The 278,073-nt window shown below is 50.3% G+C and overlaps 14 protein-coding genes and 2 pseudogenes across 32 annotated transcripts; 11 read left to right on the top strand and 5 right to left on the bottom strand.

Moving 5' to 3' along the window:
* Window positions 1-9,782: 9,782 nt before the first annotated feature.
* Window positions 9,783-22,635, top strand: KCNN4 (potassium calcium-activated channel subfamily N member 4). The gene is made up of 9 exons (XM_061173277.1): window positions 9,783-9,941; window positions 12,850-12,945; window positions 14,204-14,634; window positions 16,736-16,871; window positions 19,510-19,620; window positions 19,960-20,078; window positions 20,424-20,493; window positions 21,702-21,869; window positions 22,181-22,635. Exons 1-8 carry the CDS (start codon window positions 9,783-9,785, stop codon window positions 21,864-21,866), a joined length of 1,287 nt encoding a protein of 428 aa, XP_061029260.1. The 3' UTR covers window positions 21,867-21,869; window positions 22,181-22,635.
* A 19,082-nt stretch (window positions 22,636-41,717) lies between these two features.
* On the top strand, window positions 41,718-60,574 carry SMG9 (SMG9 nonsense mediated mRNA decay factor). Of its 2 annotated transcripts, XM_061173331.1 has the most exons (14): window positions 41,718-42,011; window positions 44,668-44,832; window positions 47,082-47,156; window positions 47,245-47,509; window positions 47,587-47,684; window positions 49,189-49,301; window positions 51,510-51,621; window positions 54,221-54,316; window positions 54,719-54,804; window positions 57,467-57,573; window positions 58,315-58,422; window positions 58,594-58,722; window positions 59,034-59,178; window positions 60,058-60,574. In XM_061173331.1, exons 2-14 carry the CDS (start codon window positions 44,683-44,685, stop codon window positions 60,134-60,136), a joined length of 1,563 nt encoding a protein of 520 aa, XP_061029314.1. In that variant the 5' UTR covers window positions 41,718-42,011; window positions 44,668-44,682; the 3' UTR covers window positions 60,137-60,574. The 2 variants fall into 2 exon arrangements, with proteins under 2 accessions (XP_061029314.1, XP_061029315.1); XM_061173332.1 differs by lacking the exons at window positions 41,718-42,011; window positions 44,668-44,832 and adding an exon at window positions 46,420-46,455.
* Window positions 60,575-62,374: 1,800 nt separating this feature from the next.
* On the bottom strand, window positions 62,375-67,323 carry LOC133077700 (interferon-inducible GTPase 5-like; annotated as a pseudogene).
* Window positions 67,324-67,769: 446 nt separating this feature from the next.
* IRGC (immunity related GTPase cinema) lies at window positions 67,770-69,080 on the bottom strand. The gene is given in 5 exon segments (XM_061173599.1): window positions 67,770-68,042; window positions 68,044-68,179; window positions 68,181-68,307; window positions 68,310-68,876; window positions 68,879-69,080. Coding segments are annotated over 5 exon segments (1,305 nt in total).
* A 39,615-nt stretch (window positions 69,081-108,695) lies between these two features.
* On the top strand, window positions 108,696-122,975 carry PLAUR (plasminogen activator, urokinase receptor). 3 transcript variants are annotated; one of them, XM_061173084.1, is made up of 8 exons: window positions 108,696-108,711; window positions 109,118-109,254; window positions 110,851-110,961; window positions 112,237-112,380; window positions 118,541-118,693; window positions 119,268-119,402; window positions 121,376-121,522; window positions 122,422-122,975. In XM_061173084.1, exons 2-8 carry the CDS (start codon window positions 109,203-109,205, stop codon window positions 122,673-122,675), a joined length of 996 nt encoding a protein of 331 aa, XP_061029067.1. In that variant the 5' UTR covers window positions 108,696-108,711; window positions 109,118-109,202; the 3' UTR covers window positions 122,676-122,975. The 3 variants fall into 3 exon arrangements, with proteins under 3 accessions (XP_061029067.1, XP_061029068.1, XP_061029069.1); XM_061173085.1 differs by lacking the exon at window positions 108,696-108,711 and having other exon boundaries at window positions 109,071-109,254; window positions 112,240-112,380; XM_061173086.1 differs by lacking the exons at window positions 108,696-108,711; window positions 110,851-110,961 and having other exon boundaries at window positions 109,071-109,254.
* An 8,090-nt stretch (window positions 122,976-131,065) lies between these two features.
* Window positions 131,066-144,326, top strand: CADM4 (cell adhesion molecule 4). The gene is made up of 9 exons (XM_061172818.1): window positions 131,066-131,162; window positions 140,093-140,239; window positions 140,547-140,699; window positions 140,969-141,103; window positions 141,520-141,684; window positions 141,811-141,901; window positions 142,300-142,472; window positions 143,283-143,411; window positions 143,918-144,326. The coding sequence occupies exons 1-9, from the start codon at window positions 131,099-131,101 to the stop codon at window positions 144,025-144,027; spliced, it is 1,167 nt and encodes a 388-aa protein (XP_061028801.1). The 5' UTR covers window positions 131,066-131,098; the 3' UTR covers window positions 144,028-144,326.
* A 2,666-nt stretch (window positions 144,327-146,992) lies between these two features.
* ZNF428 (zinc finger protein 428) lies at window positions 146,993-155,310 on the top strand. Of its 2 annotated transcripts, none has more exons than XM_061172819.1 (3): window positions 146,993-147,302; window positions 150,161-150,365; window positions 154,772-155,310. In XM_061172819.1, the coding sequence occupies exons 1-3, from the start codon at window positions 147,297-147,299 to the stop codon at window positions 155,275-155,277; spliced, it is 717 nt and encodes a 238-aa protein (XP_061028802.1). In that variant the 5' UTR covers window positions 146,993-147,296; the 3' UTR covers window positions 155,278-155,310. The 2 variants fall into 2 exon arrangements, with proteins under 2 accessions (XP_061028802.1, XP_061028803.1); XM_061172820.1 differs by having other exon boundaries at window positions 147,184-147,283.
* A 1,640-nt stretch (window positions 155,311-156,950) lies between these two features.
* On the top strand, window positions 156,951-167,830 carry IRGQ (immunity related GTPase Q). Of its 4 annotated transcripts, none has more exons than XM_061173318.1 (3): window positions 156,951-157,033; window positions 164,575-165,106; window positions 166,363-167,830. In XM_061173318.1, exons 2-3 carry the CDS (start codon window positions 164,577-164,579, stop codon window positions 167,684-167,686), a joined length of 1,854 nt encoding a protein of 617 aa, XP_061029301.1. In that variant the 5' UTR covers window positions 156,951-157,033; window positions 164,575-164,576; the 3' UTR covers window positions 167,687-167,830. The 4 variants fall into 4 exon arrangements, with proteins under 4 accessions (XP_061029301.1, XP_061029298.1, XP_061029299.1 ...); XM_061173315.1 differs by lacking the exon at window positions 156,951-157,033 and adding an exon at window positions 163,986-164,118; XM_061173316.1 differs by lacking the exon at window positions 156,951-157,033 and adding an exon at window positions 163,986-164,266.
* On the bottom strand, window positions 160,624-163,953 carry ZNF576 (zinc finger protein 576). Of its 6 annotated transcripts, none has more exons than XM_061173324.1 (3): window positions 163,932-163,953; window positions 163,010-163,110; window positions 160,624-161,357 (listed from the first exon to the last, which is right to left on the bottom strand). In XM_061173324.1, the coding sequence occupies exons 2-3, from the start codon at window positions 163,092-163,094 to the stop codon at window positions 160,930-160,932; spliced, it is 513 nt and encodes a 170-aa protein (XP_061029307.1). In that variant the 5' UTR covers window positions 163,095-163,110; window positions 163,932-163,953; the 3' UTR covers window positions 160,624-160,929. The 6 variants fall into 6 exon arrangements, with proteins under 6 accessions (XP_061029307.1, XP_061029303.1, XP_061029304.1 ...); XM_061173320.1 differs by lacking the exon at window positions 163,932-163,953 and adding an exon at window positions 163,272-163,896; XM_061173321.1 differs by lacking the exon at window positions 163,932-163,953 and adding an exon at window positions 163,463-163,896.
* A 6,499-nt stretch (window positions 167,831-174,329) lies between the features above and the next one.
* On the bottom strand, window positions 174,330-178,231 carry PINLYP (phospholipase A2 inhibitor and LY6/PLAUR domain containing). The gene is made up of 5 exons (XM_061173988.1): window positions 178,088-178,231; window positions 176,846-176,962; window positions 175,048-175,200; window positions 174,669-174,812; window positions 174,330-174,475 (listed from the first exon to the last, which is right to left on the bottom strand). Exons 1-5 carry the CDS (start codon window positions 178,155-178,157, stop codon window positions 174,330-174,332), a joined length of 630 nt encoding a protein of 209 aa, XP_061029971.1. The 5' UTR covers window positions 178,158-178,231.
* A 1,438-nt stretch (window positions 178,232-179,669) lies between these two features.
* Window positions 179,670-203,062, top strand: XRCC1 (X-ray repair cross complementing 1). Of its 2 annotated transcripts, XM_061172621.1 has the most exons (17): window positions 179,670-179,805; window positions 180,662-180,754; window positions 189,969-190,079; window positions 196,298-196,456; window positions 197,371-197,445; window positions 197,542-197,647; window positions 197,845-197,954; window positions 198,036-198,141; window positions 198,401-198,659; window positions 198,967-199,083; window positions 199,972-200,065; window positions 200,224-200,356; window positions 200,685-200,739; window positions 200,833-200,969; window positions 202,188-202,278; window positions 202,680-202,755; window positions 202,861-203,062. In XM_061172621.1, exons 1-17 carry the CDS (start codon window positions 179,755-179,757, stop codon window positions 202,972-202,974), a joined length of 1,887 nt encoding a protein of 628 aa, XP_061028604.1. In that variant the 5' UTR covers window positions 179,670-179,754; the 3' UTR covers window positions 202,975-203,062. The 2 variants fall into 2 exon arrangements, with proteins under 2 accessions (XP_061028604.1, XP_061028605.1); XM_061172622.1 differs by lacking the exon at window positions 189,969-190,079.
* Window positions 203,063-208,259: 5,197 nt separating this feature from the next.
* Window positions 208,260-210,535, bottom strand: ZNF575 (zinc finger protein 575). Of its 2 annotated transcripts, none has more exons than XM_061172625.1 (4): window positions 210,379-210,535; window positions 209,992-210,101; window positions 209,440-209,551; window positions 208,260-208,972 (listed from the first exon to the last, which is right to left on the bottom strand). In XM_061172625.1, exons 3-4 carry the CDS (start codon window positions 209,519-209,521, stop codon window positions 208,314-208,316), a joined length of 741 nt encoding a protein of 246 aa, XP_061028608.1. In that variant the 5' UTR covers window positions 209,522-209,551; window positions 209,992-210,101; window positions 210,379-210,535; the 3' UTR covers window positions 208,260-208,313. The 2 variants fall into 2 exon arrangements, with proteins under 2 accessions (XP_061028608.1, XP_061028609.1); XM_061172626.1 differs by lacking the exon at window positions 210,379-210,535 and adding an exon at window positions 210,202-210,233.
* Window positions 210,536-210,685: 150 nt separating this feature from the next.
* ETHE1 (ETHE1 persulfide dioxygenase) lies at window positions 210,686-230,755 on the top strand. Of its 2 annotated transcripts, none has more exons than XM_061172624.1 (7): window positions 210,686-210,910; window positions 217,267-217,411; window positions 217,570-217,718; window positions 227,985-228,114; window positions 229,792-229,881; window positions 230,253-230,369; window positions 230,560-230,755. In XM_061172624.1, the coding sequence occupies exons 2-7, from the start codon at window positions 217,267-217,269 to the stop codon at window positions 230,610-230,612; spliced, it is 684 nt and encodes a 227-aa protein (XP_061028607.1). In that variant the 5' UTR covers window positions 210,686-210,910; the 3' UTR covers window positions 230,613-230,755. The 2 variants fall into 2 exon arrangements, with proteins under 2 accessions (XP_061028607.1, XP_061028606.1); XM_061172623.1 differs by lacking the exon at window positions 210,686-210,910 and adding an exon at window positions 215,690-215,820.
* LOC133077864 (small integral membrane protein 30-like) lies at window positions 216,296-216,462 on the top strand (annotated as a pseudogene).
* A 1,142-nt stretch (window positions 230,756-231,897) lies between the features above and the next one.
* On the top strand, window positions 231,898-251,811 carry PHLDB3 (pleckstrin homology like domain family B member 3). Of its 4 annotated transcripts, none has more exons than XM_061172922.1 (16): window positions 231,898-232,002; window positions 232,572-232,838; window positions 233,520-233,702; window positions 233,927-234,064; window positions 237,011-237,139; window positions 237,388-237,549; window positions 238,540-238,650; window positions 238,812-238,895; window positions 239,214-239,324; window positions 245,066-245,165; window positions 245,302-245,407; window positions 245,492-245,579; window positions 246,226-246,282; window positions 249,454-249,673; window positions 250,282-250,367; window positions 251,383-251,811. In XM_061172922.1, exons 2-16 carry the CDS (start codon window positions 232,605-232,607, stop codon window positions 251,515-251,517), a joined length of 1,944 nt encoding a protein of 647 aa, XP_061028905.1. In that variant the 5' UTR covers window positions 231,898-232,002; window positions 232,572-232,604; the 3' UTR covers window positions 251,518-251,811. The 4 variants fall into 4 exon arrangements, with proteins under 4 accessions (XP_061028905.1, XP_061028906.1, XP_061028904.1 ...); XM_061172923.1 differs by having other exon boundaries at window positions 232,474-232,838; window positions 245,317-245,407; XM_061172921.1 differs by having other exon boundaries at window positions 232,474-232,838.
* A 5,051-nt stretch (window positions 251,812-256,862) lies between these two features.
* Window positions 256,863-260,626, top strand: LYPD3 (LY6/PLAUR domain containing 3). The gene is made up of 5 exons (XM_061173605.1): window positions 256,863-256,950; window positions 257,534-257,665; window positions 258,435-258,605; window positions 258,851-259,012; window positions 259,877-260,626. The coding sequence occupies exons 1-5, from the start codon at window positions 256,863-256,865 to the stop codon at window positions 260,359-260,361; spliced, it is 1,038 nt and encodes a 345-aa protein (XP_061029588.1). The 3' UTR covers window positions 260,362-260,626.
* Window positions 260,627-278,073: the final 17,447 nt, after the last annotated feature.

The following is a 278,073-nucleotide window of genomic DNA, read 5'->3' as shown; positions in this document are numbered from 1 at the left end:
AACCCCAACCTCCCAATCCGTCCCTCCCCCAACCCCCTCCCCCTTGGCAACCACCAGTCTGTTCTCTATGTCCTTGATTCTAGGAAACACTTGTTAAATGGCAGAGGGACAGCAGGACAGAAGCAGGAACAAGTAAGAGACAGAGGGAGCTGCAGGGAGGGACAGTCAGCAAACATTTATAACCTATTCTTCTGAGCCGGTGACACCAGGGACCCAGCAGTGAGTCAGACCCAACCCTGTTCTCCTGGTCTGGAAAGAGTCAGTCACAAACCTGGAGGGTGATGGTTGGTAAATTATAAAGTATGGGGGTCTAGGGGAGTTCCAAAGAGGAAGACCAGAGAAGGCTTCTGATAGGAACGAATCTCTGAGAAGACACCTAAGTGACAAGTAGGAATTGGCAAAGGAGCAGGAGGAAGGGCGGAGTGCATAAAGGCTTGGTCTCTGCACAAAATGTGAGAAAAGAAGATGAGGATGAAGAGGATGGCAGTGCTCCTGAGGGGCTTAAAATGTCAGATGAAGCTGAAGTTTCCTGAACTTATTCTGCAGCCAATGGGGATCCATGGAAGGGCTTTGAGCAGGGGAGAGGTATGGTCGAAGCCAGGGGATGGGAAGCTCTCCCTGTGACCACGCAGGGGACAGACTGGGGGAGTGAGACTGAAGGCAGGGACACCAAGGAGAGGCTGGTGATGGGGTCTCTCATTCATGGTCTCCAAGGTCAGGGGCCACTTAGTGTTGAGGGGCTTGGAGGGAGAAAGAAGGAATGAGAAAACAGTGTGTAAGGGCTGAGGAGTAAAGTTCCTTATGCATGAGGATAGTGGCTTCCTCTGGAGATTGGGAAGAAGGCGGTGGTCACAAAGAAGCACACAGGAAGATTCTGGGGAGTGGCAGTATTCTCTCTGGGTGTGTGGTAATTTCATGGGGATACACAAATGTAATCATTTGTCCAATATAAATCTATATGGTATGCACTTTCTGCATGTATGGTATATTGCACACAAAAAAAAACTACTAATGCCAACAGCAAAGGCAAGGCAAGAGCCTAGGTTTTTGGACTCCCATATTGTGGCTTTCTAATCTTTGGTGACAGAGGTCAGGATGCTGGCTATCTCTGGTGTATCAGTTGGGAGACGGTTCAGGAGAACCTCTTGTGGCAATGGAGATGCTCTGTGACTTGCTTGAGGTGATGATCACACGTGTCTATACACAGGTAGAACTGCATCAATTTGTACACTTAAGATGTGTGGGGGACTTTCCTGGTGGTGCAGTGGTTAAGAATCTGCCTGCCAATGCAGAGGACACGGGTTCGAGCCCTGGTCAGGCAACTAGATCCCACATGCCGTGGAGCAGCTAAGCCCGTGCACCACAACTACTGAGCCTGGGCTCTAGGGCCCACGAGCCACAACTCCTGAGCCCACGTGCTACAACCACTGAAGCCCGCGTGTCTAGAGCCCGTGCTCCGCAACAAGAGAAGCCACGAAATGAGAAGCCCGTGCACTGCAGTGAAGAGTAGCCCCCACTCGCTGCAACTAGAGAAAGCCCGCATGCAGCAACGAAGACGCAGCACAGCCAAAAATAAATAAATTAATTAATTTAAAAAAAAGATTTGTGACCTTTTCAATGTGTAAGCCATACCTCCACAGAAAGAAACAAAATTAAAATATGACATACAATTAAATGATATCATGTCTGGGATTTGCACGAAAATAATATAGGAAGTGAGGAAGCGGGTGGAGGCACAGATGAAATGCAATTAACCATGAGTTGGTATTTGTTAGATGGGTACGTGAGGTTTATTATACTCTTCTGTTCACTTCTGCTTGTTTGAAGTTTTGCATAATAATAATATATATATGTATGTGTATACATGGATAGATAGATAGATAGGCGATAGATAAAACAAATACTTGTTGAACCCAGTGACCCAGGCACTTCCTCCCTTCAGAACTCAGATGCCTGCTCCTCTCAGTGATCCAGGTGGTCCAGTGCTTGGATCATGCTCACATCGCCCCTCTCCTAAGATTCTGTTGCCCTCCCCCGGTTAATGCATGTGGGAGCCTAGGTCAGCACCAAGGACAGATCCACAGCATTGGGTCTCAGAACCACAGACAGCAACTCAACTAATAGGTGAGACAAAGGACAGGGAAATGAGGAAATGATATCCTTCCCATTTCCAGAACAGTGTGGAACAGGGCAGGAGGGTAGAGTCGAAGAAGAGCCAATCAGTACTACTGAATAAGAGCATTCCTTCAACAAATAGCCATTGAGCATCTCCTATGTGCCAGGCACTAAACACTGGGGATGGCAAAATCCCTGTCCTGAACAAGTAGAAAAATAAGAAAACAGGATCATTTAGATAAATGCCATGTGCCATGATAAAGACATAGCAATGAAATATGATACAGAGTTATTTATGGGGTGGGAGAGGAGCATTTCTGAAGAGATGGTCAAGGAAGAGGCTATATTGAAAAGAGAACTGGATGAAGCAAGGAAATGATCCAAGAGGAGACTGGAGGTAAAAGCATTCAGGCAGAAGGAGAAGCAAGCACCGAGATGTTGAGGCAGGAAAGAGCATGGCATGTTTGAGGATCAGCAAGAAGGCCAATGTGATGGAGCAAAGTAAGTGGAAGGGAAAGTGGCAGGAGGGGTTTTGGTAAGATAGGAGTAGACACACAGAGAGAAAGAGATAGAGAAAGAGAGACAGGAAAATATGAAAGACAAGCAGAGACTGAAAGAGTCAAGAAAGACCCAGAGGCAAAAAGAGAGAAGCAAAATAACACTAGCTGTAATTTATAAAGTGCAATTTCCATTGTCTATTCTAATACCTATTTATATATATGTACTCATATATATTAATATATACATACTTTTTATTATGGAAAACTTCCAACATAAAAGTGAACAGAAAAGTGTAATATTTATTATTATTATATAACAAACCACTCCAAAATTTAGTGTCTTAAAACAAAAAGTGTATTATTTCTCATGATCCTGAGGGTTGACGGGGCACTTCTGCTGGTCTCATGCAGCTGCATTCAGATGGGGCTGGACTGGGGCTTTTGGCCAGGGTGCTTTGATTCTCCTCTGCATGGCCTCTCCATGTGACTAGCTTGGGCTTCCTCACAACATGGCAGTCTTAGAGTTCTAAGAGAACAAAAGCAAAAGCTTCTAGTTCTCTTAAGAACCGGACCTGGAACTGGCCCAGCATCATTTCTGCCACATTCTATTAGTCAAAGCAAGTCACAAGCCAGCCAGATTGAAGGAGAAGAGACACAGAGTCTACCTGTTGGTGGGAGAAGCCACATACCAGCACAGAGGAGGAGGAATTACTGGAGCCAGCTTGGGAAACAATGTGCCACGAGGGCTTAATGTATGCCAGGTCCCATGCCGAGGGCCCCAGATATTCCACCTCACCTAATAACTCAAGCAACCCTGTGACACAGGGTATAATCATCCCCCCACTTTACAGGTCTCATAGGACACACAGCTAGGGATAGCAGAGCTAGATATGAACTCAGGTCTGTCTCTAAACCAGGCTGTATGTGTGTTATGTTATTATGTTCCACACAAAAATAAAGTCAGTGACCATGGCCATGTCAAGGCTTAACCCAGGGCTTCCCTGGTGGCTCAGTGGTTAAGAATCCGCCTGCCAATGCAGGGGACACGGGTTCGAGCCCTGGTCCGGGAAGATCCCACATGCTGCGGAGCAACTAAGCCCGTGTGCCACAACTACTGAGCCTGCGCTCTAGAGCCCATGTGCCACAACTACTGAAGCCCGCACTCCTAGAGCCCGTGCTCCACAAGAGAAGCCACCGCAGTGAGAAGCCTGCGCACCGCAATGAAGAGTAGCCCCCGCTCGTCTCAACTAGAGAAAGCCTGCGCAAAGCAACAAAGACCCAACGCAGCCAAAAATAAATAAATTAAATAAATAAATAAATTTTAAATAAAAAAAAAAGGCTTAACCCAATTGACCCGAAGTCTCTAGATACCCAGATTGCGAGATATATATCTATATATATAGATAGATAGATAAATAGCTTAACATAATATAATACATAATTTTTAATTGGTTGGGAACACAGAGACACAAAGGATAAACTAAAAGCAGAGGGCTTCCCTGGTGGCACAGTGGTTGGGAGTCCGCCTGCCAGTGCAGGGGACGCGGGTTCGAGCCCTGGTCCAGGAAGATCCCACATGCCGCGGAGCAACTAAGCCCGTGTGCCACAACTACTGAGCCTGCCCTCTAGAGCCCGTGAGCCACAACTACTGAGCCCGCGTGCCACAACTACTGAAGCCTGCATGCCTAGAGCCCGTGCTCCACAACAAGAGAAGCCACTGCAATGAGAAGCCCACACACCACAACAAAGAGTAGCCCTTGCTCGCTGCAACTAGAGAAAGCCCGTGCACAGCAACGAAGACCCAGTGCAGCCAAAAATAAATAAATAAATTTATTTTAAAAATAAAATAAAATAAAAATAAAAAAAATAAAAGCGGAGAGGCATGCACTTGGGGACAAAGACCAGGAGACAGAAACTCAGAAGCAAGGCCAGTGAGATACAGAGAGAAGCAGACTCACAGAGACAAAGCAAAAGCAAGAGAGAGATTGACAGAACCACAGGGTCTCCCTCCTTTAGCCAGGAAGCTCCATGGGGGTAGGGATTTTGTCTGTTTTGTTATTACTGTATCCCCAACGTGTAGAGCAGTACCTGACTCTCAGTAGGTGCGCAATAGATGGATACTAGGCTGGAAAAGCAGAGAGCCTGCAGTTCCCCCAAACACCACCAGGTGGCAGTATCCCAATGCCCCGAAGCCTCCAAATGCCTAAATCCAAAGGACAGCAGTTGGAGGATTTGCCGCCACAGGCCTCAGACTTTCTGGACGTCTTCCCCTGGGCTGAGCCCCGCCTTTCCCTGCACAAGCCCTGGGTGATGAGTGACCTTTCCATCTGAGACTACCTCTTCACCCGCTCCGCCACCCTGCCGAGTTAAACAACTCTTTCTTTGTCCTTGGCCCCTTTCGGCTGGGCTCCAAGGCATCTGGGTCCTTTCCAGGCCCGGAGATGGGGCTGGGATGAAGGTGGGGCAGCTGGGACGAGGCCAAGGAAAAGTCCTAAGGACTTTGGAATCAGTTCTTCTAGTCTTCCTGGACTAGGAGTATGGGTCCAGCCCCCTCCTCCCTCAGACCCAGGATCCAGACCCCCCCGGCCCCTCCCCCCTCAGACCCAGGAACCAGGCCCCCTGCCCCTCCCCCCTCAGACCCAGGATCCAGACCCCCGGCCCCTCCCCCCTCAGACCCAGGATCCAGACCCCCGGCCCCTCCCCCCTCAGACCCAGGATCCAGACCCCCGGCCCTTCCCCCCTCAGACCCAGGATCCAGACCCCCGGCCCCTCCCCCCTCAGACCCAGGATCCAGGCCCCCGGCCCCTCCTCCCTCAGACCCAGGATCCAGGCCCCCGGCCCCTCCTCGCTCAGACCCAGGATCCAGACCCCCGGCCCTTCCCCCCTCAGACCCAGGATCCAGACCCCCGGCCCTTCCCCCCTCAGACCCAGGATCCAGGCCCCCGGCCCCTCCTCCCTCAGACCCAGGGTCCTGGTCCCCAGCCGTCCTCCCCTCCAAGTCCCTTGCAGCTTCCCTGCTCCCTCCTCTGGGCAGAGAGGTCCTCTGGCGCTCCCCCTCCCTGTCTTTTACAGAGACCCCTCTCTCCCTCCACGCCCCCCTTCCAGGGTTGAGACCAAAGCTGAGTCACAGGAAGCGCTGCGGCCCTGAGTCACCAGCCCCCTCTCTGGGCTGCAGGGAGCTGGCTCTGGAGCAGTGTGCTACCAACTGAGCCCCATAGCCCAGAACTTCCGTTTGGAGGCAGGTGCCCTTCCCACTGTGACCCATCGCCGCCCACCCTGGCATCTCCCACACCCTGCCTACTCTCCGCTTTTCTCTTTTAGTCATGGTCTCTTTGGAGGCAAAATTTCCCTCTGCTCCAACTTCCCTGTCTTGATTCTGACTCCTGCTTTCTCTTCACCACTAGGTCTCTTCCGTCTCCAGCTCTTTGAGTTTGTAAAAACTTCTCCCCCCCACCTCCTCCCTCCCCTCTCTCTCCCTCCTTCTCTGTCTGTCTGTCTCTCTCCCTCCCTCTCCTCTGGCTCCAACATTCAAGGTCTCTCTGGTTGTCTCTCTCCCCTCAGTTTTTCATAGTTGCCTGCACTGGAGCACAGAGGCTGTGGAAGGCCTGGGGCTAGAGGTCTCTGTTCCGTGGCCACTGACCCTCTCAGGCAGCCGCAGCCTCTGTGTCCCTGGCCTTTGGCCCCTGAGCGAGGCTGGAGTGGAACTGGGAGGGGCAAAGCTGTTCCCAGCTGTGCCCCTGAACAGGAGAGAGAAACTGAGGCAGAGATGAGCTTAGAGAGGCCCAGAGACACAGAGCACTAGAGACAGAGAGAGGATGAGACAGAAAAGAGAGCACAGGCAGAGACGGAGACAGAGTCAGAGAGCAACAGACAGAGACACAGAGAGCGACGAACACAGAGAGGGATAGGGGCAGGGAGCGAGAGTGAAAGAGAAAAGCAATGGGGGGCTTCCCTGGTGGCGCAGTGGTTGAGAATCTGCCTGCCAATGCAGGGGACACGGGTTCGAGCCCTAGTCCGGGAAGATCCCACATGCCGCGGAGCAACTAGGCCCGTGAGCCACAACTACTGAGCCTGCGCGTCTGGAGCCTGTGCTCCGCAACAAGAGAGGCCGCGATAGTGAGAGGCCCGCGCACCGCGATGAAGAGTGGCCCCCGCTTGCCACAACTAGAGAAAGCCCTCGCACAGAAACGAAGACCCAACACGGCCATAAATAAATAAATAAATAAATAAAAATTGAAAAGCAGTGGGATCATAGGATCTCACTTATACGTGGAATCTAAAAAAAAGGGTACAAATGAACTTATTTACAAAACAGAAATAGACTCAGAGGCACAGAAAACAAACTTATGGTTATCAAAGGGGAAAGGGTGGGAGGGATAAATTGGGAATTTGGGATTAACGGATACACACTACTGTATATAAAATAAACAACAAGGACCTACTGTATGGCACAGGGGACTACCTTTAATATCTTGTAATAACCATAATGGAAAAGAATCTGAAAGAGAATATATATATTATATATACATATATATAACTGAATTACTTTGCTGTACATCCGAATCATTGTAAATCAACTATACTTCAATAAAAAAATTTTAAAAGCAGTGGGATGCAGGGATAGACACAGAGACAGAGATGCTGAGAGACATAGGGACACAAAGAGAGGCAGAGCCAGAGACAGAAATGGAACCAGAGAAATGGACAGAGGGAGACAGAGCCAGAAGACACTTAGACAGAAAGGAGACAAAGGCATAAAGGAGAGGAAAAGAGAGACAGAGAAAGACAGACGGAGAAAGAGATAAAGACGAACTGAAAGGCTTCCAGAGTGGGAGAGACCGAGACAGCAGTCTGAGGCAAGGCCTGGAGGAGCCAAGAGGGAGGAGAGAGGCGCAGGGCGGTGGGGGCGGGGGGGGGGTGCTCAGGCTGCAGCCTGGCGATCCCCCGGCTGCAGCATCTCCTCCAAGCAGACAGGCGTGTGTCTCCATCACTGCCCACCCCCGCGTCTCATCCCGAGTGGGAATCACATGCGCACCATGGGGCCGGGCCCCAGCCTAGGTTGTTTTTGTCACCGGGTGTGTCTGTGTGTGCGGTTTGGTGTCTCTGGGTGTGTGCGTGTGGGTTGTGTTGGTGTGACGCCAAGCATGTCTGTGTGTGTCTCATTGCCCTGTGGCTGGAGGGACCACGTTCCTACATGGCATACAACTCAGGAGGGGAGAGGGGTTATGTCTGTGTGTCTCCCCCGAGAGTGGTGTCCATAGGGCCACCCACCACACGGTGAGAGGGGTTTTGTGTCACCTCGCCAGTGAGTCCCCGTGTGTTGCTGGTGGAGGGTTTTGATCTGTGTCTAGATGTACGGTGTACAGACCCGTGCGTAACGTCTGCGCTGCTGCATTTGGTCACATGCCGCATGGTTGTCACTCTGGGGGTCACCGTGCATCAGTCTGCATTGCATTTGCTGTTCTGTGCATCAGCGCGTGTTGTGTCTCTCCTTTATGGGTGTTGTGTGTGTAAGGTTGTGTATCACTCAGTGATGTGACCCTGTGTCTCCTTCCAGGTGTGTGTCCATGTTGGGGGCCTCTCTTTTCCCTGCCAAGAACACAGACTGGGGACCCACACTCAGAGTGTTGTGTTTGCATGGCTGTGTATTACATTGTACCAGAGGGCGTTCCCCGGTGCTGTGTGTGGTGTCATTGCAGGCCTAAGTGATGGCTGTGTCAGTGGGTCACATCTGCTGGTTCATGAGACACAGTGTTTGTGCTGGGAAATAGTGTAGCACGTGCTTTGTGTCATTGTGTCTTTGTGTATTCCACTGTATATGTTGTGTTTGTGTGGCCACCTGTGTTGGAGTGTATCATGTGCCAGGCTGTGTGTGGGTGTGGTTTATGGCGTCAGTCCGAGGCGATGGGGCATGTTTTACTCTGCGCACGTTGCTCTTGGGCATCAGGGTCCATGTAGCCAGTGCCCAGCCCCCCTCCCCCAGGGGCACCATTCGTGGTTGTGTCCTGTGTGATGCACCAAAATAGATCAAAATGTCTTACATGGGGCACGTGCCGCCTGGGTTTCTGTGTGTGTCACTGGGCCTATAGGTCCGTTCCTACACGCATCCATTCATATTGTTCTCTGACTGCATATATGAATGGCATTGTGCACCGGGGTATATTGTCTGTCAGGGTGAATCCATGTGTGTTGTGAATCAGTCTATGAGCGTATGTGCTTGAGTCACCACGTGCCGTGACGTACGTCAGTGTGCATTTCTCTACGTGCTGGGTGATTGGAGACTGCCATGGGTGTGTCCCTAAATGCTGTGTGTCTGCACATGTCGTGTTTTGTTCCACAGGTGTGTGATGGCTGAGTGCTTTGTTCACACAGATATGTTGTGTGTGGCATATGGGGATTGCGAGGTCAATACAGATTGTGTGTTTGTGGAATACCCGTATATGTTGTGTTTGTGTAGCTACGAATGGGCATCATCCTGTGTGTGGCGTCTGGGTGTGGCTGTTTGTGTCAGAGGATGTTGTGCCAACTTTGATTGCAGTGTTTGTGCCTGTGTGTGGACAATATTTAGGTGACCGTGTGTGCCACGGGGCGCTGCCTGCCTCACTAAGTGCCAGCGTGTGTCACATCATGTGTGTGGTGTCCGGGTGTGGCTGTGAGTTTCAGAGCTCGTCGGGAGTTGTGAGTCATTCGGTGTAGGTTGTGTTGTATGCCCATGGGTGTTAGGTTCTGTCTCTGGCCATGCCGTGTTTGAGGGTGTTATCACCCTGTGTTGCATGGTGTCCGGGTGTGGCTGAGTGTAGGTGTGCATTACACGCTGCAGACCGGTTGTATATGACAAAGCCCATTGTGTGTTGGTGTGTGTCTTAATCCATGTGGACACACGCCTCTTCCTTGCTCTGCCCCAAGACACACCCAGCCTCTCCTTAGTCTGAGAAGGGGGGTTGGGGAGCCTCCCCTCTGCCCAGGGGCCTCCCCAGCACCTCCCCGCCCTGCCCAGCAGTCACCACCCCACAGAGGGCACAGGATCTGCTGTGCCTCAAAGCAAGAGCCCAGAGCGAGGGAGCAGAGCAGGCCGGGGACCTGCAAGCCATAGTGGCTGCTCTTTGTGTGCTGCGAGGTGGGGGACTCTGGGCAGGAAGCTGGCTGAGCCCCAAGACCCCGGGGGCCATGGGCGGGGAGCTGGTGCCGGGCCTGGGGGCCCTGAGGAGGAGAAAGCATCTGCTGGAGCAGGAGAAGAGTCTGGCAGGCTGGGCACTGGCACTGGCAGGGATTGGCATCGGACTCATGGTCCTGCACGCGGAGATGCTATGGTTCGGGGGGTGCCCGGTGAGTGGAGGCTGGAGGCTGAGACTCCCGAGTCTTGAGGGAGGAGGGGCTGGGGGCTGAAACTGCTGGGTCTGAGGGAGGAGGGGGCTGGGGGCCAGGACTCTCGGGTCCTGAGTGAGTAGAGGCTGGAGACCCCTGGGTCTGAGAGTGGAGGGGGCTGAGGGCTGGACTCCTGGGACCTAGGGAGGTAAATGCAGGGGGCCCTCTCTGCAAAAGGAAGGGAAGAGGGGTCACAGAGTGTCAGTTTGAAGGTATTGCAATTAGACAGTTGGAGGTCCAGGACCCCTGGAGGCCAGGAGGTGGCTGGTCAGATACTTGAGTCTCCCAAGAGCAGATTAGGGGAGAGGTAACCCCAGGTTCGGTGAAGGGAGGGTGGGGAGAAAGGCTGACTTCTTCCAGTAGGCGGCAGCTCCTTGGTCCTTATCTAAACTCTAATGTTCGTGCAGTATCTCAGAGGCAAAGGGCAGAGACCAAAAGAACTGGCTGGGTGGACGGGTGGGAAAAGAAAACAAGCACCGCCCTCCTCCCCCCTCCATCTCCATCATTAAGAAGCTCAGCTTCCCCAGAATCTATGGGTTATTTAATCTGGGAAATAAGGGAGAGGTAGGTTTATGGTAGCCTGGACTCCTGGGTCCCAGGAGAGGAGAGGCTGGGGCCCGGGCTCCTTAGAGGTGACTTAGAGCATTTTTAGGGGAAGAGGGGCTGACTTTGAGGATAGTGTGAGTGGGGAAGGAAAGAACAAGTGGGGCTAGGACAGGTCTGAGCAGGCTCCCAGCACATTCCAGCCCTGGTCCGGGCAGCGATGGGGGCAGATGAAGGACACGGGTCAGAACTGGCGGCTTGAGGACGGGACAGAATTGCTCAACAGGAAAGGAGGGGTTGGAGATCTGTCTAGGGTAAGGGACGTGGAACTGGGCTGGTTGGAGGGCACTGATTTGAGGATTGAGTTGGGGGATTTCTGGGGGACAACACTCAGGCTTGGATTTGGGGGTGGGAGAGGCAGGCAGCTTTGAAGTGACCAGGAGCCACACGGACTGTCAGGGCAGGCTGGCTTCCTCTGCCCGGGTGGCCAGGCGAGGGCAGCGGGCACTGAGGGGGTGGGGCCGCCGAAGCCCATGCCAACAGGAAGCATGGCCGGGCCGACCCGCCGCTCCCACACTTCAGCACCCCGCCCAGCAGGCGAGGTGAGGACAAGGGAGCCCTGGCAGATGGGAAGGGACAGGGGGTCTTTCCTACGCCACCTCATCCCTCCGCCTTCTCACCTCCAATTGCTTCCCTCTACCACCTGCCAGGCTGCTGCCTCCAGCATGGGGACTCTGGAATGCTGCAGCTCTCTGAGCCTCAGCTTCCCCAACTGGAAACCGGGGGTGAGGGTTGAAATACATGACCTGAAGGGTCCTCCTCGGCCCCCTTTCTATGACTGCCTTGACAACACCCGTGTCCCCTCTCCACCTCCATCGTAATCTAATAAACTCATTTTGCAGGGATCCAGACACCTGCTCGCCATGGGAGAGGGGCTGGAGGAGAGGCAGGGGCCAGACCCCACCGATGCAGGGGAACGTGATAGAGATAGTGGGGCGGGAGAGGGAGGATGGTGAGAGGTACTGAGAGGCAGAGATACACAGAGAGACCAAGACAGAGAGAGACCAAGACAAAGATGCAGTAAGAGACGGAGTGGTACAGACAGAGAAGGGGTCGGGGATTCGGGGCAAGAGGAATTGGAAAGGAGAGAGGACCACCAGAGAAGTGGATTGCAGAGTGGGGAGGAGGTTGGGTCTAGTGGGGTGTTCTTTGGGACAAAAGAATGGGACAGGGAACTGGAGAGCCACAGAAGGATGAAGGGGTGGGGGAGGGCTAGGGACAACAGCACCATTGTTCGGGGAAGGGGGGCAGGCCCCATGGGGCAGGAAACTGGCCCTCTTCCCCTGCACAGAGGGGGGCCCTGGCCGGGTCAGGGGAGCTGGCAGTGTTTTAGGAGAAACAGGTGCTGAGCTCAGAGTGGGAGCCCAGGTGACCCCTTCCCCCTGACACCACCTCCCAGGCAGGGATCCCCACACACACCCCCTCCTAGGGAATCCAGCAGTCCCAGTCCCCTCTAAATCCCTTCCTCAAGAATTCTAGATTCCTCCAAGGTATTGCCACACAAAGACAGGGAAAAAAACTTCCCGTGGTTTCTGGAGGCCATGTGCTTTTGGCCAGATCTGCCCTGGGCTTAGAGCCAGGAGAGAGGGCAGGAGGTGGGGAGGGAGGCAGAGGAGACACACAGGGCAGCAGGACTGGAGGGCCTTTCTCAGAGCTGGGGCTGGGGTCTTAGGAACCCAGCCCCCTGGATGAGGGCAGGGGAGGGTGTCATTCATTCCTTGGGGCCTGAGTGATAGTTTCTAGGCTCCTCAGGAACTGCGGGCGGGGTGTGGGGAGGGACCTGAAGTTGCTTTCTAGGGCAGAGACCAGCTGGGTGGGAAGGGAAGGGGAGGGACCACTCTTTAGAGGCTAAATATCTGTTTCTAGACACCCCCCATACACACACACACACACACACACACACACATACACACACACACAACTGAGGAACTATTATTGATGGGAATCAGTACGGGGGAATTAGGAAGGAATGTGAGTTTCAAGGTCTTCCCTCAGGGGTGTGGTTCTAGGAGAAGAGCTGAGGAGGGTGAACACTGGCACCTGGGCCAGGGCTGTCCCGTTGGGAAGGAAGAGGGCACTCTCCCTGGGGACCAGCTGATGGTTTTGAGACTTCCCCAGACCTGAGGCATCAGGAGGAACTGGGCTGGGGGCTGGGGGTTAGGAGGCTAGGAAATTGGGAATGGAGAAGGGATGGCGGTTTGGGAAGAGTGCAGAGGGGACTGAGGGAGACCTAGGATCTCACCCCTTTCTCTCTCCCTCCCAACAGTGGGCGATCCACCTGTTCCTGGTTAAATGCATGATCAGCATCTCCACGTTCTTGCTCCTTTCCCTTATTGTGGCCTTTCACGCCAAAGAGGTCCAGGTAGGCCCCTTCCTAGCTCCCCTCAGCGCCCCCCCCACCCCCCGCACGCCCTGTCGGCTCACACTTCCCACCTCCTGGGCTGAGCAATGAGCTTCCTCCACCCTGAGATACATCCACACCCTCATCCACCCGGAGGGGATGAACCAAGGACAGACAGACAGCCCCCCGGAGCAGCCCTGACCTTCCCCCACCTGCTGCACTCTGTCTCACCTTGCACACCTGTAGATGCTGAGAGTTCCCGCCCCCAGGCCTCTGTCCACTCTGTCCCCAGGTTGCCTCACAAAAGTCACAGCCTCCCAGATCTCACTTCTCAATCCCCGAGTCCCTACCTGTTCCCGTCCCAACAACCCAAGATCCTAGCCATGTGCCTGCAGGTCCTTCCCCACTGCTGAGCTCCCCACCTCTGTGCCAACGACCCCACAGACCCAGGAGCCCTTCCCACCTGTATCCCCCCCTCCCATCTCATGTCTCAACCCACACTGGACTCTCCACCCCTTCCCCTCTCATCCCATCCCCCACATCCCCAGATCCTGTTCCCTTCCCCCCACACCTCTGCAGTATAAAATGAGGGTTATTGGTCGAGTGTGGTGATGCCCCTTGCAGTGCCTGGCACACAAGATGTGCTCAGTAAGAAGTACACATTATCATTAAAGCAGTCATTCGAGTAGTTAAGTGGCCTGAGGGCCCTGGGCCTCAGTTTCTGCATCTATAAAATGGGGGTAAGAATATTTTCAATCTCACTGTCTTGTGAGCATTCACTGAGTCACGACACGTAAAGAGGATAGCGCAATGCCTGGCACCTCCAAAGTGCCCTGTAAATGTTGGCTATTATCATTCCTAATGGGATGATGGCAATTACTACTGCGTCCCCAGAAACTGGAGTAGGACATAGCTCTATGGATGTGGAATGTAAGTTCTTGGGGAGGCAGGGGTCTTGTTTTGTTTGTTTTGTCCACCCATATCCTCAGTATATCTCAATATATAGAACAATGTCGGGCATACAATAGGCACTCAATAAGTGTTCCTGGGCTGGAAGTTCTGGAAGTGAGCTGAAACTAGGAGGGGGAGAAGGTGGAGAGATGTCTTCCTCGGGTCCTGCCCTGCCCCTTCCCACCCTCCCGGGCCCCATGCCCTGCGCTATCTGCCTCCCTCTCCGGCCCCGCGGGCGCGCCCCCCTTATCTCCCCGCGCAGGCTGGGGAGCGGGCGCCTGACCTTCGTGTGACCCCCCTCCTTCTCCATCCGTTCCCCTCCCTGCAGCTGTTCATGACGGACAACGGGCTCCGGGACTGGCGCGTGGCGCTGACCGGGCGGCAGGCGGCGCAGATCGTGCTGGAGCTGGCTGTGTGCGGGCTGCACCCGGCGCCGGTGTGGGGCCCGCCGTGCGCGCAGGGCTCGGGGTCCCCAAAGACGGCGGTCACGCAGTCCTGGCCGAGTTTCCTGGGCCAGGCGGAGGCGCTGCTGTCGCTGGCCATGCTGCTGCGCCTGTACCTGGTGCCCCGCGCCCTGCTCCTGCGCAGCGGCGTCCTGCTCAACGCCTCCTACCGCAGCATCGGCGCGCTCAACCAGGTCCGCTTCCGCCACTGGTTCGTGGCCAAGCTGTACATGAACACGCACCCCGGCCGCCTGCTGCTCTGCCTCACGCTTGGCCTCTGGCTCACCACCGCCTGGGTGCTGTCGGTGGCCGAGAGGTGAGGATGCGGGGGGAGGGGAGGGCGGGAAGTGACGGTACCTGGAGCCTCTGGAGGAGCCGCTTACAACCACCATCGCCCTGTACAGTGCTGCAGGTTGGGACTCCCTGGGACCAAGAAGTGAAGAAAGCCTTTCGCCCCAAAGCCATTCCTCCACCTGCAGTCTCCAGTCTCCCCAGACACACACACACACCATAGGAAGCCCTGCCCTTCCTGCTTCCAAATCTCTCCTGCCTCAGGTTTCCAGGCATCTGTTCAGTCTCCACACGCAGGCACTGGGCCCTGGCCAAAGGTTGCACCTGCTTTGGAGGAAGGGGACATCTTTTCCAAATTAGCACAGATGCACTGTAGGTGCTCCCGGTGACCCCCGGGCTGCGCCAGAAGGGAATTCCGTGCAGAGAATTGGTACGGGAATTCGAGGCCGCCTGCTGGACTTTGACCTGATGCTGGAACTGTACCCCTCAGGGCCTCCACTTACCTTACAGATAAACAAATTGGGGGTAATCTTAGCCAGTGGTTCTCAAAGTGTGGTTCTGGGACCAGCAGCATCTCCTGGGAACTGGTTGCAAATCCAAATTCACAGGCCCCACCAGGATCTATGGAATCCAAAACTCTGGTGGGTTGGGCCCAGCAATCTTTTTTAACAGTTCACGCTGATGCTGGCTCAAATTTGAGAACCTCTGGTTTAGTACATCTGGCAAAGGATTCTTGAGGGGAGATGGAGAATGGGAAGAACTGGCCTTAGATCTCTCCTCTCTGAGCCTCTGTTTCCGCATCTATAAAATGGGTATCAAAATCCACCATCTTTAAAGTCTCCCTGGCAATTCTAATCTTTCATGATTTTAAACTCATTCATCTCACAGTATCTGTTTTCTCAGTTGGGAAATTGGTCAGGATCAGTAAATGATCCTCCCACCAATTTTCTCACCTGAAAAATGGGAGGATCAGTAAATGATCCTCCCACCAATTTTCTCACCTGAAAAATGGGAGGATGGGGAGGGAGCCAAATTTCTAAATCTGTTTGAGGCAGAAGTCCTCAAACTTGAATGCATTTTGGGATGAAGGGGTTGGAGCTTAACAGGGCAGATTCAATCCCCACCTCCAGACACTAATTTAGTGGGTTTGAGGTGTCTGGGGCCCTGGTGAATGATGCTTTCCCTGCTTTGGCCTAACTGTGGGTCAAAGTTAGACAAATCCTGATTATCAATCCTTTCCATCGCTGGACCTAAAGGTCCCCTTCTATAAAGTGAGGGGAAAAGAGGCAGAGTCCGCCAAGCCTTTTAATTTTATTTATTTTTTTAAAGTGCATTTATTTATTTATTTTAAAGATTTATTTATTATTTATTTTATTTTATTTATTTTTGGCTGCGTCGGGTCTTGGTTGTGGCATGCGGGATCTTTTGTTGCGGCACGTGGACTTCTCTCTAGTTGTGGCGTGCAGGTTTTCTCTTCTCTAGTTGTGGCACACAGGCTCCAGGGCGCGTGGGCTCTGTGGTTTGCGGCACGCAGGCTCTGGTTGAGGTGCGCAAGCTCAGTAGTTGTGGTGCGCAGGCTTAGTTGCCCTGCAGCCTGTGGGATCTTAGCTCCCTGACCAGGGATCGAACCCGTGTCCCCTGCATTGTAAGGAGGGTTCTTTACCACTGGACCACCAGGGAAGTGCCCCGCCAAGCCTTTTTAGAGTCCCACCTTTTTAGTCCTGATAGGGCCACCTCTAGGCCATAGAGCATCTTTGTGGAAATTAGAAAAAGGTGCCCTTCCTTTGAGTGGATGCAGTCCCCTGCCGGGTCTGACAAGTGGACTTCAGGCTGGGTCTCTGCCCCCCTCTCAACCCCTCAGCTACACGCTCTGAATGTAGCACCCCTGGCAGCCTAGCTGAAACCAAAAAGGCTTTGGAATTGGTCGGATCCAGGTTCAAATCCCACAGCCCAGAGTGGTTGAGCATCTTGCCCAGGTCACACAGCAAAGAGGAGGCCAGGCAGGCTCTCCAAAGCCCAGAACTTACTGGCTTTTTCTGAGTGCTTCTTGGAACTGTGGGTGTATGTTAAGAAAGAGGGTATCAAACATCACAGGAACCCCAGAATTAACCCACTCTTCCCCACAGACAGACCGTTAATGCCACCGGGCACCTTTCAGACACACTGTGGCTGATCCCCATCACATTCCTCACCATCGGCTACGGGGACGTGGTGCCGGGTACCATATGGGGCAAGATTGTCTGCCTCTGCACTGGGGTCATGGTGAGTACACCCACTCAGGGACCCTGCCTTTATCCCACACTGCTCATCCCCCGGGCCCCAGGAAACCACGGAGCCAACTAAGACACTCAGGGACACCCCCAAGAAACTCGGGTGTCTGGACCCCCACAGCCCCATTCCCTGTCCAGGACACAAACACTAGCCTCATTTCCTTTGAAAATCCAGGAATCCATCCCCTGAGTCCTTGCTCTCTCCAGAACCTAGGACCCAGCCCTCATCCTGCTCAGGAACACGGGCCCCTGACCTCCCAGCCCCATTTCCTCCCAGATTCCAGGAATCCAGCCCCAAGCCCCACCAAGACTCAGGTATCTTTCCCTCTCCCCCCTTTACCCTCTCAATCATCCAGGACTCAGGTACCTGGTTTCCCAGCTCTAGGCTCTTCCAGGACCCAGGAATCCAGTCTCCCAGCCTCCAATAAAGCTATTTATTGCGTCTAGACATCAAGAGCATGCCTGTGGGCTCAGGCTGCCTGGGTTCAAATCCTGCTTCTGCCCACTTCCTAGCTGGGAGTCAGCCACACAATCTTTCTGGGCCTCAGTTTCCTCAGCTATAAAATGGGGATGCTGATACCAGTGTACTCCTCATGGGGTTCCTGAGAAGACGAAATGAATTAAACCATGTAAAGGGTCTCAAACACAGAAAATGCTCAGTAAATGGGTCAGGGGGTGGCGATACGGAACCTGTTATTGTAACTGGTTCCAGGCGTCCGGCTGCCCCTACCCCAGCTCCTGTGCCCTCAAGGATGAGGCAGAGGCTCCCCAAGCCCCAGACTCCAGCCTCCTCCCCAGAGTCGGCCTCCTCCTAAATCTAGACATCTGCCCCCTTCCCCTCATAGACCCAGCACCCAATGCCTTGGCCTTCACCTCCCTGTGAGATCTGGCTCCCTTCACCCGCAGGGATTCAAGCCTCCAGCCCCAGCCCTGATTTGTCCCAGGAAGGACATGGTGAATCCCCCAGTCCTGGGTCCACAGATGATGCATGGGGTGGCAGGGAAATGTGACAGCCCCCTCCCCTCCAGCAGTGGGTCTTTGTGACTAGGAAAGAGGGGCAGAGACTCAGCCAAGGACACACTCCCAAAGGGTCAGGGACCCTCAGGGCTGCCTGGGACCTCCTCCCTCATTTGACAAAAGGAGAAACTGAGAGATAAGGCGATTTGCACTCGAGCTCACAGCCCACTCCTAGCTGAGAGGTTCCAAGGTACAATGAAACTATAATGGCTAACTTTTATCGGGCACATACTCTGTGCCAGTCTCTGCTCTAAAGATGTTAACTTATGGAATCCTTGGAGTAATACTGTGAGGGTGTGCATTTTACAGATAAGAAACTGAGACACTGAGAGATTAGATAACTTGCTCTGAAGCTGGGCTTGAAACCCAAGCAGTCCCAGAGCCAATTTACAGCTAGTAAATTTACAGCTAGTAATTTACAGCTAGTAATTTACAGCTAGTAATTATTCTGAGGGTCAAGAGTTGAAACATATGGGGTGGGGGAAGACTTCAGGAGATTCATTCTAACTCCAGGGAGAGTGAGCAGGTGCTACAGAGCAGTTGGGATTTGCTGGGCCTTGAAGGATCAGAGGCCTCGAGAAGGAAGGGAGAAGAATGAGACCAAGGTGCTCAGGCAGGTGAGGGCTGAGCTGCCTGGGACGGAAGCTGGGCAGAGGAGGAAGAGCGGCCTGGACCTTGGAAGGCCTTGAGAGCTGGGCTAAGAAGTCTGGGGCAGTGGGAGCCTAGAAGGAGATTAGGGTGAGGGCGTCAGGGTCATAACTGGGTGTTAGATCTCCCTGGGGTCAGGGTGGAGTAAGGGAAAGGCTGGAGACTGTCCAGAAGGGAGAGGATGTGGCCAGAGCTGGGCAGAGGCTATAGTGGTGGGGAGGAGGGGGAGGGACACCCTCGGTGACCTGATGGCCCACTGGACCGTGGGGAGGAAAGGGTCCCGCAGGAGCCTGAGGTCTGCTCCTTGCCCAGAACCAGCCCTTCTCCCCAATCTCCAATCACACACTTAACAAAAGAGAACATGGGCTTCCCTGGTGGCGCAGTGGTTAAGAATCCGCCTGCCAATGCAGGGGACACGGGTTCGAGCCCTGGTCCGGGAAGATCCCACATGCCGCGGAGCAACTAAGCCCGTGAGCCACAACTACTGAGCCTGCGCTCTAGAGCCCACGCGCCACAACTACTGAAGCCCGCGCACCTAGAGCCCGTGTTCTGCAACAAGAGAAGCCACCGCGATGAGAAGCCCGTGCACCGCAACGAAGAGTAGTCCCCACTCTCTGCAACTAGAGAAAGTCCGCGTGCAGCGACGAAGACCCAATGCAGCCAAAAATAAATAAAATAAAATAAATAAATTTATTTTTTTTTAAAAAGAGAGAGAACATTGTGATGGTGTAAATACCACAACCAGGAGTTGGACTCGGACACGTGATTTTATGATCTCAGCTCCACCACTGGGAGCTGTGGGACCCTGGTTCTCTCTGGGCCGGTTTGCTTGTCTGTCAACTAGCGGTGGTGGTGCCTGACGTCTGTGGCTGTTGGGAGGGCTCAAGGAGAGACAAAGTTGGTGGCACGCGGCTGGTCCTCAGATCCCCACAGGCCTTGTGTCATAGTGCCTGCTGTGCCCACAGGGGGTCTGCTGCACAGCCCTGCTGGTGGCCGTGGTGGCCCGGAAGCTGGAGTTTAATAAGGCAGAGAAGCACGTGCACAACTTCATGATGGATATACAGTATGCCAAAGAGGTGAGGGGGGCCTCCAGCACCCAGAGCACACCCCTTCCTCAGCCCCAGGATCCAGGCCCCCGGCCCCTCCCCCCTCAGCCCCAGGATCCAGGCCCCCGGCCCCTCCTCCCTCAGACCCAGGCTCCAGGCCCCCGGCCCCTCCCCCCACAGCCCCAGGATCCAGGCCCCCGGCCCCTCCCCCCTCAGCCCCAGGATCCAGGCCCCCGGCCCCTCCCCCCTCAGCCCCAGGATCCAGACCCCCGGCCCCTCCTCCCTCAGCCCCAGGATCCAGGCCCCCGGCCCCTCCTCCCAGAACCCTAGGAGGACTATCTCCCTTGACACTGTGAAACCCACCCCCAGATGAAGGAGTCGGCCGCCCGAGTGCTGCAAGAGTCCTGGATGTTCTACAAACATAAACGCAGGAAGGACTCTGGAGCCGCCCGCAGGCACCAGCGCAGGCTGCTGACCGCCATCAACAGGTGAGGACCTCTGTGCGTGCGCACGCCATGTCCAAGTCTCCTCCTCTCTGCAGGGCGCATGCGCACGCGTGTGTGTGTGTGTGTGTGTGTGTGTGTGTGTGTGTGTGTGTGTCCGAGCATGAACGCGTGCCCAGGTCAAGATGCCCATGTGTTGTCTCACTGAACGGATGCCCACCTGGACCTCACAGTGACTCTGTGTGATGGTTTCGTTTGCATGTCTCAGAGTGTCTGTGGGCCTGGATGCCCGGGTCTCTATGTGGGAGATGGGCTCATGGGTGCAGCCACCCCCTCTCATCCCACCTCTGAGCTAGGGCCACTCTGACCCCCCATTTTTTTTACCCCCAGGTTCCGCCAGGTGCGGCTGAAACACAGAAAGCTCCGGGAAAAAGTGAACTCCATGGTGGACATCTCCAAGGTACTGGGATCCCATGAGAGGGGGTCTGGGAGAAGAGGGAGGGTGGGGGCAGCTGGTGAGGAGATCTGGCCCTGGAATAGGGAACGCTGGCACACACAGGCACTCGATAAAGGTCTGTGGCTGAACGAACGAATGAATGAATAAGTGAATGATGCAATAGCGTTTCTCATGTAAGGTGCAGTTTCCTTTGAAACTTAACTGTACAAAGAACTCCAGTGTTCGATGTGAAATTATCTCCATTGTCAAGTTACTTACATGTGGACGGATATAAAATTCCTTTCAACTATGACTGTTATACAACAATAAAACCAAAGCAAATTGACAAACCAAGTTCAAACACAAAGGGCAAAGCAATAAAATGCGAATTAACAGCACTGACACATGGACAGGTGACAACGTTTCGGGAAAACTCAATCTGTGTTGCTATTGTGAAGAGGGGGCCCAGGAGCGCTGGGCAGGCTTGCCTGGCCAAGGGGTGACTCAGCTTGCCCTCCTTCTGCTGGGTCCCCTTGATTCTGAAGTACTCGGGTAGGTGACATCAGGCCCCCTGGCTTGACTCACAGCACCTCTTGCTTATCCAGTAGCTTTTGCTTTTTTCTCATTAGTCCATGACAATTCAAACAGTGGCCCTTGGCCCCAATACCATGGTAAACACAGCCACAGATGCCGGCCCCTAAACTGCATGGTGGTGGCCTAAATCTGCCGGAATTGGCAGGTTGTGATTTCCAAGATTATCCACCCGGCCCAAAACACGGAAGTCAAGAGTTCTCACAGAAAGCTCACACACTCTCAAGGACAAAGCTGTGAATCCTAGTTTGAGAAGGCAGAGAAAGGGCTCTGTGGATTGTGAAGTCAGGCAGTCATCAATTCTACAAAGATTTAAGTGAGCACCTACTACGTTCTAGGGCCTCCCTGATCCAGGTGCTGCCTTGGGTGTGTCATTTAACTGCTCCAGGCCTGTTTCCTCAGCTCTTAAAAATGGAAACAGGATTCCCACTGCCCACACTTTTAGGAGGATTTTAAACTATAAAGAGCACCGGGCCAAGTTGCTGGGCGGTGGCAGGTGGTTGATAAGGTAACTGTTATCATTGAGGATAATCCTCCAAGGCCTGTAAGTACTTAGTAAATGCTGGTTCTGCTGCCTTACTCCACAGGGCAGGGAGAGAGTCTCCCCCAGCCCCCAATCCCTCTGACCTCTCTCTGCCCAGATGCACATGATCCTCTGTGACCTGAAGCTGGGTCTGAGCACCTCACACCAGGCCCTGGAGAAGCAGATTGATGCGCTGGCAGGGAGGCTAGACACCCTGACCGAGCTGCTTAGCGCTGCCCTGGGTCCACGGCAGTTTCCAGAACCAAGCCAGGAGGCCACGTAGCTGGTAAGGGAGCTGGGACCTGGGCAGGAGAATATCCTGGAGGAAGGGTGCCTGTGGCCAGCACCCCATGTGGCTAAGGGGGTGGGGGATGGGTGGCCTGGAGGTGAGGCCACCCTTTCTCTTCCACTCCGGCTCTGTCTGAAGGGAGGGACTCCAAGCTCGGGGCTGGACCAGCAGCGAAGAAAACAGACATTCCGTCCCCCCTTCACAGACCCTCAGTACCCGCTCCCTCTTTCTTTGCTTGGTCTGTGTCTCTGTCTCTTCCTCTGGTGTCTGGCCTGCCTGTCTATCCATCTCTCTGTTTGTCTCCCCAGGACCCAGCCAGGAAGAACTAGGCTACTTTCCCCAGGATTGAGGTCAAGGACATTCTTTCTGCTACTCCTAACCCAGCCCCATGCATAAAGCCAGTTAAGCATAAGAACCGAGGGGGGCCACACCTTGGGGTGGGTTGACTCCCTGATGGCTGCTGGCGGGGACACTGGCTGAAGGAGGGAGGCCGTGGCCCATCCCCACCGAGGCCCCAAACGGGAAAATGGTCACCCCTGCCCCACATACCCTGTGCCTGCAGGCTGGGACTCCTGAGTCCCAGAGGAGGAGGAGGGGAGCGGGGGCCCAGAGTCCAAGATCCTGGGCCGCATCGGTTACCCGCTGACCAGCACAGATGAAGGAACGAGGCCCGAGGCAGGAGGCAGAGCCCCCTGGTGGGAGATCGAGGAGGACACCAGTTCTCCAGAGCTGCAGAGAATTATCTGGTGGGGAGAAGGTGGGGACTGGGGGGAAGGGTGAAGCTCTCCACTCTCTGCTCTTACACTTTGTAATAAATGTTAAACGAAGTCAGAAGAAGTTGCTGTTTCTTTCGAAACATATGCACACTCCAAACAGGCAGGTCAGCCAGTGGAAGGCCCTTGCCCTGTCTGAACCTGCTTCCCCATCTATGAAACAGAGGCCTCCAAGAAGTGTCCTCCCAGGTCTGTAGGCTGGGGAGTCCTCAACTCCCGCCTGGCCCCAGCCCAGATCTGTGGCGAAGAGCAAGGGCTTTAAATTCAGGCCCAGGAGCCCAGCCCCCCAGCCCCTCCTCCCTCAGACCCAGGAGTCCAGGCCCCAGCCCTCCTCCCTCAGATTTGAATCGGGGTCCAAATCCTGGCTCTGCCATCCACTGGCTATGTGACTTTGGGCACGTGGCTTCACCTCTGAACATTTCACTTCACCTGTAAGATGGGGCCACCTTCCCATGGGACAGCTGTGAAGATTAAAACTGGGAGGGCACAGAGGGTCAGGCATTTAGTAAGAACAAATACATGAGAGAAGTTAATCATTTTTATTAGTGCTACTGATTTTCAGACACAGTGAATACGTGGCTGCCCTTTTTCTTTTTTCTACTGCCCTTTAACCCTCTCTACTCATATCCCACCAGAACCTAGATGAAAACTCACCTATCAGGAGACTAACAGGAATTCCAAACCATCCTACGTACTTGTTTCGTACCTGCTAGGACTAAGACAGAAAAAGGAAAGGGGGCTGGCACTTACAGAGGTCCTCCTGTACGCCCAGCTCTGCGCTCCTGTTTTGTAAGTCACCACCACCACTGCCCGCCCCACTCCACCCCATTGTACAGATACAGAAACTGAGGTTTCAAGAGGAGCAGGGCCTAGAGGGCCTGGATTCACACCCAGCTCATCCCACTGCAGAGCCCTCCCTCTCTGCCCTGCTTGAGGTTAGTCAAAGACAGAGTAGCCTTGGACCCTGAACCTAGGTCTCACTTCCCACAGCCACTTCGTTCCACTTGGAGAGGCTGATTCATCCTCGCTTCCCTTGATTTGAGGGGAAGCCCAGGCTGCGAGTCATCCTTCTCTGCTGAGCTATCTTTGGATTTCCCTGCAAGTCCGCAGCCAGCCTCCCCCTCAGCCCCAAGAGCTAAACTGGGGCTTGCACCACCCACTGCCGCAGACAGCCCTTCCTCTGGACACCAGCCCATCTGGGGGGAAGAGGAAACAGGAACATTTCCAACACCCTACCCCTGCAGTAAGCCCTCCTCAGTGATGCCAGATACCCTGCCGAACTCATTCCTCCAGAACCACCCTTTCCTAGTTGTACTTGGCTTCAGCGGGCAAACTCCTTCCTACGCCTCCTTTGGGCCCCCGCTTAGATGTCCCCTCCTCCAGGAAGCCCTCTCTGAAGCTCCCATAGCCCCACGAACTTGTCTCTATTACAATAATAATATTTATTGGGCAAAGCCCCACGTTAAGTCCTTTATATAAATGATCTCACAAAATCTCTACAAAAGGAGACAAGGTGGTATTACTGGTCCCATTTTACAGATGAGGAAACTGAGGCACAGAGATTAAGAACCCTGCCCATAGCCACAGCAAAGAGATGGGGGAGCTGGGATTTGACCCAGGTGGCCGGGCTCTGAAGCCCCAGCACTTAGCCAACCAGCCCATTCATTCACTCAGAGATTCCTACACCCTATTTTCATTTTTGCTCTGTTGCGTCTTCAATGTCAAGGGCCTGGCATATACCAGGCCTCAGTGAATATCATTGAATGAACACACTTACTACCTGGGGTGGCTGGAAGCTTCTCACCTTCTACCACATGTTAGTTTCTTCTGGGACAAGGGACGAACTGGTTATAAGGGGCTTTTGACTAAGAAACTAAGAGCACACGTGAGAGCGCTCCTGTTCTGAGTTATCCTGCTCTGAGTTATCTCGGATCTGCCCCCGCTGCCCTGCCCCCACTCTCCACTGTGGAGCTCAGGTCCTGACGCTCCCCCTCCAGCAGTCTCTGCTCTCCCCCTCACACAATCAGCACTTCCTGAAGGCCCTGCACCAGGGGCAGGGCTGCAGGCATGAGTCAGAGGGCTCTGCCCCCAGGGGCTCGGTCTCATGGTGATTTTGGCGACTTCCCCCTCCTACTTCTGTTTTGCCTCCACGCCCACGAGAGGACTGGGTGGGGAAAAGTGGGTCCAGAGAGGGCTGGAGGGCTTACCAGGGTTAGAGAGCCAGTCAGAAGCTGGGGCCACCCCACCCCCCACCCCAACCATGCCCCAGACATTACCGGGCCCTTCCTCTGCTCAAAACCCTTCCATGGTTCCCAACTGCCCTTCTCTCAAAGTCTGGCTCCTAGTCCTAGCTCATTTTTTCTCTTCTTGCGGGATCTTAGCTCCCTGACCAGGGATTGAACCCGCACCCCCTGCAATGGAAGCGCAGAGTCTTAACCACTGGACCGCCAGGGAAGTCCCCACTCATTTTTTCTTTCATTGAGATTTATTTTACATGAAGAAAAATTTTAAATGTGGCCTCAATAGATTTTTTACAAAAGCATTCACCTGAGCAACTACCACTCAGCTCAAGCTTGAAGTTTCTGGGCCCCTAAAAACTCTCACGCCCCTCCCATCTTGATTCCTTTTGCCCAATTTTGAACTCTGAAAGGAACCCTGCTGCACACCCTGGTGTGTACCTGCTTCTCGGTACCAGCCAGGTGCACATTCGTTTTTACTACAGAATGGTGTTACTACGCGCACTGGCCTCACCTGGGGGGGCTCTTCAGGCTATGCACCCCCTGCCCCTGCCTCCAGCCTCCCCATCCCCTCCCTGTCATGGCTGCTACTGATTCTGCACCCAATTCCAGTGTGTGAGGGGTTTTTTCCCCCATACCAAGCTATTCTCAGACACCACAGTCGACTCAATCCTGACACTGTCTACCTGGAGACAGCGTCAGATTCCACAGGTTAAGGGTTTGGTCCTACAAGACTGCGCCCTACCCTCACCCCTTCAGATGCCAATTTCAAGTCCATGTTGTCACCCGTGCTTCTGACCAACTGGCTGTAGCCAACAACCCCCTTCCTTGGGTTCGATGAGTGGCGCACAGAACTCAGAGACACGCTTGATTTACTAGATTACTGGTTTCTTATAAAAGGATATAACTCAGGAACAGCCACATGGAAGAGATGCATAGGGCAAGGTATGGGGAAGGGGCAGGGAGCTTCCATGACCTCTCTGGGCACCACTCTCCCCAAATCTCCTTGTGTTCACCAACCTGGAAGCTCTCCAAACCCTGTCCTTTGAGGTTTTCTATGGAAGCTTCATTACACAGTCATGACTGATTAAATCATTGAACTTCCATGACTAATTTAACCTCCAACCCCTCTTCCCTCCCTAGAGACCTGGAAGTTCTGACCCTCTAATCATCCAGTTGGGTCCCTTGGCACCCAGCCCCTATCCTTAGGTTACCTAGGTGCTTTCCAAAGCCATCTCATTCACATAACAAAAGACACCCTTATTACTCCTTTCCAAAGGTTTTAGGAGCTCTGTTCCAGACTCAGGGGACAAAGACCAAATACATATTTATTATAAATCACAGTATCACAGCTGCTCCAGCCACAGGGCTCTTCTTCCCTCCCAAAGATTCTCTGTCGTAATTGCCCACCACTCTCCGGGCCCTTTTGCCCCATCCATGTAGAACAAACATCGCCAGTATTTGTCCAGTTCTTTACGATGGTTGGTAAAGGAAGCTGTATCATCTACATCAACACCAGACTGCAGTCCAAAGACCTGTTTTGAGCTTTTCTGCTGTGTGGGATTACTGCTAACATATAAAAACTAGGAGAGTGCTTTTCACAATTTGGAGGCAATGTCAAAGGGTAACACTTTCCTTTCTTCTACCAGGATGAGCTGGCCCTTCTTCAATTCAAGTCCAAGCCCTGTCTCCACTTGTAACCAGGCTGCACCCTCTCTCGCCTCCTTGAGGGCCTGGGTCCTAAGTCTCCTGTCTCATCCATTTTCCCTGCTATTGAAACAGGAGAGAAGGGGCAGGGCACAACCTTTAAAAGAATGACATAGCCACAGGACATGACAAAAACTGGTTAGAACCAACTAAGTCCAAGATGGCGGAAGATTCAACTTCCAGTGGACCTTGAGCCTCATTATACGCTCACTGTAATACATTAGTTAAATGACACACCCACCAGCGCCACGACAGTTCTGAGGTCAAGCATAAAAGGTCAAAAAGTGGGCTGTAGCGCAATTCCTGGAAATCCATGCCCATTCCCCTGAAACAGATGGAATAATCCTTCCATTAATTAGCCTATGAAATTACTCAGTCCATAAAAACTAACCACCCCATATTTCAGGGCCTCTCACCTTCTGAGATGGCCCACACTCTGTCTGTGGAGTGTGTTTCTCTCTAAATAAATCCACTTCTTACCTATCACTTTGTGTCTCACTGAATTCTTTCTGCAAGGAGACATCAAGAACCTGAGCTTCATTAAGTCTTGAGACCAGGTGTGTGACCTCAATTAAAAGGCCATGGGGAAGATGGTGGAGTAGAAGGACGTGAGCTCACTCCCTGTTGTGAGAGCACCGGAATCACAACTAACTGCTGAACAATCATCAACAGGAAGACACTGGAACTCACCAAAAAAGATACCCCACATCCAAAGACAAAGGAGAAGCCACAATGAGACGGTAGGAGGGGCGCAATCACAATAAAATCAAATCCCATAACCGCTGGGTGGGTGACTCATAAACTGGAAAACACTTATACCACAGAAGTCCACCCACTGGAGTGAAGGTTCTGAGCCCCACGTCAGGCTTCCCAACCTGGGGGTCCGGCAACGGGAGGAGGAATTCCTAGAGAATCAGACTTTGAAGGCTAGTGGGATTTGATTGCAGGACTTCGACAGGACTGGGGGAAACAGAGACTCCACTCTTGGAGGGCACACACAAAGTAGTGTGTGCATCGGGATCCAGGGGAAGGAGCAGTGACCCCATAGGAGACTGAACCAAACCTACTTGCTAGTGTTGGAGGGCCTCCTGCAGAGGCGGGGGGTGGCTGTGGCTCACCATGGGGACAAGGACACTGGCAGCAGAAGTTCTCGGAAGTACTCCTTGGCGTGAGCCCTCCCAGAGTCCGCCATTATCCCCACCAAAGACCTGGATAGGCTCCAGTGCTGGGTCACCTCAGGCCAAACAACCAACAGGGAGGGAACCCAGCCCCACACATCAGCAGACAAGTCAATTAAAGTTTTACTGAGCTCTGCCCACCAGAGCAACACCCAGCTCTACCCACCACCAGTCGCTCCCATCAAGAAGCTTGCACAAGCCTCTTTGATAGCCTCATCTACCAGAGGGCAGACAGCAGAAGCAAGAAGAACTACAATTCTGCAGCCTATGGAAGGAAAACCACATTCACAGAAAGACAGACAAGATGAAAAGGCACAGGACTTTGTACCAGATGAAGGAACAAGATAAAACCCCAGAAAAACAACTAAATGAAGTGGAGATAGGCAACCTTCCAGAAAAAGAATTCAGAATAATGATAGTGAAGATGATCCAGGACCTGGGAAAAAGAATGGAGGCAAAGATCGAGAAGATACAAGAAATGTTTAACAAAGACCTAGAAGAATTAAAGAACAAACATCTAGAAGAATTAAAGAACAAACAAACAGAGATGAACAATACAATAACTGAAATGAAAAAAACACTAGAAGGAATCAATAGCAGAATAACTGAGGCAGAAGAACGGATAAGTGACCTGGAAGACAGAATGGTGGAGTTCACTGTCACAGAACAGAATAAAGAAAAAAGAATGAAAAGAAATGAAGACAGCCTAAGAGACCTCTGGGACAACATTAAACATACCAACATTCGCATTATAGCGGTCCCAGAAGGAGAAGAGAGAGAGGAAGGACCTGAGAAAATATTTGAAGAGATTATAGTCGAAAACTTCCCTAACATGGGAAAGGAAATAGCTACCCAAGTCCAGGAAGCACAGAGAGTCCCAGGCAGAATAAACCCAAGACGAGACACATAGTAATCAAACTGACAAAAATTAAAGACAAAGAAAACTTATTGAAAGCAGCAAAGGAAAAACAACAAATAACATACAAGGGAACTCCCATAAGGTTAACAGCTGATTTCCCAGCAGAAACTCTACTAGCCAGAAGGGAGTGGCACAATATATTTAAAGTGATGAAAGGGAAGAACTTACAACCAAGATTACTCTACCCGGCAAGGATCTCATTCAGATTCGACGGAGAAATCAAAAGCTTTACAGACAAGCAAAAGCTAAGAGAATTCAGCACCACCAAACCAGCTCTACAACAAATGCTAAAGGAACTTTTCTAAATGGGAAACACAAGAGAAGAAAAGGACCTACAAAGACAAACCCATAACAATTAAGAAAACGGTAACAGGAACATACATATCGATAATTACCTTAAACGTGAATGGATTAAATGCTCCAACCAAAAGACACAGGCTCGCTGAATGTATACAAAAACAAGACCCATATATATGCTGTCTACAAGAGACCCACTCTGAAGACCCACCTACGGACACATACAGACTAAAAGTGAGGGGATGGAAAAAGATATTCCATACAAATGGAAATCAAAAGAAAGCTGGAGTAGCAATACTCATATCAGATAAAATAGACTTTAAAATAAAGAATGTTACAAGAGACAAGGAAGGACACTAAATAATGATCAAGGGGTCAATCCAAGAAGAAGATATGACAATTATAAATATATATGCACCCAACATAGGAGCACCTCAATACATAAGGCAACTGCTAACAGCTATAAAAGAGGAAATTGACAGTAACATAATAATAGTGGGGGACTTTAACACCTCACTTACACCAATGGACAGATCATCCAGACAGAAAATTAATAAGGAAACACAAGCTGTAAATGACACAATAGACCAGATAGATTTAATTGACATTTATAGGACATTCCATCCAAAAACAGCAGATTACACTTTCTTCTCAAGTGCATATGAAACATTCTCCAGGATAGATCACATCTTGGGTCACAAATCAAGCCTTGGTAAATTTAAGAAAACTGAAATCATATCAAGCATCTTTTCCGACCACAACGCTATGAGATTAGAAATCAATTACAGGGAAAAAAACATTAAAAACATAAACACATGGAAGCTAAACAATACATTACTAAATAACCAAGAGATCACTGAAGAAATCAAAGAGGAAATCAAAAAATACCTAGAGACAAATTACAATGAAAACATGATGATCCAAAACCTATGGGATGCAGCAAAAGCAGTTCTAAGAGGGAAGTTTATAGCAATACAAGCCTACCTCAAGAAAAAAGAAAAATCTCAAATGAACAATCTAACCTTACACCTAAAGGAACTAGAGAAAGAAGAACAAGCAAAACCCAAAGTTAGTAGAAGGAAAGATATCATAAAGATCAGAGCACAAATAAATGAAATAGAAACAAAGAAAACAATAGCAAAGATCAATAAAACTAAAAGCTGGTTCTTTGAGAAGATAAACAAAATTGATAAACCTTTAGCCAGATGCATCAAGAAAAAGAGGGAGAGGACTCAAATCAATAAAATTAGAAAGGAAAAAGGAGAAGTTACAACGGACTCCGCAGAAATACAAAGCATCATAAGAGACTACTACAAGGAACTCTACGCCAAAAAAATGGACAACCTGGAAGAAATGGACAAATTCTTAGAAAGGTATAACCTTCCAAGACTGAACCAGGAAGAAGCAGAAAATATGAACAGACCAATCACAAGTAATGAAATTGAAACTGTGATTAAAAATCTTCCAACAAACAAAAGTCCAGGACCAGATGGCTTCACAGGTGAATTCTATCAAACATTTAGAGAAGAGCTAACACCTATCCTTCTCAAACTCTTGCAAAAAATTGCAGAGGAAGGAACACTCCCAAACTCATTCTATGAGGCCACCATCACCCTGATACCAAAACCAGACAAAGACACTACAAAAAAAGAAAATTACAGACCAATATCACTGATGAATATAGATGCAAAAATCCTCAACAAAATACTAGCAAACAGAATCCAACAACACATTAAAAGGATCATACACCACGATCAAGTGGGATTTATCCCAGGGATGCAAGGATTCTTCAATATACGCAAATCAATCAATGTGATACACCATATTAACAAACTGAAGAATAAAAACCATATGATCATCTCAATAGATGCAGAAAAAGCTTTACACAAAATTCAACACCCATTTATGATAAAAACTCTCCAGAAAGTGGGCATAGAGGGAACCTACCTCAACATAATAAAGGCCATATATGACAAACCCACAGCAAACATCATTCTCAACGGTGAAAAACTGAAAGCATTTCCTCTAAGATCAGGAACGAGACAAGGATGTCCACTCTCACCACTATTATTCAACATAGTTCTGGAAGTCCTAGCCACGGCAATCAGAGAAGAAAAAGAAATAAAAGGAATACAAATTGGAAAAGAAGAAGGAAAACTGTCACTGTTTGCAGATGACATGATACTATACATAGAGAATCCTAAAACTGCCACCAGAAAACTGCTAGAGCTAATTAATGAATATGGTAAAGTTGCAGGATACAAAATTAATGCACAGAAATCTCTTGCATTCCTATACACTAATGATGAAAAATCTGAAAGAGAAATTATGGAAACACTCCCATTTACCATTGCAACAAAAAGAATAAAATACCTAGGAATAAACCTACCTAGGGAGACAAAAGACCTGTATGCAGAAAACTATAAGACACTGATGAAAGAAATTAAAGATGATACCAACAGATGGAGAGATATACCATGTTCTTGGATTGGAAGAATCAACATTGTGAAAATGACTATACTACCCAAAGCAATCTACAGATTCAATGCAATCCCTATCAAATTACCAATGGCATTTTTTACGGAGCTAGAACAAATCATCTTAAAATTTGTATGGAGACACAAAAGACCCCAAATAGCCAAAGCAGTCTTGAGGGAAAAAAACGGAGCTGGAGGAATCAGACTCCCTGACTTCAGACTATACTACAAAGCTACAGTAATCAAGACAATATGGTACTGGCACAAAAACAGAAACATAGCTCAATGGAACAAGATAGAAAGCCCAGAGATAAACCCACGCACCTATGGTCAACTAATCTAAGACAAAGGAGGCAAAGATATACAATGGAGAAAAGACAGTCTCTTCAATAAGTGGTGCTGGGAAAACTGGACAGCTACATGTAAAAGAATGAAATTAGAATACTCCCTAACACCATACACAAAAATAAACTCAAAATGGATTAGAGACCTAAATGTAAGACTGGACACTATAAAACTCTTAGAGGAAAACATAGGAAGAACACTCTTTTACATAAATCACAGCAAGATCTTTTTTGATCCACCTCCTAGAGTAATGGAAATAAAAACAAAAATAAACAAATGGGACCTAATGAAACTTCAAAGCTTTTGCACAGCAAAGGAAACCATAAACAAGACGAAAAGACAACCCTCAGAATGGGAGAAAATATTTGCAAACGAATCAACAGACAAAGGATTAATCTCCAAAATATATAAACAGCTCATTCAGCTCAATATTAAAGAAACAAACACCCCAATCCAAAAATGGGCAGAAGACCTAAATAGACATTTCTCCAAAGAAGACATACAGACGGCCACGAAGCACATGAAAAGATGCTCAACATCACTAATTATTAGAGAAATGCAAATCAAAACTACAATGAGGTATCACCTCACACCAGTTAGAATGGGCATCATCAGAAAATCTACAAACAACAAATGCTGGAGAGGGTGTGGAGAAAAGGGAACCCTCTTGCACTGTTGGTGGGAATGTAAATTGATACAGCCACTATGGAGAACAATATGGAGGTTCCTTAAAAAACTAAAAATAGAATTACCATATGACCCAGCAATCCCACTACTGGGCATATACCCAGAGAAAACCATAATTCAAAAAGACACATGCACCCGAATGTTCATTGCAGCACTATTTACAATAGCCAGGTCATGGAAGCAACCTAAATGCCCATCAACAGACGAATGGATAAAGAAGATGTGGTACATATATACAATGGAATATTACTCAGCCATAAAAAGGAACGAAATTGAGTCATTTGTTGAGACGTGGATGGATCTAGAGACTGTCATACAGAGTGAAGTAAGTCAGAAAGAGAAAAACAAATATCGTATATTAATGCATGTATGTGGAACCTAGAAAAATGGTACAGATGAGCTGGTTTGCAGGGCAGAAGTTGAGACACAGATGTAGAGAACAGACATATGGACACCAAGGGGGAAAAACAGCAGTGGGGTGGGGATGGTGGTGTGCTGAATTGGGCGATGGGAATTGACATGTATACACTGATGTGTATAAAATTGATGACTAATAAGAACCTGCAGTATAAACAAACAAACAAAACAACTAATACTAAACTTTCATTGGGTTATTTGTATGGAAATATGTTAATATAAATGTTTCAGATATTACATGAAATTTCTAAAAATCTTATATGTTCTGGTATAATGTTATAAGTCATAATCCTAGTTATTACTTTAAAATGTATATCTCAGAAATAACTAATTTTCTTGTCAACTGCATTATTATGAACTTTCATCAAATCTTTAACCGTGGTCATTGTTAAGTCTTTTGTCATTTACAGACAGTTCTGGGTGTACTCTGATGCTTTTGTAAATGTGTTCCTATAAAAGGGTTTCATCTTCAGGAAATTCATGGAAAAGACTCTGACAAGTACAGGTTTCTGGTACCTGACTGTACTGCTGAACTGAATGAATAAGCATTTTCAGAACTCTAATGAAAAACTGATGAACTCATAAAAGTGCTAACAAAAGATCAAGATGAAAAAAAAATTAATTACATGGGACTGAGTGAACTGATGAGGATGAGTATAATTTTTGTGACTTTCTGTTTGAATTTAAAAAAAAAGAAAAAATCCCACAAGGACTCAGAGGCAAAGAATATACAAATCAATTTTCACTGCAAAGTAAAGGAGCTGTTACAGTGGAGGATTACTGGACTGAATGTCAATATTATGACATAGTATGAGTGTGTTTCATGTTTGGTAATTGCAATCATTGTTGCTTTTGTTGTGGTCATCCATGTACAATGCTTGGTGTCAGTCTATTTATCTCTTGTAAAAATAAAATACAGTGTGTGTGAAAAAATAATAATAATAATAATAATCTTCCAACAAACAAAAAGTCCAAGACCAGATGGCTTCACAGGTGAATTCTATCAAACATTTAGAGAAGAGCTAACACCCATCCCTCTCAAACTCTTCCAAAAAATTTCAGAGGAAGGAACACTCCCAAACTCATACTATGAGGCCACCATCACCCTGTTACCAAAACCAGACAAAGATACTACAAAAAAAGAAAATTACAGACCAATATCACTGATGAATATAGATGCAAAAATCCTCAACAAAATACTAGCAAACAGAATCCAACAACACATTAAAAGGATCATACATCATGATCAAGTGGGATTTATCCCAGGGATGCAACGATTCTTAAATATACACAAATCAATCAATGTGATACAACATATTAACAAATTGAAGAAGAAAAACCATATGATCATCTCAATAGATGCAGAAAAAGCTTTACACAAAATTCAACACCCATTTATGATAAAAACTCTCCAGAAAGTGGGCACAGAGGGAACCTACCTCAACATAATAAAGGCCATATACAACAAACCCACAGCAAACATCATTCTCAATGGTGAAAAACTGAAAGCATTTCCTCTACGATCAGGAACAAGACAAGGATGTCCACTCTCGCCACTCTTATTCAACATAGTTTTGGAAGTCCTAGCCACGGCAATCAGAGAAGAAAAAGAAATAAAAGGAATACAAATTGGAAAAGCAGAAGTAAAACTGTCACTGTTTGCAGATGACATGATACTATACATAGAGAATCCTAAATATGCCACCAGAAAACTACTAGAGCTAATCAATGAATTTGTTAAAGTTGCAGGATACAAAATTAATGCACAGAAATCTCTTGCATTCCTATACACTAACAACGAATGATCAAAAAGAGAAATTAAGGAAACAATCCCATTCACCATTGCAACAAAAAGAATAAAATACCTAGGAATAAACCTACCTAGGGAGACAAAAGACCTGTATGCAGAAAACTATAAGACACTGATGAAAGAAATTAAAGATGATACCAACAGATGGAGAGATATACCATGTTCTTGGATTGGAAGAATCAACATTGTGAAAATGACTGTACTACCCAAAGCAATCTACAGATTCAATGCAATCCCTATCAAATTACCAGTGGCATTTTTTACAGAACTAGAATGAAAAATCTTAAAATTTGTATGGAGACACAAAAGACCCCAAATAGCCAAAGCAGTCTTGACGGAAGAAAACGGAGCTGGAGGAATCAGACTCCCCGACTTCAGACTATACTACAAAGCTACAGTAATCAAGATAATATGGTACTGGCAAAAAAACAGAAATATAGATCAATGGTACAGGATAGAAAGCCCAGAGATAAACCCACGCACCTATGGTCAACTAATCTATGACAAAGGAGGCAAGGATATACAATGGAGAAAAGACAGTCTCTTCAATAAGTGGTGCTGGGAAAACTGGACAGCTACATGTAAAAGAATGAAATTAGAATACTCCCTAACACCATACACAAAAATAAACTCAAAATGGATTAGAGACCTAAATGTAAGACTGGACACTATAAAACTCTTAGAGGAAAACATAGGAAGAACACTCTTTTACATAAATCACAGCAAGATCTTTTTTGATCCACTTCCTAGAGTAATGGAAATAAAAACAAAAGTAAACAAATGGGACCTAATGAAACTTAAAAGCTTTTGCAAAGCAAAGGAAACTACAATCGAGATGAAAAGACAACCCTCAGAATGGGAGAAAATATTTGCAAACAAATCAATGGACAAAGGATTAATCTCCAAAATATATAAAGAGCTCATGCAGCTCAATATTAAAAAAACAAACAACCCAATGAAAAAATGGGCAGAAGATCTAAATAGACATTTCTCCAAAGAAGACATACAGATGGCCAAGAAGCACATGAAAAGATGCTCAACATCGCTAATTATTAGAGAAATGCAAATCAAAACTACAATGAGGTGTCACACCAGTTAGAATGGGCATGATCAGAAAATCTACAAACAAATGCTGGAGAGGGTGTGGAGAAAAGGGAACCCTCTTGCACTGTTGGTGGGAATGTAAATTGATACAGCCACTATGGAGAACAGTATGAAGGTTCCTTAAAAAACTAAAAATAGAATTACCATATGACCCAGCAATCCCACTACTGGGCATATACCCAGAGAAAACCATAATTCGAAAAGACACATGCACCCCAATGTTCATTGCAACACTATTTACAATAGCCAGGACATGGAAGCAACCTAAATGCCCAATGACAGACGAATGGATAAAGAAGATGTGGTACATATATACAATGGAATATTACTCAGGCATAAAAAGGAACAAAATTGGGTCATTTGTAGAGATGTGCATGGACCTAGAGACTGTCATACAGAGTGAAGTAAGTCAGAAAGAGAAAAACAAATATCGTATATTAACGCATATATGTGGAACCTAGAAAAATGGTACAGATGAACCAGTTTGCAGGGCAGAAATAAAGACACAGATGTAGAGAACAAACGTATGGACACCAATGGGGTTGGTGGTGGTGGGATGAATTGGGAGATTGGGATTGACAGATATACACTAATATGTATAAAATAGATAGCTAATAAGAACCTGCTGTATAAAAAATAAAGAAAATAAAATTCAAAAAATTAAAAAATAAATAAAAGGCCGTGGGTTCAATTCCCAGTCTGGGTTTGGCCAGGTTCAAGTCCTGGAACGTGGGTTCAAGTTCCAATTTGAGTTGCACGGTTTCCCTATCACTCCCAGCAGCATACAAACATGCTGTCATTCCTCCCATCTCAAAAACAGCCCACAGGAACTTTAAGCACTTTACATCCTCCACTATGTATTCACCAAACTGCAAAACATCCGGAATTCAAATTCAGAGTCTTTATTTTACATATTGTAAAATAACCTGTATGTGGAAATCCTTTAAAAGTAAGTTCTTATAGAACAAACTCCTGATACATTCAACAGCAGCAAAGACTCTCACAGACCAAAGAGCTAAAGAAGGCAGACAACACAGCAGACCTGCTGTAAGATTTCATTTATATCAAGTTCAAGAGCAGACACAACTCACATGTAGTAACCAGAATTAGATCAGTGGCTGCTTCTGGAGTGGGGGAGCTGACGGGGAAAGGGTCCAAGAGAAATTTCTGGGGTGTTGGAAATGTTCTCTACCTTGACCTGGTTAGTGGTTACACGAGTATATATATTTGTAAAAATTCATTGACCAATACTCTTTAAGATCTGTGTCTTTTCTGCACTTCACCATGTTTAAGTTACACCTCAACAAAAAAAAAGATAAAGAAAAGTAAATACCGGTAAACTTTTCCTTATAGATTCTACATTACGATATTGAGAAGTTTCCATGACATAGTGAGACTGAGACAGGAGGGAAGGGGGCAGGACACAACCTTTAAAAGAATGACACAGGACTTCCCTGGTGGTCCAGTGGTTAAGACTCCGTGCTCCCAATGCAGGGGTCCTGGGTTTGATCCCTGGTCAGGGAACTAGATCCCGCATGCATGCCGCAACTAAAAACCCAGCGCAGCCAAATAAATAAATAAATAAATATTAAAAAATAAAGAATGACACAGCCCCTCGAGGACACGACTAAAACTGTTTAGAACCTACTAGGTCCAAGATGGCAGAAGATTGGACTTCCCTAGACCTTGAGCCTCATTATACGTTTGTTGCAATACATCAGCATATGCTAAGTGAAACACCCACAGGCACCATAACAGTTCTGAGGCTGACCATAAAAGGCCAAAGAGTGGGTGGTGGCCCAATTCCTGGAAATCCCCGCCCCTTCCCCAAAATATTTGGAATAATCTTCTCACTTGTTAGCCTATGAAATTATCCAGCCCATAAAAACTAACCACCCCCCGCACCCCAGTGCCACTGTTGCCTTCTGAGATGGTCTGCATTCTGCCTATGGAATGTGTATCTCTCTAAATAAACTTACTTTCACTTTACTATGGCTCGCTCTTGAATTTTCCTGAGTGAAACCAAGGACCCTCACTTGGTGGCCCGTCCCTGGGACTCACCTGGGACATGACCATCCTCTTGCACCCCATTCTCCTGCAACAAGACTGGGGGATAAGACAGCCATGTTTTCTTCATGGTGGACCCCACGTCCACCTCCAGCTACTGCTCTGTATCTCTGCTCCCTAGTCGATCACCATCTTTTTGGAACTCTTTGTTTCCTTGGCCCCGGTTTATCACCTCTCCTGATGTTCCTGCTCCTTCTCTAGGATGCTGGTCCTTTCCCTGATTCCTATACGTGGGAGGCCCAGGGCCCAGTCTCTGCTCAACCTACTCCCTCAGGCTGGATGGTTTCAGCAAATTCCGGGGCTTTAAATGTCATCTATATATTAACAGCTCCAAAATTTAGCACACTTGTATAGTTATTGATAAAATGACAGGACATCTGAGGTTTGCTTAAAAGCTTAAAAAATAATACAGAAACTCCAGGAAAAAGTGCGCTTATATGTGGGAGAAGAAAACAGAAGAAATAAGATAAGTAAAATGTGATGACTCTCCATACTGGGTGGTGGGTATGTGGGAGTTATTTATACCAGAAAACTTTTGTGCGTGTTTTTAAAATTTCATAATGAAAAGTCAGTAAAAATTCTGTATCTACAAACCCTGGCTTCGCCTTAGTGCGACCACTTACTTGGACCACTTAAGATGTCCAATGTGCTCCTCAAAGTTAAGCAGTTCAAAGCTTGTCAATTTCCCGTCAAGTCTACTCCTCCCCATCTTGGTAAAAAGCATCACTCTTCACCCAGTGGGTCAGGCCCAAACCTTCAGGATAACTTTTAAGTCATCCCTGATTCATGCTTCCTCTCACATAACCCTCTTCCTGAGTCATCATCGTCATCTCTTGCCCAGGGAAGAGACAGCAGCTTCCTCATTTCCTGGTTCCACTGCTGCCCAGCTGCAGCCCATTCTCCTCATGGCAGCCAGTACTGCTTTAACTTTTTTGTGCATAGATAAGAGCCACATAGTTCAAAAACATGAAAGTCTTAAGACGTTTTCCTCCACATCCACCTATAACCTTCACCCCCACAGGGAACCACTGTTACTACTTTTTGAGAATAACACTAGAGAAATCTTTATAAAACATACCTCACAACATGCTGGTCCTTGCTCACGGCCCTCCAAAGGCTTCCTGTTACACTTGGAAGTAAATTCAAAAGCTCTTACCATGGCTCACAAGACCCCATGTAACCTGGACCTCTCTACAGCTATATCCCTAAATAATTCTACCCCTTTTCCACTCTGCTCCGGTCACTCTGGTCATCTTGATAATCCTTGAACACCCAGGTCCATTCTCACTTCGGGGTCTTTCCACTTACTGTTTTTCAGCATCTTCCTATGGTTCATTCCCTTACCATCTTTCAGGCTTCTGCTCAAATGTCACCTCAGAGCAGCCTTCCCTGACCAACTGTCACTCTCTGTGACCTCTGTCACTCTCAATTCCCTTATCCTGATTTGTCCAAGCATCTTTTACCTGACATCATCTGCCCCTACTGGAAGATCCGTTCCTGGAGGGCAGGTGCTCTGTCCTGGCAGATGACTAGAGTTCCATAATTCATTCAATAGATACAAACGAATGAATGAAGTGAACAGAGAAGTGACTTGAGAAATGAATAGATCGTTTGGCAAAGGGCTCTTAAAATTCCCAGTGCATGTACCCTTTGACCCAGCAATTCTACTTCAGACAAGATATTCTATTGATAATACTATCATCTACATGCAGTCAGATGTACAGGATATTCACTGTGGCAAACGTTTGTAAGAGCAAAAGTTCAGAAACCACCTAAATGTTTATCAATAGGGTAATGGTTAAGTACGGTACATCCACACAACAGCACGCCATCCCACTTATATAAAAGGCAGCTCTCTGGGTGCTTGATTGCACCACTGACTCACCGCTAGGCAGGCTGCCCACTGCCAGGGAAAAAATGTGTGCTCGCCCTAGAGTGAGACAGGGTTGGGTTTGAATCCAGGCCCTGATGCCTCCTGGCCCTGGGTACTTCAGTAAGGCCCTTCTTCTCTCTCAGACTCATTTTCTGCATCTGTTAAACAAGGAGGGGAGAAGGTTACAGTGATGTATATAAAGCAGAACCCAGTATACAGTGGGCTCATGGTCCAATGCCAAGCCCCTTCTTTTCCCTTAAGTCAAATCTCCACCTCTGAGGGTTGCCCAGAGGTGAAACTGGCATTTGTGAGGCTACTCTGGGGTTGAGAAATTCAGGTAAGAAAAACAGATTCGACCTAACAGATGAAGATGCTAAAAGGGATAATGTCAGACATAACACAAAGATGGCCTGTCATGTGTATCTCTGCCAGACACCCACAATCTTCTGGAGAATCCATAAACAACAGGACTCTCAACTCAGTCTGTGTGATGGTTGTTTTCACCCAGCCTGTGACAGGCTGGAGAAATGGTTCCACCTGCCACCTGTGCTGAGAAAATGACAGCAGGGATGAGGTCTGGACGGGAGGGGGGCAGTTCAGACTCAGTCACTATCACTGTCATCGTAAACCACAAAATAATGACAACACACAGTGCTACTATGCACCAGGCACTATTCTAGGCACTGTCACCCATTTAACTCTGCCAGTATCATCATTCAGTGCCCTCATCTCCATTGTAGAAACAGGACACAGACGCAGAGAGGTTAAGGAACTTGGCCAGGCTCAAGCTCTCAACCCCAATGCTTTGCTGTAACAGTAGCTCCAGAAGGAAACTAACTGAGAAGCGGTGCTCTAGGAATGGAATGTGGGAACCAGAGAGGAGACGGACTTTTCTTGTCTACCCCATGGACTGCTCGACTTTTGTCTGAATGTACATGTATTCCCTGTCCAAATATAATTTTGTTGTTGTTTGGCCGCGCCACGCGGCATGTGGGATCTTAGTTCCCCGACCAGGGACCACCTGTGTCCCCAAGCAATGGAAGCCCGGAGTCTTAATCACTGGACCTCCGGGGAGGTACCCAAATATAATTTTAAATGAAAAATGGTAAATTCCCCACTCACCTACATATCTATGAATATATGTATATGTATATATACCCTTCTCTCTTCTCTTGAAGCATCTATCGTTCCCATTGGTAACCACCCGCTTCAGCTAAGTCGCGGAGCCCTTTGGGCTAACTGCGCATGCGGTCTCCGCGGGCCTCACTCTCCGCCCGGTATTCCTCTTAGGCGCGCACAGGGTTCCTACCGCAGGCGTTTGAATTGTCGACTCTTAGCACTGTATCCCTCCTCCACCGCAGCCCCCGAAGGGTTTATACGTGCTCTTCTTCCCACCAGTCCACGTCTCACATCTCTTCAGGATCTGACCTGCCCATGTCTGCTGCCTCACCTCCCACCCCAGTGGAACTCCATGAGTCCAAGCCAGCTGGACCTTTCTCCCGGGGTTCCCTCGCCTGGAGTGTCCTTGCCTGCCCTTCAAGGTCCAATCGTACCCGCACCCTTTCCTAAGTGATTTGATTCCCTAGCCGTCTCCCTCCACAGACCGGGATCCCTTCCAAGGCCTACGCCAGGTCTGATTCATTCCTGTGTTCTCAGCACTCACTCAGCCCGGGACACTTAAATTCTTTCCTGCCGTCCCACCCCACCGCGTCCTGCCAACACCACAGCTGAAGCGGTACTCGAACCCAAAGCCTCCAGCGTCCCCACCCCGCCCCGCCCCGCTTCCCCCGCTTCTCTGCAAGCCCACGTACGCCCCCCTGCGATGCGCACGCGCACTGAAGCGGAGTAGCCGCGCACTTCCAACTCCCCTCTGCAATCCGCCGGCTTGCTGAAGCCAACCACCTACATCAACGCATGCTCCGCCCGGCGCTCACGCTCGATTCTCGCGCGCCCAGCCTGCGGCGCATGCGCAGGGCCGGCAGCCCGCGAGACCTGATCTCGGTTCGGCCGCGCGAGATCTTCTAGACTTCTTCCTCCCTCGGACCGGCTTTCCTTCGGTGCCGCTTCCGGGATGCCCCCACCGGTTCTGGGTTGACCGGTACCCGTTCTCTCCCGCTACGCTCCCGGGTCCCCAGACTCCATTTACAGGCCGGTGGCTTGCGGTGGAACCTCCTCGTCCCCACCCCACCCCCATCTCGGAGAGCGCGCGCCCCCTTGCCCCCCAGGAACTAATCAGCAGCCGCCTTAGGTAAGGGGCCCGCGTGCCTGCGCGAGGCTAGCGCCTCGGCGGGGGGCGGGGCACGGGGCGTGTTTCGGGGCCCGGCTCCTCCTTGACCGCTAACCGGTCGCTCGGACGCCTGGCGGTTGTGCGTAACTGAGTTTGGAGTCAAAGCAACCCGTTAAAAAGCGCGTTGGCGGGAGTGGGGTGGGCAGGAGACAGATAATGTGTATATAGGAAAAATTTAAGTTCTGGGAGACCATTTATAGTGAGGGCCTGTAAACTGGCGGTAAATTACTGCGAAATCCCTCCAATAACGTGCAGAGCCCTGGGGACACTCGTAGAGGGCCTACAAACGGATTTTTAAACAGTGGGGAGGTCCTCCAAATTCCTCTAAATACAGTGTAAATAGAAACTTAAGTTCTGGGGTTCCCTATGGGAGGCCTGTAAACAGGTGCCTAATTATGCTGAAGTCCCCTGAATAAAACACAGACTCAAGTGCCAGGGGAGACCCCATATAAGAGGCTGTACATATACATGTAATTGCTGGAGAGTCTTGTAGAAAAATAGTGTGAATAGACTCAAGTTCTGGGGTGGGAGTGCTTCATTAGACCATAAATACGGAGTTAGGAATTGGGAGTCTCCCCAAATAACTTGCAAATAGATTCTGGGTGATCCCCCAAAAGGAGCGTGTTAAGAGATGCTTAAGTACTGAGGAAGCCCCCCAAAGAATTTGTAATAGGGGAATTTGTAATTTGTAGTTCTGGGAGGTCACCTTAAGAGTCCTGTAAATAAACACAAATAGACTGGCTTTATACTTTTGGGGGGGGGAATCCCCAGAGGAGCCTGGAAACAATATTGGGAGTCCCCAAAATGCTTGTAGGTGAACTCTTAAATTCTGGGGAGCTTGCCATAGGGGCTGTAGAGTAAACTCAGATACTGTGGAAGTTCCCAGAATAACATGCATGGGAAGAAGGTCCTCATGGGTTATGTAAACAGACACTGTAGTGCTGGAGCAGAATCCCTATTGAGGCAAGAAAACAGACAAGTGCTGGGGAGGCCTCCAGGATAAAGTGTAAACAGAACCTTAATTGCAAGGGGAGGAAGAGTCTCAATTTCTGAGGAGGCTCTCCTTTGGGAGACTGTAAACAGTCATTTAAGTGCTGAATCAGTTTGCATAAGCATCTGGCATAAGTAAACTGGCCTTGTCCTCCTCTGTCTCAGAAGGCAGTCTTCCACCTAGTTTGTGGCTAGGGGAGAGGTCACGTAGAGCAGTGGGAGAGGAGCTAGACAAGCCCCTACCTGGCTAGCAAAATTACTTCTGCATCCTGTAAACAGATACTTCCATTCTGGGGAAAGAGTCTTACACAAGGACCTCTTCATGTCACTGTACTGGGATGGGAGGTGGAGGGATTCATAGAATGATTTGAAGGCACTTCAGAGCTAAGCAAAGGTCAGCAGACGTTTTCTGTAAAGGTCCAGAGAATAATTACTTTAGACTCTGCAGCCCATAGTATCTCTGTCTCAGCTACTCAACTTTGCCATTGTATCAAGAAGGCAGCCATAGACTATTTGTAAATTGATGGATGTGGCTGTATTCCAATAAAACTTTATTTCCAAAAGCAGAAGGCCGACCAGATATGGACCCGTGAGCTACAGCAGTTGACCTCGGAGTCCTACGAACAGACATACTCAAGAGACTTCCCTGGAATAAAGTGTAAACAGCTGGGGAAACTCCCTAGGGGCCTATAAGCAGCTAGTTAAATGATAGAGAGTGAGTTATATAGGTAACCATACATTTTATAATGTCTTAGATGTGAGACATATAATGACATATAATGACCCCAGTGAGGGACATATAATGTCCCTGGTGAGACCTTGGAGTGTGAGGGATGGCAGACCATCAGTAATGGAAGGTGAACACACTGAAAGTAGAGGGACACCTGGTGAAAATAGGTCCTTGAATACGGGTGCCCCACCCCCACATGTGCCAGTATTGGGTAATCAAAAGGGTAGTTGTTGGACTGGGAGTCATGTTAACAGATTTGTATGGAAATGCTTTGCTGCACTTTGGGAAAGAGTATGTCCCATTTTTATGTGACCTTCCCCCATGTGTTAGTATTTATGTTGAGCAAAGTGATTACCAGTTGGGAATAGTTTTGGCTGCAAGAGGTAGAAGGGGATTTGTTTGTCACTGCATCCAGAGATAGGCAATTTAAGGTTAATAGGGAGTCCCCAAACCTTGTGTTTTGTCTCTATGTCTTCCTTCCATTAAGCTGCCTCACAGACCTCGATGGCTGCTTGAGCTCCAGCCTCCACACCCGCATTCCTTTCAGCTAGTAGGAGACAAAAGGCCGGTGCCAGTGTCTGTGAAGAAAAGTTTCTGAACAGTGCCAAAACACACTTCTGGTGTCATACCATTGGTCAGAAAGAGCTTAGTCACATGGCTGCAGCTAACTGCAGACTAGGCTGAGAAGTGTATTCTGGATAGCCATATATCCAGCTCAGAACTGAGGGTTTTATTTCTTTGGAAGAAGTGAAGAATGGCTATTGAGATCCTGCTGGCAGTCACTGCCACAGACACAGAGCTCTCTTGAAAGGAAGTGCCTTCTTATAGTCCAGGGTAAGCCACATGGAGTAGGGAGAGACTTTCTTCATCCTGGAATCAACCTCTTTCTACCCATAGGTGCCATAGGTGACCATGTCTGAGTCTGGGCACAGTCAGCCTGGGCTCTATGGGATAGACAGGCGGCGGCGGTGGAAGGAGCCAGGCCCTGGCGGCCCCCAGAATCTCTCCGGGCCTGGCGGTCGGGAGAGGGACTACATTGCACCTTGGGACAGAGAGAGACGGGTGAGTGTCTGGGCCCAAGGGCAGCATTCATGTGTCCACTCCTTCCACCAATGTTTATTGAGCACCTGCTAGGCACCGGGCCCTCTTCTAGATGCTGGGGATATATCTGTGGACAAAACGGACTGCCCTCAGAGTGATAAAGGGGCTGTCTTAGATGAAGCAGTCAGAGAAGGCTTCTCTGAAGAGCTGACTTTTGAGCAGAGACCTGAAGGAGGCAAGGGGACAAGTCCTGACAGAATCTGAGTGAAGAGCATTCAGAACAGAAAGAACAGCAAATGCGAAGGCCCTGAGGCCTTTATCTGGTGTGTTCAAGGAGTAGCCAGGAGGCCAGCGTGGCTGCAGTGGATGAAGAAGGGAAAGTGATAGAAGATGAGATCAGAGAGGAAACGGGGGCAAGATCATGTGGGACCTGATAGGCCTTGGAAAGAACTTTGGATTTCGCTGACTGGAATTGGCATTGGAGTTTGAGCTGAGAGGTGCCAGAAGCTCCTGTTTTCCAGGGTTGTGTAATAATAGCAGCCTTTTTTGTCTGTTGAGCAGTGTGCAGTGTGCTGGTGCTCTGCAGAGTGCTTTCCATCCTTTGGGTCTTCCTGGACTCCTGCAGCTGTCCCATGAAGTAGAGCCTATGATAGACCCAGTTTTCAGTAAAGAGGAAATGAGTCTTAGAGGGGAAGGGACTTACCCAAAGTTACAAGTCAATAAGCTTTGGGGCCAGGACTTGAACCCGGATCCAGGTGAGCCTGAGGCGCAGCACCACTGTGTCTGCTGTAGAGTGTCCTGGACCGGGAATCGGGAGCTTCGTTGTGGGCCCGGTCCTGCCTTGCTCCTCTCCTGTGTGTAGGTGACGCACTGCCAGAGCCTGCCCCCCGGGTTCTTTCTCCAGGGCCCTGCCCGCCTCTGAGGGCTGTTTATTGGGGGGTGGGGAGGGGAGTGGAAGAAGATAATGGTTGGGACAGTTTCTGAGCCATAAAACTGCAAAAAACATGAAGGAAATTTATTCACAGTGAGCTTGGCTCTTACTTGCTCCTTCCCTTGGGCCACAGCATAAGTGACAACACGCAGTCTCTCCCCCTTCCACACACATCTTTCTGGGGAATGTTACCATCTTCCTGCACCTTCAGCTTCAGTCCCTGAACGAGCAACTCCCAGATCTCTTGTCTTTGACTCTGACTTTGCTACTGAGCCCTGGCAGCCTCCTAACTGGCCAATGGACTCCTCACATCCTCCATGTCTCCTGCTGACCTCAGCGTCTTCCTGCCAATTCTCTTCCTCCCACTACTAGTGACAGCCCATCAGGTCTCATCCTGGTCACCCCCCATGCCAGTTGGGCACCAGTGCTGTACATGGTGCCTCCTGACTGTATCTCCTATCCATCATCTTCTCTCCACCCTCACCTGTTCTTTGCAAAGCACGTTCATATCCTTTGGTGTGTCCTTCATCATAGGCCAGTGAGTGAGCAGGATTTAAATAAGTATCCTCAATATGTGGGTGAAGAAACAGACCTAGTGAAGGGTCAAGACTGTCCCAGGGTTACTCAGGCTACCACAGAAGGAACAGGATTCCAACTCAGGTCTCTCCCCTTTCTTAGGCAGATGGGGGTGAGACAGAAGAGGCATGAAGAGGGTAAGGCATGGGAATCAGTCCGCCGACTTGGCTAGCCCGGGTGGGGCTGGGGAGCGGAGGTTGGGACAGCAGGGCTGTCAGGATAGCAGCTCTAGATATTGCTCACCTGCCACGTGCCCAATGCTGCGTGGACGGTTTGTGAGTCCTGTCTACTTTCAGCCTCTTAACAGTCCTGTGAGGAAGGAATTCCTAGCCCCATTCGCCAGATGAGCAAACAGGCCTAAGTAAGGGTGGTTCCTTATCCGTGTTCACACAACCAACAAAAGCCAAGGCCAAGTTCAAATGCAGATGTCTCTCGCTCCAGAGCCCCAGCGCCTTCTGCCTGGGCTTGTCTAGCAAAGGCAGCTGAGTGGAGCGGCTGGCAGCGTGCTTCTGGAACCCGGCTGTCTGGCTTCAAGGCCTGGCTCCACTGCTTAATTGGCTGTGTGGCCTTGGGCAAGCCAGTTAACCTCTCTGGATCTCAGTTTCTTCATCTGAAAAATGGGGATAAAGGTATCTCTCACAGGGCTGTTGGTAGGATTGGAAGAGTTTATGTCTGAAGGCGTTTAGAATGGTACTTGGCACTTAGAGGGGTGTCCAGGGAGCTAGGGGAGCCACTCCTGAGTAACTGCCCTCCCTCACCACAGGATGGCAGCGAAGAGACAAGCACGGCGGTCATGCAGAAAACCCCCATCATCCTCTCAAAACCTCCAGCAGAGCGGGTGAGCGGGGAAGACGCTTTGGAAGGGGAGGCTGGGAGCAGTTAGGGCAGGGATCTCTCCACTGACCGGAACCTTCTCACGCCCATAGTCAAAGCAGCCACCGACTCCAACGGCCCCTGCCACCCCGCCTGCCCCAGCCCCTCTTGAGAAGCCCATTGTCCTCATGAAGCCACGGGAGGAGGGGAAAGGGCCTGCGGCCACAGCGAGTGCCTCCACCCCCGAGGGCACTGCCCCACCACCCCCTGCAGCCCCTGCGCCACCCAAGGGGGAGAAGGAGGGGCAGAGACCCACACAGCCTGTGTACCAGATCCAGAACCGGGGCATGGGGACTGCCGCGCCAGCAGCCATGGACCGTGAGTTGGGGCCGGGCGGGATCTGGTTGGGAGCCGGAACCCCCTCGCACAGACCCTCAGCACGTCCTTGTCTGCAGCTGTCGTGGGCCAGGCCAAACTGCTGCCCCCAGAGCGCATGAAGCACAGCATCAAGTTGGTGGATGACCAGATGAATTGGTGCGACAGTGCCATTGAGGTACTGGGGGGTCAGGGGTCTCTCCCTGCTCGACCTTCTCCGGGTCCCACACCCTCACCTCCTCCCCGCCCCCCACCTTCTTGGCAGGCGACACCAGACTAGACAGCTTTCGGGCAGTGGCAGCAGTGAGAGAGAATGGATCAGAAAGTTCTCACCTAGCTGGGCCGAATTTCAGTGGCTGACACTAGCTCAGCTGTGCCGGTTGTTAAAATGCTGAAATACTTTGATACTGGTTGGCAAAGAGGGACCCACTACCACCGCAGAGGCCCTGGGATCTCCTGCCCCCTCTCGCACGCAGCAGGGCAGCCTCCTGGGCCTGCTCCAGTCCTCCTCCTGGTTGGTCGAGACCCATGCAGTACCAGTGTGAACTGGTTTGAATGTTAGCCCCGGAGGTTCCGCCTCCATCCCAACAGCCCTCCCTCTAGTCCACACCTCACACTCCTGGACCGGCACATCTACTTCCAGTGTCCCAGTCTTCATTTCCCCCTTCCTGTTTTTTCCTCCCAGGCTTGTCACATTCTTCAGATTCTCCCAGGTATGCTCCCTCTCCTCCTCCAACAGCTTGGATTTACTAACAACATACCAGGCCCATCTGTTACCACTCTCATGTTGATATCAACTGGGGAGCTTTAAAAAAAAAAAAAGCCGCTGTCCAGGCCCTGCTATAGAGCGCTTACCCACAAATCCCCAAATGCGGCTCGTATAACTGAGGAACTGAATTTGTAGTTTTGTTTAATTTTAATTAATTTAAATTTAAGTAGCCACGTGTGGTCAGTGTCTACCATATTGAACTGGGCTAGCCCTCGATATTCTGCTTTAGTGGGTCTAGGGTTCAGCCCAGGATTAGAGGGGTTTTTTTTAGAGCTCTCCAGATGATTCTGAGGTGCAGCAGCCACATTGAGGACATGACTTGTTTTCCTTGAGGAGTGTCTCTTATGCCCCCTGGTGGTGAAAATCAGCAGAGCTGGCAGCCCAGAGGTGAAGGTCTCAGGATTCTGTAGGACTCTTAAATCCCACAGACAGAGCCAGGACGGGCTGGGCTCCCCTTCCTGCTTACTGCTGCCTTTCTCATGCTTTCCCATGTTTTCGCAACCTGCCTGAAGCCCAAAGCCTCCCAGGAGTCTGCTCCAGTGGCCCTCAGTTACCCAGTCCTGGCTTCTTCCACCCATCCTTTTGTTCCTATGCCTCTCCCCTTCTCCTCCCCAAAGTCAAGCGCCCCTTTTCCTCTGTGTTCCAGCCACGCTGACTTCCTAGTACCTTCTTGACCAGCGAGGCTCTTTTCTGCTTTGGAGCTCTCACAAATGCTGTTCTTTGTGCCCAGAACATTCCATATACCCCCCTTTCCCCGTCCTTTGCCCAGTTGAGGGGATTTGGTGCACAAACGTTTTTCTTTATATCTGAGAAGGTAGGTGGGCGAGCCATGGAAGTCTCTAGGGCCCCTTCCTCACTCCCACTCCATCAACCGACAGATTTTTGAGGGTCTCATTCCTGCATCTTCCCACAGTACCTGTTGGATCAGACTGATGTCTTGGTGGTTGGTGTCCTGGGCCTCCAGGGGACAGGCAAGTCCATGGTTATGTCGTTGTTGTCAGCCAACACTCCTGAGGAGGACCAGAGGTGAGGGGGGCATTGGGTCTGGAAGGGAGGTGGCACCCACCTAGGTCAGGGGAGGGTGGGCCTGGATATTGCAAGTGGTGTTTGGGAAGTTGCTTCCCCTCCCTTAACCTCAATGTCTCTGTCAGACGAGGTTGATGACCAGTCTGGACCAAACTTTCGTGTAGCTCCAAAGAAACCAATCCTGTACCTCCCTCCCTCCCTTCCTTCCTTGTGCCAGCAAATGGTACAGGGCCGCCAGGAACTGGCATGGCGTATTCATTAAGTCTTTGGATTTAGGTTCACCTCAGTCTCAGCCCTGTCGCTCACCAGCTGGCTGATCTTGGGCAGGTCCCTTCACCTCCTGGTATTTCACTTTCTCATCTGTAAAGTGGGATTTTGGAGAATGAGACAAGATCGGGAAGGCAAAAGTTAACAAGAACTTGGCACAGAACGAGTGCTTACAGGATGTGGCTGATGTGGCCTGGGAAACACTGGGACAAGGGACCTGGGTGAAGGGCGTGGGTTCTAGACCAGCCTCAGTCCTGCCTTGCTGAGTAAGGATGGGGTATGATTGTGAAGGTAAAGGATGGAGTCCTTTGGGGGAGGAGGGAGCTTGAGAACTAGAGCCCCAAACTGAGGGCAGGGAAGGAAAGAGGGAAAGGCAGGGATTAGGGAGTAAGGTAGGGAACGTAGACAGTCTAATTAGGGAAGAATCAAGATGGGGGGTGAGCAGGGGTTGTGGCCACTTAGGGTTATCTAAAAGCGTAGGAGTTTGGTTTTTATAAAGTCGGTGATGTCACCCTGGATACCATGGATGGACCTCAGGGGTCCATGAACCCCCGAACGGTATATGCAGGATTCTACACACATTTACAGTCAGGCTTCTCTTCTAGGGAAAGTGTCCATAGTTCCCACCAGCTCTCAGAGGGGCCTGAGGGAAACCCGGAACAGGTTAAGAACCCCTGTGGTGAGAAGATACATCACCAGACCCAGAGCTGTGGGTGCCCCGCCTCCCAGGTCGGCTCCGTCCCCACTCTTCTCTGCTCACTCACGACTTCAGCTCAGCTGGGCTCCGCTCTGGCACAGCTGCAGCTCTCTTGGCTGGCATCCTTTCCATCTCAGCTTGCACCCCCAACTAGCAAAACTTTTCCTGTGGCTATCGGCTCGGATTCTTGAGCTAGAATCCTGTCGGCCTAATGTGTCCTTCTGAGGCAGGTCCGCCTGTGACATGGCAGACGTTGGTACCAACTCTCGTCATCAGGTCTCATAAGTTTTACCTCCTAATTATCTTGAGAATTCATCTGCTTCTCTCCTCCACGCCCATCTCCTGGTCCAGGCCACTGCCATCTCCCTGGAGGAGGCCAGGAGCCTCCTAACTGGTCTCCCTGCTTCAGTTCAACAAATATTTATTGGGTGTTTACCATGGGCCAGGCCCTGTCCTGGGTGCTGGGGCTACAACAGTAAACAAAAGTGGCAAAAATCTCTGTCCCCGTGGGGCTTGCATTTTAATGGAGAGCTAGTAAACAAGCACATTAGAAGATGTTAATCAAACGGGAAGGGGTTATAGGGAGGTGGCGTTGGGGCCAGGTTACTGTTTTAAATCAGGTGGTCAGGGGGCCATTTGAGAACAAGCAGACTCTGAGGAGGGGAAGCAGGGAAAGCGTTCCAGTCAGGGTAAGAACTGGGAACCAAGATGCCCCACATCCTCTCACTGTGGGGTGGAGAGTATTCAGTGCTGTGTGTCCCGTGCCTGGCACATGGCAGGTACACTTGATAATTAATAGCTAGCAATTTTATATCACCGTGTATCAGGCACTCTTTTAAGGGCTTTATGTATATTAACCTCACAGTCACTCTGAGAGATTGAGACTATTGTTGTCCCCGTTTTACAGATGAGGAGACCGAGGAGAAAGAGATTAAGGAACTTACTCAAAGCCACACAGCCAGGAAGAGGCAGAGCTGGGGTTTGAATCCCAGCAGTGCAGCAAAGTCCTTGCTCTTAAACACCTCGGTCTACTGATTTTGTTAAGACTTAACAGGTCTACCTGTGGGTAGGGATGAAGTCATGTGATATAAAACATAGCCCCCTAGGCAGCAGGGGCCATGGATGGAAGGCTTTGCGGGCAGGCGGGGAATCACATCTCATGGGCTCACTCACAGGGCCACACTCTGGAGGCGGCAAAGGCCAAGAACCTGACCTCTAATGCCCCCACCTGCTCCTTTCCACAGGGCCTATGTCTTCCGGGCCCAGAGCGCCGAAATGAAGGAACGAGGGGGCAACCAGACCAGTGGCATTGACTTCTTTATTACCCAGGAGCGGATCGTTTTCCTGGACACGCAGGTGCTGACCCCCACTCACCCCACCCTGCTGCGTGCAGCACTCAGCTTCATCCCCAAATGTGTTTAAGCCAGAACCTTGCTTGGATTCCATGGGGCTCCGGCCAAGCCATGGACATGCTAGTGCCTTTGGGCAAGTTGTGTCTCTTTTTGGCCCTTAGTCTCTTCTTGTCAGATTTCGCCCCCCTCCCCTCCCATCCATCGTGTACACAGGAGCCTAAAGAATCTTATAGCATAGCAGTTGGAAGTGTGGGCCCTAGAGTCAGTCTACAGCCAGAGCTGGCCTTTAAGTAAGTTTTAACCGCCCCACCTCCATTTTTTCATCTGTGAATGGCGGTGATAGTTTTCTCAGCTTCATAGGAGGGTTGCAGGGAGTCAGTGGAACAGCCCAGGCAGAGTGCTGGGCACGGGATGGCGCGTGGTGAGCCTTCACGCGCCTCACTGTCACAAGAGCTGGCCTGTCCTGCGTCACCTGGCAGCTTTCCTCAGCTTTTTCAGGATCCCTGTTCCTTAGCTGGGCAGCCGGGGCCCGTGCGGCTCGCCTCCGTCAGACTCCCTGGACTCCCCTCTGATGCAGACACCAGCCCCGCCACACACACCTCCAGGCCTCGCCATGGTCTCGCTCCTGAGCTCTGCGACCTTGGCCAAGTTGTTTAACCTTTCCACTCCTCGGTTTTCTTAAGTGGGAAAAACAACATTACCTCCCTCGTGGGGTTTCTGTGAGGTGTCAGTGAGTTAACACAGGTACAGTCCTGGCATGAAGTGGGTTCTCAGTACTCTTGGCTGTCAGCATCGTCACCATTAGAACATTCTCTCTCCCCTTGCTTTGTTGCCTGACTGTTGCCTTCTCCTCCCTGAAGACTCCGCAGGGGCGTTGCCTCCTCCCGGAAGCCTCCCACTCCTCTGAGCGCCCACCGGTGCCCATGTGCACCTCCCAGCGCAGCACATGACTTACCACAATCCGGTTCTCGCATTCTGTGCCCGCTCCTCTCCGGTCTGCAGCTCCTCAGGGAGAGGCCTGGCCCACAGCTGATGCTCAGTGAATGTTAGTGGAACAAAGGTCTGGCCACCGTACACATTGATGGGTGGAAAACCTTCCACAAATGTGGTGTGAGACCTGTGTGCCAGGCCCTGTGACAGGACCACCGGGACCTCGTGCCGAGCTGAACCAGCTGCGGGCTGGTCCGGGGCCCCTATGGGGCAGAGCAGAAGTTAGAACAAGACAGAATGGAAGGGACTTCCCTGGTGGTGCAGTGGTTAAGAATCCGCCTGCCAATGCAGGGGACACAGGTTCAAGCCCCAGTCCAGGAAGATCCCACATGCCGCGGAGCAACTAAGCCCATGCGCCACAACTACTGAGCCTGAGCTGTATAGCCGGCGAGCCACAACTGCTGAGCCCATGTGCCACAACTACTGAACCTGTGCTCTAGAGCCCGCGAGCCACAACTACTGAAGCCCGTGCACCTAGAGCCCGTGCTTCACAACAAGGAAGCCACCACAACGAGAAGCCCACGCACCGCAAGGAAGAGTAGCCCCTGCTCGCCGCAACTAGAGAAAGCCCGCGAGCAGCAATGAAGACCCAATGCAGCAAGCAAGCAAACAAACAAGCAATAAATAAATGAATGAATGAATGAATGAAAAAAGACAGAATGGAACACTGCAGTGTTTGGGGTTTTAGAAAGTGAGCCCTTGGGAAAGCCTCTTTCTTAAAGTTAATTCCACCCAGGGCAGGAAGAAGTGGATAGATCATCCACTAATTTAGCCTCTTGTATTTTTAGTGGGATGTTCTTTTAAGAAAAGGTGATGAGCTCACCGCTGACTCTTTTACACCCACTGATGCAGTTCTTTGTTTGTTTGTTTTGGCTGTGTTGGGTTTTAGTGCTTCATGCTGGGTTTCTCTAGTTGCAGCGAGCTGGGGCTACTCTTCGTTGTGGTGCGTGGGCTTCTCATTGTGGTGGCTTCTCGTTGTGGAGCACGGGCTCTAGGCGTGCAGGCTTCAGTAATTGCAGCACTCGGGCTCAGTAGTTGTGGCACGCAGGCTCTAGAGCACAGGCTCAGTAGTTGTGGTGCACGGGCTTAGTTGCTCCACGGCATGTGGGATCTTCCTGGACCAGGGCTCAAACCCGTGTCCCCTGCACTGGCAGGCGGATTCTTAACCACTGCGCCACCAGGGAAGCCCTGATGCAGCCTTTTTAATCCTCACTAGTCTTCACATTAATCATTGTTATTTGACCTGAGTGATTATCCTAGTGAAGTTTTGAAAGCATTTGAAACAACAAAATAAGGGTGTTGCAGCGACATGACTCATTCAAGTAAATGTTAGATTTATCAGCACTAGGAGCGTTCTTCTGGGGCACGCAGCACTTGAGAGCAGTGGGGACTTGTAAGACAGCTGGGGAGAGTGTGTCGGCTTTGAAACTTTTTTTCTGTCACCTCCTCTCACTGACTAGTTCTTTTCTAATTAGAAACTGCCCATGTATCTGACATTATTTTGTCCTGAGAGGTGAGGTATCTGCCGTCATCGGGTGGAACTTGGGTGGCCATGTCCCCTGGGATCCTGACCCCCAGCCCTTCCCTGACACCTTGCTGTCTTCCTGCTGCAGCCCATCCTGAGCCCCTCCATCTTGGACCACCTCATCAACAACGACCGCAAGCTGCCTCCAGAGTACAGCCTGCCCCACACCTACGTAGAGATGCAGGTGAGGGGGCCGAGCCGGGCCTGGTGGTCCAGGATGGAGAGCTAGTGGATACGGGTTGGGCTAGTTTCTGCTTCATAAGAGCCCTGGGTACCCCAGAGCTGGAGGGAGAGGACAGCACCAAGAGTCAGACCTGGCTCAGCTCCTGGCTCTGCCTCTCGGCAAAATCATCCCCCCTTCAAGCCTCCGTATCCGTCTGTGTAAAAAGGGGCTGATCATTGCCACCTGGCCCATTTCAGGGATGGCCTGGAAGGGAAGTGCCAGTACAATCTGGGCGCATAGTCGGTGCTTATAGGCTCAGAGGCGCTTTTGCCCTGTGGCCCCCTCAGCTGAGTCCTGAGATCAGGGACCCCAGTCTGGGCGGAGGGGACCTTCAACTCTGTTGTGCGTTCCTGCCCCGCGCAGTCTCTCCAGATCGCGGCCTTCCTCTTCACGGTCTGCCACGTGGTGATTGTCGTCCAGGACTGGTTCACGGACCTCAGTCTGTACAGGTGAGGCGCTGTCGGGAGCGGAGCCAGGCCAGGGACGGGGGCCCCGAGACGCAGCCACTCGCCCAGCTCTCACCACTTCCACACGGCAGCCACAGGGACCCTTTGAAAACGTGAGTTGGAGAGGATCACTGCCACCTAATCCTCTCTCAGCACACATACACACTTACAACCCTCCACGGACTGTGCACATCACTCAGAGTAAAATCCAAAGTCCTCCGCACGCATGGCTAACCAGGTCCTACGTGATGTGGTCCTGGTCACCGCCCTGACCTCTCCCAGCACTTCCCTCACTCCTTCCAGCAAAGGTGTGGTGGCCCCACGGCTGTCCCTCGTGGCGCTTAGGACCTCTGCACGCCTCATCCCTCGGCTGGAAACACTCTCCCCGCGGCTGCCAGGCCCCCTCTCTCATGTCCTTCACGTCCCCCTGAGGCCTCCCCGACCTGCTAACACTGCCTCTCCTGTGACTCTCCCGCTCTCACCCTGCTATGTTCTCCTTCATGGCACGTATCACTCCCTGACAGGATGGTGTGGACCTTTTTGTGGTCTTGTCTCCCTCGTTAGAATGTAAGCCCCAGTGGCTCACACAGTGCCTGGCCCAAGGTGGATATTTAACACAAATTTGTTGAACGAATAGCATACTGAGGAACTGGTCCTTAGAGCCTCATGGCCCATCCCCTCCAGGCGTAGGTGCCGTTCCCGCGGGACCCTGGTGGGCAGGGAAGGGAGGGAGTCAGGATCTGGCAGGAGTCCTGCCTGAAGCAGCTGGAGGTTCCAGAAATGCCCCCAGATAGGACTGGCTCCCATCCTCTTGGCCTCAGGCCCCAGGAGGTAGCTGTGGGGAGGCCAGCAGCCCTGGGCACGGGGCCCAGACAGACAGATGGCAGGAACGGGAGCTCGTGGGGAGGGGAGAGCCGAGCTGAAGGAAGCAGATGTCTCCGGAGTCAGGCAGCCCTGGGTTTGAATCCAGTACTTGTTAGGCGCCTGGTTGCTTTTTCCACACTTCTTCCTAGGCAGACGGTGTCCTGCAGATGAAGTGCGTTAAAGAATGTAAAGCGTTCAGCACAGTACCGGTGCATAGTAAGCAGTAGGTTAAGTGGGAGCTTAAGGTTTGTGTTAGTAGCTCTGGGGATGGGCGGGAGCTAAGGGTCTGGCCCACAGTAAAAAGCAACCTGCTGGGGGAGCCGGCTGTTGTGACCGGATCTAAGTGACTTAATTCTGAAACACCCCCTCCTACCACCATCGTCCGTTGGAATTCATTCGAAGGACAAATATATTGGACATTTACATAGGCTGGTCACTGTCCTGGGCTCTGGGGATGCAGGTGTGAACAAACAGGTAACACAGGCTGCCCTGTGGAGTTCACATTCTGATGGGGTGTGGCCTCAGGCTGGCCCGTGCAGAGCCTCGGTTTTAAGCCAGAGTCTACATGTGGGCTCCCCAGAGCAGATGTATCCCTGGAAATTGTGGATACCATATTTGTGGCCTGATTTAGGGACGGCCTGGAAGGGAGGTGCCAGCGCAATCTGGGCACATAGTAGGTGCTTATAGGCTCAGAGGCCCTTTTGCCCTGAGGTCCCCTCAGCTGAGTCCTGAGATCAGGGACCCCAGTCTGGGCTGAGGGAACCTTCAACTCTGTTGTCCCTTCCTGCCCCCCTCAGTCACTCCAGATTGCTTTGTGTGCATGTCCGTACGAGGAGAAGGGCAATGGTTTATCAGATCCCATTAGCCCTTATCTCAGGTTTATTTTATTTACTTTTATATATACGCTTATATATTTGGAAGAATTACTTTAAAATAGCATAAACTGAAAACTTATATCCATACAAAAACCTGCACAGCTTTATTCATAATTGACAAAACCGGGGGCAGCCAAGATGTCCTTCGGTAGATAAATGGATAAATAAGTTGTGGTACATCCACACGATGGAATATTATTCAGTGTTAAAAAGAGATGCGCTGTCATGCCATGGAAGACAATGGAGGAGCCTCAAATGGATATTATTAAGTGAAAGAAGCCAATTTGAAAAGGCTTCATACTGTATGATTCCAACTCTGACGTTCTGGAAAAGGCAAAACTATGGAGACCAGTAAAAATATCGGTGGCTGCCAGGGTTGGGAGGGGGAGGGAGGGGTGAATAAGGTGGAGCAGAAAGGATTTTTAGGGCCCTGAAACGACTCGGTGTGATACAAATGGTGGATTTATGTGGTTTTTGTCAAAACCCATAGAACATACACCACCAGGAGAGAACCTTAATGTAAACCATGGACTTTGGGTGGTAACGATGTGTCGATGGAGGATCATCAGAATGTTGCGAAGTGGGAAGGCTGTGTGTTTGGGGGGGGGGGTGGTCCATGGGAAATCTCTTTGCTTTCCACTCAGTTTTGCTACGAACTTAAAACTCCTCTAAAAAATAAAGTATTTTTCTTGATGGCATAAACTAGTTAAAAAATACATACGTGTTGACATGGGTCCATGGATCAGTGTCTGAGAGGGTTGTCTCTGGGTTCCCTAAAACTGTGAGAAATATGGTGTGTATGCGGCATTTTTCTGAGTGTCGCTGTAGCTTTAATCAGATCCGTGAAGGGAGCCCCCTCCTTCCCCAGGCTGTGGGATATGGGGGGGCCGGCGGCAGAGCACCAACCTGTCACCCCAAACCCCAAGGTTCCTCCAGACAGCAGAGATGGTGAAGCCCTCCACCCCGTCCCCCAGCCATGAGTCCAGCAGCTCGTCAGGCTCCGATGAAGGCACTGAGTACTACCCTCACCTGGGTGAGAGGCGTTCTGGGGGCTGCAGTGGTGGGCAGGGGAGAGTGGGGGGCGGAAACCGGGCGTACTCTGGGGAGGGGGCGCTGGGAGGAGCACCTGTGAGGGTTGTGAGGAGGAGAGTCAAAAAGGATTAGCTGCCACTTCCTCTGAGGGTCCCCCTGGCCATCAGGGCCATGACCCTCGAGTCCAGCTCTGGCCCCTCGATCGGAATGGGAGCCCCTTGGGGGCAGGACCCTAGTCTGCCTGTTTCTGGGTCCATGGCACGGGGCTCAGGGAGTGAGTGTGGAGTCGGCCCCAGGGGCGCCATGCACCCTGGTCACCCTGCTTGGGCCCCTACACGCACATCCTTGGTCTGCTCTGTCCTTGCCCTGCTCTCTGACGCACTGCTCTTCTGCAAAGATCGGGCTCATTTATGGCACCCCAGGCAGGGTCTTCCCTGCGTCCTCCACCTGGCCCAGCCCCTGGTCTTTCTGCCAGGCTCTTGATCACGTGGCCGTCTTCCTCTTCTGCCTTTTCCATTAGACTGGGGACTTCCTGAGGGCAGAGACCAGATCTGACTCATTTCTCTGCGTCCCCAGCACCGCCCAGCACAGGGCCTGGTACTAAAGGGAGGTTACTTATCATGTAAATACAAGTGATCTGAACTCAGGGGCAGTGCCGTCTTTGGTGTGAGAAGGGGAGTCCGAGTGGCCAGCACGAGCACAGCACGGGCTGCCGCACATTCCTGTCTCCTCCCACCCGCAGTCTTCCTGCAGAACAAAGCTCGCCGGGAGGACTTCTGCCCTCGGAAGCTGCGGCAGATGCACCTGATGATTGACCAGCTCATGGCCCACTCCCACCTGCGGTACAAGGGTGAGGGTCCCCCAGCCACCCCCCAAGCTGTCCAGTGGCCTCCTGGCTCCCAATCCAGTCCCATAGCCCCGGCCCCCAGACCGGTCCTCTGACCCCAGCTTGACCACCCTGCGCGTACCTCCCCCGGCCCTGCAGCACTGTGCCTGCAGCCTCACGGGTTCTCTCCGCCAGGTACGCTGTCCATGTTACAGTGCAACGTCTTCCCTGGGCTCCCACCTGACTTCCTGGACTCCGAGGTCAATCTGTTCCTGATGCCCTTCATGGACAGCGAGGCAGAGAGTGAAACCCCCCCGAGAGCAGGTACGGTTCCGCCTCGAGAGGATCTGGTCCGTAGGGAGACACGGCCCACCTGGTGAGAGGGAGACACAGGCTGTCCTGGTCTGGGGGTGACAGGGACCCGCCCTGGTCTGAGGGGAGACTCAAGCCTGTCCCTTAGGTGCTCAGACCCCTCTGTAGGAGCATGTTTCCGAGTCACGGAAGGACAGGGGGACCTGGGCCGGGGCTGAACTCAGAGGCGCTCCTGGCAGGCCAGGATGCTGTTGACGGGGAGGAACGGCCTCTCTCGGCAGGCTGTCCCCCTTCCCCTCCCCTCCTAACTTCTGACTTTCCAGGACCCAGTTCCAGCCCACTCTTCTCCCTGCTGCCTGGGTACCGAGGCCACCCCAGCTTCCAGTCCTTGGTGAGCAAGCTCCGGAGCCAAGTGATGTCCATGGCCCGGCCGCAGCTGTCACACACGATCCTCACCGAGAAGAACTGGTAAGAGCGCTCGGCAGAGGAGGTCCAGTTTTACTAGTGGGGAGGTTTAGGCTCAGAGAAAGGAAGTGTCACGTAGTAAGGTCATGCACTGTGGTTGGGTGTCACTTGACTGCAAGGAGTAGGGCCAGTGAGCCCAGTCAAGTTTAAAGATTTATTCTAAGGCCCTGAGCGCAGAGAGCATGGCTGCACCGGAGAGGAAAGCAGAAAGCTGTCAGGGACCACAGGGGCCGCGTTCTCCAGGCCCCTCCCTCCCCCCACTAGCCCCCTCCACTGGGAGCCTCTGCCCCTGGCTTTCTCTACCTTCCTTCACAAAGCCCTGCGCTGCCTCCCCAGCCCCGACTCTACGTGGCTCTCTATGCCCAGAACCCACAGCAGTGCTGCCACAGACCCAGGGCTGCCTCATCTCATTTCCCAGAGAAACAGAAACTTGAGAAGTAGCTGCAGCTTGGCTCCCCTGGGTCTGTCTGCAGTCGGCTGTGGGCAGAAGGGGCGGGGAGTGCAGACACAGCAGGAAGCCACTCGCGAGTGCAGGTCAGAGCTCTGTTTCTCTCTTTGGTCTAAACCAGGGCCCAGCGGGGAGGGGAGAATTTGGGAGGTGGGAGGGTTATGCAGCTGCTAGACATTTCTGATCATCACAAGACTCTGGAGGGATGTAGAGATAGACCCGTACCCACAAAGGCCAGCACTGAGTGCAGCGGGAAGCAGTTTGGGCCCAGAGGTGGGTGCTCGAGGGCTTCGGCTTCGCTTCCCCTGGGGGAGGTGAGGGGATCGGGCCACCTAGCATCGGCGTTGGCATCTTCCCTGTATCCCAGGCGTTACCGTTACCGTCATGCGGGGGCCACAGCCAGGGCAGCTCTGACTGTTGACCTCCCCTCACAGGTTCCACTACGCCGCCCGGATCTGGGACGGGGTGAAAAAGTCCTCCGCCCTGGCAGAGTACAGCCGCCTGCTGGCCTGAGGCCAAGGGGAGGAATGTCTCGCAGAGAACCCCCTTCCGGGCCCCCAGTGGATGGCGAGGGGCACCCACCTCCTCTGCCCGCGGGGCGGAGAGTGGCAGCAGGCCTGATGGACAAGGGACCGTGACTTCCTCACCTGGGGACACGAGATGTCCAGGGCCAGGCCCCCATCCTCAAGGGAGTGTTGTTCAGGGGGTGACTTTGAGATCCCGCCCCCAGCCTGGACGAGGTAGCCCGTCATCAGCCCCCACACGGACAGGCGGCGGGAGAAGCCTGAGTGGTCACCAGGAAGCCCAGGCTCCGTGTCGGCCTCCCTCTGTAGGGACAGGAGCAGCAGGTCCCTCTGTCCTGACGCCAGGCCCCTGCCTGGAAGGTGAGGCAGGGTCTGGGAGCTCTTTATTGGGGCAGATCTGGTGGCTGGAATAAAAACAGTCATGCAAGCCTGTTCTGGCGCTCCTCTTCTTCCCCCTCACCAGCGTGCTGTCCTGGGAATCCCCCCAGTTCTGGGTCCCAGCCCTTGGGGGCAGGTTAGTCATGGCCTCCCATTGGACCCTGAATGAACTTCCCATGGGCACATCCACTGTAGGTCAGAGAGTTGTCAGGGGTGGTTAAAGACCAGTCTTTGCTACGGAGGAAGCCTCTAGAAAGGGGTATTCTATTTCCTGGGGTGATATCAAGCCTCCCATCTCTGTGTGTCATGGAGAGGAAGGTACAGGGCCCTTGTTTTCTGCTCACTTGAAGACGGTGCCTTCCCTTTGGTGAAATGCCTAGTTAAATGCAATGCCTAACTCAATTCGTTAAAAAATAGAACACGTCCCTAGTTAAATACAATTAGTCAATATAGTATACTGTCACTCGGTGCCCACAAGGGGTTGGTTCCAGGACCCCCCATAGATACCAAAATCCTTGGATGCTCAAGTCCGGTATATTAAACAGCATAGTATTTGCATGTAACGTATGCACATCCCTCCATCTACTGTAAGTCATCTTCTAGACTAGTTAAAAAACCTAATCCACCAGTCAGTGCTATGTAAATATTTGTAAGTACAATGTAAATGGTATGTAAATAGTTGCCAGCACTTGGAAAAGTCAAGTTTTACTTTTTGGAACTTTCTGGAATTTTTTTTTTCAACTATTTTCAATCCAAGGTTGGTTGAATCCACGGATGTGGAACCCTGGGATACAGAGGGCCAACTGTACTTCCCCTTAGTCAAAACAGGTTCTACCCTTGTTCAGATACTCATATGTTATCCTTGCACGTGATGTTACCTTTACACACGGTGGCTCCCTTCCTCTCTAAACCTCAACTGCTCTTGCTGAGAAATGGTCCCTCCCTTTCATCCAGAACCTACCCTCAATTAAATACACCATACAGTTCACTGTAGTACCTATCCTCACCTGCTCAGTTAAATATGGTACATCATCCTAGTTTAGGGTTTCCCAAAGTATGTCTCCAGATCGGTCTGTTCACCGCACCCTAATCCCAGACTAGTCCTGGCCCTCCAGTCGTGCCACTCCAGCCTGGCTCCAGTCCAACCAGCTGATCGGGTCTGCCCACCACCCCCCAGGCCACTTTGGTCTCCCTGGCTTCCCCCTGCCCTCTGGCATACCCTGTATACAGTCCTGGTGTCCAGGTCATGGGAATCCTGGGGTCTTTTGAGAAAAAAAGCACTGCTGAAGAGGGTAGAGTAGGGGTCAGTGAAGAAAGCAGGCCAGAGAAGGTCTGGCCAGAAGTGGGGAGTCTGCAGACCCCAGGTCTGGGAGGTACGAGGCCCAGGGCAGGCTCTGGCCCTGCCACCACTGGCTGAGACCTTAGGCAGGAACCTCCCTTCGTGACCCCCCAGGCCCTTGAGAGCTGTTCACTGCCCTCTTACGGAAATGCTTCTGCATCCTTTGCCACCGTGGCCCGATCTGCGCGGACACCTTTCTGGCCGCTCTCTCCAGCCTGACAGCTGGCTCTTCTCTGCCTTATCAGAACTTAGCACTCCTGTGTCCCGTTCCCTCCCCCTGCTTCCCAGGGGAGTGCTGGTTGGTGTGTGGGTTCACCAGAGTAGGGAAGGTGGGGGCAACGGCAGCGAGCGCGTGAGACCCAGGGCACAGAAGCACGAGAGCACAGGGGCGCAGTCCAGGAGAGTTGTCGCTGAGTTTCTTCCTTCCCGTCCCCCAGTGCCACCCAGCCTGGGCACAGGTGGAGCCTGCCTGCTCCCAGCCCCTCACTGCCACCTCCAGCTGGCCCAGGCTCAGGGCTGGGATCCTTGACTGGATTTATCTGGGAGCTTGTGTTCGGGGTTGTCGAGGGAGGCCTCAACCAGCACGCTCTAGGTGTCCACGTCCAGGGAGGTGCGGAGCATCTGGTGAACGGAGGCGAAGGAGAGGCTGCAGGCGGCCAGGGAGCCCGGGATGGGCACGTTGAGGGGCTCCTGGCTGAACGCCGAGGCATCCCCGGAGGCCTGGCCCAGCAGTTCCGCCACCAGCGCCTTGGTGATCTTGGTCTTCGGGCCCTGTAGCGCCTCCAGGATCTTGTGCAGGGGCCGGCCCATCTGCTCCGCCAGCCTGACGAGGGAGCCCTCGTCCAAACCGAAGCTGCGGCGGTAGCCCTCCAGGGAGCGGGTGAGCGTGTGTGTACAGGTCGCAGGCCACTTCCGGCACGCCCGGCACGGGACTTGGGTTGGCCCCGCAGGCCACCATGGCCACCAGCCAGATGTGCTGCCGTAGCGAGGCCGCCTTCCGCTCCAGCATGGGCTTGGAGATGTTGGGCAGGGCCACTAGGAACACCTGCCGGTTGTGGCTCTCTAGGCCCCTCACCATCGACTCCTCCAGCAGGCGGAAGGCGTACTTGTCCAACTCAAACATGGACAGCAGGAAGACCTTGGGGTCCTTGAGGCCCTCCGCTGCAGGAGACAAAAGCGCTTTTGGTGGGTTTCCGCGCCGAGCAGACCCAGCTGTCCTGAGAGCTGCCCGGGTGCAAGCTGGGTCTACACAGCATGTGGCTTAAGACCGGCAGCCCTGGAGCTAGGCTGCCTGAGTTCAGATCCCAGCCTCGCTCCCTACGCCCTGTGTGGCATCAGGCTAGTTACCAGACCTCTCTGGGCTTTCCTGTACTTATCTGTAAAACCAAGGGATGATTGTAACCTACCTCCTAGGGATGGCATGGTGGTGAACTGAGCTGTTGAAAGTGGTGCGTGGCCTCTGGTGAGCCCTCAAGAAACGTTAGCTGCCGGCTGCGACGCGTTGCCAGCATCCGCATGGGCATGGGCGGATAGCGTTTGCACTGCTCTAACTTGGCCAATACATAAGCCAGTACCTACCCATTTTTTTCCTTAATGCAAGTGACTGGTCTCCATCACAGGTGACTGAAACGGCAGCCGTAAGCAGCATTTCACCATGGGGGCCGTGTGACCCTGGGCGACCCCTCACCCCACTGTGGGCCTCGGTGGGAAGATGCAGGGGAAGGGGGAGGCAAGCCCTCAAGAATCCAGCCACCCCAAAAATAAATAAAAACTAAAAATTAAAAAAATAATTAAGGAAATAAATAGGAATTTCCTGGCAGTCCTGCAGTTAGGACTCTGCTTTCACTGCCGAGAGCCCGGGTTCAATCCCTGGTTGGGGAATTAAGATCCCGCAAGACGCTGGGCCAAAAAAAAAGAGAATCCAGCCCTCCAGAGCCCGCCCCTCACCCTCCAGCCTCTGCACACAGTCGTCCCGGATCGGGATGAGCACCCTCTCCTCCGAGAAGTGGCTGGGGCGGCGGCTGCACGAGGCGGCGATGTCCACACCCACCTTGGAGTGGATGCAGTAGAAGCGCTTGCCCCGCCGCCCCGGATCTCAAGGGCCAGCTGGGCATGGTCGGCGGCGAAGCTCTCCAACGTAATGATGAAGAAGAAGAAGTACCAGCCCAGCAGCACCCGCTGGAGGTATTTGTCAGCCCGGAAGGCGTGTGCGCCTATGCCCGGCAGGTCCCAGATGACGATGTTGGGGTACTTGGGGTGCGGGTGCGGCGTGGGGTCCACGGTCATTTCCACCATGCCCGTGCAGGCTGAGGTGGGGTCCTCGCCCCCCAGCCCCCAGATGGTGTTGACAAAGGTTGACTTGCCTGAGCCCGTTCCCCCGGTAACACCAATGTCCAGCCCGACGTTCTCCAGAGGATGAAGCGTAGATTGTAACTTGGCGGCTACTGCTGGCAGGTCCCCCGCCTCAAAGGCCTCCTTCAGAGCCCTGGTGTCCTTCGAGAGCTCCAGTATCTTGGACTGGCTGAGGCATGATTGGAAGACTTCGCTTGCCATGGGCTGCCTGACCCCCAGCTCTCCATCTTCAGGACTTGATGACCTTGGACAGGACAGGTAAGGGAGTATTTTCACTGAGTTGCCCTCTCTTCTCTACATCCCTCAGCTTGCCTGAAGTATTTGCGGCATCACCAGTAATAGCACTGAGAGTGTTACAAGATGCCAGGCCTGGTGCTAAGTGCTTTATTTAAGTTCACATTTATTCATCACCACCAGCTTCTCCTCCTGGAGTATCTCATCAAATCCTCAAAACAGCCAGAAAAGGAGATTCCCTCCCTTCCTATCCACATTTGGCATTGAGACGATAGATCACTTGCCCAAGGCCTCCAGCTAATTCCTGGGGATATTGGGAACGGGGCTGAGGTCTTTTGGTCCTGGAATTCAAAGTCTTACATTTGGGGGGGCATTTACCATGCACCAGGCACTGGAATCATCCATAAAGGGCAGTGATTAAGAGCTGGAATCTTCATCATTGCTGGTAATCATAGATCAGGTTTATTTGATGTTTACTCTGGGCCAGCCACTGTTCTAACCATATACATGATTTCATCAAGTGCCCATTCTACAGAGCAGAAAACTGAGGCTCAGGGAGATAAAGGTCACTTGCCAAATGTCTTACAGCCTGCATCAGAACCAGGATATGGGCCAGTTCCCTCTGATCCTTTTGCCATACAAACCCCCCCAAATCTTTGCACAGCTAAGCCCCCACTATGTGCCAAGACCTCTTTGGGTGCTGCATTTCCAGCACTAGCAAAAGAGACAGGTCTAGTGCATTTGTGGAAACATTCCTCATCCTCGCTGCCTGGCTCCCGAGTACGTGCATGTGCTCGGGAACCACAGGGCACACCTAGGCAAGCCCCGTCCTGCCTCTAGGCCTCCGAGGCCTCACCGGTGTGATGAACGGGGCAGCCACATTTACATCCTGGGATTGCGTGACTGCGTCTAATCCCAGCCATGCCAGGGACTTGTGGGGTGACACGGGGCAAGCCATATCCCCTCTGGAGCCTTTATTTTCCCCTCTGTGGGGGGGGGGTGGTGGTGTCAGTTTCCTCACCTGTGGAGTGGAGAGATGACTCCTCAGAGCCCTCCCAGCTCTGCTGTTTTAGGAAGTCTCGGGGTCTTACTGCTGGCGAGGTTCAGGAAGAGGCCAGCTTGGGAAGGGCTTGGAACATCGGGCTGAGCTTGATCTTTATCTGTGGGTAGCCATGGAAGGGTTCTGAGCAGGGAAGGGAGGTGTCCGAGGTGGACATTAGAAAGAGCCCTCCTGGGAATGCCCTGACGGTCCAGTGGTTAGGACTCCGCGCTTTCACTGCCGAGGGCCTGGGTTCGATCCCTGGTTGGGGAACTGAGATCCTGCAAGCCATGTGGCGTGGCCAATAAATAAATAAATAATAAAAATAATTTTAAACCGAGCCCTCCGTGGCCTTACGGTGCATGAGGCTGGGGCCTGGGAGACAAGGTGAGGGGCTAGGGCAGGACCTAGGTGGGAAGGGGGAGGCCTCAGCTGGAACAGGGGTTGACATGGGAGGTGGGAAAGGGAAAGATGGAGGCAGAAGGGACAGGACGAGGCCACCAGTTGGAAGCAGGAGACAAAAGTCACCCGGGCTGTCTCTTAACCTTAGGCCCAGTGTGGTGAGAGCACGCCTGACCTTTCCATCCCAGCCACTTGGGGTTGGTGAGTCCTGTGCTTAGGATGATGTCTGAGGGTCCACAGGTATAGGGATGTGGGCTGTGTTTTTGAGAATGGATTTGGAAGGGACCTTCTTTCTTGTGCATCTAGGGGGCCTGGGATATCCCTACCATGGTCCCTCGCACCTCCTTTGGTGCCGAAAGGTCCACATGAACCCCAAGTAGTCCTTGCAGAGCCAATGGGAGGCCTTCTGGCCTGCATTGCAAAGCACAGAGCTCTTCAGCAAAGAAAACTGGCACCGCCTTTAATCCTCCAGGTAAAAGTGGACCCTCTTAGTCTGTTTCCCAGAGTCAGGGGTAACTTGAGGCCCCCAGATGAGGCTAGAACCATCACCAGGTCCTGGAACACCCTCAGGGAGTATTAGTGAGGCCACCTTCACAGCACCAGAGCTGCCTTCTGAATTCCTGGAAACTTGCCCTTCTCTGCACCTAAATCCCACCTTTCCCTGACCCTCATCCAAGCCCACAGATGCTCTTGGGGCAACCCCTGTCCTGTCCAAGCCCCCCAGTCTGGTGGTTCGTTTTTAAACATGCATGACCCTTGACTCGGCATGTGAGTTTTGGCTTGAGCAGATAAGCGTGTCAGATTCACTTCTGCATCCAGCCAAAGAGCCAAGCACAGAGCCAGAGGATGTGCCAACCAGTTGGGTTCCCAGGGTCTCCTGGGCTAGGCTAATACCGTCACTCAGTGTGTTACACACCCTCTGTCATTCAAAGCCTCGCGCAGAAATCCCAACAGGCGCCCTCACTGTCAGACCCGTGGCCTTTCAGAACCATCCCCAACATCTGCGCCCAGCCACTCAGCCACGCACACACAGACCCGGAACCCCAGTCTCAGCCAACTATTCACGATCTTAGACCACAGCATCCAAATCACAGAGACTTACCAAGATTCCTCCCAATCACAGATACACCAGCAAGCTCACCGCCACACACATCCACACGCGGACCCCCTCACCATCTTTCTGAAACAAGACTCGTTCTAGGTGGCCGGTTGCGCCCCTGCCTCTTCTCTCCTTGCATGCTCACAGAATTGCCCACCTGCCCTCTCACCACCTCTGCTCTCATTCTGTTTCCCCAGGTTCCCCACGGTTCCCCGTGGCCACCTGGCCTCCCCTCTCCCTGCCATCCACCCCCACCATCACTCACAGGCAGCAGGGCTGGCCCAGGATGGCCCGTCTCCCCCTCCTCTGTTTAACCCAGTTGCTAGGCACCATTGTGCCGATCCCAGGCACTCATTGGCCACCCCTCTCCCACCAGAGCAGGCCTTTGGGACTCTGGGGTTCTCAGAAAGGGACATGAGATTGCAGGCCCCAGTGCCCACTCAGCCACCCACCCAAGTTGACAGTGGGCTCCTGTCTTGGATCCAGGCCGGGCTGTCCTGTCACCCCCAAATCCCTCATGGTCACTTGGGGACCAGGGAGAGAGAGACTATTAAAGAGCCCTGACCCCCCGTCCATACCTTGAACCTCTCCCTCCCAAGATCAATTCCTATCCCAGGTTCGGGACTTGGACTTGGGCCCACCTGCTACCCTCAGCCCTCCACACCCCACCCCTCAGCAGCTGCAGCTCTCATTTTCACCACATCAGCCTTTTTTGTTTGGTTGGTCGGTTTTGATAAGGCTTGGTTTGTGGGTGAGGCAGGGGGTTGGGGGCTGCACTTTCATTTGTCTTCCGACAAATCTCACTTCTTCCAGCTGTCGAGAATGTACTTGAGGAGGAGGCCGAGCTTCTGGCAGGTCGAGAGCGGGCCTTCCTCGCCGCTCCCCTCCCCGGATCCCCGCTTTTCCATGCCGTTGTCACCAGCCGCCTGCAGGCTGACCTCAGGCTGGGACCCCTCCTCCTCCAAGGCCTTGATGCGGACCTGCTGGGCATCCTCGGCCATCTCGTTGAGGCAGCCCCGGAGCATGGTGTAGACGGTGCCGAAGCTGATGCCCTCCGGCCACCAGCGTTCCGAACAGGCGGATGCCCTTCTCAGAGGCCCGGGCTACCCGCATGGCACCGTCGGACGACTGGGAGTAGAGCCGCAAGACAGTCTCGGGCGAGACCTCGTTGGCCAGCGGGGAGAGGATGACGCAGGTCGCCTGCCTGTTTGCCCACCTGCTCGGCCAGCTTGGCGAGCGAGTCGTCATCCAGGCCGAAGCCGCGGTGGTAGCCGCGCAGCGAGCGGATGAGTAGTGCATCGTCGTAGGCGGCCGCCAGCCGGGGCCGGGCACAGCCTGGATGACGCCCAACACCAGGGCCGTCTTGAGCACCTGCTCCTGCAGCGTGTCCTTCTTCCGCAGGGCCTCCAGCGAGATGTCGGGCAGCGACAGCAGGCCGGCGTGGCGATGGGGCGCGGGCAGATCGTGCTCCCAGGTGGACACGAGCAGCGGGAAGTCGTAGCGCGCGGGCGAGAGGTTGGACACGAGGAAGACGCGCGGGTCGTTCACGCCGGCCGCACGCAGCCGCTCGGCGCCGTGCTCGCGCATCTCCTGCAGGACCGCCGCCTCGCTGAAGCCCGAGGGTCGCTGGGTGCGCGTGGCCGCCAGGTCCTCGTCCACCTCGGTGCGCACGAAGTAGAACTGTTTGCCCCGGCGCAGGATCTCGGAGGCCAGGCGGGTCTCCACGGCGCTGCAGCGGCGGGGGAAGACCAGCAGGAAGAAATCATAGCGGCCGAAGTCCACCTGCTTCAGGTACTTGTCGGCCGGGCAGCCTGGAGAGCCGGCCCCCGGCAGGTCCCACAGGGTCACGTCTGGAAACTGCGGGTGCGGGTAGGGCGAGGGCTTTGTGACTTGCCGGCCCCGGACTCGCCTGTGACGCCCACCTCCAGCCGGGCGCTCTCGGAAGAGGCCAGCAGCTTCTGGAGGCAGGAGGCGGCCTGGGGGATGTCGCCCGGCTCGAAGGCGGTGCGCAGGGCCTCCAGCTCTTCCCTGGCCATGAGGATGGTGTTCTCCTCCTCCCCGGGCACCGCTGGCAACTTCGCAGTAGCCATGGTGACCGGCGATTCAGAGGGCGCGGGGGCTGGGGGAGAGTCTCGGACGGACGCGTGATCCTCAGCGTCTGCGGGGGAGCGGGGAGAAGGGAGTCGTTCACGGGGAGAAGGGAGCCGTTCACGCCTCCCGGGCCTTGGCGTAGGGCAGGGAGAGAGACACACCAAGGATATAAAGGGAGTCCCTCTGGAGCCCCACAGCCCTCTCCTTCTCAAAAACCCGGGGTACGTTTTGGACACGAGGTAGGGGGCTTTGGAGTTTGGTAGGCCCAGGTTCCCATCCCATCTCTGCCACTAACTTGCTGTGTGACCTGGGGCAAAACGAGGCACCTCTCTGAGCCTGTTTGCTTCTCCACTTAATGGGTGTAATGACTGACCTGCCTACTGAGGCCCTGAAGAGTCTTTGGGATAACCTAGGAACTCGGACCGTTTTATGGGCAGCTTGAGACCCATGCAGTCACACGGGGCCCCACGCTTAAAAGGCCCAGCTCTTTGCTTAATACTCTGCTGACACTGATGAAAATTGTAACTATTTGAAGCAGGGGCCCTGCATTTTCATTTTGCACTGGGCCCCGAAATTTACTTAGCCAGACCTGCAACAGAAGGGGCTTCAGCCCAGCTCCTGCCGACCAGGCAAAGAGAGCAGCTGCTCTCCTGCTGCTTCTACTGTGATTGGAAGCAGCGTGAAGGGATGGCCAAGGGGACCCAGACCCTGGAGCCACACTGCCTGGGGTCAATCCGGGCCCTACCACATACTGGCTGAGAGATTTGGGGCAAGTTCCTTAGCTCTGCCTCACGTTCCTCATCTTACACGTGAGGATCATAATGATCATAATAGCAAACCACCTCCTAGGCCTGTTGAAAATGAAATGAGTTCATACATATAAAGCACTTAAAATAGTGCCCGGGGAATTCCCTAGTGGTCCAGTGGTTAGGACTACGAGTGTCCACTGCAAGGGGCCAGGGTTCGATCTCTGGTCGGGGAACTGAGATTCCAAAAGCCTCGAGGTGTGGCCAAAAATAATAATAAAATAAAATAGTGCCCGACCCAGAGCAGGTGGTCTGCGTTATCAGCATCGTCGTCATTGTTCTGATCATTATTAATATTCTGAGCTGTGTGACGTCCCTGCCCTCTCTGAGCCTCACCTGCAGCATCTGCACCATGGAAGATAACCTTGCCCACCTCACAGGGCTGCTGTGACCATCGTGAGCCCCATCATCTGTCTTTCTCTAGGCCATCTTTGAAGACATTCTTGGGTGCAGCCGGGCATGGGGGGTGGCGCCCCCCACACTGGGCGTCTCGTTAAACACCCAGTCCTGTTTGGCAGGCCTTGCTAGGCCAAGTCCCCTCCCACCTCCCAGAGCCCGTCGTGATGGTCTCTCCTGTGATCCCATCCTCCTCACCTTGGAGCTTCCCTGGCCTCCCTCTTCCCAGTCACACGCTCTTCTTGTCCTCACTTCCTCACTGGCTAAGACTCTTCAGAGAACCCTGGGAGAGACGCTCAGGTCAGGGGTCACCGTCCCCATCGGACGGAGACGGACTGAGGCTCAGACTAGACAAGGGCTGTCCCCGCTCAGAGGCACAGCCGGCACTCAAACCCAGGTCCCTCTGAAGAGCTGCTCTCCCTTCGACCACACGTCTTTGCCTCCCCCTTCTCTCCTCGGCTGCCCTGTCCCCAGCCGCACCCAACCTCCTACAGAAGACCGTCCACTGTTCCCTCCAGGTCTGATCCCCCAGCCCAGGTGGGGGCATTTCCCCCAGGCTATACCCAGTCCATCCTGTGTCCTGTCCCCTTAACCCATCCCAGGGCATGGCCTGGGTAGAGGAGAGGGGGGATCCTGGGACAGGTCCCAATGCAAGGGGCGGACAGGCCAGTGGCCACTGGGGTGGGCTTAGGGTTGAGGGAGCTGGGACTGGGATTGGACGGGGCCCAGCTGGAGAGCCCTGCCCTTGGGGGACTCACCTGCCCTGCAGGCTCTCTCTCCCCTCTCACTCTCCCCGCTGGTGGGGCCTCCCCCCCTGTTAGCACAAGGTCAGGGCCCGTTGCTAGGACCCATTATAATAGCAAACCGCAGCTTATTGGTCAGCCAGCCCTGGTACAATAATGTGAGGGTGATGTCAGAGGGTGGGGTTCCATGGTGGGCCCGGGACCCCACCTCCCCCCCAGCTGCTCATGGGGCCACCACTCCACCACACAAACACAGAGACCAAGAGATGAAAAAATATTCTCGGAAATTCCCAGACAGCAAACACACAGACTAAGATTCCTCCCCAGAATCCACAGCCACGCAACCCTGGCCCGAAAGGGAAAGGAAAGGCACAGACCCTCAAATACAGAGTCATTACAGAAAAGCCAAACGCAGGCAAACGTACAGATATAACAGCCACGCAAGCAACACACATTCAGGCACACACAGACTTGCAGACCAGAAGAGACACAATTACATGCACAGACAATATATACAGATGGCATCTCCTGAAACCCACCACATCCATTCATTCTGCTCCAGCTCCTAATCCGTGTGACCAGCCATGATCTGGGGCCCCAGAAGTACATCAGGCTAGGCTTGGCCCTTGGAGGCTCCAGGTTGGAGGAAAGGGGGATGGTAGCAGCCCAGGGTGACTGTGGGCCAAGACAGCTGCCGGGCACCTGCACGAATGCATCTAATGCAGGCTGGCACGCTGCCAGGGGTGCTTCTCCCAGCTCCTGAGATCGCCAGCCAGAGAGAGGCTGAACCCATGCCTGTCTGCCAAGTCTCCTCTTCTCTCTTCATTCATCAAACATTCAGCCCCTCTCCAGGCCCCGTCCTGGGCTAGGTGCTGGGAACGCAGCAGTGACCAAGACAGCCCCGGGCTCTGTCCCCACAGGACTCATAGTTCAGTGGCAGAGTCAGATCCATCCCCAGACAGTGATGGCCCAGACGGGGCCAGACTGGGATGGGGGACCCCAGAGGACTGTGGGAGTACCAAGGGGCCACCTGACCCAGCTCAGGATTCAAGGAGGGCTTCTTGGAGGAAGAGGCATCTGAGCTGAGAGCTGAAGGATGAGTAGGAGTGAGCCAGATCGCCTGCTAGGGAGTTGCATCCAGGCTAAGGAACCAACCTATGCAAAGACCCTAAGCTGAGAGGGAGCTCTCATTTGCCCAGTAATTCACTCAGTTATTTGGCCATTCCACAAACATTTGTTTAGACCTGACCAGTCCCTGTGCTGGTCCAGAGATGTGACTCACACTCATCCCTGCTCCTACACACCTCCCGGGCTGGTGGGTGCGCTGACTTGCTCACACGCTAAGGCTGAGTGTTCACTTACTGGCATTTATGATGCGCCAGGTGTGTGTGAAACCCGTCAGATGGAGTAACTCATTTAACCTGGTCTAGAATTCTGTTCTCCCACCTGAAAAAAAAAGAATATATATATATATATATATGTATAACTGAGCCACTTTGCTGTACAGCAGAAATTAATGCAACATTGTAAATCAACTATACTTCAATTAAAATTTTTTTAAAAACAAACAAAAATGAACAAAACAACTTTATTGCTAAAAACTGCTAACCATCAAAAAAAAAAAAAAAAAAAAGAAAGAAAGAAAAGGCAGCTCCATGATCACACCCAGGCAGTGCCAGCTACATCACAATGGCTGCCTGGCTGTAAAGCGCCATCAGCTGTGACTCTTCCTGATTTCAGAATTGCTAAAATGCAGGGGGGGATGAAAGGGGTGCATCTTAGAATCGCTGAAGGTGTTTCCTGAGTGTTCATGCTGCTTCTGCCAGTCTGGGAACACAGCAGTAACGCAGACGGTATTCCCCGCGGGGAGGAAGTTTGCACAATATATGTTTACTATGGGCCAAGGCCCATTGGTTGATGTTCGGGACCCAGCAGTGGCCAAGACAGCCCCAGTCCTGTCCCCACCGGACTCAGAGGCCCGTGGGGGACACAGACCCGCCCCCTGACCGTGACAACCCACAGTGGGTGAGGTGGGGATGGAGTGGCCCAGAGGGCTGCGAGAGCCAGGGGATGCCTGACCCAGCAGTGCGTTGAGATGCCAAGTCAGCGAAGGGTTTTTGGAGAAAGTTACTCACTCAGCACACGTTTTCTGAACACCTGCTGTGTGCCAGGCCCCGTGCTGGTCAAGGCTGGAGATACAGCCAGGACTTAGATGGTCCCTGGTCCTTCCTTCCTGAAGCTCCCGGTCCTCTGCCTCCTCTTCCTCCTCCCATTTCTCCTTCCCACTTCTCATCCTCCTTTCCTCTTTGTCCTTTCTCCGTGTGTCTCTGAAAAATCCTAAAACACCGCCTTAGAAATATCTACACGTTATGACCTTCACCTTCCTGCCATTTGCCATCATCCTGGGGAAACCTGAAGCTTGTCCCCAGGGATTCATTCATTCATTCATTCAAATACGTATTGGCCGCCTTCTGGATCTGGACACAGTTCTGGGCACTGACACACTGGTGAACAAGACACAGATGGCCTTTGCCCTCATGAACCTTATATTTTTGGAAAGATATAGGTAATAGACAAAAATACGGTAGTGTCCGATAGTGATAAGAAAAAAGAAGAACAAGATAGCAAGGGTACGGGATGGGGTGGAGGGTTGGTAGATCACCTGTAACTATGGCTGCCAACAATTTCTCCCATCTCCTTAGACACATGCCACTCTTCCCATCAAGAGGGGGAGTCTCTGTCCTTTCCAGGATCTGAGCTGGCCTTATGACTTGCTTTGATCAACAGAATGAAGCAGAAATGACATTCTGGGATTTCTAGGCCCAGGCTTTAAGAGGGAAGCTTCTGCTTTCTCCTTCTCAGAGCCCTGAGCTACCATATAGAGGTCCTGCTACCCTGCTCTAGAGACCCCATGGAGAAACAGAGACCACATGGAGATGAGCCTGAAGCCATCTAGGACATTCCAGCCCCAGCTGAGCTCCAGCTGAATGCACAGGAGTGACCCACAGGAGTGACCCTAGCCGATACCTTGTGGAAGTAAAAGAACCATCCAGCTGAGCCCAGCCAATCCTCAGACTTGTGAGAAATATTAAATCATTGTTTTACGCCACTAAATACCCAAATGATTTGGGAGAGGGAGTGTGCTATTTTTGATAGAGTGGTCTGGGAAGTCCCATCTAAAAAGGTAACATTCTTCTATCTTAATAAAGTAAGGAAACAAGCCATGTGGACATTAGGAGGAAGAGCATTCCAGGCAGAGGGCATGGACGTGCAAAGGTCCTGAGGCAGAAGTGAGCCTGGTGTGTCTGGGGAGAATCATGGTGGCTGGTGTGGCTGGAGCAGAGTGACAAGGGAGGGAGTTCTAGGAGATGAGGTCTGAGAGGTGATCAGGGTCCAGATCTCATGCTAGGTGGTGAGGATTTATATACCTTTTACCTGTGGGGGAATCCAAGGCTTTTGGGAGGATGTCAAGAGGGGGCCAGAAATGAGGTGGGGGATCCTTCTGCACTCAGTGACACAGTTTGGTCAGAACTAGTCAGGACTAGGGTCAATAAGCTGGCATTGGGTGCAAAATTTAAGGGGGTGCCAAAAAACTCAGTTATCAAGATAAATGATATTTTGCTGCAATACTTTTTTTAAAAAATTTATTAATTTTTCATAAATTTATTTATTTATTTTTGGCTGCGTTGGGTCTTCATTGCTGCGTACAGGCTTTCTCTCATCGCAGCAAGCGGGGGCTACTCTTTGTTGCGGTGCATGGGCTTCTCATTGCGGTGGTTTCTCTTGCTGCGGAGCATGGGCTCTAGGCGCATGGGCTTCAGTAGTTGTGGCACGTGGGCTCAGTAGTTGTGGCTTGCGAGCTCTAGAGTGCAGGCTCAGTAGTTGTGGTGCACGGGCTTAGTTGCTCCGCGGCATGTGGGATCTTCCCAGACCAGGGCTCGAACCCATGTCCCCTGCATTGGCAGGCAGATTCTTAACCGCTGTGCCACCAGGGAATCCCTCTTCACAGCTTCTTGACTCCAATTTTGAGTTAGGTTTCCTTAACACATTTTCACATTTCCTCCTTTTGATCAAGATCTTTCTCTGAAAGCACAACTGATCAAAAGTTCGGTCATCTGTTCCTTATTAGAATAATTTTTGTCCTTCGGTACCAGGAAGGACCTTTCCTGGGTGTCATGTCCAACATCAGAGGGAAAGTGCATATTGATCAGAAACCATTTGAGGCCACATTTGAGTAACAAGGAAGGTAGAAGGGGTGACTCTCAGGCATTCTCACTCTAAAAGATCATACCTAAGCTTATAAGCATTAAAATTCACTGCAAAGCATTGAGCCAACATTGTTCTATTTGGTGCATTGTTTCTGCAGAGGTTTGACAGGCAACAGATATAAAGTTTAAAAATAATTATGCAAAGCAGAATTTAAAGTAGTATGACAAATCCAGTTTGTATAATCATCCTGAACCATGAACCCAGACCTGAGGGTAGTCAACTGAACAAGTTAAAGGACCATGGACAGTCAGGTGAAATTTGTTGTAACCAATGCACTTGTTCCCTGATCTTGTGTAATTGAGTTTCTACTTCTCCAGAGACATTTATCCATGTGAAAAAGGTACTTGCTATTGCATAGATGCCTCTTTCTTCAGCAGGTAGGTAATCAAGGGCTATGTGATTGTCCAAAACTATTTTAGTTAACAAGTCAAGTAATGGTTGTTGGGCTGCTATTGCTTTGGCTGTGGAATTGGCCAGTTTTCCTAATGTTAGGGAGAGATTTCTGATCATACGTTTATTGGCACTAAGTCCAACTCAAGGGAGAAAGGCTCTCCCTATGGAGGCAACCCCAGAGGCGTGTATGTCTCCAAGTTGTTCACGCCTGAATCTGTGGCTCAGGACTGGAAAGGTGACAGCCACGGAGGCCAGTAAAATTTTAATGGTCTCTAGACCAAACAGGGAGTTTTATTCTTGTTATTCTTTCCTTATGTCCATTTCTTTACACAGAGCCTGGACAAAAAGTTCCCCATGTTTGGGTTTAACAAGAGAAAGGGAAATGGACCAGGGGGTCTCTAGAATCACGGACAGATCAGAGTTTTTGATGACAAATCCATCACTCTGAAAAGTTATCCCCCTTAACAATGGCCTGAGAGAAATGGATGATGGCATTATCTTTCCAGACCAATGCCAGAGTAAAGGAAAGAGAGGGAAGAAGAATGGAAGTGTTTTATATTTAGCTAAAGTAAGAAGTCTTTATCCGGCATCTTGGGAGGAAGCAGTCTACCTCAATGTCAGCTACATCTCTTCCTAGTCAATTTGATTTGGAGGTCTCTGGCACTTGTACAAGACTGGATGCCAGGCAGAGCCTTTTTCAGCTGTGAGATGTATATCCAAGTTTCAAGTCCCTGAAGTTTGGCTGCCATCCAGGTAATGAGGAAGATATGGTTAGTCTCTTCCAAGGAGACCCAAGGGCAGTCTTTGTTCTTACTGACTGAAACATTAGTTTGGAGATTCATAGCCAGATATTTGAGGATACTAGAAGAATTCAGGATCCAGTCCGGTTTACAGGTATATAACAAAATCTCAGAGACTATTAACAGGATTGAAATATAGACAAATTTCTCTCTCTACAATTGCCCCCATTTTAATCAAAGATACACAGTAAAACTAAATTTATTTGCATTAAATTTGGCCTGATTATAAATGCAGCAAGAACAGTGATTGACCATATAATCTCTTTTTAAGACTGCTTTGTTGGAACTTTTTATAAGGAATCTCAGATTAAATGCTAAAAACCCCTCGAGTCCAGGAAGTCAAGCCAAAGTTAAGGCAGTTCCTTAAAGCTGTTTGGTCATATTTGAGTCTATGCATATCTCTCTTGAATATAATATTCCAGTCAACACCTTGGTAATACAGCCAGTGTTTCTAATTGTCCTGTTACAAGGAGAACAGATTTTTATTGAACTTATGTAAATAAGTAACTATATTGCCACAAAAATAATATGCAAGAATTTCCAAATTTTGGAAGGATCAGGTAGGAAGAGAAAGTAAATGTTTCATTTTTGTTTACAAAGGTGTACTTTGCCAAATTGCTATAAGTCATAGATAACTTAAGACAAAAGGTTTCGGACTTCCCTGGTGGTTCAGTGGCTAAGACTCTGCTCCCAATGCAGGGGGCCCGGGTTCGATCCCCGGTTAGGGAATAAGGTCCCACATGCTGCAAATAAGAGTTCGCATGGCAACTAAAAGATTCCACGTGCCGCAACTAAGACCCGGCGCACTCCCCTGGTGGCGCAGTTGTTAAGAATCAGCCTGCTAATGCAGGGGTTATGGGTTCGATCCCTGGTCCAGGAGGATCCCACATGCCACGGAGCAACTGAGCCTGTGCACCACAACTACTGAGCCTGTGTGCCACAACTATTGAAGCCCACGTGCTTAGAGCCCATGCTCTGCAACAAGAGAAGCCACCGCAATGAGAAGCCTGCGCACCACAACGAAGAGTAGCCCCTGCTCTCCACAACTAGAGAAAAGCCCATGCGCAGCAATGAAGACCCAACACAGCCAAAAAAATACAATTAAAAAAAAAAAAAAAAGACCCAGCGCAGAAAATAAATAAATAAAAATAAATATTTTAAAAAAGACAAAAAGTTTCCTTAAATATGAAAAAACAGGGACTTCCCTGGTGATCCAGTGATTAAGACTGTGCTCCCAGTGCAAGGGCCGGGGTTTTATCCCTGGTCAGGGAACTAGATCCCACGTGCCACAACTAAGACCTGACGCAGCCAAATAAATAAATTAATTAATTAACAAAAGCACACAAAATCTTTCCTTTCTAGGCATATTGCTTAAAAAGTAAGGAAAAACCTTTTACAAGCTCCTCTCAGAAGCAGACCAATAGTAGAAGCAAACTTTGTCATTTTAGCAGATGAAAGAAAGTTAAGTTCCAGTTTTACACATAAGTACACTATTGATATTAAAGCTTATTTTTTAAAAAAAACCTTTATAGCAAAATTTTTCAATCTTATCCAGCTTGATCACACCATAAAATTCCTTTCCCAAGATTCCTTTTCCATGAATCTTCTACAAATATCTATGTTCATTTTAGTTTCTTTCCCTTTCCAAAATAACCAGGTTTACTTTAGGACAAAATCACTTTCATCTTCCTCAACAAAAATGCATCTCCATACCTCACACCCTTTCTAAAACAATAACAACAATTTAAAAAAACCCATATCCTAGTTTTCTTGCATACTGAGTTATTTCTCTTATTATTTCCAGTAGCTTCAATTGCATATATTAATTAGAATTCTTAACCCTTAGAAACCTTAATTTTTAGTGAAAATAAAAGAGTAAACAATTATGAACTGTTCTAATTAGCATTCTGTGGCTTGGCAAATTTACAAATACTTTTTATAATTTCTAGAAATGAACTTTCTCATAGAAAATTTTCTCAGTGTGGCATAAAACATGTTTACTAATAAACCCAAATGTCTAAAGGAAGCTCAAAATGGATAAACCTATGTTCAATATTTAATGTTTCACGGACTTCCCTGGTGGTGCAGTGGTAAGGAATCGCCTTACAATGCAGGGGACACGGGTTCGATCCCTGGTCAGGGAACTAGGATCCCACATGCTGCGGGGCAACTAAGCCCGTGCACCACAACTACTGAGCTCAACGCGCCTCAACTAGAGAGCCTGTGTGCCGCAAACTACAGAGCCCACGCGTTCTAGAGCCTGCGTGCCACAACTAGAGAGAAGCCATTGTGGTGGCTTCTCTTGTTGTGGAGCACGGGCTCTAGGAGCGCGGGCTTCAGTAGTTGTGGCACATGGGCTCAGTAGTTGTAGCTCATGGGCTCTAGAGCGCAGGCTCAAGAGCTGTGGCGCACAGGCTTAGTTGCTCTGCAGCATGTGGGATCTTCCCGGACCAGGGATCGAACCTGTGTCCCCTGCATTGGCAGGTGGATTCTTAACCACTGTGCCACCATGGAAGTCCCTACACATTAATTTTTGTGATACCATCCAAAGGTAGATAATCCCACACATCTACAACACATTTATTGACACACATAAGCACAGAGACAGATGCAAACAGAGACCTTATAGTTTCATTTGAAAATTTCTGCCATGAATCAGGTACAATAATACAAAGCATACTAGTTATAAAAGGACAGTTAGAACAAGTTAAGTTTATCTTCTCAAATGGTTAAAGCTCTCCTCCACCACCCAGGTATATTTTAGCTTAAAGGAAAGGGTCTAAAAGAAAATTCGTATCAGGATCTGAATATTAGCTTCCAGATTGGCCAAATTTCTGATCATAAAGTTACTAAATCCTTTCAAATATCTTGTCAGGTTTCAGCTGGGACAAACAGTAAATATTTCTGGCAGTATTAAATAACTCCATGGACCCAAGAGGTGTCCTCAAAGAAGGTGCAAAGGTTATTACCTTCCCGAGATCCAGAGTCACTCCTAAAGATAGCCAAAAGGAGGAACAAACAGCTGCTTGTCCCAGGCAGGTAGAAAGCCAAGCCAAGGTCTTCGGATGCAAAACAAGACAAGAAAGAAGGCAATAGCTATCTCTGGGAGACAAAGGATCGATAACGAATGGGTCTGGACCTGGAAAGAAGAGACAACGTGACATTTTATTTTCCTATCTCAACCGGCCACTACAGATGGAGATTTGGGAGAGCTGATTTTGGTAAGAATTTTCACCTTTTGTTGGCTTCTGCCAGATTTTTTTAAGGATTGCATCTACAGGTTCTAAGTGGGGTTTAAAGTGGATAGTGTAGCTCCAATATTTACCAGAATTTGGCAAGGTTTTCTTATTAATTTTTAATTTTAGTTTCCCCTTAGCAGTTTAAGGGAATAGTGTAGCAGTTTACCAGGAAATCCCTCGGAGTCTCGTCAACTTTAGGAGAACCTATAGGTCAAGAGAGGAAGTGATAGCTGGAGGTTCAGAGAAAAGGGAAAGTTCAGGGAGAAGATTAGAATGGGGAAGTGGAGGGTACAAAGGAGATGGGGCAGGTACAGTAGCCAAAGAGGAAGTTAGTGCAGTGGGGTGAAGGGGGTGAAGAGGCCTCTGATGCCTTTTTATTTTCTTTCAATTGTTTATTTGCCTCAGTCAATTTAGAATAGTATTTTGTAAAGAGATAGGCATCCCATTCCGTTTGTTTTCTTTTAGAGCCACAGTCTTCAAATTTAGTTTTGAGAAAAACAAGTTTGGGGAGATCAAAAAATGCCCCATAATGGTCATTGAAGTTCTAAATTATCTTTGGTTAGGTTAATCCATATAGTTAAAAATGCGCATGACGAGGGACCATAGTTCTTAAATATAAAGCTGGCCAGGATCCCAGAAGGAGGACCCTCCTGAGATAATTTAGAGGATTGGGATCCCATACTTCAAAATCAGAGGTTCAGAAAACAAATAAATACTCACCAAAAAGACGATGTCTTCGAGAAAAAAGATCCCGAATAAAGTTAGAGAGCTCAATCAAAAGGAGGGAGCGCGAATCCAAGAGAAGACTTACCAAACCAAAAGGAAGAAGATGGTTCACGGAAGCAGAGAGCACAAGGGGCTCAAATGGGTACCACACATGGTTCTGGGGGTCGTTAGCGCCTCAGGAGTTTGTTTCCTTCGGATCCCACTTATGACACTGATACCGAGCAGGGCCCTGTGGGGTTCCTGGGCACAAAGCCTTTCTGTGTCCCCCATTTCTTTGATTACAGGAAATAGCCTTCATTCAGCCTCCATGACCTTCCCTGAGTTCCAAGGGGCAGATTCAAGCAGCTGTTAATTAGGGAAAGGAGGGGATGCGAGACAAGGGAGAAACAGTGAAGAGAAACAATAGTGCAGCCTTGGGGCAAGGTCCTGGTTCCCCATCAACAGATACACACAACATCTTAGAGCTGTTTTGCAGATACTGAAACCCCCTCCAGGTGGGAGAAGTTAACAGTTAATGATGGTATGCTGCCCACAAGCACATAGACACCAGACCAGTTGGAACCTGAAGGTTGATGATGCTGACTCCTACTTACTTACCTCACCACGAACCCATCAGGAGAATGTCCACGAGCTGATCACGCTCTCTTTGAACAATTACTATAAAACTTTTCACTGTCCTCTCCAAGTGGGGACCCATAGTTTTCAAGGCAGGAGCCTGCTGTGTCCCCCTTTGCCTGGCAAAGTAATAAAGCTATTCTTTTCTACTTCTCCCAAAACTCCGTCTCGGAGATTCGATTTGGCGCCGATGTACAGAGAAGCTGAGCTTTCGGCATCAACACCATGAAATGTCAACCTTAATCAGAACAAAGAGCAATTTTATTTAAGCAAAAATTGAGGTTATTCAGGAATAGCAGAGGAAGTGCAATTCAGAACAAGCAAACCATGTAGAACCATATGCAAATCCAGAAAACAAAGGAGGAAAGTATTCTTTTATGGAGGAAAGGAGGAAGTTGGGGAGGGGTTGTTTTGAGCAAAAGTTCATTGAAGGAAAATGAGAGTTTGAAGTGGTGGTGGCTTCTCATTGACTGCAGACAAGGACAGCTTGCTGTTGTCAGGCACCTGCAGCTTGCTGTTGCCAACCAAGAGAGGAAATCTTCTTTCTTCCTGCTGGACTATGCAAGCTGCAACACGTGACGTGCATGAGAGCCCTCCCTTTGTGGCTTCCCAGCTCCAGTTTTGAGTTAGGTTTCCCTAACACATTTTCACAAAGGTATTTTCTCCACTTTTGTCTATGTTGACATTTCCTTAATGTTTAAGGTAGAAAAAACTTTATCTTCTGGAGTCAGACAGATGTGGGTTCAAATCCCATTGCTGACACTCATTAGCAGTCCTTTATCCTGCCTGAGTCTCAGTTTTGTCTTCTTCACAATGCAGATAAATAATAGTACAGTTATCATTGATGATTAGCAACCACAGGAGATGACTACTTCCATCTGTTGAAAGCTTAGACTGTGCCAGTCCTTATGCTTTACATACCTTACAATAATGGGAGGTCAAACTCTAAATATCTCCCAATTACAAATGGGAACACAGAGCCTAGAGAGGTTATGAGACTTGTCCAAAGCCACACAACAGATAATCTGTGAATCTGCACTACAAACCCAGGTCGGGACCCCAGGTCTCCCAGGTCCAGAGATCTTAACCACTACCCTACCCAAGGCAACAATGTGAGATATTTGGTTCTACCCCCCAACTCTGCCTTTAATTACCTTGTGACCTTTGTACTAGTCAGGATAGGCCAGGTGAAGCTACAGTAACAAACAGCCCCACAATGCTTTGGTGGCTTACAACAACAAGAGTTTATTTCTCACTCACATCACATGTCCATGGTGGTCAGCCTGATGGACTCTGCCTTGTGGTCATCCAGGTAGAGAGAGCAGGGATACAGCAAACCACTCTTAAGGCTCTTAAAACTTCTGTCCAGAATTGACTCCTGTTGCTTCTGCCCACGTTTCAGAGGCCCTGCAAGGACATCCCCATTCTTTCAAACTAGGCCTGATGACACTTCAACCCACATGAATCAGTAATCATAGATGAGTCCAGCTACTTGATGGCTGACCTTGAGATGGAGACTCAAGGACTCATCTCTCATTTGCAAAATGAGGGTCTATAATGCCTACCTCATAGGGCATTAAATAAGATTAATTATGTTTAACACCCACACAGTGCTAATCAGAAATATTACCTCCTTCCCTCTTTCCTTTAAGTAATGTTAGGGACTAAATGTTTGTGTCCCCTCAGAATTAATATATTGAAGCTATAACCCTCCAATATGATGATATTTGGAAGCAAGTCCTCTGGGAGATAATTAGGTTTAGTGAGGCCATGAGGGTGGGACTCCCATGATGGGATTAGTGTCCTTATAAGAAGTGGAAGAGAGACCAGAGCTTGCTCTCTCTGCCATGCGAGGACACAATGAGAAAACAGCTGCCTTTAAGCCAGGAAGAGGGTCCTCACCAGAACCCAATCATGTTGGCACTCTGATCTCAGACTCCCAACTTCCAGAACTGTGAGAAAATAAATTTCTGTTGGTTAAGCCAGCCAGTCTATGGTTTTTTGTTTTTGGGGTTTTTTTCTTTTTTCTTTTTTTGGCTGTGATTTGTGGCTTATGGGATCTTAGTTCCCTGACCAGGGATTGAACGCAGGCCCTCAGCAGTGAGAGTGCAGAGTCCTAACCACTGGATCACCAAGGAATTCTCCAGTCTATGGTATTTTGCTATGGCCACCTGAGCCAACTAAGACAAGTAGCCTTCTAACAACTGCCATCTAATGAATGTTTATTAACTACTAAGCACTCTATATTCATTCGCCTTTTCAGGAACAGTTACTACTCCCATTTTACAGATGAAGAAACTGAGCAGGAAGGGACCTGTTTAATGTCATTGTTATTTACCTATGGTCCCTCAGTTCCATATCTACCCTTCTCTGCCCTGTAATGCTGGGGCTGGGGGATTTTGAAAACTACATTTCCCAGGATCCCTTGCCACCTGACTCCTGCAAAGAGGAAGCACTCCAGGTCAGAGGGTAAAAAGAGCCTCCCCCGCCCCTGCTTGTAGCATTATCTATGGAACTGTGCCTGTGTGTGGTGCCTCCTCTGTGGCCCCAGCCCTTGCCACACAGCCCCCCACCCATGGTTCCAGCACAAGTTGCCCTGCAGTACAGCAGCAAGGAACTCTTAGGTGTGCTAACACCACCTCCTCCCTTTGGTTTGCCTGGCGTTAGGGGTGGGACCTGCTACCTGCAGTTGCTAATCAGTGGAATACTCCCTATGGCAGATTGTATTTTTCCAAAAGTATTTCTTTCTTTTTTTTTTTTTTTAAATTAATTAATTAATTTATTTATTTTTGGCTGTGTTGGGTCTTCGTTTCTGTGCAAGGTCTTTCTCCAGTTGCGGCGAGCGGGGGCCACTCTTCATCGCGGTGCACCGGCCTCTCACTGTCGCGGCCTCTCCCGTTGCGGAGCACAGGCTCCAGACACGCAGGCTCAGTAGTTGTGGCTCACGGGCCTAGCCGCTCTGTGGCATGTGGGATCTTCCCAGACCGGGGCACGAACCCGTGTCCCCTGCATTGGCAGGCGGATTCCTAACCACTGCGCCAGCAGGGAAGCCCCCAAAAGTATTTCTGATCCTACATGCTCTTTTAGAGCCTTGTCAATCTTCACTCCCCATCAAGAGTGGAGTCCAGCTCCCCTTTCCTTGAGCCTGGATGAAGAGTATATGGCAGAAGTGATCCTGCCTGTCTTCAGAGGCTAGGTCATAACAGGCAGTATGGTTTCTCTCTCTCTCTCTCTCTCTCTCTCTCTCTCTCTCTCACCCTGCTCACCCCAGGGACTGACTCTTGATTAGGCAGTATCATTCAGAATAATCTATCACCATGCCACGGGTTGGCCAATGGGACGTACGAGATGTCTGCTAGGTGATGGGGTTTCTGACACGACAAAGATGTGAAGCTGCCTCATCCAGCTTTGGATATGGTTGTAAGAGGGCTTGATGCTGGAGCTCTGGCCATCATCGTGCAAACCAACATGCTGAGGACGGCAGGACAGCAAAGTACGTTCTCAATGACTCCTTGGAACGGCTGAATTAATGACCCATGGGTATCTCCATCTCCATTCTTTCTGTTATGCTGTATAATATTAGGTACTCCTTACTGCTCCTACCCCAAAGCCTTTGTGTTTGCCATTCCCTCCACCTGGAATGCCCCCCACTCACTCCTCAGACATCTGCACTGCCCTCTCCCTCAGCCCCTTCAGGTCTTTACTCAGATGTCACTCTTAACCCACCCTGCATAAAAGTGCACCCCTTTGGAAGTATCCCCACTTCTCTTCCCTGCACTGTTTTCTCCAGAGTACTCATTGCTATCTGGAATGTCATATGAGAGGTTTATGATCTCCCCCACGAAAACATAACCTTCCTGAAAGCAGGGGATTTTGTTTCCTCTGTATCCCTGGTGTCTAGAATTATGCTTGATGCATAGTATTGTGATCAATACATGCTTGTTAAATGAATGCTGAGTGAATTGTTTCAGTTCTCCTGCTTGGACTTTCTATTACTTTCAGCTGCAAGCAAATGTTCCTGGCATTCTGCCTCCTGTGAGTTCCTCGATTTTACCTCTCTGCTCAGTCCTTTGGGTCCAGTGCTTGCTCTAAAATGACGCTCACTCCAGACGGAGCATTTGATCTCATGCCCACTCTGGCTCCCAGACATTGTCCTCTGCAGGTCCCCTCAGGTCCCAGAATCCCCAGAGGAGAGAGTAGATCACATCCGGGCCCCACTTGAGGCTGCAATGTCAGAAAAAGGAAACTCAAACGTCTCGGCATTGTGCAAGGCGATTCATTCAGATTTGGTTGCAGCTGGGAGACTGAGCCCAGACGGAAGAGGGCCCATGGCGGGGGTGGAATGGGCTGCTCTAAAAGACTGCTGGGGGGGGGGGGCGGGGGGAGGCGGTATTTGGTCCTCAAGCCCCAGGTTGACGGCCCAGGACTTTGCTAGACCCTGAAGAGGGAGAGAGCAAGAGGAGTTGTTTCCCAATGTTCCCGAGAAGGGATACAGCCCTAGTCTGAGGGAGTAGCCTGGTGATGGGGACCCCCTAGTTTGAGGAAGGATGCTTGGTCTTTGGGGCCCCCAATCTGAAGGAGAATGTATAACCATGGTGGCTTCTCTTATCTGAGGAAGAAAAACAGCCTAGTCTGAGGGAGGAGGTACAGCCTTTGGGGTCCTGGCGTGAAGAAAGAGGACTAGCCTTGGGGAAGCGCTTAGCCTGAGGGGGGAGGCTCACCCCTGGTTTTCGACTTTCTCACCAGAAGCTTCCAGGCCCCTAGAAATGCCCTAGCAGAGGGGAGCCAGGGCGCCATCAAGCGGGACAAGCAGGCGGGCTCCGGGGAGGGGGTCGGGGGTCCGGGTGGGATGGCTCAGGAGCGGGCAGCGATGCCCAGGGCGACCATCAGCACGGGCAGGGCGTGGCGGAGGCCAGGCGCTGCGCCCGAGTGGCACTCGGAGTCCAGGACGGCGCGTTGGGTAGTGCTGCAGACTGGCCAGCGGGCCAGGCACTCGGAGTCCAGGACGGCGCGTTGGGTAGTGCTGCAGACTGGCCAGCGGGCCAGCCGGTGGCCGGGGAGCGTCGGGAGCCCCTCGGTCTGGCACAGGTCGCGGGTGCCGCAGCCGCGCACGCTCAGGTTCCGGCCGCCTGCGGAGACGCGGGTGAGGACGGGGACGTGAGGATGCGCGCTGGCCGGTGTCCCCCTGCACGCGCGCGCCTGGCACACGCGCGCCACCACTGGCACCAGCCCTGCGTCGCTGTCCCCAGATTCCGGGGGTTCCTCCAATCGAGCAGATTGCCCTGAAACTCCCTCCAGCCCCGCGGGGTCGCCTTCCTAAAAGACTTCGACACATGGAAAAGGGAACATGGGAGCCAGCCAACCTCGGAGGGGATGGCCGGCCCTCAAATCCATGTCCTTGGGGAAAACTCTCCAGGAATGTTCTGATCCTTGATCTGGGGCTGGTCACGGCTGTCCCTTTCGTCATTCTTTATACCTTACACGTATGTTACAGGTGTTCTTTTACTTGTGTTCAATATTAATAAAAACTATGACACCTGGAGGCCACTCGGCTTCACACATCCCTCCAACCGGTTTCCCAACTATTTCCTATGCGTCCTCGGAGCCATCCATATACGATATAATATGATAGGATGTGATATATTTATATATAAATGTAAATATACCAATGTAACCAGTTTACTAAGGACTTGATGGGAAATGCTAAAGTGAAATAGTGTTATTTTACCAACAGAAAAACACCTCACCACAACTGTTGGTTATTTTCAGGTCCTTATCTTTTAGCCATATGTGGAAATACTTATGGTCAAGTGATAAGATATCTGTGTGTATTCAAAATAATACGGGGCCAAGGTGGAGATGAAACACGATTGGCCATGAGTGGATAATTCTGGGAATTGGGTGAAGGGTACATGGGGCTTATTAAACTGTTCACTCTTTTATTTATCTTTGAATTTTTCCATAATACAAAAGTTAAAAAGAAATGTAAGCCTCCCAGCACTGTCTGTATTTGTCTCATCTTGACCTGGAGCATGCTGGAGTACGCTTCCTCAAAGAGCCATGTTTGTGAGTCATGGTGCCACACCCACTGTCATGCACACCTACCCACACATGTACACACACACATGCACTCACACACACACCTCAATCACAAACAGCTCCCATGATGCCCCAGAGACCAGAACGCAATCACACCAACATGCCCAGCCTCCCGGCCCACTGTCATATCACCCCTCCCCCAGAAACACACACACACACACACACACACACACCCATTGTGCACACAAACACAAGTTCCCCAGCACATCCGTTCCCTGAAGAGTGATTGATTGAAGGTCTGTCCAGTCCACATAAGCCTTATACACACATAGCAATGATGACCACTAACACTGAAAGTCATCAGTTCCCAGACTCACATTCACATCCCCCAACACACACACACACACACACACACATTTTAACATTCCTGAATAGAGCTGTCTTCCTGTCTTCCCATCGGTAACATCTTAGATTTGCTGAAATGCCATACATAGTCCTAACTATGTTCAAGAATTAAGCTGTTCAGTACAGTAGCCACTAGCTGTATGTGGCTCTTGAGCACTTGCCATGTGGCTGGTTTGAACTGGGATGGGCTGTGAGTGTAAAAGCCACACCAGATTTCAAAGACTTAGTAGGAAAAAATGAATGTAAGATATCTCATTTATAAGGTCTTATATCATTTGCATGTTGAAATGATAACTGTTGGGTATATTGGGTTAAATAAAATATATTATTAAATTAATTTCACCTGTTACCTTTTACATAAGGCTAGTGGAAATTTTTAATTTACACATGTGAACATTGTGTTTCTTTTGGACAGCACTCACCTAGAAGCTTCATGGATTATCTTATTTAATTTTCACAGCAGTCTTGTGGATAAGAGACTATAATTATCCCCTTTCTCAGATTGGGAGATTGAGGTACAGAGAAAGAAAGTCCCCTGCTCAAGGTCACCCAGCTCATAAGAGCTAGGATTTGAACCCAGGCAGCCTGGCCCCAGAGTCCTGCTTTATGCCCTCCACTCCATCACCTCTCTCATGAACTAATTTCATCCTCACAAAACCCTGTGAGGTGTTCTTCCAGCATCCCCATTTATCATAAGGGAAAACTGAGGCTCAAAGAGATGAAGTGGCTTGGGTCACACAGAGTCAACGATGGAGATGGACCCCCAAACCCAGGCATGCCTGTATCCAAAACTAGTGCACCCAGGCTCACTTGTGCACACGTGCACACACACATACACACACCTTACCTTCTTCAGACACCAGGTTCATCTGGACACACTCTGTCTCCCCACTGGGACACTGCAAGTAGAAGAAGTGGTTGCAGGGCCCTGAGTGGCCCCCAGGACATGTAGGACACAGGAACTTGCTCAAGGTGCCTGAGGCCGGCAGGGTGGCTATGTAGGGGAGAGTGACAGTCAGCCGGGAGGACTCTCAGGACCTCCCAGGGCCCTCTGTGCGCTCATAGGCTCTACTACAAGGGAATGACATTAATGGGCTTTCCCACTGAACTGGGGTCAGGGTGCCTTAGGGTAGCCTGGCTGGAGAATGGGTGTTGAGTGCACGCCCTCTTCAACGCAGGACGAACTCTCCTCCAAAGTTACCCCACCACCTCCTTGGCCACCCATCTGACTGCTTTCTGGTGGCAGCGTACCGAGAGGAGTGGGCTCTTGGCAGTTGCCTTGGCAACAGGTGGTGTTGACCCAGAAGCCAAAACCAATGCTGTAGCTCAAGGCAAAGATGGAGTTGTCAAATGTGCAGTCCTTGGAGGCCACACAGGAACCATTTCTCCAGGAAACAGAGTTACTTGCACCTAAGACTGGAAAGATATGGAGGGCAGGCTCACGAGGAGAAGCAATTACCAGCCACCACCCAACTGAGCCCCCCAAATCCCTCTGGGTGCCATTGTTGGCATGCACTCTGTCTGAGATTCCCCCTCATGGACTTGATGTCATTGAGCATCAAGACATATAATCCTCTTGAGGACACGGTGGGGGGGAAGACTGAGATGAAGTGAGAGAGTAGCATTGACATATATACACTTCCAAATGTAATATAGTTAGCTAGTGGGAAGCAGCTGCATAGCACAGGGAGATCAGCTCGGTGCTTCGTGACCAACTAGAGGGGTGGGATAGGGAAGGTGGGAGGGAGGCTCAAGAGGAAGGGGATATGGGGATATATGTATACATATAGCTGATTCACTTTGTTATACAGCAGCAACTAACACAACATTGTAAAGCAATTACACTCCAATAAAGATGTTAAAAAAAGAAAAAAGACGCATAGTCCCCTGCCTTCTCCCCTTAGGGTTTCAATGAACAAGGCGACTCTGTACCTGCGATGTCTCCCCAACCTGTCCCTGAGTCTCACGTGGGCTTAGCCAGAAACTTCTCTAGGACCCCAGAAACGCCCAGCACTTGGTCTGGTACATTATCCTTACTATTCCTAATTATATTGCTGGAATTCCTATTTCAGCTATTCATGTGCATCTTGGAATTCATCCCAGAGAAGAGCTGGTTTCTAATTCCTCTTCCCATTTACAGAAGAGTCCAGTTTTTCCCTTTATGATGCAGATCGACAGGGAACTTTGGGGGCTCCCCGCCCAGAATGTTGCAGTAGATGCCTTGCAACTGTATCTCCCATCCCACATGCTTTTTTGCAACATGACTTTACCACTCCCCCATCAAGAGGTGGAATCAGTTTCTTCACCCCTTAAATCTGAACTGGCCTTGTGACTTGCTCTGATCAATAGACTGTGGCAGAAGTGACAGTGTGCCAGTTCTGGACTTATCTCTTAAGAAGCCAGTGGTTTCCACTTTTCCCTGCTCAGAAGCCAGCCACCATACTGTAAGGAAGCTCAACTAGGCTACAGACTATGAGAGACCACATGGAGAGAAGCCTCGGAAGGTGAGAGGCTGTATTGAACATTGCAGCCTCAGTTGAGTTCCCAGCTGAGTGCAGCCACACCCCTTGGACCTCAGCCTTCACCCCTGGAGCAGAAGAACAGCCCAGCTGAGCCTGGTCAACCCACTGAGTGGTGAGAAATAATAAATCATTGTTTTTGGTTTGGGTTTTGGTTTTTTTGGCCTTGCTGTGTGGCTTGTGGGCTCTTAGTTCCCCAACCAGGGATTGAACCCAGGTCATGGCAGTGAAAGCACCGAGTCCTAACCACTGGACTGCCAGGGAATTCCCAGAATCGTTGTTTTAAGTCACAAAGTTTTTTTTTTTTATCATTGTAGTAAAAAATACATAATATAACATTTACTTTCTCAACCACTTTTAAGTGTACAGCTCAGTACTGTTAACAATATTCACATTGTGGTATGATAGATCTCTAGAAATTTTTCATTTTGCAAAACTGAAACTACCACCATTCTGCTTTCTTTTTCCATGATTTTGGCTACTGTAGCTACCTCCTGTAAATGGAATTATACAGTATTTGTCCTTTGTGCCTGGTTAAGCCTCTACATTTTGAGCTGCTTGGTTACTCAGGACTAACTATGACAAATGTGACATCGTATTTTAAGCTCACATCCTCCACTGCAACCAGCTTCTGTCCTCCATGGCCAGGAAAGGGCTACCATGACTGGAGTCAAGGCAGCAAACACAGGAGGGCAAGGAGAGGTCTTGGGTGTCTCAGGTCCCATTTCTTCCTCTCCTGCCCAATCCTGTCCGCAGGGGCACTCACCTGTGATGCCCGCTATCTGAAGGCAGTGGTTCCTATCTTCCGTGCAGGGGAGAGGGTTGCAATGGTGGAGGTCTGAGCAGGTGAAACAGATGGTGACCTTAGCCTCGGTATGGGTCGCAGGTACATGGGGACCTGGGGAGAGAGGAAGATGAACTGCCTGGAGGACAACGTGTGTGTATGTGTGTGTGTGTGTGTGTGTGTGTGTGTGTGTACATTTCTGGGCACACAGCTATATGCCTGTGACTGTGCTGTGTGGATGCACTACTGCGATGATGCCCTTTTGTGTGTAGGAGCATGCAGGTCTGTTTCTCTGTGTGCACATGTGGTCACGTGGTTGTGCGTGCGTACGTTGCACTCTGTGTGTTCTGGAATTGTCTGAGGAGGGCTGGGGATGTTTGTGTGTCCGCTTCCGTGGGCCCCTGTGTGTATAGGTATCTATGTGCATGTCTGTGTTTACGTGTATATGTAGGAGGCTTGTTTGGGGGGGGTCCGTGTTTCCAGCAAGCTTTGGAGTGCTTGGATATATATGTTGGCGCACAGATATGGATGTTAGTAAAGTGTTTCGGTATGTCTGTGTATATTTTGTACTTTTGTATGTTTGTGTGTTTGTACCTGTCTCTTTCCCTGTCCACGTGTCTGGATCTGACAACCGATGTGTCCCTGCACATATACGTTATATGCCCGCAGGGACTGTATACACAAAAATTCCAAGTCCCATCTTCCAGTGGTTAGTAATCCTATTTTGCCCTTTTTCCCTTTCCACGTTGTAAATTTTAGCTCCCAAGTCTTCCTTTTTTTTTCTTCATTGTGATCATTCATTTAATCCTCTGCTTAGTTTTGAAAAGTAAACCGCCTAGCAGCTGGTAATCTGAGAAAGTGAAGGTGAGAAAGTTCCTGCTTTGCCTGCAGATTCAGCAAACAGATCCCCTTCATCACAGAACTGTCCTTGCTGTGCGGGTTTCTAACAAGAGCATCTTCTACATCCCCAGAGCTGAGGGGATACTGCTCTATCCAGGTTTGAACATTTTCTTTGCTGGTCTGAAATGTCTGTAATTCTGGTCAGTTGTCTCACTTAAAAAGCTGTTGCCCTGGTAAATACTATCTCAATTAACATCTCTCTTTTCTGGAAGACGAAAATTATTGTCAGTGTTCTTTGTTAAGCTGAAAGAAGACTATTGGCAAATCTGGCTTCTTTCACAAGCAAGGAAGTGAAGAAAAGGGAAAGACCGCCAGATTTCTTATCTAAATCGAGTTTAGATGTCTAATCTCGCTTACACAACAGGATGTTCGTGTTTTGAAATACATGCTCTTCTGTAGGTGTGTTTTTTGGGTGCTCGGATGTAAATGTAGATGTCTGTGGAGGTGTGGATATATGCCAATGGGATTTTCTGCTTCCACGTGTCAGGTGGTGCGAGTCTGTATGTGTGTGTGTGGGCACGTGCACGCACATATGGGTAATTGCACTCCCTGGGAGCATGATGGTAGGGGGAGGGGATACCCTGGGAACACATAGGATCGGGAAGGGCATTTGGGATCCAGAGAGGGCAGAAAGGGTAGGGTCTCAGGAAGTCAGGGTTCAAAGCACCTGGGTGGGTGGTAGGAGCCACATAGTTGCATTCAGGCTCGGTGGTGAGATGAAATCCAGACGCTTCAGAGCCCAGGGTGGTGTTCGCTTGCAGGTGGCAGACCTCTGGTGTAGCACAGCCCTTCAGGATTTGGGGGCCCCCTGCAGAAACGGGGAAGCTTGAGGGGGAGACTCAGAGTTTGAGACTTCCCACCTTGATGTCTGTCTTTCTCTGTCTGAAAGTTCCCAGCTCACCTGATTGTTCTGTATGATTCATTTTCAAATCTATCTGGTCATTTCTTACAACCGCTTGTTGCCTGCTCATTTGGAGGGTTCTAAATTTATTCCTTCATATATGTCACATATAGCTGTGCTATGTTCTGTAGCTGCTAATTATAATAGCTGAGTTCCTTGTGGACCTCTATCTGTTGTTTGTTGCTTCTGCTATCACTCATGGTGGCTTGTTTCCTTGTGCATTTCATGGGCTCTGGATTGTGAGCTCACATTTGGTTGATGTCAATCTGTGGGAGTCCTGGGGGCTTTTCCCTGGAGACGATTTACCTTTGCTTATACTGAGAGCCAGGAGGTGCTACCAACTTGGGATCATTTCAGCCTCCTTCCAAGGTCCCTGGCTTATGTGGGGATTAAAGAGTCAGCTCCCCAACCATGCTGTGGACCCAAGACCTGGTCACTTAAAACAGGCTGTTATCAGCATTCGCTCTCAGGGCCACTGCGCCTTTCATTTTCACTCACTGATCTCCTTCTGATTTCTGCTCACATTTTAGTTTTATTTGGGGAGCCTTGGAAATTTCCCTAACTTCCCATAAGCCCCCAAAATCATGGAAGAACTTTTCTGACAGCATCTAGTTCATCTGTAAACGGTACCAAGGGGGATGGGTGGTGGGAGCAATCCATCCTGGAAGCAGGTTATAAGAGGGTGTATTGTCTGCAGAGCAGTTAAAACCAGTAATGAAACGAACTGAAAGTCAATCTGCTTTTTATTATCACCATATACCCGCATTTCTAAACACTGGTGGTGATAAAATACCTCTCTCCACTGGAGTGGACCACTCCCCCCATTCTTGTTCCTCCCACCTCCACCTTTCCAGCATGCCACTGTTTGTAGAAGAAAGACCCTTCAGAGAATCTAGTCTGCCAGGCTAGACTGCCAGGAGCAGAAGCCCAGGCCACTTCTCTCTTTCACTTTGCTGCCTACATAGTTAGTCTATTCTCTGATCAGTTTGGTTCTATTTTAAGCCTTTTGTTCAAAACGCCTCTGCTCCAACCATTTGCAAGCAATAGTGATGATTTAAAAATACATCTGCAAATTCTTTAAGACCAAAAGGTGAGGGTCTATACCTCCTCTCCATGAAATCAGATGGACTTTTGTGACCATTTCAACCAATAAAGCACGGCAGAAGGGACAAGGTGTGATTTCCAAGGCTAGGTCATAAAAGACCATGTAGCTGCCACCTTGTTTGTTGGAATACTTGCTCTTGAATTCTTCAGCTGCCATGTAAAGATGGTGGCAGCCATGATGTGAGGAAGCCCAATTTGACCAACGAGGAGAAATCACACAGAGAAGCTTGGAGATTACATGGAGAGAGAAGGGAGCCAACTAGCCCAAGCTGCTGCCTTGTTTCTGCATTATTCAGTGTATTGGAGTCTCCGCCACCATACAAAAAGCCCCAAGGCAGCCATGCTGTGAGGAACCCCAATCTAACCAATGTGGAGAGAACACATGGAAAAGCCTGGATTCTACATGTACGAGATGCTCATCAAGCCCCTAGTTGCCCTCAGCCCTGCAGTTCTAGCTCCAGCAACCCTCTGACTGTAACTATAGGAGAGACCCAGAACTGTCCAGCTGAACTTTTCCTGAATTCCCAACCTAGAGAAACTGTAAGAGTTAGTAAAATGATTGTTGTTGTTTTAAGCCGCTACGGGTGAGAGTGATTTGTTAAGTAGCAATAGATAACCAGAACACACATGCAAATAAACCTCAACACTGATCTGTGCAGGTGGGAGGGAGGCCAGCCATGCAACTGACCTCCTGAAGGGAACCCTTACCTCCACGCCATGTCCCACTGAGAGTGAAACACACAGTCTGGTTCCCGGTGCAGTTCATGACCGAAAGGGAGTCACATGGGGCCGACTTATTCCCAGGACAGTAGGAACACTTCACCCCGTTGGGCTGAGCTTCGGGTCTTGCTTCTGGTGGGAGCGGTTGTGGTGAGGATAGGATGGGGCTGAGGGAGACCCCCTCTCAGCCCTCCTTTCCCCCTCCAGCCCTCTGTTCTTGCTGTTTCCACTCACAACAACCCAGAGCAGGACTTCCCTGGTGGCGCAGTGGTTCAGAATCTGCCTGCCAATGCAGGGCACATGGGTTTGATCCCTGGTCCAGGAAGATCCCACATGCCGCGGAGCAACTAAGCCCATGCGCCACAACTACTGAGCCTACAAGCCGCAACTGCAGAAGCCTGCGCACCTAGAGCCCGTGCTCCGCAACAAGGGAAGCCACCGCAATGAGAAGCCCGCGCACCGCAACAAAGAGTAGCCCCCGCTCACCACAACTAGAGAAAGCCCGCGCACAGCAATGAAGACCCAACGCAGCCAAAAATTAAAAAAAAACAAAAACAAAAAAACCCAAAGCATTTTCCTCCAAAGTGGCACCAGCCTGGTCTCAGACACCCTTCTGGCCCTTGAAGATTTATTCCGAGGAGCAGCGAACAGAACCAAAGGTGGAGCTGGCCCCACTCTGTTCATTTGTCCTACACAAACCTTCAGGCTGGATCCCAAGGCTTCTTTCATTCATTCCACAAACATGTCTTGAGCACCTACTGTGTGCCAGGCCCTGTTTTCAAGACACAGCACTGACCACACAGACAGAAGCCCTCCCTCAAAGACCCCAAATTCCAAATGTGACGAAAAGGTGATCCTGTTATTTTAGGTTTTAAGATATTGTGGTGTTCTACAAAAGAGCGGTACTCCACCCTCCGATTAGTTTTCAGAGTTTTCTTAGAGATCTGAAACATTTAAGAGGAAGCCATTTAAGCACGTTTTTCCTGAGTCAAAACTAAGCCACGTATCGTTTTAACATGGGTTTATACTGAAACATTGACAGATATAGAAAAGTAGAGAACTGTGCTGATTAATACGTGGCCGCTGTCTACACATGGCTATTAAGTAGTTAAACTGTGGCTGGTTCCCTTTGGGAGGCGTCGTGAGTATAAACACACTCTAGATTTCAGAGGCTTAGTTTGGGAAAAGAAAGTAAAATGTCTCATTAATAATTTTATATTGATTATCTCCATGTTGAAGTAATAGTTTAGATATGGTACCTTAAATAAGGTCGATTCTTAAATTAATTTCACCTGTTTCTTTGTGCTTTTGAACGTGGCTACTAGAAAGGCTTTCATTCCCTAATATGGCTCACATTGTATTTCTACAGACAGCACTGCTATCAGCATCTACCAAGAGGCAATTACTCTAGTACACCTGAAACTAACGCAATATTGTAAATCAACTATAGTCCAATACAAAATAAAGATTTTTAGGGAATTCTCTGGCAGTCCAGTGGTTAGGACTCCACACTCTCACTGCCGAGGGCCTGGGTTCAATCCCTGGTCAGGGAACTAAGATCCCACAAGCCGTGTGGTGTGGCAAAAATAAATAAATAAAATAAAATAAAATAAAAATTTTTTAAAGAACCAAAAAAAAAAAAAGATCAGTAGAAGAATCTGAAAAAGAATGCATATATGTATATGTTTATTTTAAAATAAAAAAAAAATTTTTAATAATAAAAAAAGAGACAATTACTCTAAGTATTCCGAGGTAGTCCCTTCAACCTTTCTTTACACATAGGAGTTTTGTCTGATGCAGTTATACTCATAATTGGCATTTTATATGCTGAATAGCATGCCCACCTCTCAGCTTGGACTTGGCTATTTTATTTGGTTGACGTGCACAGTTTAGGAGGAGGGAAATCCCGGGTGTCTGGAAGGATGGCTAGTAGCCCTGAATGTGGAGCTGTCTCAAGTCTCCCCACTGCTATACCTGCCAAATACAAAATTCCTTCTCTGGAAAAAATAACCAGGCAACCAAAAGTGATCTTTATCACCACTCAGAGACAGGTCTGGAGTGAGCCAGCGAGGAGATGCTCATTGTCAAGGTCGAGCAAGTGCAAAGTCAGCACCTGAAAATAAGCACCTCCCCTTACCCTAGACCAGAGCCCATCACCACCCATGACATTTCTTGTTCTGCTTGACTATCCTTCTGGGCAGCCCCTCTCCTAAGGAGAAATAAGAGTCTGGGGCTTCTCTCCAGCCCCACCGCCAATAACTGGATAAGCACAGCTACAATTTATAGAGTGCCTACTATATGCCAGCCCTGTGCTGGATGCACCCCCTGCCAAAGTTATTTCACACCCATTTTCCAGATGAGAAAACTGAGGTTCTTCCTGTCTCAGGCAGCCAGGCAGAGCCGGAAACCAAGGCCAAGTTCCCATGACACCCCACCCGGTGTGTGACCCCCAGGTCCCGCTGACCCACCTTGTCGGATAAACCTGCTACAGCTGTTTTCACAACAGGCTGTGCTGATCCAGAGACTCAAGTGGGGGCCGTAGGTCAGGGAGTAGACATCTCTTCGGCATTCCCCAGGGGCCATGCAGGACCCATTCTTGACGAGAGTCCCATTTGCTGGCGACAGAAGTTGAGGAGGGGAAGTTAGAGACCACCCCCAAGCCCTCCCAGACCTCTGCCCCTCTGCAGCAATGCCCAGAGGTCAATCTGGGGCCTCAGCTGGTGTTGAGAGCACCCCATCCCCCAACCCCCCGCGGCAGTGAGCTGAGCTACCAGGCAAAGTTTGGAACCTTCAGTCCCAGGGCGGCAGGTCCAGGCCTCTCCCCTCTGACCCCTGCCCACCCACTTTGGGTACTTTGTCCATCCTCCCTGCCCACCCTCTGGCCGATCCCCCACCCAGCTGCAACTGGCTAAACAAGCAGGAGTCCCGGGCTGGAGGACAGATTATCTCTGTGCAGTTTCCTAGCAGAGGGCAGACTGGACACATCTTGGAGGTCCCTGTGGAGAGAGAGGGGTGATCAGAACTTGTGATTTGAGAAGGAGAAAAGGAGAACAAACAAACACACTCTCACGCACAATTCAAGAATAGAACTAAGGGGGAATTCCCCGGCGGTCCAGTGGTTAGGATTCGGCGCATTCACTGCCAAGGGCCTGGGTTCAATCCCTGGCTGGGGAACTAAGATCCCGCAAGCTGCTTGGCGTGGCCAAAAAAGGATAATAATAAAAGTAAAAATAAAGAATAGAACTAAGGGCTGGGGGTGGGAGGACTGTTGGGAGAAGATCAAGGAACATTTTCCTGGTGGTGAGTAAATGGCATTCCAGGTGGGCGAAACAGTGTGGGCAAAGTTTGGGAGCTGGAATCAGCACCTCCAAGCTGGGGCTGAGGATAGCCTCCGTGTAGTCTATGAGTTCTCAACGTGGAACTCAACGTTTCCCCCCTCCAAGTCCAGAACTGAACAGATAAGAGTGTCATTTCCCTTCATCATTTCTCTTTATCAGCTGGGCTGAGGACAATGTCTAGTGAGTCTTCATCTTAACCCCCAAGAGGCCCCTGAGGCTCTTCCAAGAAACCTCAAGGCTCTAAGACACACAGTCTGAAAAGTTCTGACCTTGACTCATACCTTCCTCTTACAGATGAGGAAAGTGAAGCCGGGGTGGGGGGACTTAGAGTCCCACCCACAATCACGCAGTGAGGTCCTGGCTAGGTTCTGACCACTTAATTCCCAGCCAAAGCGGGTAGAATTAGAACCAGGGGGGAGATAGGCAGATGAGGTAAAGGAATAATAATAAGTTATGAATAATAACTCACCTTCAGGCAGGGCCACTTATGACCTGATACTGTTCTAAGCTCGTAAAAAGCTCCTCAAACAAACCAAAAAAAATTTTAAATTGAGGATTATGTTTTATTTCGGGCATGCCTGAGGACTTAAGCCTGGGATACACCCTCTCAGATAGTTCTGAGGGACTGTTCCAAAAAGGTAGGGGAGGAGCCAGCGTATATAGGAGTTTCTGCAAAGACAAACAAAAAACCCCATAGGTAGTCGAACATCAAAAGACTATTGCTAATTAAAGAAAACCCAGGGACTTTCCTGGTGGCGCAGTGCTTAAGAATCCGCCTGCCAATGCAGGAGACACGGGTTCGAGCCCTGGTCCGGGAAGATCCCACATGCCGCAGAGCAACTAAGCCCGTGCACCACAACTACTGAACCGCCCTCTAGAGCCCGCAAGCCACAATTACTGAGCCCGCGTGCCACAACTACTGAAGCCCACGTGCCTAGAGCCCGTGCTCCGCAACGAAGAGTAGCCCCAGCTTGCCGCAACTAGAGAAAGCCCGCGCGCAGCAACGAAGACCCAACGCAGCCAAAAATAAATAAATTTATTTAAAAACCCCCCAAACCCAGACATCTCAAGTTAATGAATTTAACGCTTTTCTATCTCTTCAAACATATTAATTCAGTGAATGCCCCCAAGAGCCCCCTGAGGCAGAGTCATTATCACCCTCATTTCACAGATGGGGAAACTGAGGCACAGAGAGGTTAAGTGGCTTGCTCAAGATCACACAGCTAAGAAGTGGCAGAGCCAGGATTTGAACCCAGGCAGCCTGGCTCCAGAACTATGCTCTCAAACACTCCCTCCAGCTGCTTCCGTTGGACAAAAAGCCAAGATACAAGAAGCTGGCACTCAGACTCCCACCACCCATGTGGCCTTGAGGCCCGCCCTCTCCCTCTCTGAGGGACCACACACAATGCGCCTACCTTCTGAGGCTGCCAGCGCTCCCAGGAGCGCCAGAGGAGAGAGGAGCCAGAGCATGATCCAGGCCGGAGAGGAGGAAGCAGAACCCAGGTGCCCTGCCCTTTTATTCCAGGGCATTGGCTAGGGTGGCAGCCCTGGAAGAGGGAGAGCAAAATAGGCTGGGGATATAGCGGCCCCACCTGCCATCCTGGCCACTGGGAGTGGGGGAAAGGACTTAGGGAATGCGGAGATGGGGAAACTGAGTCCTGAGGGGCATGTAGGACAAGCTGGAGGCTACTCAGCAAAGCCAAAGAAGAACGATGGGCATGTTGTTGTTATTATTATTATTATTATTACTAATAGGTTTGCTGGTCATTCCATAGAGATGTTAACTCACTAGATCCTTACAATAATCCTACAGGCTATCGCCATTGACCCCAGGAGGCATATTCAAAATATTTGACCATCAGTCAGTATAGGCCAGGCTATGCAGCAGTAACAATTCGGCCCCATTACTAGAGCAATGTCCTGGTGCCCTCCACTGACCTGGTGTTTCCCCTTTAGTTAGTGGAACCTGGGGATGTCTGGGAGGACCCAGACATGCCATAGGTTGGGGGGCAACCAGGGTCTTGGGGGAGCGGATTTTTACCAACCAAATCTGGAGGTATCTCAATATTTTTACAACTGGTACAGTTGAAATCAGCCCTGAGTTTCCCCATCTAACAGAGAAGGAAACTAAGGCTCAGAGCAGTCCAGGGCCTTGTCCAAGGCCACAAAGTGAGGACATTGGCACAACCAGGGTTTGAACGCAGGCCCCACTGAATTGACCACTGTGTTTCACCAAGAGGGGAGAGGGAAGACAGCTCCCTTCCTCTGGATGAGGCCTGCATTGCTCTCTTGCCCCGCCTCTGCTGGGCAGCCTTGATTTGCACATCTGTTCGAAGGGAATAAGGTCCATCTCAACCACCCACGAAGGGCCTTCCAGCCCCGATGCTTGGAATGTCTCTTCACGAGCTTTGAGTCCCCACTGGCCTCTCCTTTGCGGAGTAACCCTGGGGCTAGCCCTTCCCTTGTTTGGGGCCTTGTGTTGAACACTGAGATCCTTTTCTTTCAATTCTGGATTTTTTAAAAAAATTTTTGGCTGCGTTGGGTCTTCGTTGCTGCACGCGGGCTTTCTCTAGTTGCGGCGAGTAGGGGCTACTCTTCGTTGTGGTGCGCGGACTTCTCATTGCAGTGGCTTCTCTTGTTGCAGAGCAGGGGCTCTAGGTGCACAGGCTTCAGTAGTTGCAGCACGTGGGCTCAGTAGTTGTGGCGCATGGGCCTAGTTGCTCCACGGCATGTGGGATCTTCCCGGACCAGGGCTTGAACCCGTGTCTCCTGCATTGGCAGGCGGATTCTTAACCACTGCACCACCAGGGAAGTCCCAAGCCCTGTGATTTTAAATCAGAATTGTTAATCCTCAATGGACAGTTCCATTCTTCTGCAAACTCAGGCTCTGACCTCGGAGGTTAGGTCAGGGATCCCTGACCCACCCGCAGGATCCATATTAGATCTTAGGAGACCACAGCTTGGCTGGCACTTCCCAGGAAGGAAACAAGTTAGGTCATCAGGCCTCCACCAGTCCCTAAGCAGATAAGATGAGTGATATGTCACTGCCCTGGTGACATTAAACTGGCATCAAGCCAGGGCCTTCAGTAAGCACTCCATAAATGTTGGCTACTTTACTGTTGAGGTGATTTATACTAATGATACTCAGGCTTCAAGGAAACCACACACCCGTGCAGAGGGGGATGAGCACTGCGGAATCAGAAGGCCTGGATTCAAGTTCCAGTTCTGTTGCTTCAAGCTGGGTGGTCTTGGACATTTCACCCCCCTGAGTCTCAGTTTCCTCATTTGTCAAAGAGGGCAAATAGGAAGACCTACATCACAGGGCTGCTGTGAGGATAAAATGAACTGATGTATCAGAGAAGAGCACTGAGAACAATAGATGCTCTATATCATCATCATCATCTTATCATCATCTCATCATCATCATCTCATCGTCGTCACCTCATCATTATCATCATCACCATCATCATTGTCTGATCATCATCATCATCATCATCATCATCATTTAGCTGCGGGCATGGCAAGGCTGGGGTTGGCCTACTCCCTTGGCTGAGACAAGAGAGCCCAACTGAGAGAAACGACCAATCCAAGTCACTCCGCAGGACTGTCAGACTTCCCAGACTCTGGGGAAGGGCCCTCAATCAGGGCATACAGTCAAGGAGCTCTCTCTGGAAGGTGCCAGTCCTAAGGGAGAAAGACAGGAGCCTGGAGGTGGCTCTTCCTGACAGGGTGCTGTAGCAGGGACAAGTTTGGGGAGGAGGCTCACCTCCTTCCCAGGTGGATCTTGAGCCCCTTGGTTCAGGAGCAGTGAGAAGAAGGGAGAACAGTCCCCAGGGAGCCTGGAGTCCAGGAGGAGGGAGCGGCTCCTGGTGCTTCATGACTAGCAGCCAGTCTCCTCAAAGGTTAGCTGATAACTCAGGCTGGGTAAACAGGCCGTGAGCTGCACACACACGAGACTTTCAGGGTAAAGAGTGTGAAGGGCAGGGAGGCAGGGGTGGACATTTCCCTGTCCTTAATTTGAAACCTGGAGCTGAGGGGACATCAGAGCAGTTCGCTAATGCATGTCCAAGCAAATATGGGCATATGCACAACCCCCTTTTATGTACAAACAACAGGATACGATACACACTGTTCTGCCCCTAGATTTTTCCACCTGACAATCATGTAACCTGAATTACATAGTTTCCTCTTTCTTTTTTCCATTGGTTAAGTGTACCTCTTGTACAGTTTGGTATGTTCCCATCACTCGGTATTACAAACGATGCTGCCGTGAAAGAAGAACATAGTTACTGAGTTCCCAGAAGCAGTTAAGTGGTTTTGCAACATCAAAAAAGGTTTCTACATTTGTAATTTTGAGAGCAATTGCAAAATGACCGTCCATGGGGTTGTACCAATTTACACTCCCACCAGCAGTGGGGGAGTGTCCATTTCCCCACAGACTGGCCAACTCTGGGTATCATCCAACTGTTTTATTTTTGCCAATTCGTAGGTGAAGGGGTGTGGTAGGATGCTGGTGGCCATCAATTCTGTGCGGCTCCTTCCATCAAGAGGCGGTCCTTGCTCCCCTGGCGGTCCAGTGGTTACGACTCCATGCTTCCACTGCAGAGGGCGCGAGTTCGATCCCTGGTTGGGGAACTAAGATCCCGCATACCACGCAGGGCAGTGTGGCCAAAAAAAAACAAAGAGAGAGAGAGAGAGAGATGGAGTCTATTTCCCTCTCCTCAACTCTGAGCCAGTCCTGGATCTTGCTTTGACCATAGAATGTGGCAGAATTAATATTGCATGAGTTCTGAGCCTCTGCCTAAGGGGAACTTGCTGCTTCTGTCATCACCTTGTTGCTGCTGAGAACCCTTTTGCCACTGTGCGCACCAGCTTGCCTCCTGTAGGATGGCAGAGGCTCTGGGCATCCCAGCCATTCCAGTTGACAACCTACAAGTGAAGCCATCCAAGATCAACCAGGCCCGGCTGAGCCAGCCTAGACCAAGATGGGCCCAGCCAAGCCACAGAATCTCAAGGCATAATGTTTGTTGTTTCAAGCCACTCAGATTTGGGGTGGTGTAATCTAGCAAAAGCCGGCTGATGCAAATGGTATTTCAGTGTCATTTTTACAAGGGTCATTGTGTTTCTTCTTCCATCCTTTCCTAATTTTTCTATTGATTCATAGGAGCTGTATCAGTGTCCTGTGGCTGCCACAGCAAAGTACCACAAACTGGGTGGCCTGAAACAACAGAAATGTATTGCTTCGCAATCTGGAGGCTGGAAGTCCAAAATTCAGGTGTTGGCAGGACTGTGCTGTCTCTGAAACCCGTCAGGGGATCCTTTCTTGCCTCTTGGCGCCTTCTTGTGATTTGCTGGCAGTCTTTGGCTGGCAACTCATAACTCCAATCTCTGCTTTTAGCGTCACATGGCCTTCTCCCTGTGTCTCTGTCTTCACATGGCCATCTTCTTATAAAGACACCAATCACATTGGATTAGGGGAACACCCTACTCCACTGTGACCTCACCTTAACTAATTACATCAGCAACAACCCTGTTTCCAAATATGGTCACATTCTGAGTACGGTGAGTTAGGACTTCAACATATCTTTTTCTCTTTCTTTCCTTTTTTTTTTGGAGGTGGGGCACACCCTTCAATCCCTGATAGGAGCTTTTTATCTATTAGCAACATTAGCCCTCGGATTGCAATGGTTATTTCTGCTATTGCAGCTAAGTGGGGAAACTTGAGCTGCTAAGTGCTAGAAGCAGGAAAACCTTTCTTTGCACAAACTCAGCACACTTTTTTCCTCTGGCTCCCCTATTCTCCCCAGGTCACCCCAGCATCATGAAACCAGAGGGAGGCATGGCAAAGAGGACTGACTGGTGGAGGACGGGATGGAAAAAGGCTGGGGGCTTCCAGCTCCCGGTTCTTGTCCCCCGAAGGCAGAGACACTCAGCATGGTAGTTATGAGAGCAGGCGGTAGAGACAGACGGCTTGGGTCCAAACCTGACTCTGTACTTACAAGTCATCACAGGCAAGTGATTTAACCTCTTGTATTCATTTGCTATTGTTGCTGTAATAAATTACCACCGACTTAGTGCCTTAAAGCAACAGAAATATATTCTCTTACAGCACTGAAGGTTGGAAATCTGAAATGAGTCTTTTTTTTAAATATAAATTTATATATTTTTTATTTTTTTTTATTTTTGGCTGCCTTGGGTCCTTGCTGCGCTCAGGCTTTCTCTAGTTGCGGAGAGCGGGAGCTTCTCTTCATTGCGGTGTGCGGGCTTCTCATTGTGGCTGCTTGTCTTGTTGCGAAGCACGGGCTCTAGGCACGCGGGCTTCGGTAGTTGTGGCTCACAGGCTCCAGAGCGCAGGCTCAGTAGTTGTGGCGCACGGGCTTAGTTGCTCCGTGGCATGTGGGATCTTCCTGGACCGGGGCTTGAACCTGTGTCCCCTGCATGGCAGGCGGATTCTTAACCACTGCGCCACCAGGGAAGTCCGAGTCTTTTTTTTTTTTTAAGTCTTTTATTGAATTTGTTACACTATTGCTTCTGTTTTATGTTTTGGGTTTTTGGCCACGAGGCATGTGGAATGTAGAATTGTAGCTCCCTCACCAGGGAGGGAACCTGCACCCTCCACACTGGAAGGCGAAGTCTTAACCACTGGACTGCCAGGGAAGTCCCCGAAATGAGTCTTAAGGGGTCCAAACCAAGGGGTTAGCAGGGCAGCGCTCCCTCCAGAGACCGGAGACCGTGCAGTGATCGCCCTGCCTTTTTTCAGTAGCTCGAGCTGCACATCCTGCATTCCTTGGTTCGTGGCCCCTCCCTCCATCTCCAAAGCCAGCAGCAAAACATCTTCTTTCTCTGACCCTGCTTTCCTCCACTCTGTCTATAGTCACAGGTCCACCTACCTCCCTCTGTAAGGACACTTGTGGTTACAGGTAGAGCTCACTCACATCATCAGGATGATGAATGTCCCCATCTTAAGCTCCTTGACTTAATCACATCTGCAAAGACCCTTTTTTTCACATGAGGTAACATTCACAGGTTGCAGGGCTTAGGTCCTGGATATCTTGGGAGGCCACGGCTCAGCCTACCACACCACTGTGAACCCCAGTTTCCTCAACTGTAAAACAGGCAACTGTGAGGAGTCACCGAGTTATATAGAGAAAGCACTCAGACCAGTGTCTTGCGTAACACTGGCATCCAGTCAAACTGAGACAGGGAGAGCCTCACTTACCGTCTCCCCTTTGGGCCTCAGTTTCTCTGTCTGGAAAATGATGGGTGCGGACCTCAGGGGTCTCCCAGCTCTCTCGCTCCTGAAGGTGAGTCCTCTTCTGTCCCTCGTTTTTGCAGAGGGAAAGCCAAGGCCCCGAGAGGAGATGTCCCCCAGGTAGGAGGCGGCCAGGCCAGGCTGGGAAAGCCCATGGGTGTCACCTGGCAGGCCTCCTGGAGTTGGGGAGGTAACAGCTGAAGCCCCAGCCCCACTCTCAGCCCAGACCAGAGGGGGTCACTTCCTCAGGCAGGTGGCAAGAGGCTGAGGGGGTCTTGGATGTGCGCGCGCGTGCGCACACACACACACACACACACACACACAGTATCTGTCAATCTGTCTCTACTTTCCTCTCATTGAAGGTAATTGGAGGTCGTTCTCACTAACTCCGTCTGTCAGTCTCTCTCTGTCCCTCTGTTTCTTGCTTGGCTCTCAGCTGCTGTTTTCTTTTTTCCTTATTTTTTTTAATGAAAAAAAATTAATTTTGATAAAACGCATGTAACATAAAATTTACTATTTTAATCATTTTACGTGTACAGTTCAGTAGTGTTAAGTACATTCACATTGTTGTGCAACCAATCTTCAAACCTTTTCATCTTTTTTCAAAAATTTTTATTTTATAGTTGATTTACAATGTTGTATTCGTTTCAGGTGTACAGCAAAGTGATTCAGTTATACATATACATATGTCTATTCTTTTTCAAATTCTTTACCCATTTAGGTTATTACAGAATATTGAGCAGAGTTCCCTGTGCTATACAGTAGGTCCTTGTTGGTTATCTGCTTTTTTTTTTGGCCGCACAGCCTGCAGGATCTTAGTTCCCCGACCAGGGATCGAACCTGTGCCCACTGCAGTGGAAGCGCAGAGTCTTAGCCACTGGACCACCAGGGAAGTCCCTGGTTGTCTATTTTAAATAGAGTAGTGTATATATGTCAAGTCTCTGTCTCTCTCCCTCTCTGATTTCCCCTGAGTCTGTCTTTGGCCTCTGGCTCTATCTCTCTCACTCTCTCTCCTTCCCTGTCTGTCTCTTTCTCTGTCTCTGTCTCTCTCGATCTCTCTCCCTCTCTCTCCTTCCCTGTCTCTTTCTCTGTCTCTGTCTCTCTCGATCTCTCTCCCTCTCTGTCTCTGCACGAGATTCTCCTTTCCTCAGCCCCGGGAAGCCCCCGAAACCCATGGGCCTCGCCCAGGACCCAGCAGGCAGGTAGGAGCTGGGTGAGGCCCAGGTGAGTCACGGGGAGGAAGGAGCTGACATTCCTGCCGCTTTTCTGGGATTGTGCACAGCCCTGCCCCCTCCTGTAACACGTCACTGGACCTCACAGTATGTGTCACTTGAGAGAGAGAGAGAGAGAACAAGTCAGAGACAGAGACAGAGAGACAGAAAGAGACAGAGAGAAAGAAACAAAGACAGGCATTGAGAGAGACAAACAACAGAGACAGAGAGACAGAAAAAAAGATACAGAGACACAGAGATAGAGGACAGAGAGTCAGAGAGATAGGATGGAGAGAGACAGAGAGAGGCAAAGAAAAGGAGCAAGACAGAGAGATAGAAAAACACAGAGAAACAGAAAGGGAGAGACAGATGGACAGATTTCGGGAGACCAGAGCAGTCTGAGGTTGGGATGGGAGGGCTCCGAGTTATTTCCCTCATTCTTCAAATAAAAGAGAAAATCGTGGGGCTTCCCTGGTGGCACAGTGGTTAAGAATCCGCTTGGCAATGCAGGAGACACGGGTTCGAGCCCTGGTCCGGGAAGATCCCACATGCCACAGAGCAACTAAGCCCCTGCACCACAGCTGCTGAGCCTGTGCTCTAGAGCCCACGAGCCACAACTACTGAGCCCGTGTGCCAAAACTACTGAAGCCCGCGCGCCTAGAGCCTGTGCTCCACAAGAGAAGCCACCACAATGAGAAGCCTGCGCACCGCAACGAAGAGTAGCCCCCGCTCGCCGCAACTAGAGAAAGCCCATGCGCAGCAACAAAGACCCAATGCAGCCAAAAATAAATAAATAAATAAATTTATTTAAAAAAGAGAAAATCGTGGTCCGGAGCAGTGAGGTCATCTGGCCAGGAAGTGGTAGTGCCGGACCACACAGCTCCATATGTTCCCAAACTTGAATCTACCTTTCACTGAGAGATGCCTCCACCCACCCCAGATCCATTTCACAGCTGGGAAAAGCAAAGATTTCTGGTGTGAAGCCATCTGCCCAGGGTCCCCCAGGAGCAAGTAGGTGAGCTGGGTCTCAAGCCTCCTTGGACCAACACCCCGACTTTCTATCTCCCCACGTCATATGCATTAATATCTCATTCAGTCTTCACGCCAGCCCCAAGGGGGACCCCATTTTCCACATGAGGAAACTGAAACTTGGCAAGGAGGGTATCAGTTGACCCAGGGTGACCTAGCTAGGGAGCTGTCCTGTCCTGCTGTCATCAGCAGGACAACAGCTATCCTAAGACTCATGACAGCTCTACCTGCATCCCTATCCCACAGAGAGGAAATACAGGGCCAGAGTCTAGAGTCGGGCCCAACAGCAATAACAATGGCAGTGATGTTTTTTATTGAGCACTTGCTATGTGCCAGGCACTGTGCAAGTGCCTTGGGTGTACACTTTTCTGTCCCTAGCCCACAAGCCCTGGGAGGGAGGCGCTTAGCTTTACTTTCCAGATAGAGGACTTGAGGCACAGAGAGGTTAAGTAACCTGCCCAAGGCAGCACAGCTATTGAATAGCTGAAATTTGAACCCTCACAGTCTGCTGTCAGCCCCCACACTCTTAACCCTTTAGAAAAGAGAATTTCTTTGGGATTTTTCTTACCTTATCTTAAAATGATTACCTTAAGGTTTTGATGCATGAGTAAGAATAACAATAGTATAATGATTATTGCAGTGGTAGAGGTAGCTACTGCTTACTCATAGCCTACTACTGTTCCAGTCACACTGGCCCCTCTGCTGCTCCTAGATCTCATCAGATCTGCTCCCACCTCAGGGTCTTTGTACTCACAGTTTCCTCTCCCTGGAATTCTTCCTGGACCATCTGCCTGGACTTCTTCCCTCACTGCCTTCAGCCTCTCTTCAAATATCACCTCCTCAGGAAAGCCCTCCTGGATTACCTGGCCTAAAACCAACCTTGCCTCACTTGTACCCTTGCACCTGTTCAACCTGGTTTGTTTTTCTGCACTTTACTTATCACAGCCTGACAGCAATAGATTAGATAACATATATTTACTCCCTATTGTCACAAGGGCAGGGACTTTCCTGCTGTGTCCCCAGCTTCTGGACCAGTGCCTGGCACAAAGTAGTTCCTCAGTAAATGTTGACAGAGATTGTTGAGCCCTCCATGTGGGCCAGTGACTGTTTCAGGCATTTAATTCAACTGCATTAAATTGCTCTGACTGGGAGGGAGAGACTATTTTACCTTTGGCACTTTATTTTCCTTTTAAAAAACTTATTATGAACCTTTACAAACACAGAGGAGACAGAATGGCATATAAGTTACCTTGATATAATTGATACAGCTATTTTGCCTTTCTTTTTTCCTAAAATATTTCAAGGTAAATGCAGACATCGATGACATTCAACCTCTAAATATTTCATTGAGCATCTGTAAAATATAAGAAAAAGTTTTCCACATAACCACAAAACCATGGTCATAACAGCAAAATCTACTTTTTGGCTGAAGTGTTTTAAGGTAAATGGAGACATTGTATTATTTCATCCCCAAATATTTCAGCGTGCAGCTCTAAATGATAAAGACATTTTCCCATATAACCACACTACCGTTATCCTTCCTAACAAAACTAAGGAAAGACCTATATTATCTAATAATCAGCCACAAATTTCCCGTCGTGACAAGTTTTAATCCGAGAGGTGAGGGCCCTTGCCCATGGTCCCATGGCAGGAAGAGAGAGAAGTGGAATTTGCACCCAGGCAGCCTGGGGACAGCTGTGACTACGGCCAGCGTTGAGTCAGAGCAGAGCCAGCCCCCCTACCCCTCGCTGGCCGCGTCCTGGTAAAGGAAGTTTGCGAGGAAGGTGGGTGGGGGTGGATGACCCACGCATCTGGAGCTGACTCGCTCTTTCGCAAACGTCTGGGAGGAGCCCCCAGGGCCACAAAACTGTCTCCTCCCGGGCGCCAGACTGAGAGGTGCAGGGAGACCGCGGAGAGGAGCCGCCGCTGGACATGGGCCGCCCGCTGCTGCTGCTGCTACTGTTGGCTCAGACCTGCATTCCAGGTAGGGGCTGGGTGCCCGAATCTCTGCGCTGGGGACCGGGTCAGACGGGGGAGGGGGTGGAAGGGAGGGGGGAGGGGAGGGGAAGAGAGCTCAGAGTCTGATGACTTGGAGGAGGGCTCAGTCCCCAGCCCCTCCACCCACACTCAGATAATAATTCTCCTGCTGTCTGCAGCCTCACACGGCACGGTACCGGGCACACAGTAGACGCTCAGGAAATATTCGTTGAGCGAAGGCGCTTAACAGCAGCCGCCATGTAGCGAGTACGCTCTTTAGTCCAGGCACTCTTCTAAGCTCCTTCCTTGCAATTTCCAACTGGGCGGGCGGAACTATTTTAACCTCGTTTTACAGAGAAACTGAGGCACAGAGAGGTTAACTAACTGGTCCGAGGTCACACAGCAAGTCCTTATAAGTGGGATTCTGACCCGCGAGGGCTCCTACAGCCCTCTGCACTCTGTCAGATCCCCCCCTCCCCCCCTGCACACACACGCACACACAGACACATTTGCAAGACAGGGAGGACAGCGTCTCATTTAACAAAAGGTCTAAAGAAAGTCAGGCTCAGCGTCGCAGGGCCAGGGGCAGGGGACCCAAGGCTTGTCCTTCGAGGCGCCTTCCCTTTCACTATCCTCTAGCCGACGAGACTTCTCACCTCCTTTCTCTGGAAAATCTAAAAAGGGTTGGAAAATGAAAGGAAGTTGAGAAGGAACTGCTGTCAGGGTGCGGCAGGGCCGGGGTGGGGGGGTAGGGGCTGGGAGGTGGTTCGGTAATGAATAACTGGGAAAGCTTTCCGGACCGCGGGAGGCCTAGAATGAGTAACGACTCGGGAGGACACTCCGAATTTGGAGCGGGGAAGGGATCGCAAGGGAGACGTGATGGGCAGGGATAGGCCTTGGGGCGGAGCTAGTGGGCGGGGCCAGAACTTCGGGGAGGGGCAGTGGGAGGGGCTAACGGTTCGGGAGCAGCTAGTGGGAGGGGGGAGAACTTCTGGGGAGGCCACAGTAGTAGTGGGGTTAGAATCTCTGCACGGCTGATGCGCGGAGTTAGAAGTTCGGTGTGGACTGTTGGGTGGGGAGAGAGAACGCTGGGGAGAGGCTACGGGGAGGAGGAGAACCAGTGGGCATTAGTGGAGGGCACGGGGAACGGGGGTAGAATGTAAAGACTGGCTGGAGTTGGTGAGGCTAGAACACCCCTAGGAGAGCTCGCGAGGCGGAGTAGGCCAAGGCGGGCGGGGTGGAGGAAAGGACCTAATTGGGAGCCAGGCTAGAACGTCCACACCCGCGGAGAGGAGGGGGGTCGGAGTTTCAGGATGGGCCCGGCGCTCAGACAGAATTAAAGGGAAAGCGAGCGAGAGCTGGACTTAGGAAGGACCTGTGGACGGAGAAATAACTTTAGGGTAGAGGGTGGACATAGAACGTTGGCCTAAAGATGGTATAGCGGGCTGGAAACCAGCCTTGGAACCCAGGGGCGGGCAAAAGTGGAGCCCGAACCTGAGTGCACATGGCCTGGAGACTTGGTCCAGGTATTGGGGCTTAAGCGGGCGAGAGCGGGATCCTGGCGCCGAGCGATAACACCTCTCCTCTCCCCCTCTGCCCCCAGCCTCCTGGGGCCTGCGGTGCATGCTGTGTAAGACTACCGGGAATTGCAGGGTGGAAGAGTGTGCCCCCGGCCAGGGCCTCTGCAGGACCACGGTCCTGCGCATATGGGAAGGTGAGCTGGAGCAGGGAACGCGAGTGACAAAGAAACCTTATTTCACGAGCAATCGGGGAAATACGCATGAAAAAGACACGGAGACCGGTTACACGCCCCCAGATGGACAAGCGTTTAAAAATCTGACAGGGACTTCCCTGGAAGTCCGGTAGTTAAGACTCTGTGCGCCCAATGCAGGGGGCACGGGTTCGATCCCTGGTTGGGGAACTAAGATCCGGCATACCACTTGGCGCGGCAAAAAAGAAAAGAAAAAAAAGAAAAATCTGACAATACTGAGGTCGATGAGGATGTGAAGCTGCGGGCTTTGCTGTTAGGGGGGTAAATTGGTGCATCCACGAAACAGAGCGACGTGGCAATAGGCAATATCTGGTTAAAGATGAACATACCCTACAACAAGCAGTTGGACTTCTAGGAATGTAGAGACCCCAGAGAACCGTGGCCACACTTGCCACATGTCAAAGAATGTTCTTAGCCCTAATGTTTGTGATATGGAAAACTGGAAAGACTGAAGTCAGTTGTCAGCAGAGGAAAAACGTTACAGTATAATCACGCATTATACCCCACAGCAGCTTAAATGAAGGAACTAAGGCTGCAGGTATTAACCTGGATACATCTCAAAAATGTAAGGTTGAAAGAAAAAAAAAAAAGCATGTTGCAGAGTTTGACACCTTTTAATAGAAATAGTATCTAACAATCAAAATAAATAAACAATATACAAATAAACAATAATATATATTCTGCATACAGAGGTGTTAGAATTACCTACACCTGTGGTTGCCTCTGGACAGAGCATAAGGGAGATGGGATTTGAGGGAGGGAGGTAACCAGGAGGCTTTAACTATCTTTTAAACTTGGTTTCTTTTTTTAAAAATATCTGAAACAAATATGGCAAAATGCTAATATTTTATAAAGTTCGGTGATGAAGGCACAGTATTTATTATATCATTGTCTTATACTTTTTGGTAAGCTCGAAGCATTTTCCTTTAAAGATTCCTATCAGAGGCATCTCCCTGCTAAGATCACCAAGCTGGGAGGGAAGGGGTAGATGGATCCAGAAGGTCCCAGGGATAGTGTTATCACTAAAAGAAAGTAGGCTTCCAGTGTAGGGGGTTGGGGGGAGAGTGGATAACTCTAGAAAAGAGAGAGTTGGACTCAAGCAAGAGGAGAGGCCTGGCAGGGATCAGCCCTGGGAGCGGGTGACCTTATAACCAGGAGTGTCAGAGGCTGGTTGGGCCCAGGGGAGCCTCTGGGGTGACAATGAGACATTCCTCATAGAAGGTGATGAGCTGGAGGTGGTGGAGAGAGGCTGTACCCACCCAGAGAAGACCAACAGGACCATGAGCTATCGGACTGGCATGCAGATCATCAGCCTGACAGAGGCCGTGTGTGGGTCAGACTTGTGCAACCAGCCCAGTCCTGGTGAGTAGGGCAGCCCTCACCATCCCCAACCCCAAACCATGCCCAGCTCAGCCTCCATCATCATCCTGGTCCTATCCCTAATCCTAGGCCACCCCAACCCCAGCTCCATGCCTTACCCCGGCTCAAACCTTTCCTTATCCTAAGCACATCTCCAGCCTGGCTCCAACCCCAACTAAACCTCACCTCCAGTCCCGTCCCCAACTTCATTTTATCCTCAACACTCTCCAACTCAAACCCATCCTCCTTCCAAACACATCTCTAATCCTATCCCCTAATCAACCCCATCTCATCTCAAACTGTCCCCAATCCCACTCCCAACTACAAACGCATCCCATCGCTAATCCCATCCCATCTCATATGTGTTCGTGGGTGTGTGTGTATGTGTGTGTGTGTGGTTGTTACTTATGAGATGCAACACCTGCCTTTAAGAAGCTGCACACACACACACACCCCCACTTGACAGGTAGGTGAGGTATCTCACTGATGTTTTGCCATGTAATTTTTTTCATGGGACAGGAGATGATTCAAGCAATAGATGCTCAGCAAGGGATACAAAGACCAGAGATACCAAAGACTCAGAGTTCTTAAAGGAAGTCAAAATAGGAGGGAATCAGACAGGCTGCCGGGGGCTTGGAAAGTTCCCCAGAATCGATGATTCGTAAGTTGGGCAACAAATAAGAATGTGAAGAAACTTCCATAAGGCTTTTTGTTGAGTTTCATGCCTTTAGGCTCTGGTCAGCGTAAGAAAAAGACTTAGAAAGGCTCAAATTCCCCAAGTTCTCACAGCAGAGGAAGGGTGGGGAGCGAATGGACCCATGGTGCACGGTCAGGCAGAGATTCCTCTTTCTGGCCCTGGTGAGGAAGGAAATGGGTTAAGGCCAGTCTAGTCACAATGACGTCAGGAAGCAGAGCACCTGCCTCTGCACTGGGTTTTTTTCCTTGTCCTTCATCCATCCTGATTCCACTAGATTTTCATTTATCCTGACCTCGAACTTTCATCTGTTGGTGGGGACTGAATCAGATGTTTATTTTCAAGGAAATGACAAGAGAGGATGCCAGCTTCCTCTCTCTGTTAGATGTGCTGAAGGAAAGCACTTGTAATTGAGTCTAAATAATACTTGTAATCAGAGATAATAGTCAAAATATTTAACAATATTGGTCAGTGCCGCAGAATGATACTGACCAGTCAGAACTGGAGGCCTCTTGCTGGGCCTGGTGTTACCCCTTTAGTGGATCTTGAGGACATGAGAGTTCTAAAGACAGGTTTGCGGGGAGTTCCCTGGTGGCCTAGTGGTTAGGATTCTGGGCTTTTACTGCCGTGGCCCAGGTTCAATCCCTGGTCGGGGAACTGAGATCCCACAAGCTGTGCAGCGTGGCCAGAAAAAGTAAAATACAGAGAGGGTTGGGAGTGGTCAGGGGCCCACTTGGGCAGCAGCTGTCAATTCAGTAACTTAATAACTAATATATCTATATCGGCTTCCCCCCTTTTGTCTTTTTGGCGGTGCCACGCAGCATGTAGGATCTTAGCTCCCTGACCAGGGATCGAACCCGTGCCACCTGCATTGGAAGTGCGCAGTCTTAACCACTGGACCGCCAGGGTCCCTATCAGCCCCATGTCTAACGCCATTTTACCCTGCTTGTGATGACTAGAATAGTTGGTTAAACCACATCCTGTTCTTCTGTGATACTGGGGACACAGGAGTGACCAAGATAGCCTTGGGCCCTGCTCCTATGGGGCTCATAGTCTAGTGTGTATGTGTATGTGGGCGGGGCGGGGGGGGGGCAGACAGACCCATCACGTGACGGTGACTGCCCTGATTAGTCACAGCTGGGATGCGGAAGCACATGCAAAGTCATGGACTTTGATAGGGGAAACAGAGACCAGAGAGGTCAGAGCTGTAATAGGGAAGCACAGTCCAGAACTGTCAGGGCTGAGATAGGGGAAACAGAGGCCAGAGTGATCAGGGCTGGGGTAACTAAGAGTAGGGGCTGTAGGACCCTAGAAGAGACACTTGACTCAGGTCAGGGAAGGTTTCCTATACAGGAAGCAACAGCTAAGCTGGATCTTGAGGGATGAATAGGAGTCAGACTGTTAAAAAGACAATAGAAAGGGTTTTCCAGACAGAGGGAGCAACAGATACAAAGGCCCAGAGGAGGGTGAAAGTAGCATGGCTGGAAGAAGGAGGAGATGGGGCAAGAGGAACTGCTGAAATTGGCAAGGTCACATTATACAGGGCCTTCTAGGCTATGGTGGGGCATATAGACTTCATCTGGGGAACACTGGGAGGTCATGAAAGGGTTTCAAGTACAGAGCGTCACTATCAGATTTGTATTTTTTGACATGTTATTCTGACCTCAGAGTGGAAGAGAGGTTGGAGGGAAGGAAGGATGGAGGGAAGGTAGATGAGGGGAGACCAACTTGGAGGTGCGTGAGGTTGTCCAGATAAAGAAGAGAGTGTAGGGATTTCCCTGGCGGTCCAGTGGTTAGTCTCCATGCTTCCACTGCAGGGGACGCGGGTTCATTCCCTGGTGGGGGAACTAAGATCCCGCATGCCGCATGGTGCAGCCAAAAAAAAAAAAAAAAAAGAAGAAGAAGACAGTGTCTGTCTGCTGTGCAAATGGAGAGAAGTGGATGGATTTAAGAGCTATTTAGCAGGTAGATGAGCAGAATGTAATGATGGATTAGATGTAGGGGTGATTATGCAGTTCTGGTCATGTGGAGTCACCTGTATCAGACCAACCCCCCTGCCAATGACAGTTATAAAAGCTGGACAAATTATAAACAATTATTAAAGTCACTCAAGAGCAAGCAAATGAAGAGAGGAAGTTGAGATGCTCCGATCTTCGAAATAAGGGAAGTGCAGAAGTCGAATTCCACAGACAAGCTGGCTTTTTCCTTGAGTGCACTTGCCAATTCACTGCTCTGGAAGGGAACTAGAACGCAAATAGAAAGAGATCGTCGCTAGACTGACAAGGCAGAGGTTGGAGTCTGGGGTTGCCAGAGTGTCTGGAAAATGAGAAGTAAAATCCTGGAATGCATGGAACCACAGAAAAGGGAGTCCCCAAATCTGCAAATTTCCTTCAAGTCATTGGCAAGCCGTACATGCATAGGGTGAGACTCCAAGGAACTCTACAGAAAATAGTATCTGGGAAGCTACAGAACTGAGCAGGAATTCCAGCAGGCATATAATGCTGGGGGACCGAAGTTGCCACGTTGGAAAGAGAGGTCTCAGGCTTTCCCCTGAGACCACATCCTAGGAGTAAGGGCAAAACTGAAATAGACCAGCCCTAAAAATGCCTACGTCGGATCTTCGACAGAAAGAAAACCTAATCCTCTCTGGCAGAAGATAACATCATTTAGAGCCTTTACAAATAGTCGTGTGTGTCTGGCATCTAGTCAAAACGTACAAGGTATCCTGAAGAAAACAGAAAGGACCAATTGACCGGAAACCAAGAGAAAAATCCCACAGTAGAAACAGACTTGTCATGAATCAGATATTGGAGTTATTAGACAGGGGAACTTTAAAAGAGCTATGATCAGTATATTCAAGAAAATAGTGGAAAGGTTACTTTTTAGCAGAAATCTGGAAACCATTTTTAAAATGATTCCAACGGGAAATAAAGAACAGGAACTAAAAAAAAAAAAAAAGAACAGGAACTAAAATTAAGAACTCAATAGATGTACTGACTGGAGATCAGAAACAGTAGAGCAAAAGGATTACAGAACCAGAAGACAGGGCAGTAGAAGTATCCAGATGGGTGCCTAGATATGGAGGATCAAGAAGTCTGCCAGGATTCTACCCTGGGGGACCAGATGGGGCTATCTCAGAGACGTGGAATTCAGGAGAAGTTTGGAGAAGATGGAGAGTCTTGTTGGGGGCAGGTAGAGATTCAGGTGTCTGATGGATAGCGAGGGGACCTCCAGGAGGCCCTTGGGTATGCAGGTATGGAGCTCAGAGAGAAGTCTTACCTGGAGAGAGATTTCTGAGTTCCCAGCAGATAGGTGGAGATAAAGCTGTGTCAATGGATAAGATCCCATGGGAGAGAGTGTGTACCATGAGAAATGAGAAAAGGGCCTAAGACAGAGCCTGAGGATCACCCACATTTAGAAGAGTGACATAAGTAAGAAGAAGAGCTCACAAAGGAGACCCATGGGTGGTATGAGACAGCTATTTTGGCAGTGATGGCAATTCATGTTTTCATTTTCATGGTGGTTCATATTAGAAGTTGTGGGTTGTCAGTCTTTTAGTTATTTTTCTTTGGGGAGAGGGTGGGGAAGATCTGGCTTTGGAGGTAAGTGATTCACCTAATTACAGCTGCTGGCCTGCCAGTTGAGAGCCTTGGCTGAGACAGCCCTCTCTCTAACTTCTCTAAGACTTGGCCCAAACTCAAACTCGGATATCTGGGGTCACGAAGGGAAGGGCATGCCAGGCTTGGGAATGGTGTGAGCCAAGGCCTGGGCAGAGGGATGACTCTGGTGTTTCCAGGGAAAAGTAACTCATCCACTTGGCCTGGAACAGGAAGGTCCATGTGAGAGGCAAGGTTATCACAGATCAATCAAGTGAGGCTTTGACCTCTGACATGATTGGGTAGTGTATTAATTATCTATTGCTGCATTACAGATTGCCCCAAAGCTTAAAACAAAAGTACGCATGTATTATTTCACAAAGTTTTTGAAGGTCAAGACTCTGGGAGTGGCTTAGCTAGGTGGTTCTGGATCTTTCATTAGGTTGTAGTCAAGATGACAGTGGGCTGCAGTCATCTGAATGTGCCCAAGGTAGCTTTATTCACATGGATGATCAGCTCCCATGGCTTTGGCAAAAGTCTCAGTTCCTCACCATGTAGACCTCACGGTGGGGCTGCTTGAGTGTCCTTACAACATAGCAGCTGGCTTCCCCCAGAGCAAGTGATCCAAGAGAGAGCCAGGAAGAAATCTCAGTGTCTTGTGTGATCTAACACAGAAGTCACACACTCTCATTTCCACAGTATCCTATTGGTTCCACAGGTCAGCTCTATTCCTTATGGGAAGGGGCTACACAGGGACAAATACCAGGAAGCAGGGATCACTGGGGGCCATCTTGGAAGCTGGCTACCACAGGGAACAATAGAAGGGTTTTAAGTAATTGTTCATTCATTCATTCATTTAACAAATATTTATTGAATATCTTCTCTGGCCCCAGCCTTGTGCTGAGTTGTGTTGGGACATAGTAATGACCAAGACAGCCCTGGCCCTACCCTCCTGGGACTGAATCCATAGAAGGAAACAAACAAGCAAACAAACAAAAAGAGTGAAAAAAACAAAACAAAACCAGGGAATTCCCTGGCAGTCCAGTGGTTAAGACTCCGTGCTTCCCTGCAGGGGGCAGGGGTTCCATCCCTGGTGGGGGAACTAAGATCTCAGAAGCCACGTGGCATGGCCAAAAACAAACAAACAAACAAGCAGTGAGGGAAACAGACTTGTCACCAGACGGGGATGACCCAGAGTGGGCAGGGCTGGGATTGGGGAGCCCCGAGAGGCACCTAATCCAGCCTGGGAGGTCAAGGAGGGCTTCTTGGAGGAGGCAAAATTGGAGAAGATGACCTCTGAAGAATGAGTAGGAGATAGGGAAAATAGGGAGCGGGGAAAGGGTTCTAGGCAAAGACCACAGCAGATGCAAAGGCTGGGCAGGAGTCAGCACGTATACTCGGGGACTGAGGAAAACCGGTGTAGAGTCTGAGGGGCTGGTGGAGGGAGATGAGGCAGGAAAGGTGACCAGGACCCAGTCTTTGATGGAACTTGAAAGCCACGCTGAGTTTCTTGGATTTTATTCTGTAGGCACTGGGGACCCATGGAAGAGTGTTGAGCAGAGGAGAGGCAGGGTCAGATTTGAGTATTAGAAACATTCTTCTAGGGCTATGTGGGATGCACTGGGGTGGGAAGGGCAAGAATGGAAACCAGGAGGCCAGGGAGGAAGCTGGTATTGAAGGAGGTCTGACCTGGTCATGGAGCTGGAAACGAGGGGATGGATTCTAGAAAGATTCAGGCGGTGGGATGGGCAGCACTTGATGATTGGCTGAAGGGTGGGATAAGGAAGAATTGATGCTGAAGTGAGTCCTCAAGGAAGCTGGGTCTCTAGGACTCTCCCCATGGAGTCTCACCCTCCTAATCCTCCCCAAACAGGCCAGGTTTCTACCTTTCCCCGAAGCCGTTACCTCGAATGTTCTTCCTGTGCCTCGTCAGATCTGAGCTGTGAGAGGGGCTGGGACAAGACCCTGCAGTGCCGCAACCCTGGAGAACAGTGCCTGGAGGTGGTAACCCACCAGAGCCTGGAAGGTGAGCCCCAACCTGCCAGCAACTCCCCCTCCCTGCTTTGCTTCTCCCCAAGGCTGCACTTAACAACAACCCCCAAATAACAGGGATTTAAGCAAGGTAGAAAGTTAGTACTCACACAGAAAGTCCAGTGATGGGAAGTCAGGGCCACTAGGACAGTTCCACAGTCACCAGGAACCCAAACGTCTTCTCGTTTCTTACATATTGCTTCCATTCCCAAGATCACCTCATAGTCCAAGATGGCTGCCTGAGCTCCAGCTCTCATGTCCAAATTCCAGGAAGAAGGAGGGGGGAAAAGAAGGGGCAAAAGGGGGGCACCCCTCCTTCTGTAAAGGTTCTCCTTTCTAGAAGTCCCATAAAATCTTTCTACTTAGATCACGTTGACCAGAACTTAGCCACATGACTATACCTATGGAGACTGGAAATTGTGTCTTTTGGCTAGATATATGGCTGCTCCCAATAAAATGAGGGTCCTATAATAAAGAATGAAGCAGAGGATGGACAGAGGACTGCTACCATGGGCAAATCCAATCTCAGCCCCTCATCAACAATCTGACCTCCTCCTCTGCCCCCACAGAGAGTCCAGGGGATGAGCGCCACTCCCGAGGCTGTGGCAACCTTCCTGGCTGCCCAGGCCCCACTGGCTTCCACAACAACCACACCTTCCACTTCCTGCGGTGCTGCAACACCACGAAATGCAATGGGGGCCCAGGTAAGGGGCAGGGGACCTGGCGTGAGGCCTGGGATTGGGGTGGGGAGGTGCACTCAGGCTGACTGCTGCTTGCTTGAAGGGAAACCCCTCCTCTCTGTTTCCTCCTCTGAAAAATGGACCTATCAAGCCCTTTCTCAAAGAAGGATTTTGTGGGAATGCAATGAAACTATCAAAGCTTCACCAAGACCTGTGCTTTATGCTTCTATGTCCTCTTGAATCCTTCCACTGCTGACCAGCCTGGTGCAAGCCACCATGGCCTCTCACCTAGATTGTTGCAATGACCTTGCTGGTCCTCCTGCTACCCTACAGCCAATGTTCAACACAGCAGCAAGAGTGATTTTTTTTTTAAATAGATCTTCATTGGAGTATAATTGCTTCACAACACCTTGTTAGTTTCTGTTGCACAACAAGGCGAATCAGCCATATGCATACACGTGTCCCCATATCCCCTCCCTCTTGAGCCTCCCTCCCATCCTCCCTATGACCCCTCTAGGTCATCGCAAAGCACCGAGCCAATCTCCCTCTGCTATGCTGCTGCTTCCCACCAGCCAACTATTTTACATTCGGTAGTGTGTATATGTCGATGCTACTCTCACTTCACCCCAGCTTCGCCCTCCCACCCCATGTCCTCAAGTCCATTCTCTATGTCTACCTCTTTATTCCTGCCCTGCAACTAGGTTCATCAGTACCATTTTTTTTTTAATTCCATATATATGCGTTAGCATACGGTATTTGTTTTTCTCTTTCTGACTTACTTCACTCTGTATGACAGACTCTAGGTCCATCTACCTCACTACGAATAACTCAATTTCGTTTCTTTTTATGGCTGAGTAATATTCCATTGTATATATGTGCCACATCTTCTTTATCCATTCATCTGTCGATGGACATTTAGGTTGGTTCCATGTCCTGGCTATTGTAAATAGTGCTGCAGTGAACACTGGGGTGCATGTCTCTTTTTGAATTATGGTTTTCTCAGGGTATATGCCCAGTAGTGGGATTGCTGGGTCATATGGTAGTTCTATTTTTAGTTTAAGGAACCTGCATACTGTTTTCCATAGTGGCTGTATCAGTTTACATTCCCACCAACAGCTTAATGTAAATCAAATCATGTCACTCTTCCTCAGTCACTTCAGTGCCTTCCCCTTGCTTTTAGAATGAAATCCAAAGACTCTACTATGCCCTCTCTAATCCAGCATGTGTCTGTCTCATGGCCTTTGCACATGCAGTACCCTCCACCAGGAACACCTCTCCCCCAGGAGTTCACCTGGCTGGCTACTTCTGATTCGTTAGGTCAAAGCACTGTCCTCAGGGAAAATTTCCCTAACTCTGCCCTTCAATATAATCTAGATCCTTTGTGTTATTCTGTCTCTGTAAATCACTACTGTCCAACAGGACTTTCCATGGTGATGGAAATGTTCTGTATCTGTACTGTCGGATATGGTAGCCTCTACTATACATGGCTTTTGAGCACTTGATATTTGGAAAATGTCTCCTTTTTATAAAAATTTGTCCACATGTCGTGAGTTTTCAATTGTTCTTTTAAAATGAACAAATACATTTTTAAAAGTCTCTTGGTTTTCATTTCTAATGCAGTAAATATCTATAGATATGACTGACATAAGCAATAATTCTTTATTATTTAATATTAATTTCAATGTCAATGTAAACAACCACATGTGGCTAGTGGCTACCATATGGGACAGTGTAGCTCTAAATCGTAAGTTCTCTGAGGGCAAGGACTGTTTCGTCTTACCCTGTGTCTAGGCAGGTGGGGGCTCGTGGGGAGCTGGGAGTTGGAATTTCTCTCGCAGGCCCTAGAAAACCCCCCAAAAGAGGGTGCTGTTCCAACGCCTGACCACAAGAGGGCTCCACGACATCTAGGGCTGAGAGTTGGGAGTCCTGGGGAAGTAATGCTGTAAACCGCGCATGCTAATTTCTTTGGTTTCTGTGCCACTTGGTCTTCTTCCAAGTCCTGGAGCTTCAAAACCTGCCACTGAACGGCTTCCAGTGTTACAGCTGTGAGGGGAACAGCACCCATGGATGTTCCTCCGAAGAGACTTCCCTCACTGACTGTCGAGGCCCCATGAATCAATGTCTGGAAGCCACTGGCACTAATGGTGAGCCATTAGGAGGCTGGGAGAGGATACTTATGGAGGGGATGGGGGGTTCTGCAAGAGGTAACTTCCCATGAAGCTGGACTTAATTGAGGTGGATCATCCTTTTGGAGAAGGTGGGACTTCCTTCAGGAGGGTGCAAATTGTAGTAAGAAGTTAGGACTTGTTCATTAGGAAATGTATACTTGGGCCACAGAAATGTGGATTTCTTTGGGGGTGGGACTTCCGTGGGTGGTTGGGACTTCCGGTGGACCTCCCAGGATCCTATCCTGTGAAGTTCTGGGCAGGTTCCTTTATTCCAGAGGTTCTCAAACTTTGGGGTCTCAAAATTCCTTCACGCTCTTAAAAATTATTGCTTATGTCAGTCATATCTATAGATATTTACTGCATTAGAAATGAAAACCAAGAGTCTTTAAAAAATGTATTTGTTCATTTTAAAAGAACAATTGAAAACTCACGACATGTGGACATATTTTTATGAAAGAAAAAAAGGAGACATTTTCCAAAATGAAAAAATTGAACGAGAAGACTGGCATTGTTCTACCATTTTGCAATCTTTTTAATATCTGGCTTAATAGAAGACAGCTGGACCCTCATATCTGCTTCTGTGTTCAGTCTGTTGCAAGATCACATGTCCTAGGGTTTCTAGGAAACCCCTTGTGAGAGCAAAAAACATTTGTGAGAGCAAGAAAAGGCAAATGAGGTTTTAGCATTGTTACAAGAATAAGTTTGACTTCACAGATCCCCTGGAAGGGTCTGAGGGAACCCCAGGGGTCCCGGGACCACACTTAGAACTGCTGCTTTCTCCGGGGGTACCCACCACGAGGTAGTATGTCACCCAGTGAGAATTCCAGTCCCAGGCCCGAGAGCTGGGAGTCTCACATGGTCTTCTCTCTCCTCAGGACTGGGGAACCCAAGCTACACCATAAGAGGCTGTGCAACCCCCTCCTGGTGCCAAGGCCTCCATGTGGCTGAAGCTTTCCGCCTCACCCATCTCAACGTCTCTTGCTGTACTGGAAACGGCTGTAACCATCCAGCTCTGGTTACCCAGCCCCCCACGGGGGGTGCCCCCCTGCCTGGCCCTGCCCACCTCAGCCTCTTCGTCACCCTGCTTATGACTGCCAGACTGTGGGGAGGTACTTTACTCTGCATCTGAACCCCACACTCCCACTGCCCTGGCTGGATCCAGGGGATCCCTTTGCCCTTCCCTTAGCTCCCAGCCCTACTGACTTGCTGTGTGACCTCAGACCAGTGTGCTCCCCTCTCTGGGCCTTAGTTTTCCCAGCTGCCAAAACACCTATCTCAGAGAACTGTGAGAATCAGAGGAGAAAAACTAGAGGAAGGCTACAGGCCAGCAGGCGAGAGCTCTTGTGATATTAATATTGTTGCCGCTATTATTATTAATTAATATTTGTTTTATTTAATATTTTGTACTTAAATAAAGATTTTTTTATCAGTGAACAAAACCAGATCTGCCCTTCTCCAGAGAGGATGATTGGGGGACACCTGTCCTCAGGCTCCTGGAATTAGGGGTCATATTGTAGGACGCAAGCACTCGAGGTCCCAGCCTTGGGAGCTGTCCCATGCAGCCTTCCACCCTAAGCCACCTCCACATCTATTTCTGGGCTCCAAATGCAACCTTCCAACTCACTCACCCAAGCACTAACCTTCCAGTCTCTTCTCCCACATCCAAAGGTCCAGACTACTTTGTTGTTCTAAGGAGACATGTCTGCATTTCCTAGGGGGCTCTGAGATAGGAGATGACTAGGAGATGACCCCTGGATGCCCTGCAGTGAGGGGAGTAAAGACTGGACCTCATTCCCCTGCTGCTCTGGGGGCAGGAGATAAAGGCTGGGCTATATTTCCTAGGATACCCTCAGACAAACTGAGAAAAAGACAGAACTACCATTTCAGTGGGACTCTTTGAGTACCATGGCAGAATTCATGTTTTCCATGGTTCGCTGAGGCAAGCCCACAGACACAAAATTACGTTCCCCTGGGGCCCTACGGCTGATGAAGAAAAAGGACATTTTCCGTGGTATTTGGGGGTAGGTGAAGGACAGGGTTTCTTTTCTTTTTTTTTTTTTAATTTTTATTTTATATTGGAGTATAGCTGATTAACAACGTTGTGTTAGTTTCAGGTGTACAGCAAAGGGATTGAGTTATACATATCCATGTATCTATTCTTTTTCAAGTTCTTTTTCCATTTAGGTTACTACAGAATATTGCACAGAGTTCCCTGTGCTATACAGTGGGTCCTTGTTGGTTATCTTTTTTAAATATAGTAGTGTGTGTATGTCAATCCCAAACTCCCAATTTTCCCTCCCCCCCGAGGGACAGGATTTCTTTTTTAGGATCTCCTCAAATCACATATCACCAACTGTCTCTGTGGTCGCCTAAAGGGATGGGGTCAATATCACCACCCCTTGAGCATGACTGGCTCTGTGACCGCTTTGGCCAAGAGAATGTGGTAGAAGTGACGCCATGCCGTGCTCTGGGCCGGGGGTTTCAGAAACCGTCCAACCGTGGGGAAGCTGGTTTCTGGGTCAGAGTCCTCCTGCACTGAGCCTGCCATGCTCTGGGGACACCCACGCTACTCGTGCGTGGATGCCACGTGAAGAGAGAGCCCCAGATGTTCCAGCCATCTCAGCCCACACACCAGCCAAGTGGGTGAAGGAGCTACCCTGGACACGGCAACCCCAGCAGATGGAATGTGCAGGAGACCTGAGAAACCCAGCTGTTTTCATTTCCTAGGGCTGCGGTGATACATTACTACAAAGTTACAAATGCAGTGGCTTCAAACAACAGAAATTTATTATTCTCTCCACTTCTGGATACTAGAAACAAAAAATCAAGGTGTTGGCAGAGCCATGCTTCTTCTAAAGTCTCTGGGGAAGAATCCTTCCGGGCCTCTTCCTAGCTTCTGAGGGTTGCCGACGATGCTCGGCAGTCCTTGGCTTGTGGCTGCATCACTCCAGTGCTTGCCTCTGTTGTCACGTGAACGTCTTTCCTGTGAATATGGCTGTGTGTCTCCAAATCTCTCTGTCCTTATAAGGATACCGGTCATTGGATTTCGGGGCCCACCCTAACGCAGTTTGACCTCATCTTAACTTATCACATCTACAAAGACCCTATTTCCTTATAAGGTCACATTCATGGAACCTGGGGGTTAGGATTTCAGCATATTTTGGGGGGACACAATTCAACCCACACCACCAGCCAACAGCCAGCACCAAGGTTTCAGATATGAATCAGCTCATCCATCTCCAGCTGTTCAAGCCAGCCCATTTTGGCCCCAGTCCATTGTGGAGCAGATACTCACTGATCTCACTAGGCCTTGCTCAAATTCCCAACCCACAGAAACATAAAGAGGTGGTGGTTTTACATAGCTGAGTTTTGGAGTATTTTGTTATGCTGCAATTGTTGGCTGAAACAGTCACTTGTTCGTTTGTCTGTTTTTTTGCTAACTTTCCCCACTAGAATCTCCATAAAAGGCAAGCCCTTCTATTTGCTCACTACTGTATTCTCAGTACCTAGATTAGCGCCCAGGACATGGCAGGTGATGAAGAAAGGAGGGAGGGAAGGAAGGAAAGACTACATCTTCTGTGGTATCTTACAACAAAACCTGGGCTAGAGCTATATCTCCCATGATGCCCTAAGGCAGAGATGAGGCTAAGGTGACATTTTCTGAGATGCTTCATAATTAAAATTGAGGCCAGTTTCACCTTTCCCGTGATGCCCTACAGCAGAAACTGTGTTACTGAATTAGATGGGAGGCCCCCCCATCTTGGGGACCTAACGGAACCAAAGTCCCGCCTCCCACCCAGCCTCAACCCTGTCCTTCAGGAAGTTCTTTCCCGCTCAGGTTCTGCCAATAACGAAATTGAGTTTGGTGCAAGCAAGACAGGTTTTTATTCAATGGCCCAAGAATGGAGAAGGGAAGCTCTGATTACAACCGGGGCAAGCTTTTTATAGAAAAAGGTTATTGGGGATGGGGGTCTTTTGTCATCCTGATTCATGGAAATGGGTGGTGATTTCCCAGAATGCAGTTCGTGCCTTTTTCTGCCCTTGTACGGCCCTTGAGTGTCTGGGTGGGAATTGGGTTGAACCAATATGGCCCGGTGGGCAGAGATCTTATTATTACAATGAGATGGTAATGAGCTGTAGAGCAACCTTTGTCCCAGTTTTGAAGTTCAGTCAGCTTATACCAATGTCTCATGGTTAACGCTCTCTTGTTCCTGTCTTGTAAACACAGCTAGAAAATACAGATACAGTCAGGTTTTTTGCAAGTTTGCCCAGAGTGAGGTTTTTATTAGAAATGGGAGGGGGTGGGGGGTGGCTTCCTTACCTCCTTGCCTAAGATAGGTGTACATGTTCTATAGAGAGAGTTTAAGTGTGGGTTAGGGACCCTCAGATTGCTCCCCTGGGTGACAAGTGGAGGCTACGATTGCATCCATCATGATACCCCACAGCAGAGATTGGAGGCTAAGGAATACATTTCCCGTGATGCCTTACAGCAGAAATTGAAGCTAGGGCTGCATTTCCCAGGAGACCCTATGGCAGAGATTGGAGGCTAGGATTGCATCTCCCATGATGCCCTACTGTGGGGATCAAAGGATGGAAATACATGTCCCATGGTGCAGATATTGAGGCTAGATAAATTTCTCAGAATGTTCTACACCAGACCTTGTGATCAGGACCTCATAGTTAATGGTTCCCAAGTTTTTGTTCAGGGATCTCTGTTGCAAGAAATAAAATCTGTTTAAGCTGACTCAAGCAAAAACGACAGCTTTATTGGAAGTTTAGATCCAAGCAAGAGCTGGGTCTCTGGGCTGCACCAGGGACAAGAAACAGAATTGAAAAGCTGTGTGAAATCAATGTTGTCTCTGTTTTGCAAAATCTCTCTGTCCCTCTGTGTCACTCTCTCTCTCCTACACTGAGTGTGTGGTTTCCCTCATGGGCTGGGCTTTCACTTTATTTTTGTCTCTTCACAGACTACCTTCTGCTTCAAGCATAGTAGCCAAATATGCCCTTGAAATGTCAAGAACTACTTTTGTCTGGTTCTAAAATTTTAATGGACAGACTCTTCTCTGGTGGGGTCCAGTTTGGGTGAGGGCTCTGCCTACGACCTCCTCTGCTATGGCCAGGGAAGTTTACATCAAAGCCACCACATACAGTTGTTCAGGTTGTAAACAGGCATCCACTGGTCAGGCAATTCTCATGGTAAGCAACCCACTTGGCCAGAGCTGAGAAAACAACCTCTGTGAGAGAGATCCTATCACAAGGATGGGGGAGCAATTGAAAAAGAAAACTACAACTTACAGTGTTTTAATCTGCAAGCAGGGCTGCCTCCATGTATTCTATGTGAATCGCAGGCAATATGGTAGCCAGGGCTGTATTTAAGAGGACACCCAACTCAAAATGGTTGAAACAAAGAGGAAATTGATTATCTCACAGAACAAGAGCTCAGGAGTTAGGGCAGTTCCTGGGTTGACTTATTCAATGTTTCCATTATGTCCTGAAGGATCCATTCAAGCTTATCTACCTCGTGGCCTTAAGATGGCCACTGCAGTTCCAGACATCACACCCACATTCAGAAGCAATAACAAAGGGCCGTCTCTTCTTGGGTGTCTTTTTTAAAGCAAAGAAAGCTTATCCCAAAACTTCCAGGCTGACTTGCCCTCCCCACATTTTATTCGCCTGATTTGTTTCATACCCCCATGCCTATAGCATTCACAGAAAGGGGCATGGAACCACAATATTTGGCAAAGTATATTCAGACCCTACTCCTAGGGCTTCCTGCACATCATCTGGCTATTAAAGAAAGGTTGATGCCTGAACAAAATCAGGATTCTCTTAGGAAGGAACAAAGGAGGAGGGAATGTGTATTAGGAAAAAACACCCACCCAGTCTTCCTCCTGTAGAGGGAACAACTCAGTTCTTCCCTACTGTGTCTTTCTCCTGTGTGTCTCCTTTATTCTCACACTACTACCACACTCACAACACTTCTGGTCACCAAATGTGGGGGGGGGGATTCCCCCCAACCAAGCAATCCTCTGTGACACCTTCTGGTCAATTCTGACAATACCTACCTGGAAATAGCGTCAGATCCCACAGATTAAGGGCTCAGTCCCACAGTCCCCACTTCAGATGACAACTGAAAGTCCAGACTATGCTCCTGACCAATCGGCTACAAATCAGAAGTTCCCATGACCCCCTCTTCAGGTTTGATTAACCTGCTAGAGGGGCTCACAGGACTCAGGAAAACAATTACTTACCTTTACCAGTTTATTATAAAAGGATACGATAAAGGATACAGAAGAACATCCAGACGGAAGAGATGAATAGGACAAGGGGGCACACAGCTTCCATGCCCTCTCTGGGCATGTCACTCTCCCAGCACCTGCCTGTGTTCACCAAACTAGAAGCTCCCTGAACCCCAAACTATTGGGATTTTTATGGAGGCTTTATCACGTAGGCATCATGGATCATTAACTCCATTTTCAAGAGAATGGGGATCAGGGCTGAAAATTCCATGCTTGTAATCATAGTTTGGTCTTTTCGGTGACCAGCCCTCATCCAGGAGTCCACCAAATGTCACCTATTAGAAAAAGAGACACTCTTATCACCCAAGAAATTACAAGGATTTCAGGATCCCTGTGTGGGGAACTGGGGTCAAAGACTAAATATTAGAACAAAAGATTCTCCTGGTGTTCTTATCACTTAGGTAACTACAAGGGTTTCAGGAGCTCCGTGCCAGGAACCAGGGGCAGAGACCAATATATATTTCTATTATCTCGCAGAATAATGCTGAGAAAACAACTAACAAACTCTGAACCATCCCTAGACTTCAAAAACTCAAGAATAGTCAACCCACGGCGTGCAGCCCATCCCCCCAGAATAGCAGGCACGGCAGTTGTCTCCCCAGTGTCTATTTCTGTTTGAGAAATCTAATTTCACCTCTGACCTGGTGGTAGGGGGAGCCTGTGGCTCATATCTGATTTAACCAGCTTAATCTCATCCCCTGGCCATTGACATTGGTTCAGTGATAGGCAGGTGGCATCATCTGGACCAATGAGACACAATGGAAGGTTTTTGGGGGGCTTCTAAGGAAAAATATTTCCTCACTCGGCTGAGGGAGCTTCTTCAAGTTTCTCCTCTGCTCAGTCTCCCACAGTCTGACTCTCTCAGTCTGTCTGTCTTTTTCTCTCTCTACCCCTCTCCAAATTTGAGGGAAAAGTGTGGCCCCAGAGGTATTTGCCAGCCATCCTGCAACATGAAGGGACTATTTACCTTAGGACAGACAATTTTGAAGCCAGTCATGCCCAAGACTTTTTTTTAAAAATAAATTTATTTACTTTATTATTTTTATTTTATTCATTTAATTTTTTTGGCTGCGTTCAGTCTTTGTTGCTGTGCGCGGGCTTTTCTCTGGTTGCGGCGAGTGGGGGCTACTCTTCGTTGTGGTGCGCGGGCTTCTCATTGCGGTGGCTTCTCTTGTTGCGGAGCACGGGCTCTAGGCACGTGGGCTTCAGTAGTTGTGGCACGTGGACTCAGTAGTTATGGCTCATGGGCTCTAGAGCGCAGGCTCAGTAGTTGTGGTGCACGGGCTTAGTTGTTCCGTGGCATGTGGGATCTTCCCCGACCAGGGCTCGAACCCGTGTCCCCTGCATTGGCAGGCAGATTCCCAACCACTGAGCCACCAGGGAAGCCCCCCCAAGACTTCTTTATATGTGAAACAATCCTCTTTTCCTTAACCCAGTTGGGTTGGATTTTCTGTCACTGGCATGAAAACCCTAATGGATAAAGTACCCTGGAGTAGGATAAGGACAGGACCACCTCAGGTGGAAGAAAAGGTGGGACCCAAAAAAGACAGATGAGAACCAAACCAACATCCCACAGGGTGCCCTGCAGCTGGAGCAGGAGACATTGGTTAGAGCCACGAGCAGGGGACCTATAGGTTCTTGGGAGGAAAGATAACCCTTAGCTACCCCCTAACCCAGTATCCCAAATCCAGGTTGGACACCTCTTTCCCACTTATCTTAACACAGAGAACGTGAGCCCTGGGAAGATTAGAGATTATCCAGCACGACACCTCTTTCCCCAGTTTACAGAAAGGTAAACTGAGAATTGAAAAGGAAAGGAATCACTTGGAGCTGTGGTCCTGGGGACATAGAGGTTGATGGGAGCTTGGGTCCCAAGGACAGAAAGGATGCTGGGAACCATGGTCCTGGGGATACAGAGGTTGACGGGAGCTTGGGTCCTGAGAACTCGGCACTGAGGACAGAAGAGGTGCCGGGAGCTGAAGTCTATTGGAGGACCTGGATGTAGGATTTTTTGGTAGTGATGGAGATAAAGAGCAAGGATTTTCATAGTTGGCATATCCCAGTTTCCCTGATTGTCAAATGGTGGTGGGAGAGGTTGAGGTCTCCTACCTTCCATGGTTTCTCACTCTTCCTGGGTCCTAAGGGTGATAATCCTGCACCAGGTCTACAAGGTCCCACAGAAGTGGGCTCAGGGAGACTCACCTCCCAGGAGGGAGAAGGGACTCAAGTCTGGAGAGGTGAGTCAGCACCAACAATGGAAGAGAAGCGGGGAGAGCACACAGAGAGACAGGGACACAAAGAGAGACTGGGGGTGGAAGAGCAGGGAAGCAGGGTGGGGAAGCTAGATGCTAGGGCCTGGGAGGGGTCCACCGGAGCCTCTCCCTCCGGGGAATGATGCAGAAACACGGAGTTTCCGGGTGAGGACAGGAGGGAGGGTGAGACCTGACCCCAGCCCAGCCCAGCCCTGCCCTGGGAGATCCTGGACCTGCCCAGACAACAAGCTGCTGCCTTCCTCTCAAAGTGGCTCAGCTCACAGCCTGGCACATGACACTTTCACCCTCACACTCACCTGTCCACAGAATACCTCTCACAGTCACCTCTCCCATAGCCCACTCCCGTTCCCTCCACGCTCACACCTTCACCTACGCTCCGCCTCTGGAATATGTGCACGCCCCCGCCTTCACCTCCACCCATCTGTCCACGGAGCACCTCCACCTGCCCACTGAACACCTCTCACACTCACCTTTTCCACCAAACTCCCCCTCCCTGGACACTCAGCCTCACACACATCCTCACTCAACACTCTCCCCTCCACACACACCTGCACCGTGGCGCACCCTTCCAACAGCACCCTCACCTTTCACGTGACACACTCCCCCTCACACACCCCCTGCACGCGCTCCCCTCTTCTCCATCACCCACCCCCTCTGCCGTCACCCAGCCCCCGCACTCTCCGGCCGCGAGTCGCGCTCGCACACACCGCCTGCACGCCTCCGCCCGCGGACCCCCAGCTCTCGGGCGCCCCCCCTCAGTCCGGCTCCCCCAACCCTCTCGCGGCGTCCTCTCCCCCATTGTCTGGGGCCTCCCCGCGTCTCCCTGCCCCCTCCCCGCGCCGGCCCCGCCCCGGCCTCGGCGCCCCGCCCCCCGGGCGGGCAGGGGGCGGGGCGAGGGGCGCGGGGGGCGGGGCGGGCGGCGCGGGAGGTGCAGGTGCCGGCCGGGAGCGAGCGGCGGCGGCGGCGGCAGCGGCGGCACCATGGGCCGGGCCCGGCGCTTCCAGTGGCCGCTGCTGCTGCTGTGGGCGGCCGCGGCGGGGCCAGGTAGGGTCGGGGGCCGGGGCGGGGGGCGCGCCGCAGTGACAGCCAGGCGGCCGCGGGGCCTCAGAGGCGGAACAATGCGCGCGGGGCCGGGCCGGGCCCCCTCCCCGGGACAAAGCGCAGCGCGGGCCGGGAGCCGCGAGCCGGGAGCCGCGAGCGGGGGAGGGGGCGCGGGCCCCGGCCGCCGTGCCGCAGCCCCCCCCCGACCCCGCACAGGCCCCGATCCCGGCGGGACAAAGGGCCCGAGACCCCCAGTCCAACCCCAAGCCAGCCTTCTCGGGGCCGGCCCCGCTGTCCTTCTGTCCGGTCTCTGGGTCCCTCTGTCCGCCTGTCTCTGAGTCCCTCAGCCTCTCTCCTTGTCCCCCTACCCTTGTCCTCTGTCCCTCAGTCTCCAAGACTGTCCCTCTCTGTCCCCCTTTCTCCTTGCCTCCCTGTCCCCCAGCTCTCTATCCTGTCTTTGTCCCCTACATCTGTCCCTTGGTCTCTGTCCCTTTTTACTGGGTCACTCTGCCGGCCCCCCATCATCTTCTCGACTCCCTTCTCTGCCCCCTGTATTTTTGCCCTCCCTCTCTGCCCCCATTTTCCTTCTCTGTCCCTGTCTCACTGTCACCTCTGGTTCTCTGTCCCCCATCTGTCCCATTCCCTTGTCTCTCTGTCCCCTATCTTTCTGTCATTCCTGTTTCTCTAGCCCCCTCTATCACCTATCTCCCTCATTCTCCGCTCTCTCCCCTCTCTCTGTCCCACTGTCTCCCTGTTCCCTGTCTCTCCGCCTCTCCTTTCTACCCTTACATCCTCCATCCTGGGCTCCCCCATTGCCATCCTTCGTTTCTCCATATCTCTATCCCTCTGTGCCCCTGAAGAGGAATTGAGTCAGGGAGGGCATCCTGAAGGGCCCTGGAGGGAAAATGTGTATGGGGAACCTTGGCATGTGGACACACACGTGGATTCAGCAAATGCCTAGCAAACGCTGCCCCTCTCCACCCGTTCACACACCCAGGCCACGACCTACAGAGAAGGCCCCTCCAGGACCTCCAGGGAGCCCTCCACATACCCTTATCACGCACAGTGAAAAGCTGGAGACCTCCAAGATAGGGTGACCCTGAGATCCGGGACAAGGTCAGGAAATGTCAGCCCCACACTCACACTCTCACACTGTGTGTGCCTGGTACCTGCCACAGGTCACCCCGTCCCCGGTGGGGGAAGCCACTCCTGGGGGGAATGGATGACTGGGAGGTGGCTGAGCAGAAGTGGGAGGGCCGTATGTCCTGTAGAAATTTGGGAGCTGTGACCAGATGGCACAGGGCTGGGGGCCTGCCTGGGTTTAAACCCTGGCTCTTGCCATTTGCCAGGGTAGCCAATGGCAAGCACCCTCCTCTCTCGGGGCCTCAGTTTCCCTTTCTGTAAAGTGGGGATGTTGAACTCGGTGACCTGAAAGGAAAGGAACTGCAGCTTGGACCCCTGAAGGGGTTTCTGGCAAGTTGGGTGCAGTGACACCTTCCCCACTCGAGTCTGAGGCAGAGCCTCCCTCTCCTCTCCTCGGGGCAAGGTGAGGGGCAGAGTGGACCTGTCACCCTCCACCTTGCTTTCTTTTATAGTCTTCTGCCATCGCTTCAAAACTTTCACCATTACCTCCTTTCTTTGTGGCGGACATGCCACAATTTCCCAGATGAGCACTTTGGTACCTTAGCTACATCTCCATCCAATTTTGTCTTTCTTTCTTTCTTTGTTAGTCACTAAAAACCAGGCTCATAGACTCCTAGAACCAACGAATCCAGTAAACAAAGAACCTGAGGGTATTTTAGAACCGTTGACATCTTTAGGCTTCCAGAATCCCAAAGTCTTTAGAATCTTGACACCTTTAAAGTTCTAGATCCTTGCTGGCATTAGCATTCTAGCCTCCTGATATCTTCACAATTCTGAAACCTTGACCTCTTGGAGATCCTGAATCTTGACACCTCTGACATCTAGAATCTTGACGGCTTAGAATCGTGGGAATTTGGATTCTCAGAATCAGAATGTAGCCTAAGATGACCACCTTCCCAGTTCGAGAATCCTTTCTCCAGCACTTCTGGGAGGTAGCTCTACAGGCTTGTCCCTTGTTTGGTTTTAAAGTCACTGCTTCCTGGTACACTAATCCCTTCTATAAACTTTCTCTAAATAAAATGGTGTGGGACTTTACAAGTTGGGAGAGAGCTAGGTGTCATGGGAAGCACTCTGGAACCAGGCCTCTCTGGTGTAATTCTGGGTCAGCCCCTGCCCTTTCCCGCTCTGAGCCTCACTTCCCCTTTTGTAAAGCATGGAGTAGGCAGCTGGAGTACCCTGATCTGAGGACCTTTCATGCTTTCCTTTTCTCTGGATATCTCTGAATGGCTTTGGCCACCAGATTTTAGGAGTTGTCCATGGTCCCCATGTTTCCCTCTTAGTCACTCCCCTTCCCCTCTCACCTTGCCCAGCCAGCAGGAGTGGGGATGGAAGATGGGGTTCATTTACACCCTTTCAAAACTGTATTCTCTTTTTCCTGGCTCCCTCATCTACCAAGAATACCAGCAGAGGCTGATGAGATTTATGCCAAGAGAAAGAAGGGGTCCAGAGTGGGTGGGTGAGAGGAAGTGAGAGAGAGATGGGTTGCCTGCCCAGAGATGCCCACAGGCAGAAACAGAGACCCACAGGCCAGGAATTGGATGGAACAGAAAGGAGCAGAGGAAACAGATCTCCAGATCGAAAGAAAAGATAAAGAAGCTATGAAGAGTTGGGGGGCTTTGTGGAGGGAGAGTTTGTTGATCCCGAATAATGTTTCCCTCCCAAGTGACTCACTCCTCCCTCTCTCCTAAAGTTCTGCCCAGCCACTCTGAAAGCAGGGTTCTGTCACTGGTCCTCACCCACCCATGAGCCGAATGCCTGAGTCCCCAGAGCAGGGGTCAGGTTCCGCGATGGATTCCAAGACCTTAGACGCAGCAGGGCTGGGGCCTGGGGTGGGTTAATGTCGTGTGAGCCTGGCCTGTCCCCGTCTTGGGGAACACAAAGGCAGCTTTCTCTCTCTGGGTGGGGTGAGGGGCGGGGGGGGGGCCAGGAGACCGTTGGACTCGCCAGCACCCATTGGCCTGTGGCACCAGGACACAAGCACCCACTGGTTCCTGCCTGTGCAGACCCCGGGCCCATAGGTCCTCTGGGAACTGGGCACCAAGGCTCCTCAGCCGGCACCCAGTGGGGCAAGAGGGCGGCTGCAGAGCCCGGGCTCTTCTGTAAGGGGGCAAATAGAGGGCGCTGGGGGTGGAGGAGAGGACAGTGGGTGCTCAGTGCAGGCTCACCCCCTTCCTGGAGCAGGAATTCTTCCCCTGACCCCAAACCCAGGGGGAACCTCTGGAGGACTCCCCTACCCCCTGGCTGGGCTTGAGGCCCGGAATCCAGGGAGCTCTAAGTATCCCAGGAACGTGGGGACCACAGGGGGAACTTTGTGTGTGAGCTGCTGACTCACCCCTACGCCCCCACCTGATGCTTGCTTCGCAGACAGGAGGAGGAGAGGGCTGCGGAGCTGGGCTGGCGTTCTGGGGGTTGAGGACTGTGGAGCTGGAGTCAGAAGTTCCCAGGAGGGGGCTGGGGGCCTGGACTCTGGGTCTGAGGGAGGAGGGGCCGGGGGCCTGGATCCTGGGGCTGAGGGGGGAGGGGCCGGGGGACTGGATCCTGGGGCTGAGGGAGGAGGGGCCGGGGGTCTGGATCCTGGGTCTGAGGGGGGAGGGGCCGGGGGCCTCGACTCTGGGTCTGAGGGGGGAGGGGCCGGGGGTCTGGACTCTGGGTCTGAGGGGGGAGGGGCTGGGGGCCTGGATCCTGGGTCTGAGGGGGGAGGGGCCGGGGGTCTGGACTCTGGGTCTGAGGGGGGAGGGGCTGGGGGCCTGGATCCTGGGTCTGAGGGGGAGGGGCCGGGGCCCTGGATCCTCGGTCTGAGAGAGGAGGGGCTGGGGTCTTAGACTCCTGGATCTGGGGGAGGAAGGGAGCTTGAACTCCTGGGTCCAGAGGGAGAAGGGGGCTGGGGTCCCAGACTCCTAGGTCTTGATGGAGGGTGGGGTGGGTACAGACTCTTGAGTCCTGAGAGAGGAAGGGGCTGGGGGTCCCAGTCCAGGTTTCTGAGGGAGGAGGGGCTGGGACCCTGATGCCTAGGTCCTGCGAATACAGGCGCCTTCACAAGGCTGAGTTGGGGAAGAATTGATGCTTTGTGCGAGGATGTTCGGACTCCGCCATTGATGGGGGCTGAGGGGGGGGTCGGTCAGGACGCAGGGATGTACCACCTCCCTAGGGGAGGATGTGGGGGAAGGAGGCATGATGCCACGAGCCCCCTGGGGAGAGGATATGGAGGCGGTGGCTGTGACCTTCCCGGAACTGTGACCTTGAGACTCCCTTGGGTATTCGCTGACTCAGGACCCAGGAAGTACTCCCCCCACTCGGCTTAGTCTCCGTGGAAACATCCACCAGCTGTGTAGTCTGGACCCCTGACTCCTGGGTCCTGAAGGAGGAGGGGGTTGGAGGCCCAGAATCCTGGATTTGAGGAGGGAGAAGGCTGAGGGCTTGGGACTTCTGGATCTGAGGGAAGAAGATGCTGAGGACCCCCGATTCCTGATCCTGATGGAGGAGGGCGCTAGGAACCAGGACTCCTGGATCCTGGGAGAGGAGGCAGCTGGGGGGGCTGGATTTCCAGGTCTAAAGGAGAAGAGTGCTGGATTCTGGGTCTCTACATATCACCTGTTCAGCCACTCTTCCCCAAACCCTCCCCAGTCCCTTTTTCCAGGCACCATCCCCATGACGACTCCAGGCTGTCAACACAGTTTAAAGGGCCAGTGCCCCAGTCCCCAAGCTCAGCCCCTCTCTGACCAGAAAGTTCTGCCTCACCACCCCCCAACCCCGAAACAAAAGCTCCTAGGACATTAATATTCCAGGCACAGACACTGTTGGTTACTGACTCCTCAGGAGGGGGAGGGAATAAGACAAAAGCCCCCCACCCTCACCCCATGTGCACCCTCAAGCAGAGAGCAGGGGACACATTTGGTGGGGCAGACCCAGAGGTCCTGAGGGCTCCCAAGAGATGTTGAGTTTATGCCACTGACTTGCCTGGGACCCCTGAGCCTCGTTTTCCACATCTATAAAATGGGGGGCTAGCATTGGGCTAGTCCTGAGGTCCAGGATCCATGGATAGGCTTCAAGATGTTTTTTTTTAAAGTGCCAGAATGTGCAAGCAGGCCACTTTTCAGGTGGATGGGCATGTTTCCGGAGGTTATAATAACAGCAGCTTTGCACAGAGGGCTCCCTGAGCCTCAGGTCCTGGGCTAATCCTTGTGAATCAGGCATTGGCATCATCCCCACTTTACAGACAGGGCATCTGAGGCTCAGAAAGGTTAAGCCAGTTGTCCCAGGTCACACAGATGGCAAGTGGTCCAGCTGGGATCCACCCAGGTGTTTAAGATGAGAATAATGTGATGTCACAAAGTTGTTGTGAGGATGAAATGAGATCCTGCCTGACACGTGCGATTCATGCATCAGTCTCCCCAGAGACATCCCCATGCATGTGCCTCCCCAGGCACACTTCCAGGCACTAGGGTGCAGCAGTAAACCCAAGGGATTACATCCCTGCCTTCATGGGGTGTATATTTGAGTGACGAGGGACAAACAGACAACAAACAAGTATGCAAATTAATAAAATAATTTCAGTGAAATTTCCATAGAGGAAATAAAACAGTGGTGACGAAATAGGAAGTGTTCTGGAGGGGAAGGCACAGGGAGTGAGCAAAGGCCTCTCTGATCTGAGGCACAGAGACCTGAATGAGAACAGGAGGCAATCCTGGGATGATCAAGGGGGAAGAACATTCCTGGCAGATGGAAGAGCCAGTGCAAAGGCCCTGAGGTGGGAACAAGCTCAGCATGTTTGAGGGACATCAAGGCCAGTGAGCCCAGAGTGAAGTGAGTAGCAGGAGGGTGGTTGGAACTGTGGTCAGAGAAGGGCCACCACCAAGCACCTTGAAGACGCAGGGAAGGGGTCTAGATTTTATTCTAAGTGTAATGGACAGCCTTCAGAGTGTTGTAAACACTCTGGCTGTGTTGAGACTGGCCTGGGGGGAGGCAGGTGGGGAAGAGGGGAGACTCATGAATAGTTCTTGAAGGACCAGGTAAGAGATGGTGTCCTTGGACTAGGTGATGGTAGGTGAGGTAGCCAAAGGTGAACAGGTTTGGGATATATTTTGGAAATAGAATGGATAGATCTTGCTGATGTTAGAGGTGAGGGAAAGGGTGAAAACTTGGATGATTTCTGGGTATTTTGGTCTGAGCAACCAGGTTGTGACATTTACCGAGACTGAGAAAACATGGGAAGGAAAATATTTGGGGCAAGGATTGGACATGTTAAAATTGATATTCTGGGAAGGACTAGATAAACCCCTAATAGTGGCTTAAATTCACAAAGCATTATATTCAAAGATAAAAGAAGCCAGAAGTAGGCATCCAGGCCTTTTATGGCAGCTCCACATCATCACCAGAGACCCAGGCACCTTCCAGCTCTTGGTTCCAGAATTCCATCACATCCTAATTCCATAAAGGTGACCTGGTGGAAAAAGGACTTATCCCCTTTCTTTAGAAAGTCCTCTCAAAATTATCACGTGACACTTTTCCTGATATCCAGTCGGACAAAATTTTATCACATGGCCTCACTTAGCTGCAAAGGAGTCTGGGAAATTTCTCTTTCTGCTGGATATAGGGCAACCGTAAAATACAACCAGGGTTCTTTTTCTAAAGAGAAAGGGAAGAATGGATGCTGGGTAGGAAGCTAGCTGTCTCTGCCTCCTGTCCCCAGAATTAATCTTTTCCGCCCCTCCGCCCCCAAAATCAGGTTACCTATCCCTCTTACAGGGACCATAACACTTCTGATGGGATTTTACAGTGATCTGTGTCTACCTCCCCATAAATATTGAAGGCCTTCCAGGACAGGGACCTCATGTGACTCATCTCTGGGCACCCAGCCCCTGAAAGCCTCCCCCCTGCTCAAATGAATGAATGAGACAGTATGTAAGAGACATGAAGCGATAGTTGTCCAACATTTAAAGGTAAATAACCAGATCTGATCATGGCTCTTTCCTGCTTCAGTTTCTCCACTGGCCTTCAGGATAAAAGCTAATCTCCTAGCCTGGCATTTGAGGCCCTTCATAAGCACATCCCACAAGCCCTCACCAATGCTGGACACTTTTCACCCAGAGAACCAGGAATGGATGTGGATGCAGGTTACGGAATCAGAAAGATCTGGAGGCAGACCCTGCCTCTGCCACCCTCAGGCTGTGACCTTGGCCAAGTCATTTTCTCTCTCTGGACCAATTTTCTCATCTATAAAATGGGAACTGGGAAAAAAAAACTGGGGATTGATAATAATGCCTCCCTTGTTCAGGTATTGTGATGATTAAATGGAAATTATATAGGTAATGCCCCTAGCACAAAGCCTGGAACAGGAGGTGCCTAATAAACAGAAGCTATTATGGTTATTGTTGTTTTGAAGATGACAGTGACAATGATGATGCTGATGATAATTAATCTCAGCTTTGAGCTTTACGCTGTTTCCTTGGCTGGAAACACCCCCTTACTAACCCCTTACCTTGTCCCTCTGTTGGATTAATCAGGGTAAGTTAACTGCTATAACAACAGCCCTGAAATCTCAATGGCTTAACAAAAAAGTGTATTTCTCACTCATGCTACAGTCCTGCGCAGGCAGCTCACAGGGGGCAGGAAGTCAGGGCCCTGGGCTCCTTCCAGCTTGTGATCCTGTCCTCCTCTGGGTTTTTGGGAGTCCTCTCCATTCAGCCAGTATGAAGGATTGCAAGTGAGATGAGCCAGGCTGGAAGAGGGGTTTCTCTCTTCTGCCTACAGCCCATTGGCCAGAAATCAGTCACATGGCCCCACCTAAGCACAAGGGATCCTAGGAAATGTAGCCTAATAATGTGTGGTACCAGTTCACTTTAGCGGTGTTAAGAGACCCTCCAAAACATAGTGTCTTTAAACAACAATTATGTTTTTTGCTCATGACTCTGGGGGTCAGCAATTTGGACTGTATCAGTTGGGTATTTCTTCTCTTGGTCTCACCTGGAGTCACTCATGTGGCTACAGTCACCTGGTGGTGCCACTGGGGCTGGGTGGTCTGGGATGGCCTCACTCACATAGCTGGCAGTTGGTGCTGGCTTCTGGCTGGGCTTCTCTCTCCATGTGGTCTCTCATCCTCAAGGAAGCTGGTTCCGGCATGTTCACCTGACAGTGTCAGGGCAGCAAGAGGGCATGCACGGAAGCTGCAAGGTCTCTTGAGACCTAGGCTCCAGAACTCATACAATATCACTTCTAGCAAAGTGATATTGACTTCAAAGCAAGTCACAGAGCCTCCCCAGATTCGCAGGGTCAGAGTGCTTCGTTAATGGGAAGAGCGGCAAAGTCAGCTCACAAAGGGCACATACAGGGATGGGAAGAATATCGTGGCCATCTCTACAGACAAGTTACAACATGTGCTCAGGTGTGAAAGACGGGGTTTGGTGAACACATAGCAGTTTCCCGTACCTGGTGAACTCCTGTGCACTCTTTAAAATGTGGATCCAATGGAGCTTTCTTGTAGAGCCTTCCCTGATCACCCCTCTCCCTGGGTGGTCTTAGTCTCCACTTCCTCTGGGCTCCCAGCATGCCCTGTGCTACCCGCATTAGAGCATATTCCACTGGATCTTGACTGCACTTCCTCTAGAGCAGGGGGCAGGTTTTCTCTATCTCCCGAACTCCAGCCTGCAGGAAGTGTTGGGTGTAATGAACTGAAAGAAAGGGAAAGGAGAGGGATTGGAGGTTTGGATGGGCGAGGAACAGAGGGAGAGAGGAAAGACTGAATTGCACCCCTCAGTGAGTCTCCTATCCTGTCTCTCTGTCTGCTGGTCCAGGGGCAGGACAGGAAGTACAGACAGAGAATGTGACAGTGGCTGAGGGTGGGGTGGCTGAGATAACCTGCCGTCTGCACCAGTATGATGGATCTATAGTTGTCATTCAGAACCCCGCCCGGCAGACCCTCTTCTTCAATGGTACCCGTGGTGAGTGCTGGGGTCTGGAATCCTGAGTCTTGAAGGAGGAGAGGGCTGGGGCCTGACAGAGGACAGAGCTGAGACTCTGGACTCCAGGGTCTGAGGGAGGAGGGGGCTGGGGGCCTGGACTCCTGGTCCTGTGGATGGGAGGGCATGAAACGTTCTGGGTACCCAAGGGAGTAACTAGGTGGGCACCTTAGACGCATGCGTATGGTTGGAGAAAAGAGGCAGAGGGCTGAACTCTAAGCTCCTGGAGAAAGGGTGGGACTTCTGAGGTCAGTATTCCCCAAGTTCACTCTTGTCGTTCACTCTCTAGCCCTGAAGGATGAGCGTTTCCAGCTTGAGGAGTTCTCCCCACGCCGGGTACGGATCCGGCTCTCAGATGCGCGCCTGGAGGACGAGGGGGGCTACTTCTGCCAGCTCTACACGGAGGATACCCACCACCAGATTGCCACGCTCACTGTACTGGGTAACGGCCTCCCCCTCCTCAGACCCATCCCTTCTCCTTTCTCCTCTGCTTATCCCTTATCCTGAGACCTGACCCTGGCTGTTTTTAACCTCCTGGACATCTGGTCCCAGTAAATAAGGCTGGCCTTCCTGACCTCTGGCCTCTGTGTTTGACCCCTGCCACCTGGGACCCTTGTTCCCTTTGGTCCCTGGAATCCCGCAGCCTGGTTACTTTGAGCCCACCTTGGTGCCTCCCTTGACCTCCTCCTTGCCCCCTTCTCCCTGTGGCAGTGGCCCCGGAGAATCCTGTAGTGGAGGTCCGGGAACAGGCGGTGGAGGGCGGCGAGGTGGAGCTCAGCTGCCTCGTTCCACGGTCCCGCCCGGCCGCCGTCCTGCGCTGGTACCGGGACCGAAAGGAGCTGAAAGGTACTACCTGGGGTCAGGGATGGGGGTGGGCGGGGGAGGTGCCAGCGAAGGGCGGGACTTAAGAGGAGGCGGGGTTCCAGGAGGCATGGCTTGGGAAGGGTTGGTTTTTATGTGGGCGGGGCCTGAAGAAGAGTGCACAGGTTTGGCAGACACTAGTCACTCAATATATAGCTATTGAATGAACTGATAGGTGAGAGGGCGTGGGGTGAAAGAGGGGTGAGCTTTGGGAAGAGCCACGTGGGGTGGTGGGCCTCTTTCGAGGAAGGGCGTGGTTTGGAGAAGTAGAGGCGAGGGCTGTGGATAAGGGGCGGAGCTTGGCAAATAGCCTACTTCGGGATTGGCTTGGGGGGTGGGGTGCTCCTTCGGTGGGCGGAGCCATAACCCCGACCTGACAGTGTCTGGGCGGGTCTTGGCAGGAGTGAGCAGCAGCCAGGAAAATGGCAAGGTCTGGAGCGTGGCGAGCACAGTGCGGTTTCGTGTGGACCGCAAGGACGACGGAGGTATCGTCATCTGCGAGGCGCAGAACCAGGCGCTGCCCTCTGGACACAGCAAACAGACGCAGTACGTGCTGGATGTGCAGTGTAAGTGCCTGGCGGGCCAGCACCCGGGGGAGGGAGTGTACCAACCCCCGCCGCCTGTCCCCGGGGGAGTTCCTAGTCTGCATGATGACCCGGACAACCACTCTCCCATCTCACTTCTGCCCACAGACTCCCCCACGGCCCGGATCCATGCCTCCCAAGCTGTGGTGAGGGAGGGAGACACGCTGGTGCTGACATGTGCTGTGACGGGGAACCCCAGGTGAGCTCTGCGGCCCGAGACTCCAGGGTCCTGAGGAGAATAGGGCTGGGGACCTGGACACCTGTGTCTCAGGAAAGAGGGGACTGGGCTAACAGAGGGGGCTGCGGCCCAGACTTCTGAGTCCTGAGAAAGGAGGGGTCTGGAGCTAGATCGTGAGGAAGGAGGCCGTGGGGTCCCGGACTCCTGGATTCTCAGGGTGGAAGGGGCTGGGGGAAAGGCTGGGATTCCTGAGACCCTGGTGATGGGTGGAAGCTGGGTCCAGGACTGTTGGTTTTCTAGGAAGGAAAGGGCTAATAAGGACCCTCTTATTTGGAGATGCGGCATGTCTAGATTCCTGAGACGTCAGAATCGGGTGCTGGCACCTGCGTCCCTGACTCTCATTATATACCCCCGCCCAGGCCAAACCAGATCCGCTGGAACCGCGGTAATGAGTCTTTGCCAGAGCGGGCCGAGGCAGTCGGGGAGACGCTTACGCTGCCCGGCCTGGTATCCGCGGATAATGGCACCTACACCTGCGAGGCGTCGAACAAGCACGGCCACGCGAGGGCGCTCTATGTGCTCGTGGTCTACGGTGAGGACGCCCGGCGGCAGGCCTGGGGGCAGGGCTCAGGGTAGGGGCGGGGCCTCCCGGGATCTCCGCACTGTCCTGTGTGGGACTGGGCCTTGGGAACGGGCGGGCTGGATTGGATGGTGTTTGAGGCCCCGGCCTGTACAAAGAATGATTCCAGGGGGTCAAAAGCCCACAGAGTTCTTATAGTTCTGGGGCCAGACCGATCGTCTGGGTTCAGATTCAGTTCTGTAGCGTCCTGTTGCGGGTAACTTCGTGCCTTAGTTTCCTCATCGGTAAAGTGGAAATAAACAACAGCACCTACCTCATAGGGTTGTTGTGAAGACTATATGAGCTAAATATATAAAGCGGTTGGAGGCCCCTAGCACAAACTCAGTGTTATGTGTTTAGCTCCTATGACGGTGGGGCAGGAATTTTGGAGTGGTTGGGCCCTAGCTCAGCATTTTAAATACCTGGAGCGTTTCAGACAAGATGGGGAGGGACTTGGACCTGAAGTCAAAAGAAAAGGGATGTGTTCTTTCTGTTCTCTGGGGGGTGGGGTGGGGCGGGGGGGAGGAGGCAGGTAGACATTAGAGAAATGACTCGGGGGCCGGGTCGGGCATTGTACAAACCTACACGCATTCCTTGAGGAAGCGGAGCATTAAGGATGGCACCAGGGGAAGGGGCCACCATGTGGCAGTGATTTGAGGGGCGTGGCACATAAGGGGGCGCGGTTGGACGTGGCGTGCAGAATGGTTTAAGAGATTGGCAGCGATTGGCCCGGGCTGGGACCGTCCTCTGCTGACCTGGGCCTGCCCCCTGTCCCTTTGGCAGACCCTGGTGCGGTGGTAGAGGCTCAGACGTCGGTGCCGTACGCCATTGTGGGCGGCATCCTGGCGCTACTGGTGTTTCTAATCATCTGTGTGCTGGTGGGCATGGTCTGGTGCTCAGTACGGCAGAAGGGTGAGTGGGGGCGGGGTCTCAAATTCAGCGAGGGGTGTGGTTGGTTGTGGCGTTCGGAAAGGGGTGGGGCCTAAAACCGATTCGAAAGAGGGCGGGCGTAGAGCCGGGAGGGGGAGGAGCCTAGATCCAGGATTTGAAACCTGAGGCCCAGATCCCAAAAAGGGGCGGGTCTTTTGGTCCAGGACCCTAAAAGAGGTGAAGGGTTGAAGCTGAATTAAGACCATGCGTTTGAATTCCTAATTGCTGAGTTCGTTGGGAGCAGAGCAAGGGGATACTATCAAGAGAACGGATAAGGGTTGATCTTTCCGTGAACTTTTGGAGTCTTTCTAATTCTGCTTTTACCTCTTCCTCTGCCCCTGTTTTGCTATTCCCTGGACTTGATTCCCTCTCCCTGTATGTTCCGTCTCTCTCGCTTCCTTCGTCTGGTATGTCTTGTCGGCCTCCCTGTCTGACTCTTGGGTCCACACATATCTGTTGCCTCTGCCCGGGGGTCTGTCACCCCTCAGGCTCCTATCTGACCCATGAGGCCAGTGGCCTGGATGAGCAGGGAGAAGCAAGAGAAGCCTTTCTCAATGGCAGCGATGGACACAAGAGGAAAGAAGAATTCTTTATCTGACCCCACCTCCACCTCAGGCACGGGCCTGGGCTGGGGTCCACCCCACTGCCAGCTGCAAAGACATTTACCAGAGTCTGGGATGGTGGGCTTCTCCCCCCACCACTAACACCTCAGACGCTTGGGCAGGGATGGGGGTGTCGGATGCCTGGGTCTCTGCAAGGGCCAGAAGCAAGGGCCCAGAGGTCTGGGTCCCCCAGGGGGGCAAGGGCCAAAGGTCCAGACCCCCAAGTCCAGGGAGGGCGGTAGGGATTGGGTTGGGGGAAGATAACTGGGGGAAGGCCAAGGCCCCTAGGCTGCAGAACCAGGTCTTGTGGGGAGGGGTCAGATTCTGGGAAGGGTGGGGTGGGCAGGGAAGGGGAACAGAGATATCTTTGGGGGTCCCAGACCCCATGCCAGCCATTGGAGGAGTTCCACAGAGCTCTGGGCACCTCTTTGCAAAGCCATGTTTGCACGGTGGGGGTAAGGGTGGGGGGAGGGCGTGGAAACAGGGATTCTGTGTCTTTGTGTCATAACTTTGATGGGGGCGATGAGGGAGACAGCCCCAACTTTTCTCCAATCCCCCCTTCCCCAGGCTCCTGGCTCTCCTTCCCTCCACCTCCCTTCCCCCACATCTGTCCCTTCCATATTTGTCTCTCTGTCCACCCACTCCTTGGGGGGCCTTCCCCATCTCTCCTCCAGGCCCCCCGGGGAGGGGGAAAGGAGTTTGGGGGGAGGGTGCGTTGCTCTCTATGGTTTTATATATAATATATTAAAAAAAATCAAAAATCTATGAAAATATCAGATTGCACCCCCCTCCCCCCATTCCTGGCTTTTGCCCCCTTTTTCTTGTTTAAAAAAAAACACACACACACATTTTGTACGGGGCAGGGAGGGGAACGGGGAGGGGGTTTGGCAATCCCACTAACCACCATTAAACTGAGGAGAGAACAAGTGTTTGGGGTGGCTGTGTGTCTGTTCCTCTGCCCAGAGCTGTACCACGTTGGGAGGGGTGCTGAATTGAGGGAGGGGGGAGGGAGGGTGATGGTTGCTGGTGGACGGTATAGGCCAGGAGAGGGTCCTTACTTCTCCAAGGGCACCTCCACCCTTCCAAGAAACCTGTTTTTTTTCTGGTCAGTCTTTCAGCCAAAAGTCACCAAGTCTTGTCTCTTCAGTAGCCACTGAGCTACCCCATCCCCACCCAATAGCCTGGACCCTTCCCCTGGCTTACCCCCACCCCTAACATCAATCTCCAGAGGAGCTTTCAATTACTCACATCTTGACCTGTCAAAACCTGTCCCTGCCCTGCTCAAAAATCTTTCCCTAGCTCCCCTTCATCTCTAGATCAAGTCAAAGCCCCTTAGCCTGGCTTTCCAGGCCCCTCATCTAAATTTTAGACAAGTGATTCTAATTTTTGAGTCAAAAACATATTGACCTTACTTTGTGCCAGTCGCTGCTCAAAGGGCTGGAGATGCCATGGTGAATAAAACAGGCAAACGTTAGGTGTTCCAGACAGCTTAGCACTAAGCGCAAACTTGATCCTGTTCTAGGCACTGAGGACCCAAAGTGAAAAAGGTTGACTCCAGTCTTAGCTTCACAAAGCTTTCATGAGGAAACCAGACTACAGCAAGGACAGAAAAAAACAAAACAAAAACTTAACTTCAGATTGCCATAAGTACTATTAATATAAAATACAGAGTAAGGGGATGTGGGTACTGTTTTCTTTTAACTTGTTATTATGGAAAACATCAAACATACAGAAGTAGACAGAACAGGACAATGAAGCCCCATGTATCTGTCACCCCAGCTTCAACAACCATCACCTCATAGCCAATCCTGCTTTATCCATAACCCGCTCACTTCTCTAAAGCCAATCTGGAGGTGCTATCTTAAAAAGATCAGAGGAAGCCTGTCACATTGACATCTGTGCCAAGATATGAATGATGAGCACAAGAGCAGCTACTCGAAGATCAGAGGGAAAAGCATTTTCAGGCAAAGGCAACAGCAAGGGCAAAGACCTGAGACGGTAAAGAGATTGGGGTGTTAGAGGGGAAGTGGAAGTAGACAGGATTGGATGGGGATGGGGGTTGAAGTCAGAGATGAGCAGGGTTAGACCATGTGTATAGCTCCTGGGCCATGATAAAGGGTTTGGAATTTTTTCTAAATGTAACGGGATCTCATTGGAGAGTTTTAAACTGGAATGTGAGTCACGTCCAGGAAGCCTGGAATTCTGCAATAGCTTCCTATACCTTCATCGTAAAGTCTGAGCTCCTGACGTCGCCTGTAGGAGACTTTCCCCTCTCTGACTCTGTTCCAGGTACACCAAACTGCTTTCACTTCCTCCAACCAAGCAATTTTTTTTTTTGCCTCTAGGCCTTTGCCCTTGCTGTTCCCTCTGCCAGAAAGACTCCCTGGGGCAGGCGCCTCCTGTGGCTCCCACAGCTTCCTCTGCTTTACTCATCCCAAGTCTGACCACTCCGGGTTGTGGTTCTGATTATGTGTGAATCTCCCTCCTTTGACTGGGGGGCCAGCAGGATAGAGGCTGGGTATGTTCATGCGGAAACCATAGTGCCCTCTAGCACAGGGCCTGACACACAAGAGAGCAATAAATATTTATCCTGGTTATGGGGGGAGGGTTGTGAGGGTTGGTAAGGGTCTTGTCCCTTGTGCCCCCTCTCCGGATGCAAACTGATTCCGACTGAACGAAGGCTGCCCGCTTCGCTCTAGTCCGCAGTCCCTGTGCGCATGCGCTAGTGCCCGGCGTTTTCCATCCCCCCCACCACCAAGCCCCTCATATGCTAATCAATGCACTCCGGAGTATGGCCCCTCCGGGGAATATGCAAATCAGCTCTTCCATCGCCCGAGGCCTCCCATTGTCCCGCGCTAAGATTATGCAAATGAGCAGGCCTCAGGTCCAGGATCCAGGCAGAACTGGTACCCCCACCCCACCCCACCCCCAGCGCGTCCCATTCTTTGTAAGGCGCCTTCATGATCGCTCACGCACGCGCAAGCCTTGCAGTTTCTTGTTCCGTCCGGCTGCGGACTGTACCAAGTAAACCCGGACAGCGAGGGGCAAGGCCCGGAACCCCCTGCGCGAGCCTTGTCGATGACCCGACTAGACCCCTCTTCCCACTATGCTACAGGAATGGTCTATCTCGCCGCGCAAGCGCCCTAGGCTCTTCACGCCCCTCGCACTCCCTCCTACCCCACTTGCAGCGCAGGCGCAAAGCCTGGGCGTGCAGCCGCTGCCGCCGAGCCGGAGCTGGGGCCGCCAGCGCCGGTGAGTGTCCGGGATGGAGGTGCGCGGGGCATGCTGGGAAGCGGGCACTACGGCACCGCTGCATGATGGGAGTGACGGCTCCCGTCACGGAGGAGCCGGCAGCAGTCTTGGGCCGTGATGGCTTGAGGGCGAGATCTAGGCTCCCTTTTCTCCCCCACCGCATCTCCGTGCCGTCCTGGGGCATCCTGGGAAAATGGGACGCCGTGCTCTAAAGCATTGTGGGAGTCTGTCCCCTAATCGTTATGGGCCTGGTGCATTCTGGGATTATCCTAGCTTCTTGTGGGGAACCGTCCCTTTTGTCATACACCTTCCGCTGAGCATCCTGGAAGCTTGGAGTGCTTCGACGAAGAGCGCCTTGGAAGGTGGTCATTATAGGCCCGAGGCATCCTGGGGGAAATTGCGGCAGCAGGGGGGACCGGTCCTTATGGTCCTGTCTAAGGTTTTGTTCTTGCCTCCTCTCCCTAGCGTTGTGGGAATGGGTGCCTATTATGTTCGCGCATGGCATCTTGGGAGTTGGTTGCTGTAGGTTCATGACACTGTGGGGTCTCCGGCACTGTTTGCGTTATGGTAGTGAGAGAACCTCATTTATGCCCCTCTAAGATCGTAGAAGCCAGTCTGGCCGCCATGTTCACTGTAGGAATGGGACTTTGGCACCAAGGACTGCCTCCACCTGACATCTGGAATACTCTGGAAGGAGCTTTGTGTGATGTGGGCTTGGGGAAGGGTAGGCTGCACTGGTGAGCAATGTCTCCTGCTAATCCCATAGGAAGTTCTGATTGTCCCTGGTGTATGGTTGCCGGTTAAAGTATAGAACCTCCAGTTAAATTTGAATTTCAGATTAACAGCAAAGAACTATTTAATATACCCATGTTCCATGCAGTATTTGAGGTGTACATTTCTAAAAGACTCTTTATCTGGAATTCAAATTTAACTGGGTATTGTATATTTTTATTTACAAAATCTGGCAACCTATCCTGGCATAAAGTAGAGTTCCCAAATTAAATGGAGCCCTATAGGCAATAGGGTATTATGAGAACTCTTCTCTGCCAGTTATGAATCCTCTCTGTCCTTAAAGCCCAATCCAAGTGTCTTTAGAAAGCTCACCTGCCATTGATGCCAGCTTTCCCGTGCCCCAGCCTCCTCCAGGCTTCAATCCTAATCTTTTTCTCTTTAGTCCCCAGCATTAAACTCGACCCCTAGAGTTTGAAGGGAATCATGCGTGTTCCACCATATTAGCCAGTGCCCAGCACAGGCCTTGGTATATAAGAGGTGCAGCTGAGGCTGCCAGCCCCTTCATAACTTGCTCTGCCTGGCTCTCTACTCTCAGGGAGCACAGTGGGAGAAAAAGAAGTGCTGTGTGTGTGTGTGTGTGTGTGTGTGTGTGTGTCGGGAGTATTGATGAAGAGGGAGAAAAAGGAGAGGAGTCTTGGAAGTCTTCTTGGAAGAGGCAGAGGTGGTGTTTGGCTGAGGAGAAGTATAGAGGTTCTTGTGTTTGAGGTGGGCTTTGGAGAGAGAGTAAGAATTCTCCAGGCAGACATGGGGGAAAGAGCATATTCTAGACAGCAGTTGTAGGATTTACTAATACCCACAGATGTGAAAAGTCCTGTTGTGCACAGGGAGAGGTGAGAAATCTGGAATGGCGGGGGTTTATAGAGGGTTGGGGTTGCGGGTAGTAATAGCCACTGCTAATGGAGTACCTGCCACATTCCACCAATTTATATCAACGAGCCTACCGAATCTTCAAAAAATCTTTTCCGCTGAAGGATCATTTTATGAGAGGTAGGATGACATGGCTTCAAATCCTAGTTCACCCACCTACCAGTTGGTATGATAATTCTCTTTGTGCCTCCATTTCCTCATCTGTGCAAAGGAGATAATAATGTCTCAACGTGGTTACAAGTACGTAAATTAAGCCCTAGAAGCTCTTTTTGTACCTAGAAGGAAACAGGCTAGAGAAGATACGTCCTTTGTTTGAAGCTACGCAGCGAGAATGTGGCACATTTAGGATTCAAACCTAGGCATCATCTTGCCGAGGTGTAAATTGATAAAGAATTAGGGCAGGGACTTCCCTGGTGGCGCAGTGGTTAAGAATTCGCCTGCCAATGCAGGGGACACGGGTTCGAGCCCTGGTCCAGGAAGATCCCACATGCTGTGGAGCGACTAAGCCCGTGAGCCACAACTACTGAGCCTGCGCTCTAGAGCCTGCGAGCCACAACTACGGAGCCCGCGCGCCTAGAGCCCATGCTCCACAACAGGAGAAGCCACCGCAATGAGAAGCCCGCGCACCACAATGAAGAGTAGCCCCTGCTCGCCACAGCTAGAGAAAGCCCGTGTGCAGCAACGAAGACCGAATGCAGCCAAAAATAAATAAAAACTAAATTAAAAAGAAAAAAAGAGTTAGGGCTGACATTCACGAATCAGTGCAGCCATACTAGTTTTTTAAATATAGAACTACTTCTAGACTGGTTGGTATATCACCACTATTCCAAGTAATCCCTACCCCCGGCTGCCACTTTGGATTCTTCCCCCCGCCCCAGACTTTCCCACAGCCTAGCAAGTAAAGGATTAATGCCTGGCGTAGGCCCATGTTCCCCTCTCTGTTCTAATTGGTGCCCATGTTGGTACTCGCTGTTAAATATTTGGAATATTACCCTTTCACACCCCATTGAATGAGAACCAGATGGGGAAATTAAGGCCTACAGAGGGGCAGAGCCTGCAGTGAAGGCTCTGTAGGCAGTCAAGGCCCTTTAGGCAGTCAAGGACAGGGTTGGGATCATCTTTGCCTTGCCCACAACACTGAGCACACCGAGTCCTGGGGAGGCAGATGCTATGTAAAAGTTTATTGAGTCATCACAGGCCTTTCCTTCCCCTGTCCAGCATCCCTCTCTACCTGCTGACATCCTGCATCAGAGGACTTGTGGCCAACGTGTGGCTGTGGAAAGCTGGCCAGGGAGGGACACTGCCCAGCTGCTGCTCTGCTCCTGTCTCCTGTCCCCTCCCCTGGCCATGACAGAAACCCGTGAGCCAGCTGAGACTGGGGGCTACGCCAGCCTGGAGGAAGACGATGAGGACCTCTCTCCAGGTGAGATGGCCTTCGAGGTGGTGGTGTTGGCTTGACTATCTTCCTGGTTTGGGATTGGGGCTCCGCTGAGAAATCTTGACGGGGAGTGGCTCCTTATCTCGCTAGGTTTTCTGTTCTGATTAGGACTCTGTGCCCTGCTAGGGGATCCCTTCCTGCTGAGACTTCTGGGGGTTATAGATTGGCTGGGATTGCTCTCCTTGTTGTGATCGCTTTCTTTGCTGGAAGCTCTGGATCGGCTGTGGTCTCTCTTCTTTCTGGGAGTTCTAGATCGGCTGTAATCGCTCTCCTTGCTAGAAGTTCTAGTTTGGCTGAGATCTCTCCCCTTGCTGGAGGTTCGAGATCGTCTGAGAGCACTCTCTTTTCTGGGGGTTCTGGATCGACTGTAATATCTTTCCCTGCTGGAGGTTCTAGTTTGTCTGTGATCTCTCTCCTCACTGGAGGTTCTAGATTGTCTCTGATCTTTCTCTTTTCTGGGGTTTCTGGATTGGCTGTGATCTTTCTCTTTTCTAAGGGTTCTAGATTGGCTGTGATTTCTTTCCTTGCTGGAGGTTCTAAATCGGCTGTGATCTCTTTCCTTGCTGGAGATTCTAGTTTGGCTGTAATCTCTCTCTGTGCTGGGGGTTCTGGAGCGGCTGCAACCGCTCTCCTTACTGGGGGTTCTAGACAGGGTGCAACCTCTCTCCTTACTGGGTGTTCTAGATCGGCTGTGGTCTCTCTCCTTGCTGGGGCTTCTAGACCATCTGCGACCTCTCTCCTTGCTGTGGGTTCTAGATCGTCTGTGACCTCTCTCCGTGCTGGGGCTTCTAGACTGGCTGTAACATCTTTCCCTTTTGGGGGTTCTAAATTGGTTATAACTTTTCCCCTTGCTGCAGATTCTAGAGTGGCTATGTCTTCCCATCTGACTGGGAGTTCCCTTCCGGGTACGACTTCTTGCCCTGCTATGATTTCTCTTCCAACTGTGACTTCTCACCCTGCTGTGAGCCCTCTCCCTACTGCGACTTCTTGCCCTTCTGGGCATTCTAGACCGGCTGCGACTTCAGGGCTGGCTGGGGGTGCTAGACTGGCTGTGACTTTGGGGCCTGCTGGGTGCATTACCTTGGTTGTAACTCTCGACCCTGCTGAACACTTCAGTAGGGCTGTAACTCCATCCCCTGCTGGGGGTGATCATCTGACTATAACTCTTCGCCCTCCTCGATGATGATGGAGACGGGCAGTAACCTTTCTCCTCGAAGGGAGTTCTAGTGGGGCTATAGCTCTTTGCCCTACTGGGGGTTCCAGCCAGGCGGGAACTCTTCCCCACATCCAAGGCTCCTGGGGGGCGGTAGCTCCCCTTCTGCTCGCATTTCTAGGCTGGCTGGCACTCCTTTCCCGGTTGTTGGTTCTCGGCTGGCTGCAACTCTTCCCCCCACTCTGTTTTTGCAGGGAAGTAGGAGTTCTCACCCTGCTGGGCATACCTGGTCTGGCACCATTATTTCTTATCCTGCTGGGAGTGCTGGCCCTGTTGGCTGACCTCTTGGAGCTGCGGCTTCCCCTTCTGCCGGGAGTTCTGCCCCGGCTGTGGGTGCCTCTGCGCCGGGGGCGTCTTACCCTGCTGGCCTTGCTGGCCTTGCTGGCTTTGCTGGTCCTGGTGTCAGTGCTAGCTTTGCTAGGCGTTCGGGCCGTGCCGTGGACTCGGGACTTGTTGCCGGGCTGGTTAGAAGGGGCTGCCTTTGTACTTGCCCATTTGGGAGATTTGGAACTGCTTGGGCTCATGACCAGGTTAGGGGCGGTCAGAGGTTAGGTGGACACCGAGGAGCTGTTGGGCATTGCCGATTTGGTGCTCTTCAAGGAGGCAGGAGGACTGGGAGACGCTGCGGGCATCGAGGGTCCCGTGGACGCCGGAGACATACTGGGCTTCCGGGCTCTCGCAGGTGGAGAAGGCATGGTGGCCGCGCAAGGGCTTGTGGTCCAGGAAGTCCCGGTGGACCCAAAAGGCCTGGTAGCCGTGGATGACCACCTGATTGCCTTTCCCAGGCCAACTTCGTGAAGTCACAGTGGGCAGTGAAGACTCTGGAGGGGAGGTGGTGTGAAATCAGAGGTGGGAGGAGAAAGAGGGGTGGGGCCCCAGCTCAAAGCTGGAGGTGTTTCGTCTGTGGTTTGCAGCCGTTCAGCAAATGCCTCCCCAGGCTGCCTTATGCTCAGCATTGCTAGGGACACAGAGATGGGTCAGACCCAGGTCCTGCCTTCCAGGAGTCTCCAGTCTCCAGACCCAGACCATCACTGTCCAGGCTGTCAGGGTGTGTTAGGGGGCAGGGGGAGCCCAGATGAGAGAGGCACTGACTGCCTGGGCAGTCAGGGAGGACGTCACAGAGGAGGTGACGTGGAGCTGGCGCCTTAAAGAGAAGCAGGAGTTTGCTAGTCGAGAAGGAGAGGGTCGCCCCAGGTGGGAGAAGAGCAGAGGCGAAGACCTGGAGGAGGGAGAACAGGGCCACCCTTGTTCATTCAACCCACACCTCCCGTTGGGGACCCCAGATGAGTCAGAGCTGCCCTTGAGGGGTTCCTAGCCTGAAGGAGGAGACATTCTGGGGCCCAGATGGCTACAGCCTTTAGGACAGTGACAGGGGAGATGGAGCCAGGGTGGAGGGAACAGGGGAGAGACCCTCTGCCTGAAGTCATCAGGGGTGGTGACTTCATGGAGGACAGAGCCTGTGCTGGGTCCTGAAGGATGAGTAGGAGATCGCCAGGCAGATAGAGTGGGGAACAGCGTTCCAGGTAGAGGGACCAGCCCATGCCAAGGCCTCAGGAAACATTTGTTAAATGGCAGACAGACAGCAGGACAGAGGCAGGAACAAGAAAGAGACAGAGAGAGCTGCAGGGAAGGATGGACGCTCAGCAAACATAACTTGTTCTTCTGAGCTGGGTAATGCTGGGGACCAAGCGATGAGTCAGACCAGGCCTGCCCGCTGGTCTAGTGGGGAAAGGACTTTGGACGGGCACAGAGCTGAGGGTTCGGGGCTAGGACAGACAGGGGGCAAAAGCAAGTGCCCAGCTGCCTGGGATTAGGAGATCTGGGATGCCCTCACCAGGGAGGAAGGCCTCCTTCTGGGTCCTTAAAGGATAACAGGAGACATTTCCAGCAGAGGGAATGGCATGTGTGAAAGCCACAGAAAAGCTCTGTCAAATTGAATGCCAGGCACAAAGAAAGTGTTCTAGATGCTAGGGACACAGTCATGAGCCAGACGAAGTCCCTGGTTTCAGGGACAGGCAGTAAATGTATAAGCAGGTGTTACATACAATACCTTGAGGAGAAAAATAAAGCAGAGTTGGGGCGTAGAGAGTGCTAGGGAGGGACTGCTGGTTAGACAGACTGACCAGGGTTCCACCGAAGTGACACTTGAGCAGAGATGTGACAGAGGGGAGGGATCAAGCCTTAGTCCGTCTGCAGAAAGGGTGGCAAAGGCCCTGAGGTGGGTGCCGGCCTGGGGAGTTGAGGGACGTGAGGAGGCTGTGGGGCTGGCCCAGTTGTAACGGGGTCCTCGTACGCTGCCAGAGGAAACTGAGGAAGGGGGGCCAGTGGATGCAGGGCTAGGCTGTCACAGTCCTAGGAGATGCTTTGGGCAGGCTCCTGCCACCACGTCTGTAGAAGCCGGTATTTTGCTGCCGCCGTAATGGGGGCTCCCCTCTCCACACCCCCCATAACAGTTGTTGGTGTCACCCTTCCTGTACATTGACTTTCCATTTTTTTCTTTTTTTTTTAAACCTAAACTTGTCCTAGGCATGTCCTTCATACCCATGAAATCACAGTAATATATCTATACTTATAAATAAATATTTTAACTGACTTAACTAGATATTTATATATATATATATATATATATATATATATATATAAAACCACATGTATCAGAGTGTGTATGTGTTCTAATTTTCTGAAGTACCTGTTCAAGTGTTTGTCTCCCTAAAATGATCCAGTGTAGGCCATCACCCACCTTGAGCTTTTTCCCTGTTTAGCTGTGTGACTGGAGGCCAGTGAGTCGCCTAACCTCTCTGTGCCTCAGTTTCCCCACTTGTCACTTAGGGATAATAGTACCTCCCTCAGGGTTGTTGTAAGGATTAGTTGAGTTAATATATAAAAAACAAGGTTCTTAAAATAGCAGTGGACGCTGTCATTGTTGTTTTTATTACTCCTATGTCTCCTACTTTGTTCTTTTTAAACCCCTAAGATGCAGTTCTTGCAAGACGTTCATTTGCTTGACACACAGATACGGCCTGTTCTGCACGATGGGGATCCATCTGTGGGGAGAGCAGGGCCGGGCCCGGGCTGCCCTCTCCATACTGTGGCGAGTCTACGGGGCTCAGGGAGGGGACAGCCGGGCACAGCCCTCTGTCCCCTGATGCCGCCGTCTTTCCTCTTCCACCCCCTCTAGGCCCCGAGCATTCCTCTGACTCCGAATATACTCTCTCAGAGCCGGACTCCGAAGAGGAAGAAGATGAGGAGGAGGAGGAAGAGGAGACCACTGATGATCCCGAATATGACCCCGGCTACAAGGTGAAGCAGCGCCTGGGGGGGGGCCGGGGGGGCCCATCCCGCCGGGCCCCCCGTGCAGCCCAGCTCCCGGGCCCCCCAGCCCAGCCCTGCCAGCTCTGTGGCCGCTCAGCCCTTGGGGAGGCCCCACCGGGCACCCCGCCTTGCCGGCTCTGCTGCCCCGCTACAGCCCCCCAGGAAGCGCCAGCTCCTGAAAGCAGGGCCCTCGGGGAGGAAGAGGAGGAGCCGCCTCGGGCTGGGGAGGGCCGACCAGCTGGGAGGGAGGAGGAGGAGGAGGAGGAGGAGGAGGAGGAGGGCACCTACCACTGTACCGAGTGCGAGGATTCCTTTGACAACCTCGGGGAGCTGCATGGACACTTCATGCTGCATGCGCGGGGTGAGGTGTAGGCAGCGCCCCGACCCAGGGAGCTTGGCAGAGGGGCGGGGCGGGTGGGGTGGGAGGAGGGGGCTGAGGACATCGGGGTGGTCGCGGTGGTCATGGGGATGGGGTCCCACCTATCTGTGTCGTCTTAGCAGTAGTTGTGTGAAAGCCAGAATAAAAGCCAAATTCTGTGTGTCGGCCGAATGTGCATTTGAGGTCTGTGTGTGTGTGTGTGTGTGTGTGTGTGTATGTGTGTGTAAGCTCGAGTGTGTAAGGCATGCGCCTGGGCATTTACCTCACCATCCCTGGGCTCCTTGGGGGAAGCTAAGGATCGTTGTTGCCTAGATAATTAACGTTTACCAAGTGCATATGTTCAATGTGGTTCCCATGTATTTCATCGTAGACCCCGTGATGTACAGGCTCAAACACAACAGAATTTTCTTGCTTACGTCATAGTCCAGGATGGGTGTTTCAGGTTGGCAGGTAACCTCCATGTGGTGATTTGGGGACCCAGGCCATCCTGTAAGCCTTTTGTCATTCACGTGGTCATGGCTGGGTGTCCATGGCCTGGGTTCTGCCAGAGGAAGAGGAAAGAGAGCCTGGAGAGGTACACATGTTCTCTTAGAAGCCCCAGCCTGGAGGTGGCACATAGCGCTTCCACTTACGTTCCTTTGCTGAGAGGTCAGTCACATGGCCACAGGCTGCTGCAAGGGAGTCTGGGAAAGGCGGTCTAGCCAAGTGCCCAGAAAACGGTTTGTGGAAGACAGCTAGTGCTCTCTGCCACTTCATCCAAGAACCTTCACAAAGAGGACTTTAATTATAATCATAGCTCTGCTTCCTGAGCGCTTCCTGGGTGCCAAGTGCCAGTCCAAGAGCTTTATGTATATTGACTTAGAGAAGTTGTGCATCTAGGAACTTACAAAAATAGAACTTTAATTATAATTACAGCTGCCATTTTCCCAGCACTTACAGAGTGCGGCATTTTATTTACATGAGACCATCGGGTCCTTAGAATAACTCTGCGAGGCAGGGACTGTGACGCATTAATTCATTTAACAAGTATCTTTTGAATACGTGCTGTGCGCTAAGCGTTGGGAACACACCAGTGAATAAAATAAAATCCTTGTCCTCGTGGAGCTTACATGGAGGTGGGAAGGGGCCACCGGTGGGGACAGATAGTAAACAAGAAATAAACAAGAAAGATGTAACATATGCTGGATGGCGGTAAGTGCTGTGGAGAAAAATAGAGAAGAGAAGGGAGAACAGTTCTGGAAGAGGGTGCAGTTTTAAATAGTGTAGTCCTCCCTGAGGAGGTGACAGAGACCTGAGACCTAAGCGGAGACCTGAGAAAGGGAGGGAGGGATCCTGGCACACGGGTGGGAAGAGCGATCTAGGCGAGGGGGGCGGTGGGGCAGGAGCCTGCCCCACGTGTCAATTAGGCAAGAGTGGCTCGAGGGATGAGGTCAGAGGGGAACAGAGGGTCAGCTTATTACAGCCTTGTGGAAACACAGGCTCTTGCTCTGAGATGGGAAGTACTAATTCACAGAAGCTTGGCACTGAAGCTCCTTTGAAAATAGAAGCCTAATTATAATAATAGCTAGCATTTACTGAGCATTTACTGTGTGCCAAGCTCTGTTCTAAGGCGCTTTACATGTGTTAACTCATAGAAGCTTGGCAACTAAGAACCTTCAAGAATAGAACCTGAATTACCATAATGGCTCACAGCGGACCAGGCCCTGGGCTAAGCGCTTTATATGGACGATCACATCGGATCCTTATGAGGTAGGGACTGTTACTTATTACTCATTCATTCAACAATGATTTATTGAGCACGTAGGAGATGCAGGCACTATTTGGGGAGCTGGGAGTAGAGTGGTGAACACAATGAACAAAAATCCCTGCCTTTGTGGAGGTTATATTATAAAGGGGAAAACAGATACTTGAATATTTAAGTAAAACGTTTAAAATGTTAGAAGGTTATAAGTGCTGTGGAGGAAAAGAGAAGGGGGATGGGGAGGCCTGTGTGTGTGTGTGAAGCAGTTTCAAATGGGGTAGTCAGGAAAGGCCTCACTAAGAAGGTGACATCAGAGCAGAGACCTAGAGAAGGAGGAACAGGCCATGTGGCTGTGGGAACAGCAAGTGCAAAGGCCCTGAGGTGGAACCTGCTTGGGATGTTTGTGGAAGCGCCCTTGGGGCCACAAGGCTGTTGCTGAGGAAGGCAGGGGGAAGACTGGTGGGAACACAAGAGCAGAGAGGGGCAGAGAAAAGCAGAGGGGAAGAGGACCGGGTCACACAGGCCATTAATACCGACTCTGACTTTCTCTCCGAGTCTGTCGTCATCATCATAATTCTTAGAGGCGTAGGGGCTACTATCATGACCATTTTACAACTGCTACAACCAGGGCACAGAGAGGTTGAGTAATCTTCTAGAGGTCACACAGCTGGGAAGAAGCAGAGGCCAGGTTTGAATCCAGACAACTGGAGGTAAGGCACCCATTCTTAGCCACTAAGCCACACACCAGAAATGGCTGTCCACAGCCACCATCTGACTTGCAGGAGTGTATTTGGTCTCCAGAGTTATTGAGGTTTTTTTAATCACGTTAGTTACCAACATTTAAAAATGGGCAGGTTTGACACAAAAATGGAAGTTTCTGGCTTCCTTGTGAGATTGATTGCTGAACCCACAATCCCATGGGGCAGTAGTTTGCTGGAGCTGAGTAGGGGTCACCTCCTATTAATGGGGCATTCCCTCCCGCATGCCCAGTCCCCACTGTCTGGCATCTGGACCCCTTACACCCTGCTTGCCTCACTGATTTATGGTACCTGCTTGGCCCCAAAGAGCATTTACATTCTGACGCCTGTTACAGGACCTTGACCAAAGCATCTTTCAAAACCCATACTTTTCATCCTAGAAGCTCAGAATCTTATATTTATGCACTCTTTGAGGCTTTCATAACCACTATAGCTTAGCATCATTGAATCTCAGAATCATCAAAGCAGAAATTCACAGCTCATTAAAACAACATGGATGGATCTTATTTCCTGGAGCAGCATGCCTAAGCCCTCTTCCGCCCTAAGACGGGGTTTCTAAGCATACAAGTAGCGAATTATCCATTCATCGTCAAGAGTTCCTAAGGATCACGAGAGACTGGGAATCAAGAGACCTAGTCTACTGCCAATGGGGTCATTCAGTTCTTCAGGGCCCAGGCAGGATATGGAGACCAAGCTAGGAATTCCAGAGGATTCAGTACCGGGAATTGGTTACGCGGGTACTAAAACGCTGAGAGCACAAACATGGAAAAGTGAGGTAACTGAGAAATGAGTGTCTGCAAGAAGCTCCCACCTCTAGGACTGGGATGCAGAAAGAGAAGCGCAATGACCAGAACCCAGTGGGAGCTTGGTGGGCAGGCCTCGCCACGTGTGTGGCTGGTGCAGGGACTGGCCACCACACAGCTGCTGCTTAAACCCCAAGAGGGGCACAGTGCCTTGTGCTGAGAGTGTAGAAAGGTATTGGAGCCCGAACTGCTGCTGGAGGGGTTCCAGCAGGAGCCCAAGGCAAGGTGAGTCCCTTCTCCCCTCTTCCGACCTTCCTTCTGCCCATACCTCCTGTGGGATGAACTTAAGGAAGCCAGCTCTCCAGGGAGTCTGGGAAGCATAGCTGCAGAAAGCCCAGCCTCACAGAGCAGTGTGGAAGGGTGGGCTGAGGCCGAGAAATAGGTAAACAACTGGGCACAGTTAAGGAGTTCTTTCTTGAGCCTCCATGGTAAGCGCTGTCCTAGGTGCTGGGGATGAAGCAATGACGAAGACAACCCACTTGCCCTCAGAAGCTTGGATTCTAGAGGAAGGACACAGATGATGACAGAAACACAGGTGCGATAATTCCAAGTGTTGAAGAGTGCTGGGAAGAAACTAAATCAGGCTAAGGGTTGGAGGTGCTATTTTAGCCAAGGAGGACCTCTCTGAAGTGGCAGGTATTGAGACCTGAATAATGAGGAGGCAGCCTTGCAAAGTTCTGGGTAAGAGGGAACAGCAAGTGCAAAGGCTCTGAGGCAGATGCCAGCCTGGCATGTGTGGCTAGAGTGTAGTGAAAAAGACAGAACCGGGAGGGAGTTGAGATTGCTTAATGGGCTGGGACCTAATCATTGTTGGGTTTTGTGGGCCTGGGTAAGGCCTTTGGATGTTACTTATGGGATGCCGTTGGAGGGTTTTGAATGAGGAGTGATGTAAGCTGACTTACATATACACAGCGGGTGGTCTGTAGTAGAGAGGCTGGAAGGGTGGGGGGAGCAGTAGTGATAGCAGACCCAGCCTCCTGCTGTCTTCTTGCTCTGCCATCCTGTTGTCGCTCTCATGGTCCAAGATGGCTGGATACCATGTCCACATTCCAGGCGAGGAGGTGGAGGAAAGGCAGGTTCCTTTCTGAAGCTTGAGGACTCTACCCAGGAATTTAGTCAGAACTCAGTCACATGGCCACATCTAGCTGCAAGGAAATCTGGGAAAGGCAGTCTTTGTAGCCACCGTGTGCCTAGCTAAAAAGTGGGAGATAGCTCAGTCTCTACCATATCCATCTCACCTGTGGGCTTTCAAAATATCCCTCAATTCAAATGGAGTCTGTGATTATTGTATGCAGGGCTGTGATTATTGTATGCAGGGCATCGACCATTGTCTCTAGGGGCAGGGCAGGTAATGCAAGGGAGTAAAACTGGTCCAGTGGAACTCAGCCCAGGGTTGGGCCTTTCAAGAGCTGAAAATAGGATCTTAATGGAATATCTCCCTGTGTTGGCCAGATACAACAGGAAACAGAAGGTATCTCTGTTTGACTCCAAACCAGTTTGCCCACAGGGCCAGGCCAGGTCTGCCCTGAGCTCCCCACTCCCCATGCCCTTATGTTCTCTGGGAATTCCTGCTCAAAAGCCAGAGTTCCTTGTTTAGACATTTTATTATGGACCTTTTGTTTTTAGATACTACTTCTGTTAGTTTATTCATGCCATCTCACCTACACATACAAAAAATATTCCGTGACCAGAATGGTACATAAAATTATTTAAATGAACAATAAATTATCTGGGGAGGAGGAGGGCAGAGCCATCCAATGCCATGGCCCCTCCTTGAGTGGGAAAGGCTGGCAGGGAGTGGGAAGAGACAAGGGCCCAGATTGCAACCCTCACATGACTCAGTACAGCCTCCGACTTTGCTGTCCCATCCCCAAAGGCTCAAGTTGCTCCACGTGTGGGACCCATTCGGTGGCATTACAGGCAGGCGACACCTCACTTTCCCTCCCCCATTCAGGCCCAAATCCAGGCACTTGGCTCTTGCAGCCCCATCGCATCCATCTGGGAAGAATTAATGGTGATAACACAATCTGCAGCTAGTTGTGATTTCAAACTATTTAATTGGGAACGAGGAAGATACAAATAACAAATTTCCCTCTTTCTTGTTAATTTCATTTTTTTTTAAACAAAAGATCTCACTATTGTTTGATTTTACTGTTTCCCTGAAGGCTTTTGTGTCTTCCAAAGACGGAAGCTCTCAATGAGCATCTTCTGGGTCCTACTGATCAGGAGTCCTTTGCCTTTCTAGGGAGGAGAGTAAATCCCTCCAAGGCTCCTACCCCATATCAGACGGGGGTCGCACCAGCCGCAGAGCTTCCATTGCCCTAGGGAGGGCTGGAGCCACACTCAGAGCTCCCCCCGGGCATGCCGGATGTAGTGCTGATGCAGCCCTGCCTCCTGGGCGAAGTCCTGCCCGCACTCCGTGCAGGCGAAGGGGCCGGGAAGGGGGTGGGCCTCGTGCGCCTGGCGATGCCGCCTCAGAGAAGCGGCCTGCCCAAAGGTCTTGCCACAGTCGGGACAGGGGAAGGTGGGTGGGGTGGTGGTGGGCACAGCCGGCTGGGAGGGCCTGGCCGCTGGCCCGTGGCTGCGCTGGTGGGTGATCAGGGCCTTGGAGGAGGGGAAGGAGCGGGCGCACGTGAAGCAGATGAAGAGGACCCCCTGCAGCTTCTGGGCCACGAAGTCCGCTGGGTGCTCCCGCTTCATGTGACGCTCCTGGAACTTGGAGTCTGCGAAGGTGATGAGGCAGCGGGTGCACTGCAGGGCCCCCAAGTGGCCTGAGGGACACGAGGAGAGGTTGGGGGAGGCCAGCAGGAGTCTCGAGGGCCTCTCCCAGCCTCAGAATCGCACCAACAGTGAGCATGCAGGGCTTACTATGTGCCAGGTGCTATGCCAGGCCTGGACAGCAGACTTACTGGACCTGTGTTATGGATGAGCAGACCGAGGCTCAGAAAGGTTAGGTAACTTGCCGACAGTCATGAAGCTAGGAAATGAAACGGCGGAGTCAGGACCGGAACCCAGGGGGTCTGCCCTTCCTACAGAGCCGTGTGACAAGAGCACAGCCTCTGGAGCCAGACTGCCTGGAACTGACTCCTGGTTCTACCACTTCCGAGGCAAGTGGAAACGGCGTTTTCATCTGGAAAATGGGGTAATGACCACATCAGTATCTACTTTATAGGGCTGTTGTAAGGAATAAACGAATTAACGTATAAAAAGTGATTAGAACAGTGCTACACAATGGTTTGCAATAATTATTGTTGAGAAAGAAAAGAAGTCCCACAGCTAGGAGCTGGCCTGGCACTCACAGCTAGGCCTTGGTGTTCTCCTGTTCAGCATAAACAATTTCACAGAACATCGTCAGACAAGGCCATGCTGTGACTGAGACGAATCAAGACAAGACCATGCCATGATGCCTTCTAAACACAGACAAAACGTGAACACTGTCCAAGCCACAAAAATGGCCAGACACCCCCCAGTCGTGGCTAATATGAGTGCCTGCTGCTGCTTTACCAATTACACCTGGAGCCTTGCTTTGTTCCTCCCTCCTTCTAGGTAAGATGTATTAAGATAGCCAGCCATGTAATTGCCCCTGCTTCCTGGCAGCATCCATCCACAGCAAAACCCCTTTCTTGAACCCTTCCCCAAATCACCTACCACAAGCCTAAATCCTGTAATAAGTCCTTAATTATTACTGAGATGCTCCATGGTATGTGTGCTTCCTCAGCGCAGTGAGCAATAAGCCCAACTTGGTCAACTCCAGGTGTGTTCCTGGTGGTCTCCGGCTGGAGAGCATTGACACTGTGGCTTTCACTGTTACAAATACTTAACCTCTCTTTGCCTCGGTTCCCTCATGTGAAAGTGATAATTACCAATTTCACAGAGTCTGTTAGGAGGACGGAATGAGATAACAAATGTTAAACTCTTAGAATGCACCTAGCACATAATAAGCATTCAGTAGAAGCTGCTGCTATTATCCTAGGTCAAATTGGCTACTTTCATTAACATTAAGCTTTCCCCTTTTCTGCCACTAATCCCCATACCAGCCAGCCCCGTGAGGTGAATAGGGGCAAGCCCTTTTGACAGATAGGGAAACTGAGGCCCAAGTCACACAGAGTCTGGGGCAGAGTTGGGACTGGGGCTCTCTGCCCTTTCCCAGCCACCTCTCCCACCCCAAGCCTCTCTGGATGCCACTCTGTGCCTCTGAACTGCATCCCATTCATGCTTATGTGGATAGAGCAGGATGGGTACGTCTGAGGGTAATGAGGGTAGGGGTGGGGAGTAGCAGGTCCTGGGAGGGCAGCTCCGGGACCATTAACAGCTCCTTCCCAACAGGCAAATCCCTGCAATGCCCTGGACACTGAAATGCTATAGAAATCCTTTTCGCATCACAGCTCCTGCACCCCACCCATCTCTGATCAGCAGTACTCACAGATGTCACCTCCCGGACTTTGGGGACTTCTCTCCTTGGACGAATCCTGCTGCTCCATGGCCTCTTTGGGGTGCCGGTCCTCCATGGTGACTGAGACCCCTCTGGTCAAGAGAGGAGCACGCATGACAGAACAGTAAATCAAGTGAAGTCGCTTATCTACAGCGAGTCTTAGAGGGCCCGCCAATCCTATGACCTTTGACAGGCTTGGCTTTGCCAGCCTTTGGCCGACCCCCCACGAGATAACATCTCCTTGAATTCTAACCTGATAGAGCAGCTCGCTAGAGAAGATTCAATCCTCCCAGAAGAGTCAACTCCCCGGGTTTGTGACTCCCTTTAGAGCCTTCTCACTTGCGTGAGACCTCTGACCTATGCCTCCTACATCAAACTAACTCCCTGAACTCAGAGCGCGGGACCCTTGATCTTTGACACCAGCCTCATCCCCTTCTCTCCCACCTGTCTTGAGGCAGGTAGTGGTACCCACGCTTTAGCCTGCCTCCTTCCGGGAGACATCTTTCTGTGACATCCCGAAACTCTTATTGCACCTAGAGCCCCCGCTTCCCACGCGCGCTTTCAGCCGCTGTGACCCGCTGCCCCAAGCACTGCCCTCGGCTCCCTCCCGAGGCCGGTAGCCCAGGCCTCTGCTTTTCTCCAGACAGCAGAGGGCTGCCTTTCGTTGCGCCTGGCAGTTGCTCGTCACAGCGCCGTCACCCGAAGGGAGGCGGGGTAGGGCCCACCGAGTCGCAAAGTCCCGGTGGTTTCCACCGCCTTTCGCCTGATAAGCCTTTCGAAGCCCAGATCTCGGGTTGCCAAACGACTGCAGTGATTCAGTCGCGCCAACCCGGTCCTCAAAATAATGGGAGGGGTCCTTCTCTGCACTGGGGTGCGTAATGATGACGTTGCAAGCCTCCCTTGCCGTACAGACCTAAGCTTTTTGCGCAAGTGTGTTAGGCGATCCTGGCGCGCACGCGCTTTGGCTTCCTCATTGTTCAAGGTTCGGCGACCGTGGAGGAGCGAGCGCCCTTCGGCCGCTCTGCGCAGGCGCTGCAAAGGGCCCTGTCCCCGAGGTTACGCTTTCAAGACACACCCCCTCCTAAAAGCAATGACGTCAGGTTAGAGCCCCGGGAAAGGGTCTGGACATCCCCAAATCCCGGCGCTTTAGCCTCATGGGCCTCCGTCCTCGGACCCCAGAGGCGGGGCTTCTCAGCGGCTGACCGACTGCTACCGACTGCGCTGTCCCGTGTGCCGGCTGTTTGCTCGGTCGGTGATTTGGAAGGGAGGAGTGAGGGGTAAAAACGTGTGTCCCTGAGGGAGGAGGGGGCTAGAGGGCGATTTCTGAGTTTTTGAAGCGTAAAGGGAAACGCATCCAGAAAGAGGGCGGACAGGACTCCCAGGTCCCTGGGGAATAGGGCCTGGGCGCCAGATTTCTAGGTGCCTGGGAGTGATACCCGAGAACGAAAGAAGTGGACAGGGTAAAAGGCTGAATTCTGAGACCAGAGTGGGGAAGCTAGGAAAGAAAAAGGTTGGGTGCTCCGTGACCCGGGTCTTCCTCTCTCCCCGCTTTCCAGCCATGCCTCCGCCGCGGGGTGACGTGACCGTCTTATTCCTGGGGCCTCCGGGCTCGGGAAAGTCTGCTCTGATCGCAGCGCTGTGCGACAAGGATGTGGAGACGGTAGAGATCCCCGACGGCCGGCCGGATTCCGGGCTCCCCAGCCTGAGAGCTGCAGGCCCAGGCCTCTTCCTGGGCGAGCTGAGCTGCCCACCCGCAGCGCCGGGGCCGTGGGCGGCGGAAGCCAACGTGCTGGTATTGGTGCTGCCCGGCCCCGAGGGGAATGAGGAACCCTTGGCCCCAGCGCTGGGGGAGGCAGCGCGGGCCGCCCTGGCCCGAGGGACCCCGCTGCTGGCTGTGCGGAACCTCCGTCCCGAGGAGTCACAGCATGTAGCCCAGGCCCGGGATCACACCGCAGCCCGGCTGGACAGCGCCGGGTTGGGCGCCGCGGCTCTCTTTGTGCTACAGACCGACTGCGGCAGCAGCGACGGCTGCGAGGAGCTGGAGCGCCTGCGGGCGGCGCTGCGGAGCCAGGCGGAGGCGCTGCAGAGGTGAGCGCGGCGTTTCAGGGTGGTTGAAGAGGACTGGTGCTTTATTTAGTCTGTACCTCCCACCCCTAAGGTGCTCTTTGAGGTCTGCGAGACCCCGCCCTCAGCGAGTTTGGGGCCTACCTTAACGGGATATCTGCTGGAAGCCCTGCTCCCTCGTCCAAATCCCGACCCTCAGTGCAGGTTTTGAGGTCCACGAGGTTCCACCTCAAACTAGCGCTCTGTGCTTGACCCTTTTCTATCATCTAGGTCAAGGGTCAGCTAGAAGTCTGGACCTGTCATCCAGGTTCCGCCTCCTGCGAGCGCTCTGAGGTCTTGAGCACCCGCTCCCTCGCGAGAATTCTAGGAGGGGCCAGGACCTAGCGCCCAAACACTGCCCCCAGGCCAAAGTGTGAACGAGGGCTCACTCTCTCCAGGCAAGCTGGTGATCCCCGCGAAGCTTTTACCCGAAGACTCCACTCTCCAGTCTTCATCCTCCTGCCCACCATCTGCTTGGTTCTCAAGCGACCCCAGTCTCCGGAGAGCCACACCCTAAGCGAGCTTTGTCGTTTCGGGGGGCCCTCGCCCACTTCCTTTCTCTAATCCCCTCTCGTTTCGGTGTCCACTTGCTGGCTACCTCCTTAATTTTCTCCCCCAACCCCAAGCGGCCTCCTTTTATAGACGTCAGAATGAGGCTCAGGGAGGGGCAGCCTCTCCCCCAGGCCCACCACTCGTCTTTCTTCCTTAGCCACACGCCCTTGGTAAGAACTAGTAGATGAGGGTTCTCCCCTCACCTGTCTTTACAGCCCTCCTAACTCCTAGTCTCAGGAAAGAGCGCCCTTGGTGACCTTGCCCTTGTCGAATAGGGCTCGATTTTCGTTTAGTCCTCAATACAGTCGCCATTCTTTCTTTGCTCTAAACTCCACTCTCTATGAGTTTTGCCCCGCCCAGCAGGGCTTTTTCTTAATCCTGCAGGTCCCTCGGAAAGACCCGCTCCCGCAGAGTGTAACCCCGGGGAAGACTTAGCCGGGTCCCCATTTTCGGCTCTGTTGGCAACCTGATTTCTGATTTCAATCCAGCCGTCCCACCCCTTCTTTAAGCCCCTCCCTTTTCTTCATAGCCTCTGATTCTGTTTCTGTGCCATTAGTCTGGCCCCTCCCTTTCCTGATTATTCGGAAAGCTCCGCCTTGTCATCATAGCCCAGTCCTGTCCCCCTAGCCCAGCTCGCCAGCATTTAGCCCCTCTTCTGCCCTTGACCCCATCCCTCCCTTTCCCCGCAGGCTCCTGCCACCGGCTCAGGATGGCTTCGAGGTGCTGGGCGCTGCAGAGTTGGAGGCTGTGCGCGAGGCCTTCGAGACGGGTGGCCTGGAGGCGGCGCTGTCATGGGTTCGGGCCGGCCTGGAGCGACTGGGCAGCGCGCGCCTGGACCTGGCCGTGGCCGGTAGGGCTGACGTGAGCCTTGTGCTGAACATGCTACTCGGGTTAGATCCTGACGACCCAGGTGCGGTGCCTGCTTCGGCGCCCGCGGAGCCCATGCCCTACCCGGCCCCAGAGCTCCCCAACGTGGTGCTCTGGACCGTGCCTCTGGGCTCCGCGGGCACTGCTGCCGCCCCCCACCCAACCCACTACGACGCTCTCATCCTCGTCACTCCTGGGGCCCCCACTGAGAAGGACTGGGCCCAAGTCCGGCCCTTGGTGCTACCAGATACGCCGCTGGTCTGCGTGCGAACAGACGGCGAGGGCGAGGATCCGGAGTCCCTGGACGAAGAGGAAAAGAGCGGCGAGAGCTTAGAGAACGCAGGCGGAGGGGGGTTTGAGAATGCACGCAGTGAGGGAAGGGAGAAACGTGGCCCAGGATCGCAGAAAGCAGTCAGTAGGGAAGGTTCAGAGGACGCAGGCAGCGAGAGTTTGAAGCCGGTTGGCGTCGGCGTGAAGAAACCGGGCAGCGGGGACTCAGAGCGCGCGGCCGCACTGAGCCCAGAGGACGAGACGTGGGAGGTGCTGGAGGAGGCGCCGCCGCCAGTGTTCCCGCTGCGGCCGGGCGGCCTCCCGGGGCTGTGCGAGTGGCTGCGGCGTGCGCTACCCCCGGCCCAGGCGGGAGCGCTGCTGCTGGCTCTGCCACCCGCGTCTCCCCGCGCGGCCCAGACCAAGGCTGCGGCGCTGCGGGCCGGGGCGTGGCGGCCAGCCCTGTTGGCTAGCCTGGCGGCGGCGGCGGCCCCGGTACCGGGGCTGGGCTGGGCCTGCGACGTGGCGCTCCTGCGAGGTCAGCTGGCCGAGTGGCGGCGGGCGCTGGGGCTCGAACCCGCGGCGCTGGCACGACGCGAGCGCGCGCTGGGCCTGGCGCCGGGGGAGCTGGCCGAGCGGACGCGCTTCCCGGGTCCGGTTACGCGCGCCGAAGTGGAGGCGAGGCTGGGCTCGTGGGCGGGCGAGGGCACCGCCGGGGGCGCGGCGCTGAGCGCGCTCTCCTTCCTGTGGCCGGCGGGCGGCGCGGCGGCCACCGGGGGCCTGGGCTACCGCGCGGCGCACGGCGTCCTGCTCCAGGCGCTCGACGAGATGCGGGCCGACGCCGAAGCAGTGCTGGCACCGCAGGTGCCCGCGCAGTGAGGGGGGTGTTGAGGACCGGGGCTTCCGGGGTGCCCCGTGTCCCGGCTGCTCGGCTTGGTCAGGGGTTGAGGACTCCAAGTCGCCGTAAGAGGGAGAGGGCGTGGGAATCCAGACTCTGGCATGCTAGTATGGGATGTCTGGGCTTGTGAGATAACAGCGGTGGGGGGGTGGGGAGGGCGCGGGGGCCGCCACTCAGAATCCCGGGTGCTTGAAGGCGATGAGGGTTCTGACTACCGGTTGGAATGTGACTTCTCGTCACCAGGATTCCTGGGTCCTGAAGGGGAATAGAGTTCGGGGGACATGACTTCTGATTTCTCTGGGGGACCAGAGGGTGTGACCCTCAGACTCCTAGACTCCTGAACTCCTGAAGGGAGTTGAGGGTTTGGGACTCCTCCAAGGGGGTATATCTTGGTCTCCAAAGAGTAGAAACTGGATTTATTAGGTGTCTAGTCCTCCAGGGGGAGAGGAGGTGGAAGCCCTGCTTCCTGATGAAGGGGGTCTCCATCACACCGGGGACTCTAGCATGGAGGAGGGGGTCTGGGTTCCCCAGGGAGCTGGAATCCTTGGGCTCCAGAGCCACAAAGGGATATAAGGTCTGGGTTTCTGGGCGGTGGGGGGATAGGCCTGCATACAAAGGGGGCTTTGAATTTTCATTGGGGGGAGGAAGGATCTCTGGAGTCTCAGAACTCCTGGCTCCCAAGAGGGCTGTGGACCTTGATTCCTAATTCATGGGTGGTGGAAGGTCTCCATCTAGAGGAGGGAATAGGGGGCTGTGTGAGAGAGCTGGAGACCTTTGGCTCCTCTTGGGGAGTAGAGGGGTCTCTAATAGTTGCTCCACCAGGGGCCTGGTGACCCAGATTTCTTTCCCAGTTGTTGTGGGGAGAATGGTACCACAAAAATGAGAGGAAGTAAGAGTTCTGGGCATGGTGGGCTCTGGGGGGTAGCCGGAGACCAGGAATGAGGCCTTCTGGGTGTGGAAGGACAGAAACCCCTACCTCAGAGGTATCTCCCAAAAGTCCCTAATGGATTTGGATCCTGGTAACTAACTGCCTTTCTCTGAGTTTGACTGGAAAGGGATATGACTGCCCCCATTTTAGAGGTGCTGAGCGATTATGGGGCTCTCTGGGGACCCTGTTCCTCTGTCCCTCTCTCCTTTAGGGGTTTCTCTCTTTTTTTGGTCTTGGTTACTTCTGTCATTAAACCTTAACCCTTTCTGACCTTGGTATTATATACACTTGCCTTTTGGGAAAAGCAACCGTACTGCTGCACTGATCCAAATGCTTCTGTGTTGGCTACCTCAGGTATCCCTGAGAGACACAGAGAATGCCACAGTGAGCAAGGGACCCACGGAGCAGCTGGGCAGGTGTTCCAGACCGTGGGAATGTGCCACAGTGAGGCAAAGGCAGAAACCACAGTGCCTGGAATGTTCTAGGCTGCCAGCTACAAGTAGAGGAGAAGCCACAGGTCACAGAACTCTTCAATGCCAAAAACAGAAAGGGAGGACCTGAGAGGCCATCGAGCAGAATCTCTGTTATGTTAGATGGGGAAAGCAAAGCCCAGAGAGGGCAGGCTCTAGGCTCAACAGCACACAGCAAGGCCCCTGCCTGTTCTTATTTCCTGCCCCCTGCCATCCCCCAGTCAACCTGATCTTCCTTCTGATGCTTGAGTGGGCCACCTGGGATCCTGCCTCAGGACCTTTGCACTTTCTGTTATTTCTGCCTAGAACGCTCTGCTCCCAGATCTTCCCATGACTGGCTCCTTCTTGTCAATCAGGTCTCAGCTCAAGTGTCCCCTCAGAGAAGCCTTCCCTGACCTCTGTAACTGAAGTAGCTCACACCCCCACCCCTATTATTCATCTTGGCGGGTTATTTTTCCTTGTAGCAATTATTACTGTAGAAAATCACCTTATTTATTTATTTACCTATTTATTGGTTATTATCCCCATACCTGTCCTGTTCTCTGCTGTACCCCCAGCACCGAGAATAGTGCTTGACACACACAAGGTGCTTAGTGAATATTTAATTCATTAATCAGTGGCAGAACTAGGGCTGGAATTTAGGTCATCAGCCTCTTGCCACAAGACAGGGAAAAGGTGTGAGATGGGGGGAGAAACAAGTACCTCATGGGAGAGGAAGCTCCTGTCTGAGGTCAGGGGACCTGGGAAGCAAACACAGCTTTGCCACTGTCACTCCGGGTGACGTGGGCCAGTGCCTTATTTTCCCACCTGTGAAATGAAAGGGCTGGACAAGAACTGTAAACGCTTCCGAGATCCTGTTTCCTCTGACAGCTGAACACAGGGGTAACCAATCTGAGGGGCGCTTCTACCACGTCTACCTTGAGCTCCCACCACCGGCACAATCTGTCCCATCAAAGTGGAGATGGCCAAGATGGGGAAGAGCATTTGGCTCTATACTGAATAGCTCCAAGCATTGTCCTCAAAGCTCTTCTGGCCTTAGGAGAATGTTCCTCATCCATATCTGCAGTACCCAGTATGACGCTGGCTCCTCCTCAAGTCCAGCGTTCAAGCATCTCCATCAAGCCTGCCTGCCACGTGCAGGGGCAGGAGGCGCGCAGAGCGGTGCTGTCCAGTAGAAACAGGATGTGAGCCACACGGGTAGTTTCAAATGTTCTAGTAGCCACATTAAAAAAGGAGAAGGAAACAGGTGAACCTAATTCTAATATGTTTTACCTCAGTATATCCAAAATATTATCATTTCAGCATGTAATCAGTATAGGAAACTACTAATGAGATATTTCACATTCTTTTTACGCTAAGTCTTTGAAATCTGCTGTGTATTTCTCACAGCACATCTCAATTCAGATGATAAATTTTCATCAGAAATATCTGACCTCAGTTTAGACTTCAGAAAACTCATATTTGGAGAAGTCGATTCATATACCCAAGTTGTCCCGATTATATTGGATAGTTTTCCAATAACTGAGATGAGTAGCAATTTTTTAATTAATCAGAAGTAACTGAAATGTAAACTTCAGTTTCCCCGTTGCTCCAGGCACACGTGGTGAGTAGCCACTGTATTAGACAGCACAGCCCTAGAACACTTCCCATTATCACAGGGAACTCTGTGCACATTGCTCTAGGGTCAGACAGCCCTTTGACTGACCATGGGGGTGACCTTGGGCAAGTCACTCAGCAAATGGCATCTACCTCACAGGGTTATGGTGAGAATTCAGTGTATGCACGTAGGTACATGCATTCTCTCTCGTGCACAGCAACGAACTTGCAGCCCCTCCTGGAAGCTGGCACACTGGGAGCCCGAACGGTAGTCTCACCCCCATGCCTTTGCTCGGAGTGCCCTCCTCTCTTCCTGCCGCTTTGCCACCATCTCTGACTTGGTCCCGTCTGACATCTCTGCTCTCTACGTGTCTCTGTTCCAAATTCCCTCTGCCCTCATGCCAATGGGAATCATGCCTGAGATCAAATCTGAGAAAGCAAGACCCAGTTTTGTTTTCACGTGTCGCTGTCCATTGTGGGGTGTGCTGATTGTGTTTGTGTAGTTGTATATTGACACTCTTGGGTGTCACGACTATCTTTTAGAGTGGTTGCCTTTTAAATCATGACTTTTAAAGGGATTGAATTTTAGGCTCTGTAGAGGCAGCAAGTTGCTAGTGAGACATCTGTCTCTGGGAGCATCCAAGCAGAAAAGACTAAGGCTCCCTTTTGGATGGATTGCTGCCTGCCATCAGGGTGTGTCTACAAGGCACCTGCAGGCTGGAAGGCCCTTGAAGGCAGAAATTCAAGGAAAAGTATGGTGAATCTTGGCGTTGCCATCGCCAGAAGCAGAAGAGGCACAAAAGCCTCATGACCTTAGCTGAGTTTCATACTTGTCTGGATAATGATGGAGAGACGTGTGTCCACTGAGGTAGGAAACCATGAAGGCGGGTGAATCAAGGGTGGGTTGGCCTGTGGTGCTTTTTGGAGGAGTGAATAAAAAAGTAGAAATTCCATTGTGTGTCTGTTCTTTCGGGGCTTAAAGGGGAAAAAAGATGCTTGGGATTTTGACTGGAGCTGAAAGCCTAGACTCCTGGGTCCCTGGAGAGGAGAGACAGTGGGGGTCTGTGCAGGATAGAATCCCTTGGGCTGGAATTGAGAGACTTTGAGTTTTGCCACCCTGGAGGGGCTGGAGCAGACTATTAATTGTTTACACCTTGGGGGCTGTGATGGTAAACGTCTTAGTTCCGGAACCAGCTTGGCCCATTAACGCCCCCAGTCTGTTCAGCTTCTCTGCAGCCCTGCCCTTGGATTGTCCCTTCTCATCCTGACTCTAGACCTGGTCATGGGATCTGCTTGGCTACTGAGACAACAGCAAAGATGATGGGCAGAGGCTTGAAAAGTGCTCATGCATTGGGACTTCCTCTCTTGCTACCCGGGGGACCCCTGTCACTGCCACCACATCAAGAAGTCCAGGCTAGGGAATTCCCTGGTAGTGCAGTGGTTAGGACTCGGCGCTTTCACTTCCGGGGCATGGGTTCCATTCCCGGCTGGGGAACTAAGATCCCGCAAACCCCACAGTGTGGCCAAAAAGAAGTCCAGGCTAACCTGCTGGTGATAAGAGACATGTGGCCCAGTCAGCCCTGACACCCCAACCAGTGTCAACCCTCTGAAAGAGAGCTGCCTAGCTGACCGGCAGCTGAACCCAGCAGACACCAGAAGAACCATCACCCAGCTGATCCCAGACCACATTGCCAACCGATTATTCTAAGCAAATGAGGTTTGGAGGGGCTTGTTACGTAGCAAAGGATAACTGATACAGGCTTGTCCGCTCTCTCTGTGATGTGGTCTCTTTCTCCCCTCAGTGTGACCCAATGACTAAAATCTTAAGCTCTGCCACTTTTTAGCTGCTACGACCACCAATGTGACATTCCTTCTCTGAGCCTCAGATTCTTCTGAAAACAGGGATGAGAATAATAGCGCCTATCACATGGAGTAGTTGTGAAGACAAAATGAAAAACAGCCCCAAGAGGTCGTGGTGGCCATTCGTGCTGGTTATGAAATGTGTCTGGCGAGGCGGGGGCTGGGGTGGGGCATTCGGGGCCCGGACTGTGCTTCCTCCTCCTCTCCCGGTGGGGTTTGGTAGGGTCATGTGACTAGCTCCAACCAGTGAATTGTGTCAAGTCCCTTCTGGGTGGCAGCATTTAGTCATCCATGTGAAACCTTGCTGGGCTCTCTCCTGTGCACAGAAATCGGCATTAAGTTGGTGACTGCTCCACAATTATGATGAGCAGAACGCCCTGTGGACGGTGCTAGACGTGGAAGGTCAAGGATAAATCAACCTTTTTTTTTTTTTTTTAAAGATTTTTTGGATGTGGACCGTTTTTAAAAAGTCTTTATTGAACTTGTTACAATATTGCTTCTGTTTTCTGTTTTGGTTTTTTGGCTGCGAGGCATGTGGGATCTTAGTTCCCCAACCAGGGATCGAACCTGCACCCCCTGCATTGGAAGGCAAAGTCTTAACCACGGGACCACCAGGGAAGTCCCTTAAATCAACCTTTTGTGAATGGGTACTTCTTCAGCAAATACCACTCCTCTCCCTCCCACTGGAGGGGGAGAGTACTTCCCTGCTCCACTGATGTTGGCTTTGACCATATGATTTACTTCACTCCATGGAACATTAGCACCCCCGACCTCAGCAGAGGCCTTTGGTGCACTTGGTTTTTGTGCCCCTGTGATCTGCCACGAGAAAGACATTAGCCAGGGAGCCGCTGATCCCAGAAGACTGTGAAATGCCATGGAGGAGAACTTGAATCCCCCTCCCAAACTGGACCCAAACCCATCAAAGCACAGCCAGAAGCAGAGCTGCCCCAGCCACCTACAAACCCTTAGAAAGAAGAAGGATTGTTGTTACAATCTCAGTTTGGGGATGGTTTGTTACACAAGCATTACTACAGCATGAATTGACTAATATAACTTTGTTGCTTTAAACCACTGAGATTAGGGACTTGTTTGTTACTGTAGCATAATCGATTCTGTCCTGACTGATGCCAGGGTCTAGCACCTGCCAACTAATGGCCACTCAGTAAGTGGCAGCTATTAGGATGATAACTATTTGGCCAGACACATTGTCTCCAGAACCAACATCGTCTTAAAGGTGCTAGGCACTGCACTAAGTGCTTTTTTAGTTTTCTTTCATTTGACTCTTAAGACAGCCCTTTGAGGTTATGACTATTAATACCCACATTTTACAAATGTGAAAACTGAGGCAAAAGAGGGAGAGGTTAACCAGGAGAGGTGATCATGGACTCTGGAGTCTGATCTTCCCTAGCTGTTTGACCCAAGCCAAGTGACACCGCAACCTGTGCCTCAGTTTGTTCCTCTGTAAAATGGGGACAATACTTTCAACTTCACAGAGTTGTTGTGATTATGAAATGAGGTACCGCAAGAAAACACTTAGCATGGGGACCCGGCAGGGAGTAATCCCTTAACAAAAGGTAGGGTCTTCCCTCTCTTCCTTCCAAAGAGGGGGTTCCCAAAGGTTGAGACCCCTGCTTTTTGCATCCCACCTCCCTGAAATGCATCACATCACAAGGACTCAGACTTGTTCTGTTAAGTTGTTTAATATATTGGCACATGGGAAGCTGTAGCTGAGAACAAATTGAGACCAAACGTGGCATACGCCTCAGTTCTTCACTTAGCCTTGCCAGAAGGCTGGGGGCCTGGAAGACAGTTGGCCTGGGTGATGGTGTAGATACGAGAGGCTGAGGGCACCAGGGTCCCAGGCTTGGTGTGGCAGGCATTCTCTGTAGCGCAGCCCCGAGTAGCAAATATGACGCCTGTTGGGGGGGAGGGATTTCAGACGGGAGTCAGGACTTCCAACCCCTCCCTCCTCATGACCCTGGGGTCATGCCCCTGCCACCTCCTCACCCAGTTCTCTGGACCCACTCTCTCCCCTAGAATCTGGAAGTATGAGCCTCCAGTTCTGGGAGCCTCCCTGTACCCTCCTCCAGAAGTCTAGGTGCCCCTCACCAGTCTGCACTTTGCCAGCGCAGGTGATACAGTGGCTTTCCTGGCCAACACAGAGTACTTTCTTAGTTGAAGAGCATGATTCCTTGAAGGGGGTGATGCAGGTAGGGCACTGGAGGCCATTCTCCGTACGATTGTTCTCGGGAGCTGGGGAGGAGGGTGGAGTGTAAGGTGTAAGGTACGTTAAACCCTTTCCCAACCTCACAACAACACTGGGGACACTGGTTGCTAATGGACACTGCATTTCACAGGCGAGGAACTGAGGCTCAGAGCAAGGAAGATGCTTGCCAAAGGTTACAGCGCGGGTCAGTGGCGGGTGCTCACAGCAGGCTCTCGGGGGGGCAGGAAGGGACTCCAGATGTGGGGCTGAGCTGGCACTTACTGGGCAGGGGATCGTGGTTGCAGACATCGCTCTGGCAGCAGCGTGTGTTGGACACCATGTAGTTCTCAGGGTCCATGGTGATGGAGACGAATCCTGAGCTGCAGGCGCTGGATTTCATGCAACCCTTATAGGTGTTCACCGACTGGTGGCCCTCTGCAGGATGGCGAGGGAGAGGAGGGCTCAGGGGCCCTGGCCTGGACCCCGGCTTCCAGGTCTCTCCCAACCTTACAGCTGCCCCAGCCCGCTGCTGTCTAGGGAGGCCTCTTCCAGCCCCCCAGAGTCATACCCCCTTATCTGCCTGGGGCATGGTCTGGACTGTTTATTAGGTCCGCTCCACCCCACCCCCTCCAGGCTTTGGTGGTCTCTTGCAGTTCCCATCGGCAAGCCCTGGTGCCTGCCTGAGTGGTCCCTTCCGCCCCATGCCACCCCACTGCCATCCTCTAAGGGTCACACCTGTAGTGGTCTTTTTCAGGCCGCCTATGGCTATCCCCATGGCGGTGTGAAATGGTCTCTTCCAGCCTTTCGCCCTCCCCTGACCCTTGGAATCCCTTCCACCAAATGCTGGAATGCCACCCTTGCCCCCCCACCCTGTAACACCCATATCCTTCTCTGTCTAACGTGGTCTCTTCCAGATTTCCCCAGGGTCACTCCCCAGACCTCCCACCGATGGTCTCTTGCTGCCCTCCTTGGCTACTCTCAGGTCTTGCCTGAAGCGGTCTCCGTCCAGTCTCCACGGCCTTCCCCCTCCCCCTCCCCACAGTACGGTGGTCTCTTCCAACCCTAGGGTTTCCCCTCTTTACCCCACAGAAAGGTGTTTTTTTCCCCAACTTCCTCCTGCGGTCCCAGGGTCCCATCTCCCTCCCATATACTCCTGGGTGGTCTCTTCAAGACTTTCAGGTCCTTCCCCTACCTGCCCACTCTTGCTAGGTGAGTAGGGCAGCGTGCAATCTTCTATCCCACTTTACACACCCCCTCCAGTCAGAATGGTTCCTTCCTACACTCAACGTGGGCCTTGCCTCCCGTCACATCCTTCCTTCTCCAGTCTCACGCCCTGCTCCACCATCTTCCTTTAACTAAGGGTTTCTGGGTCTCTTTCAGCTTTGAATGAACACCCCACCCCCCGTGGTTTCTTCCTTTGCTGCCCTTCTCCCCCATCCTCCCTCAGGTCTGGGACAGTCCCTTCCATTTAAGTCTTGCCCTCCTCTCCCATTTTACTCATATGTCTCCCCATTGCCGCAGCTCCACTTCTTCTTTGTGATAAGTTGCTCCATACTTCAGGATTATCTTCCCTCTCCTGTCTGTTCTTTTATATCTCTCCCTCTACCCCAATATCATCTCTCCTCTTCTTGTCAGGAATGGTCTCTTCCAACCCGCATCCCTAGGGGATCCCTCCCGCTCCAAATGGTCAACCTGGTCACATTCCTTCCAACCCACCCCAGCCCCTTCCTTCTCCTCTACACGCCCCCCTCCACCTCTTGCATATTAGATTTTTCCCCTCTCGCGATTTCTCTCTTCCCCCTTACCCTTTCCTTTCCTAATCCCTTCCTGCCTAAGAACGTCTCTATATCTGCCCCACCCCCACCCCATCAACTCTTTGGAGTCTAATTTTCAGAAATCCCTGACAACAGTGGTTTCTGTCGTTCCATCGGATTCTCTTCCCTCCATCCACCTCGAGATTGCCTTTCCCTCTTTCCTGCCCGCTCACCACTGGAAGGTTCCTCCCTGCGCGTGCTGGTATCTGCTACCCCGAAAGCACAGCCCCCTCCCCAGGATCTGACGCCACGCCCTGCCCTCTTACTTCTGTTGGTGTGAGCCACGATGACCACGCAGGAGTCCTGGTCGGGGTCACAAGTTTGCACATTTCCACTGCACGTGGGTCCGGAGCCTGTACACACCTCACAGCTTAGTGGATACCCTGCAGTGTAGAGAGCAGGGCTCTAGTCAAGGGTGGTGTGGTCTGCGGACCAAGACTTCGGACGGAGTCCAGAGGGGGATGGGGGGGGCGGTCTGAGGGAGGAGGGAAGGGTATCTCCCTGATTGTTCTTGGGCGGGGCATTGGCGGCTGTCCAGGGAACTGTCCGAAGCTCCGGCAGAGATGCGGTGGTGCTCCAGCAAAGCTGCTTTCAGGGGTGGGAAGCGACTCCACCGGGGAGCAAGTTTACCTAATTACAAGGCTGGGGACTTTGGACGCTAGGGTCCTCTGAGAAAGTTTGGGGACAGGGAGGGGTCCTGGTGAAGGTTTCCATGGACTTTTGTGAAGCTTCAGGTCGAGCTGGTTCTTGGAAGTGAGATCCTCTTCCTTGTAGGTACCACGCATAGGTCTTGTAGACAGTAGGAGCCCAGGCAGGGGTACCTGAGGCTGGGATCTGCATCCCAGGTCAAGAAGGGAGAGCGAGGACCAGGAGGGCAAGCGCATGGACTCCTTGGTCCTGAGAGAGGAGGCAACTGGGGGCCCAGACACTGGGCAACTGCGTCCTGGGGAAGGTGGGGCTTGCCTGAAGTCCTGCATCTAGGGGAGGACACCAGGGGTCTGAATTCCCTAGAGTTCTGGGAGAAAGAAAATCTCTCCCCCGCCCCATCATTTTTAAAAAAAAAGATTTCCCTTTCTAATCATACTCTCATCTGATTTTCTAAAATTCAGACGTCTTTTTTTTTTTTTTTTGGCCGAGCTGCATGGCATGCGGGATCTTAGTTCCTCAACCAGGGGTCGAACCCACACCCCCTGCAGTGGAAGCGCAGAGTCTTAACAACTGGACCCCCAGGGAAGTCGCCAGATGGCTTATTTTGAGACCCTGCCTGGGGGACAGGGGATTCAGAGCCCATCAAACCCCCTCCTTTCTCAGGGATTCACACACACAAGTTTCTGAGCTATTCTTCCCTTGGGGCCCCAGTCTTTCTCTCCTTTACCCTCTGCCTTTGCCATGAATCTGAATTCCCAGGACACCTCCTCTTTCCCCCTCGCCCCTGGAGGACCTTGCTGAATGCCCTCTCATAGTCCTCTTTCCGAAGGTCCCAGGATTCCAGGCCCCTAGTCACTTACCCAGGCCCAGGAGGGTGCAGAGCAGCACGGAGGCCAGCAGGAAGGTCTGGGGTTTCGTGGAAAGCCTCATGATGGATGAGTGAGTGAACCTGCAGTCCCAGGTCCCCAGCTCTTCTTATAGGAAGCTGAGGAGGGGTGGGTCTGGACCCACCCTACCCCTAGGGTGAGAAAGAAGTGATGTAAGATCTGGGGGCAGGTCTCTGTAGCTCTGGGGTGGGGAGGCAGAACCAGAAGCCGAATGTGACATGGGCATCTTGTGCCCAGCCCCCTCCTCCACGGGGACCTCAGGAGTCTGGACTTCCAGCCCTCTCTTCCATCAGGACCCAGAAGGTCACTTCCCTATTTTCTCACATTCCCACCCCCCCCCTCTTTTTTTTTTTCTGACCTGAGGCCCAAGATCAGAATCTCAGAATCGGGTCATTTGATTCCCTGCAGGGTAGAGCGGCTGCTAGGACTGAGATACCCTTCTTTCTCTTCCCAAGGAGGTGCCCAGCTTGGGTGGGGCCCTACCTGGGAGCGTCCAGCATGTCCAGGCTTGTTCTGTAGGGGCACGCTTGGCTCATACTCACTTTTCTGTGTTTGGGCTGTCTCCAGCTCCGACCCCACCCCAAGATGCCCTTCTGGGTCTCTCGGGGACTGAACAGAGGGGTGCTTGTCACCGGGCACGGGTGGGCGTGGTATGAGACAGATGCCCATAGGTCACATTGGAAAACTGAGGCATGGTTGGAAGCACTCAAGGCTGGATGTGTGTTTGGGCACATGCATTGTGTTTTATTTAGGTTCTTCTTTTTTTTTTTTTTAATTATTTATTTATTTATTTATGGCTGTGTTGGGTCTTCGTTTCTGTGTGAGGGCTTTCTCTAGTTGCGGCAAGCGGGGGCCACTCTTCATCGCGGTGCGCGGGCCTCTCACTATCGCGGCCTCTCTTGTTGCGGAGCACAGGCTCCAGACGCGCAGGCTCAGTAATTGTGGCTCACGGGCCTAGTTGCTCCGCGGCATGTGGGATCTTCCCAGACCAGGGCTCGAACCCGTGTCCCCTGCATTGGCAGGAGGATTCTCACCCACTGCGCCACCAGGGAAGCCCTTATTTAGGTTCTTTACCCACTCTCTCTGCCTCAGGCATAAGCTTGAGAGATCAGAGATTGTGTGTGTGTGTGTGTGTGTGTGTGTGTGTGTGTGTGTGTGTGTGTGTGTTGGTGGCGGGCATGGGGAGGGTAGCCAGCAACCGGTGGAGAGGATCCTGTTGCGGTAGGCTTCAAGCTCCCTGCAAAAATCCACTCCGATTTGCTGGCCTCTTGCTTTCCAGGCTTCAGTTGGGGTGGTGAGGATGGCGAATTTCTTCTGGGGACCAGTCCTGGAGGCCACGCCAGTTGCTAGGCGCCCAGAAAACCTAGTGTGAAAGTCACCGGGAGGAGGGGCTAGAGAGCGGTTTGGCCAGAGGGAGGCGGGAAAAGCTCGTTGCTAGGCAACTCAGCCCCTCTCGCTTCTCTCGGGAGAGGCGCACTGGGCTTGCGCAGTGTTGACGCGACCTCCGGCGCGCCGCTGTTTGAAAGGCCCGAGCGTCGTGCGCTTGCGCAGTTAAGCCCGCGCAGGGCGCCCCAGCTGTCTGCACCCTAAACTCAGACCCTCCAGCATCTTCTTGGTCAGGCGAAGCCCACGACGTTGACATGCCGGAGATCCGCCTCCGCCATGTGGTGTCCTGCAGTAGCCAGGACTCGGTGAGGGACTGGCGTGGAGGAGGTTGGAAGAAGTAAAGGAATTCTTGAGGGGGCTCTGGGAGAACTTTTGGAGTCTAAAAGGGGTTGAACAATAATCAGTATCCGGGCTGGGAAGAAAAAAGAACTTTATTTGGGGTCTTAGGAACTGATATTAGAGAGACACAGATTTCCGTAAAACTGAAAGAGTGTTGGGAGAGAGAGTCAGGGGCTTATGAGGACAAAGGTCACCAGGTGGTTAAAGTTGTCTAGAGAGAATTGTAATTGCCTCTGATACAAGAAATATTTGGCTTTAAAAAATAGGCTGTCCTGAGTTACTTTAGGGTAAATGTCCCATAAATAGATAGGCCGTCATGAGTTACTTTATGGTAAGTGTCCGATAAGTATCCTGAGTTTCTGGTAGATGTTCTGGATGCCTGTGTTTACTGCAATAAGTGGTCAAAAGGTCACATTCCATCCAGGCTGAGACCTGCCTGGTCACAATTCCTCAGTGGCCTCCCAGCTCCATTTTAGAGGAGTCCTTTTAGCACTACCGACTTCATTTTGATTTTCCTTTCACAAAAGGGACTTGGTGGAATTCTAAGGAGGGTCATGGGAGAATTTCTCAGAGGCCATAAGGGAATTCTAGAGAGATGTGGAATAGAGGAACTTCCAGAGAGAAAAGGAGGGATAGGGGAGCTTCCTTGGAAGGCCCAGGGGTGAATTTCCAGGGGAAAATGCTGTAGGGGACTCAAGGCAGAGTGTGTGGGGATTAATAGGGAAGCTTAAATCCGGGGGATCTCAATGGAATAATCTGAGAGCTGGGGACCTAGCTCTCATCTCTGTACCCTAACTTTCCCTTTCCCACTCTTCTCTCCAGACCTACTGTGCAGAAAACCTTCTCAAGGCAGACACTTACCGAAAATGGCGGGCAGCCAAGGCGGGCGAGAAGACCATCTCTGTGGTGCTCCAGGTGATTCTACCCCACCCCCCCATCTCCTTAATAGGAGTCTGGAGACCCAGGGTCCCGACTCTGCTCTGGAGTTAACTGGCAGTGAGTTGAGGCACTTTCCCTTTGGGCCTCAGCTTCCTCACCCGGAAAATGAGCAGTGTGATCCCTGTGCCCCTGAGCAGGGGAGAAAGGTGATCCAAGCACTAGGCCAGGGATGAATCGGTGTGTGGCCCAGGTAGGTTGCTGCTACTTTCGGGGCCTCAGTTTCCTCAGCTGGAACAGAGCGAATCATTGCCATGTATCCTGCCTTCTAAAGTCTCTGGGCTCAGGGCTGGAAAGTGTCTCATATCATCTAAGCCAATCGACCTCATTTTATTTTTTTATTTTAAAAAATATTTATTTATTTATTTGGCTGCGCTGGTCTTAGTTGTGGCAGGCGGGATCTAGTTCCCTGGCCAGGGATCCAACCCGGGCTCTCTGCATTGGGGGTGTGGAGTCTTAACCACTGGACCACCAGGGAAGTCCACAATCAACCTCATTTTAAAGATGAGGAAACTGGGGCATAGGGCAGGGCGAAGTGAAGTGGCCAGTCTAAGCTACCATGTCTGGAATGCTGAGCGCTTTGGTACATTCTCTGTGAAGTTGGAGGGAGGCAAAGAGGAAAGGGTAGCTTGACCCAGGATGGTTACAGAATTCCAAACAGGCTGTTCCTCTCCGGCATAAGAAACTTGTGGGAGAAGCAAGCTAGGTGTGTTGCCAAGCATCTGCTCTTTGCCAGGTGCCGCCGGCCTCGGTGTTTTACCTGTGTGACCTGACTCTTCATGGAGTTGGATAATGTAGGGGCTGTTATCACCACCAATAAATGGCGGTGCTAAGACCTGAACCTATTGTGGGTGTTCTTAGCCACTCTGTCACGCTGCTTTGTGTTCATACCTTGGCTTTCTTGATTTTGGCCACATTCCTCCCTTCTGAATGTAGGGGGTGTTTGGGGACGGATGTTGGGGGCAAGGCTTACCTGATTGAGTTATAACATATTATTGTCTCTCTCTTGCCCAGTGGTTCTGAAAAAGTTTTGGTTCACAGAACCTTTTGAGAATTAGGGAGAATCTGAGAATTCTCTTCCCAGGAAAAATACACAGACCCACAAGATTTTCTGAATGATTTTAGGAATTTAAATATTTCCTAGGTCCCTAACATAGTAAGAATAATGAGAGCTAACATTTATTCAACATTACAGCTGCCTGGGAATTCCCTGGTGGTCCAGTGGTTAGGACTCCATGCTCCGAGGGCCCGGGTTCAATCCCTGGTCAGGGAACTAAAAGAACAAAAATTACAACTGCCAGTCACCATTCTAAACACCTCACGTGGGTTAATTCATTGAATCCTCATAAAAACCCCATGACCTCGAGTCTTTTATTATCCCCTTTTACAAGGAAGAAACTAGGCCCAGAGAGGTTATACAACTTGCCTAGAGCCAATGTTTTTTTATTAGTCTTGGGACATGGATTCAAGACCCCACATGTTCTTCTTACTCACCCTGTGACCTCAGGCAAATGGTTTCTTTTCTCTGAACCTGTTTTCTCATCTGCCCATTGGGAATAATGTGATCTGAGCCCAGGGTTGTTGTGAAAATCCCGTGATGTAATGTTTGCAAAAGTGCCCTGTCAGCAGGCAGGTGTTTGTGTAAAGGGAGGGATTCATGTGTTAATTACTGGGCGATGATTCTGCTGGGCTCTCTTACGATCAGGAACATTCCATTTGGGTCTGCACCCCAGTTGCAGTGGGAGCAAGAAGAGACAGGATGTGGGGAGCGAGGGAGCCAGAGGAGCCAGACAAGGCACAGGGTTCTCTGGCCTGGGAGACCAAAGGGGATATTGCAACTGTCACCAAAGTGGGAAACCTCGAGAAGGGGCAGCTTGAGAAGGTGATACATTGGTTGGGATGTCCGAGTTTGCTATGACTTTGGGACATCCAGGGGACAGCTAGCGATTGGACGTGGAGCTGGAGATAGGGCTGTAGGAGTTGTCAGCACAGGGACAGACCCTGGAGACTTGGGAGTGGATGGATTCATTTGTTCATTCATTCATAGAAGCGCCTTCTGTAGGCCCAGCACTGTTTTAGGTACTGGGGCATAGTGCGGTGGACAGCACAAGACAAACGTACGTCAGTCCTGTGGAGATTTTACGTTGGCAAGGAAAGACTGACAGATTAATAAGTAAAATGTATGTATGTCAGGTGATGAGTGCTAGGGAGGAAATTACATGGTTAAGAGAAGTAAGGAGGGACTTCCCTGGTGGCGCAGTGGTTAAGACTCTGTGCTCCCAATGCAGGGGGCTGGGGTTCGATCCCTGGTCAGGGAACTAGATCTCACATGCGTGCCGCGACTAAGAGTTCGCATGCCACAACTAAGGAGCGCGCGGGCCACAGCTAAGGAGCTGGCGAGCTGCAAGTAAGAAACCCGCCTACCGCAACTAAGACCCAGTGCAACCAAATAAATAAATAAATATTAAAAAAAGAAAAAAGAGGAATGAGAAATGCCTCCAGTGGGAGATGAGGCAGTGGCAAGAGGTTTTTTCTAAATAGGGGGTTAGGGAAGGCCTTCCTGAGAAGCTAACCTTCAAGCAGAGTGAGTTATGCAGGTACCTGGGAAAGAAACAGAGTCCAAGGCAGGCTGGCGCCTGGTAGGCCGGTGCCTGGCTGGTGCCTGGCTGGTGTCTGGCGGGCTGGAGGGACAACAGCAAGCCCTGTGTGTGGGTGGAGCGGAGTTGACAGGGGAGAGGGGTAGGAGCTGATGGGGTAGGGGTAGAGGACCCCTAACCTACGTAAGGCCTAAAAGCCATTGTAAGGATTTAAGCATTTACTCTGCATGAGATGGGAGCCGTGGAAGACCTCTGAGCAGAGGAGGAACAAAATGTGACTTAGGTTCTCACAATCTTTTATTGATTGATTGATTGGCTGTGCTGGGTCTTCGTTGCCGTGTGCGGGCTTTCTCTAATTGCGGGGAGCGGGGGCTACTCTTCGTTGCAGCGCGAGGGCTTCTTATTGCGGTGGCTTCTCTTGTTGCAGAGCACGGGCTCTAGGCATGCGGGCTTCAGTAGTTGTGGCTTGCAGGCTATAGAGCGCAGGCTCAGTAGTTGTGGCGCACGGGCTTAGTGGCTCCACGGCATGTGGGATCTTCCCGGACCAGGGCTTGAACCCGTGTCCCCTGCACTGGCAGGTGGATTCTTAACCACTGAGCCACCAGGGAAGCCCCCTCTCACAGAATCTTCTGTGAGGTTTCCAGGTTGAGAATAAACTGCAGGGGAAAAGTGCTGGAGCAGGCAGCACTGTCACAGCAGTTGTCGATTTATTTCGCGTTGGAGACCCTTCGGAAAATCTGATGGCATTTGGCAGTTGCCAGCATGCAGGGTGACTCCAAACTCACCGAATGCTAATTTTGGTTCTTTTCAACCAAGTGATAAGCGGAAACTTCAGGACACCAAGACACGTAGATTGATCTGTGGATTTTCCTACTACTGTGTATTTTTTTTCCCCTCAAATAGTATCTCACGGTATCTCTGTATTACCATCTGGGGTTCAGCCCTCTGCTCGTGACAGCCCCACACGCCTTTTTCGTTTGCAGTGGCCGAAAGAGGCTCTGTCGCCAACCCATCACCTGCTCCCAGGAGGGCAGTTCCAGCCTCTTTGCTAACCGCTCCTGGTCCGGTGGGAGTGGCGGAGACGCAGCCCAGGTGTAACTCCCGTCCCCTGGATGCCGACGTGTGTTCTTTAGAAAAAATGTTCAGTAGCAAGGTGGACACGTTCTGTTTCTGTTTTTCAGTGGTTTTCTCATCACCCAGTTTGCCACTGTGGTGGTTTAAAATTTTTTACCTTCTTTTGACATGACACGTGTGTACAGCAAAGCATACAGTCCAGTGAATCATCACAAACTGCAGCCCGTGTACTGCCAACCAGGTCAAGGAACAGAACACGCCCCCCTCCCACGTTCCTTCCTGTCACTGCCTCCCGCAAGGGTAACCATGACCCTGATTTTTAACAGCATGGATTAGCTTTGGCTGGTTTTGATTGTACATAAATGTAATCACACGGTATATAGTACTTTCACCTCTGGCTGCTCTTTTCTTTCCCAGCATTGTTTGTTAGTTTCATTTTGTTAGTTTCATCCTCCTTGCTGGGTGTGGCTGCATAGTATTCCATTGTTGGAGATAACCACTGTGGTTTTATTAACTTTACTTATCAAATGGGTGTTATATACATATGGTGCATAACTCAAAAGGCACAGAAGGGAGGGTATACAGTGAAAAGGAAAAATTCCTCCTCACCACCTGCTTCCATTCCCTACCCCCGCCCTCCCGATTTCTGCTGCCCAGGTCTTCCCTCCTGTGGCAACCACTGTGAGCAGTTTCTCATGTGGCCCCCGGGTCACTCTGTCCACCTACAAGCATATATATCCACCCCTCCCCGCCTTTTAAAAAGTACACTGTATGTAAACAGTCCTCTCCCTTGTTTTCTTCCAAGAAACTGTATCTTGGAGATCCATTGTCATGGCATCAAGTTCTACCTTATTCTCTTTAATGGTGCATCAAGTTCTATCTTATTCTTTTTAATGGTGCATCAGGTTCTACCTTATTCTTTTTAATGGTGCATCAAGTTCTACCTTATTCTTTCATGGATGTGGAACAGATTTTTTGGTTGTTACATTGGAGTAGAGTTTATTAACAATGTTGTGTTAGTTTCAAGTGTACAGCAAAGTGATTCAGTTATACAAATACATGTATGTATTCTTTTTCAAATTGTTTTCCCATCTTTTTCCATTCTTTTTTTAGGTTATTACAGAGTATTGAGCAGAGTTTCCTGTGCTGTACAGTAGGTCCTTGTTGGTTATCTATCTTAAATATAGCAGTGTGTACATGTCAATCCCAAACTCCCAATCTGTGCCTCGCCCCAACCTAGCCCCTGGTAACCATAAGTTCGTTCTCTAAGTCTGTGAGTCTGTTTCTGTTTTGTAGATAAGTTCGTTTGTATCTTTTTTTTTTTTTATAGACTCAGCATATAAGCAATATCGTATGATATTTGTCTTGGAACAGTTTTTTTAATAAGATGTCTCTGGGACTTTGCAAACCTTCCATGTCTCATTTCTTCCACTGTCGTGAATTCTGTCTTCCTGGGAAAGGTGCACACAAACCTGGGCCACAGATGACTCATCTTGTGCTTAAGTCTTTCTCCTTACTGAACACTCACTTCTTTTTTCTTGAGATAAAATTCACGTAATGTAAAGGTCATTATTTTAACCATTTAAAGTGTACAATTCAGGGTTTTTTAGCATATTGACAATGTTCTGCATTCATTACTGCTGTCTAATCCAGAACATTTTCATCAACCCAAAAAGAAACCGAAAACCATTAAGCGATCACTCCCTACTCCCCTCTCCCCAGGTTGCCGCTGGCAACCACCGATGTACTTTTTTTTAAATAGGGAATTCAATTGTTTATTTTATTTTTTTTCACTCAAGTGAATTTACTGAATTAATCTGCATTTAACGCTGCTGGTGTACATTTAAATCAACACTTGATATTAACCTTCTTTTTAATTTTTAAATCTTCAAGAAAAAAATATATTACTATTTTAGTTTAAACATAAAAAAAATATATTCATTTATTTATTTATTTTTATTTGGTTGTGCTGGGTCTTAGTTTTGGCAGGCGGGCTCCTCGGTTGCAGCTCGCCGGCTCCCCATTTGCAGCACATGGACTCCTTAGTTGAGGCCACTGAGCTCCTTAGTTGTGGCTCGAGAGCTCCTTAGTTGCGGAGGCGGGCTCCTTAGTTGTGGCATGAGAACTCTTAGTTGCGGCATGCACATGTGATCTAGTTCCCTGACCAGGGATCAAACCTGGGCCCCCCGCATTGGGAGCATGGAGTATGAACCACTGCGCCACCAGGGAAGTCCCTCCAATTTTTTTTTTTTTTTTTTTTTAAATTACACTATACTAGGTGTGCTTTATTTATTTATTTATTTATGGCTGTGTTGGATCTTCGTTTCTGTGTGAGGGCTTTCTCTAGTTGTGGCAAGCGGGGGCCACTCTTCATCGCGGTGCGCGGGCCTCTCACTACCGCAGCCTCTCACTATCGCGGCCTCTCTTGTTGCGGAGCACAGGCTCCAGACGCGCAGGCTCAGTAATTGTGGCTCACGGGCCCATTTGCTCCGCGGCATGTGGGATCTTCCCAGACCAGGGCTCGAACCCGTGTCTCCTGCATTGTCAGGCAGATTCTCACCCACTGCGCCACCAGGGAAGCCCCCTCCAATTTTTTTAAATTGAAGTATAGTTGATTTATAATGTTGTGTTAGTTTTAGATTTTTTTTCAGATTCTCTTCCGTTATAGGTTATTACAAAATATGAAGTATAGTTCCCTGTGCAATACAGTAGATCCTTGTTGGTTTTCTACTTTATATATACTAGTGTGTATATGTATCACTGATGTACTTTTTGTCTCTATGGATTTGTCTATACTGGACATTTATATAAATAAGACCATACAATATGTGGCCTTTTGTGTCTGGCTTCTTTCACTTAGCATCAGGTTTTCTGGGTTCCTACATGTTGTAGCTTAGATCAGTGCTTCATTCCTTTTTACAGCTGAATACTGTTCCATTGTAGGGAATATCATACAGTGTGTATCCATTCATAAACTGATGGGCATTTAGGTTGTTTCCATGTTTTTATAAGAGATTTTTTTATTTATCAAAAGAAAGACAGGGGAGTATATGTGTGTGTTTAAAGTAGAAGTAGTCGTATATGAAATAAGAACCATTCATTAAAATACAAATATGTACATCCTACTAAATGGAGGGCCCCATGCTTTAAATGTGGGAGAGGCAGAGATTTTTTTTTTTTTTCAGCCACGCCGCACGGCATGCGGGATCTTAGTTCCCCGACCAGGGATCGAACCCTTGCTCCCTGCAGTGGAAGCTCGGAGTCTGAACCACTGGGCCGCCAGGGAATTCCCAAGCTGTTGAGTTTTTATGTCAAGGATTGAAACTGGGGAATTGGGAAGCAGTGTTAGCTTGTCGTCAGGCAGTTGGGTCTGAATTTCTCTGCCAGTCACTAGCTATGTGTGACATGTGAGCCATTTATTTACCTGTCTGAGCCTCAGTTTCCCCATCTGTAAAGCTGGGAGAGTTACAGACCCTTCCTTCCAAGGTGGTTGTGAGGATTCAGTGATGCCTGGCCCAGGAAGAGCTTAGCTAAGTGTGGTAGACAGAATAATGCCCCCCAGTAGATATCCACATCCTAATCCCAGAACCTGTGAATATGTCCTTTACGTGGCAAAAGGGACTTTGTGGATGTGATGAACTGAGGATCTTGAGATGGTGAGATTGGCCTGGATGATTGGGGTGGGGGTGTGTGTGTGTGCAGCGTAATCACAAGGGTCCTTGTAAGGGAAGGAGGGAGGCAGGAGAACCAGAGTCAGAGGAGATGTGAAGACGGAAGCAGAGGTTGGAGCAATGCCATTGCTGGCTCCAAAGATGGAGGAAGGGGCCACAGCCGAGGAGTGCAGGGGCCTCTAGAAACTGGAAACAAGACAAGGAAACGGGCTTCCCTGGTGGCACAGTGGTTAAGAATCCCCCTGCCAATGCAGGGGACACGGGTTTGAGCCCTGGTCCTGGAAGATCCCACATGCCACGGAGCAACTAAGCCCGTGCGCCACAACTACTGAGTCCGCGAGCTTAGAGCCCGTGCTCCGCAGCAAGAGAAGCCACTGCAATGAGAAGCCGGCACACCTCAATGAAGACCCAACGCAGCCAAAAATAAATAAAATAAAATAAATTAAATTTTAAAAAAAGCTTTAATAATTTTTTAAAAAGACAAGGGAATGATTCTCCCCCAGAAGTTCTAGAAGGAATGCAGCCCTGCTGACACCTTTATTTTAGCCCAGCCAGGCTGCCTGGGCGCCAGCTGTGTGACCTCAGGGAAGTGATACAACCGCTTCCTGCCTCCATTTGGTTACGTGTGAAATAGAGATAATAACAGCTCCTGTCTCACAGAGCTGTGGGGCGGAGAGAAGATACAGGTATTACGGGTCTGCCACGTCTGAGCACTTAGATGTCCGCTGCAATGGCTGTGGGTTGTGGTTAGTACGTGTCATCTAGACTCCCTTCGGAAGGAGGACTATTATGATGACCCTCCCCTTTCACTTGTGAGGAAACTGCAGCTCAGAGAGGTTATACGCCACCCAGGGCTGCACCGCTTGGAAGTGGCAGGGCTGGATTTGAAGTCAGGCTGGCCTCCCCAGAAGCCCAGGCTCCTTCCTTCCCTGGAGGGATGTTCCTGCCTGCAGCAGCGTGCAGGCAGTGTCCGGGCCACCTCCCGACTGGGAGGTGACAGGGCAGATCGGACTGTCAGATGATCCTGGTGTAGGGTGGCAGACTAGGTACCTTTGGGGGTCGTAGTAACTTGTCATTCTAGGAGCCAAATAAAAGATCCCCAGAGTGGAAAGCAGGAGGCTTGCTTCAGCCGTTCCTAACTGCCTTCCACCCCCACGTGGCCTTTACTGTCAGACAGAAATGGCAGAAACTTTGGGGGAAGCCATCCTACAGTCAGCTCTTTCCTTCTTTTGACAAATAATCATCAAGCAGCGACTAATATTGCCTCCTGACTGGCAGTGGCAGGGTGCCTGCTACATGCCAGGCCCTGAGGCCGTAGTATTTATGTGCGTAATCCTAGGTAGGGTGATCATCCCCACTTTACAGATGAGGAAACTGAGGCTCCAAGAGGTGAGCTGACAAGGCCATAATAGCTAGCATGTGGGAGAGCTGGGTCTCAAACCCAGGAATCAGTGGTGAGCAAAACCAGACTAGGCCCCTACCCTCAGGGAGCTTCCCCGGAGCCCTGTGTGATTGGGGTTGGGGGGTGACAGATGTGCCATTTGTCTGCATAGTGCCACCAAGGAGAGCTCCGTGGTGGCGGGTTAGAGGCCCATCCGGCAGAGTCTGGCGGAGTCAGGGAAGTGGGTGTGGGAGCTTATGCAGTCGGTCGGTGAATATTTTCGAGCTCTGACTACACCCGGTGCTGCGTGCAGGGGACACAGTGGCCCCACTCAGCCCTGTCTTCACTGTCACCGAGTTGACTTTGCAAGGAGACAAGGGGGCCCGGATGGGGGTCATCCATCTTCCGAGGTCCCGCAGGGAGCTGGGGAGGCAGAGCAGCACTGACAGTGCGCTTTCCCGCCCCTGCAGTTAGAGAAGGAGGAGCAGATACACAGCGTGGACATCGGGAACGACGGCTCGGCCTTCGTGGAGGTGCTCGTGGGCAGCTCAGCCGGAGGGGCCGGGGAGCAGGACTACGAGGTAAGCAGGGCCTTGAGGTGGGCCCCCTGCTGATCCCTGCCCCAGGTGCCCCCAGCGAGGCCCCAGGTCTCCAGGCGCCAGGCCAGGGTGGAGGCGAGTCACACTGACCGTGGCCCTCTGGAGGAGCCCAGGGTTCCAGGAGACAAAGAGCAGACCCAGGTGATGAGCTGTGTGCGGCAGGGACGGGGGCGCAAGGACGGGGCTGAAATTGCAACATGGTTGCAGAAACAACCAGAGGCACCTGTTGGTTCTACCATTCAGTCGCTGCTTGAGAGCAAAACTCCTTTTCTTCTGGTCCCAGAACTTCTCAGAGATGTCGCAGCCAATTGAGATTCCGAATTGCTTGGGGTGCCTCTCTTAGTTACTTTATTTGTGACAAATGTTTACAAGCCTTTTGCTCTATTACAAATACAGTAAGTCCCTTACATATGAATGAGTTCCGTTCCGAGAGCCCGTTCGTAAGTCCAGTTTGTTCGTAAGTCCAACAAAGTTAGCCTAGGTACCCAACTAACACAATAGTATAGTACTGTACTGTAATAGGTTTATAATACTTTTCACACAAATAATACATAAAAAACAAACACAAAAAATAAAACATTTTTAATCTTACAGTAGAGTACCTTGAAAAGTACAGTAGTACAGTACAACAGCTGGCATACAGGGACACATTCGCATCTTTGAAAGTTCACAACTTGAAAGTTTGTATGTAGGGGACTTACTGAATTTTAAAAATTGGCCCAATCCTTTTTTTAACCGGTTGAATGAATTCGAGCCGGAGTGGTGAGATCATAATGAGCCAGCTGGTCAATCAGCGAAATGATTTTGGGTAAAAATAAACCTACTGTGAAAAAGAGAGGTTACAATTTTAAGTGAACAAATCAGTTTTCTACAAGATATGGTTTTTTTTCTCGCAGTGAGAAATTGTTTTCAATTGAGGTATATTTCGCATATAATAAAACGCACAGGTCAGCGTTTTGACAGATGTACACACCTGCATAACCGTCCCCCAGATCAAGGCGTAGAGCATCGCCGGCCTTCCTGAAAGTTCCCTCGTGTCCCTTTGCAGTCACTCCTCCCACCCTCAGCTCAGGCCACCACTGATCTCTTTCCTTGCCTGTCCTAGAATTTCACATAAGTGGAATTTTATAGCATGTGTTCTTTTTTTGTGGCTGGCTTTACTCAACATACTGTTTTTTTGATGTTCTAACATATCATATATATGTCAGTGGTCTGTTCCACCTTATTGTTGAGCAGTCTCACTGTAAGTGTAGATCTCAATTTGTTCATCCATCCTTTTGTTGATGGGCATCTGGGCTGTTGCCACTTTTTTTTTGGCCATGCTGTGCAGCCTACAGGATCTTAGTTCCCCAACCAGGGATTGAACCCAGGCCCCAGCAGTGAACGTGCTGAGTCCTAATCACTGGACCGCCAGGGAACTCCCCACCACTTTTTTTTTTTTTAATAAATTTATTTTATTTATTTATTTTTGGCTGCACTGGGTCTTTGTTGCTGCGCGCGAGCTTTCTCTAGTTGCGGCGAGCGGGGGCTACTCTGTTGCGGTCCGCGGGCTTCTCATTGTGGTGGCTTCTCTTGTTGCAGAGCATGGGCTCTAGGCGCGCGGGCTTTAGTAGTTGTGGCATGCGGGCTCCGTAGTTGTGGCTCGTGGGCTCTAGAGCGCAGGCTCAGTAGTTGTGGCGCACAGGCTTAGTTGCTCCATGGCATGTGGGATCTTCCCAGACCAGGGCTTGAACCCGTGTCCCCTGCATTGGCAGGTGGATTCTTAACCACTGCATCACCAGGGAAGTCCACCACTTTTTGACTATTATGAAAAAAGCTGCTGTGAACATTCTTGTACAAGCCTCTGTATAGAGATCTCTTTTAGGTAAATGCCTAAGAGTCGAATTGCAGGGTCTTCAGGTAGATATATGTTTTAACCTTATTAGAAATGGACAGTTTTCCAAAATGGTTGTACCAGTTTATATTCCCTTCAGCAGTATATGAGTTCTCTTTGCTTCCCATCCTTACTTATACTTGATATTGTCAGTCTTTTAAATGCATGCATGTTGAATTTTATCAAGTGCTTTTTCCACCTTACGAGGTACATTTTAACCAGTGAGGTTTTCCTTGAACACACATTCTTATTCTAAAGGTTCTAGGGAATTCCCTGGCGATCCAGTGGTTAGGATGCCACGCTCTCACTGCCGAGGGTCCAGATTCCATCCCTGGTCGGGGAACTAAAATCCCACAAGCCGCGTGGTGTGGCCAAAAAAATAATAATAATAAAATAAAAGTTCTATAAGTTGTAAAAAGCCAAACTAAGGCACATTATGTTTTGAAGAGTTTATTTGAGCTAACAATTCAAATCAGGCAGCCAAAACTGAAAAATGATTAGGGGTGCTGTGTGGATGGGCTAGGACAGAGATGTTTAGAGAGAAAACAGGGAAGCAAAGCAAAGCAATTATTTAATTGGCTAGAGCTTAAATGGTTCCCTTACTTGGGAAAATCTAGTGACTTGGCTATTCACGATTAGTTGATTTCATTTTCTTAGATTTGAGTTCACCAACTCTGGCTTAGATTTTGGTTGGTTTACTTAGGCTACCTAAGGCACTAGAGTCACTGAGTCTAATGGCCTCCTTGTTTAAAATTTTAAATAAAATCAGCAGTCTTTGGAACTATAAAAAAAAAATTTTCTGTTCTTCTTGGCAAACAGATTTAGATCAAAATTCTACTTTATAATTATGGAAACAGAGTAAGTGCATTTTTAGCTAAAACTTTATCTAATCGGGCGTGTGAATCTTTATTATTCTTATCTTATCTACCTAGAAAGGTGGAATGGTTAGCTTAGGGCTTGATCTTTTCAGAGTCTGAAAACCCCTATGTCAATAGTCTCCCATTCTCTCAAGATTTTTAATTAAACTTCTGCTGGAAGTTTTGTTATAACTCCTAGCCAAGACTGAATTAAAGACTCTGGGCCTTATAAGGTCTGGCTTCTGCCCAGAGACTACATACGGTTGGAAGAGCCAAGAAAGAAAAGGAAAAAGGGCCGAGCAGGGCTGGTCCGTGTTGATGTCACCCATACAAACCAAGCCAAAGGCACATATTTTAATAACTAGTGACATTTTCTACAAAATCATCAACATTAAAAAAATATATTTATATACTTATTTATTTGTTTATTTAGCTGCACTGGGTCTTGGTTGCGGCATGCGGACTTCTTAGTTGCGACATGTGGGATCTAGTTCCCTGACCAGGGATCAAACCTGGGCCCCCTGCCTTGGGAGCATGGAGTCTTAACCACTGGATCACCAGGGAAGTCCCAACATTTTTTTTTTTAACCCCTCCAAGTTCTGCAAAGGGGATATCTAAGCTTGCAAGGTTAACACAGTCTAGAGAATAAAGGTTTAATCTTAGAACCTTAAAGACAGTATTGGATAATAAAACAACTGGAGTTGTTTTCTCTTCGCAATGGATGGGAGGAGAGTATATTCAGAGGGAGGCTCCCCCTTAGTGTGGGTGGCAGCTGCCAGCCACAGCTTGTGTTGCCCCTTCATTTAGTCACTAGATGGTAATTCAGCTCTCCCATCGGCTCAAAATCAGCCCTTTTATAAACAAGTGTAGTCAAGGCCAGGGAGCTGGCTTCCCTTCTGTATAATTTTTGTCATCTTTGCTGTTTCCTTTTCATGATCAAGAGCTGAGCACAAAGAGATATCTAGTTACAGTCTATGTTTTTCTCAGAAAAAAACTTTTGTTTTCTAATTTCACAGCATGTCAGTTAGAAAAGAGACTAGGTAACAGATTATACCCAACTAAAGATGGCTTACTGCCTAAGAATATTTACTGTTTCCTTAGGAGGGAAGTCCAGCATTAGGCAGACCCAGAGTTGATTGGGCAACTGAACAAAGTCAGGGTGCTTGGTTGGGCACCTCTTGATTCTTTTGGTCTTGCCCACATGGTTACAAGATGGTTGCCATTGCTCCATCCATCACTTAGTAGCATCCAAAGCAGAAAGTGGAGGAGTGGAATGGCAGAAAAGCCGTGGTTTTCTTCCATCCTCTGTTTCTCTTTAATGAAGAAGGAAAATCTTTCCCAAAAGCCTCCAGCAGCCTTCCTCTTAACATCGAATTGCCCATCCTTGGACCAGCCACTGGCAGAGGAAATCAGACCACTTGGACCAATCATGGTTCATCCCTTAGTGTTGGGCACGCAGCTCTTCCACTGCTTTTCAAAACTGCCTGGTCAGTTTTTGTTCCTTCATCATACTGTTTATAGCTCCGTTTATTTCTTTAGACTATTAAACAATTACTTTTATATTGCGTGTTTGATAATGTCAATATGTGCAGTCTTTGTGGGTCTGAGTCTGCAGTTTGTGGTTTCTGCTGACCCTAAATCATGGCAGCCTGTTTCCTCATGCCTCATGGGTGTGTGTGTGTGTGTGTGGGATTGTTAATTCTGCTTTTGGGGAAAGTATCTATGGGAATTCTTTGAGGGCCTGGTTTGAAGTACATTCCTCCAAAAAGGATTTGCCCCGGCACCAGGTAATACTACATACATGGGACCACTTGAAATTTTCACCTTGGGTTTTTCCACGCAGATAACTAGTGTGGATTTTTACTCCAAATCCTTGAGAGTACAGACCTGCGATTAGGAGTCTCCAGAGAGAATTTTTCAGCTTTTCTCTGCTGTCCCCCCAGAGCTAAAGCCTTCCACTGACTCTCCCCACAAGGCACATTTCTCCCTAATTTACCCACAGAAGGTGTTGCCCTTTGGAGAGGCCCAGCTCTCTGCTCTGTGGCATGGTCCCTAAGATGCCTTTCTTCTTGACTTGGAGCACAGGCTTTCTTCCCTGGTCTCTCCTGCTACCACCACCTGGAGCCCTTTAAAATCAAGCTCTCTGCCACCTGGAGTCAGCAACGGGGCAAACACCAACATCATTGCCACCCACTGTATCAGTCAGGGTCCCACCAGGAGACTGAAACCACACCAGTTAGTTTAACAGAGAGAATTAACGTAAAGAATTAGTAACGAGGTATTGAACTGAAGAGGCCAGAAGACTAAGGTAGGACGCGGAAGCAACTGCAGGGAGCAGTCACCACCCTTAGGGTTGGAGGAACAAAAGGAAGAGGTTGGCATGACTGAAGGGTAGATGTTTTGAAGCTTGGAGGTGGGGCCCTTGGAGCTGAAACTCAGACCCTGAGGAAGGGGAGCTCCCTGGCTGGTTCAGGTATGTCCCTGAGAGGGTGCAGTGAGGCCAGTTCTGCAGGTGTTGGGAAGCTGCAAACTGGATTCATCTGCCGCCCCGGGGGAAGAACAGCTGCAGACGAAGGAGCGAAGCACACCTGGGCGCTGCTCGGGGGATCTGCAAGAAGGCTCAGATCCCGCCTCCCTCCTCCAGCCTTGCAGCCTGTCTCTCTAGCTCCCCCTGCTGGCAGAGCCTGACAAGGTGCAGCTGGAGATTAGAAATGTCCCCAGCATCCCAGAGCTGAGCCACCAAGGGTGGGGTGTTTTGTTTTGTTTTGTTTTTCTTTTTAAAATATTTTTTGGTTTTTCATATTTTTTATTTTTTCTATTTTATTTTATTATTTATTTATTTTGCTTGTTTTTTGAGGGCGGGTTTGAACTGAGAGACAGTCACTTAGTAATGGGTGCAGCTCCCCTACCTCTTTGGATTCTGCACTGTAATTTCTGGCCTCGAATACTTCCCTTCTGCTGACTCAGGTGTGCATTTCAAAAAGGTGTTTGAGGGAATTCCCTGGTGGTCCAGTGGTTAGGACTCCACGCTTTCACTGCCAAGGGCACAGGTTCAGTCCCTGGTCAGGAAACTAAGATCCCACAAGCTGTGTGGTGCAGCCAAAAAAAAAAAAATACAATAAGGTGTTTGAATATTGTGCCAGTCATTGTGAATATCCTCTGCTGGGAGGGCTCCTGAAGCTCCCTATCCTGAGGGTTCCCGCCATGTGGCCAGATGTGGAAGACTCTGGAAGAATTTAGAGAAGCGTGGTTCAGATCTGGGAATAGAAGGATCCCTCTGGGGCCTGTGTCAGGGAAGGACTGACTGGAGACCCAGAAATGAGAAGGGTCTAGAGGCCTTGAGGCAGTTGAGGTACAGCTGGATCTGGCGACTCCCTGGTCCCTGCTCAGGCCCCTGCCCTCTTCCAGCCCCTAGGAGGTGTCACTGAAACCAGCCAGGCCTGGTTCTCATCCTCTGTGCCTTTTCCCAGGTCCTTCTGGTCACCTCGTCTTTCATGTCCCCTTCCGAGAGTCGCAGTGGCTCAAATTCCAACCGCGTTCGCATTTTTGGGCCCGACAAGTTGGTCCGGGCAACAGCAGAGAAGCGCTGGGACCGCGTCAAAATTGTCTGCAGCCAGCCCTACAGCAAGGTATCCAGGGTGGGAGTGGGGTCCTTGGTCCTGAGCCACGAGAGAGGCGAGAGGCCGATGTTGAGTCCCAGAGGGCTGGGAGGACCGGACAGTTGGTCTCCCCGTGGGATTTCAAGGAGGCTGGGTCCCTGCATTCTCTGAAATTGGTTTGAGGTCCTCCCCATATAGGAATCTTCGCTTCCTGGAGGAAGATTAGGAAGGATGACCTGCAAGACCTCAGGGGAATTGGGAGGGGGAGCTGCTGACTCGTTGGAGATCGGGCCTCGTAGAATTGGGCCTCAGAGTTAATATCACGAGATCTGGAGTCAGAACGCTGGTTTAAAACCTGGCTTCTCCACTCCTTAGCTGTGTGACCTCTGGCTTCAGTTTCCTGATCCTTATGGGGTTGCTGTAAGTTAGGGATGCTAAGCTGTGGTGACGAGACCCGAGTATGTAATGACAGCACACGGTAAAGGTATACTTCTTATACCTCTGGATCTGTCCCGGGAGGTGTTTGGCCAGTCATCCCGGACCCAGTCTCCTTCCATCTCATGGCTCTGCATCCACCCAGCAGAGGGGGAAAGAGTCTGGAGCATTTCTGAGTTCCAGAAGTGATACCCAGCCCTCCCTCCCATTCCGCAGGCAGGAATTTGGCACGCAGAGTGGATTCGCTTAGGCACCCAGCAGCCTTTGCCGGATGCTCTGAGGCTCAAGGAGCTGGTGCATGTAAAGGGCTTTGCACCGAGCCTGACCCCAAGTTAGGGCTCAGTGACAGCTTGCTGTTATTATCCTTGTCATTATCATGGGGGCACTTCCCCAGATGTGTGTGTCCATAGGAGGGAAAGAGCCAGAAAGGGGTTTCTGTAAATAAAAGGGATTGGGGCCAAGCCTTAGTCCTTGGCCAGACTCCCTGATTCCCACCCCTCCTCTCCCAGGATGCCCCCTATGGCCTGAGTTTTGTAAGGTTTCACAGCCCCCCAGACAAAGAGGAGGCCGAGGTCTCATCTCAGGTAAGCTCTACCTGCCACCGCCCAGAGCCTTCTCCCCACCTCTTCACCCCCACCTGCTGACAGCCCTCCCACTGCGCTGACCTTGTGGGACCTTAGAAAGTGACCAAGCTCGGCCAGTTCCGCGTGAAGGAGGAGGATGAGAGCACCAGCTCCCTGAGACCCGGGGCTCTCTTCTTCAGCTGGATCAACAAGACCCCCCCGGGTGAGTGCGGGAAACCTGGGTCCTGAATGAGTAAAGGCCGGGGGCCTGGACTCCTGGGTCTGAGGGAGGAGGGGCCGGGGGCCTGGACTCCTGGTCACTTCCGGGTCTTGGGAACAACACTCTGTGTTCCATGGATAGGAGCCGAAGGGTCTGAGGGTCCAGCCCTCTCAACCTGGCTCCACTTTCTCCCTCTGCAGTCGCAGCCAGTGACCCAGCAGGACCCAGCTATGCAGCTGCTACACTGCAGGCCTCCAGTGCCGCCTCCTCGGCCTCTCCGGCCTCCAAGACGGTAGGCAGCACCTCCAAGGTGAGATCATCGGACACTGGTGGGGTGGAGAGGGAGGAAGTGAGCTGGAGGCCTCAGCCCATCCCACCCCCTCATCCTCAGGAGTCCCCCAGAGGCAAGAGGAAGCTGGATTTGAGCCACGAAGAAAAGAAGACCCCCAGCAAACCGTCCGCCCAGCCCTCACCACCCGCCCTCAAGAGACCCAAATGTGAGCAAACTGGATTCCTTGTTCCCACAGGGGCCTGGATCCTGGGTCTGGGGGAGGAGGGGCCGGGGGCCTGGATCCTGGGTCTGGGGGAGGAGGGGCCGGGGGCCTGGATCCTGGGTCTGAGCGGGGAGGGGCCGGGGGCCTGGATCCTGGGTCTGGGGGAGGAGGGGCCGGGGGCCTGGATCCTGGGTCTGAGGGGGGAAGGGCTGGGGGTGTAGCCCTACACCTACTAACTGAATCCACTCCTTGGCCTCCCCAGTGCCAGCTCCCACCCATACCCCAGCCACCGCCCCTGTCCCTGCCGCAGCACGGGGGGCGGCGCCAGGGAAGCCCCGAGGAGAAGGCGCTGAGCCCAGGGCCCCCCGCGCCGGCCCGCAGGAGCTGGGGAAGATCCTCCAGGGTGTGGTGGTGGTGCTGAGCGGCTTCCAGAACCCCTTCCGCTCGGAGCTCCGGGACAAGGCCCTGGAGCTGGGGGCCAAGTATCGGCCAGACTGGACTCCAGACAGCACCCACCTCATGTAGGCCTGCGCCCCCTCCCCACACTCCCCGCTGCCTCTCCTCTGCCTCCCTTCGTCTCCTCCGTGTTGCCTTCTCTCTGTTACTTCACCTCTCTGTATCCTCTGCCTCTTGTTCTCTTTCTTTTCTTCCCTCTGATTCTTAAGTCTTGCCCTCGGCCTCCCTGTGTCTTTTCTGCTTCTCCCACATCTGCCCCGTGTCTCTCCCTGTCTCTCTCTGTCTCTCTCTCTCTCTGTGCCCCTTGTCTCTCTTTGCTCTTCACCTCTCAGATCACACCAGGCTGACACCCTCCATTCCGCTCCCTGCCAGCTGCGCCTTTGCCAACACCCCCAAGTACAGCCAGGTCCTAGGCCTCGGAGGCCGAATCGTGCGGAAAGAGTGGGTGCTGGACTGTCACCGCATGCGGCGGCGGCTGCCCTCTCGGAGGTGAGGCCTCACCGTGCGCATGTGGTTTACACACGCACACCCCGACCCTGCCCCTTGTCCCCATGCTGGGCAGTGTCAGGGACCTGGAGAGAAATCAGGCCGGGCCCTGCTGGCCCAGAGTCACCAGACTTCCCACAGGAGGAGGGGCCGGGCCGGGAGACACGGCGGGGGCAGGGGGGGCGGTCCGTGCAGGGCTCTGGGAAGTCTGCTTAGTGAAGGAAAAGGACACTGCAGGCTGGAGACACAGCATTCCCAAAGCCTCAGGGCAGAGAGCAGAGTGTTGGGACCCGTTCACGTTCCTTCACCCGAAGCCCCTGCTCGACGCCAGGCTGGGCTGTGCAATGCTGGCCCCGGACGTCGGGTCCTGCCCTCGAAGGCCTCTGACTTCGATGAGGGGCCGGACTTAGCTCTCAAACAGTTTGGAGGCAGGCCCAAGGGGAGGACTGCAGTGAGCTAGGGGTCTTCACGGGAGAGAACAGGTTTGCCAGGCTGAACAGAGGCGGAGAGCATGCCTGGGCGGAGGAGCCAGGGTTGGGTCAGCCTGGTGTGTGCCCGGAGGAGCTGCAGGGGCACTCAGCGCCTAATGAGAAACTGACTTTGATTCTCAAAGGGGAGAATTATTTCTGGTTTTTTTTGTTGTTCTCTTTCTGAAATGAGTCATTTCTTCCCGAAGAGGGAAGGGAAGCCAGGAAGTGCTCTGGTCTCCGGTGTGGGTGGCTGGGGGTCTCTGGGGCCCTCCCTGGAGCTGGGAGGAGGGGCCACGATGGCCACCCTGAGTATTTAGTAAATACTGAATAAATAGCCAGTGCCTGTTGCTTCCTAAGCCCCCTCCCCACCTCCCCCGGAGGACACATCTGCTGTTTGTCTGAGGCCTGATTCCTCCCCCAGGTACCTCATGGCTGGGCCAGACTCGAGCAGCGAGGACGAGGGGGGTTCTCACGGCGGCAGCAGTGGGGATGAAGCCCCCAAGCCTCCCCGAAAGGTCTGATGCCCCCGGCCCGGGCAGGGGAGGGTGGAGTGGGGGGGTGACATGGGTGTGTCATGGTACCCAAACTCTCCACTCCCGCCTCCTGCAGGCGCTCCCCACTCTCACACCCACGCTGCCCCTTCCGTCCTTGCTGACCCACCCTCCCTCCTCAGCGCCCCCAGACCAAAGCCAAGCCCTCTCAGGCAGCAGGACCTAGCTCACCCCAGAGACCCCCAACCCCAGAAGAGACCAAACCACCCTCACCAGGGCCCCAGGAAGATACCGACACCAAGGGGGAGCAGTCAGGTCAGAGCCTGAGGGGGGAGGGGCCGGGGGCCTGGATCCTGGGGCTGAAGGAGGAGGGGCCGGGGGCCTGGATCCTGGGTCTGAGCGGGGAGGGGCCGGGGGCCTGGATCCTGGGTCTGAGGGAGGAGGGGCTGGATTCCAGGCAATGGATCTGGGGTAGAGGGTGGCTGTCCCACCCCCCACAACCCCGAACTGGATTTGGAGGGCCACTGAGGCTGGGGGTTGGGATGCCTGCATCTGTGCTCAGGCGTGAGACTGGGAGGGAAGGTTACCGGTCTTCCCAGAAGAGAAGGCAGGGGCCTCGCATTGACTAAGCTTCCATTCGCAGAAGGACAGGACAATGGGGCAGAAGATTCTGGGGACACCGAGGATGAGCTGAGAAGGTAGGGCTTGGGCTGGGGGTCAGGGTGGCCCTGGCCGTGGGGGGAGGGGCATCTGGTCTGCATGCTCCTACCCCACCCCCTTGGCCTCTCCAGGGTGGCTGAGCAGAAGGGACAAAGGCCGCCCTCTGGCGAGGAGAATGGCAAGGACCCGTACGCAGGATCCACGGATGAGAACACGGACGATGAAGGTCCCCCGGAGTCTCCCAATCTGCCGATTCCCGAGCTCCCAGGTGGGAAATCCTCCCTCCTGATGTGGGATTTGGCCCTGTTACTTCTCTGCCATGACTTGCCCCAGCCCGTCCTGGGATGGCTGCTGCCCCCTGTGACTTGTCTTCCAGGCTCCTCACCCCCAGTCCCTGGCCTTTGCCACCTCCTTGTCCTCTTAGGCCTGTTCCCTTCCCTTCAGCATCCTCTCCTGACTTCCCTCTCTGTCCCTGTCCTGACTTCTGCTGTGTCCACTTCCATCACAGCCCAGCCCCAGGCGAGACCCCCTTTGGCTTTCCACTCCCTCACGCCGGGGGCCTCCCACTCCCTAGGCTTCAGGATCACCCAGGGGCTTTTAAAATCTGCAGGTGCCCAGGCTCCACGCCCCGGGTTCAGCTTTGTCAGTGTGTGGCGGGGCCTGGGGAACACAGGTGCTGTGGGTGCTGATCTCTGTTGGGACCTACGTGATGCCAGCATAGTTATTCGTCACCCCAGACATGATCGCGGGGGGCGTGGGGCAGGGCCAGGTCAAGAATGAAAGGAGAGGGGAACTGCCCTGGCGGCCCAGTGGTTAAGACTCTGGAGTCTGTGCTCCCATTGCAGGGGGCGCGGGTTCGATCCCTGGTCAGGGAACTAAGATCCCACATGCTGCGTGGTGAGGCCAAAATAAAAAAGAGAGAATGAAGGGAGAGCCCGGCAGTCAGAGGGTCTGAGCAGAGGTGAGGGTCAGTGGCCACTGGAAGAAGCTGTTTCTGCCCTGTTCCTCATGGGTGATGAGCAGGAAAGTACTTTGATCCTCCAAAGCCCCAAACATGGCATTGGCAACTTGATGGAAAATCGTGTCAAACTGGAACGAAGAACCACCCTGAGGGTCAGAGCCAGAGAAGGCGCTGATTAAAAAGGAGTGGGACAGCCATGGGAGGAAGTGGCAGGATGTGAAATTTCCAAGCCAGGCCAAGCTAATGAAGTGATTGACCTGGTGTAAGAAACATGTTGCAATAATAGTAATTGCGTCTTTTATCATTCTTGCAACAAAACGGAGCAAAACTCCCCAGAGGCTCAGATGGGCCTGGCCGGGAACCACTGCTTGTCATGGATTATTCCCGTGCCAGGGGTGTACACGGACACCCCTCCGGCCGCTGCGCCGGCCTTGCTGTCCTGCCTCTGCGTGTTCTGTGGCTCCTGGCTGGTGCCCTGGGACTCCAGGGGCCTCACGCTTGGCTCTCCCGCCATCTCCCCTGCAGACTTTTTCCAGGGCAAACACTTCTTCCTGTACGGGGAGTTCCCGGGGGACGAGCGGCGGACGCTCAGCCGTTATGTCACAGCCTTCAACGGGTCAGTCTCCGGGGACAGGGGAGGCAGGGGAGGAGGTGTGGTAGGTCGTGGGGAGAAGGGCCAGCGGGAGGATGGAGAAGGGCGTACCCCCGGGCTGGGCACAGGCTGTGGAGTCCCGTGCCAGTCCTGCTCACTCTGTTGGGCAGCCCTGGATGCATAGCTTCCCGTTGGGTTCCTCTTCTCTAAAGCGAGGCTCCACAGTGCCCTTCTGAAAGGATTGGCGCCTGCGGGAGCTGTCGGTTTCGGGGCTGTGGCGAGCCTGGCACGTGGGAGAGTGGGCGACCCACAGGCGGCCTATAGGGGACGTAGGTGGGGATGGAGAATGGCCTCTGAGGATGGTTGGGGAGTAGGGTGTCAAGAGAGGGGACACCGATTCTCTGCCTCTTTTCTTCTCCTGCCAGGGAGCTTGAGGACTATATGAGCGACCGGGTACAGTTTGTGATCACGGCACAGGAGTGGGACCCCAGCTTTGAGGAGGTGAGTCCTGAAGGGGCAGGGAGAGGGAGACCAAACCTGCCCTAGCATCCCCCCGACCCCCTCCTGGTTCACATGTTCCTGCATGCACCCCACCCCACCCTGCAGGCCTTGATGGACAACCCCTCCTTGGTGTTCGTCCGTCCCCGGTGGATCTACAGTTGCAACGAGAAGCAGAAGTTACTTCCCCACCAGCTCTACGGGGTGGTGCCCCAGGCGTGAAGTATGTGCTCATACACACACGGGTTTAATAAAGGTGACTTGGTGTGGAGCGGCTGCCCCTCTCACCCGTGTCTCCCAGAACCCACAACAGGTTCCCAGCTTTCTGTCTTATGTCTGGTTTTGCTTCCCCTCTAAAGGCCGGGTCTTTGGGCTGCCGAATGACTCCTGTGCTGGGGTCCCGGAAAGAACGAAGGGCTCTCTATCTGGGGTCTGGTAGGGAAGGAGCTCTTTGTCACTTCTTTGGGGCCCCTCCCCCCTTTGGTGGCAGGTGGCAGGGAATTAGGAATCTGACACTCAGCACCACCCTCAGCTGGTCTGACCCCCCTGGAGCCCATTCCTGTGTCTCGGTTGTCCCTCTGGGGGTCCTGGACTGGAGGCTGGCATATTCATGGGATGGGCCTCTCTCTCTCTAAGTCTCAGCTCTCTGGGCCAGGGACATCTCCCTTTCTCCAGGGCTCTCAGAAGTAGCTGTGAAACCGTCACCAGCCTGGTTTGATATCACCTCATTTGGGAGGTAGAATTGGGGGAAGGGGCATTTTAATCACCCCCCCCCCAAATCCTGAACCCCCTTCAAGGCTCGACCACATTTAAGGTGGGAACTGAACTGGGCGTTAGAGAATCAGGGTAGAAGGTGGGATGGGGCCATGGTGTGGGCGAAGGCCGGGCAGTGGGAGCCAGCCTGGTGCCCGGGGGGCAGGTGAAGGAGCACGCCCCTCTGGTGACGAGGCTTTAGGGGCAGACCGAGCTGGAAAGGTGGGCACCGTCCTGGCAGCTCTGCCGTCCAGTGCAGTAGCCACTGGACACAGGTGGCTACTTAACCTTAACGACAGGGAATTCCCTGGTGGTCCAGTGGTTAGGACTCTGTGCTTCCACTGCAGGGGGCCCGGGTTTGATCCCTGGTTGGGGAACTGAGATCCCGCATGCCTCGTGGCGCGGCCATAAATAAATAAATAAATAAATAAATGAATGAATGAATGAATGAATAAAACTTAAGGACAGTGAAACGAAAGGAAAAATTCACTTCCTCAGTCACACTGGCCGCAGTTCAAGTGCTCACTGGCTCCTGGGCTGGACAGCACGGACGGAGAGCCTTTCCCTCGCTGTAGAAAGCAGGACAGGGCGGTCCAGAAGCACTGTGAACGGCAGGCTGAGAAGCTCGGACTTCATCCTGGGGAGGTCAGGAAGGGGTCGAAGGGCAAAGGGCAGGGTCAGAGCTGGGTAGCAAATGACCACAAACTTAGTGCCTTAAAACAAAAGAAAGGTATAACCTTCTAGGTCTGGAGGTCTGAAGTCCAAAATGGGTCTCACTGGGCTAAACATCGTGTAGGCAGGGGGACTTCCCTGGTGGCGCAGTGGTTAAGAATCTGCCTGCCAATGCAGGGGACACGGGTTCGATCCCTGGTCCAGGAAGATCCCACGTGCCGCGGAGCAGCTAAGCCCGTGCGCCACAACTACTGAACCTGCGCTCTAGAGCCCACGAGCCACAACTACTGAGCCTGCACTCTAGAGCCAGCGAGTCACAACTACTGAAGCCCGTGTGCCTAGAGCCCGTGCTCCGCAACAAGAGAAGCCACTGCAGTGAGAAGCCCGCACACCACGACGAAGAGTAGCCTTCGCTCTCCACAACTAGAGAAAGCCCGCACGCGGCAACGAAGACCCAGTGCAGCTAAAAATAAATAAATTAAATAAATAATTTTTTTAAAAAAAGGTGTAGGCAGGGCTGCGCTCCTTTTGGAGGCTCCGGGAGAGAACCCGCGTTCTTGTCTTTTCCAGCTTCTAGCAGCTGCCCACGACCCACGCCCCTTTTATCTTCAAAGCCAGCAACGGCCAGTCGAGTCTTACTCACGCTGTGTCACTGACACTGACTCTTCCTGTGATTACACTGAGCCCAGCCAGATAACCTGGGATAATCTCCCTGTTTTAAAGCCAGCCACTTAGCAACCTTCATTCCTTATGCTGCCTTAATTCAACCTTTGCCACATAATACATCCGTAGGTTCCAGGGATTAGGATGTGGACATCTTTGGGAGGCCATTATTCTGCCCACCACACCCACCACGTGTGAGACAGTGGGGCTGCAGAGTGAAAAAACAGACACGAGTCCCCTGCTCTTACGGGGCTGACACTCTGCCGGCGGAGAGAGACGGCAAGTGTCCCGCAGTGTGGGGCGGCGATAAATGCTGTGTGAGCAGAAAAGGCCAGGCAGTGTTGTTACACAGTGATGAGAGTGATCGGGTCATCAGGGAAGGTGTCTCAGAGGACTCACCTGTCTGCAGGGACTTGGGAGAAGTAAGGGAGGTTCTGGGGGAACCATTCCAGGCAGAGGAAAAGCAAGTGCAGAGTCTTCAGGCAGGACAAGTGCAAGGAGTAGCAGGGTGTCGGGCGCGGTATCAGGAAAACCCAGGATCCACCCTGACTCAGCACTGTCTGTCCCTTGCTTGGTTGCGGGCAAATCCCATCCCTCCTGCGCCCAGCTTTCCCATCTGGACAAAGTAAGGTTGGACCAGATGGACACCCCCCAGATGAGTTTGTGTCCTTGAAACGTTGATGGCGGTGGGGTGGGGTCGCTTTGGAGGAAATCTTCCAGGGCAGCTCCACGGTAAATATGGACACAAACCATACTGCTGGCTTTGGGGGAGGGAACCTGCCCCTCTGCTGCCCCTCCCCCCTCCCCCAAGGGCCTTGCTGAGCAGCCTGCAGTCCTGAGGCCCCCTGATTTCCATTTGTCTGCTTGGTTCCAGCCTCATGCTGGAGATTCCACAAACCACCTCTCATTCCATCCTCCACACCTTTCAGATCTGAGCTCTGAACAATAGCTCCTCAAGAAGGCCTTTCCTCACACTCTATATCTAACCATATTTGCCAGGTCTACCCTCATAATACTGTCTCTCTATCATCGTTGTAACTTGGTTTGCTTATGATCAAATTTACCAGTCTTTTCCTCTACGATCTGTACTTTTTGTGTCTTAAAGATACTTTCTCTGCCTCTGAGGTTACTAAGGGATTCTCCTTTATTTTCATCTAAATGCTCTAGAGTTTTTGTTTCAGACTTAGATCTTAAATCACTAGAAACTAATTTTTGTGTATGCTGTGAGGTAGAGAGCCTCATTAGTTTCTATGTTGCTGTAACACATTACCAATATAATAGGCTTTAAACAACACAAATTTATTTTATAGTCCTGGAGGTAGGTGGTCCAAAATCAGTCTGAGTGGGCTAAAATGGTGCTGGCCAGGCTGTGTTCCTTCTGTCTTTTTAAATTATTTTAATGTTATTTTTTATTTTATTTATCTACTTATTTAAATTTTTATTTTGCTGTGTTCCTTCTGGAAGCTCTAGGGGAGAACCCATTTCCTTGCCTTTTTTAGCCTCTAGAAGCTGCCTGCATTCCTTGACCCGTGGTCCCACATCACTGCAGTCTCTGCTTCCATTGGCAACATCTCCTCTGACTCCTCTGCTTCCCTCTTTCCCATGTAAGGACCCTTGTGATTACACTGGGCCCACTGGAATAATCAGGATAATCTCCCATCTTAAGAGCTGATCCTTCATCACATAAGCAAAGTCCCTTCTGCTGTGTGGAAGCCAACACACTCACAGGTTGTGGGGATTAGGATGTGGACATCTTTGGGGGACCATTATTCTGTCTACCACAGGGTCTCATTTAATTTTCTTCCCTATCTCTCAGCTCATACACAGATTAGCTATCCTTTCCCCACTCATCTACAGCAGGGGCCGGCAAACTACACTCCATAGGCAGAATCCAGCCCACCTACTGTTTTTGTAAATAAAGTTTTATCAGAACACGGCCACGCTCGTCCACGTATCACAATGCATGTGTCTGCCTTTGCGCTACAACAGCAGCGCCGGGTAGTGGTGGCAGATGCAATATGGCCTGCAAAACCTAAACAGATCTACTGTCTGGCCCTTTACAGGAAAAACTTGCCAACCTCTGATCTACAGGTGGGGACCGCCTCCTATTAGCACCTCGTAAGCGCGCAGGTCTGTTCCTGAGCTCTCAGTGCCCTCCCACTAGCCTACTCCCAAGCCAGCACCACCGGCCTATTACTACAGCTTTGTAATAATTCTTGGTATGAAGGGAGGCGAGGCTCCCCTACGTGTTCAAAGTGGACTTGGCCTCTTTACTTTGTGTTTGCCACTACTTGGTTGGTGTGCACCTCCCTCACTAGACCAGGTCTGTCTGGTTCACTGCTGTGTTCCTAACACCCTGTGCAGGGCCCGGCACACGGTACCTGCTTAATTCATATCTGTAGAACGAAGAGCAGTCCAATGTTAGCTCAGTCATCCTTGTTTTATAGCCGGAGGAACAGGCTCCAAGAGGGGAACCATCTTTGCCTGAGAAGATGCTTGTAAAGGCCTTATAATACTCCCATTTGGGAATTCTTTGGCAGTCCAGTGGTTAGGACTTGGTGCTTTCACTCCCGAGGCGTGGTTCGATCCCTGGTCAGGGAACTAAGATCCCGCAAGCCACAGCCAAATTTAAAAACCCGCAGCATGGCCAAATTAAAACACAAACAAAAAACCCTCCCATTTTATAGATAAGGCATCTGAGTTCAGAGAAGTGACAAGTTTGTCCAAGGCCCTGCGGCTCTTTAGTGGGTCAGGGCTGGCTCCAAAGCTTGGCCTTAAAATTTTTTTACGCTACTGGTATACACCCCTTGTTCTTGCTTTTATGATTTAGCTTATCTTGGGAATACTTCCATGTCAGTACATGTAGAGCTGACTTTTTTCCCCTACAGCTACATCTTCCATTCTCTGGCTGTACTGTAAATTCCTTAGCTGGTCCCCTATTGATGGGCACTCGGGTTGTTTCCCATCTTTGGCCGCTGCCATCGCACTGCAGTGAACAGCTTACTCTTATACCTTTTTTTCACGTGCTTATCTATAGGATAAATTCCTAGAAGTGGAATAGTTGACATGAGCATGTGTGCATTTAAAATTTTTTATACATACACTCAATGGCCAAAGTGGAGGCACTAATTTAAACTCACGACAATAAGGAGAGCCTGTCTCGCCACACTCCTCAGCAGCACTGGATGATAGCAGACGTTTAACCTTCGCCATATGAAGAGGTGCGAAAAACCAGAGCCAGGGCTTTCAAACCACACCTCCAGGTCCATGGTTTGGGGCCCAGTGCTAACTCTGTGGGTGATGATTTCCCCTCCTAGAAACGAGTTCCTCCTGCGAAGTCTGAGCCCAGTGCGGGGGCCAACCTCCCTTCCGGCTACTTGGAAGAGGCAAGTCCATACAGCCTGGCTTAGAGATGCCACCTCTTTATTGACTGGGGCTGGCAGCATAGGGAGCCAGTGAGCCAAGGGGAGGGTTCACTCCCGCTCCCCCGGGCTCTCGGCCTGGTGGTGGCTGCGTTGGTGAAGGAGTAGGAGGCGTCTCTGGCCAAACGCCTGGCCGCAGCTGGAGCAGCGATGCCGGGCGGTGACCTGACTGCCCGGCGCCGTCGGGGGGTCGTGACATAGGCGATGGGCGGCCAGTTTGGAGGGGAATGAAAAAGCCTTGGGGCAGTGCGGGCAAGGATAGGGGCGGGCGTCGGTGGCATGGTGCGTATGGCGGTGGGCCGCTAGCTTGGAGGGGTAGCAGAAGGACTTGGGGCAGTCGGGGCACGGGTAGGGGCGGGCGGGCGCGTGGGTCCAGAGGTGGGCTGCCAGCTTGGAGCGGTGGCCGAAGGCCTTTGGGCAGTGCGGGCACGGGTGCGGACGGGCGCCGCTGTGCGTGAGGCGGTGGGCTGCCAGCTTGGAGGGGTAGGAGAAGGCCTTGGGGCAGTCGGGGCACGGGTGGGGGCGGGCGCCGCCGTGTGCCAACCGGTGCGTGGCCAGCTTGGACGGGTACGAGAAGGCCTTGTCACAGTCGGGGCAGCGGTGCGGGCGCTGGGGCGCGGGCCGCCGGCGGGGTCGGGAAGGCGCCCCCGCGGACGTGGCGGGCCCTGGAACCGACTGGCTGGGCTTCTGCGGCGAGCCCTGGTAGGGAGCTGGGGGACAGGAGGGTTGGTGGGCTCCAGGAAGCAGCCCTGAGTCTACACCAGGCTCCCCCTCGACCTTGATATTCTAGTGTATCTGGACACCTCAAGAGTCATACTGAGATTCCCCAAATGGCATGTTCCTCCTTCTCACCCCCTGCCATGCATCATCCTAAAGGGGCTCCAAAGGGTTACCTCGCTGGAACCCCAGAGCTAAGGCTTCCCCAAAGCTACTAAAGTGTCCGTTTCTAGTATCTTCCCAAGTGATCACCCTGAAATCCCGCATGTCATCTCCCGTAGAAATGAGGGGTCCCCCCAAGACAACCTGGAGGATTCACCAGAACTTGGCGTTCTTGGGGATCCGAAATGGTTATCATCCTGGGCCTTCAAAACTTCACCCTGAGATTCCCTCAACATATGATTCTCTTGGCCCCAGTTCCTGGAGAATGCCCCCTACTCACAGGTGGAGCCGCCCTCACCTTCTCCTTTGCTCACAGGCTCCTTGCCAGTGGGACTAGGATCGGTGCCCCGGGCCGCAGACTCAGCATCTCGCTCCAGCATCTTGCTGGCCCAGAAACCTAGAGGGAGGGCCTAGGGTGGGAGAGGGGGCGACGCCGGTGTTTATCAGGCTGTTGGGGAAAGGGCTGAGAGCCTAATAATCAGGGGTCAGTATGTTTAGGAGCAGGGTCTATTTAAGTCTGGGGTCCTATAAGGCGAGGGTGGGCGGAGCCTAAGGGCACAATGGGCGGGGTTATGCAAACCCGACCCAGAAGCAGTCTATTTGGAACTTAGTCTCAGCGTTTGAGCCTTCGAGCGGAGGGGCGGGGCCTCTATAACTAACTCCCAGCCGCCCCAGAGCGCGGAGCAGGCGGGGCCTATGTCCAGAGTGGGCGGAACCGGCCGAGGAACCTAAGACGGGGATGGGTGGAGCTATACTAATAAGACCCAAAGTCGGTTGCTCAGCAACTCTGTCCCAGGGGAGGGGCCTACGAGCTCAGTGGGCGGGATTCACATCGAAGAGGTAGCTTTACCCGGCTCTTGGCTTAGTCTCAGTCCATTGACGCCGCGTGAACTGCCTTCTTCTTGTCACTAAATTTCAACCCCTGCGTGGAGTTGGAGCCGTGGAGGGTAGAGGGGAGACCTGGAGGAAGACACAGAAAGAGCGTGGCTCGTGTGTTGCGATTCAGAGACCCCTAATGGACTTCTCCCTCGAGGTCCCAAGCGTCTGAGCCTCCACGCACCCCTTGGGATCATGGCATTCGGGCACCAATGCACCCTCCCAAGGCTCAGGCGCCCATGCAGCCCCTCCGGAACCTATGCATCAGGACCCTCCCTCGTTCCGGGAGTTCTGGCGATCAGACCCCCCAATCTACTTCCCGAAGACCCAGGCGTCTGTGCCCGGACCGCTGCCCCCTCACCTGCGGGCGGCCCCTCCCTGGGGGCGGGGCTCCGGGCCCCTCCCTCGGGGGCCGCGGCCACTGCGGCGCTGCCTTCGGACTCTGCACCGCCCGGCGCGCGCCCTGCGAAGGGAGGGCAGGGGAGGGAGCGCGCGCTAGCTGCTGGGCCCAGCCTTATTTCCATTCCCTCCTCCTCCGCCGGGCCGGTGGGGGCGTTAGTTCGCATGCGCAGTCGCGGCCCGCGGAGGCTGCAGCGGGGGAGACGGGATGGAAGGAGGAGGTGGGTGCGCAAGGCAAGCCAATTTGTGAGCAAGCGCAGAGCTACGGGCCGAGGGACCGGAGGAAAGTGTGCCGAGGCTTGCAGGGCCTACGGTGGCTGACTGGAGTCAAGCACCTGCAGGAATTAACACGGGGAAACCTAACTCAAGAGATCTCTGAGACAACTTCCCTTTTGTATGTCCCAGTTCTTTTCGAGAATTCCGCTCGGAGCTTGAGTTCCGTCTCCTGAATCAGTTTCAAGAGCCCGCTGCCTATTCTACCCCTCAAGGCACTGGCAAGTAAAGGCTAGCTATTTCCTCGAGAGAGGGAGGGAGCGGGACGGGTTCAGAGCGAGCTGATGCCCAGTAAAAGTCATGTTATTTGTACAGCGCCCGGCACTCTTCGCCGCTGGGTGATTCAGGATTCTCCGCCCCTCCCACCCCAAGGCTACGGCCCTGGGGCCGGGAGGGCGGCGGTCTCCAGGTGCCCGGGCCCCCTTGTTCCCCGCTGGAGCTCCTGGTGCCAGGCCCGGGGTGGCTTGCTTGGCACCCTTCCCCCGGGAAGTGACGGTGCACCTTCCCGCCCCGTACAGGAATGACCGTGAAGTGCCCATAAACCACCCCCGCATGGGTGGATCTTCAGTCTGATAATCCACAAGGTCTGGCGAACCCTGGGAGCCGTGGGAGTTATACGGAAGGATTATTTGGGCTCATTTCCCCACTCACTCCTCCCAGATGATTTTGAAGCTATATGCCAGACCTCATATTCCATAAAAATCTTTTTATTACACTTGGTTTGTTTCAGTCAGTACTTAAACAAGATCCACAAGTTGAATTTGTTTGCTTTGACTCTTCAGTGTCTTCATCGACATTTTAAAAGGTTCACTGGTTGCTGCGTGGAAAACGGATTACAGGGAGGTAGAGTGGAAGACAGAAGCCAGTGAGGTGGCTGTTATATGTTAATTATATTAGTAATTATTAAAAATTACTATTATAATTATATGATAATTATATTATTATATGATATCGATAATTATATGATAATTATATTATTAATTACAGCATCTGATATAGGTCAGAATCTGTCTTGAATGTTTTATATATGTTCATTCATTTAATGCTGACAGCAGTTTTTCAAGAAGAGGCGCTACTATTATCTCCATTGTACAGAGATAAAAATGAGGCACTAAGACTTATCCAAGGTCACTCAGCCAGGAAATAGCAGGGCCAGGATTTGAACACTTGCAGCCTGACCCTGGAATCCATGTAATTTGCATCTATGCTTTGCTGCCTCTTTGACTGGGGCAGAGGGTGTGATGAGGGGAAAGTGGTCTGGTTGGAGAGGTTAATTCATCAGGGCTTAGTAATGAATTGGGAGGAAGTAGCAAGAGGAGGAAGGAGTCACGGATGACGATGAAATAATGATAGCCACCTCCCTGAGAGCACAACACCTGAGAAATTGTTCTGTGCCAGGTGCTCTCCCAAACTCTTTGCATGTGTGAACTCATTGGATCTTTATTTTTTTAATCGAAGTATAGTTGCTGACAATACTATATAAATCACATGTGTACAATCTAGTGACTCACAATTTATAAAGGTTATACTCCTTTATAGTTATTATAAAATGTTGGCTATGTTCCCCTGTTGTATAATATATCCTTGTAGCTTATTTTATACCTAATAGTTTGTACCTCTTAATCTCTTACCCCTATCTTGCCCTCCCTCCCCGCACTGGACCCACTAGTTTGTTCTCTATATCTGTGAATCTGCTTCTTTTTTGTTATATTCACTCGTTTGTTGTATTTTTCAGATTCCACATATAAGTGATATCATACAGTATTTGTCTTTCTTCGTCTGACTTATTTCGCTTAGCATAATGCCCTCCAAGTCCATCCATGTTGCTGCAAGTGGCAAAATTTCATTCTTTTTTTATGGCTGAGTAGTATTCCACTGTATATATATACCACCTCTTCTTTACCCATTCATGTGATGGACGCTTAGGTTGCTTCCGTATTTTGGCAATTGTAAATAATGCTGCTATGAACATTGGGGTGTGTGTATCTTTTTTTTTTTTTTTTTTTCTTTTTTGGCTGTGCAGCATGTAGGACCTTAGTTCCCCGACCAGGGATTGAACCCGTGTCCCCTTCAGTGGAAGCTCAGAATCTTAACCACTGGACCGCCAGGGAAGTCCCCACATGTATCTTTTCTTAGATCTTCACAGTGAGGGAGGAACTATTTTCAACCACAATTTACAGATGAGAAAAGAGAAGCCCAGAAGGGTTTAGTTTTGAGCCTGAGGTCACACATTTGGGAAGGGTGATGCCAGTTTCTAACTCTTAGGATATATCACAGCTGACTCTACAAAATCCCCAGAGTGTGTGCACGCCTTCAAGGGACAGGTAAGCGTCTACCAATCCTGCAGAAACAATTAGGAATGGGCCCCAGGGTGGAGAGGTCTTGTTTGGGGGACCCTCACAGTAAAGTGTGCCTCAGAGTCCCTGTTTTCCTGGCTTCTCTCTCCCCTGAGCTCCTGGCAATCCCTGTACCTCTTCTTGTTTTAGCCCTGATGTCTGCACCTCTTTCCCCCACCAACCAGACTGAGGACTCACCTCTGGGTCTCCAGTTTCGCTCAGCTTGAGCCAGACATTCAGGAGACCTCAATGTGAGGAATAACTGAACAAAGTTCTCTCCTTGAGTCTGAGCTCTTCTTTCTGCCTGTTTCTCCCCTCTCGGTGTTTCCCTGTTCTGAGAGATTCTCTCCTTCTCCCTGTACATTTCTCCCCTCTCTAATGCTCCCTGCTCCCCACATCTCTTCCCACCTCCACGATCTTCTAGAATCTTCGAGTGTATCTAAGTGACCATATTTCTTTGACAGACACCCCATTTCAATTCTGTATCTCCCAATGTATCTCTGAAAGTCTCTCCAGATCTCTCTCTCTCTCTCTCTGTTATCACTGAGTCTCAGCATCTTCCTTGTTTCTGAGTGGCTCCCTGAGTCTCTCCCCTGATAAAGCCCACCAGGAATATACTAGAAGTCTGGCAAAGTTGGGTTTTATTGATTTGCTGTAGGTAAGGGTAGAGGACTGCAGAGGGAGTACTGGCTGTCTCCCCAAACACAGGGAGAGTTACAGTCTTCCCTTGGTATCCACAGGGGGTTAGTTCCGGGACCCCCATGGACACCAAAATTGACAAATGCTCAAGTCCCTTATATCAAATGTTGTGGTACAGTTGGCCTTCTGTATCTGTGACAAAGTGACTTAGATCCTCCAGACAAGAGTGGGATGCCCTATTCTCACTACTGGTATGATTCCAAAGAGCAAGCTTTCAGACAGCCCATGACTAGACATTGTCTCAACTCTAGGTCCTTGGGGTAAATGAACAAAAGCCGTTTTTAGAGGTTCACATTCCAAGAGAAGTCAAATGATCCCCAACCTGATTTTACAAGACATCGTGGAAAATTATTATTTTTTTAATGATTTCTTCCTGGGAAGACATAAACATTCCTGATAAAATACTTAAGTGATTTTTTAAAAAATTTATTTATTTATTTTTGGCTGTGTTGGGTCTTCGTTTCTGTGCGAGGGCTTTCTCTAGTTGCGGTGAGCGGGGGCCACTCACTATCGCGGCCTCTCTTGTTGCGGAGCACAGGCTCCAGACGCACAGGCTCAGTAGTTGTGGCTCACGGGCCTAATTGCTCCGCGGCATGTGGGATCTTCCCAGACCAGGGCTCGAACCCGTGTCCCCCGCATTGATTGGCAGGCAGATTCTCAACCACTGCGCCACCAGGGAAGACCCTTAAGTGATTTTAAAATAAAGTTTAATGGGATAATCTGTTGTTCTGGGACCAGGCACTCAACCAACAGCCCCTCAAAACACTAATGACATTGAACCAAACTTTTTTTCTTTCTAACAATGAAGGTCCAACCACCTGCTTTTCCTATAAAATGGCCCTGGGGCTAGGAGTGTATTGGGGTCTCTTGTTGGGTTTCTACTTCTCCAGGGAGAGAAGTCTGTGCTTCTCCCAGTGTGTCTCCCTTGCCCTTTGAGTGTCCCCCTGTTCTTTGTTTCTCTGGTTTTTAAAAATATTAATTTTTATTTTATATTGGAGTATAGTTGATTTACAATGTATTATTAGTTTCAGGTGCACAGCAAAGGGATTCAGTTATACATATGCACACATCCATTCTTTTTCAGATTCTTCTCCCGTATAGGTTTTTACAAAATATTGAGTAGAATTCCCTGTGCTATACAGTAGGACCTTGTTGTTTATCTATTTTATATACAGTAGTGTGTGTATGTTAATCCCAAACTCCTAATTTATCCCACCCCACCCCCACCCCCACCTTTCCCGTTTGGAAACCATAAATTTGTTTTTGAAGTCTGTAAGTCTGTTTCTGTTTTGTAAATAAGTTCATTTGTATCATTTTTTAAGAGTCCACATATAAGTGATGTCATATGATATTTGTCTTTCTCTGTCTGACTTCCTTAGTTTAGTATGATAATCTCTAGGTCCATCCATGTTGCTGCAAATGGCATTATTTCATTCTCTTTTATGGCTGAGTAATATTCCAGTGTGTATATATATCACATCTTCTTTATCGGTTCCTCCATCAATGAACATTTAGGTTGCTTCCATGTCCTGGCTACTGTAAATAGTGTTGCTATGAACATTGGGGTGCATGTATCTTTTCAAATTATAGTTTTGTCCGGATATATGCCCAGGAGTGGGATTGCTGGATCATATGGTAGCTCTATTTTTAGTTTTTTAAGGAACCTCCATGCTGTTCTCCATAGTGACTGTACCAGTTTACATTCCCACCAGCCTTTAGGAGGGTTCCCTTATCTCCACACTCTCTCCAGCATTGTTTGTAGACTTTTGGATGATGGCCATTCTGACTGGTGTGAAGTGATTGTTCTTTGTTCCTCTGGGTCTTCCTGTCTTCTCCGTCTCTAAAGTCTCCCCATCGGTCCCCAGCCTGGTTCCGCTCCGTCCCGCCCTCTGCCCCAGGCACTTGTGGCCCCTTTAAGGCGGGCCCCGCCCCTGCCCCCGCCCCGCCCCCCCGGGGTTCAGCCTTGGGTGCGTTCGGCTTCCGCTGGCACCGCTCAGTCTCCAGCCTCGGGCGCAATGGCGGGGTCTGCACTGAGGGTCGCTGGGCGGCAGCTCAGTCAATACAGCGAGTCTGGAGCCCCCATCCTCCTACGGCAGGTTCGCGGTGGCTGGACCGGGGAGCGAGATTACTGGATCCTGGGTGGCGGCAGGGGCGGAACTCCTGGGTCCTTTAAATCCGGAGAGATACCCGGGCCGTGACGCCTGGATCTTTGCGGAAAGGGGTGTAGGGCTAGACTCTTGCGTCCTTTAAAGGGGAGTGATCTGGGTCCCAGATGTGGGACCCCGATCTGGGCTTCGGGCTGGACTCTTGCTTCCATTACAGAAGAGGATGATGGGGACCCAGGTTTGGGGATGGATGAAAGTTGGGACTCATTGGTTCCGACGGAGTAAGGTGCTGGGGTCCCAGACTCCTGACTCCGGGCAGGGGGATTCCTGTAATGGCTGCTAACTTGAAGGTGCTGTCACGTGGAACCTCTTAGCCTCAGCATCCTGAACTGATAGAATTAAACAAATACTGCTTTCTTTGAAACCTTCAGCCTTTAAGGACCAGTCACCTCAAGATCTCAACATCATGATCTTAGTTTCAACACAATTGTTCCTAGTCCTCTTTTCATTGCTTTTGGTGCTGCCTGTTGTTGAAGCAGTAGAAGCGGAGATGCATTCGCTCTCGTTCTGAGTATTACAGGCATTTGTGCTTGTTTGGGGGTATATGCACGAAGGAGAAATAGCCAGATGTGACTCCTGAATCAAACCTTGTCCTGAAAACCTTTGTGCTGTTGAGGTTCAGAACTGAGTTTTTGTGTCTGAAAGTTCCCAAGAAACAGTAAATAGGGTAGTTTCATAGTCTTGGTTTCCCTATAAACAGGAACAAATTGATATACTATATTAAATGGAAAACAAAACGTTTTCTTCGCAACGAATAATGCACTGAAAAATGCCGTCTGTAATTTGCATTTGCTAGTTAGAAAGAAGGTCAAAGAAGTGAGAAGGCTGAACTTTGCAAAAGTAATATTTCATAGTTTAAGAATTCTCAATAGGAAGAAGAAAACTCTTGCCCAGAATCCTAGGAAATTGCCACTGTATCACCGCCTTCTGCATCACTGAGGAGTCTTTTCTCCATATTTTTAATGGATTTTTGTTTTGTTATCTCCCAAGTTAATATTGTACCTCGATATTAAATACAGTTGGTCAAAAATTAAAATTTATCTCTTTGTGGGGGAAAAAGTTTAGAAAATGTATTCGATGTATCTAACGTTGAAATGGAGAAAAGATTTAATGTAAAAAAATACTTTATATTGACATTGAAATGGAGAAGAGATTTAATGTTTAACAAAAACAAAAAAAATTTTATATTAACGGGTAACATCTCCATGGTGAGAAATACTATATTAAATATAAACCCATTAAGTAAAAAAAAAGGGGTGGGCAGGGGCTTCTGCTTCTGGATCTTAGGAAGAGACTTGAGTTGAGGCCTGGACTCCTGGGTCCACAGTAAGGGGGGGTCTGAATCTGTGCTCTCACCTGTCCCCACCCCCTTTCCAGATGTTTGAGCCCAAGAGCTGCACCTACACTTACCTCCTGGGTGACAGAGAGTCCCGAGAGGCCATTCTGATCGACCCGGTTCTGGAGACAGTGCATCGGGATGCCCAGTTGGTCAAGGAGCTGGGGCTACGGCTGCTGTATGCTGGTCCGTTTGGGGGCCGGGCTCCTGGGCCTGAGGGGGCGGGACCGTGGAGTGGGAAGCTAGGACCGGGACTCCTGGGTCTGAGGGAGGAGGGGGCTGGGGGCTGGGAATCCTGTGTCCTCTCAGTGCCCTCCTGGACCTGGCTCTCCTCTCTCTCCCAGTGAATACCCACTGCCATGCGGACCACATTACCGGCTCCGGGCTGCTCCGGTCCCTCCTCCCTGGCTGCCAGTCTGTCATCTCCCGCCTTAGTGGGGCCCAGGCTGACATTCACATTGAGGATGGAGACCCCATCCACTTCGGGCGCTTCGTGAGTTGGATGCTGGGTCCCCGAGAGGGTGGTGGCCTGGAGTTTTTGGACTAAAGGGAAGAGGGGGCTGGGGGCCTGGACTCCTGAGTCCTGGGGTAGGAGGGGCCCCAGGCCTGGGTTCCTGATCCCTGAGTTTCTGTCTCAGGGAGAAGGGCGCCATAAACCCAGGTGAAAAACTGAGCCAAGAGGCTCTGGGCAGGTGTGTCTCTGGCCCATCCCCTAAGTCAACAACATTTATGGCGTTTCCTATAACCTTGGGGCAACTCCTTTGTCCTGGAGTCTCATAAAATTTGACTGGGAGCTGGAATTACAAGGTCACGGCTGAGGGAGAGACCCAGCTCTGTCTTCCCAGAGCCACTGTTGGAGGAAGGCGCATGCAGTTGCCCAGAGCCGGCACTAGGGTGAGGCAGAGAGGAATCCAGGGCGCAACATTTAAGGAGGCGCTCATTCTCAGGGTGGTGCAAAGGCAGGGCTGGTACCTTCGAGTGGGCGCCTCCTTAAATGTTGCTCCCTATAGGAGCCTGCTTGCCTCACCCTAACCCCAGCCCTGCTATTGCCTCACACAGGAATGGTCTGAAGGTTCCTACCTCCTCTCCTTTCTTTGCCACGAGCAGAATCAGCAGCTTTCTGGCCAGAATTTCAACCCAGGGCAATACGATGGGTGAGGAGGGTGCTAGGTTGCCCTCAGAGGGAGGGGAAACAGCTGGCAGGACTTCCTTCTGACCAAAGTTGCGAAAGACTTAGAGAGTTTGGCTGGCTTTGGGGCCAGAATGTGACTTGGACTTGGCCTCCAAGTTAGAGGGTTTTGCTAAACGAGGCCAGTTAAACTGAGTCAGATTGTTTTGTGGAAATAAAGGCTGTGTGTGGGATCAGAGGGTTTGGCTCCACTGGTTACAGCCTCTTTATTTCAAGCCTTTTTCTGGAAGCAGGTAAAAAAGAAAATGCGTTGTACATTTAGGTACACTGTACATAATAAGCAGGTGCTAACAAGCATTTCTTGGGTTGAGAAGCCTTAGAGGTGTTAGAAATGGTTGGAATTTTGGGTCAAGAAGAACCCTTTGTTAAACTGGATGAGTGATGTTTTCAATGAATCAACATGGAAGGGCTTAGCTGTGGAAGATTTAGCTTTAGTGCTTGGGTTTTTAATTCATTCATTCATTCATTTATTTATTTATTTTAAAATTTATTTATTTATTTTTGGCTGCATTGGGTCGTTGGGTCTTCGTTGCTGCGCGTGGGCTTTCTCTTGTTGCGTCGAGCGGGAGCTTCTCGTTGCGGAGCACTGGCTCTAGGTGCGTGGGCTTCAGTAGTTGCAGCACGTGAGCTCAGTAGTTGTGGCTCGCAGGCTCTAGAGCACAGGCTCAGTAGTTGTGGCGCACGGGATTAGTTGCTCTGCAGCATGTGGGATCTTCCTGGACCAGGGCTTGAACCCGTGTCCCCTGCATTGGCAGGCTGATTCTTAACCACTGCGCCACCAGAGAAGTCCCTGCTTGGTTTTTTTAAACAGCTTTATTGGTATAATTCACAAACCATCCAGCTCACCCATTTAAAGTGTACTTACTATTCAGTGACTTAGTATATTCAAGCGTTGTACATCCATCATCACAATTCATTTTAGAATATTTTCATCACTCCAGAAAGAAACCCCACACCCCTTAGCTCTCACCGCAGTGTGCCCCTCTTTCACTCAACTAACCACTAACCTATTTTCTGTCTCTATAGATTTGCCTATTCTGTACATTGCATAGAAATATGGCATCATACTATATGTGGTCTTTGTGACTGGCTTTTGTCACTGACCATAATGTTTTCAAAGTTCATCCATGTTGTAACATGTATCAGTGTTTCATTTCTTTTTTTTTAATTTATTTGGGGGGGGTGCTGTGTTGGGTCTTTGTTTCTGTGCGAGGGCTTCCTCTAGCTGCGGCAAGTGGGGGCCACTCTTCATCACGGTGTGCGGGCCTCTCACTATCGTGGCCTCTCATGTTGCGGAGCACAGGCTCCAGACGCGCAGGCTCAGCAGTTGTGGCTCACGGGCCTGGTTGCTCCGCGGCATGTGGGATCTTCCCAGACCAGGGCTCGAACCCGTGTCCCCTGCATTGGCAGGCAGATTCTCAACCACTGCGCCACCAGGGAAGCCCCATTTCTTTTTATATCAGTGTTTCATTTCTTTTTATTGCTGAATAATATTCCGTTGTATGGCTATATCACATTTTATTTTTTCATTCATCAGTCGATGGACGTTTGAATTGCTTCCACTTTTGGCTATTATGAATTATGCCACTATGAATATTCATGTGCAAGTTTTTGTGTGGATGTATGTTTTCATCTCTCTTGGGTATATACTTAGGATGGAATTACTGGATCATATGATAACTCTGTTTAACAATTTGAGGAACTGCCAAACTGCTATCAAAAACTGTTATCCGAAGTGTCTATATCATTTTATGTTCCCATAACCAGTTGTGTGAGGATTCCAGTTCCTCTACATCCTTGTTACCTCTTGTTATTATCTGTCTTTATGATTGTTCAGCATTTTGTTTGGTTTTCATCTGAGTTCTTTATAAACCTTTGGAGATGGGCACTTTTTTTCCCTCTCATTTTCCTCCTCCCACTTAAAAAATTAGAATTGTAACATGCATATTATACAGTAAAAGGGGCACATATTGCACGTGTACAGCTTGGTAACTTTTAACATATGTCTGTACTTGAGTATCCACCGCCCAGATCCAGATCCAGAACATGCCCATCGCCCCAGAAGTCTTCCTTGTCCCTCTTCCTGGCTATTGACAGCCCCACCAAGGGACCGTTCTGCTGACTTATTTAATCTTAGATTAGTTCTGTCTGTTCTGGACCTTATAAACAGGAACCAGTGTGTACTCTTATGTCTGCTTCTTTCACTCTACCTACTATTGTATATCATTGTAGTTCTTTCCTTTTTTGCTGTATAGCAGTGGTTGGCCAACTTTTTCTGTAAAGGACCAGATGGTAAATATTTTCAGTTTTGCAGGCCATATGGTCCCTGTTGTAACTACTTAATTTTCCTATTGGTGTGAAAGCAGCTACAGACAGTGCATGCATGAATAAGCATGGCTGGGCTCCAGTAAAACTTTATTTATGGCCACTGAAAATTTAATTTCAATAATTTTCATGTGGCATGAAATGTCATTCTTATAAAAGCAGATGGCAGGCCAAATTTGGTGTACCGACCATAGTTTGCCAACCCCTGACGTAGAGCATTTCACTGTGTGAATTGATGACAATTTATATCCATTCTCCTTTTGATGGTTGATTCTAGTTTGGAGCTATTATGAATAATGCTACTCTGAAGATTCTTGTACAAATCTCTTGGTGGACATTACCCTCAATTCCAGGGAGTGGGCTTGCTGAGTCTTAGAACTGATACATATTTAACTTTAGCAGAAACTGCCAAACAGCTTTTTTTTTTTTTTAATAAATTTATTTATTTTATTTATTTATTTTTGGCTGTGTTGGGTCTTCGTTGCTGGGCGCGGGCTTTCTCTAGTTGCGGCGAGCGGGGGCTACTCTCCATTGCGATGCACGGGCTTCTCATTGCAGTGGCTTCTCTTGTGGAGCACGGGCTCTAGGCACACGGGCTTCAGTAGTTGTGGCATGTGGGCTCAGTAGTTGTGGCTCGTGGGCTCTAGAGCGCAGGCTCAGTAGTTGTGGCGCACGGGCTTAGTTGCTCCGTGGCATGTGGGATCTTCCGGGACCAGGGCTCGAACCCGTGTCCCCTGCATTGGCAGGCGGATTCTTAACCACTGAGCCACCAAGGAAACCCCAAACAGCTTTTTGAATTGGTTGTACATTTTATATTCACAGTGGGCCAAATTTGTATGGTTTCACTGTAGAATGGATTTTCTGTTTTAATAAGCAATGATTGAGATTTGAACATTCTAGCTCCCATGAGGGTTGGCGGATTCCGAAAGTTAGTGTTGCCTGTTAAATATAGCGATATAGAGGGGGTGCTGCTCATGATACTAATCCCAGGTCCCCAGGATTCCTTAACCCTCTTAAAAATTATGGAGAGCCCTAAAAAGCTTTTGTTTACCTGGGTTCTATCAAGCAATATTTACTGTATTAGTTATATGTCAATTATATCTCAATTTTAAAAAGAAATGGGAAGTTCCCTGGTGATCCAGTGGTTAGGACTCTGTGCATTCACTGTGGAGGGCCTGGGTTCAATCCCTGGTCAGGGAGCTAAGATCCCACAAGCTGCGCGGTGAGGCTAAAAAAAAAAAAAAAAGAAATAAAAAATAAGTATTTAGATATGCAAAATGTATTTACTGTATCAGAAGTTGAAACTGAGACTTTTTAAAACACGAGAATCCACAAGCACACATTCCATCAGCTGTCAGAGTGATGACATCATCACAAGTCATGGAGCTTCTGGGAAAACTGCACTGAACTCTCAGGGGAGAATGAGAGTGAGAAAGGGCAAAAGACTTCTTCACACTATTATGAAAATAGTTTTGATCTTGCAGACCCTCAGGGTTCCCTCGACTACACCACTTGAAGAACCATTCTTTTTACAAAATCTTTGTCACATCTAACAACATAGACAATAATTCTTAAATAGTTCTGAAATCCAGTCCATGTTCAAATTTCTTCAAGTGCTTAGGAATCATTTTTACAGCTGTTTTTATGAACCAGGACCCGATCGAGGTTCACACATGGCATTTGGCTGTTAGGTCTATTGAGTCTCTTTTAATCTAGAACAGTTTCATACCCTTTCTGCCCCATGACATTGACTTTTGAAGCTCCCAGCCTGTTGTCTTGCAGAATATCCCACTTTCTGGATGCGTCTGGTTGTTTCCTTCTGGTGTTATTTAACTTGTTCTTTGAAAACTTCTCTTTGCTGTTAACTGAAGTAGATTGCAGATATTTCTGTATTGGATGATAATAATAATAAATAATATAATAATAGTTAACAAACACTGAGTGTTTTGTTTCTCACTTAGCATTGTGAGAAAGTGCATTTTCTCAGCATGTATCTCACAAAATTTTCAGAATCAAATATCACTTCCTGGCAGCAGGGAGAGGTGGGACCCATGGCTAGTGTTGGGGTGTGTGCCCCATTTATGGAGGACACCCACTACATAATTCAAGTTGATTATTCATGCTTGGGAATGTAGTCTGTCTACTGTAAAGCCATTTTTTTTTTTTTTTAATTAGAAGCTGCAAATATACATTTTTGAAAAATCTTCCAAATGTTAAGGGTAAACAACAAATTCAGACTTTTAAAAACTACCGAGCAGTCCAAACAAAACATTGCTATGGCTGAACCTGGTTCTTGAGCCTCCACTGTGTCTTTTCTGACAAATAGATCTCATTAAACCTTCCTAACCACATAGTGAGATCAGAAACATTTTCCCCATTTTACAGAGAAGGGAGTGCAGGGAGGGAAAGTGACTTGCCCAAAAGTTATACTGAGAAAGTGGCTGAGCGAGGAATTGAACCCAGGAGGCCTGGTGGTTCCACTAGATCAGTGTTTTTAGAATTTTAAAACATTATTATTTTTATAATATAGCAATTATTATGTTGGGCATTTTTTTTTTTTTTGCCGCATCACGCAGCTCATGGGATCTTAGTTCCCTGACCAGGGATCGAACCTGGGCCTATGGCAGTGAGAGCTTGGAGTCCTAACCACTGGACCACCAGGGAATTCCCTGGGCATTTTTAAAATGCTTTACATACATGAAATAATTTAATCTTTTTTTTTTTTTAATAACCTCCCAGTGATTACTCTATTATTTATTTATGTATGTATGTATGTATGTATGTATGTATGTATGTATGGCTGTGTTGGGTCTTCGTTTCTGTGCGAGGGCTTTTCCCAGTTGCGGCAAGCGGGGGCCACTCTTCATCACGGTGCGCGGGCCTCTCACTCTTGCGGCCTCTCTTGTTGCGGAGCACAGGCTCCAGACGCGCAGGCTCAGTAGTTGTGGCGCACGGGCTTAGTTGCTCCGCGGCACGTGGGATCTTCCCAGACCAGGGCTCGAACCCGTGTCCCCTGCATTGGCAGGCAGACTCTCAACCACTGCGCCACCAGGGAAGCCCTAATTTAATCTTTATAATAGCCCTATGAAGTGGGGACAATTATTATGCCCATTTTACAAATGAGCAGAGAAGCCCAGAGAGGTCAAGTAACTTGCCCAAAGTCACACAACTAGTAATAGCAGAGCCAAAATTAGAACCCGTGTCACCTGGCTCCAGAGACTACTCCTAACCACTAATCCACGTGCCCTCACCAAGAGAGAAATATTTTACATCTGGATTCAGCACTGAAACCTCAGCTTCATGAAATACCACTTACCCTTCCTCTGTACCAGGCACACTGAGATTTCCCACTTTATCCCATTCCTCCCCACTCCACTCTTTATGTCTAGCCCACTTTTTTTTTTTTGCTCATGGTTATGTCTGTGAGAGTCATCCATATTGTCGCGTATCGTTATAGTTTGTTCATTCTCATCCTGTGCCTCAGTTTCCTCATCTGTAGAATGGGAACAGGAGTGGTACTTACCTCATAAGGATGTGTGTGGCCTGAATGAGTTCAGTCATGTAAAGTGCTTAGAAGAGAGCCTGGTACAGGAAAAAGGGTAATCAATGCCAGGCTTCTAAAGAGTAGGTAAATCAGACTGATGGGAGAAGAGGAAATTGCAGGGGGCAAAGAGGTGTGGAGAAGCGTGCTATTTTCTGGAAATGACTCGGGTTCAGAGTAGCTGGGGAAAGGAGGATGTTATAGGACATGGGGCTGGAAAAGTGAGCAGGCACCAGAGTAGGGGCTGAGGAGCTGGAACTCTGCCCTGGGGGCAGTGGGTGCTGGGGAAGGGTTTTGAGCAGAGAGGGACAAAATTGGATCTGGGTGATAGAAAACCCCCCTCAGGGTCATGTAGGAGGTGGATTGGAGGCTGGTAGGCCAGGGAGGAGGCTGTCAGTTGGCCCAAGCAGGAGAGGCCTGAGATGGGCAGGATTATGGGGGTTGATAGAGGATAAATTCTAGATATTCCAGAGAAGAGAAAGATAAACAGGGAGGCTGATCATCAGCAAAGCCACTTGAGACACAGACTCAGTCACTAAGGGCCTAAGGGATCTTGATCTATGTGGCAAGCTGGATTGTGTTCAATTGATATTAAAATTTTGTTCTGTGTATACACATAAGACAATTATATATACCATATACCATTGACCCTTGAACAGCCTAGGAAGTTAGGGGCACTGACCCTCCCCACAATGAAAAATTGGGGTATATCTTCCAGTTGGTCCTTCTATCTGCGGTCCTTCTATCTGCGGTTCCTCTGCATCCACAGATTCACCAAACCAGATCGTGTAGTACTGTAGTATTTACTACTGAAAAAAATCCATCTATATGTGGACTTGCACAGTTCAAACCCGTGTTACTCAAAGGTCAACTGTATATACTCTAACTACTGGTTGTTTACAACTGACGTCCTTCTGATTGGCCAATACCCATGCCATAACTATGGTTAAATATTTTGAACATTACTCCTGAATATCCATCCCCCTTTTTAGTTCAAAAGACTCCCATGCTTTTTGTTTAAAAAAAAAAAAAATTCAGAGAGTATGGAAACATACAAAATAAAAAGTGAAAGATCATCCCTCTACTACCAAAAGGTAATGTTAATTTTGGGGGCCAGGGGATGTGATTTTTCCCACAAGATTTTGCAAGATTTGTGATTTTGCTTTGCACTTGTTTTGCATTGCCCATATATTTCTATTGTAGATGAGCTAGGAAGGTGTTTGGCAGAAAGTAACGGAAAAACCCATACAGTGGCTTAAATAAATAGTTTAATTTTTTTCTATAACAGGAAATTTGGAAGAAGGTAGTTATTCTCTTCGATTTGGCAGCACCATCATTTGTGGGATTCTCTTGGCTTTTTTTCTTCATGGTTGCAAGATGGCTGCTGCAGCTCCAGCCATCACACCTTGTGTTCAGAGCCAGATGAAGTGGAAAGGGCAGGTGCCAGTCCCTTTTATCAGGAAGGGAAAAGCTTTCCCAGAAATCCTCAGGAGACTTAACGAGATCTCATTGTCCAGAGAACTGTGCCAGAGGCCACCCAAGCTGTCAGGGAGGCTGGGAAAGTGCTTGGCGGGGCACACTGATGCCCCAGACCAAATTGGAGATCTGTGAGTGGGGAAGGTTAGAATGGATATTGGGTGTGGAAACAGAGTCTGCACATGGTGTCCTTCAACAATTAGCAGATGACTGACCTGGATGAGGATGCTAATTGGTGGGAGGGGCCTCTATTAAGAGAAGAGGAGTGATATGTGAGTGAGAACTAACCTTTTAAGTGATTGTTAGATCATTGGGATAAAAATTTTTTCTGACAGTTGCTTCCCTGAACTGAGCGTGGGAATTTAGATAATCAGGGCTCCCTGGATGGTGTTTTTGTGCTCATGTGTCAGGGGTTCTTAACCGCAGAGTCTTTTTTTTTTTTTTTTAATAATTATTTATTTATTTATGGCTGCATTGGGTCTTTGTTGATGCCGCACGGGGCTTTCTCTAGTTGCAGCCAGCGGGGACTGCTCTTCGTTGTGGAGCACGGGCTTCTCACTGCGGTGGCTTCTCTTATTGTGGAGCACAGGCTCTAGGCATGGGCTTCAGTAGTTGTGGCACGCGGGCTCAGTAGTTGTGGCTCGCGGGCTCCAGAGTGCAGGCTCAGTAGTTGTGGCGCACAGGCGTAGTTGCTCCGTGGCATGTGAGATCTTCCCGGACCAGGGCTCGAACCCGTGTCCCCTGCATTGACAGGCGGATTCTTAACCTCTGCGCCACCAGGGAAACCCAACCACAGAGTCTTAGAAGTGGCTTTGAGGGGTCAGAAAGTATGTGCATTTGCGATGTTGCTAGACGCTGCTAAGCTGCCCTCTAAAATGGCTATACTGAGTTGTACTCACGTCCCAGGAGATGAAAGGGTTTGCCTCAAGCACCCTAAGCAACTCTGACAACTGCCAATCTGTTAGGTGAAAAATAGGGGTTTTAGATCTCTCCTTCCCTTCCTTTCTTTTAAGGAAGATCAAACATCTTATCAGATGTTTTTTGACTATTTGTTCCCTCTACCATGAATTGCCTGGTTTTTTCTTTTGCCCATTTTTCTTTGGGGGTTCTTATTGATGCTTAGGGGCTGTTTATATATTATGACTATTCACACTTTTTAATACTTTCTTATACATGCTGCTAATGTTGTCTCTGAGTTTTTTTGTCTTGTCACTCCTATTTTTGTCTTTTTCTGTAATGAAGTTAAACTATGTGGTCACATCTGTTCCTGTTTTTCCTTATGGCCTCTGAATTTCCTATCATGCTTAGAAAAACCTTTTCTACCTCAAGATTTTATATATATAAATATATATGTATTTATAAATATATATATTCTTCTATATTTCCTTCTAGAATTTTTTGGGTTTTCTATGTTTAGATCTTTCATTTATCGTGAATTTTGTGTTTTATTTTTGATTATAAAATGACGTGTTTTAAAAATACATAAATAAATAAAACGACATGTTTACTGTAAAAAAAAGATAATATAGGAAAAGGCTAAAGAAAAAAAATATTTTGAGTTAATGAGTAAATTTTTTTTTAAGAGATGACATTGTACAAGTTGCTTTGTAACCTGTTTTTTGCACTTACTGGATAGTAAATATCTTTTCATGCCATTAAATGTTTGTGTATAGCATCATTGAATTTTATTTCAATGACAATTTTAAATGACTGTTTAGTATTCCATATTTATATTAGTGTGCTTATCTTTTTCTTACTGATTTATAAGATCTGTTTGTACATAAAGTACGCTGACTACTATGTGGTGTATTTGTGTTACAAATATATTTTGCCACCATGTTGATTCCCTTTAAATTTTGTTTATGATGTTGTTGCCATTCAGAAACACCAAATTTATTTATATTCAAACCACTGATCTTTCCCTTAATGATTTATGACTTTTGGGATGGATGTTCTTTTCTAACCAGAGATCATATATTTATTTGTATTTTTGTTGTTGTCACTGTTTTATGATTTTATTTTCTTGCTTGAAGTTTTTAATTCTTTGGGAGTTTACTCTGGAGTGAGGTTTGAGTCCGGGATCTAACTTCAGATTTTTTTAATCGAAAAGAGGTTATCTAGATGTGACCCTGGGATGGGATGGGGTGGGGGGCTTCTGAGGCCAGTTTCACCATGAGAGTAAAGCCACAGCCTTATTGGTGACTCTTTGTACTCTCCTTCTCTGCCAGGCCTTGGAGACCCGGGCCAGCCCGGGCCACACCCCAGGCTGTGTCACCTTCGTCTTGGATGACCACAGCATGGCCTTCACTGGAGATGCCCTGCTTATCCGAGGGTGTGGGCGGACAGACTTCCAGCAAGGTCACAGGCCCCTTTCCCCAGCCCGAGATCTTAGTATGGTTATATGGGTTCCAGGGTTTTAAGTGTCAGTTGCAATAATGAATGAATGAATGTTAGACTTTTAGGGGGTCAGGATTAGATTCAAGGAGTTTAGTGCTGGAGTGGAGGAGAGTTGGGTTCAGAGGTTAGTGGTTGGGGGACAGTTAGAGTCAAGAGTGTGTGTTAGTTATTTATTGCTGTAAAGCAAATCACCCCAGAACTTAGTGTCTTAAAACAATGATTAACATCATCTCACACAGGTTTTGAGAGTTAGGACTCTGGGAGAAGCTTAACTGGATGGTTCTTGCTCAGGGTCTTGCGTGAGGTTGCAACCAAGCTGCTGGCCAGGGCTGACTGAAGGCTTGACTGGGGCTGGAGGATCCACTTCCAAGGTGGCTCACTGACGTGGCCAGTGAGCTCTTGCTGGTTGTTGGCAGGAGGCCTCAGTTCCTCACAATGCAGACTTCTCCATAGGGCTGCTTGAGTGTCTTCATGACATGGCAGCTAGATTCTCCCAGAGGGAACAATCAGAGAGACAGACAGACAGAAGACCTAATTTTTTTTTTTTTTTAATAAGCTTGTTTAACAGAAGTTAAACTCTTATTTCTGCCATATCCTATTTATTAGATGCAAGTCGCTTAGTCCAGACCACTAAGTCAAGGCAAGGGGAATTATGTGTCACATTTTCAAGAGAAGAGTTTCAAAGTGTTCATGGGCATATTTTTAACCCCCCATAAGGGGTTTAGCTGGTGCGGGGAGGGGTGTGGAGTTTGATTCAGGGGTTTAGCTGCTGGGAGAAGTTAGATTTGGCAGTTTAGCTGCTAGAAGGTTGCTAGATTCAGTGGTTTAATTGCTAGGAGGTGGTGTTACATTTGGGGTTTAGCTGCTGGGGGCAATTAGATTAAGGGTTTTCGCTGTGGGAAGGGTGTTTACTTTCACAATATCAGGGTATGAGATTTGAGTGTGTGTGTGAATGTGAGGTGGACACTAGATTGGGAGGATTTAGCTGCCTGGCAGGAGGTGGGCGAGGCTGGACGAGAGAGAAGAGTCAGAGCCACAGCGAGCTGAGCTGGCCGTGGGTAACCAGATCCCCAGGCTGCCTCTCTCTTCCTCTTTCTTTATCTCTCCATCTTGGTCTCTTATCTTTTTCTCTTTGAGGCTCCTAATCTCCCATTTATCCATCCCCAACACAGTCATGAGATCGAAAGATTTAGGCTGAAAGGAAAGGTGGCAGAACGTTCCAGAGAGGTTTGTCCCTGTCCCAACTTAGGACTCAGAGCTTCTTGTCAGAACCATGGCTCTATCCTCCTCTTTGGCCTCATGTCTTCAGTTTCTTACCTTCCCGTCCACTTTCCCTGCCCAGAATCCTTTCTTGGCATCCCCAGAGTGAGGGCATTTGGTGCTTCAGGGTCATATCCCAACCTTGTTTACAGTCATGCTGAATTCTCACCATTTCCCAATTCTTTGCATATGCTGTTCCACCTGCCTAGAATGCCCTTCCCTCTCCTTCTCTACCCAGTCAAAGGGCTACTGGCAGAAAATGAGGGAGACGGTTTAGCTACAGTGATTTTTATCCTCTCATCCTTTTCCTGAAGGGAAGGGATTTGGGAGCTTCTCTCATCCTGTTGCTCCACTGACCTCTGAGTTTTCCCTCCCCAGGCTGTGCTAAGACCTTGTACCACTCAGTTCATGAAAAGATCTTCACACTTCCAGGAGACTGTCTGATCTACCCTGCTCATGATTACCACGGTGAGGGCTTCCTGGAGGAGGTGTGGAATTTACATAACTTACCATTTGAGAGGGAGCACCAAACCGCTGTGGCTTGCAGACTACAATTCCCAGGAACTCCTCTGGCCAAAAAGATCAAGTGCTTAGGTGTACTGAGTGTGGATGTAGAAACTATGATGCCTAGAATCCGGAAGGCATAGGCTCTCCTGGGACTTCCTTATAGAACTTAGGGAACTGTGGGAAACTACATTTCCCATAGTGCCCATTGAGGAGGGAAAGCAATCTGTTAGGCCTGGGCCAGAAAGGCACCCTGAGGCCTCCTGGGAAATGTAGTTCTGGGAGGCCCAAGGCACTGGATGGCTCAACATTCCTCCCCCTCTCTTGGCCACTAGGACTCACAGTATCCACTGTGGAGGAGGAGCGGACTCTAAACCCTCGGCTCACCCTCAGCTGTGAGGAGTTTGTCAAGGTCATGAGCAAACTGAACTTGCCCAAACCTCAGCAGATAGGTGAGCAGTTGGGGGGGAGGAGGGTGCTGGGGTCTGGATTCCTGGGTCTGAGGGATGGAGGGGCCTCAGGGCCAGAACTCTAGTTTCCCAAAGAAGGACTATTAGGATTTCTGGGTCCCCAGTGGGGCATAGAGAGAGCGGGAGGGTCTGCCTGGGCCCCTTGGTTTCACCCTTAGCTTCTTCCTTTCAGACTTTGCTGTTCCAGCTAACATGCGCTGTGGGATTCAGACCCCCCCTTCCTGACCCTCAGGTGCTCAAATCCAGTTAATAATGCACTAGGGTGGGTGAGGGGAGTGGTGCCATCACCAGAGCCTCTCTTCTCTTCCCCTCCCTTACCAGCCTCTCAAGCTTCGTAAATAAAAAAATATATTTTTTTTCCCTCTGAATCTGACTTCTGTTTTCTGGGGGACCCAATGGGTTTCTGGGCTGAGATGCCTGTAGTTAGTTCTGGTCCCTGGGTAGGCCAGGGAGCAAGGCAGCATAAAGGTCCTGGAAGCCTGGAAGGAGATTTTCTAACTCATAAGATAGAAGCAAACAGATATCTGGGGCAGGATTCCTCAGCTCCTTGGATTAGAACAGTCTTGAGTTTAAACCACTTGCCCCATGAGACCCAGAATAAGGTACTTCACTTCTCCAAGCCTCAGTTTCCTCATCTGTAAAATGGGAATAATAGTAATAATAATAGGGTGTCGTGATGATCCAATGAGTCCATATGTATGAAGTGCTTGGTACACTGCCTGCACAGCAGACTTCCTATCAGTGTTCACTATTACTGTTACTATCATTTGAAATGATCTCTGAGGCACTTCCTGGCTTGAGTGACAGTATGCCTAATGGTAAAGACCATGGACTTTCCAGAGAACAAATATGGTGTTAACATTAACATGTGTAGACTTTGTGGACACTTGTCCCCCTCAGCCTCAGTTTCCTAACTATAAAATGGAGATAGTAATCCCTTTCTCTGTAGGCCGCTGTAAGGATGAAATAAATTAATGCGTGTAAAATGTTTATACTTTATACACATAGCTCCTGACATCCAGTGATCCTTTCTCACATACCAGTTATTTTCCTGTTTTTGCCCAGAGCGGAAAGGGTTTGGCTGAGACCTTTAACCTCTGCCCTCCACCCATAGCAAAGTGGTGGTGGGGGGAACATACTTCCCCCTGTCTCTGGGCGGGTCTCTGACTCAGCTCAGGGCACCCCCCTCCCCTTGCCCAGCTCCCCAAACCGGTCGGGGCCCTTCTAAAGGGCTCATTAGAGGGGAGAGGCCCCTATCTCCATTCCCCTCTTCCTTTCAGGATTCCCAGGGTCTGGACATTATACATAGGTGACCAAGGCGCCTGGCCCTCCAGGGGGGAGGAATGGGGGCGCTGGAGGCAGAGTTGGGGGGTCGTCATGCTGGGCTTTCCGAGGGTGGGGCCGGGATGGCCGGATGCCGCGGCTGCGGGCGGGGCAAGCTGGTCGCTCCCTCCTCCCTCGAGAGCTGTTGGACCTGTTGTCCCCCCTCCACTTCCGGGCTGCTGGGAAGGGGGACAGAGCAGCCGCTCTCTCCTCACTCTTCCCCAGCCACCTGTCTAGTGGGCAGAAACTGCAGCGCCGGAGCGCAGAAGGGAGCGCGCCGAAGCCTGAGCCGGTGAGGGGGCCGGGGCTTCGGTGGTGGAGGGGGCTGGAGTTCTGGAATCTAGCTCCGGGAGGAGCCGAGGGCTCAAGGCTCCTGGTTCGTCCAGAGAGAGGGAGACCAGGAGCCCCGACTCCTGGATCCCTCGGTGAGGCGGCTGGGGGCCCGCTCCCTTGCACAGTGGGGTCGGAGCTGAGATTACTGGGCTCCAGAGAAGACGCGGCGGAACCCGACCCCTGAGTCCGCGAAGGAGAAGGTGTTGGGGTTCCTCTCAAGCGGTCCAAGGGATTGTGCGGGGCTGCTGGGAGAGTACAAGGCTCGACACCTGGATAGCAGGGAGAGGCCGGTAGGGGGCGGACTAGGACCCCGGACTCAAATTCTGGTCAAGCCTCCGGGGGAGTGACGCCCTAGGAGCCATCGAACCCCGCCCCTAGAAACTCCAGGCCGCGCCTCCGGAATGCTCAGTCGCATCCTTTGAACTCTTAGGCCCAGCCTCTGGAGCGCTCTCCAGAGCTTTCGGACGGGGCCCTGAGCCCTCCTGGGCCCCGCCCCCACGCTACCGGGCCACGCCTCCCGAATTCTAGGCTCCGCCCACCCGACCGGAGTCCGCAGAGGCCATGGGGACACGGAGCAGCCCGGACGAGGGGACCCTGCCGCCCGCGGTCCCCGAGTGCGACGCGGAGGTCCGATCTCAAGGGGCCGCCCAGCCCCGGGAGCTCCCCGAGGACTCCCGCGAGCAGGAGGTGCCCGAGGCCGCAGCAGAGCTTCCGAGCGGCCACGGAGCTGAGCAGCAGACGGAGGAAGAGGAAGAAGTGGGAGAAGGCAGCAGCACGGAGAGCAGCCGCGATGCGGTGAGGGACCCGGAGGGCGAGAGCCAAGGGGGGACCCAGAGAGGCAGACCCAAACGGGTGACAGAGGCACAGAGAGACAGGTATAGAAAGACCACATAGAGACCCAGAGACAGGGAGACTTGAGAGACAAAGACCCAAAAGAGTTAGAGACACTGAAAGACCAGAGACAGAGACTCAGAGAGATGGGGATAGAGACACAGACAGAAACTCAGAAACAAAGATGCTCAGAGAAACAGAAATAGAGACACAGAAACCTTGAGAGAGGGAGGTACTCCGAGGGAGAAAGAGAAATAGTGATTCAGAGGCGGAAGACAGATACTGGATCAGGAAGATGAAGCCCAGAGAAAAGGGGGAAAGACTCAAGGAGACCCGGGGGAGAGAAAGAGATGCAGGACCTTCGAAGAAGTGACGCCAAGAGAATGGGAACTGGATAAAGGAAAAGAAACACCATCCTTGTGTCGGCTCTGTGCCCCCCTCCCCGGACTGCGAGCCCCTGGGCCACCCCCCGGGGCCGAGCGGTCCCCGGACCTGCACCTTCCCCTCCTTGAATAAAAGAACTTGGTGGTAGAGTTAAACGCCGACTCAGACCTCCTGAGGGGATGTTTGGGATGGGGAACAGACCTATTTAGTGACTGCAGGGGGCGAGTCCTCCCCAATTGACCACGCCCTTTTCAACCGCAGGAGGAGGCTTCGCCTTCCGTTCAGATCCCGGCCACGCCACCCGCAGCCTCTCAGGCTGGGGAAGGGGTGCGAGGGGCGACGCGGCGGCTTCAAGCCCAGCAGCTGGAGGCACTGACTCGCGTGGCTTTGATGGAGCAGCGAGTGAAGGAGCTACAGCGTCAGAGGAAGAAACTGAGGATCCAGGTGAGGCTGCAGACCTCTTGGGAATTCTGGCCCCAACTCTTGGGGAACCCCCGCAAGGCCAGACTCCCAGTCCTTTCCAACTGCGGGAGCCCAGCTCCATCCTCTCTCCGAATCCAGGAGTTCAGATTCACAGGTCCCTCGTTCAGACCCAGGCGCCCGAGCCCCCAGCCCCCTCCTACTCAGACCCAGGCCTCTGGGTCCCAGTCCTTGTATTCTCTCCGCAGATGGAGGTGGAGGTGACCCTGCTTCGGGGTGAGCTGGCTGGGGAGCGAGTGGCCGTCTGGCAGGAGGAGGAGCAGCTCTGGGAGCTGCTGGGGCAGCAGGTGGACTCAGAAAAGGGCGGCCAAGAGCAGCACGAACAGGTCTGTTTGCCCTGCTGGGTCCTCCTCCTCAATCTTCTTCCTTGTTGGACAGACATTCCTTGAGGTGCTTCTGGGCCCTGGGCCCTGAGGTTATCCCCATTCCCCAAACGGGGATCCTTGGGCTGGGGACAGGGCGGGGGGAGTGGGCCTATGCCTCTTCCTGTTTCCCTCCTCCCTCCTTGGCCATGACTTTGGGGCCTGACTCACTGGTTCATCTTCCTTTGCCCCATCTCTCTTTGCTCTTTAAATGTCATATTGTGAAAGACATCAAACCAACAAAAATAGAGTAGTCAGACGGGCTGCCAGGTGGCGCGCTCCCCAGCTTCAGCAGGGATTAATCCTCCATTCCTGTTTCCTATCCCCCAATTGGCTTCCCTGTCCCTAGTTTTGAAAGCCAATCCCAGACATCATATTGCCTGTAAATGCTTTAGTTCTTATAGATAAGAGCTCCTTTTAAAAAACATTATCCCTATATCATTATCACACCTGAATAATTAGTAAGTTCTTAATACCGTCTCATTTCCAGTCAGTTTTCATAGGTCCGAGATTGTCTCAAAAACAGTTAACAGTTGGCTGTTTGAATCCGGTCCCCCAAAGGCCAGTATATTGTAGTTGGTGAAATGCCTTGTGTGTGTCGTTTCACCTCTAATGGTCCCTGCCTACTGTACTGTTTGTTGGAGAAACCAAGTCTTCTGTTCCATGGTCAGTGTGTGACCGGTTGCATGCCTGGGGTGTCCTTTATCTCATTTCTCTTCCTGGAAGCAGGTGGTTGGTTAGATGTAGAGGCTGGGTCAGATTCAGATGTGCTGTAGTGCTTCCTGTGTGCTGGGTCAGGGGGACATTGTCTCTGGTCCTCCAGACCTCAGTGAGGTCACTCTGATCCCTTCGTAATAGTTATTTACCTAAAGGCTTTTACATCCATTGGTGGTCATTGCTTGGACCAGTTGGCACTATAGGTTGGAAAATGGTAACTTTGTAATTCTATCAAGCTTTGTCTTTGCCCTTATATATTGGAATTTCCTGGGGCTGGGTCCTGAGTCTTCATTTACTTCAAAGAGCCTATATTTCTCCCAGCCCTGATTTCTCTCTCAAAATGTAGACCCACGTGTCCCGCTTCCTAGGATACTGGTTCCTAGATGCTCCTTCCTCCCCCCAGGACCTGGGATTCCAGACCCCAGCCCCTCCTCCCTCTAACCCAGGAGTCCAGGCGCCCAGCCCCTCCTCCCTCAGACTCAGGAGTCTGGCCCCTTCTCATTCACCTTATCCAAAGCTGACCTCAGCAACTCCCTTTTCCACACTGTCCCTGTCTCACTGTCCCTTTGGCCACCAGGTCAGATTCCTGAGCCTCGCTCTGTGTGCCTCCTTATCTCTCACCCCAAGCCTGTCAGTCACCATGTCCTGTTTCTTGTGCTCCCTGAACCTCTCTTTCTAGTCTGTCTCCTTTACATTTGCACTGCTGAGACCTCACCTCACTCTTATTGCTTGGAGGACTCATGAAGGAGCTGGTCTCAACCCCTCAAGCCTATCTCCCAGAGGGATGATTCCACACCTAGATCCTTTCAATCCTTCCATGGCTCCCCATTGCCCCAGGATAAGGGCTCCTCAGCCTGGTGGGCCAAACCGAATGTGAGCTGCACCTTGCCTGCCTTTCCACTGTCACCTCTCACCTGTGCTCCCCATCTCTTCCCTCTACCCCACCTTCTCCCTTCTTGATCAGAGTTTGTCCCTACACTTCCTGTACTTTTCAACTTCCATTCATTTGCTCCATGCTGTTCCCCTCCATCCAAAATGCCCTTCCAGCCCCCTCTATCTCCACCGGTCTAAATACTCCCTGTTTTGTTTTTTTTTTCCGGCCACGCCACACAGCACGTGGGATTTTAGTTCCCTGACCGGGGGTCGAACCCCATGGGTTCGACCCCCTGCAACGAAGCATGGGGCCCTAACCACTGAACCACCAGGGAATTCCCAAATACTCCCTGTTTTTTTGAGGCTCACCTTAAAATCCTCACATCCAGGAAGCCTAGGATTACCCCAGTAGAAATTGCTCCTCACGTTCTGGGTTCCCACAGTCTCTGTGTTTCACTGCCCTGATTGTCCCAGACTGTAACTGGCTGTGTCCCCTGATGGAGCCCAGGGCCCAGGTTGAACCCCCTTCTGGGTCCCCAGTATCAATCACCCAGGCTGGATATGTTTTGCATTCATTCCCTCATTCATTTTTTTTTAACTTATTTAATTGAAATATAGTTGATTTACAATGTTGTGTTAATTTCTGCTGTACAGCAAGGTGATTCAGTTATACGTATATATATATATATATATATATTCTTTATCATATTCTTTTCCATTATGGTTTATCACAGTATACTGAATATAGTTCTTATTGCTATATAGTAGGACCTTGTCGTTTATCGATTCTGTATATAATAGTTTGCATCTGCTAACTCCAGCTCCCAGTCTACCCCTCCCCCATCTCCAACCCTGGCAACCACAAGTCTGTTCTCTATGTCTGTGAGTCTGTTTTTGTTTCGTAGATTAGTTCATTTGTGTCATATTTTAGATTCCACATATAAGTGATATCATATGGTATTTGTCTTTCTCTTTCTGACTTACTTCACTTAGTATGATAATCTCTAGTTCCATCCGTGTTGCTGCAAATGGTGTTATTTCATTTTTTTAATGGCTGAGTAATATTCCATTGTGTATATATACACCACATCTTCTTTATCCATTCATCTGTCCCCTCATTCATTTCTTAAACAGTTGTTTACTTGACACCTGCCCTGGGTGGGCCTGTGTAAGTGTGAACCAGACAGACAGGGTCCCTGCCCTCATGGAGCCAGCACCCCAGACAGGGAGGGATTTGAGATCTGGCTGGCCTGGCCCCGGCTGGCCTCTGTTTCCCTCCCTGTGCTCAGGCTGAGGCCAAGAACCTGGTTGTTCGTTCAGGCACAGAGGCACCTGAGCCAGGAGCGGGATCGTGTGGAGGGTCTTCGCCAGAGACTCCGGGAGGCCCAGGGGCAGCTCGACTTGCAGCCAGAAGACCAGCGTGAGCGGCTTCTGCAGGGAGTGCAGGAGGTGAGGGTCCGCTGGACCCACTCAGGGACCCAGTGTCCAGGCCACTCAGGACCCAGACATCCAGGCCCTCAGTCCTCTGCTTCCCCACCCACCTAGTAGCTCGGGCCCCAGCCCCCTAACCCCCAAGACTCGGGAATCTAGATCCTCAGCCCCCTCCTCCCTCATTGCCCAGGATTCCTGGCCCCAGCCCACTACCCTCCTGGTTCCTAGGGGTCCAGGCCTCCAACCTTTTTGTGTTTCCCCCACAGATGAGGGAACAGCTGGATGTGGCCCAGCATGCCTACGAGGACCTGGAATTCCAGCAGCTGGAGCGAGAGAGCCAGCGAGAGGAGGAGGATTGGGACAGTCCCAGGGCCCGGGCACTGGACCCCAAGATCCAAGAACTCCAGGCCAGCGTGGTGCAGCACAGGGTGAGTCGGGCTGGGCTAGCCCTGCCTCCCTCACCGTTGCCCTCTGTCTCCTCTGCTCCCTTCTATGCCCTCGTGTCTCCCCTATGTCATGTACTTCAAAATAGTAATGACAGTTGCTGACATTTATTGAGCATCTACCATGTGCTGGGCACGGTCCTAAATGTTTCACGAGTATTGAGTCATTGAATCCTTACAACGATCCTGGGAGACACGTCTTAATATTTTTTCCCATTTTATAAGTGAAGAAATTCAAAGTCAAGGTGCTCAAGTAATCTTTTCCAAGGTTGCTTAGTTCATAAAGGACAGAGCTGGGATCTGAACCCACTAGGTCTTCGCCACTGGGCTCCCTGCCTCTCAAGCCCTCATCCCAAATGATGCTTCCACTAGTCCTTTCTGGGGGCTTCACATTCAAGGGTCTGACAAGTCCCACTGGAAAAAGCGACATTTTGACTGTATTTAGTACAAAGGTTCCCAGGGTTTTGGATTAGAAAGTTCTAATGTGGGTCTCCTTTCCCCGCCTCTATTTCTGGATCTTTTTCCTGTCACTGTCTCTTTTCCCATTTCTGTCTCACGGCTTCTGTCTGCTTCTGTTCTGTTTCTGTCTTGTCTCTGCATCTCTTGTCTTTTGGGGTCTGTCTTGGTTCTTCTTTTCTGTATCTCTTCTGGTTTGTCTCTGTCTTTCTCTTTCTTTCTCTCTCTGTTCTTGGCAACGGTGACTTTCTCTGGGTCTCCGTCTTCCTCGGTCTCTGGATTTTGGATCCTCCATCCCTCCAACTCACTTCAAGTCTCTTCTGGACCCCCCAAAGGGGAGGAGGGCACCACGGAGGTTAACTCTAAGTCCCCCACCCCCTCCCAGGCACCCAAATGCCAGGGTCTCTGTTATGGGGTGGAGCAAACCCCAAGCTCTCAAGGAGGACCTGATTCTGTGGGAACCAGCCCGGGGACCCTGGGGCAGCTGAGTAACCAGGGCCCTGGGGGGGTGCCCTGCAGCGCCGGATCCAGGTCTTGGAGGAGCAGCTCAAGTCACTGGGGGAGCAGATGGCAGCTGAGAGCCGGGGGCTGAACCAGAAGAAGGAGGAGGCCCTTCAGGCCCTGACCCAGGTAAGTTCACCCCAGGCACCTGTCCTACTTTCCTCACTTCCCCCTAGGGCATCCCATTGCCTCCCTGCACCCCAGAGGTCTCCTGGCATCAGGGAGAGCTGCTGGGATGGCCCTTTCCGGCCCTGAGGTGTGGCAGCCGTTGATGTCTTGCTCTCCCCTAGGAACGGAGCGGACTGCTCAAGCTCAATTACCTTCAAGGAACCCCTGGCGGGGACTTCTCTGAGCCCAACCAGGCCCTCACCAAGGTATGGGGATTTCATGCGCCTGTCAGCCCCCTCCTCCCTCAGACCCGGGAGTCCAGGCCCCCTGCCCCCTTCTCCCTTGGGATCCACGATTCTCAACCCCTCATCCCTTTTCCCCCTGGGACCCAGGAGGCCCAGCCTCCAGGTCCTCCTCCTCAGGGAACCAGCCATCTCTGCACATAGTCCTCCCTCACTGAGACCACATTTCAGCTCTCTTGGGACCTTGAGCCTTTGTTTTTCCATCCAAGAAATGGGCTGGCTCTGGAGGCATGGGCCAGAGCATCCTTCCAGCAGCCAGCCACCCCACCTGTTCTCCTGCAGCTCCTGTTCACCCAGAAGACAGACGGCCAGTTGCTGGTTCTCCAGGACCCCACTGCCCACGCTGTCACCACCACCTCTTCCTGCCTCTTCTCCGTTCACAGCTCCCTCCAGGTGCCCCCCCAATGCCTCGTCACCCCGGGTCTCGCTGGTAACTGTGGCTTTCTCTGCGGTGGGCCCGGGGAAAGGGAAGGCTGATTAAGTGGTATTAATGTTTATCAGCCTCCAGCTTTATTATTCGTTTTCTTTCTTCTGCCTAACACCCCACCCCTCCCCTGGAGAAATGGGACTGTGCCTACCCAGGTGTAAATTTTAAAAGCCACCCAACAGGGCATATTGATAAGAAGGCCTCCTCTCCCCACCCCACTGGCCCCTGGCTCCCTCCCCAAAAGCAGGGCAGCTACTTGTTTCTTGAATATCCTTTCTTCCAGATCTTCTTAAAGCCGGGGATCCCAGCTTATTAATGGGTTAAAACATTTATTGAGTATGTTGCTACCAACTTTTTTTTTTTAATATTTATTTTATTTATTTATTTATTTTGGCTGCACCGGGTTTAGTTGCGGCCCGCGGGATCTTTGTTGCAGAATGTGGGATCTTTTTTAGTTGCGGCGTGCGGACTCTTAGTTGCGGCATGTGGGATCTAGTTCCCCGACCAGGGATGGAACCCAGGGATGGAACCTGGGCCCCCAGCATTGGGAGTGTGGAGTGTCACCCACTGGACCACCAAGGAAGTCCGGCTACCAACTTTTAAAACGAAATAGAGTAGACAGTGGCAGAGTGCTGTGTGTGAGGTAGGGGTGAATAGTCAATGAAAAGAGTTTTGTTTCAGTCATGTGGATAGGGAGCCAGCGCTTAGAAATTGGGTGCTCTTGTTCTATCATGTAAATGTTTTTTTCAGAAACATGTCTATTAGCTACTAGTTGGCTTTTATTTTCTAGCTTAAGACTCTGTTGTGGAGATTGTTTTCCACTGATACATTTAGAGTTGCCGCTTCCTTTTCAATGGCTCTGTAATAATGATATAAACAATAACAACCATAATGACAGTTAACATTTGTGGAGTCTTCATCGCGTGCCAGGCACTGTTTTAAATGCCTCACGTGGATTCACTCATTTAGTCTTTGCAACAACTCTACAAGTTGGGTTCTTCTTTCCATTTTATAGATGAAGAAACTGAGGCAGAAAGGGGAAGTTTCTTAACCAGCTAGTATGTGGCAGAGCTGGGATTTGAACCCAGGCACTCTGTTTTCAGAGCCTCTGCTCTGAACCACTCTGAGCTTCTGTGTGGCACACAGTTCTACGTGGAGGCACTGAGCCAGCCCTCCCTCTGAGGATAGTGATTGGAGTTTTTTTGCAGTTTAAGCAATGCTGTTATGAAGATCCATGTATGTGTGCCTTTGTACCCACAATAATAATAACAAATTAATATCAATTATTATCTAATTAATTATATTGTCTGTTATAATATTTAATTGTTTATATTGTCTAATATAATATGCAACATTATCTTATTAATTAATATGAACAATATTCATATTAATATTAATTTTAAGAGCTTAATGTAGGCCAGGGCCTGCTCAAAGCCATCCTATGCCTTCGAGCCACATGAAATTGCTATTATTTGGAGGTGAGAAACAGTCAAATACTGACAGTTTGAAGTGCTTCAACCTAATATATATTATATTATAGTATACTAATATTATAATATATATTATTGTTTCATGGATATACAATTCAATAATATGTATTACATATTCATGAAATTTTATGTATATATAATTTTATTTTTTGCTCAGAAGAACCTGCAGAAGTAGGCCCTATTATTATCTGGGTACAGGGCTAGCAGAGCTTTTGTAACTTTCTAGCTGGAAGCTTGATAAAGGTGGATTGTCGCTGTGTTGCCAGGCAACGTGACTTAGGGTAAATATGACCCTTATAAGTAAATTGCATATCTATAAATACTTGGTGGGAAGCTGGGTCCATTCCTATACAGGTGTTACCTGAGTCATTGGCTCCTGTGTACACGGAACTTCTAAGGCCAGGTGGACCCTGTACCCACCGGCATCGATCCCATACCCACCTTGCACCTGGGTGTCACCTGGGGGCTAGACACTGACCCCTGGACACTGGTGGCCGTGCTGGGCACTCTTTTGTGTGCTTTGCATGAGGTCACTCGTTGAATCCTTGCATCAGCCATGGCAGGGCAGCGGGACGTTGCTCACTTTACAAAGGGGGAATCTCCCTGAGAAGAGCCGTGATTTACCAAAGTCACACACCCAGCTAAGCAGCAGAGCTAGGTTTGAAGCCAGGCTGCCTGTTTCCACAGCCTGTGCCTTTCGGGAGATGAGGATTTCTCAGGGATCCTTCAGAACCTAAGTGGGCGACTGGTTAGCACCAGCTCAGAGGGAGCAACCAGGGACCTCGGGATACACGAGGAGCCCAGGGAGTGTTTATTTACTCAGCCAGATAAACAGTAAACAAGTGGGTAAATGAATGCAGGGATTAACAAATGACTCCTCCTTGCCCCTTCCTCTCTCTCCCTCCAAGTCCTTAAATCCTTCTCAAATTCTACACCTTCTTGCCAGGATCATGTGATGACTAAGAGTACCGACTCTGCTTGGGTACCAGTACCTGTTCTGCCACTTCCTAGCTGGCTGACCTTAGATACAGCTCTGTGCCTCAATTTACTTAGCTGCAAAATGGGAATAATAACAGCATTCATTGGTTAATGTATTAAAACTCTTAGTGTGATGCCTGGCACATAACAGGTGCTCAGTAAATGTGGGCACCTGTTACTCTGATTAGAGTTATATTGATTGGTATTATTATAATTATTATCATTCTTATTCCACCCACTCCCACCCTCATCTCTGGTTTTAGTGACCCTATACCAATCTCCTCACTGATTTTCTCTATTTTAGTTTTTGTCTCCCAATAATTTATTCTGCAAACAACAGCCAGAGTGATCTTCATCCCTCCTACTTTAGCTCTTCCCACCAAAAGCCTTCCATGATTCCCCCAGTCTCCTCACCATGGCCCACAAATCCCTGTGTGGTCTGACCCCTGCCCACCTCTCACCGTCCCCCTCCCTGTACTGACTGCTCAGCTGCAGGAGCACTGACCCACCAGCACTCCATACTTGTTCCTCCCTCAGGGCCTTTGCACTTGCTGATCCTGCCACCTGGAACACCCTTCCCCTCAGTCTCCCCTGGCCAACTCTTTTTTTTTTTTGGCCCTGCCACAGGGCTTGTGGGATCTTAGTTCCCTGACCAGGGATCGAACCCAGGCCCTTGGCAATGAAAGCCTGGAGTCCTAACCACTGGACTGCCAGGGAATTTCCCCTGGCCAGCTCTTATCTTTTGGGACTTAGGTTCAGCGTTCAGAAGGCTGTTCCTGGTCTTCCAGTTGGCAGGTGATCCTTTTTTTTTTTTTTTTAACATCTTTATTGGAGTATAATTGCTTTACAATGGTGTGTTAGTTTCTGCTTTATGTGATCCTTTTTTACATCACCCTTTTATAACACACTCTTTACTCACAGCAATTTCTGATGATACACTTATTTGTACGATGGCTCATTCAGTTCCTACAATGTCAGCGCCATGGAGACAAGGCTTGGGTCTCTCTTACCCACCTTTTCCCTCAGTGCCAACAATCTAAGGTCTCTCAGCTGGGGAGTGCTGGGAATATCAGTTGAAGGAAGGAAAGAGTGAAGAACCACAGGAACTTGGGACTCGGTTTCCTCTTTGTGCAGCAGAGCAAAACTTTCCCAACTCCCAGGGCTTTTATAAGCTTAAATGGGTCTGCCGAGTGCCAAGTACACTGTTAGGCACTGCATAAATATTGGTCACTATTCTAAAAAACGTTTTAAAATAATACGAATCTAGAAAATCACACCCAGGGGGTCCCTGGAGGTCCAGTGGTTAGGACTCCGAGCTTCTACTGGAGGGGAACTGAGATCCCACATGCCGGGTGGTGCAGCCAAAAAAAAAAAAAGAGGGACTTGCCTTCATTAATTATTTGGTTATCCAGGGATATGGTTTTTGTAAGAAATGCAGGGAAAACGCTTGATGGTTTCACTTCATTCTCCTGTCTTCAGAATAAAGAGTTGGTTCTCCTGCATCCTCCAAGGTGACCAATTCAATTTTTCTTTTAGTATTATTAATGACTTGTGGATTACATATATTTGAGCAGTGAGTACCCCTACTGGTGTTCAAATTATGCAACTTATTTATTTTTATTATCCAGGCAGAGCTTTTGCTGTTTTTTTCTTTAAGAAGTGATTTCAGTTTTCTGTCTTTATTACTCTCAAGTAATTTTGTTTTCATTTTTTGGTAGTTTTTTATTTTGAAATGATTTAAGACTTACAGAAATTGCAGGAATAGTAGAAAGAATTCCTGCATACCTGTCACCCAGATTCTGTGATTAACATTTTACCACATTTGACATTTGCTTTATTATTCTCTCTCTGTACACACCCATCCACATCCACACACACAGTTTATTCTTCTTTTCTGAAGCATGATTCCCCTTTACCCCTAAATACTTCTACTTTTATTACCTAAGGTCAAGGCCATTCTCATACATAACAACAGTACAGCAATCACATTCAGGAAGCTACCATTGAAACAATATTATTCAAGTTCACAGATGTGATTCGTATTTTTGCCAGTTGTCCCACAAATGTGTTTTTTTTTTTAAGCAAAAAACAAAAAAAGAAAAAAAAAACTTTTTTCTGATCTAGGAACACAGGTTGCATTTGGTTATCATGTTTATTATTATTATTTTTTAAACAAATTTTCCTTTTGTTCCAAGTTCAAAGGTCATGGGAGGATATTCAGAGAAAAGACCTTTCCCACCATTGTTTTCATCCACACAGTTCACCTCCCAGGGGTGGCCAGGGTTACTAGTGTCTCCCGTCTTCCCAGAGATCCTCTGTATTTAAACAGTCATGTATATACTTTCCCCCTCTTTTTATGCGTAGGTGGTATTCTCTTTGCACTGTTCCGTACTTGCTTTTATCTTGGATGTTATTTTCTGTCTGATATAAACAGCATCCTCCTTCTTTTTATATGCTTTGGAGTTTTCCTCCAAGCGGATGATCCCTGGTTTATCCCTGCCTCCTTTTGATGGGCACTTAGGTGGTCCCCAGGCATCTGTGGGGATTAACCTTGAAATCGGGTCATTTTGCACATGTCTGAGTGTCTCCACAGATATAGTCCTAGAAGTGGAATTGGGGCTCAAAGGTACCTATGCATTTGTCGTTTTGATTTTCTTTTCTGTTTTTGTTTGTTTGTTTTTTCTTTTTCTTTTTTTTTCATTGACTTTAAAAAAAGAGCCAAACTGGCCTCCATAAAGGTTGTTCCAATAAAACGGCCCCCAGCATTGTGGGAGCGCACCTGGGTTTCACACACTCCCACCAACACAGCGGGCTTTTGGGGTTTTTTTTAACAGTTTTATCAAGATATATAGTTCACCTACGCTACAATTCACCCGTTTAAAGCGTACAATTCAGGCGGTTTTAGTATAGTTACCGAGTTGTGCAACCATCACCACAATCAATTTTAGAACATATTCATTATCCCTAAAGAAACCTCATACCCTTTAGCCATCACCCCTCAATTCCCCTCTCCTCCCAGTCCCTGGAAACCGCTAACCCACTTCCTGTCTCCCTGGATCTGCCCATTCTGGATGTTACACTGTGTGGTCCCTTGTGACTGGCTGCTTTCACTCAGCATCACGTTTACAGTGGCTTTTTGATCTGTGCCAGTGACATGGTGGTTTTACTTGGCGGTTCTCCAGCTTCATGCTGGAGACTGAGCATCTTTTCCTGTGTGCGTGGGCTTTGTGTGTTTTCAGGGCTCCATTGGCCTCCAGAGGACTGGAAGCCTTCCCCGGAAGAGGGGAGAGAGAGTGAGCCAGAGAGGATCCCCCCGGCCTCTGTCCTTCTATTGTACTGGTGAGTACGTACCACTTCCCCGCGTATGCTCTTCCCCCATTAACCACCCTCCTGCAGCACAGGATGGAGGAACCTGGATGCCTCTGTTGGGGGAGAGGTGGAGGGGCTTAGACAAGGGAGCATCACAGCCGCCCAGCCCTTCTCCCCGCAGGAGCCCTGGAGGCCTCGGCCCTCCCGCCAGCAGCCGGAGACTCCGGGAGACACCCCCTCTATCAGCTGCTGAACTGTGGCCCCAGAAATATGTGAGACATCAGGGAGAAGGTGGGGAGATGGGGGGAAGAGGCCGGGCTGCTATAACCTGCCCCGTCTCTGTTCTCTGCTCCCAGCTGTGGGGCCCTCCACCCGGACATCGCCCGCATGGAACAGCTCCTGCAGCAGGCTGTGGCAGAGAGGGAGCGGCTGCTCCAGGCCAGGGTGAGACGGCAGCCCCTCCCTCCCGCCTCAGCCCCAGGATCCAGGCCCCCGGCCCCTCCCCCCTCAGACCCAGAGTCCAGGCCCCCAGCCCCTCCTCCCTCAGACCCAGGAGTCCAGACCCCCGGCCCCTCCCCCCTCAGACCCAGGATCCAGACCCCCGGCCCCTCCCCCTCAGCCCCAGGATCCAGGCCCCCGGCCCCTCCCCACTCAGCCCCAGGATCCAGGCCCCCGGCCCCTCCCCACTCAGCCCCAGGATCCAGGCCCCCGGCCCCTCCCCCTCAGCCCCAGGATCCAGACCCCCGGCCCCTCCCCCTTCAGACCCAGGATCCAGACCCCCGGCCCCTCCTCCCTCAGCCCCAGGATCCAGGTCCCCGGCCCCTCCTCCCTCAGCCCCAGGAATCAGACCCCGGCCCCTCCTCCCTCAGCCCCAGGATCCAGACCCCCGGCCCCTCCCCCCTCAGACCCAGAGTCCAGGCCCCCGACCCCTCCTCCCTCAGACCCAGGATCCAGACCCCCGGCCCCTCCCCCCTCAGACCCAGGATCCAGGCCCCCGGCCCCTCCTCCCTCAGGACCCAGGAACCCAGTACGTGTCCCCCACTTATTATTGGTTAGCATTCTCGTTGATGCTTTCTTTCTGCACTCACAGGAAGGGACAAGAAGGAGCACGGAAGGTGCCTCAGACACCCCTGTACCTGCCATCATGGTCAGTCCCGCCCCTAACCCTCCCCCACCACTACTCCCCTGGTCTGTCTTGCCACCCTGGCCTCTGCCCTGTCTTATCTCACCCTATCGTCTCCTCCAACGGCACAGGAAAGTATCCTGGGCTTGGCAAGTGGAAGGGGAACTCGAAAGGTCTAGTTCCTGTTCCCATCAGGGTCGTCTGTGTCCATGGCGTGTCCTCGGGTGACATGCTCCATTCTCTGTGCCTGGGTTCCCTCTTCTGTGAGCGGGTGCCGGTGTCAGAGAGTCAGCAGTTGCTGCAGAATGCGGGTAACCACGTGCTGGGGCTTTTAAATATTATTTGGATTTTTGTTTTATTTATTTGATTCTTTTAAAAAACTTCTGATTATAGAAATAGTCAAGCATATTCAAAGGTAGATTAGATTAATAAACCTCCATGTACCCACCCACCATGCAGCTCTAGTGATCATCAATATTGAATCTTGTTTTACTTACCAACTTTGTTGTACTGAATCCTCACCTACTTCCCACTCTGCAGTGGAATATTTTAAAGCAAATTCCAGATATTGTACTATTTCATCCATATCTCACTATGCACCTCCAATAGATGTTTTTTTTTAACATAACAAAAATTCCACTGTCATAGTTTATGAGATTATTAATAATTCTGCAACTTTCTGATACATGATCCGTATTCACATTTCCCTAATTGTCTCCAAAATGTCTTTTTATAGTTGGTTATTTGAATCTGGATCCAAACAAAGCACACACACTGCATTTAGTTAAAACGTCTTTTAAATCCCTGAGATAGAGTCCTCCCTCCCTGCTTTAAAAAAATGCCATTAATTTGTGGGAAAAGTCACTTATCCTGTAGAATTTCTCACACTCTGGATTTAGCTGACAGCTCCTTATTAAAATTTTATTTCTACTTACACTAAGAACATGAATACTTTTTGTTATAACAAACACTTCAGAATTTGGGAAAGTGAAGTTCCCCTCACCTTACCTCCGGAAGTGCAGGTGTTTTCTATCGAGGAGAAGCGTTCAAATCTTTTTTTTTAATACTTTCCTACATACACCGATCAAACCCTATTTGGTGAATTTATTTTCCTTGTAATCGAGCACATCATTCCCAACCTGCTTTTGGTTCTCTCAACCATTTGGCCTTTTCTTATTCATTTCAACCCAGTATTTACGGAGGGCCTACTGCGTGGTAGGCCCTGGGTTATATAGCAGTGACCAAAGTGACAATCCCTGCCCTTGGAGAAGCTGGCGTTTAGCAGGGGAGAGAGACAAAAAGCAGCATCAATAAGTAAAATAAGTAGCACGTCAGGTGCTGATAAGAGTTCGGGAATAAAATAAATTGGGAAGGGCAGTGGAGCCTTCTGGGTTGTCACGCATAAGCTCTACCTCATTAAAAATGAAGCACTCCTGCTGTGTAGCATCATCATTTATTAAACGGTTCCCTGTTGACTGCATTGGCCCCCCCCACCCCCGCCCCCTTACAGCTCAAGCTGCCTTCTTGTGCCCGTGAGCAAGTGTGTCTCCGGGATTTGCACCTGGAAGTGGAATCACCAGGTCGGGGAGCCTGACAGCAGCGAGCTCATCCAGGAAACAGCCCCATGTGGAGGGTGCTGTGATAACCGCCGAGTTTCAGTGTAGGGAAACTGAGGCTCCGAGAGGGGCAGGCGTTCCACGGAGGTGACACGGGTGGGCAGTGGGGGAGCTGACAGTCCCAAGCCCATTCCTGCTGTCCTGCATTGGGGCCCAGCTCCACCACATCCTACCTGGGTGACCTTGGTGAGTCACTTCCTCTCTAGAAGCCTCAGTTTCCTCGTCTGTCAAATGGGGGCAATAATGGGTTGTTTTGGAGAGGCAACAAGGTGATCACTTGGCACAGTGCCGGCCACAGAGTGGGACCTTCCATACGTGGTGATCAGTAGTGTTACTGTGTGGATTTGGTGAGATGACCCAGTGGGTGCCCTTTTAACCACCCCTTCCCCTCCTGTGCATTCCCCGGCTCGTCCCCATTTCCCCTCCTCCTCATTCTCCCCTGTCTCCGTCCAATGAGTCTCACCTCTGTTTCTCATCCCTTCTTGCTTTGGCCTTGCTTCAGTGTTTTCAGCCCTTGATACTCAAGAGTGTGGTCCATGGCCCAGCAGCTTCGGCGTCCCTGTTCCCCGGGAGCTTGTTAGACGTGCAGAACCTCACCCTCACCCCAGACCCCCCACCCCGGAATGACTGAATCCCAGTCTGCATTTTAACAAAATCCCTAGGGGGTCCCCTTGCATGCTGAAGTCTGAGGCCTCAGTTTGACCACAGGGATCATAGCATTCTTTGCAGGGATCATTTGGGAAGAATAGGTATGATCAGGCTGGGCCTTGTAACAGTCGACACTTTGATCACCTTCATTCTTCTCCCCTTTATGGCCTCCTGAGATGACACTCTGCCTGGGGAGTCCTGGCTCGTCAGCTCTGGCTGTGTGACTTGGGCCTAGTGACTTCACCTCTCGGAGTCTTGGTTTCCACATCTGTAAAATGGGGACAATGATGACTTACCCCTTGAAGAGAGTTTGGGAGGACACAGAGATTATACCTACAAAGTGTTTTTTTTAGCACTGGTAATAATCACTCATTTCATCACAACAAGAATAATATTTTTAAAAAAAAAAGAATAATATCAACAACAATAATAATAATAATGGAAACAATGCTCTCATTTATTGATCACTCACTATCTGGTCCCTGTTTTACAGAGACAGTAGATGAGGGTCCCACCGGGGTCCATCACTTCTCTAACACGTCTCTGGTGTTTCAGGGTAAGCGCTAGGGTCAGGAAGACCTGAGTTTGCCACCCAGCTCTGCCACTTAGAAGCTCTGTGTGACCTCGGGTGGATTATTTTCTCTCTGTACTTCAGTGTGTTAATCTGAAAAATGGGGCTCATAGTAGCCCTGACCCAAGGGTGGCCGTGGGGAGTCAAGGAATGGATGCTGGTAAAGCCCTGGGCAGAGTGTCAGTTAATCAGTTTAGTTGTTGGAAATATCGTCTTGATCGTCATTGTTAATGAAAGGCTGTGCTGGGCCTTACACTTGAGCTACTCTGACCGGTTCCCCTCGGGGGCGGGCGTCCAGGCTGCAGGATCCGCCCACCCTCCCCCCCATGAAGTCACTGCCCCCTTCTCTTGCTTTCCCAGGCCCCGCCCACAGCCCCATCCCGCCCTCCTGGTCCTCGGGTCTTGGATCTCCGGCAACACCTGGAATGCTGGGGCCACAACCCAGAAAGCTGCCCGCACATACGGGTGTCCGGGGGCTACTGCCGCGGACCCCTGGTGAAGATGGGAGGCCGCATCAAGACCTGGAGGAAGCGGTGGTTCTGCTTTGACCGCCAGGCCCGCCGCCTGGCCTACTACACGGGTAAGCCCAGCCTGGCTGCCTTGGGCCCTGGGCCCCCAGGACCCTGGAAGAAACCACAACAGACTTTCACCCCAGAAACCTAGGGGTCCCACCCTCAGCCCCCTTCTCTCTCAGGCCCACGAGTCTGGATCCCCAGCCCCTTTACCCTTTAGTGACCCAGGCCTCCTCAGTAACATGGGTAACAGTTTTGTACCACTCTGGCTCCCCAGACACCATTTTCCTAAGATACCCTAGAGGAGCATTGTCAGTGCCCAGCCCCCAAATCTAGGATTCCAGGCCCCTCCTCCTTCCTCTCTAGGAGAACCAATGATGCTGAATCTCTCCTTGAGTCCCTGCCCTTCTCAGGGGCCAAGGCACTAGGGGACCTAGGATTCCAACTCCCCAGACCTCATTCTCCGGTCTTGTCCAGTCACCACAACAGTCTCCCACTTAGTCTCCCGTCAACATGCACTCACCTCCCAACCACAGTACTTTAGGGACCTACAGACTCTGTCACCATGTTCCTCACCCCAACCCCAGTCTCAGGACTTGGACCCAGTGACTCCCCTGCTCCCCCCACCATACACACCTCTCACTGGCTCTGTTTCTCCCTCACCTCCCTCCATCAGACAAAGAAGAGACCAAGCTCAAAGGCGTCATCTACTTCCAGGCCATTGAGGAAGTCTACTACGACCACTTACGCTGTGCCTTCAAGGTGAAGCCCCTGCTTGGCGCTGCTCTGCCCTCCTGGTTGGAGCCCCTGCTGTCAAGCCTGATCTTATCCCTGGGAAAGGCCACCCACAGCTCCTACTCCATCCAGCACAGGAAACCAACAGATCATTTCACTGCAGGGACCAAAAATTAAGAGCTCAGTCTCTGGCTCTCACCCCACTGATATTTTTCTTGGAACAAAAGTTTTAGAGCAGAAATTTGGCAAACGCAGATGCCGAGTTGAGAATAAATGTCTGAATTGGGCAGGGTGAGGACTGAGGCAGCCTGGGAGCATCTAAAGGAGACGATCATTTGTTAGCATCTGCCCATCATTGCCAAATGGTGATGGGCCACATGGTGTCATATCATATTTATTTTTCCCCAGAGAATGCAGGAATTGGAACTTTTGTAAAAATAAAAGTGCAGTGCCAGAAACTGATACAATGTTTAGAAAGCTCTGGAGAGCAACTGTGGCTTTTTAGAGCTTAGGCTGGAATCCGAGCTGTGGGACATCAGGAAAGTGACTTCCGTTCTCCAGCCTTAGTTTTCTCACCTGCAGAATGGGCAATCTTCAGCCCATTTCTTCAGAGTTGAGAAGGTTAGAAACAGATAATGGACGTAAAGGATTTACCTAATTCAGGGTTGGCAAGTAGGTTCTCAATAAATAGGTTGTAGACACTAGGTTTTTCCTAGTTACAAACCAGGGGGACCTAGATTTTGGGGGGAGGGGAAATTTGAATGTCTATTTCTAATATAGGAGAAGGTAGGCTGGGGGATTGGGACATGGGTCCGTCCTCTTTTTAAATTCCTCTTGCTCCCATAATTCTAAGCGCCTTCCTGTGTTAATTCATTTAATCCTCATAACCCAACGAAGTAGGTAGCATCATTTAGGAAGTCAGAGGGGGAAACATTCAGGGAGTCTAAATAACTTGCCCAACTCCACAAAGCCTATAAGTAGCAAGGCTGGGATTCCAACTAGGGTGGACTCATAACCATCTCCACTCCGCTTCTTATTCCAGAGCCCGAACCCTCGCCTAACGTTCTGTGTCAAAACCTACGAACGCCTTTTCTACATGGCGGCGCCAAGCCCAGAGGCCATGCGCATCTGGATGGACGTCATCGTGACAGCGGCGGACGAGAACCACGCCCCCTGAGTGAACATACCCTCTCAGGGGGACGTCCCAGCGAGGCTCTGCCCCGCACGCGCTGCCTCGAAGCCACGCCCACTGCTGGAAATCCTGGGCCAGCCCCGTTGGAACTCTCCCGGGAATTTTGTGGGCTCGGCGGCTCGGCAGGTCTGAGCTGCGCAGTTCTGGGCTGCAGGTGTCTTCCCCGGACGGGAAGCCAGCCCCTGAGGCTCTGCCCCGGGTGGGAGGAAGGTTGCGGGGGCGGGAAGGAACTATTTATTGGTGCTCCTGTGATACCGAATTAAACTTGGAGGAAAAACAGTGGTTACTGCTGAGGTTCCCAGCACAGGCGTACGGGGCCCCTCGACCCCTAGGCAAGACATCTGAGTTACGGGTACCTCGGAGACCATGCATCCTTTAGCTGTTCTACCCTTTAGGAATGGAGACCTCCAACCCCAAGGTCATGGCTGGGAGGGGCGGGGGTGTGGGGAGGCATGCGTCCTTAGTCTTGTGGTAATTTTGTGTTTTCAGTTTGTGGGCCCGCCTGCTTCCACCCTTTTGGACCTGACTGGGCTATTGGCAATTTCTAGGAACTCCTAGGCTCCTGCCCTCCAGGCTGTGACACATGTTATTCCCTCTGCCCTTCCCTTAACCACCTAGCTCCTTATTCTTCGCGTCTTAATTGGGATGTCCCCTCCTTCAGGAAGCCCTTCCTGACTCCCTCAGCTGGATCAAGTACCCCCCTTTGAGCCCTCCTGTCCCATTCCTGAACATCGTGGGTCATCACTGGTGATGGATCTATGTCCTGATGGACTGGGAGCTCCATGAGGGCAGAGCCAGGGCTGTCCTGGTCATAGCTGTGTCCCCAGCACCAGAGGGCACATTTCACCCCATGAAAGTGAAAAAAAAAAAAAAAAGCTATCCTTTCACCTGTCGGTCTTTATGTAATGTTCCCTTTGCTAAGTCACCTTTCCCCACTCCACCCTACTCATCATTTAGGTCATAGCTCAGATGTTTCCTTCTCCAGGAAGCCTTCCCTGATTCTCCTGGCTGAGTCAGATGCTCCCTCTGGGCTTCCCATCCCAGCCCTGATCACTCTGCCTGCTCCTTCCCCATCACGGCTTTGACTACTCTGTGTCATCCGTGTGTTTGATGGGTGTGTTTCCCGTGCTGGGCGGGAGCCCCAGGAGGCAGGGGTTGGGCTATTTCTATCACTACTGAGTCCTTGGCACACAGCAAATGGCCTGTAGGGAAACTAGGTGTTGAGGGAATAAATTGATAAGAAAGACGCTGAGGATGGGGTGATGGTGAGCGACAGGCATAGAACTTTTCATCATTTACATCTCACCTAAGGTGTCCCCTCCTTCAGGAAGCTCTCCCTGATCCCTGGTGGGCTCCCGCAGTCCCCTGAGCTCCCCAACTACAGGACCACTCCCTGACCACTCTAGGCTGTCACTGTGTGGTACAGGTCATTTCCTCCCTTAAACCTCTCTGGAACTAAGCATTCAGTCCCTCTGGTTCCCATCTCTTCAGGACCTGGGTGTCCCATCCCAGGATTCCTTAAGGATCCAGATGTGCTCCTGAAACCCCGGAATGCAAACACTCCAACCCCCAGGCCCTTGGGGACTCGAGGTGTTCCTTGGCCTCTACCCCCAGGTGTGAGACATCTGGATTCTTGGATCATTTCATCCCTCAGCCCCTCTGCAAACTGTGTCCCCTTACTGGGGCCAGCTTCACGGGCATGTGACTAATGCAGTTGACAAGTCCCATGTTCAGAAGAGCCCTCTTGGCTTTAATCATCTGTGATTGCCATCTGGAAATTCTTAATTTTGTATTTGAATTTGTATTTTGTAAGTGAAGTCTGAAGGGCGTGGAGCTTGAGCTGGGGGATTGGAGCCTCAGCTCAAATGAGGTCCCACACCTGCCATCTCCCACCTCCCCAGAATAGGTTCTGTCTGCCTTCCCCTCCCTGCCTCTGCCCTGTGACTTCTGCCATCCTCCAGTCCCGACAGGGGCCTGAGTGCTCACGGGAAATCCAGGCACTTGTGCCTCCTGGCATCTCAGGTGGGGCACGGTGGCGGGCGGCTGGTGGAAGGGGAACCCAGCAACCAGTTTGCTTTAGTTGTGGGGCAGGGTCTCTAGACACCTGTAAGGGTCTGTGCTCACCCCACCAGTATCCCTGTGCCCGAGGGAACGTGACCCCGTATGGGGTCGAGAGAGATGCAGGAAGAAAGGAAAAGAGCATTTCTACTTTAGTACCTTTCATGACACTCCTTCCTGCCTTTTGAACCAGGTCTCCATATTTTCATTTTGCACTGAGCCCCGCAAATTATGTAGCCAACCCTGGCCCTGACCCCACCCCTTCTCTGACACATCCCAGAAGGAGTGGGTCTGAGGCAGGCTGGGAACATCACTGGGCTCAGAGCCTGCCCTTCCCCAGGGGACACGAAACCCATAGTGGAGATGGCCCCAGGCTTGTCTGAGGCCCTGGCATGAACCCCAGGGCTGGGGACCTGGTGCCTCCACACTGACCCCTCTGTTCATCTCTCTGGGGAACCAATTCTAAACCTCTTTGCAGTGACCCCTGTGGAGGGGAGCTGGGGAGAGTCACAGAGTAGGTGTAAGTAGAGGTCCGGTATTTAAACCTCCCTCTGCTCTCTGGTCCTGGGCCAGGTTGGGGGGGGGGGGGGTTGGTGTCAGCACCCGAGATTCGGGCAGGCCTGAGCAAGAGGAGACTCTCCACCCTGGGTCCCACTCCCAAGACACCAGATCTTCTGGTCTGGCCAGTTGGGGTTCCTCCCTGAAACTCTCCCACACGGCTGGGACCTGCAGGGCCTCCTGCTCCTGAGTGCACAATAATAATAGAATTGTTACCCTGCCTCACTCCATTCCTCTGGAGACAGGGGGTTTCAGACCTGTTTGGCAAAGGAGGCAGCTGAAGTTCAGAGAGGGAGATGGAGTTGCTTGAGGTCACACAGCAAGAGGATGGCAGAGGCAGGAGTAAAATTTCAGTCTGTCTGACTCCAGACTTAATACTTTGTCCACTGCCTCACTCCACCATGAAAGACTCTCCTTCCTTTATTATAAAACAGACACCTCAGAGGCTCAGAGAGGTGAAGACACTTAAGTGGGGTCACACAGCAAACCATAAGTGAGGCTGGGATTCCAAGGCTGGGAGGCAGGGAAGTAGGGGGAAGTGTTGAATGACTTCACAGTCACTCACTTTCTCTCTCTGAGCTTCAGCATGATGACAAGCAACCCAACCTAGGTGACTGAGGTGCTAGTCATTGTTGGCAATGGGGGTGCCCCATGGGGTCCGGAGAACAGATAAAACCTTTATGAACACAGCCACTATTTTTCCTGCCATAGGTAAATCTTATCTATGAGTCAGGAGAAACAAAGCAAGGTTAAAGCTGTAGTTTAAATAATAATATAAATAATACATAATATTGGGTTGGCCAAAAAGTTCATTCGGGTTTTTGCACCCTCTTACAGAAAACCCCGAACGAACTTTTTGGTCAACCCAATACAAGCAATCACTTATATTAGCTTATATATGTGGATGCTTAGTCATTCTGTGGTTTGCACAGTGTTCTTGTTTGTTCCTGTGTTCAGACATAGGAGGCAGTGGTCCTGATTGTGTCTCACTCCATCGCGGTCACAGTGTGGCCCCATATGTGCTGGTGCAGGGGTGTAACAGAGCACCCAGACATCGCTGTGAGCCACCAGCCAACTCCCAGCCATCAGAGGCTGTTGTTCTCTTACCTGGGAGACTGCCCTGCTCCCTCCCTGGTCTCCTGGCCTTCTCTTGCCCCTTCTACTCTTTTCCTTTTTTACTGAGGCCACAATGGCACTCCTCCCCAACCCTTTTCTTTTGGTAAGAATAGTGTACATTCAGTGAAATGCATAAATGTAAAATGTACAGCATACAGCTCGTTGATTCTTAGCATGTTTGTAGTTACATGTGTAACTACCACCCAGATGAAGATAGTAGAGGCTCCTTACTATTACTCCTTTGGGGCAATGCCCTCCCCAAAGTAACCCCTAGTTTGATTTCTATCACCACTGATTAGCTTTGCCTGTTCTAGGACTTCATAGAAATGGAGTCACATGGTATCTTTTATTTGTTTAAGGCTTTTTGAGCTCAACATAAAGTTGGGATTTTTTTTAAGATTTTTTTTTTGATGTGGACCATTTTAAAAGTCTTTATTGAATTTGTTACAATATTGCTTCCGTTTTATGTTTCGGTTTTTTGTTTGTTTGTTTGTTTGTTTTTTAGCCACGAGGCATGTGGGATCTTAGCTCCCCAACCAGGGATTGAACCCGAACGCCCTGCATTGGAAGGCGAAGTCCTAACCACTGGACTGTCAGGGAACTCCCAACATAAAGTTTTTGAGACTCACGTTGCCATCCAGGCCAGTAGTTGGCCCGTTTTCATTGCTGCATAATTCCCTGGGATTAGTGAATTCATTTCTTGATAAGTTTTTGCATCGTTTGCCAGATCGATAGTTTAAAAAGCAAATCTGATTGTGCCTCGGAGCTGATTTAGACCCCGTGAAACATTCTCCATCTTTCTCAGAATTAATTCAAACCTCTCCTCAGGGCCTGGAATGGCCGCTTTTGCCTCAGTTTCCCCCTCACTCCCCTCACTTTCTGAGCTCCAGGTACACCAGCTCCAGGTACACTGCTCTCCTCTCTGTGTTCGAAGGGTCCATGCTGCTTCCAGCCAAGGTCTTTGCACGTCCTGACCCCTCTGCTTTGCAATATGCTCTGCCCCCATCCCGACCTGCCGCACTGGCTAAACCTCCAAGTCTTTAAGATCGTAAGGCACCTGGATGATTTACATCCTCAGGGACGCTTCATTGACCAGCCCCCACTTTTAGATACCACACCTCCTTGTGGCTCCCTACACTTTTTCCTTCGTTGTCCTCGCTGTAAATAACAATTTGTATGATTATTTGATTAATATCTGTCTCCCCCATCGGACTGTGAGCTCTGTGAGGACCAGCACTGGTTCTGTTTAGTCTCCAGCATCACCCGGCCCAAAGCCTGCACTCATTCAACATTTACTGAGTGCTGAGTGTTGAGTAGACCCTCTCTGTGAGCCTTATATCCTCTCCCCACCGCCACAAACACACAGACTTTCTCCTGGGAACTGCCAGGGAACCTTGACTCCCGCCCTTTCCCTCCTTAGCAGCGGTGGGTGACGCACCCAGGGGCGGGTGTCGCGCCCCACAGCGGAGGCTGATTTGGCCCGGTTGGGCAAGGCCAGGGTTGCCTGGGGGGAGGTTACTCATCCTGGGCTCACGTAAGAGGGCCCGGGTTGGGAGGCGGCACAACTAGGGGGGAAGCCGACAGAGCAGGACGGAACCATGGACCCTGCCAGGAAAGCAGGCTCCCGGGTAGCGATCTGGACAACGGGCTGGCTGCTGCTGCTGCCTCCGCTGCTGCTTCTAGAAGGTGAGTCTGCTGCCAGAAGGGGGCGGAGGGGATAGAGTGGGAGCTCTAGGGAGGAGGGTTCCCCTACCCCATACAGACAGGGCTTGTGGGAAGGATCTCCCATCCTGGGCAGAGGGGTTGTGGGAAAGATCATCAGTCTCGGTCGGGGGAGGGGGTGGGCTGCGGGAAGTTTCCCTACCCTGGGCAGAGGGGACTGGGGGAAAATTTCTTCCATCCTAAGCAGACGGGGGCCTGTGGGAAGGGATCCCTCACCGAGCTGACTTGACTGTGGGTAAAATTCTCCCATCCTGAGTGGAGAACTGTAGGAAGGAGTCCCCCCCCCGTCTATGGCAGGGATCCCCCACCTTGGGCAAAAAGGGCTGTGGGAAAGATGCTCCCACTGCAGGCATAGGGCGTTTGAAGGAAAGGGACACAAATGTATCTCCTGGCCTCAGATTTGTGGCGAGGTTTTCCTTATCCCGCCCTGGAAAAGGGTGTGCAATAGGATTGCACTGGGACAGAGGGAGTGGGAAGGACTATTTCTCCTTTGGGGGAGGAGGGTTCAGTAGGGATCGCTCAGTTCTACCTGCCTCTGTACCCCCAGGAGCGCAGGCCCTGGAGTGTTACAGCTGCGTGCAGAAAGCAGATGACGGATGCTCTCCGCAGAAGACTAAGACGGTGAAGTGCGCGCCAGGCGTGGACGTCTGCACAGAGGTCGTGGGGGCGGTGGAGACTAGTGAGTGGGGCCTCCCAGTCCTTGAGTATTCCTTTACGCTCCTCCATCTGGGCCCCGCCTCCTTATAGTCCCGCCCCTCCCTCTGAATTTGGCCACACCCCCTTGAACGCAGCCCCATCCTTCCCTTTCAGCCTGGCGTGGGCCCTTCAACACAACCACGCCATTAGTGCTTAGAGGGATGAGGACGGAGAGTTGCGCATGGGTGGGGTGAACTGGGAGAACCCAGATCTGGGACCTCGTCTCCTTCAAGGGCACACCCTATCCATTTCCCCTGGACCACTGAGATCTCCCTACCCACTTTCTGTCCCTGCCAGAATCCTCTCCACCCCAGCCTCCCCCATCCAGTGGGGCCCTTGGTGATGGAGATCCCTCGAGAGGTCTTCTCCTAAAATCCCTAGGCTGAGGCTCCGCCCCTCTGACCCGCCCCTGTCTGCGGCCACAGCTCCTAGGAGGCCCCGTCCGTCTCTGATCCTGTGCCTTTTTTGTCGGTCTCAGTTCCTTCTGATGCTGCTTTCTGCGGTTCCGACTCCCTATGGTCGTGCTCCGTCTTAGCTCCACTCTTGGCCCTCCCCCGTCGATTGTGTCCAGTGTCTGTCAGCCTGTCTGTCCCCTCAGACTCCGCTCTTTCAGGTTCCGCCCCTCGGTCTGTTGTTCTTTCCCCTCGGATCTGCTCTTTCTGAGGCCCTCGCCCTCCCACCCTGGCCTGTCCTCTGGTGCCGGTCTATTCCAGGCCCCGCCCCTCTGACCCTGCCCCCTCCCCTCTCCGCAGTCCACGGGCAATTCTCGGTGGCAGTGCGGGGCTGCGGTTCGGGACTCCCCGGCAAGAATGACCGCGGACTGGACCTTTACGGGATTCTGGCCTTCGTCCAGCTGCAGCAGTGCTCCCAGGACCGCTGCAACGCGAAGTTCAACCTCACCTCGCGAGCGCTCATCCCCGCAGGTCGGTGGGGGCGGGGCCGCAGGCCCAGGGGCGGAGCCATGTCTGGGCTGAGCGGCTAGGGGCGGTCACAAGGGAAAGGCGGGAGAACTCCGCAGGGGCTGGGGGCGGGGCCACGCCCTGGGGCGGGGTTAGAGGCTGAGCTGAGTGTCCGTCGAGGGGCGGAGACGTGGGCTGGAGGGACGCGGAGCAGGGCCGTGCTTCCTGAACCCTCTCGACCCCTTCCTTCCTCCCCGCCCCCCTCGCAGGCAATGAGAGTGACTACGAGCCTAACGGGGCCGAGTGCTACAGCTGCGTGGGGCTGAGCCGCAAGGAGTGCCAGGGTACGGCGCCGCCCGTCGTGAGGTGCTACAATGCCAGCGACCACATCTACAGGGGCTGTTTCGACGGCAACGTCACCTTGACGGCAGGTGAGCGAGCTCGAAGCACCGGGCCTTCACGGGTTGTGGTAGCCTTTCTGAGGCCTCATGGGTGGTAGGTAGCCCTTTACCCAAAGGGTTCCCCCACCTCAGCGCATTCTGGGAACTGAAGGCCTAAGTTCGTGGCTTGTCCTAGAGCATCATGAAAAATGCAGTCCTATTCCCAGTATAGCACGGGAATAGGAATGCTTTTGTCCTAGAGTTTTTGGGGAAATACAATTTTCATAGAGGCCTGCCAGGTGCAGAATGGGAGGATGTGCAATGGGAAATGTATTTAAGCCTCCAAGCTTCTGCCCAGGCATCGTGGGTAGTGTAGTTCTGACTCCTTAAAATTCAAGGGTTAGTGTCCGCACTTGTCCCAAAGTATTAGGAGAAATGTAGTTCAGCCTCCTGGCCTCTGCTTCAGGGAACCATGGGAGATGTTCTTCAAATTACATTCTCTGCCAGGTGTATTATGGCAGATGTAGTTCTGACTCTAAGACTGAATTTTGGTGGGGGTGGTGTGAGGGGTGGGGGGAGAGAGAGGGAGGCAATGGTCTTCTGCTCTTTCCTCGTGTGAGAGGTGTTGTATCCCAGTTCAAACCTTTCTTCCAAGGCATTGTGGGACTTGTAGTTCATTCTACACATTTTTTTCCTCTCAAAGTACTATGGGAAATGTGGTCCACCGTGTGCCAAAGACAGTGGGACAGTGTTTCTCAAAGTGGGGCCCGAATTGAGACTTCGGGATTAATGGATGCAGAGTCCTTCTGTCCCCTGTTTTGGGTCTTCTTGCTCTTGTCTTGCCCCTAAGTTTCATTCTGGCTGTGCCTACCCCCTCCCTCCAACCACGGACCTACCTGTGTCTCCCTCCTGCAGCTAATGTGACTGTATCCTTGCCTGTCCGGGGCTGCGTCCAGGATGAGTCCTGCACCCGGGATTCGGCGACAGGCCCAGGGTTCACGCTCAGCGGCTCCTGCTGCCAGGGGTCCCGCTGTAACTCGGACCTCCGCAACAAGACCTATTTCTCCCCTCGATTCCCGCCCCTTGTCCTGCTGCCCCGTCCTCCGTCCACCACTCTGGCTGCAAACAACTCTGTCAGTACTTCTGCCCCAGCCCTGTCCTCCACTTCCACCACCAAACCCACCCCAGCCCCAACCAGCCAGACTTCTCCAAAAGAGGTCGAACCTGAGACCTCCCAGGAGGAGGAATCTACCTCGGCTGGAGGTGCTACTGGCCACCAAGACCGTAGAAATATTGGGCAGTACCCCACAAAAGATGGAGCCTATAATAAAGGCTCTGCAGCTCCTTCAGTGGGGTGGGTGGCTCTTCTGTTGGCTGTGGCTGCTGGCACCTTACTATGAACTTCTCTACCTCTTGCCCTACTTCCTTGGCCATGGGTACCCTCACTTCCCGTTACTCCCTCTTCCACCACTGGACTGGGCTGGCCCAGCCCCTGTTCTCCCTAGCTTTTGCTGCACTGGTTTGCAGCTTTGGGACAGAAAGTTACCGTTGTATATATCCTGCCAGGGTGTTCCAGCCTTTTGAGGGCAGCAACTGTATCCCCCTCATCTTTGTCTCTCCCTGGTCTCCTACTGGTGCCTAGGTCAGAGGGAAGTCAGAGCTGTCCCAGGGAAGGTGGGAGAGACAGTGATAAGCTTCCTATTCGCTTTCTCACAGTCAACCTGGAATAGGAGAGATGGGGTCTGAGGGCTCTGCCTCCTGCCCCTGAATCTTTGTGGGAATCATTTTTTGGCATCTTTGTCTTCTTTTCTAGACTGTGAGCTCCTCAAGGGCAGGGACCGTGCCTTACACCTCAGTGTGGTCAACCTCTGGCACATAAGGCTTCAATAAAAGTTTAATTACTTTGTATAGTGTTTTAAAGGAGTTATTTCTACCTCATTGCTGACCTACCTCAGTGTAACCTACCTGAGATATTTCTACCTCCTGAAGCTGAGCTAGGGTGGGAATGCCAAGACTGAAATGGAGAAACTGAGATCTGGAGTCGCAGCCCTGGGGGACGTTGGTTTTGAACACTTTTCACCTCCTGAGGTTTAGCCGTGCTTATGGGTGATCCCACTGGTGAGGGGGAGACCGGGTGAGACCACTGAGCAGTGTGGAGGGGTGAATGGTACTCTTAGCAATGTTTGGGAGCAGAGGGGAGCTTTGTTTCACAGGTTTGTACACGGTCCTCAGGCCCCACCAACTTTGCCGTCTGGTTTTTTTTCTTTTAAATAAATGTATTTATTTTTTTTAAATATTTTTGGCTGTGTTGGGTCTTCGTTGCTGCGTGCGGGCTTTCTCTTGTGGCGAGCGGGGGCTACTCTTCGCTGCGGTGCACGGGCTTCTCACTGCGGTGGCTCCTCTTGTTGCGGAGCATGGGCTCTAGGCGCGCGGGCTTAAGTAGTCGTGGCACGTGGGCTCAGTAGTTGTGGCTCACAGGCTCGAGAGCGCAGGCTCAGTAGTTGTGGCGCACGGGCTTAGTTGCTCCGCGGCATGTGGTATCTTCCCCGACCAGGGCTTGAACCCGTGTCCCCCGCATTGGCAGGCGGATTCTTAACCACTGCGCCACCAGGGCCCCTCATCTATCTGGTTTCTTAAGAATCATTGTACAGCACGGGGAATATAGCCAATATTTTTTTAGTAACTGTAAATGGAAAGTAACCTTAAAAAATTGTATATAAAAAAATAGCCTGGCTTAATGATGAAAAAAAAAAAGGAATCATTCAGTGGCTTGGCCCCGGCGTCCCACCTGTCCAAAGGGCTTGCGGGTGCCGCTGTCCGTTTTTGCTTCCTCTTGGGGACTTCGGGCCTGAGTCCCACCACCATCTCCTCCAATGAGATGAAAGCTTGGGCGCCCAGGGAGGAAAAGCCTGGCTTGGGAAGACCCTGGCAGGCTTCGGGACTGCTTGATGGAGAGGAACCAGGTGTGCAGAATGGTGAGATAATCATAGTAATACTGGGAATTCGCTGGTGGTCCAGTGGTTAGGACTCAATAATAGTAATACTGGGAATTCGCTGGTGGTCCAGTGGTTAGGACTCCCCGCTTTCACTGCTGTGGCCTGGGTTCGATCCCTGGTCCGGGAAATACAATCCTGGAAGCCACATGGCATGGCCAAAAAATAATAATAATAATACTGCTGATATTTCCATTCATAATAGGGAGTAGTGTGAGTTAATAATAAAATAACAGTAAATAGTGATTATAGTAACAAAATAGGGAATAAGAGCCTGAGCAACAAACAATATAAGTATCAGTATACCGTAACTATAGTTACGGGAATGTTAGTCATTTAAGAGTCTTACCAGATGACAGGCTTGGGCTAAGGATGTTTGCATCCATCATCTCACTTGATTTTCCATATAAATTCTCAGATGGGATGACTGGGAAAACGCAGGCTCAGAACGGTAAAGTAATTTAACCCACAGCACGTATATATTTATTATGTGCCAGATACTGGTTTAAATGCTGTACTTGGATTAACATATTTAATCTACACAACCATCCTATGAGTTAAGTATTAATCATCTGCTTTTTATAAAGATGAGGAAACCAGGCCCAGAGAGGTTGAGTAACTTGCCTCGGGTCACCCAGCTAATAAGCAACGGAGTCCAAATTGGAACCCAGGCAGACCGGCCTTATAGAGCATGAACAAGAGGGCTGTAACTTTTCCCTCAGCTTAACTAAACTTTAGATAGACTTGTTCCTGCCTCTAAAGCACTGTCCTCCCTCTCACCCTGGTCCCTTACAGAATCCAGATGGCCTAACCACAGATGCCCCAGACCTCCTGTTTCTTAGAGCATTTACTTTAGAAAACTTGTCATTGTAAATTCTTTCTCTGCTCTTTTGAGATGTATATAAATCTGTTTAAAAGACTCTTGCCAGTTTTACAACCCAGGAAATGTATTTCACAAGGACCTGGGAGCTATCTCTTTGAAATATAAACATCAAAGGAGATAGCACCTCTATCTCCCAGTTTCCCTAGAAACCTGACTTCAGTGGGGACCTTTCTCCAAGTTGTGAAACTACCCCTTGTCCAGAAGATGCAGGAAAGTTTCCTTTTCCTTTGGGTGAAGCCAGTTCGCAAACAGATGACCTACTACCCTCAACCCCCACCCCAGTTCTTTTTTTTTTTTTTTTAATTTATTTAATTTATTTATTTTTGGCTGCGTTGGGTCTTCGTTGCTGTGCATGGGCTTTCTCGTTGTGGCGAGCGGGGGCTACTCTTCATTGCGGTGCACCGGCTTCTCATTATGGTGGCTTCTCTTGCTGCGGAGCACGGGCTCTAGGTGCACGGGCGTCAGTAGCTGTGGCGCGCAGGCTCAGCAGCTGTGGCTCACAGGCTCTAGAGCGCAGGCTCAGTAGCTGTGGCGCATGGGCTTAGCTGCTCCGCGGCATATGGGATCCTCCCAGACCAGGGCTCGAACCCGTGTGCCCTGTATTGGCAGGCGGATTCTTAACCACTGCGCCACCAGGGAAGCCCCCCGCCCCAGTTCTTAAAAACCTAACTGCCTTGTGTTTCAGCTGAGTTGAGTTCAGACTGAGTTCTGGCCTCTGTCTCTTTCTGGAATACTTTAAATGAAGACTTCTTGCCTGTCCGACTTGTCCCGTGCAGTTTTTGCTTTGACAAGCAGGACCTGCTAACCAGCGTGTTAACACTCGTTAGAGGTAACTCTGAGTCTGTTTTTTTGCCATCTTGGTGGTGTAAGTCAGAGGACTCCTGGGTTTCTGAGGGTGTTGAGGCTGGAAATCCTCCTTTTATCACCTGTCACTCCATGCGGGTGTTTTCTCATCTTTGGAGGAAGTGCCAAAGTGGGGAAGCAGGTGATGAAGGATGATATTTTTTGGAAAGTAAAATCAGCTCTTACACAGATACAAGATGAACACGTGTCAAAGATTTCATTTCACTCATTTATGAATGAGGGGACCCATACAATGTTACAACCAGTTCAAAGGAGAATTCCAAGAACACACGCAGGTAGGAGATCAGGAGTGCTGAAATAAATTTATGAGCGGATGTTGAACCGGTCAATAACCAGAGGGAAATAATCAACTGTATTCCGCTAGGCAGGAATCTTTTGCATTGCTCTCAGTTTACCATCGGTTTAGTATTACTATCATAGTTTAAGACAGTGAAAGGTGGAGCTAACCCAGAAGGATGTGCTAGACAGGACACCCAGTAATCCCTTCTGCCCATTAGAAAGGCTTTTACCTCTGGAAGCCCCCGGTGTGTTGTGAAGGCCCCAACACAGTCTGTCCTGACACGGCACCTTGTGAGTTGGGGTAGGGCATTTTGCAAGCACAGATGAGGGACAGAGGAAAGATGCCTTCCAGGTGTGGGTCCCATATTGCTGGTGGTACCCCTCTCACCTCCACATCCATGTAACCGCCTAGTGTTGTCCATTTCAGAGACTGTGTTAGTTTCCTCGGGCTGCGGTAGCAAAGTGTCACAAACTGGGTGGCTTAACACATCAGAAATTTATTGACTCATCGTTCGGGAGGCCGGAAGTCCAAAATCAAGGTGTTGGTGGGGCCATACTCCCTTCAAAGCCTCTAGGGGAGAACCCTGTCTTGCCGCTTCCAGCTTCTGGTAGCCCCAGGCGTTCCTTGTCTGCTTCTTCAATCTCCAGTCTCCGCCTCCTTCTTCACATGGGAGCTCTCCCTGTCTGTGTCCAAATTTCCCTCTTTTTCTGAGGTCATATTAGATATTAGTCATCTTAGCTTGATGAAATCTGCAAAGACCTTATTGCCAAATAAGGTCACATTCATAGGCCCTGGGGGGTTGGGACTTCAACATACCTTTTTTGATGGGGGCACAGTTTCCCTCATAACAAAGACACAGTGTAGAATAGAGATTCAGAGGCCAGGCTTGTGTCAGACATGTTTAAATCTCAGCTATGTAACTACTCTATACCTTGTTTTATTCTGAGTGAAACTGAGCTGGGAAATTCTCTCGAAGTCCCAGTTTCCTTATCTCTTAATTGGGGATAATAGTTCCTGCCTTTAGGACTCTTGTGAGACTTGAACTTGATAATGTAAGTCAAGTACAGTGCCTGGCATATGGTAAGTGCTCAGAATATAGGGAACCAGCAAGATAGTACAGTTAATTCAAAAGCTTATAGATGAGATGAAGTATATTTAGTCATCGAAAGAAAGAATGCTGAAATAAGATTGAAAACTGAGATTCAAAATGAATTCTTGTCTCAGGGTGATAAAACCTTAATTTCTGGGGCTTTTGTTTACTGGGCAGAAATCATTCCATCAGAAGGCATTTGCCTCTTTACCAGACAAAAACCATTTGCAATTTACCAATCTTCTTATCATTTGCAAAGTTAATATCTAAAATTTATAGAGTTTGGGCCCTAATCAATAATAAATAGTAAGACATATGCCTGTTACCCCCAGAGAATCAGATAATCCCTGAGTGGGCCTGTTATATGTGGTTCCCCTTTTATCTTATTTCTAAGTTTTAGATCATCATGGCCGAAGAGAAGTATATTGCAAAACATTTAAATTACATATGTAATTAAAATTTTTCTAGTGTTCACATTAAACAGGTAAAAAGAGAAGAAGCAATGAATTTTAATAATATATTTTAATGCAAGTATTATCATTTAAATATATAGTCAGGGCCACCCACTCCGGACACAGTCTCTTTTGGAAAAGTTCTTGATCCCCAATGCTTCACAAGCAGAGAGCAAAGTCTTCTATTTGAAAATGAAAGGAGACTACTACCGCTATTTGGCTGAGGTTGCTGCAGGTGATGACAAGAAAGGGATTGTGGATCAATCACAGCAAGCATACCAAGAAGCTTTTGAAATCAGCAAAAAGGAAATGCAGCCAACACATCCTATCAGATTGGGTCTGGCCCTTAACTTCTCTGTGTTCTATTATGAGATTCTGAACTCCCCTGAGAAAGCCTGCTCTCTTGCAAAAACAGCATTTGATGAAGCCATTGCTGAACTTGATACATTAAGTGAAGAGTCATACAAAGACAGCACACTAATAATGCAGTTACTGAGAGACAACTTGACATTGTGGACATCGGATACCCAAGGAGACGAAGCTGAAGCAGGAGAAGGAGGGGAAAATTAAAAGGCCTTCCAACTTTTGTCTGCCTCATTCTAAAATTTACACAGTAGACCATTTGTCATCCATGCTGTCCCACAAATAGTTTTTTGTTTACGATTTATGACAGGTTTATGTTACTTCTGTTTGAATTTCTATATTTCCCATGTGGTTTTTATGTTTAATATTAGGGGAGTAGAGCCAGTTAACATTTAGGGAGTTATCTGTTTTCATCTTGAGGTGGCCAATATGGGGATGTGGAATTTTTATACAAGTTATAAATGTTTGGCATAGTACTTTTGGTACATTGTGGCTTCACAAGGGCCAGTGTTAAAACTGCTTCCATGTCTAAGCAAAGAAAACTGCCTCGTATTGGTTTGTCCTGGTGGGGAATAAAAGGGATAATTGGTTCCAGTCACAGGTGTAGCTGTGGGTACTTTAAGGTTTGGAGCACTTATAAGGCTATAGTAGAAATAGATATCCCATGGATATTACATGTTAAACCATGTGTTATCTGTGGAATACTCAGTCTCAGTGTGCACACCATTGACTACAGCTACAGAAGTGTTCCTTTAGTTGTGACCCAATTTACTCTGGATAAGGGCAGAAACGGTTCACATTCCATTATTTGTAAAGTTACCGGCTGTTTGCTTTCATTATTTTTGCTACACTCATTTTATTTGTATTTAAATGTTTTAGGCAACCTAAGAACAAATGTACAAGTAAAGATGCAGTAAAAATGAATTGCTTGATATTCATTACTTCTTGTGTATCAAGCGCAGCAGTAAAACAAAAAACCCATGTATTTAACATTTTTTAGGTTTTTTTTTTTGCTTTTGTGGGGTTTTTTTGTTTTGTTTTGTTTTTGTTTTGTTTTTTGGGGTTTTTTTGGTTTTTTTTTTTGATACTTGCCTAACATGCATGTGCTGTAAAAATAGTTAACAGGGAAATAACTTGAGATGATGGCTAGCTTTGTTTAATGTCTTATGAGATTTTCATGAACAATCCAAGCATAATTGTTAAGAACACGTGTATTAAGTTCATGTAAGTGGAATAAAAGTTTTATGAATGGACTTTTCAAAAAAAAAAAAATAATAAATAAATAAATAAATATATAGTCAGTATGAAAGCATTATTCATGAGATATTTTGGGGGGAGTTGTACTAAGCCTTTGGAGTCCCATGTGTATTTTATGCTTATATTACATTTCAATTCACAATAGTCACGTCTCAAGTGCTCAGTATCTAAAGCTTTAGAACTTTGTATAAATGGAAATATACTGTATACTCTTTTGTGTAAGGCTTCTTTCACTCAACGGAATGCGGTGGGGTTTTTTGATAAACTTATTTATTTATTTATTATTTAGTTTTGGCTGCGTTGGGTCTTCGTTGGTGCGCACGGGCTTTCTCTAGTTGCTGTGTGCGGAGGCTACTCTTTGTTGTGGTGCGCGGGGTTCTCATTGCAGTGGCTTCTCTTGTTGTGGAGCATGGACTCTAGGCGCGGGCTTCAGTAGTTGTGGCTCGTGGGCTTCAGTAGTTGTGGCTCACGGGCTCTAGAGCGCAGGCTCAGTAGTTGTGGTGCACAAACTTAGTTGCTCCACGGCATGTGAGATCTTCCTGGACCAGGGCTCAAACCCGTGTCCCCTGCACTGGCAGGCGGATTCTTAACCACTGCACCGCCAGGGAAGTCCTGGAATGTGGTATTATCCCAGTTTGTTTATTCATTCTTCTATTGATGGACACCTGTTTCCAGTTTGGGGCTATCATGAATAAAGCTGGTATGACTATTCTTGTATATTTGTTTTTATGAACATAGGCTTTCATTGCATAAATACGAGGAATGGAATTGCTATGTCAAAGAATGGGGGAATATTTAGTTTAGTAAGAAACTAGCAGACCCTTTTCAAAATTGTTTATCCTATTTCACTGTCCTACACTATTTTACTAAAATTAGAATTTCTGTTACTCTGTGTTGTCATCAACATATTGTGTTGTCAGTAGGTCTTTTTTTTTTTAAGTTGTATTTATTTATTAGAATTTTTAAAATTAATTAATTTATTTTTGGCTGCATTGGGTCTTCGTTGCTGGCGTGGGCTTTCTCTAGTTGCGGCGAGCGGGGGCTACTCTTCGTTGCGGTGCACGGGCTTCTCATTGCAGTGGCTTCTCTTGTTGTGGAGCACGGGCTCTAGGCACGTGGGCTTCAGTAGTTGTGGCATGCGGTCTCAGTAGTTGTGGCTCGTGGGCTCTAGAGCGCAGGCTCAGTAGTTGTGGCACACGGGCTTAGTTGCTCCTCGGCATGTGGGATCTTCCCGGACCAGGGCTTGAACCCGTGTCCCCTGCATTGGCAGGCAAATTCTTAACCACTGCGCCAGCAGGGAAGTCCCAGTAGGTCTTTTAAATTCTGGTAGGTGTGTTGTGGTACCTAATTGTGGTTTTAATATGCATTTCCCTGAAGTCTAATCTTTTTTGTTTTGTCTTTTTTTTTTGGCCGTGCTCCACGGCCTGTGGGACCTTAGTTCCCTGACCAGGGATGGAACTCATGCCCCCTGCAGTGGAAGCACGGAGTCTTAACCGCTGGACCACCAGGGAAGTCCCTAATCATTCAGAGTAATTTTTCACTAGTGTGGTATCCAGTGGGATAATGGGAGGAGCTTTGTGGAGCATTGAGAAGGGATGAAATAGGAAAGCAGGCAAGTATATGGACCCAAAAAGTCTAGGCTGATTTCTAGGCAGAATTAAGGGCTCACTGGAGGTTATATACCACTAATTTAAAGTCAGACTTTTCAGCAGCGTTGTGTGATTTTCCTCCAGTGTCAGAGGGAAATCAAATTGGAGTTGGTATTGCTAAGAGAGCTCTCTGGAGCCAGGAGGACGTTAAGGAAGTGTGACTTACGCACATCTCAGCCTGGGTGAAATCTGATCTTTTGATCAGATCACCTGCCAGAAACTCAAGATACTTATCAGACCCTACCCTAAAATGACTCGTGACAGTCTATCTACTTATTGGAGCCCTACCCTAAAACACCTTGTGATTCCTTAAGGACAAATATTTTCTGACTCTCATTAGAGTCCATCACAATTCTCACCAGGCAACTTTTTTTTTAAATTAATTAATTTCCTTTTGGCTGCATTGGGTCTTCATTGCTGCGCACGGGCTTTCTCTAGTTGCGGCGAGCGGGCGCTGCTCTTCTTGCTGTGCGTGGGCTTCTCATTGCGGTGGCTTCTCTTGTTGCAGAACACGGGCTCTAGGTGTGCGGGCTCAGTAGTTGTGGCTCGCGGGCTCAGTAGTTGTGGCTCACGGGCTCCAGAGCTCAGTCTCAGTAGTGGCGTAGGGGCTTAGTTGCTCCGCGGCATGTAGGGTCTTCCCGGACCAGGGCTCGAACCCGTGTCCCTTGCATTGGCAGGCGGATTCTTAACCACTGCACCACCAGGGAAGTCCCTCACCAGGCAACTTTTAACAGCCTCGTGGCTTTTTGTCTTTATGAGACCCTGACTTTTTCTCTTCCTTGGAACGCTCTTTTGGGGTTACCTGAATCTGTGTCTCCCAAATTGCCATTCATAAGACCCCAAATAAACCTTTTCTTATTTGCAGCCTCCTGCATTCTTTTTTTTTTTGGTTGACACCAGCTCTGGTCACTTACATCACTCTGGTACAAGCATTGAGTGGGTAGAAAGTTGGATACTGGCAGATTGCCTTTCTAATAGGACAAAGCCAGGAACTTGAGAGCATATTGCAAAAAGTGTGATTACAATGATGAACAGTGGAATTTAAGGTTGGAAGTTGGAAGGACCTGAGTGATATGACAGACAATTCATTCATTTGTTCAACACATTTTCATTTAATACTTACTATGGGTCAGGCATCATGCTGAGTGATGGGGATATGGCTTTGAACAAGAAGTCATGGTTTATCTGAAAAAGAATATATATATGTGTGTATCTGAATCACTTTGCTGCACACCTGAAACTATCACAACACTGTAAATCAACTATGCTTCAATTTAAGAAAAAGAATGCCAGAATAAATCCAAACATGTGTGTGTATATATATTATATATATAAATAAATAAAATATATATTATACATAAAATATATATATATATATATGGGTATTCCCTGGTGGTCCAGTGGTTAGGGCTCTGCGCTCTCACTGCTGAGTGCCCAGGTTCGATTGCTGATCGGGGAACTAGGATCCCACAAGCCACGTGGCATGGCCAAAAAAAAAAAAAAAGTCATGTTTCTTGCCCCCATAAGGAGGCAATATGGTTGAGTGGTTAAGAGCTTGAACCACACTGCTTGCATTCAAATCTTGGTCCTGCCAGCTGTCATCAGGATAACTTGGGCAAGTTATTCAACTTCTCTGTGCCTCAGTTTCTCCATCTTTAAAACAGAAGTGAGCTAGAAATAAGGACATACTCAAAGAATGATGCAGGTGTGTCAGAAGGACACAGGAAGACATCTTAATAAGGCTTCCTATGACCAAATCTGGAACAAATTGAACCTCAGATTAAATAATAATAGTAAAGGATTATAACCCATTGAATAAAACAAGAATCCGTGACTACAAACTGATAGAAAATCAATGAAAATAAATAAAAAGGAGAGAAAGCGCATTCTTAGAGTAAAAAAATTAATGAATGATGTAGAAGGAATGATGGAATCAAAACATCACCATTTGGCAACCTTTATAATGATAATTAGTTCAGGCAAGATTCAGTCGTAGATGCTGTGATATTGTGATTTATAACAAGAAACATATTTGGTCTTCATCCTGGTTTCTGGCACAGAGCTCCTAAAGCCCTTGGAAATTTCCTAAGTGATGAGAGTGATAAAGGTGTCTTGATACTGATAACAAACCCCTTTCAACCACACCTGAGTTTATGCTTATGAGGTGACTTTTGGAAAACACCTAAGGATGGGGGATGGTTGCCTGGGGGATCAACCATGTAATTAGAGGGTTGGAATTTTCAGCCACCCCCCAAGCCCCACCTCCCAGGAGGGGAGAGGGCCTGGAGGTTGAAATCAATCACCAGTGGCCAATGATTTAATCAATGGTGTCTATGTAATGAAGCCTCCACCAAAATCCCCAAAAGCCTCCACCAAAACCCCCAAAAAGATGGGGTTCAGAGAGCTTCCGGGTTGGTGAACACATGGAGGTACTGGGAGGGTGGCACATTTGGAAGCTCCCCACCCCCTCCCGGTACCTTGCCCTGTGCATCTCCTCCATCTAGCTGTTTCTGAGTTACATCTTTTTGTAATAAACCAGTAATCCAGTAAGTAAAATGTCTCTCTGAGTTCTTTGGATTGCTCAAGCAAATTAATCAACAGAGCGGGTTGTGGGAACCTCTGAGCTATAGCCGGTCAGTCAGAAGCACAGGTGACAAACTGGACTTGTGATTGGCATCTGCAGGTGGGGGGCGGGGATAGGACTGAGCCTATAACCTGTGGAATCTGACGCTATCTCCCAGTAGATAGTGTCAGAATTAAGTTAATTGCTTGGTGGTGTTGGAGAGAACATACATCCATACAAGTTAAAACTAGTGGGTTCAAGTTTGAGGAGTAACAGGATATTTCCCTGGTCACAAATTATCTCCCCACAAGATACTTATTAATTACACAGGGGGAAATAGTGACAAAAATAGGAAAAACCTGGCAGCCACCACTTTCACTAAGTGATCAAAGTTAACATCAGTAGAAAGGGGGCAAACAGACATCACGGGCCTCTTGATATGATGCACTGAGAAAGGACACAGCATCGCTTCTGTGGTCTTGGGCAAAATGTGGACAATCTGAATCTAATCATGTGGAAACATCAGCTAAGCCCAAATGGAGGGACATTCTACAAAGTAACCGGCCTCTGCTCTGCAAAAATATCGCTGTCATGGAACACAAAGAATGATGGAGGCTCTGTTACAGAAGAAAGGAGATTTAAAGAGACTTGGAAACCGAATGCACTGCATGAACAAGTATTTTCTTTTGCTACAAGAGACATTACTTAAGCAGTTGACAAAAATCTCAAGAAGGTCCAGAAACTAGACAATTTATGTTTGATGTTAATTTCCTGATTTACATAAATGTACAGTGATTATGGAAGAGAATGTCTTTGTTCTTAGGAAATACACACTGATGTATAATTTAGAGGGAGAGTGGTCACCTGCCTGCCTCTTACTCTCAAACTGTTCAGGAGAGAAAAAATATTTCTAGAGAGATAGAAAAAAATGTGGTAAAATGTTAACTTTGGGGAACCTGGTTGAAGGGTATATAGGAATTCTTTGTGTCATTTTTGCAACTTCTCGATAAGACTGAAATTATGTCAAACACTTCAAAAAGAAAAATAACAGAAACTAGTAATATTACACTAGGCTAAAAGTAAATGAATAATAACATACCTGCCTCATAGAGTAGTTGTGAGGATTAAAAGGAGCATATATATCTATATCTATATCTCTCTCTCAGGACAGTACCTAATTTTTTTATTTTTAATTTTGTGCTTTTGTGGTGTTTATAATCTCAAAACAAAACTAGACAAGAGTGGGGGGAGAATTGCACCATCAGACAACACATGTCGGTCTGGGAATGCCAAGTGCAACAGAGCACTGACCTTGGCCATTGGTCTTGCGCTCATCTTTCCAGTAACTATTGCATCCTAGCCAAAAACATTCTTTATTATATTAAGATAATGCCATTTTGGAGAGTCTCAAAGATGATATACTGAGGGAAAGATGACAAAAGAGTGCACTCTGTATGATTCCATTTATATGAATTTCAGGAAGAAGCAAAACTAGCCTCAAAGTAGCGCTTACATCTGTGCATGGGTGTGGGTGGTGCACAGTCTTGACCGTGAAAAGATATGAGGGAGTCATCTGGGGTGTAATAAATACTTTATAGCTTGACTCATGAAGTCATTACTCAGGTGAATATAAATATAAATAATGTGTAGGAAATTTATATAACTTTACACTTGATTCATGTACTTTGTTGTATGTCTGTTGCTCTTCAGTAAACATTTTTTAAAATAAAAAAATTGAGCTAATATCTATAAAACAGGTAAGACAGTACCTGGCATCTAGGAAGCACTCACTGAACATTATTATTTCTTGTATGATTATGTCTCTGATACCTTACAAAGAGTAGATATTTGCCAGATAAATGCTTGCTCAGTTTTTAAAAGCAACCATTGTTTCTATGTGCCAAGCACCATGGGAAGCACTTTCCAGGCACAGCTGAATATTCAGAGCAGTCTTTATTGTAAAATAGTATTAGCATTTTGTTTTCCAACTTTTATTATGAAAAATTTCACACCTACAGACAGGTTGGAAAGATCATGCAAAGCACATCCATTTGCCCACCACTTATTTTTTATTTTATTTTATTTTTTTATTGAAGAATAGTTGATTTACCATGTCGTGTTAGTTTCAGGTATACAGCAGAGTGATTCAGTTTTTTCTTTTTATATATATATATTTTTTTCAGATTCTCTTACCTTATAGATTATTACAAAATATTGAGTATAGTTCCCTGTGTTATACGGTGGGTCCTTGTTGGTTATCTATTTTATATATAATAGTGTGTATACGTTAATCCCAAACTCCTAATTTATCCCTCTTTCCCCCCACTTTCCCCTTTGGTAACCATAAGTTTGTTGTCTATGTCTGTGAGTCTATTTCTGTTTAGTAAATAAGTTCATTTGTATCATTTTTTCAGATTCCACATATAAGCCATATCATATGATATTTGTGTTTCTCTGTGTGACTTGCTTCACTCGGTATGATAATCTCTAGGTCCATCCATGTTGCTGCAAATGGCATTATTTCATTCTTTTTTATGGCTGAGTAATATTCCAGTGTGTGTGTGTGTGTGTGTATCACATCTTTTTTTTTTAATTGTTCACTTTATTTATTTATTTATTTTTTAAATTTAATTTTATTTATTTATTTTTGGCTGTGTTGGGTCTTTGTTGCTGCGTGCAGGCTTTCTCTAGTTGCGGCGAGCGGGGGCTACTCTTCGTTGCAGTGCGTGGGCTTCTCACTGCGGTGGCTTCTCTTGTTGCGGAGCACAGGCTCTAGGCGTGCGGGCTTCAGTAGTTGTGGCACGTGGGCTCAGTAGTTGTGGCTCACGGGCTCTAGAGCGCAGGCTCAGTAGTTGTGGCGCACGGGCTTAGTTGCTCTGCGGCATGTGGGATCTTCCTGGACCAGGGATCGAACCCATGTCCCCTGCATTGGCAGGCAGCTTCTTAACCACTGCGCCACCAGGGAAGTCCCTATCATATCTTCTTTATCCATTTGTCTGTCAATGGACATTTTCCCCCCACTTAGATTCAAAAAGTTTTAACTTTTATTTATTTATTTATTTTAAACATCTTTATTAGAGTATAATTGCTTTACAATGGTGTGTCAGTTTCTGCTTTATAACAAAGTGAATCAGTTATACATATACATATTAGTTTTTACTTTTTGTGAGGCCCACTTACGGTACTCCATTTAACAGAGGCAAACACTGAGGTACAAACAAGATTAAGTTGCTTCCTCAGGGTTTCCCAGAATTAGGATTTGGACCCAGGGAGTCTGACCCTAGAGGGTGCCCCCCAAAACAACTAGTTCTCATGTTAGGTTTTGGGGGACACAGATGGGAAAGCCGTGCCCTAACATCTACATTTCACCATTTAGTGCTGCGCTGTTCAATAGGTGACCGCCAGCCACATGTGGCTGCATACATTTAAATTTAAATCATTAAAATTAAATAAAATTTAAAACTCAATTCCTCAGTGCTGCTCGAGTGCTCAAATAACCACATGTGGCCATTGTATGAACAGTTTCAGACATAAAGTTTTCCACTATTACAGCTGTCCATGGAAATAATCAATAAACAATCTATAATAGGAATAGAAAATAGTTTTTATTTGAGCCAAACTGAGGACTATAGCCCAGGAGACACAGATTCAAGAAGCACTTGAATTCTGTTTCGCTGGACTACAAAATGCGGGAGGCTCATAAAAGCAAAAACCACAAAATTACATAAATTGTTTGTCAAGAGTCAAGACTGGAGCTGGCAAGAAGTAATGGTGCTTGTTAAGCAAGGCTTGGTTGGGGTCAAAAATGGTTGCTTAGTTACAAGGGGACATCTTGAGACCATAAAGGTACAGCTGGCAGCTAGCAGATACTGTTTTGAGAATGGCTGGTGGTGTCTTTGAGTCTGATACAGTTCAGAAAATTGAAGTCCTCTGTGATGCAGGAACATGTCTGAAATCACATCCACGATGGCCAACTGGCTCCATTTTGAATGCCTGAACCAGTTACTCCATTTTGATTTTTAAATGCATTCTTTTCTTTCATGGTTAAAGCAGATGTACAATGGATCTTTGATAGGCCACAAAGCAGGCTGTTCTAATTAGCATAAAGTTTAAGTTAGGTTAGGAATTCCCTGGTGGTCCAGTGGTTAGGACTCTGTGCTTTCACTCTCGAGGTCCCAGGTTTGATCCCTGGTCGGGGGACTAAGGTCCCACAAGCCACACAGTGTGGCCAAAAAAAAAAAAAAAAAGTTTAAGTTAGGTCATGTATAAGCCAGAATGACTTCCCCATACTTCAATATGTGAAAATTTCTCCCATCACAGCACTGGACTCTAATGCGTAAAATGGAAAAGACCTATAATTTCAATCCACATGGCGGTGGTGATGTTGGTGAGGATTGGGGTCAGGTTAGAGGGTGTGTCAGCAACAGATTGGGAAAAAATTTAACCAGCTGGGTGTTTCCTCCCCTCACTTTTATCTTTAATCTTTTTTTAAAGGCTTTTCATCTGCCCCCATATGCCTGTTATTCTTTCCTGCTCTCCACCCTCCCTCTGACCTATCATCAGTGTAAATTCAGTTGTTAGTCTACTGTAATCCTAAGTGCTTTGATCCATATCATGATGAACTTTCCAGTGGGCTGAGTCAGAATTCTTTTTATGCTGGAATCAGTGTCTCTTCCTTGTCTTGCTTGAGATTAGGTAAATCCACTCACAGGAAAAAGCTGAATGTGGAGTTCGGGGTGGAAAGATCTAAGTTCATATTCTATATTTATTACCTATGTGGATTTGGGCAGGTGAGTTCACCTCTGGGAGCCACCGTGTCTCATTTGTAAAATGAGCATCGTCACATGTGCTTCCCAGTGGTAGCGTGAGAATGATGAAGATTAGGTCTGTAAGAGCCCTAGCCAGGTAGAGCGTTTAGTAATTGGTAGCTGCTGTTATTTGCAGACACTTTGTTTTCTGCTTTCTCCACCTGTAATTCTTCAGGGCAATACATACCTTGTGTGGCACAGAATGCCACATACAGAAGCAATATCTGGGGTTTCAAGCCAATGGATTAGAAATCTACAAGGTAGGAGTTTACAAGCACTATCAGGTATCACGGCCGCCGTGGATTGAAACACAAATTGGGATTTGTGGGCTTTCTTTTCTGCCTTGTTAGTTTATATGAAAAATCTGACAGTGCCACTTCAATGAAAACACAGTTAAATGTGTTTAAGAAAAAATCTGATAGAACGTGCTCTTGCATATAATTAAAGAATATCTAGAATACCCCAGTCCCCCCTTTTGAAAAAATAATTGTTGAGCCCTTGCAAAGCAACCTCTACATTCTACCCTGTCCAATAAAACCTCCTGTGACCATGGAAATGGCCTGTAGTCTATGCTGTGCAGTGTGGTAACCGAGCTCATGAGTGCATGTTTAAAGGTGGTTAGTGTGAGAAACTGAAGTTTCAATTTTGTTTCATTTGAATTAAATTTAACCAGCCACGTGTGGCTTGTGGCATCCATGTTGGACAGCAAAGCTCTTGATCAACAGACTGAGTGTTGGTGAAAGTGGAATGCTGCTTCTCATAATTGAGTTTGATGAACAAACAGTGGTTCCTGGTTTGGGATCTAAGCATTGACATAATTTCTCCAAGTCTGTTCTTGGGGACTAGTCTCTGCTTTTCAGAATCAGCTTGGCCATGGAGTGGCCATTTAGTTTCTCTGAGCCTTGGTCAAATGTGTCAAATGCGGGATAATCATATTCCTTTTGCAAGGTGTTGTGAAGTCAGGCTGAAATTCTAAACCAGCTCCACCTTTTCCTGGCTATGTGACCTGGGGCAAATTACTTAACCTTTCTCGGCTTCAGTTTCATTAACTTTAAGATGGGAATGAAAGTTACCTTCCTCATAAGATAGTTGTGAGGATTAAGCAGTGTCTATAAAGTACTTAGAACCGTGCCTGGGGCATGATACAACCTATATATGTGTTTGCTCTTGTACTATGCTTGTGAAAAGACTGGACAAAAATTGTAGGTCAGGAAATCAATTTAGTAAGTCTCCACCAGTGCTTTTGGGGTCTGTTTCTTTACTGTGTCTCTTGGAATTTATTTTCCTGTGTTATGTTAACAATTTATAAAACCATATTTGATATTACCTTTTTAAAAAATTGAAGTTGATTTACAAAACGTTTCAGGTATACATTCTTTTTTTTAAAAATTTTTTATTGAAGTATAGTTGATTTACAATGTTGTGCCAGTCTCTACTGTACAGCAAAATGACTCAGTTATACACATACATACATTCTTTTTTTAAAAAATTTGTTTATTTTATTTATTTTTGGCTGTGTTGGGTCTTCGTTGCTGCGTGCAGGCTTTCTCTAGTTGCGGCGAGCGGGGGCTACTCTTCGTTGCAGTGAGTGGACTTCTCATTGTCGTGGCTTCTCTTGTTGTGGAGCACGGGCTCTAGGCGCGCGGGCTTCAGTAGTTGTGGCTCACGGGCTCTAGGGCACAGGCTCAGTAGTTGTGGCGCACACGCTTAGTTACTCCGCGGCATGTGGGATCTTCCCAGACCAGGGCTTGAACCCGTGTCCCCTGCATTGGCAGGCAGATTCTTAACCACTGCGCCACCAGGGAAGTCCATGTGAGTCTATTTCTGTTTTGTAAAGAAGTTCATTTGTATTATTTTTTAGATACCACATATAAGTGATATCATATATTTGTCTTTCTCTGTCTGACTTA

The sequence above is a fragment of the Eubalaena glacialis genome, chromosome 18 (genome assembly GCF_028564815.1).
Source record: "Eubalaena glacialis isolate mEubGla1 chromosome 18, mEubGla1.1.hap2.+ XY, whole genome shotgun sequence".
NCBI lineage: Eukaryota > Metazoa > Chordata > Mammalia > Artiodactyla > Balaenidae > Eubalaena > Eubalaena glacialis.
Note: the sequence above shows the minus strand (reverse complement) of the source record. Positions and strands in the feature narration are given on the sequence as shown.

Coding starts and splice junctions, on each gene's coding strand:
- KCNN4 (XM_061173277.1), top strand. CDS start 9,783: ATGGGCGGGGAGCTGGTGCCGGGCCTGGGGGCCCTGAGGAGGAGAAAG. Junction 16,872..19,509: donor GCCTCTGCACTGGGGTCATG/GTGAGTACACCC, acceptor CTGTGCCCACAG/GGGGTCTGCTGCACAGCCCT. Junction 20,079..20,423: donor CTGCTGACCGCCATCAACAG/GTGAGGACCTCT, acceptor TTTTACCCCCAG/GTTCCGCCAGGTGCGGCTGA.
- SMG9 (XM_061173331.1), top strand. CDS start 44,683: ATGTCTGAGTCTGGGCACAGTCAGCCTGGGCTCTATGGGATAGACAGG. Junction 47,157..47,244: donor CAAAACCTCCAGCAGAGCGG/GTGAGCGGGGAA, acceptor TCACGCCCATAG/TCAAAGCAGCCACCGACTCC. Junction 57,574..58,314: donor TGAGTACTACCCTCACCTGG/GTGAGAGGCGTT, acceptor TCCCACCCGCAG/TCTTCCTGCAGAACAAAGCT.
- PLAUR (XM_061173084.1), top strand. CDS start 109,203: ATGGGCCGCCCGCTGCTGCTGCTGCTACTGTTGGCTCAGACCTGCATT. Junction 110,962..112,236: donor GGTCCTGCGCATATGGGAAG/GTGAGCTGGAGC, acceptor CATTCCTCATAG/AAGGTGATGAGCTGGAGGTG. Junction 118,694..119,267: donor AACCCACCAGAGCCTGGAAG/GTGAGCCCCAAC, acceptor CTGCCCCCACAG/AGAGTCCAGGGGATGAGCGC.
- CADM4 (XM_061172818.1), top strand. CDS start 131,099: ATGGGCCGGGCCCGGCGCTTCCAGTGGCCGCTGCTGCTGCTGTGGGCG. Junction 140,700..140,968: donor TGCCACGCTCACTGTACTGG/GTAACGGCCTCC, acceptor TCCCTGTGGCAG/TGGCCCCGGAGAATCCTGTA. Junction 141,104..141,519: donor GGACCGAAAGGAGCTGAAAG/GTACTACCTGGG, acceptor GGGTCTTGGCAG/GAGTGAGCAGCAGCCAGGAA.
- ZNF428 (XM_061172819.1), top strand. Junction 150,366..154,771: donor CGATGAGGACCTCTCTCCAG/GTGAGATGGCCT, acceptor CACCCCCTCTAG/GCCCCGAGCATTCCTCTGAC.
- ZNF576 (XM_061173319.1), bottom strand. CDS start 163,519: ATGTCTCCCGGAAGGAGGCAGGCTAAAGC. Junction 163,111..163,490: donor GGAAGGAGGCAGGCTAAAGC/GTGGGTACCACT, acceptor TCTCTTGACCAG/AGGGGTCTCAGTCACCATGG. Junction 161,358..163,009: donor AAGTCCGGGAGGTGACATCT/GTGAGTACTGCT, acceptor CGTGTCCCTCAG/GCCACTTGGGGGCCCTGCAG.
- IRGQ (XM_061173315.1), top strand. Junction 165,107..166,362: donor CAGGCGGAGGCGCTGCAGAG/GTGAGCGCGGCG, acceptor CTTTCCCCGCAG/GCTCCTGCCACCGGCTCAGG.
- PINLYP (XM_061173988.1), bottom strand. CDS start 178,157: ATGAGGCTTTCCACGAAACCCCAGACCTTCCTGCTGGCCTCCGTGCTG. Junction 175,201..176,845: donor CGTGGCTCACACCAACAGAA/GTAAGAGGGCAG, acceptor GCCATCCTGCAG/AGGGCCACCAGTCGGTGAAC. Junction 174,476..174,668: donor CGCTGGCAAAGTGCAGACTG/GTGAGGGGCACC, acceptor CCCCCCCAACAG/GCGTCATATTTGCTACTCGG.
- XRCC1 (XM_061172621.1), top strand. CDS start 179,755: ATGCCGGAGATCCGCCTCCGCCATGTGGTGTCCTGCAGTAGCCAGGAC. Junction 197,446..197,541: donor AGGCCGAGGTCTCATCTCAG/GTAAGCTCTACC, acceptor GTGGGACCTTAG/AAAGTGACCAAGCTCGGCCA. Junction 198,142..198,400: donor CGCCCTCAAGAGACCCAAAT/GTGAGCAAACTG, acceptor TGGCCTCCCCAG/TGCCAGCTCCCACCCATACC.
- ZNF575 (XM_061172625.1), bottom strand. CDS start 209,521: ATGCTGGAGCGAGATGCTGAGTCTGCGGCCCGGGGCACCGATCCTAGT. Junction 208,973..209,439: donor GCCTGTGAGCAAAGGAGAAG/GTGAGGGCGGCT, acceptor CCTGTCCCCCAG/CTCCCTACCAGGGCTCGCCG.
- ETHE1 (XM_061172623.1), top strand. CDS start 215,740: ATGGCGGGGTCTGCACTGAGGGTCGCTGGGCGGCAGCTCAGTCAATAC. Junction 217,412..217,569: donor GCTACGGCTGCTGTATGCTG/GTCCGTTTGGGG, acceptor TCTCTCTCCCAG/TGAATACCCACTGCCATGCG. Junction 230,370..230,559: donor GCCCAAACCTCAGCAGATAG/GTGAGCAGTTGG, acceptor TCTTCCTTTCAG/ACTTTGCTGTTCCAGCTAAC.
- PHLDB3 (XM_061172922.1), top strand. CDS start 232,605: ATGGGGACACGGAGCAGCCCGGACGAGGGGACCCTGCCGCCCGCGGTC. Junction 245,166..245,301: donor TCTGTCCTTCTATTGTACTG/GTGAGTACGTAC, acceptor ACAGCCGCCCAG/CCCTTCTCCCCGCAGGAGCC. Junction 245,580..246,225: donor AGCGGCTGCTCCAGGCCAGG/GTGAGACGGCAG, acceptor CTGCACTCACAG/GAAGGGACAAGAAGGAGCAC.
- LYPD3 (XM_061173605.1), top strand. CDS start 256,863: ATGGACCCTGCCAGGAAAGCAGGCTCCCGGGTAGCGATCTGGACAACG. Junction 257,666..258,434: donor CGTGGGGGCGGTGGAGACTA/GTGAGTGGGGCC, acceptor CCCTCTCCGCAG/TCCACGGGCAATTCTCGGTG. Junction 258,606..258,850: donor GCGAGCGCTCATCCCCGCAG/GTCGGTGGGGGC, acceptor CCCCCCTCGCAG/GCAATGAGAGTGACTACGAG.